Consider the following 243,793-nt stretch of genomic DNA (forward strand, 5'->3'; position numbering starts at 1 on the left):
AAGTGCCTTTTGAAAAAAACAAATCTTTAAATGGGTATAAAATGTAGTGTTCATTAAAACCACAGTTCTCTAGTAAAATTATTTTTCTATTTTTGTCTGACATATTATTCTAATCTTAAATGTGTTTTTATTAGCTGTAAGCGAAACTTCATTTAACAGAAATAAAGACTTAAAATCCTCAATTTATTACAAGATGTAATAGTATTTTTTTGTGTGTGTGTCTGAGCTAAATGAAACTAAAACACGAGAGAATATTAGACTGCAGGTCTTGTAAATTACCTTATTAACTTTCCTTTCACATCTTTTTCAGGGCTAACCAACATGTTGCGCGAAAACTGCAGTAGTGAAACAGACAACTATCCGCAGAATAGCAATTTTACACTAACATTTCTGTTGTGCAGTTAAGCCCTTATGAGTAAAACACAGACTAACTATGTAGTTGCAGTTTTTGTCACAAGCAGCCATTATTGTGGTGAAATGACTGGACTTGAAGACGGTTTTTAAATCCATCTGTATGCTGCAGGTTTAATAGCTTTCCAAGGTGCCTCTGTTAGCAAACTGTTCTCTCTTACTGGATAAATAATCATCACGTTGGCTTCAGACTTGACATGTAGCCTTTGCTATCGCTACTTTTGTCTCAGGTGGGCACTGGGTTCATTCACTGCATGAACTTGTCTGCCTTCCTCACTTTTTTTTGGCTTCATTGTAGTTATGGAAATTAATATTCATATTGTAAACTCCTAGCTAAAAAGGAAAAGCAAAAAAAAATTGTTTACTTGGTTAAATTAACTTACACAAATTTACAAAATGAATATCAGGTTTATTTTTCTGGTAGCAGCAATACAAAAAAGTCTAAGAAAATCAAACAGCATTATATTATGGAAAATACTTAATATGTATTCCTGTTTAGATCAAACTGATAAAAAAGAAACTACGTACCATTTTTAAATTCATATTTTAGAGGTGAAGTAAAGGTGCAATGACAGAGAGCCACAGAGTCTTTATTTAAATGTAAAGGCGTTAAAGTCACAGAACCGATGAGAAGAAGGGATAGAATCTGCAGATCTGACAGAAAGGAGAACAACGAATGAGAGAGAGAGTGCAGCTCAGGGAGAAAAGGCTAAAGCAGAACAAGAAGATCGAGTGAAGAGAGATTCAGATCCACTCCATCGCATTTCTTCTCTGTATAATGACCCTTCCAATCCTCTCTCTACCCTCAATCCCAACTCTCTTCTGACTTCTTTTTGCAGCACGTAAGAAAAAGTCTTTCAAATCGTCCCGAAAATCCAAGTGGAGCACTGGTGTCATTAAGAAGCGGCAACAAAAGAAGACAGCTTCAACCTCCTCAATGTCCAGCGTAACCAGTTCAGATTCAAGTACAGATGGGATGGGAAGGGAGAGTAGTTCTGTTGGCCAAAGCTCATCCAGTTTGTCAGACAGCAGCGATGATGACGAGAACATCTTCCTGAAGCTTAACAGGAACCATCGTGACTTTAAAGCTCTCCAAAAACGTCTAAAGCGAAGATTCAACGAGTCCAGCAGTAGCCGCAGCACTCCCAAAATTAAACTGAAGTCCAGGCAGCCTCCAAAGTCTGACCCAATCCGAAGGAAATCGTTGACGGAGTTTTATTTAAAGAAATTAGGTGTGTGTTTGTCTAACAGAGGTTTGGAGTGAAAGCTGGACCTCTAACTCAGGCTGTGTGACCGCCCTGCTCTTGCCCTACTACCTGGTCTTCATGGGACTGAGCTTCAAAACCCTGCAGTGTGCAAAACAGATAGTGAAAGTTCTGCTTCTGCTTCTGCTTTGCTTCTCCTGATGCTACTGAGCAAGATCTAAAGAGCAAACATTTCACAGTCAGGCAGAACTCTGGGCACAGAGCCAAACTGGCACAAAGCTGAGCCGAGAACAGATGCTCTCTGATATTCTGTCACAGAAATAAATGTTCACTTTAAATAACTCAAAAGAGAACCAGTTTTTGATTTACCCCACAGGATTATTTTAGTTTGAAATGCTGGTGTTTGTACTTGTACCCTGCAAACAAAAAAGCTTTACCTCTTGTTTTCCTTAATGTGACTGGTGCAGGATAAATATATTTAGATGCAAACAAAAATGAAGCTTTAATTAAAAAAATATATAGGTTTGATAAAAGAATTAAAGTTTACTTCTTAACTTTAATGTTATACGAAAATATATAATTGCGGTTATGTGTCTTGTCTTTGTTGTTTGCTGTGTGCACCCTTTAAAAACTGCAGTAAACCTTAACATCGTTTTTCAGCTAAAAGAAGAGCACCTTTCTTTTCTGTCTTCCTCAGAGAGGCAGAGAAAGACTGAGATGAGAACAAACAAGGCTGTTTTTGAGCAAATGCAGCAGTTCAACAAGAACAGATCTGAAGAGAGTGTTGACGAGCAAACACCCAACCTGGTAGTTGATCACAAAAAGCTCAAAGTAAGTTAACTCTGGCTATGTTTTAAGATGTTGGGCCTTTATTTTTAAAGATTTGCACTGCTAGCAATAAAATCCTGGCCATTTTTTGCCTGGGTTCTTAAAAGTCTGATTTAAATTAAGCACATTTCTACTGGGATTTTTTTTGTAACAGACCAGGTCTTAGTAGTGCATAATTTTGAATTTAAACAAAAATAATCCAGCTTTGCTCATTTGGAGACTGAGAATTTTAACCATTCTACTTTGCTCAAGCTCCTTTTTTTGGAGAGTCTCTGAATAAGTTAGCAACTGTAAAATATCCTAAAAGTGCCTGATACCGGTTAGCGATGATCACCCTTTTCGGGAACCAAGAAATGGAGTTCCCTTGTACTTTCTCAAAACTCAAAATTTGATGCATCATATTTATATCAATGCATGTTGAAATGTCTATTTCTAAGTGCTAATCTAAAATGACATCCCAAGCCTTAGCCCCGCCCCTTTTTGCTCTGATTGATCCTGTGAGGGTTCTAACGAGAAACAATTGGTTAAAAATATCTGCACATCTTTTGGAACATTTAACTAATATTTCACATTTGAAATCTATTATCAGTTTTAAATACACATTAAATACAATTTGATCATGTAATTTCTAAGTAACTGGATGTAGATTTTACCTTTTTGTTTTATGATGTTAGTTAAAATGGAGTAATCGTGGAGCTATATGAATGAACTGAAATGAATTAAAGTAATGTGTTTGCAGCTATTGTTTGCAGTCATTATTCTTGTTTTCTCCAGGAGCTGCTGAGCAGAGCAATAGTTAAAACAGAGGCCGCTGAGGTGGAGACTCTGGAGAAGTTTTATGCTCTGTTGGCTCAATCCATCTACAGACACAGAAACAACTACAACAAGACAGAGCTCATTAAGGTACATCAACCCCTCAGCTTTGTTTATTCAGGAACCTTTTAGATGGAGGCTACTTAAAAGAGTTCAGAAGTTGCTAAAGGCTATCACATGCTATTGTGTTATTTTAGCTGTTACATGATTTTATTATGGGCAAGTTGAGGTAAAAGCTGCTCAGCTAAAATTCATAGTTTAATGTTCCACAACATAACTGCCGAAAGACAAGTTTTGGTTTTAGATGGCTGTAAAGAAAAAGAAAAAAGCAAACTGATACTTTGTAGAGGAGTTTATTTGGCAAAAAAAAAATGCAACTGGTTTATTTAATTATTTATTTTTCCTCTTTTTTCTCTAGGAAATGAAGAAGGAAATTGAAAACTTCTCCTGAGCTATAATAATAAAACCCAAGTAAATTTAAATGTAGTTTTCTTTTGTTTTTATATTAAAGTGACAGTATTAATATGAGTTGTTTGAGCTTTAAATCATCTTATAATGTTATTCCCTAATCAAAAACATTCTTGGAGTGTTGCTTTGATTGTTTCATGCATGTTTGAGAAATCATTTAATTTCCCTTGGCAACCATTCAGCAGTGCAGAACGCTTGGGGGGCTGAGGATGAAGCTCCTCCTTGGAGCTGCAATTTTCAAACTTCCGAGCTACCGCCTCACAGAGCACTTCTCCCACGTGATTTCCCCTTTCAGCTCCCTCTGACTAGCCAGCACCAATTAGCAAACACCTGATGGAACTGTGCATCTGCTGAGCTCATTGTATGAGCTACTTCTCAGTGCAACATTGGTAAAAACATAAACGGGTTAATAGAGAAGGAATGTTGTGATGACTTCCTGAAGACGGAAAGTTGGAAGGAGTCAGAGGCCCATTCAAGGCGTTAAATTATGAAGTTGGTTTTTTTTAAGTCATATTTGAGATATGCAGCACTTTATAAGGACTGAAGGTGACATAGTTACTTGATTGTTCTACAAAATTTTACTATGTAGCTGGGAAGCACATGATACTGCCCCTTGAAAGTATATTTATAAATTGTAGCAATAATTCTAAATACCTCAGTATTTATAGTATTGCACCATATTCTCTAAAAATCTATTGCTTTGACATTTTACAAAAAAGTAAAGCCTCTGGCCAGTGTGTTTATTTACTGAATTTATCATGACATGCACTTTATAAAAGTGTTGTTCTGGGTAAATGAAAAACATTGACTATGTATTTTGTGTATCAGCCCACTAAAGTGTGCCTGTTTGTTTGTGTTTAGTTTAAGTCATTGTTAAGTATTTTTACTTTTAAGCACAGAACTGGATTTACATCCAATGATCTGTTATTAGGTTTCAGCTTCAAATGCAGCAAAGAGAGTATAAGAAAAAAAAATTGCTAAAATTTCACATGCTTTCTATTTGCTGATGTTAATAGATGACATGATTGGTTTAAATAAATAGTTTTGAACTTGTGTTACATTTAGAGCAAGCTGTGTGTGTGTTTCTTATATTTTAGGAGATATTCATATTTCCAATGTGATATTTGAATGTCCTACTTTTTTCATTAAATTAATACAGCTCTTAGTTGTAGTGTATTTTATTTTTTATGTTTTACTTTTTATATTCCTGAACTGAAAGCAGTTAAGTGTCGTCTGCCTGACGCAATGACGTACATGAACCTTCTCACCCCACGCTGATGTACTGGAAAAAAATAACAAACATGACCTCATTACGTCAACTTTTCGCTTCCGCTTTTTTGATCGCTTTCAAAATAAGTACAGGTGTGTATGACTACAGTTCTCCGATAAATATGCTTGAAGTGTTTAGATATAATTCCTCTGAAATGACCACTTCTTTATGTACCAGTAAAAATAGGACTTAATTTTTTTTCTTGGAGCATGGAATACCTTAAATACCAATAAGTAACTCATATAAAAATATTTAGTTTTATAATCTACACTTTGTTTTTTTAATGTATTCATATTGAGCATTCACATATAAATTACCAAACTATTTGATAATATATCAAATTATATTTCTGGCAAAATAAAAAAAATTAAACAATGTGCATTTAAAAAATATATACATAAACATTAGTCATCAAGCAAGTACTGAAAGACTAAGAAACATGAATAGATGTTTTGATAAAAACAGAATTTTTGCATTGCATTGTAAAAATGTCATATTTTGTAAAAAGAAAATTTAAGTACTTATTACTCCTAGCTGCTACACCGTTTTGAAGGAGAAATTTGCCTGTTTTACTTTAGTGACCTTTAGTGTGACTTTTATTTTGAAGTCCTCCAACCGGATGCAGTTGTCAGTTCTTGCTAGCTTCCAGCAGCAGTACAAAAAAAATTGTTCGGATTCGGTAAACTAGCGGTGCTTTTTTATGAAAATGTCCTCCCCATAAGCAGAATAACGGAGCAAACAATGCGTTGTAAAGCGGCGCCATTAAAACCCGAGGATAATGGGTGGTGGTGAGCTCAAGCCCGGATGTTAGAGCAGCTCTGTGACGGGCTGAAGCAGATGGGATCCATGGTGAATTTGGGTAAAAGGCGGAAGACTGCGTATCAACAGGGCGAAACAGAGATGCTACACAGCTACAACCGCTAGTCAGCTAACTGTTTGTTCCAACATGCAGGTAAGCGGAAACCGACAGGGCAGGTAAACATGCAGCTGGCAGGTGGGTGTTAGTGGTGGCTATTACCCACTGCCACTCATGTGGACTGGGCTCATTGTCACAGAAAGGGGGGATAGCTAAAGTTAGCAAGGAGGATGTTGTCGTTCCTCTGGGTGTTTCAGGCAGAAAGCTAGCTGTGGAGACACGGGACATTAGAGCTGAGTGTGTCGGTTACTATGGCTGCATGGTCGTTACTAAATGCAATACATTTAGTCAAAGGTGGGCAGCGTACCGTGCAATTCTCCTCAAGTAAGAGTGGCACTACTCCAACATATTTGTACTTCAGCAAAAGTTAAACGTGACCATCAAAGAAATTACTTGAGAGTTAAAAAAGTACTTCACAGAAGGGTTATTCTATCATGATAAGAACATCTAATATAATAATAAAAGTGATGTGATCAGAAAACGATAATTATGTGCAAATTCTGGTATTTAAAAGACAAACAATAGTACATTTAATTACAAAACAATCAAATGTTTTTTTATGTTTTGGTTAATGAAGCAAATACGTACAGTAGGAAATGTGTATATAGCCATATTAGAACAGCGTAAGGTATTTTCAGTGGCAGTATATAGTGTCTACAGTTTATTTTTGATTTAAAAAGAGGCTCAGCAGATAGTAAAGAACATTAGAAGGTAACACTTTATTTGAAGTGGTGTGCATAAGACTGACATGACACAGTCGTAAATATGTTATAACACCTGTCATGATCATAAATGAGTCTTCATGAACGTTTATGACTATTGTCATGATGTGTCACTTGGTAAATAATTACACTTTTAATGCAAAGTTGCATTAAAAGCGCATTAACAATGTCAACTTAGCATTATTTGGTAAATAATGACATTTTTATGCAATGTTGCACTGAAACTTACATCAAAAGTCCATTAAAGGAGTCAGCTTTGCATTAAAAGTGTCGTTATTTACCGAATGACACGTCATGACAACAGTCATAAACATTCATGAAGACTCTTTCATGTTAATAACAGTGGTTGTGTCATGTTTATGACAATGTCATGTCAGTGAGATCTCTTGTTTGCTCACACAGCTTGTGAGCAAACAAGAGATCTCACTTTAGCATAAACTGTAGGCATGTTTCTGTGTCTCATGCAATTTTGGTTGAAACATGTTTGTTCTTCACTCAGTAACGTTACTACCAGTGGGTAGAGTAACTAGAAATTTTAGTCAAGTATGAGTAGTGATGTATCATAATGTTTCCTAAAAAGTTACTAAAGTACTCAAATTAGTCTCTGCCCAGTATAATTAATTAGTTTATGGAAGCACATAGTTTCCAACTTATTAGCTTCATACTTTAACATCCAACTGAGTGCTGTCAAACCACTTTATGACAGTCATTATGTCTTCAAAAATCATATTGTGTTTATATTAATGTGATGAATTACTACTGCGACAGAAATTCAGTCAAAAATTCAACATTTACCTGTCAATTAAATCATTTCACCTAATCTGCATAGCAAAACTGGCCCAGTTCTGATTTCATCCATTTTTTATACAATGACGCAGCTGTCATTGTAAAGTCTATGCAACGTTACAATCCCGAAATTACTGATGTTTTAAATATTTCAAGTGTTATACATTTACACTCTGCATATTGGATAGACTCTAATTAATGCTCACATTAGATGTTTATTTTTAGTGGCTAAGAAGCTAACGCAGGGGGAGGCTGGTGGAAATATTGTATAATGGTGAAGAAGAAAACAATCATCAATCATGATCAATGTTGTCCTCGTCTCATTGCAGTTGCATATTTTCCTGATTCTTTCAGCCCTATTACACAACACAACCACAACTTTCCAGGACTTTAAAAAAAGTATAAAGTATATGTGCGTCAGCAATCTGGTTCTATAACGGATAAATGGAAAAGCATCCAGCATCCAAAGAGAAACAAGAGATGTATTCATCTTAAATTTGTGGCCAATTTTGTAAAGTTTTGATCTGCTAGTAGTACCAATTTTATCTGAATGTCATTACTCAGTGAGACCTAGATGTTTGAAACTGTATTTTAGCATAATCTACTACCAATTAGTGCAACTAGCTAGCATTACTTTAAAAAAACAGTTTTAGTGTGTTCTCCAGAGACTGTAGAGCCTCACTGTAATAGTAAAATTTCTAAAAGTCTTCCAACATTTCCAAATCCAGTACTCTATTTCATCCAACCTTCCTGTTATCTACTGAAAGACTTACATCTGGTAGAGCCACAAAGAAGGTTTAGAAATAGGAGGTCACTAATTTATCGGTGCAGATTTCCTTAATTTTGGGAGATCAGTGATCAACCGATTTTTACATGTGAAGCCAATCTTATTCACCGATGTTATCAAACTTGGCAAAGGTCTAAAAATCAACCACTGTGCTTTTTTCTCCCGTGAGAGTTTGACTGACAAACCGGCTGACTAAGTCATGTCTGCACACTGTTCAGCAACTTTCTTGATATATTGAGCAACATTTCAGACAGAAAAATGGTATCAGCCAAAATCGGACTCGGTACGTTAGGTTTTTTAAAAGATTGGTAATTGGCGATCGGCCAGAAAACTGCAATCGGTGCACCCCTATTTAGAAACTAAGATTTTTTTTATTTTAATATTGTCCATAAATCCTTCATTTATTTTTAAACTTGTCATTTTTTCTTCAAATAGCTAACCATGAGTACCATGAGTCTTTGTAACTCGGTAACAACTTACACACCGAAGAGTTTTCTTGTTAGCCCAACCTGACGTGTGTTTTGATCTCAGTTCGGTTTAAGAATGAGATTTTTTAGTTTTGAATCAGAAGTGGCTGATCACCAATAATAAAACTTGAAACTGTTTAGTATACAGTACAAAATTATTCCTGTTATCATGACAGCAGTAGAGCTGCTAAATGTCAGAAAACCCTGTAAATTGCACTATTTACATATTTAAAATGACTTTGGTCTCTCTTTCTTTTAGAATTGCAACATAATGTGGTTTCTTTTCCCACAGGAGTCAAAAATAACTGATAAATTTCAACTGCCATCATCCTTACATATGGAACCCTAACAGGACAGCCCACACCATCTTCTGTACTCTGCTAATCTGACCACAACCAAGGATGGCGAGCAGGAGAAAATCAACCATTCCCTGCATGGTTCCTCCTCAGGAAGCCATAGACTCAGATCAGGAGGTGGAGGACGTTATGGACATCACAGACCCTGAGGATAGCAACGAAGTGGCTGCAGTTTATTCCGAGGTTCCTGCTCTGTCGGAGGATCAAGCCGAGGACGCTGATGTCGGGCAGGATGTCGGGTCAGACCCGTACTTGGAATTGAACACGGCTGAAGGGGGATACGAGTGCAAATATTGCAGCTTCCAGACTACAGAGCTGAACCTGTTCACCATGCATGTGGACACGGAGCACCCCGATGTCATCATTAATGCCTCCTACGTGTGTGTGGAGTGTGACTACCACACCAAAAGGTAAAATGATCACTCTGGGTGTCTGTGATAGTATTGGACACTAGTTTCAGGCCTCGTATATTTGTAGACATTGTGCTTCTTCATAAATATGAAATCTTATTGGGCTATAGTCAACAGTTTTCTCATGTCGAGTGCCTTGCAAGAGTATAGATTTTATGTGGTAGACAAACACAAAGTCGCATAACAATGACATATGGTTTTTACATTTTTTTACAGCTAAAAATCTGAAAAGTTTGGCTTGCATTTGCTATATTCTGCATTCAATACGATGCAGTGTTTAAAAGTCTGAAATCGTTTGGAATTTGCTTGTATCATCTTCCAGGTCTCTGTTAGGATGAAAAAAAGCAAATTGAACAGGGAAAAATGCTTCTTTTTCCAGACCCCCCTTCTTTTAGTATATGACAAAGTCCAAGTGAATAAATGCTGTTTTTCCACCTTGTATGTCTTTAGACATAGAATGTTAAGATGGACTTGTGGTTTTTAAACTGGATCTTAAAGTCCACCAAAGAATTGAAACTGCAATTTTTTTTATTTAGGAATTAGTAATATAATAAATGTACCAAAGTTTATAAAACCTTGAGTAATTGTAGGATACTCTCTTCTTTACTTGTCAGCTCCAAAAGTTAGAGGTTTTGAAATCAACACCAAGTCTCACCAAAGTTACTCAATTTGATTTGTGTGTGTACTTTGACTATATCATTTATAACATATAAAGGTAAATGGTTGAATTAATTTAGGGGTACCGGACTAAAGCTTGCTGAAGTCAAACGGACACCACACTTTTCTGATTTTTATTTGGAACCTTAGAAACTGTTTTTTTTTTCACTGCATCTTTATGCACTAGTTATTGGTGCTCTATCACATAACATCCTATTAAAATACACTGGAAATTGTTATTGTAATGGGGGAAAAAAAAAAAAAGGGTACTAATACTTTTCAAGGTACTGAATGTCATTCGGAAGTGGCATCTTCGCCATAGTTTCAAGGCAATTATAAATATGCAAAACTGGACAGAAGTTGGATGTTATGTTTCTTTTATGTATCAATGCTCCTCTGTGTTTAGCTACGACACACTTCAGGCCCACAATGCTCGGCTGCACCCAGGCGAGGACAACTTCACGCGGACGATGGTGAAGCGAAACAACGAGACTATCTTCCAGCAGACGGTCAACGATCTCACCTTCGACGGCAGCTTTGTCAAAGTGGAGGAGGACGAGGCGGAGGAAATGTCCCGCAAAGCCATCCCTCTCAGCAAAACTCCCATCATGAGAATCAAAAGCAGACCGGAGCCTAAAAAGTTCGCCACGGCTCATAAGCTGGCCGTCGACGACGTCATAAAAGTGGAGAGCGACGACGAATACGACGACAGCCAGGAGCCGCCCACTCTGTCCCCAGCTCCGACTCCTGCTGCGTCCACCCCGCGTCTCATCCCCGTCTCCACGCCGGTGCAGGTCCAGACCATCCCCCAGAGCATCATGGTTAACAGCCCCAACGTGCTGCAGATTAAAGGGGGCTCTGCAGGAGGCAGCTCTGTTCTGCCCCCAGGGACTTTGGCCCAGGTTCTGTCCGCCCTGCAGAACCAGCACAGCACCCAGACCCAGCTCCTGATCCCCATCAGCAGCATCCCCACCTACAACAGCGCCATGGACAACAACGTCCTCCTGGTCAGCGCTTACAACAGGTAAATCCTCCTCATGCTTACTTCATCTTTTTCACTATAAATGTTGTTTTAATAGCAATGTTTCAATTAAATAAGATGCAATTAAAATCACTCATAAGTTTGTTCACACAATAAGTCGTTAAAAAATCGTCCTACTACTTCCCGTCGTCTTCTTATAAAAGTGAAAATAACACTAGTGGCGTATTTTTCCCCACTTAAAACACCTGGTTGTTGGTGTGACTCGTGTGATGTGAAAAAATGTGTTTCCATTGCAGTTTTACAAAACACACCAATTTGAATACGGCTGAAAAACTACCTCATTCTAACAGGAAAGCTTTATTAAAAAAGGAAAAGCACAATTTTTTTGTCATTGTCGTGTTTCCATTTAGCTTATTTATTTTCTCAATTCTAGGTTGTAAAATTGTACGGCCAATGGACAAGCAGCTACTGTGTCACATTGGTTAAAAATAGAAACCCATGAAAAAATATCTGTTATAAACAGTGCATGGGTCAGTGGTTTACTTTCTGTTCTTAAAATATTTCAATTCAGAGTTTCGAACTGAATCATCCTGCGAGTATGTAAACAATATTCTTTCAAACTGATAAATGTTGCTTTTCACAAACTTTCCTGCTTCAGTTACTGTCTGACGTTTGTTTCATCGTAAGTATTTCATAAGATGTCAAAGCTTTTATTAACAAGTGCTTTAAGCCTATATCACTGTCCACTTGTTTGATCCTGGCATACTGATCCATTTTTTCTTCATCAAGGCTTTCAGGTTGTTTCATTTTATCTGCTTTCTCGCTGTTTGAAGATTGACCAGAGATTCATTGTAGTGTCCTGGAAAACATCTGTTCTGTTCTAGGATCTATGTGGTTATGACTCAGGTTGTTGATATTGGGAAAACATGAAATTGCAATATTATTGTTAAATATTCTGGTGATAATATTGACTAGGTTTATCCTGCATTCTTGCCTCTACTGACTGTCTTGTCCATCATCACAGTTCCTCCCCCCTATCCCCCTGGTATGTTACAGAGTTATCATCAGTTGTGGACACAAGAGAGTAAAAATATCTCCAAGTACCTAAATGTATTGTAGGAAAGCAAAGTTTTATCTATTAAAGTTTTAGCATCTATAAAATAATGAATTCAAGCTGATTTTTCAGCACATATTGTAAAGACGTTTATGATTTGATATATTGTGCAGCTTTAGTTACTTTTCCTTTTGACCTCCTTCGGCCTGGAAAATGTTCTGCTCCTCACCCATTTTCCCCTGGTTGCTGTTGGGGACATTTTGATCCCATTTTTTCTACGGCAGTGTTTTTATGGAAAATTGGGAGTGAGTACACTCCCTTGGACAAGAGGCAACCTCACATGTGAATGGTCTCGGGTTGCTTCACTGTTGGCCTGACACAAAACTCATGGGAGCATCACCTTCTGTTCTCCTGGCATGTTTATAGCAGCCTGAAGCCTGCTTCACTAACTTTCATTGACATTTAGTAATTGCATTTAATTTAACAATTTTTATAGCACCACAGATTCCATGAGACCTGCCACAATACAACTTTAACTGTAAAGTTTGTGAAAATCTTAATTACTGTCAGTTTTAAAACTTTTTTCTCCCCAACTATAATAAACCTCTTATACAACCTCCAGTGTTCCTGCGTTATTGGAAAGTGAACCTGGTGTATGAAAATTAACTCCCTCTAGTGTTTTTAAAGGATTAAATGTTTTCATCTCATCTTTTTGTCAATAGTAATAGAAATTCAGTGTCACATATTGTAGCACTTTACAGAAACAGAACACATTTAAGTGGTATACACACAGTGGCAATTCTTTTCTATATCTTCCCAAATACATGAGAGAAAATGTTATATATTTTTTTTATTATTTTGTTTATGTCACAGGTTTCCGTATCCTTCGGTGTCAGAGATCATCGGCTTGTCGGCACAGACAAAGTTCAGTGAGGAGCAGATCAAAGTCTGGTTTTCTGCCCAAAGGCTCAAACATGGAGTCAGCTGGACACCAGAGGAGGTCAGTGCTGATGCACCGGAAATCCACATTTCCTGCTGCAGTTTTACATGTTACTGTGTTGCTAATATGATAACACAAACAAACCGCTTTAATTTTAAAATGATCTATAGTGCTGTCAAAGAACGTAGTTCAACATTATGGCCTGATGATGTAGAGGCAAGGGTGGATTTTATTTTAAGTGCAAAGGAAACAGAATGTGTTTGATTAACTCTCAGCACTTTGGAGCAAGCTGCCTGGCAGACCCGGAGGAGTTTTTCAAAGTAATTTCTGGTGATTTGCTGGAAAGCAGTGATGATTTTATTGATTACATGACCTCATTTATGCAGTGCTTGAGCTTTATTGCTTTTTATCTCATCTCCTTCCAGTTGCTGTAATTTGTTGTGGCTGTTGGGTAATTTAGAGCTACGACAGATTATTTGCATAGTTTGCTGTGTGAATTTTGGCTGTTTGCATTTAGTGTGTGTCAAAATATTTCTCTGTGTTTAAAAGTGATTAAGTACATTCACCTCTTTTAATTTAGTTTAGCGGGGAACACACTTCTTAATTCACCTTTTTGTTTTCATCTCTACAACGCTTTATTGAAATATTTGGAAATATATTTTAAAAATATTTTATCATCACCGTTTGCCAGACTCTCAGTACTGACACCATCCTGGTCAAAGTGTTCAATGACATCTGCGTAAATACAGACTGTGGAAGAACCACATTGCTGGTTCTGTTGGACCTCAGTGCAGCATTCCTGCCGTCCTGCATTTCATTAATGTGGCGTTTACATAAGAGTGCCGGGAAGAAAGCCACAAGATGTCTTGTTTGCTAAGTACCACAAGCCTTGTAGGAAACTCGACCCCTGGGTCAAAATTTAACTTCTGACAACAATGATGATACAGTCAAAGCTACACTGGAATGGAGGAGATCAAAGCATGATCATGTGGTGGAGTGGCCCAGGCAAAGTTCAAACCCAGACTTAAAGCTGATGTTCAGATATCCTCTGTCCAGTCTGATGTGGAGCTGCTGTAGTTTAAATGCAGCAGATCAGTCCTGCGAGCCAAGCAGTCTCTCCCCATCTGCAGACTTTTTCACTATTATTCCATTCGCCTCTTGTACGGCTGAAACAAATAATCAGATGCATTGCGATGAATCAATTATTGAAATAATCATAAAATAATTAATTGATAAATAAAGTCCACAGACTCCAAAATATACCAATAGTGGAAAAACAAGATATTGAGATAATTAAGCCAAAATTGTACAAAAAATGTACACTTTGCTTTTAAAACTGTAAAAAAATTATAATATAATTGCCAATTCAGTTCTACACTATATTGATGTTAAATCAAATGGAAAGGGATGAGCTTTTCACATGCTGTTGATAGCAGTTTTAACTTTTGGCTTTGTCCCGAATAAACATAACAAACCATCATTCTCCTACTGCTACCTGTCTTTTTCGCCAGTAGTAACATCTGGCATTGATCATGTGACTCGTATGATGTTTTAATAGTGTTTCCGATGCTGTATGTGAAATACATCCATGTCAATATGACAGAAAAATCACATCATTCCATCGCAAAATCTTTTTTAGAGTTTTTTTTAAGTTGTGTTTCCTTTAAGAGAAAAACTACAACTTGCACTCACTACTCCAGACTGTCCTGGTGAGGAAGTACTCTTAGTTTCCTGGTTTGCAAAGCTGGTAGAAATACTAAAGGGACTTCTAAAAAGTTAAAGGAATTGAAGGGCTGGTATTGATTTTGAAAGGCATTTTGTGTCAAGAGGTGAAATTGTTTAAATCTAGCAACCGCTTGTGTATCTCAGTCTGCTGACGGATCAACTTCACCGTTAGTAAAGTTGACATGATGGAAAGCAAGAAAAAGCTTCTGTTGCCTGGAGGCCTGAGTGGCTAAAAAAGATATCCATGAAATAAAATAATCTTTTTATGTCCCTACTTCTCTGCAGGTGGAGGAGGCAAGGAGAAAGAAGTTTAACGGCACAGTTCAGACTGTTCCCCAGACCATCACCGTCATCCCCGCCAACATCGGCACAGCTACAAACGGACTGCAGTCCATCTTTCAGACCTGTCAGATTGTTGGACAGCCAGGTCTTGTCCTCACTCAGGTGGCTGGCAGCGGGAGCACCGTCCCCGTAGCGTCTCCCATCACTTTGACTGTCGCCGGGGTGCCTGGAAACCAGCCCAAAGCAGCCGAAGCTTCAGCCCCTGAATCCAACGCAGAGGTTTCAGCTTCGTCTGCCAGCATGTCGCTCAGTTTGGATGCAACAGCTACCAAACCGAAGAAATCCAAAGAACAGCTGGCAGAGCTGAAGGCCAGCTACAGCAGGAGGCAGTTTGCCACGGAGGAGGAGATTTCGAGGCTCATGGAGGTCACCAAACTCTCCAAAAGGGCAATAAAGAAGTGGTTCAGCGACACACGTTACAACCAGAGGAACTCAAGGGATCACCACAGCTTGCTGCTGAGTGAAACTTCATCTAGCAGGGCAGCATTCTCAGGAGCAGGCAGAGCAGGGAGGAGCAGCAGCACCAGCTTTACTGAAAACATCAGCGGCGACGCACTGTCAGACTTCACCACTGCCGCAATCAGCACACCCACAACCACCACCTCGACTCCCACCACCATCGTTATAGACTCTAGTGATGATGCCAGTGACTCTTCGCCCACCACTGCCAACGCTCCTGGTTCTTCCGGGTCAACCGGCGAACCGCGCGTCAAATTCCGCCATGCCTTTCCCGACTTTACGCCACAGAGGTTCAAGGAAAAAACTACAGAGCAGCTGCACATCCTGGAGGCCAGCTTCCAGAAATCAGATATGCCTTCAGACGAGGAGCTGAGCCGGCTGCGTGCGGAAACCAAGCTGACGAGACGGGAGGTGGACGCCTGGTTCACGGAACGACGGAAAACGCCTTCAGCGGCGCTGTTAAAAGACAGCGATACTGAGATCGAGGAAAAGGTGAAATCCGTGACGCCTGTAGGATCTCAGGAGGCACAGACCACCGGCCATGTTGGGAGGAAAATCCTGAAGAAGACGCCAGCGCAGCTCCATATTTTGAAGAAAGCTTTTGTTCACTCACAGTGGCCAACTTCTGAGGAGTACGATCAGATGGCGACGAAGACTGGCCTGCCGCGGACCTACATCGTCAACTGGTTTGGAGACACGCGCTACGCCTGCAAAAACAGCAACCTGAAGTGGTACTACCTGTACCAGAGTGGCAAGGTGCACAAACTGTCCTAATTGCATGCAACTAGGATACCAGCTTTACAATATTGGTAGTTTGTTCAGGCACCTGAAGTCTTATTTGCTGTTTTGTGGCGTTAAGGTGGACGAGGCATTGAATGGTGCAGGAAAAGGCCAGAAAAAGTCCAGGAAGCGGTTTCGTGGTTGGTCCAGGAGGACACGCCGGCCGTACCCCTGCAAGCGTTCTCCACAAGGTGGCGTAGGAGTCATCAAGGCATGTGCATAAACTTTGGATTAAGTCAACCTTCTATTGTGATGATCAAATTTTGGTGCATAAAATGATAGCAGCTCTGATTTTATTATAATGTGTAAATTTAAGGTTTTACGTGGAGATTAATTGTACTGTCACTGGAGTTAGTGGATAAACATCTCCATCTGTCACTTCTCTCTTTGTGCTTCTTCTCCAGGTGAAGTCTGGAAAGGAGTTTCTTAAGGATTACTACCTCAAGCACAGAGCTCTGAACGAAAGAGACCTGGATGATCTGGTGACAAAGTCCAAAATGAGCTACGAGCAGGTGAGAGACTGGTTCTCCGAAACCACCAGGAAGGTGGAGGAGGGAAAGGAGCTGTTCAGCGACGAGGAGGCGGAGGAGGACGGCGAGGAGGAGGAAGAAGAGGACGAGGCGGCGACAGCTGAGTGTAGAGACAGTGAGGGAGAAATGGAGGCAAAAGAACAAGGAGAGGTGGCATCAAATGATGAGTGCATAAGGGACGAAAAGAAGGAGGACCCCAATCAAAAAGAGGAAGAGGAGGAGGATGACGCTGTTGAGGAGGAATCTGAAGGTGTCAGCCATTCACAGCCTCAGACTGAGGAGCAGACATGAGCCAGCAGGTGGGCTTGTTTCGTTTTTGGTTCTTGTGCTTTGCAGAAACACCAACCTGTAAAAGCAGGTTGGGTTATTTTTAGACATTTACTCACACCCACTCACGATGATTTGTTTGGACAGGTTTTCCCCCCCAAGATGGAGTGATTATACAACTCCTATCATTTTAAAAAATAAGAATTGGGTGCACACATGAGAGAAAAGACTGTATAGTCTAGATTAAGTTTAATAGTTTGAAGTTTGTGCTGAGTCATTCTTACAACAGAGTTCTGCCTCATTTGTTGACAGAAACTACCTGCAAAATATTTCTTCTGCCATCTCCATGCACCGTTTAACACGGTGTTTGGAGGTTAGGGAGTTGTACTGTATTGTTTGTTGTGTCACCATAATGACAATGACAGAAACGATCAAGGTGTAGCTCTTAATGTATAATTATTACATTATAACCTGTTGTTGAAACTTCACAGTTTACAATATTGTACATTTCTAAAGTTACTGTGCATATTCCTTCTCCAGATTCAGCATTGCTGCCCCCACTTTGGAGCCAACACACAAGATGACGCATATTAGTGTTTCTCAGCTGGCGAGTCAGGACCCGCAGACGGACGCAGAAAGCTCAGACGGATCATGCCACGTCAAACAATGCGACATAATTGAGGTTTGTGCCTTGAAATTAAGTTGGGGTAATGATGCAGCTGAAAATCACTGAATCGGAGGCGATGCAGGACACACAGCCTGTGTGGATTTGGTTTCTTCTGGGTGATGGACAGTGAGGACCAAGTGGATGCACAAAGCAAAGCCTTTCACCAAACAATATGTACGCAAGTTCCTTTGCTGCCCTCTTATAAGGAATGGGACTTTATTTTGGACCTTTAGGTCCTTTTTTCTTATAAAAGAAACTTTGTATAAAGAAAAAAAATCATCCAAAACATTTCTACTAATGTGAGACCTTGCATGGTTTGTCTCATTTTGTGAATCATGGAAGAACATTTTTCTCAAGGAAACGTTCTCTGCTCAAATCCATCAGACACTTTCTTTGTCTCACAGAAAAAACGGTTTTTAAAACTTGAGATTTCTGTGAATTAAAAATGCAATTTAGTGCCATTGAGTTAAGTTTTTTTTTTTTTTATTAATTAAGAAAAATTACCACTGGAATGATTTTCAATATCAGTGTTTTAAACCGTTTTGTATTTTTTCCCCAAATCATTTTACAGTCACAAAACAATATTTGTAATAACTGGATCAATTATACTGTTTTAAAAATGATACAGGTTGGGATTGGGGTCCATTCAGTTTCAGTTAAATCAGATTTCTGTGGAACAAATAGAGGAGGCGTGGCGTAATCCCAGCAGAGCCAAGTGTTTAGAGGAAAAATCCTGCACCAAAAATGTGTTCAGCATTAGAAATGCAGTAAATTCTCAACTCTGAAAACCCAACAGCTATAAAAACAGACTGATTATGAATTTAAACAACATTGCAATGCGTTGCTCGTAAAGGGATAATGGTGAATTTTATTGGGTTCACTTCACAGGTTTTGATCAGTAAATAACACTTGGATGAAAAACAGTTTTCCAGTCAACATTTTGTCAGATTGAGTATGAGGCAAAGTGAAATTCTGCCACTCTGAAACAACACCAATTACAAAAATGTCTTAGGAGCAACGATGTGGACGGGATTCAGTAAGATAGAAATACTTCATAGAACTTTACTTATTTTGATACTTCATGGAGAGGAACAAAGATCTGAGCACTACTACAACTGTTGTAGGTAATAATGCTGCTAATAGTATGTGCTTGTGGTTACAAGTGTCGCCGAATTGTCTTTGTAGACTCGAGTCAAATTAAGAAAATTCCACATAACATGACACAAATTAACTTTAGTAAGGTGTGACTTTAAACAGACTATAACCTTTTTGTGTAAATAATTATATCATATAAACTATTCCTAAACTACAAATTAAACAAGACGCGGAACAAAAGTATGACATGGTAGTTAAGTAGGATAAATTTTAATAAGTAGTAAATAAAGTGCCATCACTGTTATTGCAAACAATAAAAGTTATGAAAATCCATTTTTTAATAAAGTACATGCAGTCATTGTTACTCTGCAGTTGCATGACCCAGCTGGTTAAATGTTGTGTTAAAGATTCTAAATTAAATGTTTTTGGGATTTGATTCAAGACTGAAAAGCTTTGAAACTGACTTTTTGGAACTTTAAAACCAGTGTTGCATTAGATGCATGTTAACATAAAAGTTGCATTAAAAAACAACCATGGTTTGTGGAACAATGACCTTCCTTTTTTCCCTTTGGGAACTTGCTTTCAAGGGATCTTGAATAAGAAAAATAGCTTAGTCCTGATTTGCAATAATATTTTAGTTTCAGTTAAAGTATCTTTAACAAGGTACAGCACTATTTAGCATGGATATTCCACTTTTGTCTTGGTTCTACTCTGACAAGCTGTTGGCTGGAAATCAAATCTGTTTCATTAAACCAAGATCAGTTAGAAAATTAGCAACTAAATGGACATAATTTCTCAGCAGAATCCCTCTAAAGTAAACCATTCCTTGATTCACATTTAAGGAGAAAGTGCCTAATTTGACAACCTTCAGTTTATAAACTTATTTGTGAATTCAGAAACTATAATTTAATTTTATTTACTGACAAAAATCTGTACTGGCTTTTATGAATTCTGCCTACGTTTTCTAGCCAATTTTCTTATAGACACTTATGAAAACAGGAAGAAAATTATTTTTAAATATTTTTAAAATATGTTGATCGTTTCTTGGAGATAATTATGCTAAAAGCATTAAAAAAAAAGAAATCAGTTAGAATCCTGATGTAAAATATTGACTGCCTCAACGGTTTTGTAGCATTCTTAAATGAACCGAAATAATCATGTTTTGAATTTAAAAAAAGGGTTTGATTTCTGTTTCGCATTCAGAATACAATACAGTTTGCTCTTCAGGAAACAAGCAACGTTACCTCAGTCAGTTAAGCTACAAACTCAGTAAGATTGTGACATTTAGAAAGATTCATACAACGGTTTTTCTTCAACTCAATACTGTATGCATGATGAGTACATAGTAATGATGTCTTTCAGAAGGCGTTTCTCTATTATGTCTTTGCCACCAAAGTAAGTGAATAACTTTAGAAAACAAAACAATGGACAGTTCAGTGTCTTTATCGACTCAGATACGGGTGAACTAGTAAACTAAACTTTCAGGTTGTGTCAAATAAATTACAGACTATTTTAGGCATAATAAATAATCTCTTGGCTCCGTTTTTACCTTTTTAAGACTTTAAGAAGTATAAAGACAAAAGATCTTATGTTGCTTTCCTTTGCTTTCTACTTTGTTTTTACGGAACCATGTCAGGGTATGCACACAAAGAAAACAATCCGTTCTGGTGGACTCTGTTTGGTTTGTAATCATTTCATCTGCAACATGGATCCTCATGTCAGCGCTGTAATTTGGTAAAGTTACGCATTTTCTGCTATTTTGCAATTGCTTTAATAGCCAACAGTTTTTAGTAGTTAATTTATTTATTATATCTGAACTTTCATGAATACCTTTTTCTTGTCTGCGAGAAAATAAAAAGTGAAAACCTGATTGAATTTGTTTGGGTTTCATTTTCTGAGCTTCAAACCAGTTTTGAATGAATGTCAGTGAGTGGTTTTATGTTCCTCCATGTTTGCTTTCCACCGTGTTTAAAAAATTGGCTACATGTTGGGATGCGATCTTTAGCCTGATTTGTTTTTGTTACTTCGCATCCTATTTGTTATTTGTTTCTGCTGGTTAATTTGTTTTAAAAATATGAAATTAGTCCCTCCCTACTATTGCAGAAGGAAAATCCATTCACTTTTTTTTCCCCTTTCATCATCTTGTTGTTTAATTGTGGTGCCAACAAAGCTTTTTATATGCAAATGATCATTTTAGGGGAGCCTCACAGCCGATTTGGGCATACAGATAGAGCTGCTAATCAGGCTTATTTTTGTCCTTACAAATTCACAATGATTGCAATTTGTAAAAAAAAAAAAAACAATACATCCTCACAGCTTTATAAATCTCATTAAAAGAAAAAGGGAAGCATAGTTTTGACTTTTCAAGCATTTTTTGCATTTGGCTATTTTTTTCATTTTCTTATCTTTAAAGAATTCCTCTAAATTAGTTAAATCGTGATGTAAAACAACAAAAAGGTGTTACAAAATGAATACATTTTCATCGTGAGAATGCTTAAGAGAAAAATCAGTGTATTTTGTCACCTGTTGGTTGCTTAGCAACCATAAAACGAAAGCCACAATTAAGACATAAAGCCATAATTTAGACATACATTTCTAAAGACAACTTTTTCCGTTTTGGTAGAGCAGGCGCATCATACAGGGAGGACATGCTCGGTGCAGCTGACCGGAATCGGATGCCCTCTTGTTGTTTTTCCTAATTAATATTGCATAAAGACTACCAGTGCCTCCAAATCTTTAAAAAATCCTACAATACACTGATTCAGCCAAAAATTTACAAAATCTTTCAAATAACGTTGTGAAATTCTTTAAATTGTCACCCTATAAATGAATGTTAAGCCCTTACTGACTGCATTTTTTAATGTAAAAAAATATTAGGGGTTTTGATGCCGAACACAGTTGAAGTTCATTTTAATATGGCATACACAATAAATTAAAGTTTAAATATTTAGTATCCCAAAACTAAAACACATATAATTAGGAATAACTAACCACTAGATGGCAGCAAAGTGCTTCCAAAATAATTCTTGGTGCTGTAAGTGAAGAAAAAGCATCAACTGCCCAGAGTGGGATACCATCCATCACTTAGCTGTTTTAAGACCAGGAGCAGGTTGGAGTGAATACTTCACAATAATAGAAATATTTTAAAATATCAAAGTCAAATTTAGAGTGTTTTTGGTCTAAAATTTCTCAAAACCCACCCAGGGTGTGAACAACTGGAAAGACTAGTTTTCAATGTAAAACCAAGTGAAAAGTAAATCTATTACACCAGATACAGATGTGCTGTTACAGCATCACAAAACATCTGAAAAGTTTAGAAACACTAAAGTAAATGGTGGGGGCGGAAAAATAAATAAAAAAATTGCTTCTCACCACTGTGGTGATGTGTATTTTGTGGTACATTTCCTGGAAGTTTACCCAGAGCAGCTGAAATTGGGGCGAGGTTGGAGCCGGCGGGTCACCTGTCTCTCCTTAAATGATGAGTCCAGACAGAGGCTTCAGTATCCGTCTTGATCTGAAAGCAGAGTTGAAGGAACTGTTTAAATCTGGTTAATATAATCTTAGAGTACAGAAGAAGATTCAGATTTAACTGCTTAATTCCGTCTGAAATACTTTAACGCTGCTTAGTAAAATGTGTGCCAAGGAATTCAGATGATTGTTTTAAATCCTGATTCTTTAGCAATTCTTCAGCAGTCTTAAATTGTAGGTGTTCTTACACAAACGGAACTGAAATTTTGCCAAAATAATACCATCCACTAATCCTTTTACTTCCACTCTCCCTTTTGATGTAGAGTAACAGCAGCTCTTTAGCTCGCTGCTTTCCTCACCAAGATGGAGCAGAGCTTGGTGCAGTAAGCTGAGGGTCAGGTGAGGACAGGAGCTGAGGCATGCGGATTTCCGCATTGTACTCTGGCTTAGACATTATTTTAAAAAAGCAAAAAAAAGAAAAACGTATTCTTACAAACTAAAACTCAAAAATGGAAACTAACAGCTTCTCTCTTTACAACATTGCAAACTTTTATCAGTCTTGGTTTTGTGCAGTAGATGCAAAAGAATGTAAGTTGTACAATTTTAATGAAAATTTTAAGTCGGGATGCACTAATTCACATTTTTTCATTTCCAATACCGCTCTCTGAGGTTTAGTATCTGAGATTTATTTAGCCAGAACCGATCAGATAAAGTTAAAACGTTTCTTTCTTTTAAACACAGAAGACACAAATGTACTGAATTACACCTTTATTTTCTAACTCTGCACCAGTACAGCATACTTAAATACACCAATACCATTACAAACTCGGTCAAACATGTAAAACCAACGCAGCGCTTTCATTTGTTCAGTCAGTAAAATAAGGATTATAAAAGTGTGAAGTGCCTTGAATGGCAGCTTCCATATTTACTAGTGTACCTCCGTGTGTTATTTCTTTTCAACTTAAGCCAATATGTTTATAACCACTGAAATAATGTAGCACAGCTCATCTTGGACCGGTGTAATATTCTGCTGGGAACACCTGCAGGTCAGGTTTTCCAGGACGAAGGTAATGATGAATAATTCCACATTTTTCTCTATTTTAAATTCAGTTGTGGTTTGAGTGTGTGTCTGCTTTTTTCAGCTGGTGATCTGAAATGTTTTACTCTTTCTAAAAATGAAAATTTCTGAAGCCGTGTTGTTAAATCATAAATTTTCACTTCAGCTGTAAACAGCAGCTGCCTCATTCCTTCAGGCTTTGTATTGTTGTAACGCTCCCTGAACCATTCAAGGTATTCAATGTCTGTGCCAAGTTCGTCTGGTGAAGTGCCATAGAATCCAAAAGCACCATAGAAACCAGTTTAACCAGTGCAGACAACTTGCTCTTCTGCTTCATGATGAAGTTCCACTTGCAGTTCCTCTTCAGCTTCTCTAAAGTTCGTTTTGGCTATGTGTTTTTTTTTTTTTTTTTTGGTTTCAGCTCCGGCTTTAGAAGAATTTGTGAACAAGATGACATGAAGCATTTTTTGGGGCCTTGTTGGGGAGTTTTGGCACATCTGCCTGGTGAAACCCGGCTGTTGTTCTCTTCTTGTATTTGCTCCAGCAGATGGCAGTGTGAGCTCAAACATGAACCTCTCTTTCCTCTACTGTAAATCATGTAAATCTGGCTGAGGTTAGGTAATACACCATTTGTTCACAAATCTGGGAATTATGCAGCTTTACTGGAAGTTAGGTTTTTGGAAAGCGGCTGCTACTGTGAGTTTTTTTTTTCTCTCTCCCTCGATTTCTGGGCTTTTTCTTATAGATTTTGGTCTGAATTAATGAAACATTTCTAGGGGAAAAGGCTGAGCGGTGCCCTCAGTAACCAAAAAACGAGCTCTGCCCCATTTTGTGGCATCGACTCTTCCTCAAACACCAGTTACATGCCGCACATGGTTTGGCACAGACTGCTTTGAAAACACAAGCCAACAGCAGCCTTGCAGGAGGCAAAAGCTTGAATTATATTTCGGTTTAAGGAAAAGGGAGGGAGGTTAAATTAAAAGGAGGCAAATGAAGAGTTAACCTGCACTAGACCCATGTGAACTGAGCAGGACCTGCTCCCCTCCTAATCAGAGCAGAGAGAAAGGGATAAAGGAGGAGGCGGAGGGTGGGAGAGGGCGGAGGGATGAGGAGGAGAAAACGAGAGTTGACACGAGTGGTGAGATGGGCCGAACAGAGGCCATGTGAGGACAGCAGAGAACATTTCCACTACTGACCTACTTCCACACACTCGCTCCCTCTCTCACACACGCATACATACCCACAGAGAGAATCTATAGAGCTGCCAGATGACGACTAAATCTCTTGTTTAATTCACTCCAAAAACAGAACGAGCTGTGAGATAGATGTCTCGTTTTCCTCTTGCACATATATTACTTCCACCGACACTTTGACAGACATTCAAAGCTGTGAAGAAAAGTGACAGATCTTGCTCCGTTTTTGTCTTAAATGTTTCAGTCGAAACTAATTTTAATATCAGATGACTCGATTTGATGAGAAAAGCAGTTTTCATATGATGTTTTCTTTTACCAAGGGAATAATGCCGTCCAAACCAAAATGGCCCCATGTGACCATAATTGCCCCCTATGCCTAATAACTGCTTGTGCCACCCTCAGTAGCATCAAGCATTTCTAATAACCGGCCATCAGTTTTTTACATCGCTGTAGAGTAATTTTTGCCCACACTCCTTTCAAGAAATGTTTCATTTCAGCCACATTTGAGTGTTTTTCAGTATGTTCAAAATCACGACAAGGCGTCTCAATCGGATCTAAATCAGAATTTCAACAGAGCCATGACAAAACCTTGATTTTGTTTTGTTTTTTTGACCCATTAAGAAGTGAACTTGTTGATATGCTTTAAATAATTGTCGTGTCTCTTCGAGTGGCTGAACATTCTCCATCAAGAAAGCAGAATTCATGCTTTCCTCAATTACACCAAGTCGTCCACATCCAAAACAGCCCCACGTCATCACACTACTACCACCGTGTTTGAATATAGGTACTTCCGCTTTTGGCTCGTCTTTCTTACGTTTTGAAAATCATCAATGTGTTTCTTTTTTGTTTTTTTCTGTTTGGTGAATGTGAGTTTGATCTTTCTGGGCAGTAGTTTCCCACAGAAGCCATTTTTGCTCAGTCTCTCTCTCATTGAACACTGACCTTATCTGCAGTGAGTGAGGTCAGCGGTGCTTTAGATGTGGTTCTGGGCTACTTTGTGACCTCCTGGATGAGTCATCAAGACACTCTTGAATTAGTTTAGGTAAGTTGGGCAATTCCAAAAATTTTCGAAATCGATTTGCCACCATTTCCAGACTTCTGAATGTTGATGACTTTGTCTCATTTCCAAGGGGTTGCGGTTACTGTTATATGGCACCTTTTAGATCTTTCAACCATTTCATTGCACAGAGAACTTTAGACCTACAGGAAATTTATTTCCCTCGACATTTCAGGGTCAGACGTTACACTTGACGTGCAGTCCTTAGAGTTGAATTTCAAGAATTTCTTTTTTTCCATTTCTCGTATTCTCTCTAAAGCTCTGCGATAATGTCTGGATGTTTCAGTAAATACAAAAAGTTAAAATCTTCTATGAATTTATTGCTAAATCAGTATTTATGTCATTCAGTTAAGATTTCATAGAGCTACAACCTTGAAAAAGATTGCATCCATTTCTATTGCAGCGAGGCTTTTAGTTTTGCCGGTTTTGTATCAGCTCCATTGCTTGAATGATTTGTCTGGGCTGTATTTGTCAATGTATTAAAAGATGAGAAATTCAGTTCAGTTCTAAATCCACTTTTGAAATTAAAAGCAAACAGCTCTGCATGCTTCTTGAACATCTGCTTTCTTGGTAAAATGACCTAAAGCAAGCAGTGTTCCTGCATCTGAGTGCAGGAAATCATTTGAGTTTCTTCTGCGTGTCACAAGATTGATCGGTCTAACACAGGCTACCTTCAAGCATTCAGATCAATAGATCAGAGTGAGTTCATGAGCATCTCCCGCTGAGGGAGGTTGATGCAGTTATGTAAAAAAAAAAAAAGCCTTAATGAGATTATTCAGCATCGTTGCTTACATCTATCTCTAGTTTATTCCTCTGTGTTCCCATAGTGCACTCCAGCCATGCTCCCTGGTTCAACTCTATCTGTATCCAAAGTTGGTTCTATGTTAGTTGGTGAGTCTGCAACTATTGACGCTTTTTTTTAATAATCAGAACCAGCTTTAAAGTCTTCAGTAATATGTGTTAAAAGCAAGTTTTTGTGTGCATTGGGGACCTATGACTTTCCTCCCTGGGTCACCACAGATACTGCCTTGGATTATTTCTGATAAAATAATTTTATTAGTCTCCCATAGGAGAAATTTATCTTGGAAGATAGACTGGAAGATGCTCTAACATAGAAGTCTACATCACAAATTGGGATTTATCAATTTGTATTCTTGCCCATTTTTCCTGCTTCTTACTTAAGAACATTTGAGGGAAAACATGTTTACGTGTTACCCAATAGATCCTGACCACTAACAGGTGCAATGATGGAAAGATAATCATTGTTATTCACTCTGTTAATCGTTATAATTATATGCCAGACTGGTGTTTATCAAGGCCCAATATTGTGGTGTTGTCTTGGTTCATTCACCACAGATAAAAAAAAGTTAAATGAAGTTCTGTGTATTTAGCTGAGAAAAACATTTTGTAACTTATTTTAAATCAAATATATCAGCTTTTTTTTTTTTTTTTACCGTATTCAGGAATATATGATTTTTTTATTTGACTGGAGAATGGAACCAGAAATAAAACAATGTGCCAAATTTAGGTTCAGATTTTCAGATTTTCCGTCACATGTCCAACATGCACTGAGCTAAACACTTGTTCCTGCCTTCGGAGTGTAATTATCTAAAATATACAGGTAAAAGTTGAAAATTCAGTCTATAAGCAACCTTATGACCAAACCTGAACCTTATATTATGCTTCACATATTAAATCCTTATTAGATAAATTAAGTACTCATTAGCAACCAAAGTGCTTGTGTTCTTCAAGTAAACTAATAATACACAAACACTCCGCATATGTCTGTTTAAAATATATATCTCCTAGTTTTATTTTTGTTTGATTGTAAATTAAACGTTCAGATTTTTAATTTGTCACTGAACGCATCACAAGCACAAAAATAATGAAGAACAAAGCAACAGTTCTCAATGTTGTTTCTAATCCGTTTGACAAACAGGCAGGCAGTAAACTCCAGGAACGATGGAGCTAATGTTTATTTACAATGCATGTGTGACTGGTGTATAAATCACTCCAAGCCGTTCATCACATCAGTTCATATGCAAGGTGGAGAGTTTCAATAGTTTGAGAGTCTCAGCAAAATAAAAGAAAGAAATAATATGGCATTTCATTGCGTAAAATATGGATCTCTTCCTGCTGACTAAGCAAGATTTCGTCAGAATATGACATCCAGTATTTTGGACTATATGCTGGTCTGAACTCTTTTTTGGTGCTTTCTTTAAGGGGTTTTTCATCAAACTTCCTGTCTAAATTCTATTTTACATCAGCCACAAATTTGAAAGAACATTATGTAATGTTTTCAAATTAAGGACAATAGATCTAAACCATTCATGATTGCTCCAGTTTTATGATCAAGCTCATTCTCCTGCTAAAAGGTGAATCTTCAGCCCATTTCCAAGTCTTTTGCAACCCCTAATGGGTTTTCTTTCTGGAATGCAAAGTACGTAGCTTGATTTATCTTCATATTAATCCTGACCAGCTTCCTTCCTGCTGCTGGAGTAAATAAAATCAGAATAGCTTCTGTATAGTCTCCTCAATACTTATTGGCTGTAATTTTCATTCATGCAACCATAAAAAAAGTAGGGAATTAGCTTTGGGCCTTTACTTCGCAAAGGTAATTCAGATAAAATGTGTCACAGATGTAGCAATACGTCAAAACTTTTGGAAAGCAGAGTCAGATGTATGCTGTAAAATTCCTTGGTAGATTACCAGTAACACTGAGTTATCTGAAAGGACTGGGCTTTTCTTAACCAGGAATTGGGACATTGTGATCCTCGCTATTTCTAATTATCTAATTTAAATGCTCTGATTAAAACCACCTGGTGGAAACAATGGACAGGACAAAATGACGAACATAATTTTTAACATCTTACTTCTTCACAGCTGTGAAATTTAATCTCAATGCATTAATGTGTACAAAAACAAAAAAACAACAAAAAAAACAAGCAAGCCAACACACAAAAAATGTCATTTTGTTGTATTTTTCAACCAACACAAGGTGGATTTGTTTACCCTAAATGTTTTCATGAGCAGATTTCTCAGGGTGCAATCATCCTGGCTATGCTATCCTTTTTTAATCCCTTTTGTTTTTTTCAGCTGATTACGCAGCAAAGAGCGAGCGAGCAAGGGGGAGACACGGAGCGCGAGAGCAGGAGAGAGGGAGGAGGAAGGCCAAGGCTGTCTGGTGCCGGGTGGGTCATCCAGAGGACATCTCTCCTCGCTTCACCTCATCCATGCACGCTCTCCCTCTACGCCTAACTCTTCCTATACAACCCCCTCCCGCTGCCATCCTCCACACATCTGCAGTTCATGCCCCTGGTCCCTGCCGGCTCGCTGCATCGCCCTACATATCCAAACGCCTGGGTCACTGTATGACTATATCAGTGGCTGCAAGCAAAGCCGGCTGCAGCACGAACGCACGGATTCAACCGTTCCGAGTCTGGCAGCTTAGTCATCCGCTCATTCATTTATGCAAGTTTTCATTTCAGTCATGAAAAAAGAAAAAAGAGGAAGATAAATTCAGGCTGTGCTTCTGTCACAGCAAGACCATTCTGATCCACAGAGGTATACTGTTTCAACATGTTAGGGAGTGAAGTTATAAAATTTAGCTGTTATTTCAATGAAAATTTGCACACAAAAAAATAAATTCAATGCAACACATTTCTTTCTTAAATGTTTGTAAATTTGCCTTTGGGTTTAGAGTTTGATGCACATATATTTATTACATTATCACGGCTTATTAATTATAGTATTCATTTTATGGTTTCTTCAGGTACCAATAAAGGAAATTTGACCGAAGGTAGTAGAGTTATGAGTTTAAAGGCTGAACAATTCTGCAAAGAGTTTCTAATAGAGGAGATTTTACAGTTCTGGAGAAAAGTACAGCAGAACCAGATCAGAGAAAAAAAATTCTGACAAAAAAAGTCTCATTAGGATACAGGACCATCATTAAAAAGTAGGATTTGGATGTAACTTGTATTTATAAACAGAAGTAAAAACTAAAAAAAAAAAATGTGTTCAACCTATCATCACTTAATGAGCCACACTTTGGAACCTGTTGCATTAGTTTTTAACACTTGGTGTCACATAATTTTTTGTCTAGGTTTGGGAATGGGAGGAAATGAAAACAAAAGAGTAACATTTTCCTTGCAAATTTTTTCTCAACTCCAACCTGGTACTTTTAATGAGTGGCAAACATGAGCGACATTAGTTATGATGGCTTTCGAATTAATAAAAATACCAGAGGTCCGGGTATTAAAGTTGGACCTGTGCGAATCGTTCAAAGTTTAATCTCATGATGGAACACCATGGAAATATTATTTTCCGTTTGCATATTTATCCCGGCAAGCTGGATGGATAAACTATTCATGCAAAACAACAGACTGAACATAATAACAAAGACCATTAAGACATAAGAGCATTTTATTTTTACTTCCCTACTTAGAATAGTATCAACCTAATTCATAATTTCTGAAATTGGATTACAGGCATATTCATTTTTAAACAAAGTTTCTGAGTTCAATCCTGGTGAATGCTACGTCTTGATGCTTGTTTTTCTTTGTTAAAACCCATCCATCCATCCATCCATCCATCCATCCATCCATCCATCCATCCATCCATCCATCCATCCATCCATCCATCCATCCATCCATCCATCCATCCATCCATCCATCCATCCATCCATCCATCCATCCATCCATCCATCCATCCATCCATCCATCCATCTTCTGCTTAATTTAGGTGTCTACTACCAACAAGCATAAGAGATCCAATTTTAACATCCAGAATAAATCTTTAACTTCAAATACATTTCCTAAGGTCATCAGAAACATCTATATAACGCTACACATCATTTGGACAAATTTTAAACCATAACATTCTCATTGGAGTGATAATCAAAAAGGGGGATACGCTACTATTAGTTAGAGCATCTTCAAGCATTCGGCATGCTGAGCTGAGTGAATTGTCTTGGGCAGACAAGACATGAGCTCTGTAGCATTATTACTGGGTCATTTCCAAGACATTTTAGTAGCACTGGATGTAGTTGAGATGTCTTTGTTGTGTGATGCTCACACCAATTAATCTGTACAAATAATACATATTAGCCTGGCTGAAATGGATGTCCCATAGCATTTGCTATGGAATCAGATGCACAGGAAGGTGATGTGGGAGCACTATTTACATAAAGCACCACATCTATCAATGTCATTACATAAAGTCATTACATAAAGGGGGAATTAGTAATAACTCGGTTTCCATTTTTGGCATCACCCTTCTTAGTGAATTTGATTTGAACTCTATAAAGGATGGTGAATGAATCTCTGAATCTCCAGAGAAATACATTTTTACCTAAAGTCTTTTTATAAAGACCTCTGTTCTGTAACTATATTACTTCGGGTCAGAAACAGCCTATGTGAGTAAGATGTTTCTCCTCATCCTCAAGTTGTAATATTTAGTGTTAAATGTAAAGAATTCACATTTCTGTAGCTTTTCCTGTCTGCACCACCACCTGCTTTTGTGAAACATCCAGACATTGCATATCTGTAACTGCAAGACTGATTCATAATTGATACAGTAGGACGTCAGTCATATTTCACTTTGTCAAATTAAACAAATTTCTGTATTTTTCAGCTTCTCAAACTGTAACAGCAGGTAGCAGCTGTCCTTTAAAAATCAGCACTTATTTCCCCCCCATTTTATTCTGTCAGCCTTTCCTTTTTTAAAACAATAGATGTGTCATAAATGGAGAAATCATTATTCGAGCTAACAGTCGTCACACCTCTCATTATATCTATTCAGTCAAAAATAAGGAAGAAAAAGATGATGCAAACCAGACAGCATTTCCTTCCACAGTACATTTACCCAGTTTGCCGTTTCCTGTCAGAGCGCTGCAGCTCTCCTCCTCCTCCTCCTCCTTCTCCTCCTCCTCCTCCTCCTCCTTTTCAGTTCGCTGATAATCCCTTCAACATGTGAATAAGTCATCCACTGCTGCCAGCTCACAGACAGGTCACCCTGGCTTTCTGGGTTTTATCTAACCTGGATTTCAAATGTTAACATATGTGATTTAAGCTGTAGACCAAGGCACCTGGCTGGTTTTGGTTTTCTTTACCACTAAATGACATAAAAAGACATGGAAAGAACACACTTAGATATGCCAACTAATAAAGCAAGCACAGTTATTCTGAGAATATTCAACCTATGTTATATAATAAGCACACTGATATTATATATAAATAAATTCCCTTTCCCACATTTTCCATGTGGTGCCTATGAAAAGTATTGACCCCCTTGGATCTTTTCCCTTTATAGTTAATGAACAAAACTTGACTTTTTTGAACAAAAAAAAATTTTTTTACTTTAATGTCGAAGGAAAAACATGCGTAGCTACCAATCAGGCTTGTACATCTGGACACTGCAGTGTTACTATATGCCGACTATATACAACATATGCTGACACTATGAAATATCTGAGGGATCTCAAATAAAGGTCTTCACATTTGTTGCCTCTTCATTGATCCAGTCTATATGGTTCCACTCTACAGATGGCGTTGAGCTTAACATTAATGCTCCTGCTTTGTTGTGAACCAACACCGGCTGCTCTGCCTGCTCAGTTGTTTGCCTTTACTTTGGAGAAACATCTGCCAGGAGTACATACGCCGAGTCTCTTAGAGAGAAGCAGTTTGTTTATTTTTAGCCTTTCAAAAAACTCCACCTAAGATATGAGGAAAGATAACCTCTGATCTTTTTCGAAAGCTCATTTCTGCCGCTTGTGACTCGAGTCCATTTCTTTTGATAAGCACACATAACTTGTGGCCTGCAGAGAGGATAAAAGAACATAGATCAACAAGTATAGACGAGTACATTAGCAAAAAGCAAAAATATCACTGCCTCAAGTTCGAGTTGCTTTTGACTGACAGAATTTGCACTCCAGCCTCCTGATATTGAAACATCTGTGGCTGGCTATTAATGTAAATATTTTCTGAATTGAAAGAAATTAGAATACTGCAATGCTTTTCTATCAACAATAAGTTTCCTGTATTCGCAGAGTTGGGGACCAAAGCCGTCCATGAGTAGTTAGAGTCCATCCTATTTATTTTGATATCCATTCACATGAAATATTTCATTGTACACAGTATTGCACGTAAGCATTCCTTTGTGATTGCAATACAAATATTGTAATGATTTTAATTTGATTAATTGTGTGCACTAATAAACCTGTTGGCACATTTCAACAAAGAGATTGCCATGAAAGGTTAAAACATGGTTGACCATGAAAGGATAAATCATCTCGGGCGCCTCTAGCACCATTAAAGAGATTTCAGGTCAGTTTTTGGTGTTCCTCACCACATTCTCTATGGAAATGTGCGACAGGACTCCCTCCAGTGATTCCAGTAAGGTCGGGGCGTTTGCAGTGGGAATTCTTATCGATTGCTGAAGTTTCGCCCTGCTGTCTTATATGAAATATTTTTTATTTGTTTGTATTTAAGAAGAAAATGAGCTTCAATGTGTTGCAACATTTATTTATTTTGAAATATTTATACAATAAATATTCACCCTTTCGTTATGCCCCCCCCCGACTTTGACATTTCTGTTCCGGTTCTCAGTGCGACGCCTCAGTGGCCCCCCATCTGGCCATTTCAAAACTTCCTGGAGGTGCTTTGAGGGTTGACAAGATTTTACGGCAACAACAACAAAAAAAACTGCAGTTATTTATATTGAAAATGTAAACTGAATTTCCTATATTCTGGAGATTAATGACGGCAAAACAGCTCCTGTGAGAATAGAGCATATCCTGCTGCACAGATATATATTCCCTTCAATGGATGAATTGACAGTTTGTTTCTTTCATTTCCCTGTTTAGTAATAAACCCTTCGCTATGAGGGGCATTTGTTGGATCAATCCAGCCAACACAGACCCCCTACATTAAACCCTCCCTGAATGAACGACTGCCCGCCTTGAATTCCCCAGTTCTGACAAATCACTTGGCTGGAGCGCAATGTCCTCAAAAGACCTCTGACAGGCTGCATTCACACTGATGGCCCTCAGTCTTCAACCGCAGCTCAGTGTTTGAAAGTGCTTCAACTTAAAAAGATGATTGTTTCTGAAATGGCAGTAAAAGCAGCTGTGTAAAGCCCTGTCCCCTAAAAGTTCGAACTGTGCAGAATGTCATTCAAAAGCCTGCATTTATGTTGTTTTAGGGCTCCATCAGTGAGCACAGCAAGTGCAGCTCAAATATCAGAACTGCACAATAAAAACAGCTTTCGGAGGAACATGAAAATGTGTGCAGATGAATTAAAAATATCAGTTTTAATATTTTACATCATTTTTTTGTGCAGCCTAAAAATGCTTTAAAAAGAAGTTACCATATTTTGTTTTTTTCAGAGTACATACCGCAGCTTATTCAGTGCTGAAACTAAGATGACTCTTTCAGCAGCAAGATGCAAGAAGAAAAAAAAGAAAAGAAAAGGTTTACCACTGTGTTGCATCAGCTCTTCATGTAACATCTCTATTAGGCGTTTGGATCATTTCCAGGAGTCTGAAAGTAATGCTGAGAACTGCTACAGTATTTCAGGAGTTATAAAGCTTTACTTTTAATCAACAGCAGGTCAAATGTTAAAAATTAGCGACAGCTCAGGAAAGTAGACTCTTAGCTATACAGTAGAAAGAGATGCTTTTTGACATTAACTTTCTTTTTGTAATTAAAGTGTCACCTTGATGCATATTTTTCTTCATTGTCTTAATATTTTGAAGGTCTATTTTTTATAATTCAGAAGAGACTAATCCTTGTTATCATATGGTTCCCTGAAAAAGCCTTGATTTAAAATGACAACAATCTAGAAATTCATTACAAACCAAAAGGACTGATTAGCATGCAGCCTTTTGTTTGTTTCATTTCATTTTAAATTTTATCTTGTGACAGCTTTGTTTTATTTTGTTGTTTTTATTTTAATCCAACCAAAAAAAAAATTCAAAATTTCATACATATCATTTTAAAGTGCACCCAAAATCCTGTTTGGAGATTTGCCTTATTGACACAAAAAACAAACAAGAATACAAGAAAACAGGCATGTTATGAATAATTATGATGTAAATCTTGTGTTTTGATGCATTCATCACATATTTTCTCTCTCAAATCTCAGCTCACATCTTTCCTGATGTAAACCGGCCACAGCAATTTAACAAACCTGTGTTCTCTCTGGTATTTTAACCAAAAACGTTCTGCCCAGCAATTAAACCAAAAGAACTGAGCCTGAAAGGCAGCATTTTGGATAACAGAATCACACTCTTTCCCAAGTAGATTAAAAAAAAACACTGATTTCTTCTTGTTTCAGAGCTACACCTAAAGGGCAGTCGCAGGTATCCTGAAACGCAAAAATGCACCAAACGGATCAGCACAAAGCAAAAACATTCTCAATCAAACGCAAAAATAATACGTCTAAAACTGTGAAAAACATGAAAGCTGAAAAATGAACAATAACCCCAAAGACATACAAACTAAATATAGCTTAAAACATGCTGCACTTCAAGGCATAAAAGCACAGATATATTAATGAATAACTGCTGAGTTTTGCTTAAACCGGGACAAAATCTATATAATAAGTTGTCATAAATAGAAGAAAAGAAACGGAGTGATGCGTTAGACTTTAAATATTCTCTCTAATGCCCTTTAATACTGTTCTGATTTTGTACTTTAAATGTACATTTTCTGCAAGAATTTCCTCATTTCAGATGCTAACTAAAACGTCAGAGAGTAAGGGTATTTTTATGGGTATATTGATCTTTACTGACCAAACCGATCACAGTTAAAATAAGGAAGTGACTTTTATAGACTGAAAACGTCATGGTTTCCAGATTAGTTAGAAGCACATTCATGCTGACCGTAACGTTTATTTGTTGGCTGTGACCCTGATAATAACAACAGCAATTTGTGAGCAAGAAGATTCCAGACAGATTCATTTTAAGCCATCTGCCAGGCAGCTGTCAGGACTCTCTCCCCCCTGCTGTGCTGGGAGGCCACAAGTTATGTTCCAGTTGTATAATTACATCCAAAAGTTGAACATATCAGAATATGTAATCTACTACAGCTGGCAACATAAAGGCTGTTTTGATCTATACATGTTGTAGCTTCCAGGCCTAATGTGGGTTTGTTGTCGTTTTGCAGAAAATGGTTGACAGAAGAGTACACTTTGTAACTGACTTTGGGAACACAACAAAGGGGATTAATGTCAAAAAATACCAGGAAGGATGGGCAAATGTTCAGAGGATAAATTAATATTTTCAAAAAAATTATATTTTCAAGAAAATCTCACAGTTGTAGTTGAAATTGATCATATAAAAATGATATAAAACATCACTTTTAGATTGTATTTACCTTCTGTAGTATGAAATATTCAAATGATAAAACTGTCCATTCCTTTCTTTATATTTTGCTTATAGTGAAACAAAAACATTTAAAAATTTCTCTAAGTTATTTGACTATCATCAAAAAAACATTTTTTCTTGTCTGAAAACCTGAAATAAAGTGAAGAGTCCAACCATTAGCTGTTTTGTGAATCACCTTGCTGGTGCCACTCTTATGTCAAACAGGACATGTATTTCTATTGATTATGTCTGATAATCAAAATATGTAGGAACTTTCTAAAGCATCGTTGGCAGTGCAAGAATTGATTACTATGATGACATTCTGAGAAACAATTCAGGATTTTCTACAACTGGAAAGTCAATAGGGAAAGTCAAAACAAGCTGTTGTCACATTGTTTCCTATTTAGTCATGCATGTTGGCGCTATTGGAAACATGAGTCATAAGGGCCTGCACATTAGAAGAATAAAGGACATTTATGTAAATCAACACTTGTGATGCATTTGAAATGTGTGTGTTGATTTTAAAATGGTTGTGTAAAGTTTGTCTTCATAAAACCAGCCTACATTTCTTTTTCTTCCTTTTTCCCCACCATACATTTGAACAAATCAGCTAAGAATCTGAGAAATTAAATTTTGATGCTGTACCAGTTCTAACTATGAGGGGCCGTTTAGGACAAAATCTATGTTTTGTCTCTCACACACTACAAGAAACTCACGCACACTCAAAAAAACATCACGCACACTCTAAAAAACATCACGCACACTCTAAAAAACATCACGCACACTCCAAAAAAACATCACGCACACTCCAAAAAAACATCACGCACACTCTAAAAAACATCACGCACACTCAAAAAAACATCACGCACACTCTAAAAAACATCACGCACACTCTAAAAAACATCACGCACACTCAAAAAAACATCACGCACACTCCAAAAAAACATCACGCACACTCAAAAAAACATCACGCACACTCTAAAAAACATCACGCACACTCTAAAAAACATCACGCACACTCTAAAAAACATCACGCACACTCAAAAAATACTCAAATTGCGTATACATACTACTAAAATGTCTCACGCACACACATTTTATCTTTCACACATACACACTACTAACATGTCGCACACACACACAAAAGCTATCTTTCTCGCACACATACTCTACTAACATGTCGCACACGCACACAAATGCTATCTTTCTCGCTCACATACACACTACTAACATGTCGCACACACAAATGCTATCTTTCTCGCACACATACACGGTACTGACTCGCACACACACACACACACACAAATGCTATCTTTCTCGCACACGTACATAAATGCTACCTTTCTCGCACACATACACTGTACTAACAACTCGCACACAAATGTTTCTCTCACATACACAAGACTAAAGTTGCGCGCACACACTCACACACTCGTTTTATGTATGTGTGAGAGCGAGACTCTTTTTTGAATGTGTGAGAGCGAGACTCGTTTTTCGAATGTCAGAGCGAGACTTTTTTTGAATGTGAGAGCGAGACTTTTTTTGAATGTGTGAGAATTGTCACGGAAGAGGCGGGGCATAATTTTTTGATCAACTGCGCATGCGTTGATCCTAAACTATAAGCTTCGATTGTTGACTCACTGTATGTTCTATTACTTAGTATATTTGTGCTTTTAAATATATATAGAACTTTAAACTTTCTTGTAACTTAAATGTACTATAGAAATAAATAAATCTGATTGATTGATTAGAAATAGCAAAATTGCTGTAGTACAATCTGTCCACTGGGTGCCAGCATTACAGCCAACTAGTGCCGAAGAAGAAAGAGTCTGCTATACCGAACATGGCTAACTCTAGTTCAAACCGAGGCGGTATTGGACCGCAGTGAAGTTAGTTTCAAGTTGGATATTCGATATTCGAGCTCCGGGGAGTAGGGGCGTTTAGCACAAGGTTGATCCGATTTATGAACGCTAATGTCGGCCGGGGGTTCTCCACAACTCCCGGCCGCAGCGCACCAAGGTTTACTCTTTCTTCTTCGGCACTAGTTGGCGCCGGTTAATAATTCCTGTAATGCTGGCACCCAGTGGACAGATTGTACTACAGCAATTTTGCTATTTCTAATCAATCAATCAGATTTATTTATTTCTATAGTACATTTAAGTTACAAGAAAGTTTAAAGTTCTATATATATTTAAAAGCACAAATATACTAAGTAATAGAACATACAGTGAGTCAACAATCGAAGCTTATAGTTTAGGATCAACGCATGCGCAGTTGATCAAAAAATTATGCCCCGCCTCTTCCGTGACAATTCTCACACATTCAAAAAAAGTCTCGCTCTCACATTCGAAAAACGAGTCTCGCTCTCACACATTCAAAAAAAGTCTCGCTCTCACATTCAAAAAACGAGTCTCGCTCTCACACATTCAAAAAAAAGAGTCTCGCTCTCACACATTCAAAGAGTCTCGCTCTCACACATACATAAAACGAGTGTGTGTGAGTGTGTGCGCGCAACTTTAGTCTTGTGTATGTGAGCGAAACATTTGTGTGCGAGAAAGGTAGCTTTTATGTACGTGTGCGAGAAAGATAGCATTTGTGTGCGTGTGCAAGTTAGTAGTGTATGTGTGCGAGAAAGATAGCGTTTGTGTGTGTGTGCGAGTTAGTAGTGTATGTGTGCGAGAAAGATAGCGTTTGTGTGTGTGTGCGAGTTAGTACCGTGTATGTGTGCGAGAAAGATAGCGTTTGTGTGTGTGCGAGTTAGTACCATGTATGTGTGCGAGAAAGATAGCGTTTGTGTGTGTGTGCAAGTTAGTAGTGTATGTGTGCGAGAAAGATAGCATTTGTGTGTGTGCGAGTCAGTACCGTGTATATGTGCGAGAAAGATAGCGTTTGTGTGTGTGTGCGAGTCAGTACCGTGTATATGTGCGAGAAAGATAGCGTTTGTGTGTGTGCGAGTTAGTAGTGTATGTGTGCGAGAAAGATAGCATTTGTGTGTGTGTGCGACATGTTAGTAGTGTGTATGTGTGCGAGAAAGATAAAATGTGTGTGCGTGAGACATTTTAGTAGTATATATACGCAATTTGAGTATTTTTTGAGTGTGCGTGATGTTTTTTAGAGTGTGCGTGATGTTTTTTGAGTGTGCGTGATGGTTTTTAGAGTGTGCGTGATGTTTTTTTGAGGGTGCGTGATGTTTTTTTGAGTGTGCGTGATGTTTTTAGAGTGTGCGTGATGTTTTTTTGAGTGTGCAAGAGTTTCTTGTAGTGTGTGAGAGACAAAACATAGATTTTGTCCTAAACGGCCCCTCATACTAACTGTGATGTTTTACACACATGGCTTAGAGTGACAATAAGCATGACTGTAAATTTAGCACAGTGACATTTGGTGCGACTCTGTGATAGATTACTATCCTGCAGCCTCTTGACCAGTTTTTATTCTGTTTTTCTGAGTTTTCTCTCTCAAAAGTAGGACAAAAAAACTTATTCAGTTGTTTCTTTTCCTGCAATAAGTCAGTATGAAAAAAATGTTTACAAATTTGTGTTAAATTTGAATGTTTTAGTAAAAATATTAGAAATTTGTCTTCTAGTCATGGCCTAAAACTAAAATGCTCAAAATTATGATTTAATTAAAAATGATCTTGGTTGTTTAAATACCTTCAGGAAATCTGAAGAGGTCACATAGCAAGAATTTATATTTAAACTTTAAAATTCTTACCAATAAACCCTGTTGTGCAAGACTTTTGCTTAATACCAGAGAAAATCCTGCTTGTTGTTTCTCCTGTTGGACTGAAGGTTTGCAGCCGTGGCTCAGAGACATGTCAGGATCCACAACTTGTTGCTCAAAGCTCCTAAAACTCATTAAAAGTCAATACACAAAACTGAAGCCTGTTCCCCTGAGCTCAATCAAATGAATATTTATGGCAACAAATATTTTCATAAATCTGTTAATCCAATTTCCCTGAGCAATACACACAAAAGCAGGATGCGATCCATGCCAGTGATTTTACAGTATCCATACAATCAGTATAAGGTGGAATCCATAATGGAGTGCACAAGCTTCTATTCTATGTCCTTAAATGGTCTTTCACAGTAAGTACTCTCATGCTACCATTTTAATTTGGTCTAATGGATATTTAAACTTCTCACAGGTTATTAATTAATTTACTAATTTTAAGCCATCAATGTGAACAATTTCTGAGTTGCCAGATTGTAAAAAACACTCCATGTTGAAGATTGAGGTCATTAATTCATTAGTGATTTGCTTCAAACGAGCCTTACCGCTACTTATCTTCTTATAATTGCTAGTAATTAGGTGATTTAATCTTTAAGTAATTAGATTCTGGTCTTGACATCCTAGAAAAGAATTTTGCATTCAGAGGCGATTCCTGATTAAATTACAAAAGGATAAAGAAAAGACATACAACTGGACATCCAATAACCAGACATTTACTCACAATACAGCCACTTATGAATCTCTAAAGCTTTAAATGACTGAATATTTCTACACTCAAAGTAACAATTGCTGAAGTTGTGAATTTTTTATTTCCCAATTCTTCTTGGAAAAAGAAAGAAAACAATAAAAAGAGTTCATGACCAGCACGAGTAAACTTACAAACCTCTGGAAAGATCCACTTGAGTTGTGCTATGATCCACAAGAAAAGAAGGGAAACGGCTAAAAGAAGAAACCACATGCTATTTTCTGGCTACGTCACTCAGTTTAATTGATTCGGAGAGTCCTATATGCCAGATAAGTTGTTTATTTCGCCTCCTGTCATGGCCACAAGAGATAACCAAAGTTTTATTGGCTCATTTTAGAGCTTCTGTCTTTGTCACGGCCATTTTTATAAATGGGTTGTGCTTAATTGCAGTTCCATGTCAGCTGCCTCGTCTGCCGGTTCTCTTTGTCTTCTACAAATTCACGATTAACATTTGGTCTTTCCCATGGCAACATGTGCAATCTGAAATGTCTTTGCTTTGTCAAGATGTACAAACATCAGACAAAAACATCAGAATTTTCTTCTGACGCAGATTGTCATTTTGCTTCCTCTGTCCGTGTAATTTTAAGTCATGAACATATGCATGTTCAAATACAGGATTTACTTGCAGCAGTTATTTATTTGCTTTGGGGAATTTCTGCTCACAAGAAAACACTTCTCCATACTGCACTGATGAAAACTAATAAGAGCTTCTTTTTCTGATGTCACTCAATACCCAGGAAACCATTTATGCACCAAAAAATCCAGAACTATAATACATGTGTTTATGTACAGGGCAAAGTCTTAAAATAACAAAAATAGTCATGTCAAAAACTAAATGTCAGCATTTAAAAGAAAAAAAAAAGATATATTCAAAAAGTATTGTTTTTCAGACAGTATACATGCAAACGACCCTCCACTCTGCTGAATAAAAAACGTTTCCTTTGATTCAGAACAAAAGACATTAACTGTGGTGTTAAGCTGCTTCAAATGTGTGTGTGTGTGGTTTTAAAAGTAGGACTAATTTAGATTCCATTCAGGGTAAAAGCTGCTAATATAGTTCCCTGTCTTTGCAGTTTTAAAAACGGCAGATTTTACACTCTGGGCCATATTTACTACTGGGATTTCGCAGTTTCTATACACAAACTACAGCTAAGAAAAAAACGACATACTGTGTACATCTATATTATTCACAAAGCCCATTTTCACTTTTGCTATGTCAAACATATTATAGAACAATTGTTTGCACCTGTCTTGTGTCTGTGTTTGGCGAAAAAGTCATGCATATGTAGAAATCACACTAAATTACCAATGAGGCAATTAGTGTCAGACTTTCAATGATCAGTGTTGGGTGTGATATGGAGTTTCAATAAAACATTTCTTTATTCTTGCAGTGTAAAGGAATAATCCTCTAAACCGGGGCCTCAAGATACCGTGCACAATAATACCAACCATCATTTTTACCTGGTGAATTGAAATACCAACGTGACAATGTCCTCCAAAAATTATGACAAGTGTCAGGTCAGGTTAGCAAGAAGTGGTCCGAAGCAACTTCTGATGTAAAAGGGGTTTTAATTCACTAAAGGATCAGGGAAACTTACCAAGCAACATGTTTGAAGAAATAAGGTGATGATAGATTTGAAGAAACAGACAGAAGCTGCTGGCATGCAGAGTGAAAGTAAAGAAACAAGGGCATGGATCACCGCTATGAACGACAGGAGAAATCTTCTGTTTTATGGAAATAACAGTTGTTTTGATGTTTGACCAAGACTTTGATATCTGTCGAACTTTGCTTATATTTTGACAGGTTTGCTTTTGTTGTTCCTTTTTCTGTATATTTGTTCGTATTTTTGTTGCTGAGTTTTATAAAGCGACACAGCGTATATTACAATATTTTAATTATTCAATCATTTATTGATTCTGTCAGACAAGCACAGTCATTGTAAAAAGAAAGTGCACCCCATGTCAATCGCTGGAGTTTCTGTCTGACTGTTACCAGACTGTAATGCATCCATCATGACATTTTTATTACATAAAAACAATGCCAATCTGAAAAACTTTGTGAAAGATTATGTAAAACCTTAAATACTTACTGATGACTTTAAACAAGGTGTAAGTTTCTGTTTGACTGAGGATACGGTTAAAGATACTTCGTTATTTATAGTTTTTAATTATTGTTGTTAATAAAAATGTTTATTATAAACTTTTCTTGAAACAACTACATTTTTAGGACACTGCCATGCCACTGTGTATCTTTTGCTAAAACCTGAAGAAACATTTTTTAATGTCACTTTTATACTTCTGTGTTTGAGTGAGAGAAACAAAAAAAGACTAAAATTTTGCTCCAGCTGAGCTTTAATATGTTTTGCACCAGCGTATCATCAGTGTTATTTGCTTTGTGAATTATGTGCTGAGGTAGACAGAATGAGGAAACTTGTGCAAGATGACAACAACACAGCAGTAACTTCACTGTCCAAGCCTTTTTGATTACATTAACTGAAGCTCTCAATAAAGTACCGTCACTGCAGTCATGCAGAAACTTTCACACACTTAGTGGAACTTGTCTTAGGACAGTTATTTTTCCATCATTTCATGGGAGCTGCAGCTCGGAAGTAACTGATGCTCAAAGAGTAAATTGACTGGAGAAACTTTCAGCTGAGAACAGAGACGGAGTTCATCTAAAGGTGAAACTGAGGACTTGTATATGACATCTGCTTCCAACCCATACACGACTGCAGAACTCAACTATTTATAACTTGTAACACAGTAGAAAGCCCCGAAGGCATACATGCACTTATATATATGCACCGTTGTAATATTAATGGTGTGGAGACATAAATCTGTTGACACGGTCAAAATGTGAAGGGTCATGCCTCTCTTTGGGAGGTGTAGGAAGGCAAGACCATAATGTTATTCCATTATATTTTAATGTTTCAAGGTAAAATCAAGGTTAAGTTTTGAGAAAATGAATGCAAGTGCTCTGAAAACATGGAAACATGAGTGTGTTTTCTTACGTGTTTATGTGTGTGATGTACTGGAAAGCTGGCGTGTGTGACGGGAGTTCCCAGGAAACCCGACCAAGCAGCATATGAATGCACACACACACACTCATGTGCTTCAACACCCTCGTGTTTGAGTGAACACACACACACACACACACACACACACACACACACACACTCCGGGCCAGCACGTGTGCTCTCGTAGAAACTATATGAGCTCCAAATTTGAAAAAAAAAATAAGATTAACACACTAAATCAGTTCACAAAGCAGTGAGTCACCAGGTCAGGAGAGACTCCTGCATGTTGTCACTCCTGTGTGTTTATGGGCTCTGAAAACCATCCACTCACCAGCCTGGCCTTTCAGATCAGTGCATCGGGAAACCTTAACCCCACTTTCTATGCAAGAATGCTGGCACAGAGGAAAAACAAACACACTTTGATCCTCCACTGAAGAAAAAGCGACTGAGTACAGATGAGTGACCCGTTCACCAAGTCGGAGTCCTCAGGTGACCCCTTATATGCTGCTTCTGCGCCGCAGCTTTAAATAGATGCACTTTTATCTCAGTGACTGACGAAACCAACCACAAAGATCTACACACTGACACCTTTATAGCAGAGTGGCTGCTTGATTCACTGACCCTGTGAACACAAAATGTCCTCTGGTGGACAGCTCGCAATGCTGACAAAGAGGTGAAAATACCTGGAAATGTATTTTGAGGTTTTTGTTAGAAGCAAACAGATCTAGATTCCAGCTGACACGTGTTTTTAAAGGAACAGATCAAGTTTAAATGTCATATAAGCTCTGCAGGTGGACAATGAGATGTTGCACTATGGCGCTTGCATGATGATCCTTTTAGTTCTGCAAAGCTGCAACATGAAACGATCACAGATAAGGACAGTTTTCTGTTAATCTGGGAGCCGGCATACTAGTGCTGAATGATATTAAGCTTTTCCTTTTCAAATAAATATTTTGCCATATTGTTTGGCTTCCATTATGTGGTAGAACCCAATATGTACTACCACTTAGTTTTGAGTAGCTGATTTTTATCTTCCTGTAAATGCGGCACACGGACAACTGAGACCAAACTAATAAAGTAAAAAACAAAAAAAATCGGAAGTTTCTGTAAATATTTAAAGAAAATATACAATCCACTGCCCATGGTAACAGGGTAAAGCATAACCTAGCATTCTCAAATAATATCCCTCTACTTTTGATGATAGAATCATTAAACAAATAAGAAGAGAGTCAGATTTTGTCTTTTCTCCATTTCAAGCCTTCCTTTCTTCAGATTCACAGATTTTGCACATATTTTAACATATGTTAAAATATAACATATTTTTATTTAACAAATAAAAAGATATTTGACCTCAACCCCAATGATGTCTTCAGTTTTTCAGAATCTAGCACCTGGTTTTCAATCAGCCTAAAGAGCTAACACCCTCCCTCTCTGTTCGTTCAGCTCCACTAGCTACCTTTAGTTGCTTGCATCAAATTTAAGTCACCGATGTTGGCCTACAAAGTGCTTGATGGAACGGCTCCCATCTACTTGAACGCTCTCGCAAAGGGTTATGTCACGACTTTGACACTCCAGTCAAACGATTGTTGGATAGCTGTGCCCGCACTACAATCAAGACAATCTAATCTCTTTTCTTGTGTCGTTCCACTACAGTGGAATGACCTACCGAACGGCACCAGAACGCGGGGCGTTACCGTTTATCGTCAAGAAGCTGTGGAAGAGCCAGCTCTTTAGAAACTGCCTTCCAGTACCTACCCTGTGCTTTCCAACAATCTCTACTACACTTTTTATTTTTGCACTTCCCTCCATGTCTGCACTCTATTTCTACACTGTTACATCGTCACCTCTGACTGAACCTGACTAGTGGTTTTCCTTCTAAGTGGCTTATTGTTAAATTTGTTATATCCTTTGTTGTAATTCACTTCAGATAAAAGCATCTACCAAACGCAGACACCATAATGTTTCGTTTCAAACAAATTTTGTTATCTGTCCAAAACAAAGTCTTGTAAGTACAAAATGTAGTTTGCAAATGTTAGCTTAATTTCTCAGGGTGAAAAGGTCATCAAAAAACAGGTCATACATGGAACAGTAATTGGTGAATCATGAATTAACCTTGATTATTCAAGTTTTCCAATTTGCACACCCAGGCCTGATTACTGTCGGACCTTTTTAATACAAAATTGACTTAGAACTTCACAATTAAGGAAATTAAGGATTCACAAAGCTACACATCCTGCCGTGATCTGGAAAGCACTACAAAACAATTTCTGAGGTTTTTGGACATCAGAAATGTCTCAACTTCATTGGACAGCAAGTGGGTTAGCGTGTTATCCCAGAACGTCACACACGAAACCAAACCAAAGCTGACATGCCGCACCTCTGTTAGGAATTCATCATTCAGCAGTAAGAATTAGACCAGTTCAAAGAATTTGCATCCGTTGGTTGATTTCCACGGTCAAAACCTGCAATGAACATATTAGGATCATTAATTTAGATAAGAATTTGTGAAGTACGAGCATTTATGTGAGATAAAACTAGAATTAGTTTTAGAGAAGGGTGAGCTTGCATAACACTGCCTAATCAATCCCACATCAGATTTGGATAAGTAGGTAATGAGGTAATGATGGCTGATTAATTAATAAGCACACCACTAATGCTTATAAATGGGGAACATATTTTAGACGAGCTAAATATGGAAATTGTCGTCTAATGATCAGGTAATGATAAAGGAATTGTTTTAAGCATTGATAACACATTTTTTCTGTTGAATGAACAATGAAACAATGAAACAATGAAAAATCATGTCACCAAAACTGCTGTAATGCTGAGTTTGAAATCTTTCACAAATATTTTGATTCTTTTCTTCCATGAAAAATTACAAAGGTTTAATTGCCCACATTGAACGCCAAGTGTTAGATATGCAGAACTTTAACTTTGAACAGGTGGCGTTGCTGCTGCTCTGACAGTTTTCTGTTTTAAACCAAACCATTTTTGGAGGTTCTCAATAAGAGATACACATATTTTTCTACGATCTGTTTAAAAGCAATAGGTACGCTGTGGCTCAACACCTATCGTCACAAAGATTGACACAATTTTTGCAGCCGATTGTCAGCTGAAGCACATAAACTTGATTTGACTAAAAGTAGGTGGTTCAAAAACAATTTTGCGAATGACTCACTAAAGTTATTTACTGCTGAGGATGGTGAAATTCTCCTTCATATTGCAAACAAATTGGTCAACAAACCTATATATTTATTTAGTGCAGTTGAAAAATATTAATGCAATCATTGCCAGCAAAGTGCATCTTTTCTCAGCGTTATTAAAGATGATCGCAGTTTTGATGATTACTTTGTACAGACACTGAATTTTTTTTTTTTTTAAATATATATATAAAATTCTTTGAGTGAAGATAAATAGTCTAATCTTCAAGGTTGCAAGAAACTAGAAGGCATAGGATCCTTTTACTACTGAATTATTTAATCATTATTGGTAACCAAATCCCCAGGAAGCATCATATACAGTGGATCATCACCTGGCTCATTCATTATTCAAAAGAAAATCAAGTACGTCTAGATACAACAAAACTGTTTTATTGCAAGAATACAAAGTTTGCTCGTCCATCGTTTGTGCAGAGTATCAGCGTTTGAATAACATCCACTTCAACTGTAATGAAACTCAACTTTCAGAGAACAAATGGACTGCTCTGCTGTCACTGCTGCTGCCACATTTTGGGTAGTTTACTTTCACCAACGCATCTTTGATGTCATGGAGTTTTGTTTGTTCCTTGAATATGTACTCTAAATCTGTATTTGTGCAATGATTTAAAGCTATTCTAACCATTCATCCATCTCAGCCTGAATATTCTCTAGTCTGAGTTGTCTAGGAATCCATATTGTTGTGCTGGGGATCTTCAGACAGCCAAGGACAGTAATTCTTAGAGCTCTGATAGAAACAAAGACGTTTTTGCTGTGTGAAGGACTTTTATTTAATTGTTTTGCCATCTAAGCACTTATTGCACATATGCATCCAACTTTTTTTGTTTTCACATTTTCCAGTCTACTGATTTTACTGCATTTTTGGAATTAAACTGATATACTATATGGAAATGTTGCAGAATTACATTAGCTTCATAGTCAAAATGTACGCATTTTCAAGGACTTATGATTTTCTTTTTGGTTGAAATAATGTCTAAATTTTGGGCTACATTTAGTCTAAAAGTAATATGTTAGTGTATGTCTGACATTTAAGGGAAGACACCAATTAATAAATGGTGCCGGTGTCTGGGGTTCCAGCTCCAGATGCAATCATCTGCTACCACTGCACACATCCTTGTTGTGTTGTTTGCTCTTCCAGTAACAAGATGGATCTAAATATGTCTTCATACCCTGCAGAACATCGGCATTTAGTTTGCTGTGGTGTTGAAGTGATCATGCTAAGATCCATTTCAGACCTTTAGACATTAGACTGCACCAACTTAAGAGTGCGTTAAGGGATTCAAAGAAGTGATTTTTCCCATCCACTCTTCAGGACAATAGCACATAAAAAAAAATAGCAAACATCCCAAAATCTGGGCAAAGAAGCAAAATGCTAAGTGAAGTCTAAGAAAAATTCTAAAATATAACTAGAACTGACAGCAGGCCACTTCTACAGTTTTTATGAAAATACATGCGTGTACAAAGAGTCTGCACAAATCTAACTTTCATACAAAATGTGCAAGGGAACCTTGAGCACTAAAACCTTTAGGGCAAACTACCCAAAGAGTGTAACACTCAGACGCTCAACCTGGAGTACAAAGAACACAGCAGCAACATGACAGCCTTCACTGTAAAATTAGGCCTTCCAAATTTGCTGCGATCAATTCACGATTAATTGGACACACACTGGATGGTCTTAATCCAGTGTGAGGAGAGTCTCAATGACAGATTTAACACCGAGTTGCCTTTCAATACGGTTATGTTATGTGGCCTCAATGCATCATGGTACAAATGTTACTGTGTTAAGGCTATGTGATGACAGCTTTTTAAAAAAATCTTGATCGAGACAAAAAGCCCTTTTTTGCCTAAGAAGTCATACGTTGACATGTAAGGAAACAAACAGGAGGATATACTGATTTTGCACAGTGTGTTTTAAAAGAAATGTGTGAGTTAGGCTGCAGGCAGCTCAGTTTCTCAGACATCTGAACAGCATTATCTGTCGAATTTATGTGTGTTTTGTGTAGCCGAGTTGTCTGGGGAGAATCCTGATTGTGGCAGCTGTTTTAAAGGGAATGTGTTAACGACTTAAATATGCTAAAGTTCTATACATGACACTTCCTCATGAGACAAAAAAAGCACTATTTTACACCTGAAACACAAACAAGTCTGACGCTTTGGGAGTGTATTTGCATTTGCAGAGTTTCATATTTCAGTCTGTTTCTACAGCTGTGCGCTCACATTTCTTTTTGGTTCTCCCTCTCATGGCCCAAAGTGTGAGGACAGACGTATTATTCTGGCCCTGGGCTGTTTCACAACATTTGCATTAAGCTGCTCAGTTCCAGGAACTCTAGCTTATTGATTGTTCAAACCTGAAGACAGAAACCTTTCCAAGAAAAGAAAAAAAAAAGAACCATTGCAAATTGTGCTCAGAAGCGCATTGCATTTCAGATTTTCTTTTTTTTTTTTAAACGTGGCCTAAATATTAAAAGGTGAGATTTTAGTAGAATTCACAAATGTTTGAATGTTTACACAATAAGCAGATAAAAAAAGTGAACATGGTTAACATTGCCTCTGGCAAAAACGGTATCTTTCCTACAATATTTCATCATCTCTAAAAGATCATCGTTTTCTGTGAAATAAGTTCATGTTTTTTGCAGCTTGGCATAAAGCAAGAAACTACATCCTATTTCTTCAGGATTTTCAACTATACAACCCGGCATAAAAGGAGAAACATAAAAAAGAGTGATTTAGAAAAGCAGCAATACCTTGAACTTTATGTTTTTTCTAAACATTGCAACCACAAACTCTAGTGACTCACCTACAATCCCAATAAAATATACAAAGTACGCACACAAAGTATTGCAAAGTTGTGAAGACGAAGTAAAACGATACATGTTTTTAGCGTTTGGTGGGCTTCATTTTTATTTTGCATTGAGGATTAATGCAGTGAGTGGGATACAAGTCAGTTTGCTTTTCCACCTCTGACTGCACATGGACCAGGGAGCTTCACGGGTCTCAACAGTGACACAGTTCTACAAAAAACTGGCTTAGAAGGGCTGAAGCCCATCAAACCATTCAGTTTGTACCTTTGTCTTTACAATTATTTACAAAGTTTGACAACATAAATTATCAATCATAAACAGAGTTTGTGGTTGCAAAGACTTACGATGGGCAACGTTTAGAGTGTAAACCTTCAGCTTTGCTTTAAAAGGTGCATTTTTAAAGCAACGCATCCGTCAGAAGAAAACTCACTTTGTAGAGATGAGCTTCAACATTTGATGCAACATTTTGGATGAACATTAAGGCGTATTCTTCCACTTCACTACTCTTCACACTCTTTTGTCCCAATTTTTTCCAAATCCAAACCTTTCAATTCACCTTCTCTTTTCTTAGTTTTGATCTATTCTCTTGTTTTTTTGTTCCCATTTCTCGTGCACTTTCCACTTTTCCTCCTCATCTCTTCCTCCCTCTTTTATTCTACACTTTTACCCCCTTTACCACCTCACTCTCTCTCCCTCTCTCTCTGTCACCCTCCCTCTTCCTGCCTCTCTATCTCAGTGAAAGGAGGTCCGTTACACAATTGCAGCAAAGCTATTGAGGTCTTGGGAGCACAAAGGCTGCATTCAAACCTCTGTGCTATTTTTCAGGAACGGGGCTCGGCACTGAATCGCACTTACCATCTGCTGCTGTGTGCAAGACCGTGATTGTGTGTGTTTATATCATATGGCCTCTCTCACCTACACGCAGACTCAAATCAGCAGCAAACAGAAGAAGGTAAAGAGTTGAAACTAGAAGGAAATTCTGATAGAATTGTTTGCAAAAGGTACACAGGCGTGAAAGTGAGATGTGCTGTCCCCTTAGGCCATGTATGCAGCGACTGCAAACGCAAACACGTTCATACCAACGTGTTTGGACAACGACTCCACTAAAAGTTGGTCAGACGCATTTTTTTTACACGTAAACTTTATAAATAAACCCTTTAAAACATACACACACGCACGCAAACACACAGAGAAGCCATCTGGATCTATTTGGGTCAGAGCTGAAATGAAAGTGTTGTCGCAAGAACAGATAGTTACACCAACACAGATTTTCTCTCAGCTCGAGTATATATTTATTTATATACATGCACGTGTGTGTCTATAAGTGTATCTGAGAAATGCACGAACCGAGTGCGTTCATGCTCCTGTCAGCTCCACTTGTCTCGTTGGGCCACATTTGGACAAGTGCGTCTACGCTTCTTTCCTTTCGTGCTGTCATGTTTATTCTCGGCTGTATACCTTTATGTTTCCGTGTCGTATTAACCTATATTAACACGGTACAGAAACCACCTGACTCCTGCGCATCAAAGCTCCCCGCGGCTGTTTGAGACTGTCACATCTAACTAGACTAATGTGGTTCCCTTTACATTCCCTACGCGTCGCAGGGTCGCCAGAGCAAGATGCAAACTCCCTTGTGTAATGCGAGATGCTGAAGAGGGATCGTTGCACCGTCGCCTGCAATCAGAGACAGATCTGTGTGCAGATGTGCGGAGCTGCGATGATGTTATATAATGTTCTTAGTGCTCTCACTTCAGCTGGGCAGCAGATGGGCGCGGTTCAAACACACCAAGACGAACACGCTAGTTAGGTGCTTAAAGGGGCAATGTGTCAGTTATTACGGCTTTAAGCAACGTAACGTCAAACAGAACATTTTTAAAGTTTAAAATAAAGCCTAAATTATTAACACTTATATTGTGAAGTATTCATACCCTATGAACTTTTTCACATTTTGTCAAGTCACAACTCCGGCTTAGTTAAATTTGATGGAGAGCGTCTCTGTAAACATATATTTTTAAGTCCTCCCACGATTCTTAACCCTTGTGCGTGCGAGGACTGAGGCAAACGTAGAGGACTGTGGCAAATTATACAAGTTTTACGTGTGTGGGGTCGGTTGGACCCCCTTTCTACGTACAAGGTTAAATGGATTTAGGTTTGGACTTTGAATAGACCATTCTAAAACATGAATACATGCTGATGTAATCTATTCTACTGTAGCTCTGGCTGTGGGGTCAGGGTGACAGTATTATGTAAAATCAACTTTGAGCTTTTCATCATGTTATAACATTATTCCCTTACCAAAACCATACCTGGAGTCTGCCAATTGCCTTGCTTCTTTCATGCATGTTTGAAAAATCCTTTAATCTCCCCTAGCAACCATTCTGCTGTGAAAAATGCCTGGGTGGACCGAGAGCCGCAATCGAGGCACAGCTCCTCCTCAGAGCTGCAGTTTCCATGTTTCCTCATTACAGAGCACCTGTCCCTCAAATCTTCCTCACTCAGCTCCTTCAGACTAGCCAGCAGCAATTAGCAAACACCTGGTGGAACTGCATCTCTGCAGAGCTACATCACAGTGCAGTACAGGTACAAACGCTGTGAGGAGCAATGTTCCTCAAGAGCAGGAGTTTTTAAAGACACACCAAATTGCAAGGGTGAGTTCTGCAGTCAAATTTATTTTATGTCAAATTTGATTTACATACAGCATTTTTATAACTATTAATTCACTCAAGTAATAGTTAATTGAGTGAACTTACTGGTTTTATACTTCAACCCAACTACTCCCAGTTTTCTCTCTTATCTGTCTTCTGTTTGGCTTAGTTTGGTTTGTTCACCAATGACTCCATAAAACCTTCACATAATGGCCTTATTTATACTTTTATTGCGGTTACAGCAAAGGAGGCAGATTCAACATGCAAGAGACACAAAATTACGAATGAAAAAGTATTTGTTCTTGTCCGTTCACTTCCACAATATGAATTTAAGTTTGTACTTATGTGACATCACAGTAAAGTTTGAATATAAAAACCTCTGCTGGGCAATGCATCTGTTTGAAACTATGTTAAAAATTAGGTGGTAGCTGTGCTGACAACTTGCATCTCAGATTTTCCAACTCAAATCAAAAGGAGGCAAAAAGTTCAGAAGCATCAAAGTCTCAAACAGGAGTATCAAGTCTTCAGGATTAAAGTAAAGACAGCAGAGCTGCAGCAACTAGAGATGTGAGATTTAAGCATGATGGAGTCAGTCTAAGGTCTTGAAGGTACAGAATACATTCAGATTATAAAAAACATACAAAAGAAATATAAATACACACTTTCAACCAAACTGAGAATAACAGAGTACTGAACTGTCAGACTGGACTAGTAGATTCCATAATACTGAGAAAGCATCAAGCGATCGCTGTCAGATATGACTTAAAATCTAAGTGAAGAGCAAAACTGGGACATTTACCACACAAGACGATAAGCTAATAAGACAAAACATTTTAAATTTTGTATTCCTACCTAAACCAGTGTGGGTTATGAAGGTTCTGGTGCCCATCAGAAACAGTAGCTGGGCAAAAGGAGGGGCAACACACCAAACAGGTTGCTTTTCCTTCACAATGAATGCACATTTGACTAATAAACAACTGTTCAAAACACACACCTAAGTCAACCTATGCATTTTCTGAAGCGCTAGTAAACAGAAAAAATGACAGATCAGGGGTTGAACACAGGACAACTGCATTAGGGGCTGAAAGCTCAATACATGGTTCACTAGAGTTGCCCACTGCACCAACTCAACATGTGCATTTATATGTGGAAGCAACCAGAGTACCTGGAAACACATGCATGGGGAAAGCACGCACAGAAAGACCCCAACTGTGGTCTGAAGACCTTCTTGCATTGAGGCGATACTAACGCTGCACCAGCAAAATGCAGTTAATTTATACAATGCAAATCCACAAAAAACGTCAAGAAAAATGTAATTTAGTAAGTGTACTATTCAAGTTTAGTTCTGGAGAGATGTATTCATTAAACTAGGAGACCTAAAGGTAAATCAGGAAGTCGCATTAGATCAGTTGTTGGTCCGAACCTTATCACCTCTTTCTGAGACCAGACAAACTTTTATTTAACATGATCCAATTTAAATGAACTAAAGGTTGATGTCAGGTCTTAACAGGAGATTTGCTGCAGAAACCAGAAAAAACTCAGGCAGAAAAAGAAGCTAAATTCTGGCTGTGACTAAATCTGTTCAGCCTATAGGCCTATCTGTTTTACCAAAGGTACAACACTAAACACTCTGATTTTCAAAACAACAACCTTCACACAGAAATCTGTAAATCTCTCTCCTAAAGTACTAAATATACTCCAAAAGTTGACGTTATAGCTAATCGTTTTCTGATCTCAATCCCCTTTTAAAACTGTTGACTCAAATTACACACTCTGGGAACGAATCAAAGTAGAAAATTAAATCTGTTCTCTGATCTTGCAAAGAAAAAGCTAAGTTTGGTTAGTGTTGGACAGAAAATCATTTTTGTTTAAACAGCTTCTTTGTTGAAGTCAAGGATCCTTTGTCGTTATAATAAAGGGAGGCTGATTTGACTAGCAGCTGAAATGAAAAACATTCAAAATGAAGTCAATCTAGGACAAAATATCAGCAGTAAACTGAAAACCTGTCTCTAGTAATAGTTCCCACCCAAACTCTTCAACAAGCTGGTGTCTTTTTAAGCCGTCTACCAAGGCAGGAAGATTCAACAACAACCATAATTGTTAAGGTGAAGACAGAAAACAGCAAAGCGTCCAGCAGCTCTGCACTGAAAATCAGGTGGTTAAAAAATATCATGACAGGTTCAGAAAAGTCACTTTAACTAATTTTATGATCCATTTTTACATGCATTTATCATGAGTCATATAATACTTTCTCCAAAGTTAAGAAAACGCCATATTCATATATCTTGCAGTATCTTTGTTGAGTCACTTGGTAAAGGGGAATAAAGTATAATATATATACATATTTTTTTACATAAACTGAGTCAGCATTTTAGAGCATATTTGTCTTTTTTGTTACACTTAAAATGCTTCTGTAGATGCAAACTTTATATATCAGATAAACAAGCACACTTTCATATTATTCATTTCTTTTGAGGACAAATTAAAACTATCCCAATCCTGACTTTTATGAAAAAGTGACCTGTTCATAAACCTAGAAACTGGCCAATTCGATCAACTTTGCAATACATTCTGACTCACTTTTCTATACATAATGTTTTAATTCAGCCACATTTGAGGGTTCTCACACATAAACAGCTTATTTCCGGTCATGACAAAGCCTCTCAAGACTTTGAAAAGCCAATTCAAAACATGTTTTATTCTTTTTATCTGAGGAGGTTAGGGGGCTGCATTCAGAGGTGGAGCTGTGCTTCGGACCACTGCCCTATTGCATAACCTTGGTTCATAAAATGATGACTAGAAATGATTCAGGATCAATTATCACAAGTCACCAAAGTCTTTTGGATCAAAATGGGGTTTGCTTGTTGGCACATGTGAGATGGGTATGCATCTTATTTTTGGCAAGCTGTGGTTGTAACCTTGGATCTATCCCATGGACAAGTTTTTGTTTAAACTTGTTGCAATTTTTAAAATCACAAAAACTGTCCTTTGCTGAGGCAAGTGAGGCCTATCGTGATTTATACGTTGTTTTGGGTTCTTTTCTGACCTATTGAATGAGTCAGTAAAGGATCCTTGAAGTCATTTTGATTAGCCACACACTCCTGCAAAGGTTCTCAGTTTCTTTCAGTGTGGTTTACTGGACTCCTAAAGACTCGACAGTTCAGTTTGGCCAGATGGTAACTGAACCTGGTTGATGGTATGGAAGTTAAAAACAAAATGTCTTTAGCCAGTTAATTCATGATTCCAAAGCAATTGTTGAAATCTGTCAGGAGGCACAAACTTTTCACAGCAATATACATATTTTATTCATTTTTAATGTAAAAGCAGTTATCTGGTGCATTCTTTAAAATAAAACATATATAAAATAAAAGGGGGGGAAAACTATATGCATTCTTGTTCCATGTAAATTAGCAAAACAATTTCCTACATAAACTAAAGAAATATCAACCCACTTAAATATTCAACAAAAGCAGCAAATGATTTCTGAATCTCTATGTCCTATTAAGTTATTGAGTTTTTATTTTTTCACTTTTAAAGAAAAATAATTTAAAAAAAAACTAACAATGTGCCATCTTTGGGAAATGTTCTGAAATAAAAATAAAACTCTAAAGTCAAGAACATACAATGCATTTAATGGTCTAAGACTAATCTGCTACATTACTTTGTGAGTGTTTTTGTATTTTTTTAGTCCCTTGGTGCAGAGATCAGAGCACAAAAAGGCTTCACTCCAAATCCCCCCCCCCAAAAAACAAAAGGCAAAGCATATGACAAAAAAGCATTACAATGATTTTACAGGACATAAATTCTGCCATTGATCACCAACAGAGACAGACTGAAGTGACTTCAGGTGCTTCTAAGAGCTATAAAACAAACCATAGATGTGTTCAAAGAGTGTCTGATCAGAGCAGAAGACTTTTCACCAAATCTCCAAATATAGAGAAGAGCATTTTCCAGCAGAACCTCTAAAATCAGCAAGTTCAGCAGGCGGCAGAGTAAATATGGTGCAAGTGTGAGCATCTACACTCATATGTGTGTTTTCTCTTTTTTTTTTGGTGTTTCTGACACCTTTCGCAGCGCCACAGCCTGTCAGATGTCTTGTCTTTAGATACTCTGACAGATTGGGATGTTAAAAACTGTGATTTCAGCCTGGTTACATCAACCCCCCCCCCCTCTCTCTCTCGCTGCTTCTCCTCCTCCACCCCCACCACATCTATGCTCAGCAACAGAGAAATCAGCAGCATCCATTTAAGATGTTGTCAAAGGGAATTACAGAGCGTCCTGGAAGCGCTCTGGATGCCACCTCCTCCCCCTGCGAGGCTCACCTGGGGAGGAGCAGTGGGAGCTGCAGGAGGAGGTCACCGCGATGTTTCTCAGTACACTTTCAGATCAATTTGTCTTGGAAACAGAGCTGACAAAAAAAGTGTCCGTCTATTCCTGGAAAGCTGCGAGAAAACGTGTGATGATGTTTTAAACGACTCTGACAGAGCAGGTTTGAGGTCAGCCTGCGTTTGACCTTTCTATACACAGCGGATGTCACAATTTGCTGTCAGTTTGATTCAGGTGGGTTTTTTTTTTCTTAATTTGACAAAAACACAATAACAGCGTTTCATCACTCATTACTTGTAAAATCCTTAAACTGCTCAAGATGTTATTTATTTGGAGTGAAATGAACAAACGCACTAAATCTTTTGTTTTCACACATTTTTCCAGGTTCAATTTTAATATATTTTGGACTTTACCTTACATTTTGAGTTTTTCCTAATCAGTCCACATTGTGGTTCTGATTCTCTTTATATGCTTGAGCCGCAGTACAAGTATGACAAATTAGCCATTCAGCGCTCCTGTTTGCAGTCTACTCCTGCATGTTTAGGAAAGCACACGCAGTTGATTCCGACATTCAAGAAATCTCAGAAATGAACTGAATCTAAAGCAAGTCCCCAACTTAAGACCAATCTTTTTTAATGCAAATTTATGCACATTTATTCGCAGTGGACAATGGAGCTAATTGTATCCTCAGGAGCTGTGAGGCACCTTGAATGTAAAAAAAAAAAAACGTGCATCGTGGTTTTGTTGTGTGATGTCACTTAGCTTTGAGCCGAGAAGAAACAACTTTTAATGCAGACAGTGCCATCGGTTATTAAAAGCGATGCACCGAATAACGAGTTTGCTGATTTTTCCCGGGTTTTAGTTTTCATCCAGCAGCGGCTGAGTCCCAAAAGACTTGCTTTTAACATTTCCCCACTGATTCTAGTTTTGTGTGTGCAAACATCTTTGACAAGAATACCATAAGGGAAAGAGGACAAAAAGTAAAAAGAATCTAAAAATGGTTTATTTTACCATCTTTTAGAGCTCTGTGTTTCAATAAAAGCTTTGTATTATTAGACTGAAAACCTAAATGCAACCAAAACAACAACAAAACATTTGAATTGTGTGTCCTGCTCCACATCTTGCATAATAATATAGTATCAAAGCCTCATGCCAAGGTCTCAGTTTTAAATAAAACATGTCTGTGCTGAACCAGGACTGACGCTGGAGCCAGTTCCTACCTGGTTTTTAAGAACCAGTTTGGCATCCACAGCCAGAGAACCAGCTCTGTACAGAGTCATTAGGCATCACTTAAAACATCCTTCCAGTCATGCCAGATGGCCGTCCACAGTGAGGCAGGTCCTGCTGGAGGTTTCTTCTTGTTAAACTGTCTCTGTGCCAGTGAATGTCTACACTGACCACATGTTCTTCCAGAAGGAGTGATGGTGCAAGTCAAAGACTCAAAATCAGCTGGATTTCCCTATACGGAAAACATTTCAACCAATTTGAATAATGAACTGCAATTTATGATCCCATTGACTTTCTTGTAAAGTGCCTTGAGACAAGGAGATTTGGCATTTATCCCGAAAAATTCAGGTGAGCAAATCTAACTCTTCTTCACAAGGGTTAAACTTTACTGAACCACCATTTGATTCACTGCTACGTTCAGTATCCTTCAGATCACACATCACATTACCTGACTCACAACTAGTGACAAACAACTGAGATGGCGTATCTGATAGAGTCCAATGAGTGCATTTCTTTGACTTTAAGTCAGTAAAAGCCATAAATTAGTAACGTATTTGTGAGACTACCAGCTTTATCTATAGGCCACCATCATAAAAGCTCCCAATCATTTTTCAGCTCATATCTCGTCATTGCTCTTGCTCCATCAGAAAAAAGTGCTTCTGACTGTAAGGTATGTCACTTCAAGACTCTGAAGTGGATGTGTGCACCAAGTTACTGCTGATGTTGAGCTGTCGTGCTATAATGAACTGGTTCAGAGAATGTTTGTCAAACAGGAGTGAAGCAGAGCCCCAAACCTGTGGCGTCACGTCTGTTTTTCCTGACTTTTTCTCGTTAGTTCCCATCTTTTTCCGTCACTCCTAATGTAAACAGACTCATGCTGAGGCTGCAATAACTGTCCTCTACAAGAAACTGCATTCTGCCTCCAGGATTTTTGGAGATGAAGTCATTTCAAATCTCTTGTCAACCCCAAGTAACTTTACTTTTTCAGGTAATTAAAATTTTATGAAGTTCCGCGTTAAAAATATTGTTTCAAAAATGAACAATTTGTGTCTTTATGGTTGTTTCCAGAATTGTTGCCAAGAGAAAGCCACTTTTGGAGTTTGTGCTTTAGTTGTGGAAACAAAGAACTGGGGCTGAGCACTGAAACCAGCTTAGTGGGAATCCCCCCTCAAGAGGAGATGCTCAGCAGTGGAAGTCATGGTGTAAATGAAGATTTGAGCCGATATGAGTCATTTGCTTTCACAAGATACTTTCAGGCTGGGTGTGAGACCTCCTTCCAGTTTTGGTGCCAGTTATGAAAAGATCAAGCCAATATGAGAGGTTGAAGTTACCACCTGTTGTTATGCCTCTTAGCTGCCAAGACAAGAAACTAGACAACCAAAATAGCAAGACATGAAGCTAAGGGGTTTAGAAGTCCTGGGCTCCCCATTATAAGCAATGGAGCTTCAAGCACTTTATTGGCTCTGGCAGTTTATTTGGGAAAGGGACTCGTCTTCACCGCCAAATTACTTTGGTTATTTGTTGTTTGGGGAATGCTTTCGCTTTACTCTCCGTTTTGCAATCACGTCCTTTAAAAAAATGAATTTAGACAACGTGCTCTACATCGTGAGTTTATGAGCCTAATCAGCCACTGAATTTGCATGTTGGTGTATCATTTTCAAAAGTTTTACTAGTTTCTCCATCCTTTTTGTGTGTTACACTCCCTTTGGCAGCAAACTTTTCTTTTGGAAACTTCTGAAATATGCAGTGACCCGTCTGGCGGAATCAAAGTTAATATCTTGAGCTGTTGCAGTCGGCTCTGACAGCCCCATAGCTTCATGGCCGGCACACAATGCAGTCCTGCCATGGTGAATCCAGGGTTAGTCAAGACTTTCAACTTCAAGAACATTCCCTGCAAGACAGATAATCTGCTTTGCAGACAGAATTGAAGCTAAACATTTCAGTTGGAGGTTGTCCTTTTCCTTGGAGGCTTATTTTGATCCTCAGTAAAAATCATGAACAATCTCAGCCATCAAGTCCAATAAAAAGGGATATAAAACTATATCTAAAAGTCAAAATGTGATACTTGATCAAATTCAATGTACACATTTGATACATTTTCTACATGTACATTTTGTATAGTTATTCTGAGTGTCTGATAAACAAGAGCAACTATTCCTTAAAATTCTTGCAAATCCCTGTTTCCATATGGGATTACAAAGACTTCCTAAAAATAAAAAGAAACAAATTCAGAGAAAGATGACGTGAATTATGCAAATTTTGATGCAAATTTAGATCATTGCTTGCACCACCAGATGTGGGTTTCTTCCGTGATCTCACTGCATCTGCTTTGAAGAATAATTTGAGAGACGCAGGGAAAAAGTGCGACAGAACAAAGTATCCAAATACGAAACTAAAATTTTAACATTTATATGAAACATTCTGCTCAATCAAATGAGCACTGATAAAACAGCTACTTCATATTTAAAGCCTGATCATCATCTGTTCTCAATTAGCGAACAGAAAACATCTTACAGAAAACACAGCTATAATATTAAGGGCATTATTCAAGAGTCAAACTGACATTTTCTTCAGTTTAAAATGAGTTAGTCATTACAAACAACTGACCGTTAATGATTTCAAAGAAAAATATTCATGCCCTCTTTTTTTCTTTACTTTCAGTGAAGCTGACAGCTGATGAAAGTAATAGAAACTCACACCGTCCTTAATAGACACTGAAAGATTCAAACTGAAAGCAGCTCCTGCTGATGAATCACAGAAACATTTTCATTAACAGGTTCTGAGATCAATATGCAGGAGAGGTTTTTGATTGGAGTGCAGATTGGTGTTGGCATATACCAACACTTAATCGATAATTTAACAGGAATAAATTAGGTGAGTCGGTGGTGGACTAAGATGTGTACGTGAAGAGAGTGCAAGAGGAAGACAACTCACGTTTGTTGAATTATTAGCTTTAAAAATTGCTGCCAGACCCCAAAATATGATCCTCGTTTTTTTCTTCCATGGTTTTGCTGGACAACACTCTGCTGAGTGTAAATAAGACAGGGAGGCCCAAAGCAATGTCCAATCCTTGTGTAAAGCAAGCTGCACAACGAGGTAACATGACGGATAATAAACGATGTCTGATACAAGTACAGGAGAAAATGAGCCTGAGTGTGGGGAAATTATTAATGAAGCCAAAACATGAATCCAAGTTTTCACAATTCCAACATCGTTCCTGTTAGTCCAGTAAGCTGCAACATTATTTGAGCATTAGACAAGGAGCTTTATGTTTTCCAGTATTAAGCGGTTGCACTGGATAATGTTGAAATTTAGATCGGAGTGGAAGTAAAACGGGTCAGAACAATCAGAGCAGATCAGCGAGACCAAGCAGGCCATCAGAGTTCCAGCTCGGACCATACAGCAGAACCATACAGATCCCTGAATGCCTGGAGCCGCCATTATTAACACAGATGGGATTTCCTTCAACATCACAAACTGAATATTGTGTCATCACCTTCATTGTGAACAGTCTTCTTTTTCACAAAGAGATACAGTGTTAGAGAAAATTAGGTTTGTTTGTCCCATTGCACGAGATGATTATGATGCAAAAATAAATGGCTCTTCAGCTGCAGATCTATTATTATAAGCTGGTGATTGACATGGAATTTGCAGCTTGCAGGTCTATTCCGGTTTCTACTAAAGTCCTCGATTAATTATGCAGTTAATTTGAAATCATATACAAATAATGTGCAAAAATCTTCGATACCCCTGGAACATATTGTCACATTACAACCAGAGACTTCGCTGTGTTAGTTTTCTGCCATAAATTCCATTTTGATTGTTGTGCCCTCTTATGTTGCACATGGCAAACTTCTTTTGACATTCTTTCAACACGGGTCGCCTTCTTCCCAGGTTTTACCAAAGCATAACTACCTGAGCTGTGGACCTTTGCTGCTCCTCCAAAGTTATCAAAGTCCTTTCAGTTGCTTCTTGACTGAATTCAGAGACAGATCAGTTCCTTTAAAGCTATTCCAAACCAAAGATTTCATAATAAATGAAATGTAGCAGCCTGAGTCAAGTAAGTGATCTTGAAATATAAATGTAATTGTGTGGTTTATTTTATTTTCATGTTCATGCAGCAGAGACAGAATATTGATTTCAGTGTAATAACCCTTTAATAATCTACTCAGCGTTGAATTGTGGAGACTTTAGGGTTTTCAGACAAAGACACATTTAATTCTGTGAGCCATGAAACTATTTTTGCACCCAAGTAACCCCAAAGAAAGAGGAGGAAAAGAAAAGAAAACATGACACGTGAACTGCAAGTAAAAACTATCTTATTTATTCACAGAACTTTAAAGTTAATATTAGCTGGGATTTTACTAATCCCTCTGAAAAAGAAACTTTGGTGCATATCCTAATCAGTTCTCTTTTTAAAACATAAAAAAACAGAAAATGTGTCTGTGCTTCTTGAACCCAATTGAATATTTTTGTAATGATCAATAAAGTAAATACTTACAAACCTTTCTGCATTTAATAAATTTCATCAAAGTTTTTTCTAAATAACGTTTTTACAGATTACAGGCATGAGATATGCAAGGGGGAAAAAAATCTATTAACACTTCAAATTAAAATAAAATAAATTTGATTTGATTAAAAGTGTTTTGTGCTTACAGAATTAGAGTGAACCTTAAAAAACAGAAATTTAAAAAATGCTGGAAGGTCACAGAAAAATTGACAAAATACTACTCTGATTACTATTTATCTTTCATCCATAACATCCAATAAAACATCCTGAGCTTAATGCTTATTCTCCATGCTGCTGTATTAAAGCAGATCTTTGTGCATGTGGTTCAGCTAATTCTGAGTGCATAAATAAAAGGATGAATAGATTTTACATTTGTGTTGAAATGTACAAACCACACACACTTTGAATATGATCACATACATATTCTATGAAACATGACCCAGAAACAGTAAGAGAGGCCTCTAATCCCTCAACATTTGCTTTTATAGCGTTTAGGTCTTAATAAAAGTTGCAAAACCTCATTTTACACTGGGGTCAGAATAACAGCTGCTTTTATGCTTCATGGCTTATATGAACCATAACTGAAACAAATACACCTAATATTATGCATTCTTCATTGTGTATTAATAATGTTTTCTTTATCCTTGCGGTTTGTATGGAAGCCCATAATGGACAAAAAGAGGGAAATATTCAATTTTGGGGGACAGAGTGCAGAGCTATTAGGTTCTTAATTGTTTAGATTTTTTTTTAAATCTGCCTTTTAATGAAGAAAATACAATTTCTGTTATATATCAAGTATTATTTTTTTGATTCATCATCAATTTAAAAATGTACTTAGTTTGCCAAATAAAAAACACAAAAACAAAACAAGCCTTTTTAAAAAAAAAAAAGTTTCTAAAAATAAATTCATAACTATTTTATTGGAAATGCTGTGTTTATTTTCTTTTCTGACTTTTTTTTACATAAACATATCATAGCTGGATTATAATTCAGGGAAACATTTGTCTCAGATTGTCGTCTTTTTGTCATTGAACAGAAAATCAAAACAAGCGCTCTGCCAGTCGAGAAGATTAAAGGCTCATGCCTGTGTAAACGGAGTACCCAGGCCTTTAAATGGGACTCAAACCAACAACCTCCAGACCATCAGCTGACTGAGTTAAAGCCTCAACATGCCAGCAGCTGCTTCACTGGCAGGCTTTCAGTCTTTTACACTGTTGTCAGCTTTCAAACGCCTTTTTAGAAGCAGAGATGTGACTTGATCTCATCACCTCTAAACCTGCCTGCTTTGCTGATTGAGCTATTGAGTCTTCATAAGCGAGAGCTTTTTCAAGTTTTTCCCCTTAGATGCTGCCTCTTGATTGTCAACAGCAGAAAGCGGTGTGTCAAATCCAAACACACCAAACCCGCCGCAGCTGTGTACTGTGTTGAGATAATTCATTGCAAGGCCTAGACACTCAGCTGCTGAAGCTTTTCAATATTTTCTCTACATTTTTGATTGAAAAATGTAGAGAAATGAAAAATAATAAATGTACTCAGATGAGGAATTTAAAAGGAAACTTGAACCTGTGACCCTGGGTTCTTCAGCTGAGCTCTCTGGCGATTCAGTCAGTGCGTCTAAATATTAAATACATCCATTACCCGTATAAAAGAAAGAAGATTCAGTGTATAAAAGACTTTAATTCAACCTCTTTACCAATTAGTGAACAGCTTTTCCTTTTGTGAAGATAAATTAGAGGATGCTTCAGCTCGTCTGAGGTTATGTTGAACCGTCTCACCTGGAGTGTCTTCAGTCTACACTTAACGCAAACTAACGTCTTCTGATAACGAGGTATGATGTTGCATATGGCTGATGTAATGAATGTTTGCACAACTTTCAGGTTTAAATTCTTTTTGTTCTTTGTTGTCCAATAGTTATATAAACACAGATATTAAGAAAGCGTAGGTCGTTTGCTGCATTAACCTCTAAAACATCCTTTTAGTCAAATCAAAATCTCATAATCACACTTCAATAAATTCTGAGCTGGCATTTTGACTCTCAGGCAGCGATGCTCCAACCTATCAACTCTGACTCCCAATCAAGTTTTATTTGTTTTATTTATTTACTTTTGAATGATCAGTATTTCAGTGGCTACCAAACAACTAAGTCACCCATTGTTAATGTGGTCTCACATTTTGAATTAACAATACCACCTTTATCTAAACTAATTATTTAAAAGTCAAATCAGCAAATCAAATTGGAGCACAGAGTTGGACATAATTCAGTCTTAGCTTTAAGACTCAATTGTCAAGACGGAGATGACAATGAATGTTGAATGTTTAAAAAGTGACATTTTTTAACAAACTGTACTATTAAAAAATATTGGAGAAAAAGATAATTCACTCTCAGTTTTCAATACAATTCAATCAGATTCACAAAGACACGGCAGCACAAAAGTGAGTTACTAATATAATTTCTTCTTTAGTCCAAAAATATTAATTAGGACCAACTGACACCTGGCTGACCGGAATGCACCACAAGAAAATGTCAGACACTGGCAAAGACTTTCATGAGGAGTGATGCATCCATCAATCCATTTCTCATATCCGCTCAACCCTTCAGCTTTGCAGACAGTTAATGAGAGAGAGGCAGTGTACACCACGGACAACTCACCGTTCCATCACACTGTAACACAGAAAAAGGACTTGCGTGATTTTAGATGGCAGGGGAAGCTGGAGGACACTTCACACATAAAGACCCCATCTGGGATTCAAACCTGGATCCTACCTGCCAGCAACTGGACAACCACCCTGACCAATGTTTCCCTAAATGTTCACACTGGAAAAAGAGCCTCCTGAAAGCACCTTCAGTTCTTTGACAAGGCTGGTTTTTCAAAAAAACTTTGGTTAATCAGAGCACAAAGAAAATATGTTGCTAGGCTCTATTCATGAGGAACGAGCAAGGTCAAACAGTTCATCCATCACTCTATAATCAAGCTTTTTCTTAGTAGAAAGAAATCACTAGCCACTGCCCACCCAACAGAAAACTCACCATCTGCTAAACATGAAAGTGTTTACTGCTCAAGCAGCCCAGAGGATATTTTGGGTTTGCGTTTGTGGTTACAGAAATAATGTCACTTAACAAAGAACATACAGTATGATGCGTACAATCTGCATTTGTGTCTGTCAGCGAGTGTGCTAAATGTGAGTTTTGCGTGACCCGTTTGCTGTCGTCACATCTCCTCGGATTTCCTAGAGGCTCTTGTGGAAAAGAAGCACCATCTTTGTTCCAGAAAGATCCGTCTGCACAGCCCCACTGCGCGTCCCAGAGCGGGAAATCATCAAGAGCACAAATGTTAATTTGTGTGTAATGTTACTTTAAGAAGGTGCTGACACAAAGGAAGGGACAAGCAGGGATTAATTGTTGACATTTTATTTATTGGTTTTTACCCAATATATATTAAAAAAAAAAAATCATTCACTTTACTGAAGTTACTTGTGATGCAAATATAGGTTAACATAGTCAAACTATTAGCTTATTGTTTCATAGCAGGAAAAAAATATTAATTTCATGTATTCATTTAAAAAAATTTATCACTAACAAAGTAGTCGGAAGAAAAAACATGACAAAAAACTAGGATGCTCCCAATTTTTTTTAACCCGTTTGTTAACAAAGCTGAAATCCTCATTTATTTCACTTTTATTTTCGTGTAGAAAAGTTTTACCTGCCACAATTTTTTGCAAATTCTCCATGACAAATTGATAAATCTATATTTTATACATTTTCCTTTTGCATTCAAACAGATGGTTGGTTGTAGAACTATGACAACTTTTAAACATCTCACAGTTAGATATGGTGGTGGCAGCATGATGCTGTGGGGATGTTTTTCTTCAGTTGGGATAATGTATGTTTGTCAGAACTGATGGAAAGTAGAATGGAGGGAGCTAAAAAAAAGTAATTCCAGAAGAAACAAATCTTAGAGGATGCAACAGAGGGTAGAAATTCAATTTTATTTATTTAATATAAGGGTGGCCCAGTCAAAGTCCAGATCTCAGTAAAGAATCTGTGGTACATGTTGAAATTTATGTTAGCAGAATGACTCAACCTGAGCTATTTTTGAGCAAAGACATGCAGCAAACAGCTTACTGTGGCAATTACCACAAAATACAAATTCACATAAAACCGTTCAGATTTCTGATCACAAAAAAATCCTTTTTCCTTCCTCTTTACAGTGATGTTCTACTTTGTGTTTGTCTCATAAAATCCCACTAAAAAAGGTCTGTTTTGGTTGCGACAAAACACTCAAAATTTCACGTTAATTTTCTTGTAGCAAAGAACATTTTTACATATGGTGACAGGCTGGTCCAGAAAAAATCAACTGAAGCAAGAATGTTATGAAATCCACATGGCTGCAAGACATTGCAGGTCTCTGATCATGCAAAGACATCACCTAGACCTGCACTTGAACAGGCTTAAACTTTTCTCTAAACTGCTGTTTCATTAAAATATACATTTTTGACTAAATAAACCTCCCTCTGTACTTTTGGCACATTTTTTCATTCTATTAATGAAATGCTTTTTCAGCCACTGACTCGCATGATGATCTGTAGCTGTAATTGCTTGTGCAGCCACCAACTGTTAACCCAGCTTGTTTACCAAAAACTGAAGTTCACAATTATTAGCATTTTATTTTTAACACAGCAGCCATCGTTTAATTCAACCCAGTTTAGAAACTGATATGTTCAAAGACTCTGAAACCTTGGGGAAAAAAAAAAATACTTCTGAGCATTTAATTTCATGCGAACTGGTTCTACTTAATACTCTCCACTTTGGGGAAATTAAAAGAATACTAGTCATTAGAGAAGAGTTTCTAAGTGAAACAAATACAATTCAGTTACCTTGAAACTAAAATGAGTGCTTTCTTTGCTTGATGAGGCTATTTATCTTTGATGAAAAAGAAAAATCACATTCTTAGTTGTAGCACTTTTAAAGAGTTTATTAGCAGCCCTCTTGATGAGTTGTGAAGCCATTTAATCATCATCAAAAAAAAAATAAACACGCATTTTGTACAGCAGATGTTAATATTGGGCTCAAATTTAACAACTGTGTGCAAGGCATCTTCTTTATGTGGTTGTAAATATAAGTTTGCAGTGTATAGAAAGTGGACACAGAAATACAAATTCTTGCATTTCAGAGTCATTTCACCACTTTGGTTTTCCTTAAGTCATCTTCAGAGTAGAAAGTGGAGCAGAAACTCAGCACAGTTATTGTTTCAGGCCTCACATCTATTGATTCATACAGATATACAGAATATCAGAAAAATAGAATATAATAAAAAAGTTTTGCCACTCATTTAGGAACCTGAAGCTCATATTTCATTAAACACAAAGTGAAATATTTCAAGTCTTTTTTTTTTTCTTGTATTATCGAGGATTATGTTTTACAGATCATAAAATTCCAAAATTGAGTATCTCAGAAAATTAGAATATGTTGAAAAAGTTGCATTTTTGAAACTCATTGTGTTATGGACTAATCATCCAACTCAAAACATCAGCAGAGGTGTCCTGGATTCCCAGTCTGTCGGCTGCACAATGGAAGAGAGGCCATCTTTCTTACCCAAGTTGTCAGTTTGATTGGACAGTCACAAACTCGGCAGGCTTGAAGTTGGAGTTTATAGGTGCACAATAAAAAGAATTGAAAGAGTACAAGTTATATGAACAAATCCCAGAAAATGCGTTGCACTTCTGCATACGTTGACAAAAGCTTAAAGTGCCTAAAAATAAGATTATATGCGAAAGTTTTTATTGCAATCAGAGGAGAAATTTTGAGTAAGTTCTTGGTTAAGCACTACAAGCTCCAATTATTAAGCAAAAATCAGACTAAGCACCACAAACAAGAGGAGGAAAAGTGGCTCTTAAGAGTGTGGCAATATATTCTAAGGCTGTAATAAAGCTCCTAAAATCTAATATCTCTTTATTAATATTAAAATCTTTTTTCTTTTCCCCGACTTAATGGATTTTTGACTTATGGCTTTACGTCCCAAACTGGATCAGCTTCATCTCTATGCACAGATAATCTGCTTCCATCACTTTTATTTGCTTTCACTCCTGCAATTTTTTTTTCTCACTTGTAAAATAAAAATTCTTAATGGTATATTGCATTGAAAGCCACAAAACCCTGGATAAAAGACAACTTTACTACATTTAAAGCTTGGCAAAAATGCTTAAAAATAAAAATAGGACAGAGGTTGTAAAAGAAAAACTCTCCGCTCCTTTAAAACTCAAATCAACCGTCTTTGTTACTTTGTTTGCTTGTGATCACAAGAAAGTTCCTACGTGACCTATACACAACAAGCTTTTCTCCTGACATCCAAAAATAAACATTTCATAGAAAACTGCTAATTTATCATCTTGTCAAAACAAACAATTATCCAGCAACACAACAAGCTGTCAAAGCTGCTTTTCTCCTCAGTTTGTCACTTTAACTTCATGTAACAATGACATCCCCAAACTAGTATTTTATTATGAGCGCAGAAACTGCGCGGCTCCACATTCATTATCAGATATGCTGCAGATTTCAATACGTCTCGATGCTGTTGTGCATCTGACAACCTGCCTGCGGGCTCACAAACACCAGAGTCATGAAAGCAGCAGGACAACGGCTCCTTTGTCAGTTTAAATCGTCGAATGTGTCTGTGGTGTCTTCAAGCTGCCTCTGACATTTTTGTTTCTCCTGTGGCACGACGCATCGTTGGTTGATGAAAGTTCAATACGAGTTCTGATGCTAAACAGAGATATGAGGATGTGATTGTGTATATTTCTGCCATCCAACATGCCACGCTGACCCACTTGTCAGTCTGCCTGGAAGTGACTCTTTTGTCCCTTCTCCCTTTTCTAGACGTCCTCCTTGGTTTTGCTGTCTGAATTAATCCATCTTGCGGTATCAATCTAAATTTCCTTCGTCTCTCGTTTGCTTATAATTGCAGTTGCTAGACGGTACTTTTGTAAAGGTAGCCAACTGAGTATTTTAAGAATGAAGGGAAAGAAGGGCAGAAATAGTCCATACACATAAGAAATGGATAAAGTAGAAAAAACTGAGACATGGATGACAACAGAAGCAGCAGTAAATAAGACAAACAGAAAAAGACAAAAGAGAGCAAAAATGATTTGAATAAGAAAAGAACAAACTGAGGTTGCACAGAAGTTGGGACTCTTGGAAATCTTCTCAACCTCAAAACTAAAGCTCTTCTCATCTTCTGATAAACTTTTCTTAGCACTAGGTCTGGTGAAGCCTCTGTGTATCTGAAGATAAATTGAGAAAACAATGTATAGATAAAAAAGTTGAACTGTGAGCTAAAGACATTCTCAGATCAGTAGATCTCATACTGGAGCTTCAACATGTTTCCTGGCAGATTGAGGTGAAAGTGAAACCATCAGTCACATCCATTCTGATTATGGATTAAAGCTAATAAATACCCAACTCAGTTTCTCAGGAAGTTAAAATATTTACTGGAGCCAAGTAAAAAGGGTTTTACTTTAGAATTATGTTACGCAAGTAAAGTAAGCTAGCTGTTCAGAGAGCAAGCATATTAATGGAAAGTTGAGTGCAAGAAAAAATGTGGTAGAAAAAGTTGTATAAGCAAAGGAAATTAACTGAATGCTACTATTAAAGCAACTCTTAATAATTCTTTAAAGCAGCTGTCACCTTCACATTGCATCCACGCAGTAATTCATGCAAAAGGAGCCCCTGCCAATGGTTTGATGCAAATCCTGTGCTGTGTGCATTTCTGCAATGAAACTGATGAAATATTCTGGTTTTCTGAAAAAACTGAATTTTAAGTTTTCATTAACTACATGCCAAATAACTTAACACTTGAAATAGATCACTGTGTAGTGAATCCATGTACCGGCTTCTAAACATCTTTTTGACATCGTTGAATTATGATTAAAACAAATTTTGCAACTTCCTGACTGAGATGCATCAATAGATTCAGTCACTTGAATGGCATTGTGTCATCTGTGTGACATTTTTGCCGAGTTGTTTGTGCTACACAAGTTTTAATTAATCTAATTATGTTGCTCAACAGATGTTTTGAGAAAAGGAGAATAAATGTGATACTTTACAAAGCTGAGTTTAAAATGGGAAAAAAAAAACCCTTTAAAACTCAATGCCAGCTGCTATGCACACCTCTGTAGCTCAAGTAATGCTGCATGAGAGAGAGTGATTCTATGACCTACTGCTTTACAGCTTTTATGTGACTGACAAGGAACATTTGCAGAACCACAGCTAGAAGAATCACCTCTAAAATCAGGATTAACTCACCATGCGAGTCCTGATATCCACAGATCACTTAAATCCAGGATTGTAAAAGATCATTTCATATTTAAAACAAAAGCAGAATTTCAAACAATGACAATAACAACAAATCACATTTTTAGAAAGTTTTAAGATGGCTGCTTAATTATTTTAAGTAGCTGCAGCCTCAACTTGGAGCCAGTCAGGTAACAACTCTGGTGTTTGATTGGAGTCACGTCAGTTCAGTGATTGGTTTTTCACTGTTTCTTAGAACAGATTAAGTTCAGACCGTTAAACTAAAGCAGATAAACTGTCCAGACCACCACTGAGGTTTCTTTGGAAAATTGTTCCCAAAACATTTTATGAGTGCTCACATCTGTTTCTAACACTTTTAGAGTCCCCAGGATGAGCAATGCGCAGCGTTCCAGTTAACCAGGAAGTCGTAACTCAGACCCGGGTTTGACGTCAGACCAGAGATAACAGTGTTCTAGTTAAGGAGTCGGAACTTCAACATGGCGACGCCCATAAACGTTGTTTGAAGTACCTTAAACATCATTTTAGCTTTTATTTTCCATATGTGAACACCACTTTTAGCTGCCAAAATACCAGAGGTCTGGTGACTCTTGCTTCAACTAGTGAAAACGTGACCTCAAGTCAACTGGAGCTAAACAGGCAGAATATAGTTTCCAGTATGTTGCAAACATAAATCCAGAAAAGCAAACAAAACCATTCAGAAAGGCCTCTAGCAATTGTGGGGCGTTTTATATTTTCAGTCCTTGTAAATTCATACATTTAATCCAGAATTACATCAATTTCTTCATACATTAAAGAGAGTTGGGGATCAGAGGTGGGTCCCTCCCATCTGCATGCTTTAGACATGGTTCTGCTACAACCAACCAAACAGAAACCAAGTCATCTCTTCATCTCCTCTTTAAGTTCTCCCTAATGAGCCATTCATTCAAATTGGGTGCATTCAAGCAGGGGAACATCTAGAAGAACAATACTGACCATTTCTTTGTAACATTAGGAAACTCTCTGCACCTGAATAAATTAAAGCTTTTGCAGGAAGGAGGATTTAATCTATGTAAACTCTGGGTGTGGCACATTCAGTTGATTTACCAGCAGGGAGAAGATTAACAAAAACTTGGGGATAAATTTAGAAACAGCTGAGCTCACAAACACCAGAGTCTTCTTTGATTTCTGCCAGACTTTGTTTTTATTTTCAGACTCTAAATTAGACTGGTTGGAGCAGGTTACTTGCATTTACTCCAGCAATTCTCCCCACTGGTTTATAGTTAGTTTCAGAAGCAGCAGCTAAAATGCACGTACCTGACTGAAATTGTTTTTGGCACAACGTTTCCCAGATTTGTTTTGCTTTGTTTGTGGAACTTTTACAACAAGAACAACTTCCTTCACCTCTAACTCCCCCAAATCACTTCATATGCACTTTTTATCCTGATCAAAACATCTGCATAGGAATAAAATAAACATTTGAAAGCAGTTTTTAAGATACAATTTAACAAACTGAGACGGTAAAGTGGGCACCTTAGAGATACTGAAGTGTTTATGTGCTTACTTTGTTCTATGTTTTCCTTTATCTGTTCGCTGGGCCTTAGTCCACCTGTTTCTGTTTATTTCTGAATAAAGTCTGTACTTCCTGTTTCAGTTTATCGCTTCACTTCCACTCTTCTCACAATTAATTGCCTGACTGCTTTCACCTGAGCCTCGTTAACCTTCCCTCCTTGTGTACTTATAGTCCTGTCCTTCTCCTTGTCACTTATTCTGCATTTTCGCTGTAAAACCATTGCTTTTCCATACTTACCTTTTAAAAATAGTCTTTCTACTTATAGTTGGATCCAACCTGCCTTCTCAGATTTTTATCAACTAAGACAAGCATGTTATGTTAGGATTCTATTTAAACATTAGTGTATTGTTAGTGATTCATGTCTCTCTTTTTCTTTACTTTGAAAAAGATGACAAACGTTTTTTTTAGGTAAACAGTAAATGCACACAGACTATTGTAAAACAATACATCAGTGAGCTTTCTTTCACCAAGTTTGTGCATATAAACAAGGCATTTGAGTTCAGCTCCACTTTGCTGTTAATGAACATATTATAAATCAAAATATATAAAAAGGGAAATCATTTTTTTTTCTGTATCTCTGCTCTCTTTCTTTGGCTCTGTGGTAGCATCATCAGCCATCTTTCATTTTGCAGTCTGTTGGCGCAGCAGCTGAGTTCAAGCGGTTAGTGGTTACACAAAGGAACGTCATAAGATTTTATAACCATCACAGCGCCCAACAAACCTAGAAGGTGTTTACATACATGCTGGCATTTGCACAGTTTTTACTAATTTTAAATAACATTTCTGCTGTTCCACAGTTGTTATTGTAATTTTTTCTTTGCTGAAGTTACCCCAAAATGTATTCATTGCGAGACAGTAAAAGATGTCTGTTCTATTCTATTCTATTCTATTCTATTCTATTCTGTCGTGGACAGAATTTCTAGAAGCAACCAAGGTGCTGATGAGATTCATTCAACACCTCAAGATTAGGTCTCTGTATGATGCCTCAGTTAATCTGTATAGAATAGAGTATGTTATATTAGAGCTCTTTTTTAAATAAAGTCGCTTTGTGAAGTGAAAACTTAGTTCTGCTAGAAGACATAAAACATTTCACCTGTACTTCTTTTTTTTTTTTCTCATGAAAAAATATATTAGAGTTTGTGATCAGGGGAACTTTTTTTTTTTTTTTAAGAAAATTAATGTAATTTATTACCCTCAATGAGTCACACTTGGAAGAAAAGTTCAATTAAGTTAATAATTTAGATGGAAAATAAGTCTAATTAAAAGTTAAGCGTAATTATTACTATGACTATTACTTAAATCAAAGAGATTAAAAAATAAAAAAGAAAATCCATCAAAGAGGAGGCTAAACAAATCATTACATCTGCTATGCAGAATAGAGCAGTGAGGAGGGATTTAAAAATCTGTTTTCGCTTGACAAATCTATTTAAAAGAACCAGAACTGCTAAATCAATTATGCTCACAGGCTAAATCAGAGCAAGTGTCTTCTGTTTTGCACAGAGATTGCAGAGAAGCTGCATGTGACACAGGAGAACAGGAATTACGTCTCACTTTCTCTGTGTAACCAGGTTTAAATGTCTGCTGTGTCCACATCATGATGTTTAGACAGTAATTACAGAGAATGACTGAAAAACTGACAGACTTGTAACTCTGATTTGGAGAGTGAAAGGAAAACTACTGCAAACATTTGAACCAACAGTTGGCTGAATGTCTGTAAATACACCTGTTATGGAAACCCCAACATGCCAACATTTCGTCAGCTCTCAGTGTTTTTTTTTTTCTACAATTTTCCCTTAAGAGTTATTTGTTAGGTTAGAACAGCTTGGAAACTCCATCAATTTAAAAGATCCCTAATTTTTGTCTACACTAAAACAGCAAATATGTTGAGATAAAAACAATCCTTTTAAATACAAAGTTAATGTTTCATGATATCTATGTTTTTGTTTAATTAATTTTAAGGGTGTGGTAGCAGGAAAAGGAGAAAGCCTGTACCTCCAGAGATGTCCTCTGCCTCCTTCCAACCCATCTGGGAGAGATAATCTCTTCTCTCAGTCCAGGTTCTGTCTCCATTTAGCTAATGGAGACAAAACCTGGACTAAAGATGTAAATGTTTACTCCAGGTGCCTGAATCATTTCGACTGGCTTTTCCTCACATCAATGAATCACTTCCACAAAGTTACACAGTTCTAATTATTCATTTCTGACTTTCACGTCATCTTTTAAAGTCATCTTGAACAACAGTTCTCTGTGTTTTCTGATAACCTTTAAATATTGTCTGTGCACTTTGGTTGCTTTTTCACTCCTTACTTTCTTAAACATGACAGCTTGGCATTGTGTCTACTGGGAAGATAGATCCCAGTATGTAAAGTAGCATTGAGTCTTGGCATTTCAGCTTCCCAAACTGCATAGTCTTAACTATTTTTACTATATCTCTATCTCATCTGAGAATTGACAGATTTTTTGTGAATAATTTCTCATCACGTTTCACAGGAATATCCACAAATGGTTAATCATGGGTAGGTAACGGTGCACTGTTTCCTGATTTTGGTTTTCTTGTGTCTGAGGAGAAGTTTGTGAAATTGCACACTGCAAAAATATAAAATCTTGCCAAGCATTTTCGTCTAGTTCCTGCTTGAAATAAGAAAAAAAATGACTTGCATGTAATGTTTCAGCAAGATGTAGGAGCTTTTTTTACGTCAATAATTTCTTAATATTGATTCACAAGTACTAGTTCCACTGGCAGATGATTTAATTTATTACAAGACCAGTTTTCCATGTAAGAAGTGAAATAATCTTTATATAAGATTTATAATGTTCCACAAGGTCCTAAATAAATTCTCTTTCATGTCAGGGAGATAATTTGATGGTTCAAATTTAAATAGTTTGGTTCCAAATCGATAATAATACCCTCTCAAAGCTCAGACCTGAATTCTATTGGAAACTTTCAGGCTGGGCTTTACAGTCGAGTTTGTACCTTGAAACCAAACAATCAAAATCACCATCACCAATTTTGCAAAGAAGAGTTATCAAACTAGGCGGAGGCAATCAGTAGCCATGTGTTCCTTTCAAAAATGCAGCAAACAAAAGTGTGTAAATAGTCAACATGCTAATTAACTGTGAGTTTCCCCACCCTCCAAAACAGCTCAGATTTACTCCTTAAACAAGTTGAATTCAAACACAAAGTTTGCTATTTTAAAAATCTCCTAAACAACTATTTAAACAACTATTTAAATAAAAAAAATACTATTTTCTCAGAAATTGGTGGTTTTTATGTGGGGATTTTTTCTCCATTTTGGCTCTGAGAATGATACTCCTAACACTGGAAATATTACTATAATGTTTTTCTACCACTTAATCAGTGCAAACAGAACCCAGAGATTATATGTGGTAGGATTTCGAAGAACCCAAATTATTTTTTCTTACAATGAAACACAATTTAACTTAGATAAATAAAAAAAACCCTGCTTTTTGTTTTCGAAATGCTCTGTTGCGTGTTGTCAACAAAAAGTTGCATTGAATAGATGAGTTTGGAGAATTGGTTTAAAACAGAAGCAAATACGCTGCAGAAAGAACAAAGATCATGTTTGATGTTTGAGTTGAAGATGTCCTCAGTGGGGCAGAAACTGAACCAAAGACGGTTTATCCAGCTTTACACTCGCTTGTCTAATTTTTATTTCACGTTTAATCGAGAGTTGTTTTGATTTAATTAGGTTTAAAGAAATAATTATAAAAAAAACAGAGTCAAAGGTACTTTAGGAGATGTGCTGGAGAGTCTTGTGGGAACAGCAGAGCGGCCACATCTTGATATTAAAAAAGCTCTTGTGTCACTTAAGTTTGTTTTTTGTAAAGTATATAGTTATTCTGAGACGCAGCAGCACTTGTCTCCTCTGTTCTGCTATGACAACAGTATTAAATTTGGACTTCATAAAAAGCTGCGTTTAATGACACAGTATACATCTGAGGACCAAACATGTCTTTGTTTTCGTCTCTCGCTGCTGCGACGCACACAAGAAAGAAAGTGTCACCTGGTTTCTCTTTTTTTCTTTTTGCAATGATCCATCTTCTTCTGGTCTCCTTTATCAAATTTCCCCATGTGACTTGTTTTATTAAACCTTTCAGCAATAATTAACAAAAATAGACATTTTAAAGTAAAGCTCTTTATTTCCACTTTTACAGCTCGGTTTGCATTTTTTTTCTTTGAACCTGTTGTAGTTAAAAAATTATCACGTTTCTCAAGTTGGAGGTTTTTAAATCCCCACACTTTAGCAGCTTTGGTATGATAAAAACTGACATAAAACACTCAAAATATCTACTATACTGTAATTAAGGTGTAACTAAAAGTGAAAATTTCATTTAAATGTATTCTTCTTTTTTTATTAAACATTTTACAGTAACTAAACACACAGTGCTGGTAAAAAATACCTGCAGTTACCTACAGTCATAAAAATGTTTCACTTTTCTCTCTTCTGGTTTATACTTGTGTCAAATATTTACATTAATCGTAAAACTGAAGCTAAACTTGCTACTGTGAATCTCTATATTTTTTGAAACGACGCTAAGCTGCACATGCAGCAGTGATGGTTGGAATCACCAGCATTAAATTGTACAGCTGCCAACCGTAGGAGAACAGGATCTCGGTATATCTGGCGTTTTTGCCGTGATAATGAGACGTCTTAGAATAAAAAATCTCATCGCCAAGACTGTTTCCAGCCAGTCTGGTTATGTTTGTTCAGTTTATTGCAGCAGCAGCATCAGGGTTCTTTTTCAGACACGAACATCAGATCCATTCACTGCCTGTTGTCTGAAAGAGGCTCGAGAAAAACACACAAGGTCAGAGGTCACATGCTGGGAAGTCACAGGGGTTCAGTGTCCAGCGCTACAGGGCAGCGATGCTGGTTGTTGATACGGGAGCTTGTTAGCACGTTATTTTGTAAAGAACCGCTGAATGACCTTGATGAAAATGGAATATAAATTTGTTTGATCTGTCTCTCTGCTGGGAAAGCTAATGAACGGCTCTCTGAGTGTGTTTGTGTGTGTTTCTACTTTACAAAAAAAAAAAAACTCCAACAAGAGGGCATTGTGCTCATCGGTTTTCCAATAGTCCATGGTTTTAGAACTCGGGTGTGTCCTCTGTGCATATAGCAGCAAGTGTGTGTGACTGAGTTGTTCGTGTTTGTACCCTGGTACAAACATGCACAGATGCCCGAGCACTTTGTTGTTTTTCCACACTCGAAAAATGACTCACAGGGCAACATTTTATCATTGTCCACCTCCTGAGATGCAGCTGCAGGACTGACTCAACAAGGCAGTTAAAGAATAAAGATACTAAAAGAGCTCACTTGACTCAGGTAGAAGAGTAGCTGAGGACACAAACAAATGTCCTGGATTCAAAACCTAGTATTTAGCATTTGGATTTAATTCACTGAGGGAAATAATCTATCTAAGCCAACCTGCCCCACCTACAAACTGCTTTACCACTGTTGGCAGCAACTGGGATCAATCGTTTGCTTTGTCTGGCAATGACTCTTCTGAAGCTATTCTGCTTTGCAAAAATTCTATAAGTAATCTGGAGATAAGTAATCTGCCACAGCATTTCAATTGGATTCAAGTCCATACTTTGATTAGGACACTTCTAAACATTCAGGCTTCAAACTGATATTTATCTTGAGAATTTCCAGGTGAGGAGAGCAAAATGTAGCAACTCCAGCAAAGCCTCGATTCCCCCAAAGCAGCCCCAGATCATCACACTGCCGTCACCATGCTTGACCTTGATAGACGTCGTTATCTACAATTTGTCTTTGAAGACTGAGTAATGAGTTGGAGAAACATTTAAGACAGTTTCTACAAATACTGTATTTATATAACACGTTTTAATAAGGTCTTTAAATTCATTTTATTTTGGATTTGACATGTACAAAAAGTGTTGGTGTGATTTGAAATGGTTGCCTTCACCTGGTTAGTCTGGGCAAAATGAAAGCATTACAAGCAGAAGTTTGTATCACTGAGATTCAACTGACAGAAAGTTGGTTTGTGACACGTTGGAAATGACACAGACACACATTGTCGATGACGCGAAGTCAACCACAGTACCCACCCTCCCCCCACCCCTGGGACCACCATGGCATCTGACAGCGAATGATTATGTTCGTACATGTCAGAGGCAGAGTGGAGAAAGTGAGAAATGGAGTAAGTGAGTAAGTACGTGTGGTAAGATTGAGAAAAATGGAAGCATAAATGTCTGCGTGGCTGTGTGGGCAAAAAGAAGAATGTGAAAAATGACAAATGTGTGAATATGTGTGCGAAAGGAGAGCAAAGTGTGACGCTGTGTGAGTGCGTGTGTGTTATACGAGGGAAAAATGTGCAAACACGAAGAGGATAGTTGTTGTGAATGTGTGACAGTGTGTGTGATTACGTTCCACCGTGGATGTATGTGTCCTCGGTGCTCTCTGCCAGCTGTTGTTTCTTCTTCTTCTCCCAGAGCATGATGAAGAAAACTTCACTGCAATCACAAAAACAGAAAGCGCACACACACACAAAATACTTCTCACATGTGGCATCAAAAGAAAAAAAATGATATGTCTAATTTATGAAAATTCTGAATTTCTTTCCAAACACACCCACACTCCAAACTGGAAATCTGAAAAAGTTTGTCTGGAGCCAGAGAGCGTGGAAACAAAGAAGTTACGAAGGAGAGGAATGCAAATACTCAGAATTCATTTGATATATTAAAGAGATTTTTTGTTTACTGTCAGTCTCTTTTTTTTTCAAAGATTAACTTATTTTAAAAACAAAATATTTACAGATTTTAAAACATGAATGAAATCGTTTATTGTAAAATTCTTCAAAACTCATTTGACATTTTCTTTTTATTAAGACTAAATAAAACACAACCTTGCTCTGGTACCCACCAAAGTCCACTTTGGCTCCAAATTGGACACGCACATTAATATAAAGTGTGGCACAAATATCTCAAATTCATTTACACATGCACAAAATCAAACCACTATCAACAGATTGATTGTAGTCTGGATGGAAATTACTTTAGCATTTTATGAAATTGCAAAATAAAAAAAAAAATCAATTATCCTTGAAAGACCACTGTCTGCAACTTTCACAAACTGCAAGCTGATTGATTTCCAATTAAAACCACATACCTCACAGACAAATTTCCTTTCAACAGTGAGTCTGACGAACAGATGCTCAAACAGGGTCGGACAAAGAAACTATGTGTGTGAGCTCCGGTTTAGAGCTGGAAGGATGTTAAGGAGCAAGCCACAATATAGTCCAAAGCAAATGAAGTAGTAAACAACCTTTTTAGCTTCATCTTTGCTTATTTTAATTTGGAAAACCTTTAACAGAATCATATTGTGAAGTATTTAACTTTGTCTTTTACCCAATTAAAAAAAGTTGAATATATCGCCTCTTTCATTTAAGCTAAAAAATGGAAGTCATTTACAAGATGTTAAACACTTTAGATTTTTTTTCCCCTTTTTTACAATAAACTGGATTAGAATTGGGATTAGGATTAGGATGTTTAGGGACAACCCTCAAAGTAATAAAAGCTCAAACCTCTCATGAAATAAAAACTGCTGGAAGACCATTGTTACTGTGGACAGTCATCTGATGCCAATTTGATCAAGAAGAGAATGAGACAAAGAAACAAGCCTTTGTTCCACAGTGAATACCTTCAAACATAAGAATATGTAGCTCTAGACACAGACAAATAAAATACATTTCAGACTAAAGTTTTATGGTCAGATAAGACAAAGATCGAGCTGCTTAGCCACAATAAATGAAATATGTCCACAAGAGATAAAGTGAGGTTTTCAAGCCTAAAAACAATTCGTCAACTGTCTGGCAAGGTGGTGGTGGCATCATGCTGTGGTGTCTATATACAGTATACTGATACTTTACACAAAATAGAAAGCAGGTTGAAGAAGAAAGACTATCTCCATTTTCTCCAACTCCATCTCAAACCAGCAAGCTGATGACTTTAACACAAAGACAGTTGAGTGTTTTATCACCACTGATTTATTAAAAACTTCTATTGGAATAAACTTTTTTCCAGTTGAAGAATCTCAACTGGACCTACTGCAAATCTTGGCTGGAAGAATTTTAAGAAAAAGCAGAAAGAGAGCGCACATGAAATCAACTTAGAAGGTAAAACCCCAGGGTTGATTTTTAACATCCTCTTATTTAAAAAGCTCTAATCCATATTGATCAAAGTCCTTTTTATATTTAAGAAACATTTAATAAAAAGTGATGTCTTTAGAGGCAAGTTTTCAGTGAAGTCTCCATTTTTACTCAGGTTCCCAGAAATGCACTGCCTGCAGACGTGAGGATCCAGAAAGCATTGCTATGTTGAAAACTAAACTGAAGCAGCAATTTTCATTTATTTATTTTTGCTGAAACTCTCCTCAGTTTTTGGTCAACTTATAAATTCTCATAAAGTGTTGATTGAACTATTTATTTTGTCTTTTTATTTTTTAGTTTCCATTGTTTTTGTTTTTAAAATTTTCCAGTAACATTTATTTATGTTGTTCATTCTTGTTGCAAATTTACATTTTCTCTTCGACTACCTTATCTAACATTTTGGAAAACATTTTAAGCATTAAGGTGTATGTAAATTTCTTTTTATTATAAAAAAGTCTTCTTCTTCTTCTATTATTATTATTATTATTATTATTATTATTAATATTATTATTTATCACTATTAAGTGCTAAAGGTACAGAATTTTCATATTTTTGTTTTTTAATAAAAGTAATGGAGAATTTTTGAACAATTTCACCCTACTATCAATACAATCAGTTTTGTTCAACAAAATCAGTTTTGATTGCTAAATTTGAACAGTTTGAAATATGTAAAAGTGAAAGCAAAGTATAAAAAAATGCCCACGATATTTTGTTGCCCAAATAACAATTAATGATATAAAAACTCCTTCATATCGATTCACGGAGGGACACATACATATTTCAGAAAGATGTACAGGAACACGGTGGCAAAGTGCGAACAGTAGCAATGAACTGTTGTTTTAAAGTGACAGTGTTTAGCTTTTAGGTAAAAGTCATATTTACTCACACAAACTCACAGTTCAGCACCTTGATATGCTGCGTAAAGCCTAAAAACAGTTGAGGCTGTTGTCGGGGGGTAAACATGGGGGACGGGTTGTGGGCATCCACATGGAAGCATCGCCTCACTCACCAGCTGCCAAAAATACTGATGTGTTCAGAGTTATTTTTTTCCTTTCCCTCTCACACTCTTCCTCCGTCTTTCTTCTTCTTCTTCTGCTGAAAGACTGGGTTGAAAAGTTCAGTGTGAAATCGGGTTTCCGTGAGATTCAGAGCTGCAGTCGGGAATGAAAGCTGTCGTGCCCCCAGAAGCTGCAACGTGCGTGCGTGTGTTTGACTAAGTGCTTCCAGTGTTTGAGTGCGGTTATCGTTCTGCCTTTTAGCTCCATATTCATGCAAAGTGTGTGTGTGTGTGTGTGTTTTTCCCCTCATCGAGCCAGAGATTTCCCTGTAAAATGCTCCATTAAACTGAAGTCTGTGTGTTTTTGTAAACTCCTGATGCATGTGCGTGTGTGTGTGTGCGTCTTCAGCGAAGTAGATACAGTAGCACTCACATGTGGGTGCTGACACTCCTGACAGGAGTGCGTGTGTGTGTGTGTGAGTGAGCGTGAGTGTGTTTTGTGGGACTCGTGGTTTATGGGTGAAAACGCTCCTTTGACAAATTTGACAAACACTTGCACATCGGCAGCTGATGGCTGACACGTTACAGATCGGTGCAAACACTTGCTGCACCTCCACAAAAATGACTAGTTTAATCCAACAGATTTTAGAAGCCGTAAACTAACCTCTACAACCACGCTGGACACAAACCCACACCTGCGGCTTTTGGTTTGAGTACTAAACGTGGGAAGAAAGTCAGGAAATCAGTTGTAACTTTCATAGATCACCTGTTTGATTTTAGAGCATTTGAAATGTTGCTCCCATTAGGATGTTCCAGGAAAAATACTCTATTATCTGGGATTTAATGCTGAAAACAAAGGTGCAGCTTAGTTGTTTAGTGACTTAACTGCATCCAGACAAAGGGGGTATCACAAGGTAACTATGGTGTCCTAACTTTCTAAAAACATTTAATATTGGTTCAACATTTTTTGGTTAGTGGATAAAATACGTTGTCTTTCATGGTTTACATGCATTTTCATTTGTAGAAGCAAGATAAGACATCATTGTGTGATAATTTCTATATAAATATTTTTGGGATGCCCCAATTTTTTCACAGTTGTATTTCTGTCCCCCCTGCCCTCCAAAAACAAACAAAAAAAAAAAAAGAAACCTAACATTTTATTGAAAGTTTCAAAGTGATTCAGGTAAATAAAGAATGAGTTGTTTACTTTGAGTTTGCTCCATGTTGGAGGACAGTTTGGAGTTTGTTTCAACTAGTTTGTGCTAAACAGTGTGCTGCAGAGCAGATGCTGATAAATGTGTCTGGTCCATGCACACAAAGTCCTAAAACAAGTTTAGTTCAGTTCAGCATTTCTCCTCTTTAATGATCCCAATTACTGTGTCGTATATTACCAGGAAGCTGTAAGGTGCAGCTCATGGAGTGCAGGTAACACACCCAAATAACTTTCCAGTATCCCCTGAAATATTTATTAGAGGGATAAATGGTTTCCTAAAGACGGGCTGTTATCGTTTGAGGGGTTTTATGAGGTAAAATCCGGTAAAAAAAGAAAAACACAGAGAGTAAAGCTCTGAGGTAATAGTTCAACCTGAATATTTATGATGGGTCAAACTCAGACTGGGGGTTTCTCCTCAGGCGTTGGTGGCTGCTTCACTGGATCAGCTCTGTGTTGACCTGTTTAAAACTGGGGTTTATAATGGGAGCCTCCCAGTGTGGATGCTGCGGTTATAATGGGAGCCTCCCAGTGTGAAGCGATGTAAATGGGAGCTGGGCGGCTGTGGCTCTCAAACCTGCTGTGCACGGAGGTTGAAAAATAATGAAGTGAAGAAGGATGGCTCTTCGTAGGTTTCCTGGTGAGGCCGAATATCTCATCTGATGGTGGAACGGCCTCTCTGTTGACGAGCACCGGCCCATTAAAGCTCCGTCGACATATCTGCTCGGGGTTTGATTAAATTTTTAAAATCACACAACTGTGATTGAAACCAAGGAGCTGAAAACCTGCTTCAGATAAATTACGGAGCATCTTTTAAAGCAGGATGCGAGCGCTTTGTTTGGCATAAAACATTCCATGAAGATCGTCGCAGCCTCAGAGGACATAAAGTTTTCTGTTGGATCCTGAAATTTCTGAATGCCTCGCTCTCCACTCCTGCTTATTTGCTTCCATATTAAATGGCAACTCTCTTCTTCTGTGGCACGCATTTCATCATTTTGTACAAATTGTGATAGTCTGAAGCTGAACAGCAGGCAGAAGCTCAAAGGCAGAGAGCACGCTGTCCGCTCGTATGGAGAAAAAAAAACAATCTTTCATTTTTTATTATTTTTCCTGATGTACGTGGAGCAACAAAAGCTGTCCAAGCAGCTCAATGAGACCGAGAACTCTGAGAGGAACATGTCCCATGGTGCCTATAAAACCACAGAGTTGATTTAAAGCAAAGCAACAAAAAAATCAGAATTTTGATGTTGTTTTGTTCTGGACTGTGTGGACTGATCATCCCCAGACATTTTATACGTCAGACAGGACGACAAGACCAAAATAAACTAAGGGGGCTCGGTTGTTGACAACTGCATTTACGGTACCTTGCCAAAGTGTCACATTGCATTGCAACCAATAACTGTAAAATATGTCATCAAGGTTTCATGAGAGCCAACACAAAGCACAATTCTTATTGCTACAAGTAATTTATAGGATGTCTCTACTAACTTTCCACAGTATAAAGCCACTTTTCTCTGTAGATTAACTAATAACTAACTATTGCAACAGATTCTCCAGTGGATTTAAGTTTGGGCTTTGACTGGACCATTCTGATGCATATGGACCTCCACTGAAGTTGTTTTGAATATTGTACTAAGGGCTATACATCTTGCCATTAACTTTGATCAGTTGCTGAAAAAAAAACATACAAAAAAAATTTCCAGAGCATGATGCTGCCATCACCGTGTTTCACGGAGCAGCTGGTATGTTCAAGCTGATGTACAGTGTTAAATTGTCATGACATTTGGCACTTGATGGCTGCTATTCCTACAAGTTTTGTGGGGTTTCTTAAAACTGTAGATGTATTTTTTTCAATACTTCCATAAATAAAACCATGTAAAAGTCATGAAGTGCTCTGTGAGAAGCACAAAGTTTAGGATTTTATGAACAAATGCTTGTCCGTAACTATAACCCTGACCTCCTCAGAATAGAATAGAATAGAATAGAATAGAAATTCAGATGGCAGTAAAGTGATAGATATATTGTAAACTGTAGAATTAGACAAAAAAGGAAAGAAGACAGAAAAGAACATGCTGCTCAGTAAGGGGACATTTACAGCAGAAGGAAAAACATATTGTGCAGCTAATGAAAATACCATGTTCTGATTCTAAGAAAAGTGCAGTGTGTAGGAAAACTTCAAAAAAATTACAAAATGTGCATGAACATTTGTTAATAAAAACATCAACGACCCTTAAAAGAAGTGAAAAACTGTGCAAACAACTTGGATGTGCAAATAACAGTGGGGAGGAAAAACTCAGTTTGAGGGAACTAATAGTGGTTATAAAGTCTAACAGCTGCTGGGAGAAAGAATCTATGATAACCCTCCTCTGTGCACCTCGGATGCAGAAATCTCAGAAGTTTGTTTGCATGCAAGAAGCATTTTGATCTCTAAGGTCTTCTAATAAACCTCCTGCATTTATACAAAGATTAAATGGTAGACTCAGTTTACTAACAAGCTTACTTCTGACGTCAATTGGTTGAGCAACTTAATTAATGGTGGGTGAATAAATCTGCAAGCCACACTTTTAAGATTTTGTTTTGGAAAACAGATTTTGAGTTGGTTTACCACTAAAACTCCAATAAATTAAAGTTATGTTTGTGGCTTTGAGTTGACAAAGTGGGGGGGAGGGGACTCAAGTGGTGTGAATACTTTTACAAGGCAGCGTGGCTGATGTTTTCATATTGAATTAAAATGTTAAAAAGGACTAGAAGGAACTTGTTTTTTTTTTTGTTTTTAGCATTATGAAAATATTTCCAGCTAATTTTGTTTGCCTAACCCTTTCACATGTGTTTGCTTCTCTAAATATCCAGCTCAGAAAAGTGAGATGAGTGAATCTTTACAGGCTGCTGGAGCACTGAGCTTGACCTCTGACCTCAGTGTGGAAGATGCGCCGCACGGATCGATGCACTGTCAGAATGTCACCCTGCACGAGCGTAAATATTTTGGTGATCTCTATTCATCTTCTATTAGTGGAGGAGCTAATAACTCCCACCTCCCAACGGTTCACCTGCTGAAATGTTATGGATAGATTTCGATTTTCAAAAAATATTTTTATCATTTACTCCAGATTTGTAGCAGTTCGTTTTCTCAAGCACGTTACTATAAGTGTGCAAAGCAGGTAAGAATGATCTTTTAGCGTGCTTCTTTTTACTCTCTTCCAGTTTCGTGGATAAATTCTTATATATATGTATTTGATACAAACACACACCCCAAAAAAGGACCCCCAAGGAGTCTCATCTTCTATTCTTGCATACTTTTTGCATCATGTTCTCTGTGCCCTATCCAAATGTCCCTGCCTTGCATTTCCACTGGTGATTACACATCAGCAGCACACCGTATCCCACTGTGAAGTGCTTGTGCGAACAGCAGAAAAAAAAGGCAGAAGTGAGTGCACACTTTTCTAAAATCTTCTCTGTTCATGTGTGAAAATTGCCTTTGATTTTGTTTGTGTTCTTGCTTTAGAAGCACACGCACAACACTTGAACCCTAAAAACCCTAAACGGCACAGTGCAGATCAAATTATTTTTGTGAGGAGCTTTGTGTGTGAGGACAAATTCCTCTTTTTGTTTGGTAGCATAATGGCATGTATTCTATACAGTCCAAACAAGTCATTCTCTATTTATCTGTCTGACCACAGAGTCCTTTGTTGTTTCATGTTCCGGTTTTAAAAGACAGTAATACCAACTGCGCAGCCAGTTTGGTGTTTTTTGTTTAGCATGTCAGGAGCTGCTGTAAATCTCTGGGGTTTTAGCTGGTAAATCTGCACAGAGATTTCTCATGAGACTCTTCACTCTTCCCCCTGCTTTTTTAAATGTCTTTAGGCTTTTTTTTTTTTTTTTAACATGTAGCGATGCTTGTTGGGTGTGTGCTCTGTTTCTCAACAACGTCCTGATTCACATTCACACCTGGAAACAGCGGAGCATGTATCTGCTGCTGGCTGGTGAAAAACGTCTCTCGGGGGAAGCTGGAAGAGAGAGGCATCGCTGGGAGTCGGTAGGTAAAGATGAAGAATAAAAATAAGGAAGAAAGAAAAGTTTAAAGGTCATTTCATTTAGTTAGAACATTTTGGTGCAGAATTAGACCCTTTTTTAAATCAAAATTTTGATGTTAGTACATCTATTCATCAGGGCAAACATTGTGAAATGTTCAGAATTTTTTTCCTTTCTGTGCTGCACTAATAAATACTTCTGCTTCAATTTTTATTATCTAGTGTTGAAGTAGGTACCCTTAACCCGAACCTTTCCACTATATTTGTACAACTTATTCTAAGATATATTAGTTTATTTTATTTTTTTAAGTCAAGTTCCAGGATGCTATCAGTGATCATTCCCTTTTACTTGTTGCAGACAGATGATATATTAAAGTGTCTTTATAAAAGTCAATATATTCCCTAAACAATGAAGATGGAACAGGTTTCTATCTAATTAAAAACATTTAAAACAACTGGAGTTTTAATATCCATGAGATAGAAGGTCCTTTAAATTGTCCTTGTAGAGCCAAAGATCTGGTCAAAAAACATTTTATTGCTAAGGGTGGAGGACCGAGATTTCTAAATTAGAGGCATTGGGTTTTGCCAAGTTGCTTTGCAACAAAAAATAAGTTTTGTATTTTTCCACATGGTTTCGCAAACATAAGATTTGTTTTAAGAATTCACTCCTTGACCTGTGATCTGACAGACTCTCATTTTGTGAAATATAAAAATACACGGAATGCATCACAAAAAGCATTCCATACACAAGGTAATATAAATCTTTATCAAGGTTTGAATTTCAAGCAGTATTTACTACTAAGAGCAAAAAAAAGAAAAAAAAAAAGAAAACATGTTTCAAGTGGAGAACTCACAATTACCTGATTTCCCCCAGGGCCACAAACGCAGCATCTGACACAAAAGGTGTTTTCAGAAGTAACGTTCATCTTTCGCAGGTCGATTTATCTGCTGAGACACAAACTCAAACACTGTATGAATATTTAGACGCACACAGACACATCATTAAAGTGCTACCCGCTCTCACACACACACACACAAAGCGAACGCTCTAAGGGCATGGCAGCTTCCAATCCAACCTCTGCTGCTATCAGGCCGAAGTGTGATTCCTCACCTTTATTCTTATTCATTTTTAATTTTTTTTTACAGCCCCCTTCATTCTCATTGTAATTCCAACGGCAGAGCTCAACTTAAATTAACACCAGCACCGTGATATCCATGGAGAATACCGACCAGATATTACAGCTTGCCTGGGTTGGGCTGGGTAACGTGAGGAACATCCAAAATGAGCCGCATGGAAATGCTAAAAAGGCAGGAGACGCCCGCCTCATTCTTAACAGCTGCATCAGCCACCTTCCCCCCTCACAGCTGCACAAGTTTGAAGTTTCCATCTTTAAATTTGATTTCAGTTCATCATCATCTCTCCAGTTTCAAACACTGAGCAGGTCACTAAAAAGAACTGTAAACTGTGGATGAAGGCAAAGAAGGTCAAAAAGTTTGGAAGCTTGTAAAATGCATAAACCAAACCAGACAAAAATTTATTTTTATAATAGCGGAAGATTTGATAGTTCTTCACAAAAAAGTGCTACACGTTTGGCAGCTGTAATGCATCATCACTTTGTTGATGTTTGAAATGAAAATTAAGTGATTCAGGGACAAAATCATGACTATATTTTGTGAGTAAACAATCATAAAATCCAGGAAAGAAATACAACAGCAGAAAAAAAAACCACAAACCCAAAAAACAGACTAAACTGAAATGGGCAATAAATTGTCCTCAAAGTAGAAAATGTATTTAAGAAAACAAAAAAATGCAAGACATAAAAGAGACAGACAGGACACGAAGGATATACAAAGGAGTGATAAAACATGTATGCAAAAGGAATAAACCAATAATAATCATTACACACTCCCAAATCCCCCCAAACATACCAAAAATAATTTATTAGACACCTAAATGTTTGCAAAGAGACAATAAAACATAAACTTCCACAAAGAGAATAAGCGTCTTAAGAAACATAAAGCTGAGAGAGAGAGATTTAAAAATGACCAAGAACGACCTGAAACGATGTAAAGCAGTTTCAGAGAAAAATATAATCACTTCAGAGACACAAAGCACATAACAGGAGCCAAAACTACCTTCAAAACACATCAATCAGCACAATGTACCCAGAAGACCTTTTGTGAAGTCCATTCAGATCACATAGAAAAGGTCTTCCTTCATATGAATCTGTTTCCAGGGACACGTTACCTCATAATCAGCCTACAGTTACTTTAGACAGAGACATTCACATTTAACTCTTTCAGAAGTATTCACACCTTTTGAACAGTTTCACATTTTGTCACATTACAACCACAAATCTAAATGTATTTTCTTGGAAATGAGTGTCTTAGACCAACTCAGATTACTACATAATTGTAAAGTGGAAGTAAAACGACAGCTAGTTTAAAGCAATGTTCATAATAACAAAATCAGTAAAAAAAATAAGTGTTACTTACATTTTAATTTATTTACTTTGATACCTATAAATAAAACAGATTAAACTCTATATGTCATATAATTAGCAAAAGTCCGTTGTTTTGATTAAAGGTTATTTTGGTCTAAATGTAAAACTTTACAACTAGAGGAAAAAACAAAGACATGTCACCTTTACGAGCTGATGAATTAGATAAATCCCTTGACAGATTGGCATGGGGACTCATATTCCAGGACAATGACCCCAAACATACAAAGAATGGCCCAGTCAAAGTCTAGACCTAAATAAAATTGAAGCTAAGTCAGACAGGTAGCAAACCCATATTAAACTTAGATCATCTTTCTTCTCAGGTAAATTCCAAATAATTATTAAAAAACTGCACATAAATCCTATCTGAAAGCCCAAATGTGTTTTATCTCATATACTTTTTAACAACTCCCTGTGTGAATTATTAAATAATTGAGTTTTTATTTTCTCACTCTGAAAACATTCAGATAGTTTGATTGTTTATGCAACAATGATTGACGTTCATTTCTTTCCACCCTACTTTTACCAAAATGTAGGGATTTATTAGTTACTCTGGACTATTGGGGTTTCAAAAGGTTTCACTTTCAGGTTTTTATTTTTTTTATTTTTCTCACATAAGCCTGATTAGCGCCCAGTATGTGCTAATAGGTAATAGCACATTAAGCAAAATGTAAACGTAGCAAGAAATAGCACTGGGATCTGAATTTGTTCACACTGTTGTCCATCGTTTGTCCTTCTCCGATTTTACACAGATTGATTTCAGTCACACTGTTAAAATGACGCTGCAGAATAAACTTCACCTATAAACCAGGTACGTCTGGACATACAAATCTCTGAAGCTCATTTGTAATTTACAGCATCTGTCAAATTCTGTGTTGACAAAAAAACAAAAACAAAAAAAAACATTTTGTATTATGCAGCTTGCACAAAAAATGACGCTGATTTAAAAGATCTTCTGCTTAATGTGGATGGATTATTTTATTAACGTGACAATGGTTGGACTGGCTGTCTATTAAAGTCCACAATACACATTGTCCAGGTGCCCTTATGTCAAGCCATCAATCTGTTCAGGTAATAGACAGGTTTTGTGCTTTAATGAGAAATGTGTGCAGCGACCCCAGAACAAAAGCAGAAGACCTTGTGAAGACACTGCAGTTTCTAAGAGTGTTTTTATTTACAGTAAAACACATCTTGTACTGACATTAGGTGAAAAACCACTCAGAGTGAATAAATCAGTCCAAATGCAACCATATTGTAGTTGGATAATGAATCCAGTGACACATTTTAATTCTGAGATCTGGTGAAACCAAAATTAAAGTTTTTGCCACTACATTTGGAGAAGAAAAAGGAGAAAGCTTGAAAAACTAAAAACATATGAAGTATGGCGGCACCATGTTGACAGATTTGCAGCAGGAGGAACTGGTGCACTTTATACAACAAATGATACAACGAGGAAAGAAAATGTGAAAGATTTGGTAAAGACTAGATCATTGATTTGTTGAGAGGGTGTACTTTCTTTTTACACCGTCTGAAACACCTCCCTCAAGAAGCTGCCTCCAAACTACCTCAACAAGAGATCTTTCGCACTCAGAGCCGCACAACTTTTCTCCAACCTCCAAATCTTCTGCCTGAAGTCGGGTCGCACTGCGGGGGAAGAAGTTCATCTCAACTAAAATTATTTTATTTAATTTTGGTCTGCTAGGAACAACTGTACAAGAATTTGTGTGCAATCTGTGCTGTTTCAGATAATTTAATTTAAAGAGTGAAATAAGGCAAACTGAAACAGCAAAGGAGATTCTGACCCGACTAAAAATATTGCATTTGATTAATATTTTCTCCACCATTCATTTTGACTTGTGCTTCAGCATCGAGGCAAAAGACACAAGTTTACGCCGTTATGTGCCACTGAGTAAACTGAACGGTGACTTGCTAACAGGGCAAAGGCAGAAATTATCAACAATAAAAGTTAAACATGAGCTGGAGGAAAATGAAATGACCAGCACACTATAGAGTGCATATATAAGTTTAAAGAACAATCTACCTGCCTGTAAACATCTTTTCATGGTTGTTTAACATCGACCAGATCTCATCTTTCTTTATCCCAGAAATTGTTTGGAAATGTGTTGTTTTTTCACTGAATAGGTCAGGTTTGTAGGACCAACCTTTCTTTTTTCTTTTACATTTCAGCCAAAATTTCACATTGTGTCGATGACACACAACCTTGTATTTTATAGCTCAAAAAATAAGAAAAGGTGTTATTTTATTTGAGAGTAAAACACAGGGCTCGTTTATGCCAGCAGATAAATGAGATCAAGTTCTTTCCAGAGCTTATTCAATAAAAATAAATAAATGACAGCATGATTATACATGTTTCACATCAAAACATGCTCAAAATTGGGGGAACTGCAAAAAACAGTTTACAAAGGATGGAAGTTAAATTTAGGAATAGACTGATGACCAGATGTCTACATGATGGACAGATGGATGGACGGACAGACGGATGGAAGCCTTTATGCGATCGTGTCACAACGATCAGATTTATACTAAAGTCTGATGCGCATCTGATCTGTTCAATTGTGACCAGAGTCTGTACAGCCAGGTCGCATTCATCCTACCTGAACATCACTGACACGTGAAAAGCGTCACAATTCTGCATCCTGATACATGGAAGCTGGAAAAAACCCCCAAAATAAAACACGCTGGACGACATAGATTATGTCGTCAATGTGCAGTTTAAATATTTTAAAATGTGAACGACCAGGCAAAAAAAAACAAACCCCAAAAGATTTCACAAAATATTGGAACTGAGCATTAAGGCATGTGTGAACACATGCAATGTAAAAATAAAATAGATGGATAAATGTTACATTTCTTACAGTGATAGAAGCACAATAACCTGAGGAATAGTTGGATGACAAACAGACGGGTGTAATAATGGGTAAATGGATGAATGACTCAAGTAGATGGCTACAGGAACACAGAGAGATGGTGGACAAAGAGGGCAAGAGGGAGAAAAGGATGGATTAAGGAGAGATGGATGAATGACAACTAAACAAATTGCAACAGAGAAGGATAAATGATGGAAAAAGATGGCTGAAGGGATAAGAAATGGATGAATGACAGATAAACAGTTGACTAAAGGATAGGAGGAACGGACGGTTGGATGGTGGCCAAAGATGGCTAGAGGGATGAATGCATGAAGGTGAAATGGATGAATGGCAGATACTGTAAATAGATGGCAACAGGGAGGGATGAATGGGAGAATGAGGGATGGTTCACTGAGGGGGCAAATGGAGCAAAGGATGGACCGACTGATGGGTGGTTGGTGAACAGACAGATGTATGGAATAATGATGGGTAACTGGAAAGCAAAGATGACTTTGATGAACGGACATATTTGGGGAATAGGATTGAGAATAAAGTCTGGAAACAAGTTTTCCAGACTGCATAGGAACCAAACACACTGATCTTCTGCAGCAGCTTTATTAAAAAAGCTACATTCTAATACTAGCAATACTCTTTCATAGCAAAACATAAAGACCACCAATTATTTTTAGGATTTCTGTTATAAACGGGAATAAAAAAAACCAAGCAAACAAAGAGAGAGAGAGGCGGGAGGTGTACCCTTTGAAAAAGGCTGTGTTTTATTGAAATACAGCAGACATCAACATGTTGTTTTGCTGACCTGGGCAACAGAAACCTAGCTTGAACACTGCTCCAACTATGTAAAAACAAATAGTCATGGCTGTTATCAGTGTAGCTCCACAAAACACATTCAACCCAAACTGATTCGACTTTACATCCTTTTAGGCCGAAAACTGCTCAACAAAAGTGTTCAGAACTAAAACAAAAAACAAGCTGGTGCTCCACATCAATTTGGGTTTTCAGTGCAAAGTTGCTGGTGCGGCGTGCAAAGCTAAAAAACTTCACACGCCTCGTATAGGAGATTTGGAACAGTGTCCAGACGTGTTTTTGTGTCCAGGATTGGTTGTTTGATAGTAGCAGTAGTAGAAGAAGCAGAATCTCTGTAATGAAGCAGGACTGGCCTCAACATCCCCCCCTCCCCACCGCCACCCTGAAAACAATAAAAACACCTTTATAGCACGTCTTTCCCCCGCCCCCAAAAAAGAAACCAGGAGTCATCCTCTCAGATGCACATGTGATATTTGCTTAGGTTGAATGAGAGATTTTTCTAAAGATAAAAAAATTGTGTTGTATGTTTGTTTTTTTACTTTTATTTTACACACAAACCACTTTTAAGACACTTTTAGGCTGGTGATATTTTGGAAAAAATGTTTTTCCCACTTGTTTACTTGCAAGAAAGGGATTTAAATTTGGTGCAAATTAGTGCAAATTTTGATTGTCACGTATCTCACAATAATCAAGTGGAAATCAGCTTGTGGTGCAACTAAAATGAAGACAATAAGAAATTTTAGCTGTTACTGCTTTGCTAAATTTTCCCTCTTCTCTTAGTTTACATGTAATATCCAACAAAATGCCAAAACACCACACATTTTGTTTCTAAGTTAAGTTGAAGGCTAAGAATGCATCTAATTACAAATTTTTTTTCTCAGCAGAAAATGGATCAGACAAAAAGTTTAGCTGCAAAAGTAAGAAAAAAAGAGTCACTATACAACCTTTTTCAGTAAATACATGTCTATGGAGGCTTTTAATATTGAATCCCCACCAGATGCTGATAACATAAGTAATCAATGCATACTCAGAACTCAAAACAAGCCGATAGATTTTGTGCAGTTAACTGGAATGATTCAGGGAATAGACATTAAACACATCATGAAAAGAAGCTGCAAAAGGGCAAAAGCCAATAAAACCCAGATGAAATCTTTTAGTATTTAGAAAATAAATTCCCCTCCTAAAGATGATTAATATCAAGTGGTTCAAACTGATGGCCTACTAAATGCTTGCTCATTACCAGGGAATTGCATCCGAAGAATTTCATAATGGGTCAGAGTTCTTTCAAGAGTTGCAAAACATACTGCTGGTAGCGGCTGTGCACACATTTAATTGTTCCACTGAGAAAACCTGGGTCATGATTCTAAAACTTAAAGTAAACCAGCTATAACCGGGTTCTCCTCTTGAAGCGTTTCACAAAAACAAAGCCATTTAGAGAGAGCTTTTGAAAGGTCTGGAATTAGAAGGGACAGCTTTCCATAAAAACCACAACGGCTTCCATGATTGCTCACTGCGCAAGACTCCACTGCTGAAGAAAAGGCGTATTAAATCTTATTTAGACTTTGCTGCAGGACATTTGGACAAGCCAAATGACTATCAGGAGAATGCAGGCTATTATCTCCTTCATTGTGATTCCACACACCATGTTTTAAACAGGATCAGTACTGAACGCCACCTCCAAAACACAACAACAAACACTACATCTGACGGGAGTTTGATTTGAAGGTGCTGATTTTCAGAAAATATCTGTTGCAGGTTTATATAGCTGAAGAAAAGATTGAGAAAAATACTTGATAATAATCCAAAGTTGAAACAAATGGTGAAATGAATATCAGTGGACACAGAGGAGAACCAGTATGATTTTAGTTTCTGTTGAACGAAACTAAATTTCTCCTTAGCAATGCTTCAGACTAGTTTCACCATATAGAAAACACTGAAGTGTTACTTGACAAAAAGGAATATTTTGTGAATAAATAAATGTTCAATACTTATTCCCTGCATCAGTTCACTTTTTTGCACACAACAAAACCCTACAGTTAAGTTTTGTGTTTCCAAATTTGTAACAACTTTCAATTAATGGATATGAGGAGACCAAACCTCTGCTTGGACTTATATTTAAAAGAATTACGGTACAGTGGTAGGAAGACATGTTGGATTTTATGAGTGCAAATTTTTTCCTGTTGTGCAAATTTACATGTGAAAGCAGTGGTGATGTAATCGAAGATAGTAAGTGCTTCGTTGTGTTTGTATTTTCACTTTGTTCAGCATGAGAGAGGACATCTCACCAGTTCCTTCTTTGAGTTGTAGTGTGCCCACATTCACAACATTGACATAACTCCTCAAAGCAAATACATTCAATCAATAATCAGAAAAATACTCAAAACTATGCGCTTGCAAAAATAAAACTCTCTTAGTTAGCTTTCTAAGGCGGCGCATCCACCTGGAGGCTCTCTGCAGCGCTGCCATCCTTTTGCACAAGGACTTGGAGCGGCGCAGCGAAGGAGAGCTGTGGTGATGCAGGAGTTTTTTTTTTTTTTCTTTTTCAATCTACAAAGCAATAAAAGAAAAAGCACCTTTATCAACTCATACAAGCAGACAGAGCTTTGCACAAAACCTCAAGACTGCAACTGGACGGATTTGAAAATCACCCCTCCCCCCCCCATCATTTTTCTGCTGAGGCCAGCCCTGGTTTGCATTGGTAAATACAGTATTTCAGATATATGTAGTCTTTTCATCATTAACTCTGACCAGAACACTACAGCGGCAGAAGCAATACATAAAGAAGCTCATATTTTTGATTTTGCTATTATGCTCATCTTTGTTGGAATGGAACTAGTTTCAACTAAGCCTACCGAGCCAACATGTAGTAATGTATCGAATAAAAGGCTATTTATCTTTTTTCATTATTTTCTTTAATCACAGGTGTTCATGATGGTGTGGAGGACTCCAAAAGGAGAGGAAATAAACATAAAGGGAAAGAGGAGAAGAAAGAAAAATTGGACTAAAATAGATTGACGAGAAAGAAAGAAAGAAAGAAAGAAAGAAAGAAAGACGGATAGAATAAAGTATGATTCAGGCAGCATGATGATTCTGGATTGTGTGTTTTTGCTGTTGAGTTTGTAGATTGCATGATCGTTACCATTAAATCCTTCTGCATTTGCCACCATTATGACAGCTTCTTAAGTTTTTTTTTTTTCATTGTTTTTATGTAGTCGTTTGTTCCTTATCAGTTTAAAACAAAGATCCACGACAGTCACTTGGTCATACAAGCATAAGATGTGCAGATTGGCTTAAGTTTGTTTTTGATTTTTTTCCTGGTTTTTTTTTTCTTAGCTTTTCTCCAAAAAAAAAAAAAAAGGATTCCAGACAGAGTGGCTACAATAATATTAACAATAGTAATAATATAATAATAGCACTTGACTTCACTTCAGCACAGTTTAAAAAAAGACAAGAAATAAAGGTTATAAAGGTGCTTTTTTGTGTTTTGTTTTTCTAAAATCTGATTTGATGTGAAGCGAAGTCCCCCCTTCTGCCCCCTTCCTCCCTCCTCCTCCTCCTCCTCCTCTTCCTCCTCTCAGCGGGGAAGTGGCGGGCAGAAGTCCAGTGCCGGTCAGACGAAGAAGTAGTGACTGAAGTATTGCCAACTGGTCTGTCTTTTTCTTTTTTCAGTTTTCTTTTTTCTTTTTTTTCAGTTTTTTTGTAGTGGTTCCACTCTGGTTCAGGACAAAAAGAGGAGAAGGAGAGATGGGAACAGGAAAAAAAAAAGAAAGTTGTACACACACGCACTGCTGGCACCATGTTTGTTTAAAAGTCCGTCATCACAAATAAACAAACAAACAAAAAGAAATCGTAAAAGACTTGAAAGTAAGAGGGGTTTAAAAATAAAGAAAAAGCAAAAAGGAGGGCTGTCGGGGGGACGAATTGCTCCCATTTTACAAAATGTAACAAAATTTGTCCGCAAATTTTACAAATCTATCAGTACAGGAAAAAAACAAACAAACAAACAAACAAATATATCCTATTTACAATGACAACAAGAAGAAGAAGAACCCTTTTTTTTTTTCAAAAGTGTAGTGAGAATGCAGCAGATCCCAGCTTTGGCACACGGCGATTTTGTTTTGTCTGTCTTTTTTTTTTCCATGTTTGTTTGTTTGTTTCAGATCCAACCTGTCTGACGATCCGTCGGTCGATCCGTCGGTTGGTGTGTAGTCAAACTGTTGCTGCAGGCACACATTCAGTGCTCTGGTTCCCCTTCCTCCTCATCATCCTCACATCTCCAAAGCAACGCAGGTCACGCACAACATCACCTCAGCCTTCACTCTGCCCGCCCATCGGTCGAGTTCAACCGCCGGCTCTAATCTGCTTCCTACAGGCTCACTTCGTGGAACGGTTCTGCTATTCAAGAGGCTTTTAAGGGGCTTAGAGAAAAGCACGGATCACCAACGTAGTCTACTTATATACGTACTGGTTAGACTGTAAACAGACAAGTCAAGAAGTTTAAAAGAAAAAAAATAAACAATTAAAAGCTTCCTTTAGGTGATAGTTTAGAACAATTTAAATCTTCCACTAAAGGAAAATGAGTTACTGAATGAATCTGAAGTTTTGCATTTCAAACTCGTATTTCAAGAGTCAAGTTTCAATTTAACCACTTTAAATCTGACAGTTTGACGAGAAAAATCTTTTTCTGTGCAAATAGGAAATTGTCATACAAAATGCACCATTAGTCAAGCATGTGCATCAGGGTGGCTTGTTAGAAAGCACTTTCGCATACAAAAGGTGACGCTTCTTAAAAACTCTAAATGTAGAGTTCCTAATCAGAAATAAAGCAACGAATCTCACTGGTCAGAAAAAAAAGGTAAGAAGTATTCTTAAAAAAGACTTAAAAAGATTCCTGTCAATCTGTTATTTCTCGATTTATTTTTAATAAATTATTTTAATCTTATTTTGACTTTCAATTTTTGATTAAATTAGTAGCTAAAGCTATTACGTTTCGAGTCTTCGCTGCACAGGTATTTTTTTTTTAAATACCTTTTTAGATTTTGTAACTGAGTAAAGGTCGGAGTTGATCTGAGCTTAATACTTTGTGGAGCTAGCAGCCTGCAGTTAACTGCTTACCATATCTACTTCAGGTTTAAACTACATTAATTTAAAATAAGTGATGGGCGTCACCCCACAATGTGTTTTGTTTTGGGTCAGGAAACATTTTCAAACATTATTTTTGGGAGCCTTCTTTCAGCCAGCTGACAGGCAGTGTGAAGAAATGGTGGAGAGAAAGACATTTTGTCATTCAGGCACTTCTTCTGGCAAACCATTAAAAGCACTTAAAAATGCAGCAACAGAGGTTTTGCAACCAAAATTGCTTAAAACCTTGGCAAACCTAAAAAACAAAAAAGTAAACCGGTTTATACATAGTAACACTTTATGAAAAGCTTTAGACAGAAGTTGATAAATTGTTGCTTCTGCCTCCCCCTGCCATGCCTTTAATTTGGTAAAACTGATTGTATAGACAGGATTTTTAACATTTGTGCACTGAAACTCGTTTTTTGTAAATTAGCTTAAATGCCTTTCGATCTAGTTTGTATATATTACTTTTATTAAACCCACTTCACTGTGAAAGCTGGAAGCATAAATATGAACTCTATTAAAAAGGAGGGATTTTTCAATTACTTTCACAGATTGTGACCCTGAATTTCTATTTGAGCTCTTCAGATTTTGGTATGGGTGCACGCTCGCTCATGTCCCCTAATAAAACCAGCCGCCTCAAAAGCCCACTGTTATTTAAACTCAAAAATCGCTCCCATCCTGGGGTTACTTCAGCAGGAAAACATGGACGACACTGCCTCAAACCGGATCGAGGGAGATGTTGTGCGTGACCTCAGATGCGACAATCAAGAGATAAGAATTGGTTTTAAAAAATAATAATACAGTACAATATCTGTTAATTAAACGAAAATAAAAAAAAAGAACTTTTCGTCTCTCCATTCTTCGGATTCTTTCTTCCTGTATGTTTCCAGCAGCAGTGACGGCGGCAAATCTATAAAAAAAAATAGAAAAAGGACAAGAGAGGGGAAAGAGATCAAATAAAACCCTCAGTTTTTTTACAACAAACAAAAATGTCATCCTGATGCGAACTCAGATTATTACTACCTTAAAGAGAGAAACAAAAAATCATATATGGGCACAGAGAGGGATTAAAAAGCAATTGTTGTGCCAGAAGCTGGCACTCTCTGTTCTAATCCTTGTAGGTGGTTTAATGTTGAAAGTTGGCTTTTGTTTGGAAGTGAATTAAATTGGGACCTATAGTCCCTGTGACTACAAAAACAGGACAAGAGATCCAAAAAGAAAACTAAAATATACCAGTGTTGCTACGAAGATCATTCACTTTGGATTTTTAAAAAATATATTTTAAAAGATCAGCGACACAATTACATGATTTAATGTAGAAAATGGCTAGCTTCTATAATAATCTCCATGAAACTAGAGGTTTTAGTTCCCGTTTCTTTAAGAACCGTGGCCATTTCTCAGTTTACCGCAGTTAAACAAGCATGTTAAATGGCAGAAATCAATACTTTTATGTCCACAACAAATACAAGAAAATTACACAGAGATTGCATGGTAACAAAGAAAAAAAAAAAAAAACAAAACTGGAAAATTATGTTTTGTGCAACAGTTAAAAAAAAAAGATTTCTACTGGTGGTTGAGTTTTCCTCGTGTTTTTTTTTTTATTTTTTTAATTTGAATACAAATACAAAGCAGAAAATTACAGCTCAACCTAAATATTTACAGATGCTGTCTGAGAAGACAGATAATTATTGTATTTGAGCTGGTGGATCGTTTTGTGGTATTGTATGGAAACAATCATCTTATCTTGAATGTAAACAAAAGGAGAAGGCTGCAGATTTCAAGAGAAACAAGGTTGGGGAAACACTATTAGCATCATAGAAGGAGAAGTGGAGGAGTATAAATACCTCGGCGGTTACTTGGACAACAGACTGAACTGGAGAAACGCAACAACAAAATCGTATACAAAATCGGACCTTTAGTGTTTACAGAAAGATGCTGCATATTTTCTACAAATCTGTTGTCGAGAGTAATCTCTTCTGGCGTCATCTGTTGGTGTAGCAGCATCAGAGCCAGGGTCTTAAAAATGCAACACAAGCAGTTAAAGAAGGCTAGTTCTGTTCTGGGGACGACTCGATGACCACCGGAGACGATGCCGCAAAGACGGACTCTTCATAAAGTCAAGAAAATTACAGGTAACCCTGAGCATTCTTTACATCTGCCTTTCAGTGGCTGCTCAGTCAGAGGCTTCTTCAGATTTGCTGTAATACTAACTGCTGCAGAATATCCTGCCTGACTACAGGGGAAAACATCAACATCATCAATATGAGTTATGAACATTTTTTATTTCCTTTTGGAATTGATAAACTATTTTCAAATTAAATTAAATTTCACACAATTGACAAAAATCAATCAGCTTTGTACTAAAATTAGTGGGGAAATAATTGGAAATTGCGTTTGATGATGCTGCAAAAAATCTCAGATCCTCATTAAGATTTGAAAACAAATTAAATTTATTACTAGCAGTAAAGAAATAACCAATAATAATTAACTACTCACCACTGCTAACCAGCAGCAGACAATCCAACAAGACCAGAAGAGGATCTAAACCTCATCAGCTTCCCATTGATGAACAGCAGACTAAACTGCAAAACTAAAGTCTAAACGTCTTAGAAAGTTGCAAATTATCATTTAGATATCCAAAACAATTAAAGTTGGAATTGAAGCGAAGAGATTTATAAAAGTGGAACCATAATTTTCTAGATTTTAAAACAGTTCAGGAACATCTGAAAGAAAAAAAAAGAGTTGATCACACTATCCCTAAACATAAAAACTAATTGTTTGGCTGGTGCCTCAAACTAACAATCATGGTTTTAACATTCACGCTTTAGACTTCATTTGTACATGTAAGCTGAATATGTAAAAACAAATCTGTATAATTTTGGAATTAAAGAATCAGTGTTCAGAATCAGTCTCAGTCCAGTTGCTGCTTGAACATCCTCTGATGAAAAAGTGCAGCGATTTGAATGAAATCCATCTCTGACACGACGATCATTGTGCTTCGTAACAAGGAGAAGCAGAGAAGGATAAAACATTTTCCGCAGCGTCTTTTATTAAAATGCATCACATTCCAGTTCGGAGGACTGTGCTTCCTTTGAAGAGGATCTTGCAGCACTTTCTAGTTTCACACACTGATTACTTTCCCCCGTCTGTATGTGCTGCTTTGACATGACGGTTCACGGCGCAGCGGAAAATGATTTAGATCTGATTAACATCGGAAGTGATGCGAGCTTTAGGTGGTTACGGCCCTGTAAAATTTTAAATCTGCTTTGAATCATCGCCGTTTCAATCCACTGATTTAAATAATAAAGAAATAGATTTTCTACTATAACTCATGACTTACAATTATTTGAAAACACATTCAAATCCGAAAGTTGCGATTATTTGGAAACAGGTAATTTCAGTGTCCACTGCCCCTTTGTTTTGAATCATAATAAGAAGCACTGCAGCATTTTAGCAATTAAACCTTCATCTATAAGCTGCGACTGTTGATAAGTTATTATGGGACGCTGCGCCGTGCTACGCTGATTAAATGAAGCCTCAAGCTGCTGTGATTAGTGAGACAGGACAATAGATGATGCACACACACACACACACACACGCACACACACCCACACACACACACACACACCCCTACAGACGCATACACACGCAGACACACACAGATGAGCTGTGGAGATCACAGCACATCAATTTTCACTGCAGGAATTTGCTCCATAAATTGTTATGACTCTCTTTAACAATCGTTCTTCATCACTTCTTCTTAACGTGATCGCTAACTTCTCACCTGAGGTTTTTACTGAGTGGACTGTGGGGGAAAAAAAAACTGTATGAAAAATGATTTGAACACAATATTCTGATCATCATATGAACCTAGTTATTCAAAGTTCTTTGTTTCTCTGATTATTTTCAAGTTTAAAAGGTCGAGTCGGCTCTTTCTTCCTTTTTTTCTCCCCCCATTTTTGGTGAAAATTCATAATAATTGATTTCAAATAATTTTTTAGTTCATTGTTATTCAAAACATTCTCCACAGACACTAAGAATTTTTCTCTGATCTACTGTGGCCTTCACTCCGAAAGCCCGCTGTCATTCACGCCTCACTATTATACTTGTATGTATCGCTATATTCAAAAGATAAAGCTTGAGCAACCTTTCAGATAAATGACTTATGATGTCTTTTAGATGATTAATTCTTTTAAACAGTGTAAGACAGAAGAACAAAAACAGAAAATAAATTGATAAAGGATAAAGGTTTGGTGTGATAAATGTATAATTTTAGTGATACTAGGCACATTTTCGACATAAGACTCAAGTTAGACTGTGTGGAACTGAAACATTGCAAAAAAACAAATTTCACTTCTGACTATAGATAGTAAAATCTGTTAGAAACCACACAGCGCTATGGAAATGTTGGCCTTGCAAAGTGATTCAGACTCATAAACTCTTTCACATTTTGTCCTTTTAAAACCACAAAAATCTATGATTTATATTGGTATTTTATGTGATAGACCAACACAAAGTTGTTATAGCAATAAATATCTGAAAAGTGAGGCATTTGTATTTAGTCCTATTGAGTCATATCTAATGGGCTATGCCTCCACAAAATCTAAAGTTTGAAATTCTTGTTTGTTCTACTTTGCAAAAAAAAAAAAAACTCAAGCTCAGTCCGAACATCACATTTCATGTCATTGACTCTGGCTGCATGCTTTGGATTGTTGTCCTGCTGAAGGTAAATTTTGTCCCGGCTTCAAGCATTTTTCAGCCTTCAACCCACCGCAGCTTCCTCGCATCATGCTGCCACCGCTATGTTTTAATGTTCACCTACTTATTTAGGTGTATCAAATTATAGGGGGGGTGAATAAAAGCACAAGTAACTTTGCACATAAAATCCACTGATGTCTGAGGTTTTAACACAACATGTCATTAAGTTCAAGAAGCATGAATATCTTCACAAGAATCTGTATTTATTAGACGTGAAACTGTGAAAACAAAAGTAATTTTCAGATGTGTTTAAGTTCTGGTAATGAGATAATACATTGAATGGCAGAATGAAGGGTGAATAACAGATGTAGGCTGTTGATATTGTAATATTAATGAAGCGTTTTCTTGTCCAGTGGACAGATTTATCCTTTTGAATTATCAGTAATGTTTAATCTGAAGCATTTGTCTGATTATAAATACTTCTGTCCCAAATTTAAACCCGTGGAGAAAAGTTGCTGGAGAATGGTTTTAATCTGGAGCCAATTTTAAATCGGCAGGGTTTAGTGGATTTCAGCTTTCACTTGCCACAGTCATCTATCAGTCAGCCAAACTGATCTGGATAGCAGATTTCCGCCTCCAATAATACCTGGCACCTGAGCAGAGCAGCTGCAGTAACAAACTGAGTTTACATAGCAGCTCATGTTCATTTATCATCCTACTCTCAAACTAAGTCACAACCACCCCAACACCTCCCCCGGCTCTTCCGATAACACAAAATTATCATTTTGTTTTTTTATGCGCTGCACCACTGCTGCTGGAATAAACCGGGAAAGTGACAGTTTGATGGAGGCTTAAGCGCGTCGGACAGTAAAAGCCGAATTTCTGTAAAAGAAGAAGAAGAAAAAAAAAAAACTTCTCTGTGCAAATATGTGACGCTGCTGTGTTGCGTTTGCCGGTGCCGGCTCTGATGTGTGGGTTGGAGTGGAGTGGGGACCACGAGAGCGGAGGAGTCTATGAGCGCGGCTGCAGCAGACTCGGGAGCAACAGTAAATAAATCTGCGTTGTTGTTCTGGAGAACGTAATCAGTCGGCATAGCAACAAATAAAGACAACCTCTGAGGCTCTGGAGGCGCTTTGTCAGCAGGTCAACCCTGATGATGTTAAAGGCACCGCTAGTCCATCATATTCTAACTTATAACTGTTATATTTTTGTGACAATGATACTCCCACTGCATAAATTTCATGTGGCAAATCCATTTTTTAATTCATTTTACATCAAGAGAACCCTAAAAAGAGTGAAAAGGCCTGGAATCCATATTTACTACTGCTGACTTGACCCCTGTAGTCTGTTTTTTGTTCCACTTTTGTTGAAAGGGGAGCAGAGTTAAATGGCTTACAAAAGATGACTCCAAATGCAACACTGGGCAGTCTATAGCTTTGAAAAGAGAAATATTTCTTCACTTCCAAACATCAAATCACCAGGGAGGCAAAAAAGAAATAAAAAAACGAAGTTGGCTTCCAAAGTGCTGTATTTGTCACGGCGTCGTTTTTACTAAGTAGAACTTTTGAACATCAAAGAACTGGCCACTATTTTTGTGTTAAAAGTCTTTCTTGTAGAGAACAGCACATTTACATTTATTTTAGGAGAGTGAGAAACGTATTTGTTGTTTCCCAGTGCTGTCTGTCTCCTGTGGGACAAATAAAAAAACACTTCTGAACTCAAATGTGAAGGTAGAAAAAGGTGCACAATTCTTTTTTTAAACGCCGCATGTCATTTGCAAAAACCCACGGTTGACTATTTAAAACACTGCGTATTGATTATTGATTTTAGCTGTCAAGTGTTGATTTTGATGCTACCCTAAAGTGGTGGCAATCTTTCCAAAGTGACAGTGTAAGAAGTTGTGTCTCAACCTTTTCCTTTTGTTTTTTAAACAGACATTTGTCTTGAAGAAATCATTTGAACAGATTCTATTTTGATGAGCAAAAGCCAAGCAGGCACATTAAGACATTCAATCTTCTGTCAGAACAGACAGTGGAGGGAACAAGCAGTAGACTCTGTCATCACTCTTTGCCCTAGGCAGAGCCTTTTATCTATGAAACTTTGCCACACTGGGGGGTCTGCTGCTATTTCAGGACTCCAATAATTTATAACCCCCCCCCTTCCAACAAAATCTTTAACCAAGTCACTGTTCAGCCAAAACTCATACAGCGACACACACAAACAAAGACTGGTTGGATTTGTTTGTTTGTTGACTGGGATTGAGGTGTTGGCTTCAACACTGACAGAACGGGGGGGGGGGAACATAGTGGGGGACACTGGAGACCAGTGAGGACCATGCTGAGACAAATCAGTTTTCAATGGAGTGGGAAAAAAAAAAAAATCTGCAGATTTTTGTTTTTTTTCGCAGAGCAATCTGCAGTTATTTTATATCTTAAAGCAGAATATTCAATAAAAACGTGAAAAGGAGCGACATCGGGGGACTTGTCTCAGCTAATTGCGAAGCTACCGCAGACTACTGAAATGTGCAGCCTTTTGTTCTCTGTAATCTATTAGTTCATAATCGAACAGCAGAAAATTACTTGCTGCTAAATTCAGAGCGCTTATAGTTAAATGGACGGATCATTTTCTTTGCTGGTGGGGGACAAACTTACATTTGGTGTATTCTGGACAGAAATTACCACACTTTTGGATACTTTTAAAAATAATCAACCTTGTTCAGTTTTTGTTGTAGCATACAGCAGTCAGTATAATGTTAAATTGGTGAAACACGTAGCACGACTATAGTGCTATTATAAACGATTATAGAAAAGTACTTCACTCATCTGAGACCTATTACTTTGAATAGTATGTCTAAGACACACGTTTTTAGATGCATCTTTTTTCTGATTTTAACAGAGTAAAACGTAAATTATTCCATGCAGACTATTATGGTACCAATCTGCAGATTAAAGTAAAATGGGATTGTAAATTATTTGGGAACTTCAATATTTGTGAAAGTGTTAAAAAAAGCCCAATATGTCTGGAGATGCACCAGTGAATCAACTAAGAATTGAATTTGGCCAATTTACCCTCAGCTGGCTCCAAGCTGTGACTGGCCGGGAAAACAGTTATAAATCTGACATCTTTTCCATATTTTGCATGGCTGCAGAGAGATGCATGTGGTAGAGATCGGCTCTGCCAACACTAAGAAGGTCCAATCCACGCATCCAGCATACCAAAATAAGATAATCAGCTAAAAGCTTCTGCTAATGTCATCACTTTGAGAAACCCGGCAAGGAAGACATGATTTGAATACTGTCTGGTCTTTACAAAGACGTCCCCTTTTCCTGTTTGACAAAAACTCAGCAAGTTAGCAGCTCCAGAGGAATAAAACATAAAATCATAAAGCATGCACCGTTAACTTCGTTTTGAGGTCAAAAACTATATTCCAGCTCTAGATGCCATTGCTAACAAGTCATTGGACGAATATATTAGTTTGAAATGAATCACTAAGGTTCTGCTTATAAAAAGACAGTAGGATAGCATCTTAACATTTAAGATGTTTGGGATTTTCTTTGTTTCTACAGCATATATTGACATTGCTTTTCCATTCTTCTGACTCTGATTGGTTCATAGAGGTGCCAAGTATTTAACTCAACCAACGGGATATGAGATATTCAAATTTGATCTCATCATGTTTAGAACTTAAGTTTGCTTCCACTACATGATCTTATTTGAGTGAAATGTTCACAGGTCTGGAGGATTTATCAAAACAAGCATAAAACAGTTTTAATTGAAAGGAATGAACACCAACAGTGATATATCAGTGAAACATAATTGATTCTTCATTCTGGTCTGTGAGAAAGGTCAAAGGGCACATACACTGGTGCTATCAACATGTTTAACATGTTCAAAAGTGATGTTCTTGGAAGACATTATCATCAGGGTTTGTTGGTTGGATGAAGGAGAAAAGATGTTGATGTTTTGTTCCGACTTTATTTTTTTATTAACAACAAAATTACAAAGGAAACCTTTTAAATTCACTAAATCAACTTTAAAAGGTGCGGAAAAATAACTAAACATCAGTGAGGCCCCTGAAAAACTCTGGCTGATATTTTAGCGAGTAAAAGGAAGGTTATCAACATTTTTTTGACATTTTATAGAAAAGTAATTAATCCCCAAACAAAGAATTGACTAATACATGTTATTATATGTGGAATCTGAATGTAGCTGCAGGTTTAATTAAAAATGTTTGCCTTCAGTTTTTTTTTAAATCAAGAACAAAATTTTTTTTATTTATTTTCTTATCTGCATCAGATAAAAGAGGCCTTATTAGAAGTCTTATTATTTTCTCAGGTTTCTTGGAGTCAGTATTCAACACATAAAGTCACTTTAGAGACATTGCAGAACAAGCTTTTTACCTTCATCCTGTAAGCCGCCCGGATGTCTCCTCCGCCATCTTCCTCTCTCGGTCCAGGAGCAGCTCCCGTCCCCTCCTCAAAGGTCCGTCGTCCAGCCAGCTCCCGAACACCTCCCGCGCTCCTCCCATGAGTCCCCCATTTTGGGCCCCGTTCTTCATTTCGGCCATACTCTGCTGCCTCAGTCTGTTGGGCCAATTTTAACACCACAGTTACGGTAACAATAGACACCATTAAGTTCCATTATTGTTCCTAAACGCGGCCACTAAGACCCTGCTGGACATCACTGATGAGCCTCATATGAATGATAATGTGTTTGTGTCATCTGGGTTCTCTGCTTAGACAATGATAGACGGGACAGGATTCTGGTTCATTAAGTCTTTATAATGGATAGAAAAATATTAGATGTTTCATAGTAAAACTTCTCATTTACAACAAGGTGATCATCTTCTATTACAAGTAACCTAATTTAAATGCTGTGCATTCTTTAAAAGTACGGCTAAAAAGCATTTTTTTATTCCAAAACCAATTGGAAAGGTCTGAAAAGTAGTATAGTCATTCATTTGAGAAGTGAGTATCGTTAAAGTATAATTTACATTTTATTTGTTTTTCTGAATCTATAAGAACTTCAAATTAGCAATCTGTGACTTTTTCATTCTAAAGGATATAAATGACACATTTCACATCATGGATCAAATTTCATTTTCCGATCAAGCGAAGACAAATGGTGAAGGAGGAAAACAAAACTACAAAGCTCTCTGCTAGAGAACTGCTGCACAGAGTGGCATCTTGGGATCCGTTGCTCTACATAGCAACTTTCTACTTAGGAATGCAACCTCTGTTAAGTTATGTTCGGTCCTCACTTTAGAGATTTTAAAGTTTTCCCCTCTGGACGTTGGCATAATGTCGATGGTCTCTTTAACCTGCTGCTATTGTCATAAAACCACAAGTGTTGCCTTTATTGATGCTGACCTGTCAAACTTTTCAGTTTATTTATTGTATAACAACGCATGTGTCAACTGATAAGCAGACATAATGCTAGTTAATTTTCCAAATTACTATTGGCTGTCTAGGTGCACAAGTTTCATAGCTGGAAAATTCCTTTTCTGTTCTACCATCAAAGTCATAAACATGTGGAGTTCCTGGAATTACTTGCTTAAATCTGATCTGAATAAAACTGAGCATGACTACGACCATTGTTAGTTCAAAGAGTTAATATGTGGAAAATGTTATGTACGTTGGAAGATACTTTGCATATTTGCAGTAAATAACTGTTCACATTTTTTTAATGAAACACTAGAGTACCCGACTGAGCGACAGTCCAGGTTGAATTTAACCCCCTTAAGAGATGAGGTCACTTATACCCAACGAGTTTTTTTACACTGTGCACAGTCCAGAAAGTTCACACTGACCCTGAGCACAAGGTTTCCACTGTAAACTTTGTGCGCTTTTACGAGGTTTTATTTGAGTGTAGCTTTGGAAAGTGACAGTCTGATGGGAGAATGTCACGGTCCCTGCACTCTGACCGTGACATTTGTCGTGCTCCTTCTGAGCGTCGCTTTAAGACCACAGGAAGGGTAAATGTCAGGAGTGGACAGTCATCATTAAATCTGTCTATATAGTCTTAATAAACCAGGTGGCATAACAACTTGAAGGCTCAATAGGGTCCAAAGGCAGATTTGTTTGATATATAAATACATACTTTGTACACATGCTTCTTTTGTCAGTAAATTCTTATTAACTTTATACGATTATTTTGAAGTACCAAGGATTTGTTTCTAGACTTGTTAGAACTGCATTCTACTAATTTTTCAAAGTTTTCAACAAGACTTCTGCAACTGAAAAACTAATCTTAAACTGGAATATGACTTAGTATTAGATTGGGTGTGAATGGTTTAATTTTATTTATCTATTGGGATGTTACTGTTTAACTTTTATTTGTAACTTTTAAATTCTGCAAATCCTGACTTTAGGGTTTACAAAAAAAAAAAAAAAAGAAATCTGAGTCAATGAATATCCTGGTTAAACAAAAATAAAGAAAATCATATTTTCACATTTATTACTTTTTTATATAAAATTGAAATAAATACATCTGAATTTATTTATATTCTAGTGGCTCCATATTAATTGTTTTTGTTTTAAACAAATTGTTTCCTTTAAGTCGGATCCTTTGCTAGAGGAACATCATGCAGTGTAGCCTATTTATTGACTGTAGTTGTTTAAATCAATATCAAGAAATAACACAGCATTAAAAATCAGAATAACAGGAGGAGTATTATCGAGGCTGTTTATTCGTTATGGATGTTCCCAACTTCTCAAGCACACAAATATTCGGCATACATGACACAAAATATTATAAAAAAAGCTGCTTTGTAGGCATTTGACTTTTTTCTGAATTTAGAAGGTAGTAAGGTAGTTGTTAATCATTCTTCTGATATTTAGGGTAATGAGGTGATTGCCCATTATTATACTTAATGTGAGTGGGTCATAAGTGGAGAATTTTTAATTAATGAAAAGAAACTAATCATTAAAATAATGCCACACTCTATGGGTACTGCGAACATTAAAATAGTGAACTGCTCATATCACGTGGAAACCTTTCAACTGGGATATCATACTTTATATATTACTTTACTGTATATGAATTTATTTAAGCTAAAGCTAAACTCTAGCGCAAGTTGTCTTAAGCAATATGTGTGCATTTCTTTGTACTTTCAAAAGTTTAAGAGACGTTAAAGAGTTTAAATTGTTTGAGACTTCACAGAACCAGCAGCAGCAAGAAGGATTTCATTGTGCTGTCAGCGCAGGTTCACATCGTGGTTTTTTTATTTATTCCCAGAGCTCACTCCTGGGAAGAATAAAATGCTTGCCAAATTATTGTGCAGATATTGGTTTCCAACCTAATGGCTGTGTTATCTGGCCAAACATGTCCCAAGCTGCTCGATAGGAAGGAAGACTAAATGATGTCCCATATATTGGTAGGCTAACACCTTGAAAACAATGGTAATATGGTAGCTAGAAAAAAAAAAAGCTGACACCCATTGAGAGAGAAATAGAAATTCATTTTGGATGCACAGGTCACCAGAAAAAGTGCCGGTGGGCAGAAAATTTTGCTGAAGATAATAAGAGAATATTAAGTAAACACTGACTGCATAAAAGTGGGTAAGAAGTGAAACTAAAACTAGTTCAGAGAATACCGGATGATGAAATATAACAACCTTGGGAATTGAATCCAAATAAACTTACCTACTCTGAATCATTTCTATTAACTCGTCCATAAAACTGAAGATTTCAAGCTGAGGCACGAGTTAGTTACCCTGAAAGCTGGTCTTGATATAATAGTCATGACAACGTGTTCATTTTCTACAGCTCAACCAGGACAAAACAGAGGTTTTAGTCATTGGTCCTGAGACACACAGGGAGAAACTTCACACCAAATTAGGTGCTCTGGCACAACACCCATCTAGAATTGTGAAGAAGCTCGGCATTATTTTTGATTCAAATCAATTTTTTTTTTAAAATAACTCATTATTAACACAATGAAGACACATTGTTCCAGTTAAGGAGCTCTGCCAGCTTAATACAAGCCAATGTAGACATTTTCATGCATGCTGTTATCACCTGCAGAATTGATTATTGTGATGCTCTTCTTTGTTATCCAAAAAATTCCCCCCAAAAAAGTAAATGTCATCACTGGAATCAATACAAAACTAAGTTGCACATCTTCTGAAAAGGACCAGAAAGAGAATCTCTGTGATTCTGATTCTCTGCCCCTTTATCCTGTCTTCTTTAAATGACTTTTAAAGCTTTGAATGTGCTTAGTCCAACATATCCTTTTTATTTGCTTTTGACATCTATTAGAAACAGAGGTCTGCAGATTCAGGTATTTTATTAATCCTGAAAGCTACGATGAGGCATCTTTTAATTACTCTTGACTTCCACTGTAAAATGACCTTCCTCAGGACCTGAGGGCAGCTGGGAGGGTTCAAAGTTTTTAAGACAAACTCAAGGAATATTGGTTTAGCAAAGCTTTTAATCATGTTCTGTTGCCACTAACTCTGATATTTATAAAGCAATTTTTCCTGTGTTAATAGCCACTGTCCATAAAATAAAAGATCACTGAGTTCAGGTGATCAGGTGCTTTTGATGTACCAAGTAGCAGGTTGAACCTTCACTGTAGCTGTGACTTAACTGCTTACATTTGCGTTAAGACTTTACCAACACTTTTACATCATTTTTTAAAAATTTTAATTGCATTATAGAATCAACACAATTTGTTTTGTTACAAAATGTAGTTTCTGGTATTGTTGTTGATAAAAGTGTTTTTACACTTTGTAAATACCGTTAACAACCAATGGAAAAGTTCAACTGCTTCATCACAGCTCGACCAAAGGAGGCCAACACTGAGACAGTCGTAGGCAAAATATTGCAGAACTAAATGAAGTTACACAGAAATTTCAAGATTCTCACAGAAACATAGTTGCACTTTAAACATCTCCATTTGTGTTGAGCACTGCATGATCTGCAAGACTACAGCAATGGTCAACTTTTGTTTTGCTTTCTCTACATTTAGTTTTTGGTCTATATTTAACTGGTTTGTTAAAAGTACAAAAAAAATCAACACTAATAATTATGCCACCAAGAGGTTAAGGTATTTCTGCAATTTTTCTTTCAGACAGATATATTCAGGAGCATATAGTAGAATATTCAAGGCTTGAAGACATAATAAGTGCAAGAATTTATAAGTTTTTTTAAAATAGTTTTTTAATCATGTAATTTTGAAACCTACATTTCTAAATGCTAATACCAATGATAACCAAGATTAAAGTACCTGCCAGCAAACTGGTCTTGGAGCTCAGTGTGCTGCTGATTGTTGAGACTGTTGGAACGCTGGTCCAACAGCCATCCAAGCTCCAGCTCCAGCACTTTGTTGTTGTTTGCTACGGCTCCTTCCTGACAACGCTGGATGATGCTGGATGAAGTTTTCTCAGGGGAACACACAGGCTGCCCCTGCCCTCCATTTATTCCATTGTTGTGAAAGAGTTCTGTCAGTTCCATGCTCTGCAGCCGAGTGTCAGTGAACCAACGAGCGAGCTCGGAGCGAGCAAGTCCTTTCCGACCTTCCAGCTGGTGTAACTCCTCAGGGGAAGGCCACCGTGTTTGAGCAAAATCGTCCTTGAGGAGTGCCAGTGATCGGCTGTCTGGAGGCACTGAACAGGTATTTAAGTTAGGGATGGAAGAAGCAATGGAGAGGGCATGTGAAAGTAAAGGAGGGCTCTTAAGATTGACCACATTAGTGTTTGCTTTGTGGACCCCGTTCAGCTGTAGAGTTTGATGCTGATGTGGATGTAACTGTTTCTCCCCTATGCCAGGAGTACCACTCAATTTCTTGGTGCCCATGGAGTTCAGAAGGGCTTGTTCCAGGTTGTCTCGTAGTGCACGGCGCTCCACAAACCAGCTGTCAATTTCCTGATGAGACAGGCGGGTCGTGGCTGCAAGATTGTCCACATCGCTATGCGTGGGAAAGCTGTTCCGCAAGAAATTCTCCTCCAAGACCTTCAGTTGTTTTGCTGTTTTTCCTTTCATCCTTTCCAGCAAAGGGAACTGAGTCATCACTGAGGACTTTGGATTAAAATCTTGCTTTTGTGGTGTTGAAGCATCACCACTATCCAAATGTATGATTCCGTTACTGTGAGTAGGGAACGTCTGATCTGTGAACATTTTACCATCCAAACGGGATGTCCCATTAGCCTCTGTCAGAGGACTGACAATCTTATCTCCTCTGGGGTAGCCAGAATTAATCTCTAAACTCTGATGCTCCTTTAGTTTCTTGCCCTCCAGAGGGAACCCCTGAATTTGCGAAGGGATTTTAGCTGGAGTGCGGACAGACTGGATGATGGTTGGCCGCCTTATGTGAGAGTTTATCGATGGAGGAGAGTTTGGCAGGTTCAAATCAGGCAAAGGGTGAGTATTAGCATGCTTTTCTTTGGGACTAATGGTTGTAGTTCGGGGGATTAGCAAACAGTTTTTAAATGGTGGGGCATATATAGGCGGAGGAGCTATCATAGGCCTTGTTAAGGACTCTGGAAACACCATGGAGGGCAAAGAGACCAGTGGCTTTGTCTTGGAATTTCCAGTTGCAGAGAGAAACTTCCCTTTGGAGGACGACAATAGTGATGACGATGAAGATGGTGGCAGCATTGAAGGCACAGGAAAAGATGGCCTCTTCATTTCTGCATTGACTAGCGGAGCTGCTCCAGGTCTTTTCATTTCCATAGGAACTGGCGGTGGAGCCATTGGTAGTCGGTCTTTCTGGGGTGGAGGTGGTGGCGGAGGAGCCATAAGAAGCTTGTCTTTAGGGTCACCAGAATGAGGGGCCACCGCCATGATAGGTCGCTTTGCCTCGGGACCAATCTGTGACGCTAGATGTGTGGTCAGGGATCGTTTAAGATTGTGGCTGGAACCAATTGTCACCCCTGCAGAAGAATTTGTGGATGAGACAATACTTAATTCACTGGACACAGTTGTCCGCACCTGACCTGGGTGCTCGACAGTTGTGTGAACAATAGGCTGCTTGGACAATTTGGCAGGGGGATGAGATATAGGACTGGTAAATGTGTGATGGGCAGGAGGAATAGAACCATTAAACATTTTCTTTCTGGCTTCCTCCACCTCTTCTGGGGACCAGGTGATCCCTTGCTTCAGCCGCTGGGTGGTGAACCAGACTTTGATCTGCTCCTCCGGATGCTTGGAGGCAGCCGTGAGCCATGACAGCTCGGCATGAGTTGGGTAAGGAAACTTGTTAAAGGATGAGATCAATGTCAAATTGTCGTCTAAGGAAGGGTTGTATTTGGTGGTGTTCAAAGGAACAGCTATTTTTGGTACAGAGTTAAAGTTGGGTGGGCGCTTAAGCATTGGGGTGACATGAGAGAGCCCTTGAAGCATGGTGGGTTCAGGTATGATAACTGTTCCATTGATGTTTAATGCTGTGATCTGATCCTTCTGGATCAAACCATCCAGTTGGCTTTGAAGGTCTGCTCCTCCAAACAGGGATTGCATGTTACAGGGTGTTTTTACTGTTGTAGATATACAAGGAGGAAACATGGAACTACTGTTGCCTTCACCTTGTTCGTCTGTCATTTTGCATTCAGCTGAATTGTCTTTGCCTTCGATTGTCTGTTCTAAGATAGTCTGATTGTTCCTTTGTATCCTTTTAAACTTGAAGTTTGTCTCACCTGGGTGCTGGCTTTCATTATGCTCCGTGAGTGAGTCAAACTTCTTGGTGTTGAAGTTGCACACAGCACAGAGATACAGTGGATTCAGAATGACGTTAGGGTGACTAGAGTCTACATGTTCCTTAAAGTCACTCAGGTTCTGCGTCAAAAACGGACAGTATTTGCATTTGTACCCTCTAGGCTGCTTTTTCTCTGACACCTGTTCAGATTCAGTTTCTTTGTCTTTCAGTTCACTTATGTCTACATTTTCCATGACGTGAGTTTGATCTCCTTTATCGGACTCCAGCTCTTGTACTAATGGCTCAAGGTTTTGTGTTTCCACTTGCTTTAAAAATGTCCCCTTGTCAGTGTTCTCTGCATTCTCCTGCTGTGGATCCTGCTTTGCATTGGTTTCTGATAGTTCTGAGTGTCCGTTTGCCGTCATGGCGTTGGCAGACAGCTTTTCCATATCCATCACGTCTTCTGGATCTTCTAGCTCATCGGGCAGGTCGCTTATAACTCGGACCATGCAAGGTGTGGAGGACTTTCTACGGCTGGACATGATGACTGTTGCTGCTGGTGTTGGTGGTAATAGCTGTGCTGGTGCTGCTGATTGTTTTTTAAGAGACTGTGGATTTTGGCTGATAGTGCTGGTGACCAAGCTTAGCGGATTGTTGGGTCTTTTTAAGCGAACTTTACTGAAGTGGATAGTAGCTGATGATTGTGGATACCAGTTGGTGGGTGAAGGAGTAGTCTCCAGCGTGCAAGAGCGAGGGTGAAAACCAGCTGATGGAACGGGCCCAGGACCGGCTGTGCAGTGGCGTCTCCCGCTCACCGTCAGTGTCAGCTCCCAGCCTGGGCGTCATGGGAGGGCATCACAGACAGCAGCAGGGGTCAAGCTGCAGAGACAGAAGCAACAAGAGGGAAAAATAGATGTTCATTATCTGAGTCATTAAATATTTATTGTAGAATCACAAAAGCATGCTAAGATGTAAGAAGAAAATATCTGCATTAAAAGGCGAGATGATGTTCCGCATGTTGAAATGTTACGATTACAAACTTAAAAAGTGTTCTATTGAAATTTCTTGTAATTGACCAAAGTAATTCCAAATCATAGGAAAAATAGAAAATAAATAAATAAAAGTAAAAATATAACAGGTATACAATCTTCCCCCGTCAAAGAATAACTTGCTGAACCACCTTTTGTTGAATATGCAGATGCAAAATCTACTCTGGCATCTGTGAGCATCAATTTCCAAGCATCACAACACAGATTCAAGAGGAAAATTTAGGACTGAACCTTTAGTGGGCCTTTGCACATGGTAGCTCTCTCACTGCCTATATGCTTAAAATTGTCCTGCTGGAAGTTGAACCTTCAACAAAAGTATTTTACCATCCATCTTTTTGCCAACCAAGTTGATGGTGTGTTAAGCACAACGTACATTTTGAAAGTAGGACAATTAGATTAATTTTGGTCTCATCTGAGTAAAAGACATTCTTCAAAATTTTTGCTTTGTGGCAAACTAAACATGGAAAATGATTTCCTGAACTGCTGTTTCTTGTTCTTCACAATACTGTTTCAGTAGAGTTCTCGAAGGCTACACTTACGCAACAGGCAAATGGGACCCAAATCTCATTTTTTTTGCCCATATCCAATCCATAGCAAACTTTTTCATAGCAGGCTGAGCGGCACAATTCCAATCTTTTCACCTTCCAAAAATCTTATTTGTGCCACTTTCATGTTGTGAAAGTGATGTAAATATTGTGTGTTCACTGCGTGTTAATACATGTGAATGTATAGACAGTTTTAACTGTTTCTAGAATGGTCCTAAGTATTCACATATTTCACGTTTGCAAGGAAAAATTGTCAAGAGTGGATCTGTATAATTTGTGAATCGAGGGACAGCCACGGGTTAAAACAAAACAACTCAGTGTTGACAAGTTACATCAGCCTCCATTTCCTTTAAAATCCAAGCCAGGTTTCTGTGCCGGTGCATGTCCAAACATTGCAGGAGCCTTGTTACGTCAGCCTTAATCAGATGCTGGCAAATTAAAAACACCTTGTGACAAAGCCAGGAGGCCTGGAGTTGAGAAACGAGAGGAGCCCAACTTACGACAGGAAAAGAGAGGGGGACAAAGACAGAGAGAGGGAGAGAGAAACGGCATTCTTAAAATATTACCAGTAATATGGCTGCCACTTAATCAGGACACAGTGTTCCAGGCCAATTGCTTGTAAATGCAATGAATTTGAAGAGTCCACAGAAACTACAAAAGACGCAAAAAAATAAAGTCTCCAAACTCCAAACCCCATTAAAAAGACATTAGTCGTCTTTCATAGATTCGGGCAAAGACAACTTCACAGGATAATTACCCTGTAATCATGTAATAAAGAGAGACTCAGTGATGAGATCTCCTGACAGCTATCATCCACACAATGGCACAGAGACAGTGAGATAAAAACAGATGGGGATGGGAAAAAGGAGGGAAGTGGGACGGCAGGTATGTATAAATATGGGAACAAGTGTGAGTGTGTGTGAGTGTGTGTATGGGGGGGGGTGGGTAAAAAGAAGATAAATGGAAAATACCTGAAAACTACGGGATTAAAAGGGAGGAGAGTAATAAAACAGAGAATATGAGGGAGAGATAAGGTGAAAGGAAGGAGGAAAGTTAATAAAAGAATGCAGTTTTAACTAGGCCATGGCCTGGCACACGGAGAGAGAGAATAAATAAAGAGAATGGAGGAGAAGATGAGTCAGAACAGGAAGAAGATAAACAGAAAAAAGGCAAAGGGGAAAAATACTTTTTCAAGAGACATTTACAAAGAAGTGAGGAAGAAAATCCGAAATACAAAAGGTAGAACTAGAAACATATGAAAATTTCAAAAAGTACTAAAAAGGATGTAGAAAGTTTTAAAATGTGGCCTAAAAAGTAAGATAAACTTCCTTGCCAGGAAAAAAATGGTATTTCAGTACCTAATTAGTGTTGGGCAAGCTGTTATTTGTCCCATGTGTCAACAAATGCTGGACATATTTCATGCTCTCGCAGTCTTGATCAGCTTCTCATCGCTTAGTTTATAGCTGACTATCCAGAGCCTAGTTTAAGCAGTGCACTGTGCAATGAGACTGAACTAATCCTATGTTGTTATAAATCTCATGCATTTACATTGCTGCTTATTTCCTGCTGCAACTAATGAGATTTTCCTAAACAGCTAAAGTAAGAGAACAAGTGCTGCTCACTGAAGACACGATAAGTTGATACAAGCGAGGTACAAAACAGACTCTGCTTTCTGAGGGACATTACATGAGTTCTGAATATCTTTTCCTCGAAGCGCTGCATTTACTCTTTAGATTGGTGGTGAACATATTGTTTGCTGTGTAAGTTATCAGTGGACAGAGAGAAAAGAATTGCAAAAAAAATCTTAGAAATGTTGGTTCTTCATATTCTTGGCATTGTCTGATGACAACTGCCAACATTTCAAAAGACTGATTTTCAACACCAGCTTTTTCTACTTTATATTACTATATTTTCATCACTCTTTCTTGGACATGGGATCAGAATTTTGCCAATTTGGCATACATTATCTGTGCTTTAGGGTTATTATTTCAAAGAGTGTTGTCATGGGAGTTTTTTGACAAAGTGGCGATACATTTAAGCAAAAATAAAAATAATGACTATTAAATCAGTAGTCTTTTTTACAAGTTACTAGTCTAAGGCAAAGTTGATTTATGAAAATCAACTTACATCTGCTTCGCTTGAATGGAATATTATCCTGTCCTTTTAATTTTGAAGATTGGCTCAGAACGTTTGCCTTTGTGTCCCATCATATTTACATTCCATGGAAACTGGAAGTCAATGAATTCCAATTAAACATTCCCAGACACTTTAAAAACATTAAAAAAGTAAGTTATAAATAAAAGAATCTGCAATTACAGTTTTGTTAAATTAAAACTATCAGTGGATACACTAATTGTGGCACAGATGACTTTATAAAACAACAAATTAAAAAAAAAAATCTTTCAACAAATGAACTCAAATTAAAAGTTGGATTTTTCCAACTCTTTCAATTTGAGGTTATGCTACTGCACTGTAATATTGCTTTGGGATTTTATCACCTTTTTTTTTTTTTTTTTACCAGGAGGGCATCCAAAAAGTGCAGAGGGTGCTGCAACATGAACTCCTACATTGGACCAAATTAATAAAGAAGCTTTTTGATATATTGTTAGAGAATCTCAAAGATCTTTTCGATTTAATGAGGAAAACAAAAATTAGAAAAAGTTAAAACTAAGCATCAAAAAACTAGACAGACACATTTTATTACTTCATAAAAGTTACATATTCAAAATGTGATTATGCATCAACTCATTTACCAGTGATTAAATTCTGCCAGTTTTTTTCTCAATTGGTTGTAAATGGTAATTGATAATACTAAAAAATCTGTATTTAATACTTATCAATGTATGAAAACCAAAACCATGTCTGCAAAAGGCATCAACCAATAGGAATTGATTTGATGTCCTTTGTTTTGAGATTAGAAAAAGTGGAAATAAAGGTTAGTGACATACACTCGGATGCATAAAATTAAGTATTCATGTAATTTCATTTTTCTGTTCGATACATATCTACTACTTCCATCAAGCATTTATTTCTGTTTTGGCCACTTATTTGTCAAACTGAGAACCCATTGTGAGGGTGTTAAGGTCTTAAAAATACACTCTAAATCCACAGATCAGACTTCAAAAACAGCCAGAAATCAGTACAAGCCAGAAAACTCCTGATTGGTGTATTCCTACCAAAGGTTTGAGGTTATAAAGCTTCAAGCTTCCAGACTGCATATAAAAAAATACGACTTACATTTTACACAGTAAACAATCAATAGCACACCCTAAAGTGACCAAAAATTCATTCATGTATTGTAGTTCCCTGAATATCTGTTTGGTTTAAATCCTTTGCCAGGGATCCAGCTGCTGGCATAAGTAAAGTGGGAGAAGACGGTGAAGGCAGATGGGAAAAGAGATAAAACAGCAGGAAAACCAGAGAAATAACCAGAGAACATATGTATAGAAAGTAGGTGGAAGGAGACGAGTGCAGAAACAAAGAAAGGGAATAGAAAGAACTGTGGATCAACAGCGAAGGGGTCATTGAGAAAGGACAAGAGGGTGTAGGAGGAAAGACAGAAATTAGAGATCAGAAAAAGAGACTTAGAGGAAAAAAAGACAGAAATAGAGATGAGCAAGGGAGGGAAATAGATCGGACAGGGGGGAAAGTAAAAACTGAAGAAGCAGACGGAGCTGCAGGCTGGAGCATTTTATTTGAGCAGCGACAGCAGCCTCGCTTCCTGAGGAAAAGTGCTGTGGCTGCCAGCTCCAGAAAAAAAAGAGAAGAAAAGAGGAAAAAAAAAGAAAAACACAACAGTGTCATGTTTTGCTGCATCACTGGATCGGCCTTGAGGACTCCGGGCCAACTTCTGACGAGGGGAGTCATATGCCGCTTGGCTGCGTCCCATTTTGTTGGGCTCAGCTCGGCTCCATGCATCCTTGTAATTACTTGTACAGTATTTGTGTGCAGGGGATTACTTGGAGCGTGGCACCACTCTAATTATAGAGGAAATAATAAAACTGCAGCAGTGTAAACAATGATTTGCAATTGTGCAAGAAGCAACAAATGGTTCTTTTGAGAGGGAAGGAAATCAACCTCAAATTCCTTTATTCACAGATGTTGGAGGCGAGTTTACATTTTAAACGGATGCAAGATTTAACATTCAAATCTGAGTTAAAAAAGCTCCTCCTCTTTAAAAGCTGAAGAAAACCAAATCAAGACAAAATTTTAGACCCCCATCTCCACTGAAAGTGATACCGAAGTAACCTGAGTGGCTCTGCATGGTGAAACAAGGTTCACTGCAAGTTTACAGACAAAAAAAGATCAGATTTTATCCCCATCAAGGGCAAAGGAAACTATTAGTCTAACCAGAAACTGGATCCGTTCATTTATCCAACTGCAGGGAGGGTAGAAAACAACAACAATAGGGCACAAGAGGGTGTCAGGGAAGCCATAAAAGAACATGGAGATAAAAAAAGAAGGTAATGAGGAGATGTCTTGGGAAATGAAATGACAAATTAGGAGGATAAAAGGTAGATTGGAAGGAGCCAAGTGTACTAATAGGAGTGGTTAAAGACGTTTTAGTGGAACAAGGGCAAACTGGAGGGTACATCAGCTCTCAGCCAGGGACACAGTCTACATTTTGGCAGAGAAGAAGCATTACCAAAAAAAAAAAAAAAGTCCACAAACTTTTTATGACCACCAGTAGCTCTAGACCACAACAGATTGGTATCTTGTGATTCACACTGAACAAAGACGAATTCAGCCCAATTCAGTCAGTTTCCAAAAGTGGTATTTCTGGCAGCCAGCTGAAGCTGCTCGCTCGGGGGCGTGTGGAATTTGTAAAGATGACGGAAGACAATCCACGGCTTAACCATACATGAAAATGTAAAGAGAGTTCAAATAAAACACTTCAGCAGAGTTTCCCTCCACTTTTACACACAAATCAAACTCAACCTGTTTTCGCTTCAGCTCCTTGACTTTTCTTAGAGGCTCTTTTGATAGCACTGACTGCCATCTTATGAATTTCTGAGAGAGTACTCTTTCATTTTTCTTTACTAAAGAAACTGGTACTCTGATGAAAAGCCTCCTAGGAGGGACTGAATCACTTTGGTTTTTCTGAGAACACTAGATGGCTCTTGTTAGGAACCTAGTTGGATTTATTTGATCCCTGACAGTTATTAAACTAGTTATTAAACTTTATGGAAAACCTCAAACCAGTAGGTAAAAAATTATGACTGTAAAACAGATTATATACAAAAAAAATAGCCTGCCACAGTATTTACCTTTATATTGCCATAGGGCTTGCCATATTGCTCACCAATGCTTCTCCTTTGCTGTTGTAATTGTAAACTGAAATACATCACACTACTGATTTGAAAAGGAAAAAAAAAGGTGATTTGTGCATTAGCTTGGTGTGGAGTTCTATACAATAAATAATTGCTTATTTCCTTTGTTGTCCCGGCATTCAACAATAAATCTTTCTGAATGAAGATAATGATTGCTTGTGAATAAAAGTATTTTTCCATGTACAAGTATCATTAAAGCAAACAGAGAAGTGTAAATAAATTCATTGTTATAGTTCTAATGCTTACTTAAAATAGAAATATGGTCATCATCTCTCTGCATGTGATTAGTTTCACAGAATAGGAACATCCTAGTAACAATATTGCATCTGAAAAAAACAAACAAAAAGATGGTTTGCTGAGACATTTAGAAGGAAAACATGAGGATTACTCATTTGCACCTTTGCAGAGCTTGGTCAACCTTGGCAGCATAGTGGGGTGAAAACTTCTGGACAAACACAACATTTGTATCACTGCCAAATCCTGCAGCCCCCGAGTGAAAAAGCTGCCAAAAAAGAGCTTCAAGTGAGGATGTACTTCTCTGGAACCCAGTGACTGTTTGAGGTCGTATATCAGATCTTTAAATGTCCATTTTCAATTTTTAAATGACCTCTAAGCACTTTTCCAGAAAGATACATTTCTTTTAGTGGTCATTTGTTAATATCCTAGAGATAATGTTTTGTTATCTGCAGTAGTAATTATGAATGGAGAAAGGAACTGGTGAAGGAGGTCAAAAGAGTGTTTTTCTGGAGGAAATCAAAGTGGCTAAAACATAAAACTGTCATCTAACTTTTTTTGTAGCAAAACTATCAACTTTCACTTTTGAGATCTGGAGAAAAACCATACAGTGAGGAATTATATTATTCCAGTGACTGGATAATTGGACCATAAGATACAGAATGAAACAGCTATATGAAACTGCTGGATAAACCAAGAGTGAACAAGATACATACTAATATTTAAGAGTGTTAGTTTAAAAGCGGTGCTCAGAAACAGTGTGTCCTGGTTTCAGAGTCCCTGTGACCTTCCTCCTCAGGCATATAGTCATAAAGCACAAAACACCCCTACAAGCATCGTGTGTGTGTGTCTGTATTTCAATATAAGTCTGTGTGGATACTAAATGATTGATCAAAGGATGCCTTTGTGCGGGCACCTCGTGGTGCTAATGCATCATTAACACAGCTAGCAGTATGACCCAGCTCTTCTGAGAGTGGCAGGCTATTTCCAGCGGCTTGCTCTTAAGCCTATAGAGATCCAAATCTCACTTGTGTTACATAAGAGTTCTGAGAAATGTACGGAAAGTACGTCATGGTTGGGTTTTACTTCAGGTTATCTTAGCTTCACACAAGAGAAAGGAGACCTGAGTTTTCACTGGAAGGAATTATGGCCCAGTTAAAGTTACAGACAGAATATAGTACTCAAGCCTGAAAGATAAACCAACACTCTAAATACATCTGGCTGTAGCAAAATTAAATTGCATAATGGCGTGTCGAGACCATTAATCCGGAAAATTGTAAAAAAAAAAAAATGTCAAAATGCACATTTGTCTGCTAGACCTAGCTACTTTTAGAGGAATGCATTATTTCAGAAAACAAACAGTTCATATGATGTAAAATAAATCTTGAAATCTTGAAAGACTGCAAGGGACAGTCTTAAATGGTAAAGAAAAGAAACATCTTAAAGATTTTAGGTAGTCTTGGTTTTTCTGAAATACTAATCCAAATTTAAGTTGCGCCGCTCGTTTGGTTTGTTCACGACCAATTGGTCCTTTTGAAAGTTGGTGCCTCAGGTTGCACCTTGCCATTCTGTCCCTTCCTACTTCCATTTTGCATATTCGTTTATTTCTCTTGTTAGTATTAAATTTCTTACTTACATGTCATTTAATTGAATATTATTTTCAGAAAACTCTTTAATTCATTGTATTTCTATTTATTTTGCCTCTAATTCCTCTTTAGTCTAGTCAACCTTTATGAAATATGAGAGATTACGACCCCTCATTAAACCAGAATAACTCCAAGCAATCTTTTGCCAATATATCTGATTTATTGGAGTCATGTAAATACATCCCCACAAAATGATGGATATGTAACGAACAAATAGAGGTAGAAATTGGGAAAAATGCCAAATGCCCTGTACGTTATTGGTGTTGTACGAGTTTAGATCTGATAAGAATGGATCCTGGCGCCTCCCTTTAAAGGTTTTACCAGGCAGGATTCTCTTAGAGGAAAATATGGCTCTATGCAGAACCCATACATTCTGGACACGAGCCGTTAAAACTTTCACCTTCAGATCAGCAATGCAGAGCTCGATTTGCAAACACCAGTAACCACAGAGAGTTTCTTCCTCAGGCCGTCTCTCTGATGAACACAGTCAATGCCTTAAAACCTGAGCACTCAGCTGCATAACTATGAAACAGAATAACTTCCACTACCATGACAAGCTTTCTTTTATTCCTTATAAAAAAATGACTGCAAATATATGCACAGATTGTTATGCGAACCTTATTCTATTTTCTCTAAAGGTTATAAGTTTATATTTTATATCAGTACACAGTGAGCGATTGAAAACCAAAGTCAAATTCCTTGTTTATGCATACAATCTTGGCCAGTAAAGCTGTGCTGATTCTTTAGGCCAGGGGATGTAATTCTCGACCTGTTATCCCTGCAACCCAATCTAAGATAAGTGGAAGACAAGAAATGAATAGTTGGATGCAATATCTATAACTAATAAAGCTAAAAAAATTGCAGTCGCTGCATACACTATTTCCTGATCTCTGTTATCAGGTACAAAATAATTGACTCAAAAGAATAAAAAAAACATTTCCACTGTAAAGATTTTAAACATATTGTAATCTTTAACGTGACATATATTCTTTACAATAAAACAAAAAATCTCAGACTGTGAGGAACATCTCATCTTCAGGTCAGTGTTGGTTCTGGACAAAAATGGAAACACTGTTTCACTCCTGCCAAGACAAATATGAAATCAAAACTGATTGATATTTAGAACAATTTGTAATTTTATCTACCTTGATAAAAACCTGAAGCCTAAAGAGACCCATCTGAAAAAAACTAAACCCATATTGTGAGGCTACAACAGGAGTGTGGTACTCCTTTGGGAAATGCTCAGTGTTGTTTTTGTACCAATTATAACTTGGTTTGGTCAAACCATAACACAGTCTCCAACTACGTGTTGGGAGATTCAAAGGCCTTGATCTTTTGTTTGGAAAAGAAAAAATAAGCTTTAGCTAGTTTTGTCCTCACATATAGAAAATACATACAATTAATCACTTGTAGACACCAACAGAGCCTATAAGCTGCAGTCCTGTTAGTGTTTCAGTCCAACTTTTGGCAGGCATCCTGACCTGGTCCAGCTTTTCTAGATTATTTAGGTAAATAGCTTAGTCAAATTTTCTAAAAATTTTAAATAAAAACATTTATGTGCCATCTGACAGTACTTGGTTTTCGGCGCATAAATGTTTTCATTAGATATTTTAATATCCTTCTCCTGATGGACACCGTTGTATAATGAGATTTAAAAAAAATCTTTTGTAACCTCTTTCTAGCTATAGGTGTAGTTAAATGACGCAAATAAACAAAAATCAGGACCCTACTGGGGCAGCTGAACTTTATTGAACATTAACCAGATTTACTAGAACTGCTGCAACTTCTGCCACTGCTTATCCCAACTTTATAGTTTTAATCTTTTCTCCTCCGAGTCACATTTAGAGTGGAAAATAATTTAAAAGAATTCATCATAGTCTAATTTTTATGCCGCTGACATTTTAACACAGGTGTAGACACTTTTGAGAAACCACTATAAATGGAAATAAAAGGAAAGTACCGCAACTGGGGCACAGCTGTTGGATCAGAATCAGGCATAGCATGACCTTTAGTTATCTTTGCCCAAAGTAGAAACTAAATGTTTTTTTAAACAAATGCTAAATATAATTTGGCAAAGAGCTGCTGCAACAGGTAGACCTGCAATGCATGTTGGAAAAAAAATTTATTAAAAACACAGCCCCTCCCCATTACATTCCTCCACAGAAGGTGGCTGATTGGGTTGCAGCACCACACGTTGGGAAGCAAAGGCCAAGCCAAAATAGCCCTTTAAGCATTTGATGACATGCAAGTATCAAACAGCAATGAAGTGAAGCTCCCCTTAATGACTGATAAAACTTTGGAGGCAATTTGATAAAGCAAAAAGGGTAAAAATTTGTCCTTTGAGCAGAAAGTCTTGAAGAGCTTTAGGTTTCTTGGTGACTGGCTGGTTAATTGGAGATCTGTACTCAGCTTGGCGTTGGCGACATGTGCCGAGTTTGTCAAACTCTTGTATTGTTCAAGGTCGAGCCTGCGGAGCTGAATGTGAATGGCATCAATCTTTTCATTCCTCCAACACGAATTTCATGTAATTTGCCCACTTTTCCCTCCATCAGTCGTGACTGCAAACCTTTAATCCTTCAGCTCACGTTGCTCTTACACGGAGCTTTTTAGTACAAGTTGGTAGGAGCTGTGTGGGGCAAACTGCAAAGGGGACCAGCCAGCCGAGGTTGTGCTAAAGGGAACTCCAGTTTCTAAAGTAGTAGGTTTACTGTGAAGTTACCACTGAGACCACTGGACGGACCTGAGGGACATCAGCCACCATCTCCATTCATTTATAAAATTAGTCAGTAGGGCCAAAAAGAGGACATGATAAAATCAACTTGGGTTTTATTACATTGGGCAATTGGGCAAATCTTTTACAAATGTTAAGTTATTTGTCATCATCCTGTCCCCTTCATTCTCCTCTCCACAACTCTTAAAACGTAAGACTTCCTCTAAAATAATAAAATATACGCAGACAATACTTTGCCTTTTCAGTTATTCATACCCCTTGATTTATTTATTTATTTATTTTTAATATTTTGTCATCTTACAGCCTCGAACCTCAAAGTATTTTATGTAATAGTCCAACAAAAGGTTTTTGGTCTTTTTCAGAAATGTTGTAGAAATGTATTTAAAATGTTTGGTGTGCATTTGAATTCAACCATTTGGGGTTGAGTGCCACTTTTCACTACAATTATGTCGGACTATGTCGTCACCAGCGTGCACACAAGAGATGGCAATTTCTGCCAATTCGTCTTCAGTTCAAGTTCAAGCTCAGTCAGAATGAATAGTCTGCAAATATTTAATTCTAAGTCTTGTGACAAATTCTCAATAGGATATAGCCCTGGCCTTTGAATGGGCCACTCTAGGACATAAATATGCTTTTATCTAAACCAATCCATTTCAGCTCTGTTTCTGGTTGTTGCACAACTGACAGATGATCCTCTATCCCAGTCCAATTTTTTTTTTGCATGCTCCTACAGTTTATTTTTTTCCCCCCATGTCCAGTATTTAGGTCCATCAATATTCCTACCAACTAACCAAATTTGTTGTTCCTGCTGGAGAAAACCATGATGCAGTCAGCACTGTATTTTACAGTGGCGATAGTGTTTTCATAATTTTGCATGTAAGCAAACTTTTTATATTTTGCTTCCATCTGATCCAAATACCTTCTGTGTCTCTGATGCCTCCCCAATATGGCTTGAGGCAAACTGCAAACAGGATTTCTTAAGACTGCCTTATAGTCATTGATTTCTTTCATGAAGACCAGATTGCATGTAGTGCATGCCAGTTGACAGACATGAACATTTCTGATGAATTACAGTGGAATAGGGACCACAGACAGCTGAAATCAGCAAATACTTGAGTACCCCTCTAAATATACTAAATATACTTATAGCTACCTATCCTCACAGTTTAAACACCAAATATGCTTCAATATGCATTAATATGCAAGATGGAATTTAACTACTGTTGAAGATAACATGGACATTCTTCCCTGTTTCCATTCTTTGGAGTACAGCCAATCAGCAGCCAGGAAAATCAATGACAGTTTACTGCAATAGCAAAGCAGTGCTGTGCCTATGTATTTCAGTTTTCCAAGCTGTTATTTATTCTTAATATTGTAGATATCCTCAACCAAACAATCTGCAAATACATCGATTTTTCATGTTCTACAGAAAAATAAACGAATAGGTAAATCTGTGAATACTGAAATAGGCAGGAGTTCACTGTAGCACAAAAAACATATAGGTGGCATCAGTTCATTTTTTAAATTTCTGAAGAAAATCTGACAACAAAACTGCAATAGAAGAACAAACCAGGTTTATATACCTGAAAATGTAGCAGGAGGCCAGAGGATAATGGTAAAGATAAGCCTGTTGGCACTTTTCTGAAGTGACGTGTGGAAAAGTTCAGTTTCACTTAAATCTTTTTCGCAAAAAAGCACCTATATTGACACAACACATTATAAATTTCCCTGAGAAACTACGGTGACAGTGAAGGTTGGTAATTCACACAGACTGAACCGCTGTGACCTCGAGATGTCATGCTGGATAAATGCAATACACACGCACGCGCACGCACACGCACACGCACACACACACACGCATACACACACATCTATTCGCTGTGCATGGCTGTACTTCACAGAAACGGCAAGTGCCCCACAACCATGAATATGAATAAAATACAATTAGCAGTTTTAAAGAACTTTATCAAGGCCAAGGCCTCGATCTTCTCCCCAAAACACTCCAAAAAATCCCAGTACACACACACACACGCACACACTCACATGCACTTCACCCAGCTATGGCACACAAAAAAATATATAACCAAGACTGTCCTTGGACAAAACAACCAATCTCTAATATTTGGCAGAGAACCAAAAAAGTAACCACACCTAACAAAGGCTGAACATTTTTAACATGATTACAGTTTTTCTGTGTATGGAAAAAAAAAAAAAAAAACAAAAAAAAAAACTTCATATCACTTATAAATTTTGAGTTTGTTGTACGGGAGCATGCCGCTCTGCCCATGTGATTCCCATGCCATCCTCCTCTACTAAAATTTAATAGATGCAGTGACTCATTAAAAAGTGAAGGAGAGGGTGTAGGGAGGAGAAGGGTAGAGGGGGAGTGTGTGCGTGCCTGCGTGTGTGTATGTGTGTGTTGAGGGCGGGCAAAAAAATTAGGATCGAGTCGGGGGGGAACACGCTGCTTCATTTCCATGGCGTCGCCATAGCAACAGCAGCCCAGTTAAGACGACGAGGTGCCCTTCTGCCGTCGCAGCACCTCGCCGCCGAATATTAACCAGGCCTGCGCGCTCAGGTGCTAATTAGGAGAGAAGGAGGGGGCGAGGAGGAGGGACGTCAGTGGGGAGGAAGAGAGCAGGAAGAGAGGTCAGGAGAGAGGGGCGGACGGTGGAGGAGGAGAAAAAAAATATAGAAAACAAGAGGTGACAAGAGATGGAACAGAGGAGGTGCAGAGAGGAGGTCAGGAAAGGGCAGAGGATGAATGAAGGAGGATAGAAGAAAGGAATACTATGATCAAGCAAAATATTAAAATCACTGACAGTTGAGACTCTTCACAAAGAAGCATCTCTCCAGATACCATCAGATTGTTGTTTCAAACCCACTTTAATTTTTCTATATAGTGTGAAAGCAAAGATAATTTAATATTGCCACAAAATACTAAAAAAAAAAAACAAACAAAAAAAAAAAAAACTCCCTAATCTGAACAATTATTTTTGTGGCTGTTTGTAGGAAGGAGCAGATGAAGGAATCCTTCCTTGCACGTTCTATCAGAGGAACCAATCACTGTTCAGTTGGTTTCCTTTTCCTCCAATCACAGCTCGGTAACCGCACAGTGTAATTAAAATCTATTAAACCTCGACAACTATCTACAGCAATCGTCCACGGTCCATGGCGGCGGGTCCTGGGCCTTATCCAGATCATGAATGGATCCCACTTGGCCCAGAAAATATTAATTTTTTTTTTCATTTATGCACATTCAGATGAAGAGAGTCCAATGTAACCCAAGCTAATTATAGGGTTATTGGCAATAGTGGTTTAGCCAATCAGAGCGCTTGCAGATTGCACAGGTGAGCAAGAGGATAAAAGATGAGCTGCAGACTCGCAGAACCCTGTTTACTCCAAATAAATGTAACTTACAGCAGAGATGCATCACTGTGGCCAGTTCAGAATGTTTCTGACAGAACTATTATTGATCACCTTTAATAAATTAATATATATACACATGGATAGATAAATATACTATAACTCTATAAGTCTTGTAAAAGACTTATAGAGTTTTACAGCTTGTAAAACTATAAGTTTTTACAGCTTGTAAAAGACTTATAGAGTCTTTTACAAGTCTTGTAAACGACTTGTAGAGTAATTGTATATTACATAATTGAACAAGGTGTCAGAAACCATCAGAGATTTGGCAAGAAAATATTCCCTGCACCATGAAGCCACCTCCGCTCACACAAGGCAGGACTTGCCTTTACTTTCATGCCTCAAAATTCTGACCCATTTATATGTAGCAGCTGAAATCGAGACTCACTGGCATCCAATGTAAGCTGCTGCTGATGTAGCCCATCTGCTTTTCAAATGTTTTGCTTTCCAACTGCTCATTCTTCAGTCTGATCGCTGACTTCAACGAGGCATTATAACCCACGCAACTGCTCTACGGGCCAATCGCAGCAGCTGAGGAACATCTGAAAAACCAGCCCATTTTGTACAACAAACCAAGCCAATCAGGCTGAAAACGGTCTGATTCCAGCCACCAGCCAATATCTCGGTGCATCTCTAGGCTACACACATTAAAATTAGTTAAACAACAGTAAAAGGCACGTTTTAAAATGTTTTGCTAAGTACCGTCTATCAACACAACAAAGAGCAAAAGATGTATTATGCTCCAAAATCCCTTCAACCAGATCTGATTGAGCATCTAAAGTAACAAGAACAATCCATGGAGGCCCAACTGATCCTCTTTCCAAGTTCCAAGGGAGCACAGGCCACCCCAGATGTCCCGTGTTCATTTCATGTAGGACCAGAGCTGTTTTGGCACATTATTAGGCAGGTGGTTTTAATGTTGCAGCTGACTGATGTAAATGCACAAAACAGAGAAAGATAAAACAGAAGAAAAAGACATCTAAGTAGAAGGAAAACTGGGGAGAAACGATAAGAGAGTCAAGACAAGAAGAAAACAGAGAAGGGAGGTAAGAACATTGATAAATACAAAAAGATGAAAGCTAAAAGGAGGTAATTGAGAAGTAAAGGTAGGAAATGACAAGATAAGAGGAGAAAAGAGAATCAGGAGATCGGACTCAAAGGGAGAAAATTGAATTATATGGAAAGAAGAAAGGAAATCAAGAAAAATATATGAAAAGGGAGAAATATATGAACAAGAAATAAGTTTAGAAAAAAAAAGGCAACTTGGGAAGAAAAGATTAAGGACAAAAAGGCCCAGACCTGAAACTGGAGGAGAAACAACAAAAAGAATCAGAGAAGCAATGAAAGGAGGAGAAAAAAGATGGAACAAAGACAAATGGGGCAACTAAAGGAAGAAAGAGGGAGAAATTAACAAAGTCTCATGTTGTTCTGCTCCAACAGGTCAGAGAACAAAGATGGTGGAAGGACAGACTGACAAAAGAGAAGACAAAAAGAAGGTTGGGGGGAAGATTAAAAGGAGAGAACAGGACATGGAAATAGGCTTTCAGAAGGTAGAGAGAAGAAAAGGAGGGATGACAGAAGAAGGGAGGTGTAAAAAGAGAACGAGCTGGGTCAATAAAACATGCATGAGCCAGTCGTTCTGTGTACATCGTTGTGCATTTCATTTGCATTCGTGTTCACGTTCGCCCTTTAAGAGATGTCCTTCTCTTCATTCACCCTGTACGCGTCCAACCTCTTCATACACATCCCTCAGAGATGCTTTCATCATTTTGCATAAGAGCCCTTGCGTCCCTGATTTCAGAAATTCTCGCAATAGTGTCTCCAAAGACACATTTGTGTCTTCAGATGTATGCACGGTACCCTCAGGGATCGCAGTCTCTCCATTAAACGCAAAGCCGCTTTAAGCTTTCTGCAACACAGACGTATACTCGCCTGTATATAGGTCAGAACAGCTCGCCCATGACGACAGCCGCTGCTCCGCCTTTACGGCTTCATCTCCACATCATTTAACTGACGATGACGTGGTGTTTGAAATAAAAAAAAAAAGAAAAAGTTATTTAAAGGAGCAGAAAAGTTTTAGGAGGAGAGGTCAATCAAAACTGAAGGAATAAACAGTTAGCAGGGTACCAGGATAAAGCTAGAATGAAGAAGGAAAATTGTACTGCAATTATTATTTCCTGTTGTAATCAGAAAGAGCAAAAGTTGTTAGCCATGTCTCACTTGTTTGACCTTTAGTTTCCAATGAGAAACACTTTTGTCTGATCTTTAAATGTGGTCTTGATGAGCACCTCTGAAGACTTTCTAAAAGTCTGTCAAAGTGGGGTTTTTGTTTCCAACTTTGGCTGAATTTTTTGTAAACTTTCTGTCAAAACCGTCAGATGTTAAAAACTAAATGAAAATCAGAAAAACCTGCAAAGACCCGACTCAGGACTATGAGACACTAACAATCATTTATCAGCCAACGGTTTCCTTAGGAACCAGTTTGTTGGGGCTAAAATATAACTCTTTGCTTTCATTTGTTTGCCTCTATCTTTTCCAGTGCTTTAACAGAAAACTGGAATACACGTTTGTTAGAGTACATCATGAAGACCAAGGAACTCACAAGAAAGGTCCAAACAAAGGCTATGGACAAGTTTAAAGCAGATTTAGGTGATAAAACATCTCAAGCTTTGAACATTTGCAGAGTAAAGTTCAATCCATCATTTTAAACACAATATAGAACAACTGCAAACATCTAAAGACATGCCTGTCCTGATCATAGAAGCAGCTTTGAGGCCCAGGGAAACTCTGGAGGAGCTGCGGAGATTCACAGCTCTGTGGCAAACACTGCACATAACCACAAACACACCATCCTATTGTGAAACACAATACTGAAGGCATCCTGCTTGCAGCAGAGACAGGGAAGCTGATCAGAGTTGATAGCATGATGGATGGAGCTAAAAACTGTAATCCTGGAAACAAGCCTGTTAGCGGCTGCAGAAGACTTGAAAATGGGGTAAAGAAATGCATCATGCATCATTTTTCTTCCTACTCACTGTTATACAATTATTTGTGTTGGTTTGTCATATAACCCAATAATAAAACACTGAATATGTCAACCTAAGTGTGACAAAATGTGTAAATCTTCATCTTGAAAGCAAATACATGAAATGTCTTAAAACATCTACACACTGCAATAAGACTTCCTTGCTCGCACATTAGAGCATTCAATTAATACTAAGGTAGGTATCAAAGAAAACTTCCAAGCCACGCAGTATTTTCCAGAGAAATTGAGCCCTCGCAGTTGGAGCTTACACTCTGACACTATTTACAGGTGGGAAATTGGTAATTACCTTCAAGGACGTGCCATGAGCAGATCATTCATTCAAGTGCTGCATGCTAACACTTTTGGCACTATGCTGAGTGACACCACACATGATAACGCTGACTCTAAAGTGGCAGTCCCCTCGCGGCTCACGCTTCTGCTTTCACTTATGTGTAACTGCACTCCGCAACTTCACTTTCAACATATTAAACAATAGACTGCTAATCTCAGACACTTATGGATTTGGTGCACCGAGTAACACACTGTGCTTAGCGATGACACATTACTCCTGTGAACGATAATGCTGATTGAGTTCACGCTTTAGCCCTCATTTTATTGGATAAAAGTTGACAGTATCCATTTTAATACGTAGAGCAACAGGCTCTATTCCAGTGTTGAGCAATTGTTGAATGAATGTCTGTTGTTCTACTGAGTCAAACCTGTGTAGTCCTCGTAATTTCATTTATGAGACGAACATCTGAAAGACAAATATTTCAGATGTCTGAATCATCTGAAATCATCCAAAAATGCCACATGAGAAAATACAAAACAGTCATTTTCAGTCATTTTCTACCTATAATTGAGTCATTAAACAGGTGGTGTTATGTAATTCCCAAGAACATTGTAGCATTTTATACCACAATCGAGTAACTATGTTACCTTCTGTTATAAAATGATGTATACATGTCAGATATGAAGAAAACTGACTTTGCAATTTAATGCCTTGAAACTGGGTTTATCTCTTTAAGAGGCCCCAAATCTTCCCAACACTCCACCTTCAGCGCTCCTCCATTATGCAGTTTATACATGTGAAAATAATTAGTTTGATAAGTTCACCAGCAGGATAAAAAAAATACTCAATGATCAATATCAACGAAAACTAAATAAAAAAATTGTACAGCAGCATGAGGTAAACCCTCAAATTGGGTCCCAACATCAAGACAGGTGGTCCAAGGCCTCTGTTGAAATTTTTAGTTATTGATTTTATGTTATTTGTGGAAAAATTGTGTCCAGAACTAATGTTTGGTTTTCCAATATTGCAACACTGTCTAGTTTCCATGTTACACAACCAATAAATCAAAATCCCCATGGTGACGGGATAAACCCGTGACAAGGTGGGTGTGTCCAGCCCATGCGGTCCCCCGATCTGATGAGTATCGAAAGAGATTATTTCCTCGGTAGAGAAACCTGACAAGTTTTCATCTCACCAGATCATTCAGGACGTATGCAGCGTTATACGACACATTACATTTCATAAAAACACATGAAGATCCATCAAAAACTACGGGCACAGATGTCAGGTGTTTAAAGTAAAGGGTAGAAAATAAACATGATTCCATGCCGTGTAGCTCCATTGAAATCTTACACCACATGTAACCCTTTTTTTGTGAGGAAAAGCTAACGACTACCCAAAGCAAGACAATTACATGAAGCACCGAGTCGCCAAACTGTGAGAAAATCACATCAGCAGCTCGCTAATGAAGGAATATCTCTGCTAAATAACTACGCTGACTGTTGGTCTTTTGCAGTGTGTCTTTATTGAATATGGTGAAATTTAGTTTCATCCAGCCATTAATACTGTGTGAAATACAAGGTTTTCACACATTTACTAGGTTTCTTAACATAAACTGTAATTCTTGTTCTCCAGAGATAAGTTAGTTTTATTCCAAATTTAAGTAAGTCATGGCAGATTCAGTCTACATTAGTGCTGTAAAGTGCAGTTCCGTCTTCATTTAACAACAAAAAGGAAGACTAAATGTGACATGACAGCAATGTGAAGCATTTTGTCTTGGCTAGTTGAGGCCAGGGAAGTAATGGCCTAAAAAAATAAACCCACGTTTCTATTGGTAAACTAAAAACTCATTAGTGCTCAAATTTCACGTTTTCTGAATAAAAACCTTTCATTTCAGATCAAATCATGGAAATATTAGTGTTTCTGAACAGATTAAATGTCTATAACCCTAGAATCCTCACTGTGCTTGAACAACATTGAACATTTCTTTGCAATGGTTTTAAATACCGACTATTTGGTACATATTTCCAAACCAGCCAGGCTCACACAGACACCCAACAAATGAAGCAATTTAATTACAAATTATATCTAAGATGGGGATTTAGAGTAATAAAATGAACCAAGAACTTTATGTTTCCACAAAGGTAGAAAAGACAAAAATAATATTTCGTTATTTATATGCTCTTAGCTATAGCCTGGAGATTATTTTAATTAAAAAGGATATTCTTGGGGTAATACACTTTTTTTTTATTGGCATGTGAGAAAGAGACACTGACATGGACCGTTTTAAATCTCTGGCTGCAATTCAAACTGCTGCAATATGGAGTCCTTGTGACATATGGAAGTGACATTCAAGACAATTAAGTGACACCTCTATGCATTTTCTCAACAGTGTACATTCTCTCTTTAACAATAGTGCAAAACTCAACCCAATAAAGCAAAAGCAAAAGAAAAAAAGATTGATGTAGTCAATAGCTGAAATTCACTTGGCTATAGAGAACCAGCCTCAAAAAACGACCTTCCTTCCTCCCTCAGTGCTGAATTCCTCTTTTTTTGCACTTGAATTGAACTGTTTTGCACAAGATTGCTTTACACGCATGCATGAGCTCCTGCTGATTGAACCCCATGACAAATGGCATTGTGTGCGTTTTTTTCCCCTTTCATAAAGAAGCTTCATGGAAGTCATTCAGCGACAGATCATGCAAAGAAAACAGGTTCCTACATGCATACAGTCCTCTTTTTTTGTGCATTTTTTCCACACTGGAGGAACTTTTGAAGGTTTTGAAGCCGGTGAGGAATTTCCAGTCGATTCTTTTCGCAGCAAAGCACCTGCAGTGTCACGGGCGTCTTTCTATCTGCTGCTGTTACAAAGAAAATATGGCAAAAAGTGAAACCTAAATTAAAATGTGTGAAGACGGAAATGACAAAAGGTTCAAGAGGAACTTCAAATTAAACTTTTAGGCATTTTTATGCTTTATGCAAAATAAAATTCTAAACTAGCAAATTACAAGTATCTGGAAGAGTGTCCAAAATCGACTTTTGTATTTTTACACACATTATATTTTTGCAAGTTTTAAGACAAATGAAGACTTTGTTAGGGTTCTAAGAATTCATCTTGCTAATATTAAACTTCAGTGTAAAGTCATTGCAAATGTTTCTACAGTGATGATGCTGAAAAGACAACTATGGAAGGATGGACGAATGGAGAGAAGGAGGAACAGATGGATAAACCGATGGGAAGAAGGATGGATAGATGGATGAAACATAGACTATGGATGGTTGGTTGGATGGATGGAAGGGCTAAACAAATTAATAGATGAATGAAACCTTTCGAAACGGAGGTTCAGAAAACAAACTGAAATTAAATGTTTTCATGTTTTTTCCCCACACTCATCCAGACCAAATTCCAAAAACCCACAGAAACCAAATTCCACACATATTCTGCGTTTTCCAGGCTCTGCCTGGAACCTGTCTTAGCAAAAAAGGTTAAAAGGAGAAGGGTTTGAAGTCAAATTCTACAAAAAGTAACAATTTCTCTTCCTCTCTCCCAGGCTACAACCAAATCTCTCAGAAATATTGCTCGAGTGAAATCATGAATACATTATGAAAACATCAGAAGAAGATCAACAATCAAATTTATGCAGGAGGTCACGATTATGCTTCAGCATTTAGTCTGCAGTCAGGGTTACTTTTGATTCCTTATGAATTTATAAAACAAATTAGAACCTCTAATAAATAGTTTAAATCTGTTTAAAGGGCACTGGGACCTTGATTTTGATTTAAATACAAGCATTCAAAATCAAGCAATTTCCAAGTATTCTCTTTCTTGGAATAATGCAGGGGAATCAGTGCAACAATCTCCTTTAAAATAATTACAGCTTGTGGAAAAATAATAATAATAATAATACTAATAATACGAGTTGGCCCTGTTCTTTTTCACCATCTAAAACAATTCCTCTATTTCTCTCCTCCCCCCTGTATTTGCCTCTAAGATGCCCGCTCAAAGATTACAGTAAAATCACCGCCTGCTTCCTTCCTGCTGCGCGCTGGTTTTACTGCTGTTTGAGGAATTCGGGCCTCATCTTCCACTCCTCTCGCTGTGAGTTTGCCTGGAATGAAAATGTAAATGAAAACAACCATCCTGCAATGACACTTGTGCATAAAAGCGCTGCTGGGGGTGCAGCGCATTCTTTTGGACCGGGCTGGAGGGGGGTGGGGCTTCATCCTCTTCAAGTGAATAGGCAGAGACGGGACACCTTGCCGAAGAGAATTCCATTAGTATGGTTTCTGTGGTGGGCTTTGCTGTCACATGGGCAGTAATGCCGCCTCAGAGGGACGTTACGGACTGCCAAGAGAAATTTCAGGAGCCGGGCGTGGAGAGAGCCCCACTGAGAAAAAAAAAAAAAAGACTCTAGAGTCCACAAAAGGACTTCTAATAAACTTTTATCAGTCACAGTGCTTTCCTCAAGCACAGATTTATTCCTTCATATTTCTCCACTTTCATTCTCTCTTTTATAGCGTCTTTTAAAATGCGACGGGTGGACCTCTGAAGAAGTGTTTTGGATGCTCCACTAAAGGATAACAATCCAAGACAGGAGACGGAGCAGGATATCATTCATTTGGATATTTCACTTCTAATTTTAACAACCTAAATTTATTTCAGGGCAGCTTAAGGAACAATCGCACATAAAAACAAGTATTTATATATAATTCAATGATTCCAGCTGGTCTGACTGCCTGACCACACACACACTGAGAGGATAGTTGCGTTAAACTAAAGTACTGCAACACAAGGAGTTTTCTGTAAATGTTAGTGCACTCTGGACAATTGAGAATAAAAACTGAATTGCTTTTAGAGTGTCCAGGTCTTAGATCTTAAGTACCATAAATCATGCTGAATTTTGCCTCTGGAGTATAACTGTGGAAAAAAAAGATATTTCAAAACTTTTTGGGGGATCTGGACTAATTTAGTTCAGCTGTATTTCAAACTCTATACTTTGGCAGGTCAAGTTAAGACAGGATTATTCTACAGTCACAACAGATTATTAGGTTTAAGACTTTGAAGAATCAAAGATTCTGCTGAAGCTCCTGATTCAAAGTTGTGTCAAGTCCTTTTAATTTTTTAAATGATGTCTCTTCAAGCTTTAAACCACAATACTGGAGGCTAAATGTTCCAATTTAAGAACAGATTTGGCAAATAAATAATAAATACATATAACTTAAGTAGAAATTAATGTGAAAGCACCATGTTTTTAACAAATTCAGGATTTTATCTTTTAGGGAAATTTAAAGAAGTATAGAAATTTACCTTTTTTCCAGCTTATTCAAACTTGACAGATTTTTAACAAACAATCCATATTTCTACCCAGACAAAAACGTTGATGTGTTCTAAATAATCATTTATAATGTTTTGGACATCTAACCATAAAATAAGAAACGGACTCATGAAACCAGTGACAAGGCTGTTTTCTGATTTTGCAGGATGGTAAACGGATTCTTCACTGATTTTGTTTTCTATCTAAACAAACTCAAATTAGCTATGCATTTTTTTTAAATATTCAACACTGGCAAAATCAGGAATTAACTACACTTGACTAAATAAAGTTTTATTTAAAAAATTGCTTGTAAACTTTGACACTTTACAAAATTGTACAAAACTAGTTTTAGTGCTTCATTTTGGCCTTAACTGAACGCAGCACTCAGGCTGTGCTAAAAGTTTGATTCCAGCCACAAAAGGAGAATAAAATGCCAACTAATTAAGTGTTAAAATAAGTGTACATTTATTTGTCTTTGCAAGCTGAACAAAACAAGTCTAAAATGTTAAATTTCAGTTTTAACTCTTCAAACATACAGTTTTATAAAAAAAGGCCACTTAAATATGGTGAAATATTGCTTTTACTTAATGGTAAAAGCAATATTAGAAATAAAATATATATCAAGTCTGCAAATGTTTCTTTATGTCTAGCTTTTCTTTTCTTTATTTGCACAGACCTTAGAAGTTATTAAACAGAATTTGAAACTCTTTGTAGACATGTGCAGATGTCTGGCTAATAAACCCTCTAAGTTAGCTTTAATTTCTTCTCTGAAGTGGATTTTAATATAAATATAATACAAATATGAAAAGACAAATGTTAAATGATTTAATTATATTATAAAAAAAATAAATTGGTACCCTGGCCCTGTTGCAGAGCCTTCGATTCAATCTTTCATTTAAACAGAATCATTATCTAAAGTAAAAAGTTTGATTCTCAATATGTTACGTAAATTTAAATTTGCTAGAAAATACAAAAATAGTTTTTCTTCTCACAATAGAAGCTGGAAGTTAGATGTGAACTACTTTTCTTCCTTTGTTAAAAAAAGAAAACGAACAAAAAAAAAACAAACACACATTTTGGTTTGTTTGATAGCTACATTCAATAACTATATATATTTTTTTCATTTTGCTCACAGTCTACGAATACCACCAATTTAATATTTTCCAAAGTATCTGGTATCCTCAGTGAGACGTTGGGTGCTAAAGGAAAAATACTGGAAGAACAAGGATTGTTGACTTTCGCCAGGTCATTGTGACTGATTTGGTGATTTCAAAATGCTTTTTCTTTATTTGGAAAAAAAAACATTAAATTGCCCTAAATTCCTGTTCGGAACAAGCAGTTATTCACTGCCACATCCGAACTAAATCTGGCCATCTTTAAGAGCTTAAGTGGGTGTTCAGTACCCTACAGCTGAACTAAAATTTATAGACCATATTTAACTAAATGGTTACTTTGGAACAAAATCTCTGACAAAATAAGAAGCAAATGCGTCCTGGAGCTCCGACTCTTAAATTGACGGAAATAAAAGAACTCTAAATTGACTGGTTTTATGACTAAATTATAGTCTCATCCCAACAACATGAACATAAAGATCAAACATAGCTGTAAACTTAGAAAGTGCCCTCTGTGGCCTTTCACGGAGAGCATATTTAAAAGCAATTGACACACTGTTGGGTGATGTCTCCCTAGATGAGCCAAGCCAAAGGTTGTAGTGTTTTTTTTATTTATTTTTTTTAGGCATCACCATAGGCAGCAAGAAATTCAAAATGATCCAACACAGCAGACTGAAATGATGCTGCTGTGTTCACATTATCTCACTCTGGACTGCGTTTTGCCTCCTCACTTGTGCAGTGAATCAAATCAAAGACACAACAAAAAGACATATCACACTTTTTTCATGATTTTTTTTTTTTTTGTGACTAGAACAAATTTACTTGACAACCCAAATAATTAAGAAGTTATTTTAATCCAAGTATTTTTTTTTATTTCACTGTAAATGAAAAAAAGTTATTTGTGAGAAAATAACTTCATAATTTTGCCACAAACATCATGTGAAAGAAAGAGAAGGTTTCCATTTTAATTACAGTTATCTTCATGCTCTCTTGTAAAAGAAAAGTAAAAAACTTCCAAATTTGTACCAGTTAAATCAGCCTCCTTTCTATTTACTACAGCGTTCGCTCTCATCTCAGTTTAAATTGGTACGGAAACAAAGGAAAACAAAAAAAATAAGAATTTGCTTTTCATTTTCACATATAAAATTATAATTTTACACTGAAATGTGACTTGAGGAATCTCTTCAGTGCATAATTATCCAGCTGAAATTTGACCAGCTCAAGTGTTTTAGATTTTAAACTGGAGACAATCAGATGACAGTCATAAAATAAATAAGTAAAAACAGAGAAATGGCCATTTAAATTAGGAATCACTGGATCAGTCACCAAATCAGCATCAGCCACATTTTGGTACCAACTCAACTAGTGGAGCAACAACTCAGCAGAAATGCAAACTAGCAACTGAAAAATGTTTGTTTTTCCTTCACTGTTTGAGCCACCCGGAGACACAGTGAAGCCCTGGGTGAAGAACCACAATGCATACATTATAAACTACTACAGTTTTAGTGAAATCCAATATTGCTACAATTTTATTGTAAAACAAATAGGAGTTATAAAACAAATAGCGCAGGGAAGTTAATATTTTATTTAATAACGTATGTATTTAAATTCAACCTGTTATTTGTTTTTTACAGTCTATTTCTTTTACATCCAGATTACCCAAAGTTCACTCTGTTTACACAACATTCATTATGATGATTGATGACACATAGCCAACTAATAAAACCCTTTATTCAATAAATAAAGCAGTCTCCTATGATGCAAGAGGTGGAAAGGAATAAAGCAACAGGAACCTCTATATTTTAATTCCTTAAAAATAAAAAAACGTCAATCGAAAAAGCATGAAGAAAGCATTGAAGAATCAATAAATAGATGTAAAAATTTTGGATAAAACTAAATTAAATGTATGACTGCACAATAAAACTATTATATTCTTTATACTAATGAAGTATAGAGAACTTTAAAACCCTGCAAGATTAAATATTCTGTAATGGGTGTAATAAAACAGAGCCTAATTTCAGATTTGTATTTATGAACTAGCAGTTTCTAATACCATACTAATTACAAGTACATAATTAAAGCTCAACTACCATAGAGGAATTGTTCAAACACAAACATTTTCTAAAACTAAAAACAGTTGAAGGAACAGTCTGAAATGATGCCATGTACAAAATCTACACACTAAATTCTTGTATGATACAACCAATCTCTCACCTTTAAATATTAAAACCTCTGCAGTATTCTGACATCTTTTGGTTTGTGTCCTTAAATTATTAAATGGATGGGGGATATTTAGAAAATTTAGCTGCATTCCTGTTCATTGACTGCCAGGCAGCACGATGGAGCCTGATTCCTGAACTCTAGAAAACAAACAAAAGAGAGACATTAACTTTGCTACAACAGGTTGGGGATAAAAAGTCCTTTTCCAGAACTTGTACGTCTGTACACATTTACTCCACACCACTTCTGTATTCTGATACCTGATTGGCTGCACATAAACAAGCCATCTCTCCTGCAATAACTTAAGACAAGCTCCTATCTCACTTATATGAAACCTGAAGGAGATGCTTGAGAGATTAGTCTGAATGTCTCCACATGGACAACACCTTATCTTGTTTTACTGTTGAGTTTTCGCAGGCAACCTAATCTCAGTTTCCATGGTAATATTAGCATTCCCCGAAGCAGAAAAATAATGAACATTGTTTTGGTCGTTTGTGAATAAATCGGATATTGCCGATGCTCTGATTGCATAGATTCCTGTAAAGGCTCCCTAAGCCTGAACCCCACTTCCCCGCTCCATCGTCTCCCTGGTGCTCTCTACAATCTTATTACTTCCAAAGATTCCCTTTTCATTTAATGAAAGGTGAAAAAAAAAAGTTAATTTTCTGTGAAACATGACAACAGAAGGAGCTAAATTATTTTTGCAAACACTAATCACCCACAGGGAGGTCAGAGGTTAAAGCAGGTGTTCGGTGTTTGACTGAAGAGCCCTTGAGAATGCAGACATGACAGCTTAGGAGCCTTGAACTGGAGTGCTCAGCAGGAAGACCCTCCCTGCTCCCCACTCAATCCCACCTAACTAACCAGGGGAAATCAAAGTTAAATAAAGGAAATAAAAGGCAAATAAATAATCGCCGCTGCACCGAGCTGCATCTCCACAAAGCTCATTTTGAGCTCAAGATGCAAGAAGAAGGTGGGAGGCATATGAAAGAAAAGGCCTGACGAGTCTCCAGGACAGACAGAGAAAAGGTCAGTGCCACCACACAAATTATACTCAGTAATTCTTTTTTTATCGCCATTAATCTTCAGTCAAACAGGCTTCTTCCCATCCACAAACCAAATACAGGACAGAAAACGACTCATATAATGAAAGGAAACAGCAGGACTGATGAGATGCAGCGCTTTTCTGACGAGCCACTTTTATCAACCAAAGGAATGTCGAGAATATAATTTTTTTTTATCGGTGGTAAATTTTTATAAATCAACTAGAACTTCATTGAAATTGTGCGAGTGCAATTAAGCGTACAATCAACTTTTAAGTTCCTATACTTGGAAAGTTTTAAAACCAATCAAACTTTTATTTTGGCTGTTGGAATTTGGAGCAGGCCTATTTTTGTTGCAGATGGTGATTTGATTTCGGTAAAGTATTTTTTTTCAACACTGGTTTATTCTTTGAAAAGTAGAAAACGTCCATACTTTTCCAAAAGTTGAAGAAAAATAAAAGAGATCCTTTTTATGGCCTGATAACCTGAGAGATCATATTTATCATTTCATGAATCTATGAACACATGTCCCAAAAAAAACAGCATTCTATCATCTCGAGTATCGAAGGCCTACTTATTCTTCATAACTAATTCATTTTACAACAACTTCTTACCGTTTTAAAAACTTTAAATGACCTTTCTCCCTCTTAATGCTTGTTGAATACATTTCAAACAGACCTGCAAGTTCTTCAAGTTGATGTCTGGTCATACCAAAACCCAACTCAAAACTTTTGCCATATTTAGGCAAATAGCCTAAAAGTTTTAGCCTATTGGCTCATTTATATTAGTTGGGTGGATTTTTTTATTATTTGTTATGATTACCTTGATTTTAGGTGTGATCTGGTTGTCTCTACTATGTTTGATTAATATGTTTATGATTATTACTGTCTTTTTCATCTATTTTCTTTTGTTTTTAAGTGCATTGAATTTACACTGTGTCAAACGGTCACTTTTGACCCCCTATAACAACATTACTGCCTCAAAAGTAGGTTTATTTTCATTTAATCTGATCCATCCACTAAAACTTTCCCACTCCATTCAACACATACAAAGACAAGACAACAAATGAGCACAATGACACTCTGGATGGAGGACATTTACATGTCTTTGCCAGATAATGCACTAATTATCTCAGCTCCACCACATTAACATATCCCATCTCTGTTTCGCATACGTTCTTTAAAACAGTCAGTGATTTAGTTGCTTTGTACAAAAACAGCTGTTAACCTTTAAAAAATGTTGTCAAACCAGAGGAAACACTCACAGCTCACAGCTGGAACCCTTCACGTCTCCATAAAAACTAGAAATTAACTCTACCAACTGAAATTACAAGCAGGGTCCAAAAGCATTCTCATGTTGATTGCATACTGAGCTCAGCAGCTGTGGACAAACAGATAACGGAGTTTTACAGTAGAGAAATTCTAAGGCGGCCGGGAAAGATTCAGCTCAACAGAGGTTTTGCACAGACTTTCCCTTCTCTGTGGTAAAAACTGACCTGTACACGACAATAGGTGACAGAGAAACCTGGAGATTAATAAAGATTTGGAGCAGGTGGTTTTTAAATGTCACCTTCTGGCCTGATTTTAAAGGAAACAGAAACGTATTAGTCTCTTCATTTCCAGCTAATGAAACGTGCCAGATGTGTGAACACATCTGTGAATGGAGCTGTTGGTTTGATGGTTCCACTATAGCAGCTTTGATGAGCTGAAACGACCTGAAGCTGGATTTAAAATGCCTGACAACTTTTTGCAGCTGGGAACCTCCCATTCTTCGTAGGTGGGTGGGAAAAGGGTGGGGATATTTTCTGTTGACAAACTTAAACCGAGCAATGTGCAAAAAAAGAAAATAATGTACACAAAAACTTAAGTATTTCAAAACAATTAATATTTACAGCAGCCGTTATAGCATCCTTTTACTCCAATACATTAGATTATATTTCTGTTTCTTAAGATGCGTCTGGAGCCTATGGAGCCTGTCTGCAGCATTACATAACACTTTATTAAAACTTTATCAAGAATACCTCATGAGTTTACCGAAAATAACTTCACGACAACTGATGGAGCATCTGGCTCATGAAGAGGCATCCTATTGTGTGGAGGGATAATTTACCCGTTTATATATATATATATATATATATATATATATATATATATATATATATATATATATATATATATATATATATATATATATATATATATATATAAACTAAAAGTAATCCAAAAAAATTAAGCCATATGCTTTGAACTTCATAGCAATTCATACTCTCCATCAACACTGTACAAGTACCAAATGAGCCTCCAAGAACGTTGAGAAATAACTTTATAGAGGAATAGAAGGTCAAGCCAGATATGTTGAAAGATGTTTTGCTCATTGATTAATTGCACAGCAGTTTAAGCTACAACTCACACTTAGGGCTGCAAAACATTAAGAAAAACGTGATTGTGGTTTTATCGTTGAAAACAGTGATAATGATATTGGTTGCGACTAAATCACATTTCCCCACTCATTTCTGTTTTTTTCCCCATCATCACACTTTCCCACAACTGTGTGTCAGCTTCAGCACCTCAGCCACTTCATTTTAGAACATGTGTAGCCATTGAGGGTCATTAAACTCATATGTAGGCCAAATATTTTTTATCTCTCTCTTTTTTGCAATTAACACATTAAAAACAGCATCAAAAATGCAACCATTTAGCTCACCAGTTACCTGGATCAGGGAATCCTTAGGGTTAGCAAAGATAACTATTATCACCTGATGTTAGGTTTAAAGTCACGTTAATGAGAAAGACGTGTGACTGTTTTTTTTTTCCTTCAGCTGGATGATGAGGCATAGGATAACCGCACTGCCTCCCTCCCCCCACCTGTTGCTAGCGGCTGCTCTTAAACCTTTTTCTTGCTTACGAGAAAGATGAGGTCATCTGTTTGGAAAGTCATTGCATGGAAAAAACAGAGCACCATCCATCTGTCTCTTCTTAAAGTAACGCTGTTTTTAAAAGTAGAGCTAGAAGGCTATGGACTGCACTTATGTTAAGCAGCTGGTTATGCTTCCAAAGTTATGCTTTATCCTGTTACCTTGCAAGGTAATTTACTATTTCATTGTGTTTACATACTAATAATTGTACTTCAGTCATACTATGAATAGATATGTGGCTAACAGAGGATTCCTCTGAGTATCAGCGATCATTTGACCCGTCACTGAAGACTGAATGTTGATGAATAAAGGAGTTTCAGCAATTTGAAATATGAAGGTCAGGTTTGTCCTAAATGGATAAATGTGAAAAATGCCTAGACATAAACACACAAAAACCTGTGTAGAAAAGTTATTTTTGAGCAATATATATATTTATTTGAATCAAATTAGTTATACAAGTAGAGCAGACTTTATTCTAGAGTTTTATTGTATTTTCCTTAACACTCCACATGTAGATACATAGAGCAATCCTAAAATTGTTATGTTTTTGTGTTGCAAACTGTTTTCTGTTTAAACTAAATATAGCTTAATTGCTTACATTCAATGTCGATGCAAATGTGTACACACACACACACACACACACATATATATATACACATTTTAAATCATGTGTCAGAATTTTGAATTGAATTTGAATTTTTTTAAAGTCGGGTTTTCTTATTAATGTGCGCTTTAACCATGACTGAATAGAACATCTAAAGTAAAATATTTAATCCCTGGACACATTTTGTTTTTCCACATTAATAGAAAAGTCTGCCAAACCACCTCCATGCATCTTTTTGTCACTTTTTCCATAAAATAAATAAATAACAGAATGCAATTAAGGCACATTTGTCATTTCTCCAGGCGGGAGACCCGTAGGGTTCAGGTTAATGAGGTTAAAATTTGCTGAAAGTACACTATGTATTCACGTCTGGGGAAAATCAGAGGTACCTGGTGTTCTCCTGCTACATAATGAGCGCATTAACCTGCTCTAGAAATGTTTGATTTCCAGGTGTCTGTGCTGATGATGTGAAGACTTCGGCTCTCCGCTGCCAAAAATTCCGGCGCTCCAGCCGCTCTGGGTTGGAAGTTTGATTTCCTTCTGTGTGCTCTTGCCATCTGAGCCTGCTGCCGCTATTTTAATCAAAATAAATCGATTGTGAATATGCAAATGGTGTCATTTATTAATTGCTGAAGCCAACCGTTCTGTGTCTGCAGCACCGAGTTTAGCAGAAATTTGGGGAAAATGAATGAATTCTGAGCTAGAAATGACAGGAAACATGAGGGAGGGTCAAAGGTTTGGTGGCTGACGCTCGGCTTTGTCTCATTTTCTTGCAGAGCCTGTCACCTGTAAGAGAGCAGCTTCTCTAAAAAAAAAATAAATAAATAAAATAAAAATCATATTATCAAGATTCATCAAATGAAAGAAAAAGAAATTCAGTGTTTTAACATTTCTGAGACGGCTGAAGAAGATCAACCGAGCAAAGAACCGCTAACGCAAAACGCCATCTCAGGCTGCTGCCGAGATTCAGCAACTGGCTTTATTTACAGAGTGTTTTTTGGAAAAATTTTGGCTGAAAACAGCAGGCTGCACGCAGCAGAGGACGGCCCTGAATGGTGGCTCGGTTTAATCACACACTCAAATCGAAGAGGCGCTGAGAAACACGAGCACGCACATATTAATATGCATGCACAAGCAACGGGGAGCACGCAGTGATGCTCACACACACACATACACACCCGTTAAGCCGCCCGTTCTGATAGGTTAAGCTTCACTCCATTTGGTTAAATGTTTTGTTAAAGAAGCGCTACACCAGTGGAAGGAGGGAGAGAAAGGGTGGAGTAAATGGTAGGGGTCTCTGTGGCAAGAGGGGAAGAAGGGAGGGAGTCGAGAACGGAAGGAAGTCAGAAAAGAGCAGGCGAAAAAAAAAAGATGAAGGAAGGTGAAGAGAAAAGAAGGGAGGAACAGGGTGAGGATCTTAGAAGAGCAAAAACAGAAGTGGGAAATAAAATATGCAATCAGGAGAGAAGGAAGGGGAACCTAATTAAGTTTGAAGGTGAGTAAAGAAAAGGATTCGGTGAGGAAATTTGGAAGTGCGGAAAGGAAATAACGGCAGGATGCTGAAAGAGGAAAAATGGGTAGGTGAAAAGACAAAAACAAGGGTTGGAGGAGAGTGATACAGAAATGGGAGGAGGAAAATCTGTAGAAAGGAAACAAGCAAATTGGGCTGGAAACTCGAGACGGATTTCTAAAGAAAAATAAGTGAGAAATAGAAACACGAGAAAAGATTCAGACATTGAAGATTAAAGTACAAGGAGGGTGAAGAACCTGTCCAGCAGAAACATGTCAAATAAGCACAACCTTTTGACATCATTACGCTTCAGAGACACGAAAGGACCAATTACGATGTCCTTGTATGTCTGTGTGCAGGACTTGCTGAGGGTTGGTGTGATTTAAATTTTGTCACCTGCTCTCGTCTGAAAGAGTCCACAGCCTGTCCTCTGTCATTGTTCATGAGCATGACAAAAATTTGTACCCAAGTACAAAAAGAAGTAATGGAAGTTCAGACCGCGTGCAAATTGTCTGCAGGAAAAACTGTATATGGAGACTCTGATATTCAAACATATTTTAACGGTAATTGGATACAGAAGCCTGAGGACATAAAGAGTACACATTTATTTGTGGTGTGAAGGCTATTTTCCTCTTTTGAAATCTACCTTCAGGTTAGGGTTGGGCATTGCAGCAGCTTAATTGTGTTTTCCATAGTTTAATTAGCCAATCTAGACTAGAAAATGACAAAAGGCTGGTCAAAAAAATAATAAGAAAAGTTGCTATTTCTTTTTTAGGTGAACGTGAGAATGTCTCACCTCGACCTGTGGTGCTATCAGTGGAAGAACTTGTTGCTTCTGGGGGTGTTGGCATCCCCAGCAGCAAAAATTAACTAACATAACGGACAGAAATGATAATGCAGTTTGGAAAAAGAAAACGGGAAAGTGTTGAGAAAAAGGATTTGGTTGCAGAAAATTGTGAGTGAAGTTACCAGAACTGGGTGAGCCAAGCTAAAAGAAAGAACAAATGAGGCGGAGGAAATAATTGGCTGAAACATAACAACATCTTTCTTTCATCAGAAAAACGTAGCAGAAGTTGGAACTATCCTGTCTGAAATCAATGCAGTAAAAGTAGTCAATGCGTTTTATTTCTAGGCTGGACGATCTCAATTAGGAACCCAGGAAAATTGGTAAAAAAAAAAAACTAACTGATTTATAAATGATGCAGGTCAGTTTCTTTAGCTCTCTCTATTTTTACATCCAACTTGAAATTCTTCACACATAAAGTTGTGAATGAACGCTTATGCTTGTTTTGGAAAGTAAGTTAGTCTCAGGCTCCAGGTTTACTGGTGGTACCTTGTTTCTAAAAGCAGATCTTTCAGTTATCAGCTACCAGTTTTATTCCATCAGACATCTTGTCTAGATTTCAGACGCTCTGTCAGATTATCGTAGGTTATCCTGAACTTTCTCTGTGGTCGTGCAGCTGAAGGACATCGTAGCTGTGTTCCCACTGGACATGCAATTGTGAAATTTCACATTTCAAAAATAAATTTGCTTAATGAAAATGTGCCAGTTTAAAAAAAAAGCTAAAAAAAGGATGTTTTTAATGAATTACCACATGAACAGACTTATTCTGTTCATGTGTGATTTTATTTAGCAGAGCATTGACTAAGCTTTGTGCACATTTGTAATAGAGAAGCAGCTACTGACTGCTTTTCCTCTCTTTGTTTCTCCTACTACTCTCCATTAATGTATTGCAGGACATAACTGCTACCATAATTTGTTTTTCTTTTCCACTGAAGCTGTTCCTGATCCCACGTTTCTGTGTTTAGCTGTCTCTGTTTTGGAATGAGTCTTCCACATAGCTATTCCAAATATATGCACTTATGTTGTTTCTTTCCCATAGAAAGTACTCCTGACTGAGGGTTTAGCTGTCCTCCCTAGATGAAGTCACTGACAGGGTTGGTATTTGCTTTACACAGAAGGTAAACACTGAGAGAATTAAATATAAAAAGCACTTTCCTAGTCATACCAACCACCCAGAGATTTTCGTTTGAACAAATTCGACACAAACATGTAGGCAACTTTGGGTTAAGTGCCTTGCCCAGGGGCGCATCAACTAAAATCAAATGCAGAGGCTGTAAATAGAAAGACAACTCTGAGCAGACGTTGCTCTGGGGGAAAGGACAGTTTGCGTTTAGTTTCTGTCTCTTTCCTTAGAAAGTAGTCCTGCTCTTGTAGACGGTCATCAATTCTTAACCTGGCTCAGATGGAGGATTATAAGTTAAAAGTAAGTCATTCCTTTCCACTGTCTCAATCGAACATCCTTGATTAATACAATCAAGTCGCTGACTCGAGTCATTGGCTCGCAAGTCCACGACTTGATGCAATTGACTGGACTTCTTTAGGTGAAAACTTTTTCCAACTGGCATTGAATGATCAACTAAATCAGACTGTCAAAAAACACCCTGAATTTGATCATGTTGGTTCTATTTCTGACTATATCATTGGAATGCATTGGAAAAGAATAGACTGATGTGAATTTAACTCAGCCCAATTGGAATCTATGTAAATGGATATGGATTTGTCTCAGTCTGGCTTTTGTTGTGTGTTGGCACTATAATAATCAACTGGAAGGAGTTGAGAAAAAGAAGGGATGAAAAAAAACACAAGAGATTTGAAGGGAGTGGTCGGATGAACGCAGAAACAGTAGAAGAGGTGGTCATGACAGAAGAGGGGGGAAAAAAAGAAAGAAATTAAAGACTGAAAGAGTAGGTAAAGGATAAGTGACAAATGAATAATAATCCAAGAACAGGATTGATGAAAAGAAAATGACTGAAGAGAGAATTAGAAAAAGAAGAGGATTTGTTGGAAGAAGGAAGTAGGTTTGTCACGAGCTGAAGAATAAGAGCAGCGAAAGAAAGAAGAGGATGACAGGAGACAAGAGGAGAGACAGAAAGGATGAAGGGATGAAAGGAGGAGGGGGGGAGTGTTGGGCTGGAAGGCCAAAATAATGGAGCAGCTCATCTCATGGTGAATTTGAATGGAGGCTGAATTAATTTAAATCTCATCACGGCCCGCCCTCTAATACCTTATCAGTTCTGCACGGAGACAAGGGACGTAATCGCATTAGACCCGCCACTCTGCTCTACTGCGCTCTGCTAAAACACACTGACACACACATTCAGTACCTGCGCTGGTGCGAGCTGCTGCACACACACGCTGGACATATACTGCAGAGTGTACTGTCACCGTGGTGGTGTGTGAGACTTCATGCTGTGCGTGCACGTGCACTCAAACCAACAGACACACACACACACACACACAAAAGCAGCGTGAAGAAAACGCTGCCAACGAGAACAAATCAGCAAGACAGCAGCAAGCATGCAAAAACACACGCACACATTTCTGAGTGTATGAGGACTCTCCAGGATAGAAATGAACCCTGGAAGCATGTTTAAAGTCTTTAAACTGCCCTTTAAGACACGTTCCCAAAGTGTCAGCAGAGAAAATAACCTCAGCAGCCAAAAAATGTCCTCATCGGCAAACAAATACACACAGGGAAACAAATAATAAACTAAAACACACACCCGTGGGCGCTACAACACACTCTCCCCACAGAGACACTGACAAATGAGCGTAAAAACACACACTCGGTCGTATGGAGCCGAACAAACTGAGCAGCCTTCCCGTTACCTTCTAGGGGAAAAGGCTCATGGGAAGTTATGCGCTCTGCTGTTGACATTGGCTGCGATGGGACGAGCAGCTTTACAGCAGCGCCGGCTTCTCGGACAGTGCTCACGCTGGAACAGGCACACATCCCGACCGACGCCAAACACACACGCACGCATTCTAAACAAGATGGCGGTTGACTTATACGCTGCACGAACCGACTCACACACCCTAGACAAGATGGCTGGAAAAGTCAGGAGGGTTCTTCTGAGAGTAAATGCTGCAGAGCTTAGAAAACAAGACGAAACTCCACCTTGGAGGGCACCAAACAGTCCAAAAAAAAAAAGAACAACCCATCAAATATTTACATCTTTATTAGGAAATGTTTACTTATCGATCTCTTTTTTACCTTTGAGAAAAACAGTGATTTCATTACAACTTCCTACTTAAAATGAACCCAGATTTAATCATTGAGCAGATCTCGATTGTCATAATGTTATGCCAGTTTGCCTGAAATAACTTAATCAAGACGCTTCGTAGCCTTCTACTTGTCTCAGATGTGCCTCTTTACTCACGTTCAGCTGTGAGATGTTTGAAAAGTATCCCAAAGCATCTCAGTGAGATTAAGATCAGGACTTTCCATTCCTGATTTCTCAGCCAATCCCTGGCAGATTTACTAGTGTGCTTTGTCATGTTGCAGGGTTCAGTTACACTTCAGCTTTATTTATTTACATTTTTACAGATGGTTGGATTTTTTTTCTTTCCGTTAAACACCCTCTGATACAGATTCTGCTCTAGAAAAAGATCCCCAAACCAGTTGCTGAGGTTCTTTCAATTGTATGAATGATATATATATATTTTTTACCAAACATGTCTGCTATGCTGTTGTCCAAATAATTCAGTTTTTGACTCATTTGTCCAAAAAAACATTATTCCAGACGTCCTGCTCTTTGTTGAGGTTCTGTCTGGCAAGCTTTACCGTACCCTTCATGTTTTCTTACAAAACAAATGTTTCCTTCTTGTAAACCTGTAAAATTGAAACATGTGAAATCTCTTACTGAAAGTACAGGCATGTAAAAAGCGTAGCAAGAGGCTGTGGTAGGTCCCCTGATGAGTTTGTGGCTTTTGGACACTTCTAATTGTACATTGCTCTCTGCTTTGAGGATAAACTTGCTCGGTCAGCCAACTCTGGGCATTATGGTTTGTAGACTAAACAGTGTAATGTCTGATTTTGAGACTTCTTTAAATCTCTAACCACACTCTAGGGCAGCTACAATCTTCAGTTCTACTGACTTTCAGATGGTGTCCAGTGTCCCTTCAATCAATCAATCAATCAATCAAATTTTATTTGTATAGGACATTTCAGCAGCAAGGCATTTCAAAGTGATGATTCAAATAAAAACAGCATGTGACATTGAATAAACAGTGAGAAAGAGAAAGATATTTAAAGATAAAAACATTAAAACCCGCACCCCTTTTAGGACTACAGTTAAACGTCGTTCAACGACGAGGAGCTCATCGATCTAAATGACTGAGGTTCAAACAGGGCAAACCTTCCAGAAAAAGCCAAGTAATCAAACTGGATGGTGTAAATCACTTAGCAAAATTTGGTTTACTCACTTAACAAAAGAACAAGTCTGGTAGTCTTGTGTCTTAACCACAGAATAAAGATTTTGCAGATTGTAAATAGTGTTTGTGTGAAAACTGTGTAAAAAAAGAGGAGTTCAAATGTGACCAACATACAGAAAGTAATTTGCCAGACGACGTAGAACTAACTGCAACTGAACAGTGTAAAGTGAGAATAACTGGACAAAACATATTTTAATACCATCACCACTACAATATTGTCTATAAAATGTCAACATACGCAGAGGGCTTGCTTTACTATAAAACATCTGATAAGACAGTGGTGGAGTTAGTGATGTAAAATTAATTTTTTGGGCTCAACCTCCTGGTAACCGAGTAATGTTTGGTGGTATTTTATTAATCTTGAGCAAATTACAAGGTAGTCTTAATGCAATGCAAATATTGTTGTTAGCCATACACTTATGTGAGATTAAAACCCCCAAATTAGCTAAATTATATATGCACTGTCTTTAATTACACCTGTGCAAATTGATGCCAGTGGGTCCAAAGTGCACAGTGTGAGCAACATCAGGCTCAAGAGCTCCTGATTTGGCGAATATTTAAGCTTTAAAGTGGCTTTTTAATTTAATTTCAGTCTTTTCTTCTTCTTGTCAGACCAACCTCGTCAGTAAACTTCAATTACATTAAAATTTAATTGTAATAGATGGGAATTAAACTAGTGGATGCCAACGCCAATCAACCTCCTACTGTTCTCTCTAGGTCTGCATAAAATGCACAGTGTTGTGTTAAAGGGTCTCTACATTGTACAGACAGAACTACAGATCTTAAGCTTCTATTAAAATAATAAAACATTTTTGCTGTGGAAACAAATCCCAAATCAACAGAAAAATAACTGAATGTGCTATGAGAATTAATAAACCACTTTCATGTGACTTTAGATTGTTTTTGTGTGCGATATTGATCAGTCACAGTGCTTGTACTTTTAAGTTTTAGTAATTAAAAACGATGAAGAAAAAGATAAGAAAAGGAAAAAGAAGAAGGCAGCATCCAGCCCTGTACTAAAAACAGCTTGGAGACATGAAGTACAAAATGAAATGTCAAGGAAAACCAGTTCTGTAAATGTCTTTTTGTGCCAAACTGCGAAAAAGTTGAATTTGCCAGAGAGGAATGATTGAATTTAAACCGAATAATACTGAAAAAATTCCCAAACAAGAATTCAAATAAACTCGTATGTAAAGATTTTTTCCAACGCCATTTTCAGAAGACACTTTTGTGAACATTAAACTTGTTGTTTGGGAACAAATCCAACTGTTGAACTCAGCATGAGGTCAAGGAACAGTAACAAGGTCTTTAACATGAGGAACAGAGGATACATTGTGTACCATTTTTTAATGGAAATGTTTTCTTTTCATATGTTTTTTTTAATTTTTTACTAAAATTAAAAAGGGGATTGACAACAAGTTTACAAAACTCTTTTTGACAGAAGATGTGCAAGTTTTGTTGCAAACCCTGATGAAAGGACCCGCCTTGCACCTGAAAGCGATAAAAGTTTTCCGACACTTTCCTCCAATATGTCTGCAGCTAATTGCAGGGCCTGTGAAAAAGGTCACATCAAGCCATGAGGCAGGGTTAGCCAAAAATGAATAGCTGCCTTGAAATAAATTATTTTAATATTTAGGGCAGAAAACCAATTTCATTACACTGCAACAAGAGCATTTAAAAGGATATTAAGGTCACTCTAGAAAAATGAGAAAAACACATCTAAATCTGAGATAAGGGCAGGAAGAAAATGAAGATATACAATAACCAGTTAAAATTGAAGAGTCGAAAGATCAGTGTGACTTTGAGATCATAATACAGAGGGGGGGGAAAAAACTGCTGCAATCCCAGAGGGATTCTGTATGATGCAACAAGATGCAGTAAAGAAACAACTTCACTGAGGAAAAGTCATGTTTATTCAATTTTTATGGCTGAATGTCAAACCAAAATTTGATTTGCTTCAATCTTTGAGACAGTACAGTGGGAGAAATAAGGCAAAGCTTCTCAAGTAAGGAGATAAATTTAGTCTGAGATTTACTTTGAGCTTCATAAAAAAGGAAAACATTTCAGTCAAATTTGAAAACGACCAGAGCAGAGTTCAGTTCAAGTCCCCGGCCGCTCTGTGTGGACTTTCTGTGTTCTTTCTGAGCACGAACGGATTTACACCGTTCATGCTTCCTCTGGCTTCTTCGCACAAAAATACGCATGTCAGGCTAATAAGTGATTTTTAAACCAACCTTACGCGTCAGGATCACGGTGCACGACAAAACCGTTCAGCTATTCTGAGGGGAGCGAAACAGCTTTTTCAAAGTTTAGATCATTCATTACAAAAACATCCAAAAAACTGCCCATGTAAACAGCAGTCAAGCTTTCAGATCAGGGATAACTGAGCTGTTCTGAAAAAAAGTAAAAAATACCCACCAACTGGCCATGAACTTTGAGAAAGTATCTAAAGGATCAGAGGCAGAGAAAGTTGCAAAGATGTAAAAAAAAATAAATAAAAAAAATATGATTAATTTTCATCGACAAAGAAAATAGACTGAAAATGAGAAAAATCAATCAATTGCAGTACATTTCTTAAAAATAAAATTTGTAAATAGTTTTTCATAAAGAAATTATGGGTGTGTAATATTTCACTTTTTTGAGTAAAGTTAGTATCACCTTGTGACATGACAGAGCATGCCTTTTACTTTAAGCTGTCAATCACCAAACTGAAGAAAGACCCACATTTATTTAGTCATTTATGTAGTGAGGAGGATGGTAAAAGTTAAGGAAGGTGGAAAAACGTTTCCAAATCTCACTGTTAAGAAAGCTGCTACAAAGACTGGCAACTTGGGGTCACCAAGTAACCATAACAACCATTAGATGTTTCTCTGTCCAACCATCACACATATAAATGTATGCAGTTAACTAAACGCTGCTGAAGCTAACACGTGGCAATGCCGCAGGTTTTTTTGGGGGGTAAATCAGAGGATGACTGCATTTCATGATTACTTTCTGAAGAATTTTTAATCTGAAAATAAGTGTAATAGGTTATCTTGTATTAATATTAGTTTTTCCTTTATTCTTTCAGGTAAATCTCACAGAGACACAAAATTTCATTTTCAAGAACAACCTGCTTACCATCAGTTTAAAACTGACGGATTTTTTTTATTCCAGGCATTCCTCTTTCTGCTATAACACAAATATGATTTTAATCATTTCAGTGGATATTAAGCTGGAATGAAGACAACTTTGTTAAGAGCACTACAGTCCAAATATTCCCAAGGTGATAATGCTCATCGTATTAGATGATGAGCAAAGATATTCAAAAAATAAAGTTTTATGCCTCGTTTTGATTTTATGCTGACATTTTTGTACAGTTTTAAGTTATCCTGTGCAGCACATATAATATAAAACACATATATTTTTTTCTTTATGTTAAAAAGAGGCAGAAAAAGCTGATGATAATAAATAATAGTATCATTTTTTTGGCCCTCTGTACTGATCTAGGAAAATTCTCTTTCAAAATGTTCAGTTTTTTTAGGTTGTACTATCCTGTTACATTAGATGACAAAAACATTTACGGTTTACTGCGGCGGCTCAAGTGGAAATAAAATATTCCAAAAGCAAGGGAGAAGAAGAACGCTGGCAGGTCATGATATTTTGCTTTGGAAAGCTTTCATCAAAACCAGCTGAATGTTAGAAGGTCTTATGCAATGAGACGGACTGCTTTGGGAGTGTAACATACCAGAGTTGTTCCTCGAGTTCGCCAAGTTGCACTGAGGAGCAACAACACCAAAACCTGTGCAAAGTCTAATTTACTAACTCATAACGAGTAAACGCAGGCTTGTCAAAGAAACATGGTTTTCACTGTGGCTTACTCACAAACATCAAAAACTCTCCTGGCCAGCGTTTGTGCATTTAAATGGTGGAGAAATATCAGTATGGCTGATCTGTGCAAATCGCAAGTGTTTTATCTAAAACCACATGGTTTTTCTAAAGATAAGCAGCAGCCAAGGTAAGAAGAGCTTTCCAAGAGTTCATGCCTCCCTCATAAAAAGGAATCTTTGAAGCAGAAAGCCTGTTTTTGTGTGCGACCAGAATAGTCGGTCAAAGCTCTGAATCTTTCAGTGAATACCACAAGTTATTAAAGATTAATTTAATGTTTCTTTTTTTTCCTAAAAAGAAAAAAGGTCAATGTCCATTTGATTTGTAATTTGGCCACAGGAAAGTTATTTATTTATTTGTAAAGAGCTTCATGTGGATCAGAAATGCTATTAAATGTCAATTAAGTTTCTTCTTCTTTTCAATTAACAGAAAACTAATTTAAGTGCTTTGGATTTTCTAGCAATAAATAAATATAGAAATACTTTCTGTCAAGAAATATCAATATAAAATACAAAAGCAAAGTTGATATACACAAAGTAGTTATAATGGGATAGCATGTGGAATAACTTCTAAAATAAAAGCATCTTGCATCATTTAAGCACATCTAAATATTTAATCCTGAAGAGAATCTAATAAAAGGTAGATTTTGGTTTAAAGAAATTCACTTTTGTTAGCTGGAGAAACATTTTTTGGGGGATTTGCATTTGCAATAAAGTTTTGAACTTGACAAAAAAAGAAATCCCAAATAGGACACGAGTTGTTAGCTTTGTTTCCATCCGCTCCGTTTCTCCCTTCCCAGTGTCAACATATTTTTGTATCAACAGGCTCGTTCACGTTCATCAACACATGTCTATGGATGCATCTTTCACTTTCACCGCTCAGGAAAAATCTAGTTTTTCTGTCCTTTTTTCAGATTGACTGGATTTCTCCACTTCAATAGTTACGACCAGTCTGGTTTAGTGTTGCTTACTTTTCATGTTACTGCTATCTGGAATTTTGTTGTACAAAAACTAAGAAGAAAAAAATCTGTATAAGCTAAAATGTTATATTATTTTCGCAGCGATTTAGTTCTAAATTAAAATTAATCACATTCCACAATTCAGTCGATTGTAGAGCCACATTAGTGTGTAAAACTTCAGACCAGCAGGTGCTGAAGCTAATTATCGAAGGGAAAGTCAAAGCGCTTACTCCAGCAGCTCTGTTTTTTGTTTGACAATTGCAATTTTTTAGAATTCATGTAGCAGCTGATAAGAAGCTAATTCAAATCTTTTCTGCCCAGCTATGTGACAGCAGGAGTTGCAACCTGTACTCTGTTTAAAGGGATCTGTTCCAAGGTCTGACCTAATTAGACTGCAGTTCTTAAATGTTGTCGAAAACACCCAGAACGCTCACGCAGACATGTTGCCAACACCTTCTATGTAGTTACAGGAAAACACTGGGTGGCTGAGCGGTGTATATGTTGCTGCGAGTTCTCCTGTCAAATTAACCGTAGTCTAATTTCAGGATGTGAAGTTCATGTTAGCACATTGTACAATGATGTTCAGAGCTACAGACTCATATAAAAGTTTGTCGACAGATGCTGATGGATAAATGCGAGTTCATTTCAACTTTTATTAATCATGTGATGATGTCTGCTGGTCACAAAAAAATAATTTAAAAAATCCAGTTTTATGTTTTTAGGCCTCAATTCATTCCCCAAAATCCAAGTCTCAAGTCTTTACTAATGCAACAAAAAAAATTCATATTAAAAACTGCTTGTGTTGCAGGTTAGAAATTCACAATCTGCCCTATTTATCCTTGAGGACCTTGTTGAGCCCATTGACATTACAGTATTGCATATTACAGTTTACAGTATAGTAAGCCAGGTGGAGTGAGATGAGTAAATGAAAGATAACATGCGAAGTGCCACTCAAAGAGGAAGAAGCAAACATTCCTAAACCAACATAAAAAGCTAAGTTTCAGTTTGGTAATCCACACGGTGTCAAATACTTTCATTTACGGAGACATGTCCAATTTTTTCAAGACACTAAAAGTCAATAGCTTGGCCTTAATCATTACATTTACATTTAGTGGAATGAGAGAGGAAGCATCTCTACCTGTGACATAATTGGGTGGCAGTTTTACGTTTTGTGCACATATTTTTCTGCAGGTAGTATTATTAATAAGCTGCATTATGTGAAAACATTGAAGCAACGTCTCAAACCAGGAAGTCAAATCTTGGGAATGTATGGGTTTTCCAAGCAGATAACCTGATTTAATGTCCTTTATAAAGTATTATGCATTGTGAGAAAGGTCTCTGTTGAGAATAAAAGAAACAGTTACATTTCGTTTCTAAAATGTGCTCCCTTCTTTATCGCCTGAAACCTGAAATCTGCACGTTTTGAAAGGCGGACATCCAGATAAAAAAAAGATTAAAAACTTAAAGAAACATTCCAATTTAGTTAAATCAAGCCAGATCAACCTTTTTCAACTGACACATTTGACATTTACAAGACAGGATGATAAATCAGTTTTGAAAATCTGCCAGAAGTTGGCTATAGAAGCAGACCACCTTCTTCCAAAAAACCCTCCACAATTTGAGGGCAACCCCAGCTAACAGATACACGTGCACAGAAAATACACCCACATGTGCGTGCTTCTCCTTTTGCAATAAAAGCATCAGTTAATAAGCGATGGATTTTTGTTGGCCGAGCCCGTTGGAGACAGAGGAAGGCGCTCTGGCTGCCAAATCAGTGTTTTCACAGCCTGAATCACAGCTTACCATTGATACTAGCCTAGGGAGGAGTACACACACACATACACACACACCAAAGCAAATTACACAAGGTACCGAGGAGCCGATGGATGTGCACTTACATATAGATAGAAATAATTGATTCTTCATTCACTCATATGCATCTGAAGCAACCTGCAGAAACAGTTTACATTATTAAGCAGAACAAATTATATTAACATAATGCAAAGGTATGCATATGTATGTCTCCTTATTTGTGGCCCTGACCTAAACCTAAACTAGAATTGTCACGTCTTCTCACGGATATGAAATCCACCAAAAATGTCTCTCCAAACATGAAAACAAACTAAAGCGCTAAAATCCGTGAAATTCAGACAATCACACACCTGCATTTTTTCATCTCCTCACCCTGACAAATCTCATTCTTTAACACACATACACACACACACACACACACACACACACACACACACACACACACACACACACACACACACACACACACACACACACACACACACATACACACACACACACACACACCAGGCTGTTCAGTCTGAGTGGAGAGGAAACAACAGTCACCATTAGAGGGCCTTCTTTTCGAAGCAAAATATCTCCCCCTCTCGCTTTCTGTCCTATTCTTTCAATCTCTGCTACCTCTCTTTCTCTCTCACACCCCCTCCACCCCAATCTCAATCACTCCTCCGGTGCAGTTTGGGCTGTTTCCATGGCAACTCGCCGAGTCCCATGGTCGCTGGAGGGAGAGAGCGTTACCCCTCTCGTCCTGCCAAAAATAATAATAATAAAGCACAAAAAAAAAAAAAATCTTCACTCAAACTGTGGACTTTAATCTCTGCTTGTGTGTGCATTATTACTGTGCGTGTCATCACTGTATGGATGTGTGTGTGTGTTTTCTTCCCCAAGTGGTTGGAGTGGCCACCTAAAAAAAAAAAAACATAAAAATTTCCACCAATTTTAGTGTCTGCCTCAGTCTTTGTCTTTGTGAGACGCAGAAAGAGACTCCGCCGTGCTGCAGCTTCATATGCTGATCAATACTGATGATAAAATCAGATTTTTAATCATATGTTTAGCTATTACAGATGGAATAATTATCAACATATGAAAGAGTTGCGTGTAATCTAATGCAGTTTGACTGATTATTAACATTTACTGTGAATCTGATCAAATTTGCATTATTAGAGGAGGTAGTGTAATCTAATTTCCCATGTTTATATATGATAATGCTTGTCATTATTGGTCCACGTTCGCGCTTACAGCCCCACGAGGGTCTTAAAACCCCAGAGCCAAGAAGATCCTGGTAAAAATTAATGAGCTTTATGTGTGCAAAGTGTCAAATATTGCGATAAAAGAAGAAATTAATGAGCAAAATTTTGGCAGAAAGCAAACGGATAAAAGGAAATACAAGACTTTTTTTTTTTTTTGGAAGGAGTCATAAGCTTTCATGATTAAATCTGACACAAAATTATGAATCTATGCAAAAGAGATTTTACCTTTTCATGCAAAAGTATTTGAATATTTATGTACTCTGTCAAAGTAAAGTGAAGTGAAGAATGCCAGAATTTTTTTTAAATTATCTTAAGTGTGCAGTTTTTTCATTCCATCATTGACTCATTCAACAGGCAGCCTGAGAGAAAAGGGTAGAAAAAATAAAGGACAGAGAAAAGCCGAAAGGAATGAGAGGGATGTAAAGGAAGTAAAAAGAGGAAACTAAAAGGAAACTAAAAATGTGATGGAACAGAAGGGGAGAAAAACAGGAATGGTGCAGGAGAGGAGGAAAGAAACAGGAAGAACAAGGATACATGTGAAAAAAATGCAAATTTGAAGTTCTGACATAAAAAAAGGAGGAGGTGACAAATAAATGTGAAAGTGAATAAAAACTATTTGAAGAGAAAAAAGTGCTGAAATGAGATAAACAATAGAGTAGACAACCAAGAATGAGAAGAAAAATACAAGAACATAGCAGGAAAAGGTAAAGAAAGATTGAGCTGAGCAAAAAAAGAGTAAATTAAACACAACATATATATTTCCTCATCCTTAATCCTCTCTTTCCCTAAGCTTTACATCCTTCGCTATATCTCCTGTACGTTGTCCCCTCATTTCCCCCAAAACTTGTCCCAATTTTCCACTTTCACCCTTCCTTTGTCTCATAATTTCCACTCATTTATTTCCCCCTCCCTGTTCTCCCACCCTGCCATCTCTTTGATTCGTTTTTCAAAAGCCGTCCAAACTCTTGCGTCCTCCCGCAGCGTCTATTTGTTTGTACATCAATAATATCCGGCGACAAACGACGGCCCTTTTTCCCCCTGCTCATATGCCAACCTGAAGCCTGACATATTCGTTTTACTTTCTTTTTTTATGTTTCTGCTATTCCACACCTTTTCATAAGTGCACATTTTAGTTGACAGGTAATGTCTACTTCCATTTTTTGTTGTCCGTCAACATAAATATACAAGTAAAAATTATGTTTAAACCATTGACTGTTGTACAGAAAATTGTGCTTTAAAATCCTGATGGACAGGTCAAAATTCCTTATGAAACTACAGGGCAGCTATAGGCTCATATCAGATAAGTAAGAAAAGAGAAAACTGGGTTTGACATCATAATTTCTTAAACCCAAGACTACGATTCTGTGGTGTGAGCTAAAAATGAGGGTGATGATGGCATGGGGTCTTTGGAGCTCAAAACAAAAGAGGATCAGTCAAAAATACAAGTGGAGACACGGGAAGGAAATCTGTGTTTGCTGTAACGCCAACAAAGCTGTTCCTATGGTTATTGGGAAGGATATGAATAATTTGAACACACCAACTGCTCCAAAAGCAGGAAGCAGACTACCAAGCAGGGCATTCTGGGTAAATATATCAAAACAAACCTGCATGTCTAGCGCAGGATTAATGGTTTGGACTCATTTGAACAAGACAAAACCGCTAAAATCAGATTCCACTCTATTTTTGTTTACATTTTAGAAACAAAGAAGTTGCGCTCATGCCTTCTTCAGAAGATTTAGTGCGGAAACGTTTTATCAGCGTGAAAACATGTCGCAAGTGCCCGAAACAACCAGAACAAGTCACAACAGGCGATCGCGCACGTTAAATCTGCTAATGTTACCACTTTATATGGAAAAAAAAAAAAAAAAAGCCACGGCTGAATGCGCAGCACTTTGCTTCAGATCTACCGGAGATCAAGAGAGATCTTTGTAAGAAAAAAACGTTCTGCCTTTGGGGTTGAAGACACTGAATAAGTAAATGCAGTGTTTGAAACACTGCATTAAACATGTTCCAGGTGATGTTTCTATTTTGTAAGATTGAAAACTCTTTGGGGAGCAGTGTCACTGTGGACCGGCCTTGGGCTCGAGTCATCCGCAAACATGATATGTCTCATCAATTTTAAATCGGTGCATGTTTTAGTGCATGTGTCTATCTCTCTTAGTTGTATGGTAAGAAGAAGTGTCATCTTTTCAGCCACACACACACATACACACACACATAGAATCGCCAGCCAAGCAGAGAAAATAGTTTGGCTGCACATCCTGTACTCCTTGTTTAAGCTCCACACTGAGAAACACCAAACTCTCTCTCGTCTCTGTTTCTTTGTCTCTTTTTCTCTCCGTTTTGTTCCCTTTGTCATTCTTTCTTTCACACACTACACTTTCACACACACGCACACACAGTTCTCCGTGTGGACAAAGCCTTCATTCACGGGAGGTTTTGGTTGAGCGACTCGGCCTTCTGGTGAAACCCACGACCTGATCCAGATCTCACTGACCATTTTTTGTGTCCAAATGATTGGTCTTAAGTGTTTTGGTGGGCTTGTGCTTTTAAACTGGGTGGGCTGGTGTGATGTTCTCAGGTTACATCACTGAGATTTAAATATAAACCAATTTTATTAGAACAACTGGTCATAGTCACAATCACTTGATTAAGTTTTATTAGTGGTTGTTTTTCAGACAGTTTTTCACTATTGTTTGGGCAGAAGATTTTGATTCTGACATGTTTTTTTATTTCTTTTTAAAGATCTTTTTAGGCTCTGTTGGTCGCGATTGAACAGCAAATGGACAGGAAGTAGGGAGGAGAGAGAAGGAGAAAACATGCAACTAATGGTGCAATGCCGGGAATCAAACCCAGGACAACTCTCCAGTGGTTTTCTAAACCAGTTCCCATAGGCAACCCTTAAATAGGCCTTGTGAGAAAAAACTGCAACTGTTTCTTAATTGTGTTTCTTTTTCAACCCAAATTTAAATTAGAATTTTTATTTTCTCAGTAAATTTGTAATTTATTTTTATAGTTTCTGTATGTGACAGATGCATATCAGATATAAAACTTGATTTAGTTTCATATTCAGTTTTTGGTTTATCAATGATTTCTCACCGAATACAATGTTGTAGATTTGGGTTTACATTTTCCACAGTAAAACGTTTCCTATTAGTTTAATTTTTCAGACAGATCTATCACAGAACTAAAATGATACATTCTGTTCACTAGAAGACCCAAACATGGTTGAAGAGCACAAGAACTAGGCGAGATCAAGTATTTGGAAAAACTACTTCTTCTTACAAAGCCAGATTTTAAAGGCTGTGTAATATTTCTGGGTTAATGTCATTCAGATTTAAATAATTTAAGTAATTCAGTTTTGAAAATAGATCTTATCCATGGAGGTTCTGATTGCAACAATATCTTTAAACATGCTGTTATTTTTTTGTCTTAAGAGAATGATTAAAATTTCATGCATTAAAATGTGATTTATTAATTTTTTTATTTTTATTATTTAGATTCAGTCATGTTCGGTTTGACCAATCAAAATCTAAAATATTTTGAATCACAGATGACATAATTCACAGCAGATTTCTTTAAAACGTGTTTAGAACTGCTACAAATGGCATGCCAACTTCACTGACATGTAAACAAAGGGGAAAAATGCAATGCTTTTTCTTTTCTGTTTACACCAAAAACAAACATAAAAAAAACAATAATTGGGTAAAAGGTTGATCACTATTTAGCATTTTACTTTGAACTGTGAATGGGAAACTTCAAATACGATGGTAACTTCAGCCGTAAGCCGCCTGTGGTTTATGAGCACATTTTCTTACAGAGTAAACAAAACATTCTTCCTTTGTCCGTTAGTGTCAACATTCATTTTTCCTCCTACTCTGCACCCAAAATGGTAACATACTTTATAAAAGGTAAGGACTTTTAAATAAAATTGAGTCAGATGAAGTAGTTCTGACTGCAACAACAGTGCTTTGGGAACCTGACGTTTTTATATCTGAATATCTTACAGCAGGTGATCTCAATAGTCTGATTTTACTAAATATTATTCGGCTTTATTATCTTTCTGTCTACATTAATAAAGTATTCTGTCATAATTTTATGTTATATGTGCATAAAGAAGTTCTGGCACCTAAATATTGTTGGTATAGATGTTTTATACTGTAATGACAGAGATAAAGTGGAAATGCTGAGGTCAGTAAAAAAAAAAAAAAGTGCTGATGGAGTCCTTAGCTATTTTTTATGACTTGAAGTCATAAAAAGTTAGAGTTACGTTTTAATTAGCTTTAAAAACATCGGAGTTTTATAACATCTTTTTGCTGCAAAGTTTTAAGAGCAGTATATTCAAATTAACATTTGAGTGATGCCATGTTTGAATATGGTCACGGTTGCAAACATTTCCAAATTATATAGTTATGAAATGCATGTGTGGGAGTATAGCTATGTATAGATATGTTGTGGACACTTTGACCAAGTGTGTATGTGAATATTATGCGGTGACGATGCAGATCGGCCAGCAGAAAGCTGCTATGTTCTCCAATAAACAGATATCCTGGCACGGGGGATGTGTGTGGGAGAGGGAGTACAGTATTACTGCAAATGTGTGTACTGTCGCTGTGTGAGTGACTGTGTAAACAAGTGTGAAAAAGGAAAGACAATGGGGCTGAGCACTATTAGACATGCAAAAAGGGAAAAGATCCTGAGCAGCAGGGAAGAAGAATGCATGTGTTTGTGTGCATGTTGACCAGCTGGTGTTCCACATGTGGACGTGTCCCACTGAGCCAGGGAATCCAGCATGATAAAAAATAAAAAAGCCATACTCCTACAGTGGAAATCTGCCCCGTGTGTGTCTGCATTTGTGTGTTTGTGTGGGTTTACAAAGGCCCTACCATTTGGTGGGAGTGTGATGAATGTGTTAAGTATGTATGAGTCAGTTTATTTGTATATGTGTTTCTCTAACCACTCAGTATCAGAGCAGTGGATCCAAGTGCAGAGCACAGTACGTCCTCATAAACAATACAAAAAAAAAAAAAAAAAACATCTAAGAAAAGTTAGATTGGCTCAATAGTAATTTATTTATTTACCAAAAAAATAGTAAGTTTCAATTGTTCACCTATATATACTTGTGTGGAACAAACAAGATTAATTTAGGTAAAGAGACCATACAGTGCTGTAAAAATAGTTTTCCTTTGGCTTTTGCCACACTTATATGTTTAGACATATCAGAGTAGATGCAAAATGCAGTTTTCAATAATGACTCCATTAGAAAACCCTCCAAACAAGCCACGCTCTATGTGAAAAAGTAATTGCTCCTTAAAGCTAACAACTGGTTGTGCTACCATTGGTGGCAAAAACTGCCATGAAGTGTTTGTGATAACAGGCACTGACTCTTTGGAGGAGTTTGACCCCTTCCTCTAATTTTAAATCCGCAACACTGGGTTTTCAAACACAGACTTCCTATTTAAGGTCGTGCTTCAGCATCTTAGTTGGATTCAAAACATCCATTTAGTTCTTTTGAACCAATTTTCAATTTGCTGGTGTGTTTTGGCTCATTGTCCTCCTGCATAATGTAAACATGCTTCAGCTTTAAGCCAGAATAGATGTATGAATATTCACTTTCATGATTGGAAGATACCTTTTATAAATTAAGCAGAAATCAGTATAGACCATTACCTTACCACATGTAAGGTAATCATACTGACATGCTCGTCAGTTTGATGCTGTTTTCCTGAAACTTCAATAAGTTCCACATTTTTTCCAAAAGTCTTGGGGTTGTTTTCTGTTAGCAGTGGTTTGTCCTGGAATTCTCACAGAAATGTTTCATTTGCAGCATCCTAAGTGCACAAAAGAGCGTTATAGAAGATCCTTCCTCCCAGCAGCTGTTCACCTCCATAACCATCCCGGCTCCCAACAAACTCAGTAAGCACTTGCATTCCTGCTGAAATTTGTATTATTGCACATCTCTGTTTGCACAGTGTTTTTCTTATGTTATAAACAGCCTATTTCCGTTTAATGCAAGAATACACACGCAAATTACTCTACTCAGCTGCACATTCCTTGGACTGGAGAAAGTTTCATTTTTATGTTAAAATCTTTTACTTACTGTACAGTGTATAACCTTTAGTTTTTTACATATATTTTAAATCTTAATCTTTATATGAACTTACATACATCAATGTTGCTGTTAAACCTATTTTCTTTCCATTTCATGACAACAAAGGGTATTTCTATTCCCACCACACCCCGATATTTTTGATCAGGGTGTGATGATCATGTCTTTAGCCTACTTAATTTTGTTAGTCAGGTTCTGTTTAGGTGATTTCTTAATCACCTAAAAACATTAAAGCATGAAAAAACGTAAAAACAGAAAAGATCTTCAAGGGGGCAAACAGTTTCTAAAAGCACTGGAAATCTAGATCAATACAGTGTGTCACAGTATGTTGGAACTCTGTGAAAAGAGTCCAATCATTGTGCTATTTTAATCCACAATAACAGCATGTGATTTTGTATCATCAGAAAAAAAACAGCCTGATCCTTCCTCTGTACATTCTGTTTCTGAAGGTGATAATGTAATTATCAGCCGAGTGAGTAAAAACCTTCCTCGGTATCAGCATGGAAAGTTAAACTATAATTCAGTGTCATATCTCTCTGAATATATGCAAGCAAAAGAAGTTTCAACATGACTCAGTGGGAAAACAGTCAAACTATGAGTGTGTATTGAGATGGTGACTTCCCATCAATACAGTTTGTCACATATGATTCAATATAGAAACAGTGAGTGAAAGCGCGGTTCAGTGTCAGTGCAATCACCATAAAAGTCTTAGACAGCCGGAACATATCTCAGAAATTGAACCAAACACATGGCTAATTAGTATACAAATAAATAAGCTTTTTCTCAACCCTTTCACAACCTTTACATTCATGTATGCTGTTGACAAGGACATATAATCTGCTTTCAGTCATTTATTGGCTCAGCAGATGCTCAAATAAACACAAAGCCTGTTAAATATACTCGCAGTCCGCAGCAGCGATGAGGCAACCTCTGCATCTCTCCTGCCATGGCTGTCACGTAAACTTTCTCCTGTGTCTGTGTTTGCATTCACATGCGCAGCAGTCGTTGGCGTGCACAGCAGTCAAGGTTTTTAGCTCGTCTCGGCCTGCAGCTTTTTACACCTTTGATTTTATACAATGCGTTCCCACATGATGCCTGTGAAACTTTACTCCACTTTTCCTTTGATGCATTTTCTGTTTCCAGTTTTTTTTGGGGTTTTTTTCCCCACATGGATTTTTTATTTCTTGAAATAACATAAAATAGCTTGACACTTTTTTGGGCTACGCTATTTGTGAATTTCCATCAGTACGTCTGCAGGACTCTAGGTGTAACGGCCAACTCATTTATTTTGTGGAAAAAATAATTTGATAAAATAGCAGTTAAGACTGAAAGTCATGGTTTGTTCATGAACTTTAAAAAAGCAATTTTTTTCAAAATGTATTTCATTATTTTGTGTTTTTGTTCTGATACCTCTTAAAATTTGAGATTTTATTTCAATTACGTTAGAATTTTTAATGAATGTGTTTGTACTTGGATGTTGTCCATCATTGTGGGAGAAGTTTTTTACCAATCTTTCACTAATTTAAATTAAGCCAACAAACCTGTGCACCAAATTCTTGTTTCTACAAATCACTTGAGCAAAATGATTTGACCCTGGAAAAAGAATTGTTCAAATAAATTCTTAAACATCCACAAACAGTGTGAGATTGACATTAGAGACTTTTCTGTATAAGCTCTGATTGCTGCTATTTTTCATTTAATGAAGTCTGATGAACTTGTTTCAAATAAAATTTAGCTATAACTTTTAATTTATCTTCATGGAGGTTTGGGTAAGGTGTTGGAACTCTGTGAAAAGTGTCCAACCAGTGGCGTAAGGTTTAGCCATGAATAGCCAATAGTTTTAATAGTTTAGATTAGGAGAAATTCAATCAATCAGAATCGAGCAAAAATTAATGGCATCCCTGGATTGACTACTTTGGTCAAGTGGCATTGTGGCTGTGTATTTCGACTTCACAAGCTGCATTTGCTTTTAAATATATATATTGAGGAAAAAGAATCTGCAAATAGGCACATTTTCCACAAATATTTTGGAGTTACCTGCTGTCTGCCAATAGGTGGGGATCCGCTGTATTTAGTTTTGGGTTAATTAGCATTTCTTAAAGCATTAATGAAAGAAAAAGTGTAGAGTTTTGCTTTTGTGCAGTGATCTTAGAATAATCCAATACTGATTACTAAGTGAATTTGAACATACAAAGGCTGCCAAGAAGTCCAAGTAAAGATGTGCAAGAAAAAAGGAATTCATCTTTTATTGTAGCAACATAACTGGACACCAGAAAAACAAAATTTGAATTTTAAATTTGACCTCATTCAATTAGCAGTGGAAAGAAATTCAATATTAGGAAGTAATTGTTTTTCTTTTAACAAAATGACTGTGACACAATTATTGGGCTACCTGCTGTTAATATTTTGTAGAGCTCCCTATACAAATAGAACAGGACTGAGTGGTCTCTGAACATTCCTCTTTAGACAATCCAGAGTTTTGGGTTAGGGTTAGGGTTCCTCATTCTGTCTTTTCATCACACAGGCTTTCTATTGGACTGGAGACGTATGTGGCCGGGGCATAAGGTTGATTTTTAGTTCTAATGAACTATTTGTTGATCAAGTCACACGTTTTGAATCATTATTCTGCTAAAAGCCACAATGATGACTCATGTTCAGTTTGCTAATAAAGGCTTTATTTTAAAAAAAGTAGTTCAAACAATTTATGATGCAATATACTCTTATATACTCTTGTGAAGGTTTCAAAGTCCTTTAGAAGAGACATCTAACTAAAGCATCACAGGTCTTTCACCACATTCAATAGTGGGTTTGAGGTGCATTTATACATATCAGTCTTTCATTTCATGTCAAACTCAGTTGTAGGGATTGTTGCTGAAATATTAAATTTTAGTGTCATAGTTCCAGTTATAGTCCCAGCAGAGTTGAGCAAACTCTAGAAAATGCTTCTTACTGGCATCAATCCCAAGAAAAAAACGGTTGGCATGCAGAGTCCAATGGTTGTTATGGAGACTTGGTGACCCCAAGATGCTACACTTTGCAGAAGTTCTTCAACAGAGATATTTGGAGATTTTCTTAAGCTCCCTGTCCAGACTGGCAAGAAAAACCTCGGTTCCCATCCAGCCTTGTGCCCTTGCGGCTGAAAGAAATAGACTCGAATGAATACCCCAGGGAAAGAAAAAGTCATGGATTACTAATTAAAAGTAACACGAAACTCTGATCAACTTCAAAAAGTAAAGCAGACATTTTAAAAAGTGTTTCAGTTTCATTTATGTTGAAGTGAATGCAAGGTGTACCAATGCTGCTGCTGCACCCCCTTCGATATATAAATTTGTGATATGTGGGATAATTTACCCACTTGAATAAATAATCAGATTTTTTGTAAATGTTCCTGTTTGAGACTATTTTACTGCAATCACACATTTTAGTTTTGCTTCAAAGCTTTTTGCACATCTCCAGCAGGGACGCCAATAAAATGTGGCTGACACTGTAATTAATCTGATTCAATGTTGCGACAGTGTGAACAGAACCGCCTTTCTATACCTCATCATTATCTACTGGAGTGGTACTTCTGCAGGACGCATACCTAACGTACCCACAAAGGCTAAGTGTTGCACATCCTCTCTTATTTCCAGCCAATGCACTTCAGAATATAGGCAGCTTGCAGAGTCTGATATTTACCAGCTGTGTGTCCAGAAGCGGTGCAGTGGAGGGGAGCTAATCCAGTAAAGTAACAGGGAAGCAGCAGAGTCAGAGGTCATTATCATTCACACGCAGCTGAACACAACACTCACACTATGCACAATGCTTGATCTTCAGACACACACCAGATTCTGCACAGTGCATTTATACAACTTACTGTACTTTTATAGTTTTGCTGCTGCTGCTGCTTCTTTCCTCTTCTGCAAAGGCAAGTGAAGCTCAAAAACAATATTGATATAAAATTCATCTCTTTTCTTCCCCATTTTTCAACCAGAATAAACCATACAACACCCCAACCGCCCAAACAGGTGCGCACACAAGCATATACACGCACATACACACAGCAGATGGGTCTTAATCTCCTGTTGCTATAAACAAAGACTGATAGACAACTGCGAGTTGGTGTAATTTCTTGTAGTCTAACATCCTGTTAATTCCTGTGACAGATTAGGAAAAAATCCTCAGAGTCCCACATGTTAGCTCGTACACAATAACACACATGCAGCCAAAGGCCTTGTACGGAGACAAGCCAAAAACAAGCTAATAGAGCACAGATGTAGAGCTGATCAGAGGCCGCACTTCTCTCTCTTCAACCACTGGAAATGTATATATTTAATTTGCAATCAAGATCAGGTAACAATCGCTGTGAGGAGCTCCAACCCAACTAGAAAAGCATGCAGGAAAACCTGCATAGATGCTTTCATGTTCTGCAGTATTTGCTGGTTTGATCTTTGAATCCTGGTTACTGGAAACCGGCTGTCACCCCAACAGGAAGCATTCGGAGGTGTGCTTTATCACCCCAACAGACTGTATCACAATTAAAACTCAACAGCTAAAGCTTTTAACCTTCCAAAGGGAACATCTGTTCCCTTAACAGCTATGATGCTATGTAATCATTTTGATATATGGCCTTAAACAGTAAACAAATACAGTCCCAAATGTTAAAACAAACTATAAAAGCTAGTTTTTTGTTGTTGTTGTTGTAATCGTGAAGCTTCAAGAATGGCAGAACCAACTGTCTGTCCTAAGGAATCTTAATAACATTTTACAAAAGGCATTTTAGAAAATAGAAAACATTCAGAAATGGTCTCTCTTTTACAAGCTAAGCATACACAATATGTTAATTAAAAAAATCAATTTGGATGGATGCCCAATATTGAGCAGACTTAGCTTTAAAGTAATCTTGGTAAAGCCAACTCCGTTTTCCCAAAGATTTCCTGCAGTAACAAACAACCTACAAAACTCAATGTGTTGACTTCATATGACTGAAAGTGCTCCAAAAACGCTTCAGCAGGCTTCATTCATTAAGCAGTTACAAAGATGTTGGTGCAATAATCTTAACAGTTCAATTCCCATGTAGTCTTTACAAAAGACAAACAGTTAGTGTTAATAATTCAAGCAGATTTATCAACACATAGGAATCCAGCGGAATTCCTATGCAATTCCGCTGGATTCTAATGTCCCTTCACAGCTCAGTTTGGGATTTCTCCCATTGATAAGGATTTCTTTAGTAGAATTCCTACTGGGCCAATCAGAAAACAGGAGAAGTTGTGAACCATGATGTCAATTTTCTGCACTGCTTTAGAATTGCTGTCTGCTTGTAGTTTTAGCAATGGCAGAGGAGGAAGTGAACAAAGGCGTACAAGTTCGTGTTGGTCACGCTTCCTAATATTGCAGTAACATTAACAGACCGCTCGTTCGATTTGGTACTTCTCTCTTCACAGTGGCGGATAGTCGTTTACAGCGCAAGGAATTTCTGGTAAGCTTTATAGCCTCAAACATTATATTACATATGTTGAGGCAAAATATCAGTGATTGGGTAACTTTTAAAGCCTTCAGCAGAAACCACGCCTCTAGACCATAATCATTTCTCAACAACCAAGAGTCCAGACTCTGTACAAAGCAAATAGTGTAGAATAAGGGGCTGGTTTTTACCAGGCTAAGTTAATTATAATTTACAGTTTTCACAAGCATAGAGTTGGAAGAATGGGTAAAATGAGTATGCCATGTAAAGAAATCTTTATATACCTTTTAAATGTTGGTATTGTACTGTCGTATTGAAGAAGTGTAGGATAAGATGCTGACTTTATCTGACTATGCTTAGCCACATAGGTTAATCTGGCTGTACATCATCCAACTAATTCAACTGTCCAGAGCAATACTGTGCAGAACTGTGCAGATGTGAGCAATCTTATCTGGGATATGCAACACCACTCCAGCTGCGTGCCACAATGGCATATATTCCCATGTGCATATCTGCAATTCCCTGCTAACAATAATGTGTATACACTCCAGCATGGAGGAAAAATTTACGGTTGTGTCTTGAGAGCACTGGGTTTTTATCAGATAGTCACCAAAATGTCAGACTGATTTCCAAACAGATAAACCCTGAAAAGTGTCTGAAAACAAAACACTGAAATCTATCTGACAGGTGCACAACTGGGGGTCGTTGGGCCTATTGATAATGGAGTCTTATTACAGGGTAAATGAAGATCTGTTAAATTATTACCACAACCCCCTGACAAACCATTAGCAAAACAATTGAAAAATAAAGGATGAATCCAAGGGAAAGTGCTTAGGGAGATATCAAAGTTTCTGTACAGTGTATTTCTGCTCAGCTTTGAGTCTTCACAGCCCCCCAGGGAAGAATTATTTGGAGAAAATAAGGATGTTGTTACTGAGGGGAGAAAAAAACAAGCTTGGGCCTCATCATCAGCAAGTGTAATGCTCCACAGATGTAGGGCCAGTATAATGCTCTCTTTTTGCTTAGTATTGTAACTTACAGTAGCAGAAGCTGCTCCAAGAAAGTAACATGTTACGTAAGCAACTTATACAACCAGACTGTATGAGTGGTTTTTTTTAAGCATCTAACATATGTTTAGTTCTCAAACGTTGTATAGTTTAAAACTTAAAAATTAACCATGTCGGTGACAACTGAAATACTGTGTGAGACCGAGTGGTTAGTTTTGGATTTTCACATGGAACATATTCTGTAAGTAAAATTTTATTCCTTATTTGAGTCCCAACTAAGCATCTGGACCAATTTACTTGGTAGAACATTTTAGTCGAGTCCCACCAATACTAGTAATTCATGAAGCAGTGTTATTCTTGTTGACACGATTAACGTAAACTGCAAATACATAAGCCAATATCAATAAGACCTATGAAAACAGAGAAAACAAAATCAACATTGGCCAAGAAATGCCCTTTTACTTGATTAAAGATGAAACATATCTTGTTTAATCAAGCTTCTTGTTAAATTAGAGCGCTCATTATGCTTTACTTTCAAAAATATGGTTTAAAGTCACAGACAAACAATTGCAAGAACAAAGTGCCATTTCCTTGCTTTCATGTTAGAAGCAAATTAAATAAAAAGGGAATTGCTAATCACCAGTTGTTCTGTATGACAGTGTGTTACGGTCATTATACATGATAGAAAAATAGTAATTGGCCATCCGGGACTACATTTTTGCCAAAAAACAGATTAATTTAACAATTTTTCTAGAAAGAAACTTGAAATGTCACTTTGATACAGGATAGGAGCCTGAATGTACCTAATTTACACTTTGAAAAGATATCCAGATGTGCATCCCTGAATTGGCACTCTAATTTTATGGATTCCTGGCTTTTTTTTTGTCACAAATAGCTTGTAAAAAGAGTTCTTGTCCTGCAAATGTCTGACTACAATATCAGAAAATATCTGAGTTTTGGTATTGTAAATGTATGCCTTTAAATTACAGATTTTGGAAACTGCAATTTTTTACAGTTTACCACATATTTTATGTGGTAAAATATATTTTTTCTTGTAAATATGTTAAATTAATCACAAAATTTCACCTTTGGGTGAATAGTTTCTCCGCTGGCCAATTATTATTTTGCTTTTATTTGGTCACAATACTTCACCGTAGAAAACTGTGGCCTTAACTTCATCTAGAAAAGAATTATGAACCTCTGAACATAAGGTTTGAGATTGTCTCTCCTAAAGATTTAAGTTTCTTTTAGGAAAGTGACAGACGTCAATTTATGTTTTTCGTCTGGTTTGAGGAGCATAGGAATCCTGTACTAAGAAGACAAAAAACAAAAAACAACAACATATTGCTAACTAAGAATTAAAATGAACATGAATTCATGCCTTGGAAGTCAATTTTTCTGTAAAAACTAGCAAACTCCAGTTCAGCATACACCTCCAAAAATCAAATATGATGCACAGATTATCCACAGGAAGAATAGCGTATATATTAAACAGCTCAAAGAGCCCAAACAAACAAGGCCTGCTGCCAGAAGTTGTGTAACAGCGTTCAGGCTGGATTTTGCCTTCAGGCGTACACACAAACACATGGTCCAGGTCTGGTCTGTTGTGTTGGTTAAACCCTTGAGGAGATTTATTTTATGTTGGAATATTCGTCCATCAGTAATGCCGAATAAACTCTAAGAAATATAGTTAAGAAGGAAAGAAAGACAACATAATTTAGTAAAGCTGGAGACCCACTGTGCCTTTTTTTCTATAGAAACAAAAAGAAATCAAATAAAACGTACTTTAAAGAAGCACAAAGAGGCGGTAAACAGAGAAACTGACTCAACAGGAAGAGACATAGTTCTTATAAGATGTATCAGCAACACAGAGTTGTGCTGATAAAAGACTAATTTCCTTGGCTACACTGCCTTTTCTGTTTCTTCCTACTCTGTTACACCTCTATCATCAGGGGATTGTTTGGAATACCATGGTACTAAAAAAAAAAAAAGAGCTACGCAGAAGCTCTTCCATTAGTATCCTTCCTCCCTATTTCTTCAAAAGCTCAAACACCTTTAACTCTTTTTCACTCTGAACTCTCATCCTCAGTCTCTAAGTGAGACCTTGGAGGCTTCATGAAAGCATGATTTAACTGTTTTAAAAAGACCTTTTCACTTCAAAAAGCATTAGCACGGACCAAATTCTCCACAAAGCGACAGTGGAGAGATGACTACGCAGTATATAAAGCACTGTTCCTCACATTTGTCATGTTAGATCACCTCTCTTTAAGTGTCCAGACATACATTTTGGCGTCCTGGACAGAGTAAAAGCCAGCAATCCTGAACTAAAACCTTGAGAAAAATGAAAATCAATCTGATTTTATGGCTTCACCATGGTTCCTGTTCTAGTGTGATTCTTTGGAAAATAAAAATACATCAAATGTATGCATATTCCAAATACCAATACAGTGGACCTCTGGTATTCATGGGAGTCACCATAGTCACTCAGCTAACATCCATAAATACCTGAAACCCTCATTAAGAAGGCATATAACTGCCTATTTTATTACTTCTAACTCGAACAATACATTAATATATAATAATATGCACAGTGGAAACAGTTTTAGCGCTACTGCAGAAGCTATAACATCCATTATCCTCCTCATCTCTGGTCCGGTTTTTATTATAATTACATCTAAATATTTAGCATTTAAACGAAACCAATCTGCAAACAGGTGGCTGTTAATGCCGTTAAATGTCAATGTGCAATGTGTAATATTGCACATTGACTCCTGTATATATGAAGAGAGGAAGCCAAACAAAATAATGTCAGACATTTGCATGAAATTTCATCTTTCATCTAAAGCATAATAACTCTGCTCCCATTTTTGCAGTAATTATAAAATTTTTTGGTTCTTTTGTATTTGCTGAATGATGCAGAGACATTTATTTCTAAACCTTTTGTCTCTGCGTAGCATAGCTAGTTAGCTGGCAGAGGATATAATAATTGAAGTACAAATTGGACACAAAACTAAGACTACAACCCAGAAACAGTTAAAGGATGTTTTTTTTCTTTACAAAGAAAGAAATGTGCAATATGAATGGCAGCTTCTCCTCTGGTTCTGGTTTCTGGTCAAACTCTGCAGTCTCCTGTATGTGGCAGAAATAGAAAGTACTGATAAGAGATGGTTGAAACTCCTCTGAGATTTGTACCTCAGCATACTAGCATCCTTGAAGAATACACTCCAAGGGAACCGAGGTTATCTGTTTACCGGGGATTGTTTCACCCACAGGAATATACAGAGTGTATATGTGCTTAACACCACAAACTAAGATGTCACAGATACCAAAAATACAGCAGTTTTTGAGGGCAAGCAGAGGAGGCAGAACAGGTCCAGAATAATCAGTGGTCAAGAACAGGAAGCAAAATTCAGAGCCAACATCACTCACAGCACTGATGGGTAGCAACAGAGGCGGTGGTCAGAAGTCATATTGAAGTCTGATTGTGTCAGGGACATAATCAGAAATGAGAATATGGAACAGGAACGCTCCAAGACAGATGAGCAGGTGGTTACCTGGGCAGCAGCACAGGTGAGAGCAATCAGTATGAACGGCAGGGACTGTGAGCAGGACTGCAGCATGGAACATGACAGGAACCGTTCAAAAGAAAGTCCATCAAGTTTTAAGCTTGCTTACGAGATAGAAAAATGAGCCATTTGAAAACTTTCTCGATGCACAGACAGTCATCATAAGTAACGTAAAGGAGCGCCGCCTGTTAGTCTTATTATGGAAATGCAGTTTTAAACTGCAGGTGCAAAGCAATGAGCGGAAGCCAAGTGCAGCCTTGCTACCTGGGCAGATGGCTCTGCTAATTAAACATCTACAATCAGATTGTCGTACTTGTGTTAATTATTCTGTGCAATTAGCATGCAGAAACTATTACTAGGCTTAAGTCAGCCTTTACCCTTTATTTTTGCTATTCTATCTTGTTAAATCCAAATTAGAAAGATGAATGGTAAAGATAATCTTACAACCTTTTTAACTCTCCAGATATCATTTTGCATACACAAACTGTTCTCCTTTTTGTTTTTGCTATAATTTGTAACCCTTGAGTTCTATGGATGTATCCTTTACTTTAAGCAGGTATTACATTTTAAAGGGTTGGAATAAAGAGAATGAAAACCAGGAAATTGAATATTTGGAAACATAGTCCATATGTGATCATATATATATATATATATATATATATATATATATATATATATATATACATATATACATACCTCAACACTTTTAAGATGTCTATAAAAGCTCCCCGACTGCTTCAGTCCTCCTAAGAAAAAGCTCCATCTTCATCTACAGCGGAAATGCAGGTTGGGGAATCCTTCATAATATTTACAGAGTTTACTGAGTTGGCTGATGGCTGTGTTTTCTTATCCTCTAACAGAGAGGGTGATTTGACTGATGCTCGTAACAGATTGCATCACAGCAGGGGACGAACTAAAACGGTTTACGCACCGCGGCTCTCCCTAAACTGTCTAACAGTGGCAACGCTCCACCTTGTAAATTTGGAATAGCAATTTTAGACATTTCCCGGCAGGCCATCTCCAATTGGCCTGAACTGGTGGGACCGTTTGAGATCACTGAGGACCACCTTTGAAGAGCCGGGGAAAAAAAACAAAAAAAAAAGAGAACTTGGCTTTGTGAAAGCAAACACTCGCTGGTCTTTAGGAATGCACCTGAGCACAAAACAACTCATTTTTTATTCATACTTGTTATTTTTTCGTCTTTCAGTTGGAGCTTTTAATACCTTAATATGAGTTCATACCTGCCATACAAATGCGTATACTGCTTTGACATGTGACCCACACTCACCCTGCAAACATCAAGGTCTACTTGCAGCCACAAAACAAATATCAGCAGGAATTATGGAAAATGTCACACCACCAATAATGTGGCTCTTTTGTAGAAAAATCCAGATAAAGGCAAGCAGAGGCCTACATTTACATTTGTGTTGACAACGGTAAATAACCTCTGTTAACCTAAAAGTCTGTCTCAACATGGCTCTGCCACAGTCCAGCAGCAAATAAAAGTGAATGTTAAGATGATAAAAATGCTGCATTTACAGCTTTTTTTTCTTTCTTTGGAGGCTGGAGAAAACGGTTGTCTGTTTTACCACAACTGCAGCAAATACGATTTCAGTGCCTACCTTGTAAAAATTATTCCTACCCATCTATATTTGGCACAATTTGCCATGTTAAAACCATCAGCTTCCATGTTTTGTTGGGCTTTTATATGATAAACCAACTCAAATTGCTTCAGTTTTCTGTGATTCTGCAATTGTGAAAAATCACACAAAACCAACAGATCTTTTTTTCGCACTAATGCACGATTGTGAGTTTACTGCTAATTTTCCACAAAAATGGTCAAACAAATTGGGCACAAGCAACTGCAAACTCCCACCTGAAAGAGGCAGTGGTTCATGCTTCTACTTCACTGCTGCCTCAGCCTTACTAACTCAAGTTATAATACATTATTGATGTGGCAAGTAACAATAATTGAGCTATTTAAGTTCTTTAAAAAAATAAAAATATTTGTGTCAAATCTGTCTGCTTGTCCTTTTTTTTCATCTTTTTTTTCTATACAGTATGTAGATTTTGGAAGAAGTTCAATGGAGATAAAAAAAAATATATATAGCAAAATTTCTGGCAAAGATTTCTTAAGTAGCACCAAAAAAAAAGGTGATTTTGTAAACAAACAGTAAAAACAATAGTGAAATCCTGGAGGGACTGTATAGAGCAGAATTAACAACAGCAGTTACATTTTTCAGGTCTAAGTAAGATCTATATCCAAAGGGAAGGTCTCCAGGATACTGAAGAACCCACCTGGCAGACCCAAGGTTAATCATTTTGGTCTCATAGTTTTACAGATGGCATTCAGCAAATCTCTGGTTGTTGTTTTAAGAGTAAATATAAAAACAAAACAGCCTAGAGCTTTCTGAGTTAACCTCTACAAACTCCAGCAGGTCCTTTGAATTTTTTTCCTTGCCCCAGGGTTTGCCTCATAGGCTACATAAAGCGTGCCTTTTTTCATTCAGGGTGGTTGTCATTTCATGGAGCCTAAACAGTTTTGGATAAACAGACTTGGAGAGTTCCTCTGAACTGGTTGTGAAACTGCTGCAACATTACAAGTGACCAGCATCAATTACAAGTCTTTCACAATCGAGGTAATGTTCTACTGTCTCAAGACAGCTCTTAGCATAAGAACTGAATTTGTATTTATACATTTAAACAGCTAAACCACTTAATCTAAGGTATTTAGAAATAACAGCCATTCAGGCGTGGTCTTTTGAATGACATGAACAGCATTAAATGTTCCTAAAGTACAAATAAAAGAAGAAAAAGAAAGAAATCCACCTTTAAAAGTCTTTTTTTCGATTATGAAAAACCAGATACTTCATTAGATGAATCAGCATTCAAGTGAATTATTACTGCACCATTAGAAAAGTGGTTTTAAAATTGAACTGAATATTCAATGTCAAGGAGAATAAAAAAGTAAGTCGTTCTGAATATCAAATTCCAGTCTGAGTAAGACTTCACAACGCAGCATCCTTGATTCTCATCGCATCTTTTCACCGGACTCTTCAGGCTTTTTGAGTATCTCTCAAACTCCAGGAGGGTAAAAATAATAAAATAAATTAAGCGGTCTTTTTGTTGGAGAAAAATGTACTGGAGAGCAAAATCCTGGTGGCCTTGAAAAAGTTTTTGGAGACTTTTTCAAAACCATCCGGAAAATAAAATTATTTATCGCTTCACTGGATTTTCTAATTTCTCCAACCAAATCCGGGTCCTTGAGAATTTCTCTCCGTTCCAACGTCTGCTCACTCTGGAAATAATTGAACATTATTTCGAATTGTTGCTAAAGTTTCACTCAGAAACAGCTCATCCCATAATGGAGTGCTTTGCTGAATATTAGTAAATTCGGCTCATTTTAGTGCTTTCTTCTCCCATTTCTCTTCTTCATTCCTAACACCCCAAACACATTTCCTCTGGCTATAATTGGATTAGTTACCATTTTGAAAAAATCTCTGATTTCTTGTTCTTTAAAAGTGTTGTAAATTTGTACGTTACCGACACATCTAGCGCTTAAAATAAAAGAAGGGGAAAAAAACTACTTGGAGATTAGTTTTTATCTTTGTTTTTAAGGAATACGTCTTGAGTGGCACTTAACTAAATTGAACAAATGTGTTGCGGATGGATGGGTGTGTGCATGGATGGATGATTTGAGAGAAGCTGTGAGGCAGCTCTACCTTTCCAGACTACGCTCATTACTCTAAAAAACACTTGACTTCATCATGGCCTCAATTATATGGTGCTGAATGAACTCCAGAGTTACTGAGCCGCCACTGCTGCAGCTGGACGTAGGAGGGGGGAGTCTGGATGGAAAGAACATCTTCATGCAGTTTAAATCCTGACCTCCTTATGTTTTATTACTTAAAACATCCAGAGAGCTAAAAAAGAAAAGAAACAAAAAAGAAACTTAAATTAAGCTTCTGTTTATACTGTATCTTGCGCTATGCGGTCGTTCTCAAAAAGATCGGTCTGCTTTCAGATTTATTCTAGGGCAGGAAGATGACGCCCTGAAGAATCAAAGAGCTACATCTTCAACGACTACAAAGAGTTTAGCAACAGATGGTCTGACCCCCACAGAGGCCTGATCTTAACATCATGATCGTGATCTATGATCACAGGAAGAAGCTCAGGACACCAACGCAACCTAAATACACAGATGGTAAGTTCTCCAAGATGCTAAATGACCAACTTAAATCAAAAGCGTGCAGGAGAAAGTAGACCATGCAGAAAAATGAGAAAACTATTGGATTTTCTTACTTCGTTACATTTAAAAACACTATGTAATTTTATTCTCCCTTGTTTTGCAGTGAAGCTTTTCTTCCTGTATTTGAGGCAAACTGTTTAAGCCAGGCAGAAATAGTTAGAAGGAGGGGTTCTGCTCAGATGGGGTCAGAATTTTGTTTACACATCACTCTGAAAAAAACATGGTGGTGGCAGCATTATGCTGTGGGGACATTTTTCTTCCAGCAGGTTATGACAGGATGGCCATAGTAGAAGGAGTAAAATTCAGGCTGATCCAGGAAGGAAACCTGTGTTCAAAAGTCAAGAAACTGGAATGGCGCTTAACTTTCCATCAAATCTGAAGATGCAAGCAGAGCTAAAATGGAAGGACCTTTTTTTTTAAAACAAACATGGGTCGCATACTGATTTCTTTTGGTGTATTGTGTGACTATATATTGTCACACTTTGTATTTAATTACCTTAATAATTCAAATAAAAAGTGCAACTAAAAGCATTTGTCTTTTAGTTTTACAAGATCAATAAAATTGACTTTGTATTTAGAGTTGATTTTTTTAAATAAAATGCGGTCATATCTGAATTTATCATCCCAATATGTTCATGACCACTTTACATCCACATTAATTACAAAAGCTGATTAACTATTGCTTTAAAAATAGGAATCTAAATATAGATCCTAAAAGAAAACCTGTTAGAAGCTGAAAAAGACCTGAGCTTAGGACAGAGGTTCAACTTTGGTAGGACAATGACCAGAACTGCTGTGGGATGGTTTAGATCAAACTATATTCATGTGTTATAATTTTCTGATTAAAGTCAATACGTTTCTAAGTTTTTTTAAATGCTTATTTTTACATAATTTCCTGAGTTGAAATTAACTTAAAACTGATCCAAGAAAAAAAAAAAAATTCTGAACTGAGAATTGTTTTCAAGTGAACACACAAATCTCCTCTAAAAAGGAGACAAGAAGAAAAAAAAACAAAAAAAACATACAGTGTTAAAATTAAAGACAGAACGTGCAGCACCCATAGCGGAGGAGCTGAAATCTCTCAAAAATCATCACATCAGTAAGTAAAATGTCAAAAAGAAAAAAATTATCCTGCTGCAGCCAGAATACAAAAAGTCTTCTGTACAGGTGTTATTTAGGAAAACCCACAGATACACACAAAAAAAAAAATAAAGAGAGAAGATTTAAAGAACGGAGTTTCGATGGCCCAGTTCAGCAGCGGCAGCAAGGTCAACGTTTCACACACCAACTCGGAGAAAAAGGCGAGCAACAATCTGCCTGGCCACATTGCCTGCCCACACACACCTCCTCCACAGGTGTGTGTGGATTTTTAGGGGTGAGTCATTCTCTCCCACGTAGCACATACCTCCAGCAGTGGTTGCGGAGATCCCACCAGCGCCGCACCACTCCTCCCAGTCCCAAAAATCGACTGGGATTCTCGATCGCTCCCTGAAGCGGGGGCCTAGCGCTCAGATTTTCAAACGAGAGCGCAACATCTGAAGGCAACAGATGGCGGTTCGACAAACAACATCATGATCAGACAGTGACACAGCATTAGGGCACAGCGTTAATTGTGCAGCCTTTGTTTTCTACACTTAATACCAAAAAATGCAGCAGTGTTTTCAGTGTTTTCATACATTTAGATCTCCCGTTAGTGAAATAAAAAAATGTGATGTACAGTTTTGATCCAGGGCATAATTAAAGTGATCATCAATCACAATGCGAATGTGTAATAAAAAGAGAAGCCCTGGAATTGGAAAGCTGCGTGTTTCATTCTTGCTTCCTTCTCTGTCATACATTGATGGGCACCTTAACTGCAAGTTACCAGCGGATCGGTGGAGCAAACATATTCACATGTGTGCATATGTGAGTATGACTGGTTAAATTTGACTCTAGCACAGTACCATATTTTCCAGACAGCAAGTATTTAGAAATTGTCAAATGATATATTATTTAATTGCTTTTCAGCAAACTCACGAAAACTGTTGACTTTGGCTTGGAAGTCTGCTGGAGGCTGATCTGAGCTCTAAATCAGGGTGGTCTGGAATGTCTTTTCTCCATCAGCAAAGAGCGCAGTGGAGCGGAGACGCATGCAGTGTAAATAAAGGATGATGGAGAGGCAGTTGCATTGCAAGAAACGGTAACACCAAGAGGTCTCCCTCTAAACTCTAAAGTCATTTATAGTCATCACCTTAGTCACTACTAGAGCATGGAGATGTAACTGTTCCAGCAGTTTCAAAAGGTGGCACCAGCAGACAGGCGTTGTTATCTAGATGCGGTATGGTAAGAAAATCTTACGAGGTAGCTCAGATCGTCTGTGGATTTGTTCCTTCAGTTCCGGCCGTCTTGCTCTCAGCCTGTGATTTTAGTTTTCTTCATGGCTGCAAATGGTAATGTTTAATTCCTGGTTCATATCCACTAGTTTGAATAAATATTTAGCACATCAGTGAAAACAATGCATCACATAGAGCAAAAAAAATATACATAGAAGTCGCAACTGACTAGAAGTTGTGGGAACAACCGAATTATGAAAGAGTGTGATTTCCAGTCCGGTATCAACTGTATATAATGTTGACAATTCTGATACTTATTAATGACACTTGGGAAATGTAACTTAGCATAAAAGCAACAAAGTCAAACTCTGAATAAAAAATAAATAAATAAATAAATAAATCACAAAGTATCAGGTGCAGAGCTGTTTCTGTGCCATTTGGTGGATTCTTTCAGGAGAGGTGCTTCATAACACCTCCGATGCAAATATTCTTTGCCCAGATGACCTGAGTGCAAACTCCATGCATCACCCTTGCAGTATTAGCACAGAGCTCCATCGCTTGAGCTTCAGAGAGCCTATTCAGCTAAGCAAACAAACCTTTCTGAGCGCCCAGCAGGGCTGGCAATGGTCTTCGTGCTGGCTGCAGCTTAGGAGGGAGCTCAAAAAGAAAGAACTGGATGGCAGCCAAGCAATGGTAAATGTTGGCTTCAGTTGGCTCGGTTTTCTGCACGGATAAACCCGAAGACTACTGATTATGATTCATTCTGCTGGTCAGCTGGAACATTCAGATGCAGAAATTGTTGATTAGGGGCTCAGGAACTTATGTTTAATCTCAGAAGACCTTTCAGAGCTCACTGATATTTTTAGTGGCTCTGCAGTTACAACATGTCATGTGTTTTGGTGTTTGGTCTGGATCCACTTCCGCCAACCCTTGGTGTTTCACTGCGTGTTGAAAACAAGTGACTTTAGTGGCTTTGAATCTGACAAGTTAATTGATGGGCTGCCCCTTCGTTTCACCATCTTGGGGTTTTCAGTCATGTTAGCAGCACGCCTGTGGGGATGGCAATCTTGCTCTTTCAGTTGGAACACCAAAGGCCGAATGCAAGCAAAATATTCCCATCGGTCCCAGCTGTACTTTGTGGTGCTGCTAGTTTACAAATGCAAAAATTAGATGGTAATCATCATAGTAGTTTAAGCACTTAGATTTTTAGATCTGGTTTTGTGGCTAATCTAATCAATATCTATTAGGAAACGATTACCAGTACTAGTTCCAAATAGTGATCAGAAAATAATGTTATAAACATCTCAGAATCACAGAGACTTATTTTCTGCCTTCTCGATGTATTCACATTTGTTCTGTATCAAAAAGAATACTGTTACTACTCAGACATGCCTTGTAACTCTAACCCTTTTCAAGTGAGGAAGTACTTTTTACCCTAAAACTCTGCAGCAAATACATCTCCCTTCTTCTTAGAGGAGATCTGTAAGATTCGGGGGTCTGTAGCTTTGTTGTATCGCCATGTTGACTGTGTAGCACAGAAATGAGTCTGGGATGCAAATTCAGAAGACTTTCACAAGTGAAGTTGGCAAAAAATGTTTTATGTTATGTAACTGGTATGTTCTCTTCTTTTACCTGTTTTACAGGGTGGCTTAAGGAAGTTGAGGATCACTTTTAGACATTCTGATCAGCTTATAGTAGTATCTTATAGTATAAATTGAAAAAATTAATTCTTAGGGTGCCAATACATGCAGAACTTGTAATTTATTAAAGATAATTTAATTCTCATCATGCGGTCTTTACCTTACTGAAATGTACTAGCATGAGTAATTGTCGTACTCCAGCTCCAAGGTTTATTACACATCTTTACCGGTTATGCCAATAATATGGAGGGGGCTGTAAACCTTTGTGAAAAACCCTGCATGTCTAAACAATTTTGAGAAATTTACATTTAAAAGAAAAAGTCCGTCATATATTAAGATGCAAACCTGTCTCGATGGATAAATAATTGAAATCATGAACATGGGAAGGAAAATATTCACTTTGATAGTCTGAATTTAGAATGTTTTCCTTACAATAATTATCATCCTGAAGTTTTTAGTGTGTAAAACTGATCATTTCATGTGTATGACACACTGCACAAATCTAAGACCCACAAGGACCTCCATGCCAGCTCCAGATGTGGCGCCTGAACTTTTATCTCAAGCAGTAGAGCCTCAACAAGGTTTGTTGAAAAGTTTCCCAAAATGTGTGCCGTCCCAAATTACACAACCGTGTTGTGCAGCAGCCAGCCTGTCTAGAAGCACGGACAACAAAGTTAAGTTGAGTGCCGCGGGGGCACTAGAGGCTGCGGACGCTGCCATGTTTAAACCTGCTGAACAGAACGTGCTGTTCCTGCAGAAGGGAGAAACCGCTCATATACTTCTGACTGAAAATCCATCTCAGATTCTCCGCTTTCCTAAAGCCATCCTGAGTCTGACTTCACTTCCAGTTTGAAGTACGTGTCACTTCTCTTTTGCTCTTTTATTTTCCTCAAGGATCACATCTCTCCTCTTCTTTCATTCTACTCATTTATGCTCTCTGCTGCCAGATCATTCGACACTTTGCACTTTAATGTGTCCTTCCCTCTTCCTCCTCTTCTAAAAACCAACTCTTTCTCACATTTTAACACCAGAAGGCCACTCTGCAGAAAAGAGGGGAAGAGTTTTGAATTTTGGAAATTAAATGTCATGTCTTTCAAAGTGACCCTCTGACTTTTTCCTCTGAGCCACTCTTAGTGGGAAAAGGTACTCATCCGAAAAAGCCTTCAGCCATCCAGGTATTATTCCTCACCCCTCATCAGAACTCACCCTCTATTTGCTTTTATTTTTCTTCTTTTCCACTGCCTTTAAAAGGCAAGATTTCCACGTCTTTTTTTTTTTTTAAGGTTTCTTATATTCAACAAATTAAAGCTGAGTAGCAAGGGGGGAGGCAAATTAAACACTAAAAGGATCCAGAGGGAGGAATAGACTCCAAACAAATAAATACTTCTTAAGGCTAAAGCTTTAAATTGTGCCAGAATCTACTCTTTAAGTCTTCAGGTGATACTTTTCAAATCACTAAAGGACACCAAAGGGACAAGGCGAACCCAGAAATGTGATACTGCTGTGTTACTCTGATGATTTCTGTAAAAGCAGGTCAAAAACCTCTCAAAATGGGTTCTTTCAAGCAAAACAACTCCCTGTTCCTACAGATTGAAATATTATGAAGTGACTACGTATGAAAATATATATTTAAATAGTAAATTTGAATACTTCCTCCGCCTTTTTTCTCCACATGGACATTGCTGAGGATCTGGAGCTCATCTCTTGTCTCATCAGAATCTCCCCTGACTGACTCATTCCTATTGCTGCAGATCGGGACTCTGAACACATCACTGGGATTGACTCCAACTCGCTTTAACAGTCATCACGCTTTCATTTAAAATGTGGCCACTGTTGCTTTTCATCCTCCTGTTAAGAGTCCAGACCTGCTGTTTTGTTTTTGTTTTACAAAAGAGGTTTTTGTCTTGTACTTGGATGGTGTTTGAATGTCTGCCATTCAAAGCCAACATCTATGCAAAAACGGCTGAGTTTGGGATTGATAGTTTATGAACTGATCTGCTTTTACTCCTACTTTCAAAGAAAGATGAAAAGCAAGCTGTAAAAGTGTCTAATGTAGCCTTCATTTAAACTGGCCATTGTTGAAGTACTGCACCCCAACGTCAACAAGAATAAAGGACTTGTGATTGCACGCTTTTTGTTTGCTATGCTATAAAAAAAAAAACAATAATCCCATCTGCTTTGTTTATCCTGTTCACTCAGGTTTGATGTGACTTTGAGGAACTTCTACAACGTCCAAAAGTGGTTAAACAAGTCAGTCAATGCAAGACGTGCAGGACAGTAACCTTACTGTACACAGGTGGTGAGTTTGTATCCCAATTAGGGTTGTCAAAATGATCAATATTGCAATAAAAGTGAGTAATCAATTATTCAAAGATACTCAACCTTTTTAAATTCATTACAAACTGACCCATTCACATTGCCTCAAATTGTTGGCTTTTTCTGGCAGATGTGCTGCAGTAACTGAGACACTTGGTTCCTCTGCTTCAGTGATGTTTAAATTCTGCTGCCATGCCAACTACAGCCAGAAAACAGTTAACATTATTATTATTTTATATAATGAGGGCGTACTTAACCCTACTGATTAATTTGATAAATTATGGCAAAACCAAACTATTGTCATGTTGTAACAATTCAATATGACAATATAAATCTGATTATTTGCTTAACTAGAAAGATTCAATTTCTTCCAAGAAATGGCTATGCAGTATCAAAAGTAGTACATAGTGTCAATTATTCTTAATATTTAAATTCCTGCAGTGATTTTAGAAAAGTAAAGAAATTAATAAAACACACTCTGAGGCCTTGACTCTGTTAATGTGGCTCTAACCATTTTCTTGTCAAGTATATATAATCTTCAACAAATACAAGTGCTTGTTGACTTCGCTGCAATGTCAGAAAAACTATTTCACCACTTAATATGCTCTAAAATAGGCCAAGTTTAATTAGTTCAAAGCTGATAGTTAACACTAGACAGTAGATAAAAACCCTATTCAAACACATAAAGCCTTTTGGGGAGCATTTAAAAATAACATTTTGGAACAAACATGAATAATTCTTCACACATAACACCTCTTATCAGAAATGCAAAAATGATTTAAAATGGGGCTAAATTAAAACTAAACTGACTATCTTTCACTTTTAATACAAGATAAATACTATTTTGAAGAATAATTCTCACTTTAAATAAATTAACGTTCAGCCTGATGACACGTATTCTTTGCATTTTTAAGAAAAAGCAAGAATGCTCCTCAGGGCTTCACGTAAGTGCTGAAATAATAAATGAAGCCTAAAACGGTGCAGGTGCACCGCCCAAAGTCAAGCCTGTCATTTTTCCTCACTGTGTATCTGTTTACTAGTGCTTTTGAGGAACTGAAAGCCTCTTCTGAGTCACAAGCACAACACATTCATCAGTTGGAGAACGCACTCTTACACTACAGCGATGCAATCATCTCCCCGGAGACTTCTATCAAAGGCAGCTGTATGTTTTAACACTGTCATTATGCTCCACATAAGAATTAATCTTGAGTTGTTCACACAGATAAAATAGTAGGTTTTCAACGGAATAATAAATGCAAAAAGAGTTCCCAGTGTTGCAACAAGCAATAAATATGCTCAGATGGCAAAATTTCCACTAAGTGGTTACAGCAACAGCAACAACCCAACAGTCTCTCCGAGAGACAACAGTTACATGTCCTCATTTCTACCTCCAGTGAGGTCCCCATTAAACTAATCCACTCCTGCTAGCAAATGGTGACCGACAAAATGTCATTTATTCACTTCTCTGCCAAAGTTCAGCAACCTGTACGGAAATGTCACCTTTGAAAACAACAACCTTTACGCCCTTTCCTCCGTCCGGTTGGAAGAAGGTTACTTTATGTTCGGGAGATTAAGAGGACATGACAAAAAATCAAACATTTATTTCAGTAGATTAAATTTAACTAGCAATAAATAACATTTTCATAAAGCCTTTTTTTAATTCTTATTATTACATGCTTAAGTCAAATTTCTAACTTTTTATAAAATTACACTGAACAGGCTGTTATCAACCAGCAACGATTAATTTTCATTGAGGTCTCTTTTCATCTTAAAGAATATAACACATGCACACCCATTTGTGTTAATTGTATTCTAATTAAACAACTAAATATATCAATGATAAAAAAAAAAAACATAACAACAAGCAGCTATTTGTTACAAGCAACAGTTTTGAATCCAGGAAAAAATTATGTTGCTGTAAAATTACAGGACTTTGCATGAAAGCATACATCCTTCCCCTTCAAGTCACACTTGTCCCAATATAAAATGCCTTTTCTGTGTTTGCACAAACAGAACAAATGGATCATAAACCTCAAATGGCTTTTTTTGTTGTTGTTGTTTTTAGGTGTGTTGTTGCCACCCCATCCAGGATGCCCCGGGTGGGGAGCCACATCATCCATGTCAAAAACTGCCACTCCTTTCAGTCAGTTAAACATCCCACCTCATTCTGTTAGCCAACATCATTCACCTGCTGTACTCTGCAACATGTTAAACAGTAAAGTCATCCAACCAGTATGATTTTGTCCGTTTTTAAAACAGAGTTATCGTTGAACTGGCTTTACAAAAACAAGAACTCAGTTTCTCTTCAGAATGGTTCAGTGGTTTCATACCACCTGTTTGTTGTTGTTCAGTCGACGTGTGTCAGTTTGTGGCATCCATGATCCCAGATGTGGCCATGTTGAGACTTGCAAACATGACCGTCACTATTTAAAGTAACAACTCACATTTTGAAAATTGAACAGTAGACTTGGGTATCCTCGCTCTGTGCAAATACTATGTGTATCTCGAGACACTGCCAACAATAAAAGACACGTGAGCTGCAAATCTTAATTCAATAGGTATCAGTCTAGTTTAGCTCATTTAGGCTCATCTGAATACCACACAATGTGATGCAATGAGATCCGTTACTGAGATGAAGACTGAAAATGATGACTTGCAACTGAATGAAAATAACCTTAAAATAGATTTTTAGGTATATTTCCTTTCAATGTAGGTGTTGAGATATAACTATTAGTCAGTCTCCAAGAACAATTCAAGTATCTACAGTGCAACAGATGTGAATGTCAGTTGTTAATGAGCAGAAAAAAAATTACATTTCTACATTTTGAAAATTAGAAAAATAATCAGCCTCATAGACTGTGGCAGTTATAATAACCACACAAGGACAAGAAGACTTATAATACTGAAAGAATGACAAATACATTTTCAGTTTAAGTAATCAAGAAATAACTCAACTTTATAAGAAAAAGCAAAAATAAAAAAAGAAGTTTCACAAAAAAGCCCTGTGGCAAAGCCAAGTAATGCAGATACAACGTTGCATATACACGTACATTCATTAAGTTGCTTCTTCTGGAATTATCCATGTGATTAAGTTGGGATAAATTGTACGAATGCAAGCTTTTCAAAGGGTTGCATCTAGACTTCATCCAACATCTGAATTCACATTTGATTGTTGCTGCTTTCCTAATGATGCCACATAATACATGCGCACATCTGTAGACTGGCCATTTGAAAAGAAACAAAATGTTGGTACTCACTGCACTTCCTCTAAGGGGAGGGGCTTCACCAGAGTGGGCGGGTCTCCGATTTAATCTTCCACCTCCTCCTCCAAACACGGTCTCTCCTTCTCTTCCTCTCTTTTCGTCGGTCCTCGTCTTTCTAAATGTCAGTTAAACCAGCAGCACTTGGGGTATTCTTCTCTGGTGTCTGCAAGTAAAAAAACAAAACAACAAAACAAATGTAAAAGCTGTGAAATAAAAAAAAAAATTCAATAAAACAATGGTGAGCAACACATCAGACCATCAGTAAACCTGAAGTGTGTGTCAGAATAGCGATGCAGAGAGAACACGGTGAAGTGCAGGTGATGGTGGGTGTTTGTATTCCTGTGATGGTACGTGTGAATGAAACGAGTGGTTTCATCTCAGGGTGGACCTTAAAAACTGCCCTACAACTTGGATGACAAAAAGAAAGCAGCGGTTGCCATAGCAGCATGAGCCAAAAGAGAGAAGCAACAGAGAAAGAAAAGGAGAACAGGTGAAGAAGACAAGAAAGAAAACAAAAATTTAGAAGTCAGTGAGGCAGAAGTCAAAACCTTAGGACTGCATGAGTTCGGTTATCTCATCTGATCTTATTTATTGGTGCTCTGAAGGTTGCTTTTCTTTCCAGTTCCATCCCTCTGTGGTTCATCATGTTGGTATTCTTTCTCAGCTACAAGGTTTGCATGAAACTTGAGTGTGTTCAGAAAAATCTTTTGCAAGGTATTAATAATACCGGAGTCAATTCAACTTTTACAATTTTTTGCTATCTCATTTAAAAGGTTGTTTTTCTCAAACTTGGTGTTTTGTACCTGAATATTAACTGATACTTATACTCATTCAATTCAAATTGAAAAATAATAAATTAATGCCAAAGAAAATTAAATGTTGTAAGTGATTTCTTAAAGAGTTGTTGGAGATGGTGGTGCTGTGGGCAGGACGGGTATCGTGTAGCAGTCAGTCTTTCAAGCAATCTGATGACACCTCTGACTGAAGACTGCAGCTGAATGACAGTCTCATGATTTCATGACATGTAGCAGCTTAATGTTTATGATATTCCACAATGGCAAAACCTGGATGACACCATTACCAGCAAGAACTGCTGATCCACCTCATTTGCTTTTGCCACTCCTTTACATTTCTGTCTGACCATATTGTTAGAGGCTGAGAGTCAATGGAGTTGGAGATATGATCCTTGCCCTTTATCAGTTGCAAAGGTCATTTGAACCTCCTTCTTCTCTCTCTGCTTTTTATAGCCCAGTTCAGGTATCGTTTGTGCTTTTGAAATGCTAATCAATTGCTCCCAATGGCAACATCCACAGCTTGTTGCCATGGATGCACATAATAACAACTGTCCGAAGTAAAAAAGTAAAGAATGAGTCCTTCAAGCTGCACAGCAGTTAACAAAATAACTGTCCAAACAAGCAATGCCTCAACCGAAACAATTAAACAAAAGTCTACAAAAAGAACAAATCAGATGGAACGTAACACAGCTACTCCATCACGATCAGCACAACTCTAGAACAATCAGAGACAAGAGAAATTACAGCCAACAAAAAGCCTGTTAGCAACGTCCCTGTTTGGTTTATTCAAAATTCAAGATTTTGTTTAAACAACTGTAGCACATCTATTTCCATCGCAAGAACATTTTGACAAACCTGCTTCTTCTCAAACCTTGCAAATATAAAAAATGCTTTAAAACACAAATGTGCATTGTTGACAAACTGCATGGCCTCTTTTTTCAATTGATACATAAGGGATTGTCTCTGCTTGGCTGGCTGATATGACATTTCCAGCATTTTGATTGGTCTAGGCACCGAAAGGATGCTACTTATTGGGTCATACAATATTTAATGAAAAAGCTGTTTTTGAGTTTATACCATGCTTTTTTGTGATAAAAGCAGAGCAAAAAATTGTGTAAGATAGCAAAATTAACTTTCCATTTTTATTTGGCAGTAAATAATTCACAAATCTAAGGTTCCTCAGTACACATGTAAATAACAGCTTCCCACACATTTCCCACATTAAAATTACACATTTTTACAGCTTTCTGTTCTGTCCTTCATGTTTATCTTTAGGTATAAATACATACATTGATGGACATACAGACAACTTTTAGACAATGCAATGATAATGAGAAAAAAAAAAGACTTGTTAATTTTCTTTTTGCATGCTTGTCCATACCTGGAAAATATTTAAATTGTGTCCTATGCTTTACAATACTGTATATGGACCCTGAAAACACAACTGATAAAGGTTTTGCCACAAGAATCCGCTTCTTCTTAATCTTACAAAAGAATCTAAAAAAATAAAGGTACACACAACAGTTCTTCAAAATCTAACCAAAAAAAAAACAACACAGACCTGCATTTGGTTTATTTTAAGCGACCCCTAAACTAACGCACCATGACTACACACTAACGTCAAACTTGCTCGAAAGGTTTTTTTTTATTTGTGGAGCAATGTGTTAGAGTGCGAAGTAATAAGACGTCCACCTGTGCGACTTCAAAAAGTTTTAACTTTATGCAAAATTTCCACAGAGGAACACAGATTGGCCACCAATGGTTCCTCTTAAGCCTAATATAACACAAACCGTGGCAGGAACGGGTCCTGCTCGAGCGCGTATTCACAGCCGCGGTGCCAATCAGCCCTGTCAGCTTGTGTGCGATTGCTGGATTCCTTGCTTTCAAGAAGCTATTCTGCAGCAGCAGGAACCGAACCACTTTTTTTTCCAGTTGCCATTAACGGTCAATCACTTTCAAATCCACATGTATGTTAAAAGTGGTGCAAAAGGGAGGGAGAGAGATGGACGGTCAACAACAGGAGAGATTGAAAGACAGCAGGGGAATGAACAAACGACAAAAGCAAGAAAATTAGGATTTCAACGAGGTTATTCAAACAGGTGTGAGCTTGTCTAAAGGGTGATTTGTGGGTCTCTCATTAAAGCTAATTGTCATTTAAGACCAACTAGTCAAGACTTGATTAATTGCTCATCTAAGTGAGACAACAGGTAAAAATTGAGAAATTGAAAGCTTTTGCTTTCATAGTTTTGAGATGATTAAAGCTGATTTCTATGTCTTTTTTGTAGGGAAAAAAAGAGAAAGCTAACACACCATTCAGTCATCTGCATATATTGTCATGCATCTTTAAAGTGTCCAAGTGTCCTTCGTGGATCCACTGGCTAGGGTCCTATATTTTAAATGTATTGTTTTAAGCAATTGAAGTATTGCTCATTATGTTTTATGAATTTCTGTGTTCAGTTGTATCCGTTTCTTGGATAAAACCAATGATGCAGCTAAAACTGCCCTTAACTACGTTTGCTCTTTGCATTTCTTGCCCATAGAAAATACAGCTGGTGTAGTGACTGTTTAGTTGACCCTCTTTCCTGGATGGAGCTATTGATGGAAATATTGCTGCAAAATACTTATATTTGTTTGTCTTTTCCATCTCTTTCTTTTAAACCTACCTTATTACTTCTATGTTTTGCTGTGGCTTTTTTATTGAACCGAACAATTAATGGAAATATTGCTGCCGTTAACTCGTCAAGAACTCATGGTCCATTACTTTGGTGTTTAGCTGTGTCTTTTTTTAAACATTTCTATATGAAGTATTCCTAAAAAGGTACCATAAAAAGGAGAGTTTATTCTCCAGGTTTTGCTGTATAGTTATTGACTCAATAAAAATTGGCTTGTTCTATATTGTGGATAACTTGATGCCAATTCTGATCAACAGAATTTGGACTGAACTGGTCTATATATAACTGGACAATTGGTCTGGATTAATTTTAAATATATAGAATTACATTTTTAACAAAATTAATTCTATGTATTTAGATATGAATGGAAAGCTTTTGCTCAGAAATAGAACTATATAAATTAACTTAATTTAACTGAGCTTAGAAAATAAAAAAAAATAATAATGTGTGACAAATATTTCAAATTCGGAGGAAAAAAACATCAATATTTCACCAATTTCTGTACACCTATGACTCAACAGGAGAGGTGTTGAAAAAAAATTCCAAAAACCAATAGAAAAACCCACTACAGCAATAAGTTAATGGCAGTGATGTTACCGAACTCTTCCAAAAACATCAATCTCCAACTCAACCAAATTTCACACGGTATAAGTGAGGCACAACAGTGTGACATCCATTTTGGTCAGACTACTAAGCAATCTCCCTTTCTGGCTTTCGTTCGAGCCTCAGAATGAAAGTGGAAACCGCAGTCACGTTTTCATAAGCGGTAACAGCCTGGGCCCACTGCATGAACAAACTTATTTCAGCAGCAAATTTGTTCAGTGTGATCCAACCGTGATTGAATTGCATTTTAATTCCAACAGAAAATCATTTATGAATCATAAAATCTCACATTCCATTCATGATTAAATTCAGATCAGTTGGGTATGATTAAAATACGGATGGAGCGACAGCCCCTGAACAAGAAAAATATGTTTATTTTCTCACTTTTGTTAATGGCAAATTAAACCTTAAACGAACGCCACACTGCACAATATGAAAAAAACAGAAAGTCCCTGGAGCACAATTTACTTCTAATATAGACCAAAAATAAATACAGTAGAGCAAAACACGCATTCCGACAACATTAAGATACAATAGCAGAGATGAACCAAGCTGAGGGTTTATTAAGCAAAAAACAATAGCAGTTGACCCTCATCTTGAGGAGTGATTTCTTTTTTCGCAGCCATCCTCATTCCAGTGATTAACATCTAAACATTATGAAGCTCCTTTAAGAGGGAATCACCAGCAGTGTTTTCCTCAGGATGTGGTGTGCGTTTGTGTGTGTGTGTGTGTGTGTATGGGTTTCCAAAGCTCGGTGCGTGAGTAGATGAGATCATCAGAGGACTGCAGCGCAGCAGGGAGAAACTCTCAGGGAGAGAGAGGCGGTGAGAGAGAACAACAGGTCTTTTCCAGAGTCTGGATCCCCCCTCAGGATTGACCTCATCCCCCATCCATCACCAGGCCTGATCCTAACCAGCCCGCCTCTGTTTTTCTCCATGGTACTCTAACAGCACTTGTGGGGATCAAAGGTGATCAGTGCTAGAGTATTAGAGAAGGCGTGAAAGGCTGTTAAATGCAATCAAAAAGAAAGGTAAGGCAGTTTAGTGTTTAATGAACAAGACATTTAGATGGGTTTTACCTAAATTTTATTCATCAATTAGTGACAAAACAAGATTCTTGCTTTGTTTTGTTTAAAGACATGTGGAAGCAGCGTAGTAAAAAAAAAAACTACAATACAAGCCAAAATACTTAAACACCATTTAGTTATCCAATACCCACTTGTTCCTGCTCAGGGATTTTAATGTCACCAGCTCCAGTGCTCAATTGCCAGGATGCATTAAGCCTAAAAACACTCCAGGGCATTCAACAATGCCTTCTGCCCAGACTGGCTCCTGACGTTGTACTGTAAATTGAAGCTTTCCAACAGATTTTCAGCCTATATTCTCCTACTGAAGATGCATCAGGAAAGAGAAGTGATCTAAGTGCATTTCCTCACTGTGTATCCTTGCTTGTAGTATGATCTTCTGCCTCCACTGCATTTGTGTTTAAATTATTGAGCACCTTCCTCACATTGAGATTTTTTGGGGGGTTTATCCTGTGTTGTATTTTTTTCTCCCCTCTAACAGCTGCTCTGCTGCTTTGATGGATTTGCCTGTCTTGACTTACTGAACAGCTGTCATTAAAGACGCTTAATTTCAGCAAAGCAAAAATTAGCCACACTGCAAGCAAGCTGTAGCTTAAGTAGGGCTGTATTTACTCTCCTAAACACAAGGTGGCTCAGTTGGCGAAAAAAAAAATCTAATTAGCACAGCAGGAATACTTTCAGAAGAAGAGTAAATAACAGGGATGCAGTGATTAATCGGCTCTGATTTCCTTCGTTTTGGGAGATCAGTAATCAGCCGATTCTTACGTGAAGCTGATCTTATCCACCAATCTGACGTACCTTGGTTTGACTGTCAGACCTGCCCACCAGGTCAGGTCTGCAGTTAATAGTCACCCCACTGTTACCAACCCGAAGACTTTATTTCTATATTTAGCAACATTTCAGACAAAACATGAATATCAGCCTAAATTGGAATAGGCAGATCAAGATTCTTATAGATCAGTAATCACATATCGGTGGATAGGTGAATCTGCAAATACAGAGCGATGAACAGGAGGGGCTTCCTGCTTTACTCTCAACTTTATACTAACTTTTGTGTTGATGCATTTTAATGGACGTTGAAATACCAACAGATTTGTAACATACTGTGTAGCTCTTGTAAAAACATATCGACTCACTTGTGTAAACTTTGTCTTAATTTATTATCCTAAAAATGAAGTGCCTTGAAAACATTTTTGGTGTTTTAATAAAGAACTAAAACTGGAATTTTTCAGTGTTAAGTAAAAAATAACCACCAAGGAAGGGGCTGTATAAAAAAAATTGGCCGCTTTTTCTTCCTAGCTGACCGATTGGTGCATTAATAATAATAAAACACCCAAAAGCTTGCTTTGACCATCTTACCTACTAAGATGTGCTCATCTAAATAGGCAAGGTGTTTCCATCTTAGTAGGGCACATCTTGCTTTTCTTTATTTATAACCAAGGAAGGCATTAGAAATGAAGTTTTTATTACAGAAATATACAGAAAAGGCAAGTCTGACTTATCTGGACTGATGCTGACAAGTTCCAAGCCTTCATTCGTTTGCATGTTTTCTGGGTCGAATTCTCCTCTCTGTACAGCGAATCAAAGAGAACGAATCTACTGTACATGAGTCACACCTCCTCACCACTGTACATACATAATCCTCTCACGTTCATCCGTGTTGTGCTATGCAATGTAGGTGTTGCAGTCTGCTTGCATCATACGCGAGGTTCAGCTGCGTCTGCTCTGTGTCACTACATGAAATATATTCATATGTAAGTGTCAAAGTCAAAGAGACAAATTCCTGCGCGTGCTGCACTCCCTGCCGCTCTGACGCAGGCAGCCTCAAGATTGATGGGACGGCGGAGGACGTGGCCTCAATCAATTTTCCTGCCTGTACCTGGGCTCTGGCAAGCCGCTTAGATATACTGTGTTGCTCATCTGGATATTTTGCATATCTTAATTAATGCTTACAAAAACATGCAAATGAACCAGTCTGCACTGTTTAATTAGCTTTGTGGGTTTTCTCCTTTAGTGGCAGCAGTGAGGGGGCGTCTCACTATCTGCCCATCTCCTTTTTACTTGTCCAAACCTGAATTTAATCAATTAGGTCAATTAGAGACGGGATTTTTGTTTGCAATAACAGACAAGAGACATGGGAGATTGCAGTTGTGAATTCCATAAAACAACATTCCCAGAGAGTTGTAGGAATTAATCAGAGATCCGAATTTGACAAGTATTTCTTGATCGCATCCGATAGGCCAATATGTCAGTTAATCAATCACGTTTATTTGTACATTTGAGCAATAAGGCAGTTCAAAATCCTTTACAACGTAAACACACACACACAAAAAACAATCATAAAAACAACATATGGTCACCAAATGAGAAACCACTAACAGATATCACATTTTGTCAAGGGCCATCATCAAAATCATCAATACAAATTATATATGTTGGTCAACATTCAAAAGCAACTCCACACAGGCAAAGTGATAGCCTTTATTTAAAGGAACTCCGTGTTTCAGCTGTTTTGCAGTTTTCTGGAAGTTTGTTACAGATTTATAGTGCATAGAAGCTGAAACAATGCAAATTTCCAGATTTCTAAATCTATAAATCATGAACAGATGACTTGGCCTTTTAGAACACTTCAGTTGTTTATTAACAAATGTGCACACACCAATCCCTAATCTAATTTATTTTATGCCTGGGTAAGAAAGGTCCATTAAAAGGGAACGGCGGGACCCCAAACAGGTCTTGGCTGGAATAACATTTTGGTGAGAGGCTTCTTGTTGCCATCTTCCTCTCTCAGACATCAGTCTGAGGAAGGTTTGCCCCACTCCTCACAGGTTGACAGATTATTGAGGGATTTCTTGCATGTGTAGCACATTTCAAGTCATGCCACAGCATATCAATGGACTGAATTTATAAAGCATTTTCTCATCATCGCGCCCATTAAAGTTACATTTACAAAGTCACACTATGTCGTCTACTTAAACGCAATTCAACTTGCAGTCAAATACCTTGCCCAGGGGCACATCAACATGCGACAGGAGGAATCTGGAATTGAACCACAACATTTGGACGAATACTCTTCCCACTGCATCACAGTCGCCCTTTAATCTGGTCTTTGACTGAGCCCAGGTATTTCCATGTTTAATGTTTAGAAAGTTATTGATGAACTTATTGGTGAGTTTTTGGTATTTGTCATGTTAAAAGGTCTAGTTCTGCTTCAGCTTTATTTAATTGTTGGTACAACGGTAAATTTCACAGTGGATTCTATGATAATGAGCTGGTAAAGCATAACGTTTCAATCTCTATGACTGTGTGCAATATAACATCCAGATGAACTCCTTGAATGTGATATTTGGTGGAATATTTAATTTCAAGGAGCATGATTGCAAATGTAGCATGCCAAAGATATAATAGAAGGCTGAGAAGTTAAAGTCAGGTGTTTGTTAAACAGAATCGATATTGACATTGCAAGATTCAATAACAGTATCACAACTACATGCTTTTTTTTCCTTTTCTTTTTTTTTATTGTATAGCCCTAACCTGAAAGTATTAGGGGAAAGCATCCAGATGACACTAACACTAACAACCAGCCAACCGGAAAACTATTGGTTCATTGAGCTTAAGGTGCACCCATACTGGTTTAATTGTTTCTAAAAATAGAAAACTGGCAAGCATCCAAAATGACATAAAATCTGAATATTTCCAGTAACAATGCAAAATGCGAACTGCCAGGTAGCCACTCCCCTCTGCTGCACCTTTCTGCAGCTTCTCTGTTTGGTAGTGATGAGAACCAGGTGGACTCAATCTCCTAGCAACCAGAGAGAGCAGGTACTTTTGGTGTGACTGACATGTCACTCCTGTTTGAAAAAGTGCCAGAGCATGAGAAGCAAACAGTGCTGGTAGCACATGTAGATTCAGAACCGAGCAAAAGTCTTCTACAAACTGTGAAGGGCAGCAGGTAAGCCTCATAATGTTGTTGCTCATCTCCTGAATCTCATTGGAGCAGCACATGGACTCTGATTGTTCGTTGTATCTCATAGTTTTAATCTTATTGAAGTTAAGCTAGTAAGTTTAAAAAATAAAACCCTTGTAAGAGAAAGTGAAAAAAATTAGACTGAAAAAGAAGAATAAATAAATGTTGGTCAGAATGTTTGACTATGGAAATATGTTTAGTAAAATGTTGATAAATATGCAAATGTATTTATTGGTGTTGAATTTTACTATAAAATGTTGGCTATTTGTTATATTTTGGAGTATAGCTGGTTTAAAGGCATGGAAATTTGTTTGATTATTTCACAATGTATTTATTTTGTTAATTTAAATAAGTAATATGTATTTCTGTTTCTTTTGAGGTTTTTCACCTATGTGGCTGAAAGGCTAAATCACTATGGAGACCATTGTACAAAAATAAAGAAGGATCAGCTAAATTGAAGGCTCTATGAGTGAAATCCAGTCAAAAGTTTCATTGTAGAGACTATAACTTTCAAGTGGGGAATCACACAGAATAGCAAACCTGACAAAACATGACAATGTTGCCATTGCAAGATTCAGTAACGGTATCACAACTACATACTTTTTTTAATTATTATTATTGTATAACCCTAACCTGCCCTAACCTGAAAGTATTATTGGAAAGCATCCAGATGACACCAACACTAACAACCAACCAGTGTTGTGGTCAAGACCACCTAACCCGAGACCAAGACGAGACCAAGACCAGAGCGTATCGAGACAAGACCAAGACTTTTAGGGTCAGAGACTAAGTCAAGACCAAGACCAAGGGAAGTCGAGACCAAGTCAAGACCAAGACCAAGGGAAGTCGAGACCAAGTCAAGACCAAGACCAGCGCCCCGCGCTACATGATATGATAAAATGTGAAATATGATCAAAATTACTTCTCAAATTGATCTGAAAGATCCATATTCTCATAAAAACACATAGATATTAAATACTTAATAAATTTAACAAATGTTAAATTTAACAATCTCTTTGTTCTGCTTTGCTTCCATCTCTGTGCTACGATCCGCGGTGGTCTCGTGCCATCCCTAAAAAGATAACACCCTGGGTGTTTACCCATGTTGCTCATGTCAGAAACCACCGTCTGCACCATTAAACTTAGCAATTGAGGCAATGCCCTGATGCTCAACTATGAACACTGACCAAGGAGCCACAAGCAAGAAGTAGATACATGTATGCCAGTAGTTCCCAAACTTTTTGTCTTGCACCCCCCCAGTGGTTTCCAAACATTTCCTGCCCCCCTACAAATAGCTGTGTGGTTGAAGCACACAAATAGCGTATGGTAACAACGGCTCTCAGTGACACTCCAGTCCTATCTAATAAGTAAAGACCCGTGCAGAAGAATCGTTCTGCTCCTGAATGTCTCATCACTACGTTGCAGACTTTTGGGCACAGCGTTGACTCATATGTGCGACAAGTCACTCAACATCTCCGCACAATAATTCAGCGCAGTGAGTGACAACTTTTTTTCATCACAATGCTTATGTGTCTCTATAAAGCTAGCTTTGCCAACATCACGTCAACGTAGCTTACCTTTCTTTGAGATACTTTTCTAAGTGACAAAAAAGTTAGACGTTGTCCCCACTGTCTGTGAAAGCGAAGCGCTGCTGAGTTAGCTGTGGCCATGTATTTCTGATGATTTATGCAGCACTATTCTATTACTGACTATTAGACAGATCTTCTGCCGCTGCATGTTCAGTGATATTTTCAGTTGCGGTCTCGACTGGTCTTGAAATAAAATGCCGAGTCCTCAGCGCCCAAGACCAAGACAAGACCGAGACCAAATGCGGTCGAGTCCGAGACCATCAAATAATGGTCTCGAGACTGGTCTCGAGATCAAGACCGATCTCGAATACTACAACACTGCAACCAACCCACAGAAAAACTATTGGTTCATTAAGCTTAAAGCGCACCCATACTGGTTTGTTTGTTTCTACAAATAGAAAACTAGCAAGCTTCCAAAATGATGTAAAATCTGAATATTTCCAGTAACAAAATGCTTGCGAACTTTACAGCTTTTCTTCTTCAGTTGTTTTATGACGCCGTAATTGCCTCAGCATTACAAATAATGTGACAAAAACGGCTGCTGCTGACTAATATTGTCCCAAATCCTAGGGAACTGAGACAAAACTTCCTAAAAGTGTTTGGCTTAACAGCCACACACTTCTGACATTCTGGGGATTTCCAAACATACCAACAGGAACCTCAAACCCACAATGAGTTCAGATCTTCTGAGTGGGAATATTTGCTAGTGCTCCAAGAAATGGATACTCTGATTCAGATAAAGATCAGCTTTTGTCTATGGAGCAAACTGTGCCAATAACATGTCATATCAAGTTAAATGTTATCACGGTGCTCTTTGTCATGTGTTTTTTTTGTTTTTTGTTCCTGATCTAGAACGTTATGCTAATCAAACCAGTATTTAAGAAAATCAAATGACAAAAATAGCTACGAGTAACACACATTCACCCAGTCAACAAGGGCACCTTTTGGGAAATATCAAAAAGCATAGAAACTGCTTTTCATTTATGATTTTGGTATCTGCAAAGCACATGAGCTTAAAATGTAAGACTATTAATGTTGGGATGGTTCAGTCTTGCTTGTATCAGAATTTTGCTAGACATTTTTTGTAAGAAATCCAAAAATGCTTTACATTAGCAAAGGATTATTCTCTATTTTTCCCCTTTTGGAATCAATAAAGTACTTTGTTTATTTTGGTTTCTGTTCCCAGGCCGGCTATTCACCTTTATTTTTCTTTGAATTAGCGTTAAACATGATCCTGCCAGCTTTGAATCTGTTTTTGAATCCTACCCAATGATCTAATTTTTCGACCTTTTACCCTTTAACCCTATTTTACTAAATGTTGAAATGATTTCAAGGCAACTGTTTTTTTTTATTGACAAATTAATTTAGTTTAGAAGGGTTAACAGCTAATTAGTTCTGATGATTGTTTCTTTTGCCAATCAAATGGACAATTAAATCATCCATTTAATGAATAGCACAGGACCATACCAATTCTTAAGGACATTCTATTTAAGAAAAAAAAATCCTGAATTTAAGAACGTTCATGTAGTATTTACGGAAACAAAACTATTATTTGAATGTGCAACCTTACAAGCTTTACATGCAGTAACAAGTGATTATACTCATTTCTTTGAGCATTTATTTGCACTACTGATTGCTAAAAATTTATGAAACTTGGGAATTTAACATATTTTTCAAAAGTGACGCCAAGCAGCAGCAGCACACTTGTTTATGTTTCACTTGGAATGGAAACAATTATGTCGTGCCCATTTTTTAATGCTTTGTGCCAACCTTTTAAGGCAACATTGAAACTCTTAATGGTCAACTATTCTGATTCAATGTTTGGTATTAAATACAAGGTGCAATTGCATTCACGTTCTTGATGCCATTAATATATGCTATCAGTTTGGTGAACTTTGACTGGGCTTGATGTCCACACTTTATCCAGAACTTATTAAAAGTTCATAGAGAGTGCATGAAACATCACGATGCCAAAAAAGAAAGAGTGAGTTAAACGTGGGTTATTTGCAAGCGTTCTAATATTTACAATCTTCAACGATAAAATGGCAAATGAGTGTCCACTGGACATCATATTCTTAATCTAATGTCATGACAAAGGAAGATTGTGATATTCATAATCAATTTTATGGTACTGTGAAAATCTCATAAGTCATATGAATGTGGGTGCACCTACTTTATGATCTAAATAAACATTTCACTCCTGAACCTAATGAGATAAATATGTACTTTCAGTTCAGATTACATTGAAAAGTCAAGATTTAAGTACTGTATATTCAAGGGAGGTAAAACATTTGTTTTTCATGTAAATGTTCAGCTCAAATTACATAAAAATTGTTGTAAAAATGAATATCTTAGCCCTCTATCATAATATTGTGACAATAAAGGCCTGGCCCAGAGTCCAGGGATCGCTCTCGGAACTCGGATCATAACAATGGCTGGGACTGCATAACAAAGAGGCCACAGATTTCATTATGATCTGGACAGCAGTAAAATTCCACCGCATTTATTGGTGAAGGAGAGCCGAAACCTCGTGTTTCTGAGGTCTCAATATGTCAGGATGACCGGTGCTCATCCGAGTTAATAACAGGACAGAACAAAGACTCAAAGAGCTGAATGAAGATTGAAAATAAAAAGAGAGCCTTCCCCACATGCTGAGAAAGTAATAAAAACAGACTGGGACTGATCTGGAAACGTCAAGTTTGTGTACACAAGAGCACACACACACACACACACACCAAGCCAAAGTTAAAAACATCTAATAAAATTTCATTGATTGCATTATGTCTGAGTGTGTGTGTCAGAGGTTTCCTGCCAGGCTCGTCCAGAATACAGTCCAGTATTACAGTGTGAAAAAAACAGTCCGGCATTATTTCAAATTTGAGCAAAATCTTCAGCAGCTCGGCCTTTTGTCTTTTGCATTCATCATTTCTTTGTTTGTATCACAATGACCAAAATGACAGACTGACAGAAAAATTAAAGTATAAATATCACATGTCACAGCTTGAAATGTCAACTTTAAAGCCTGAACTCCAAGTGACCCTGATGAACAGCAATGCAACTGTTGTCAAGTTACATACTATAATTGTTTACCATTTAAGAAATAAACATTAAGAGTACAATAAAAAATTTTATACTAAAAATATAATTTTTTAGTGTTAATTAAAATGTTGTTAATTAAAATTGTTTTTTAGACATACAGTGCTCTGGAAAAGCATGTCCCCCGTTTCCATTTTTTAATTTTTTTTTTTTTTTTTTTTAAAACGGATACAATTCAAAAATGCTTTTTGTAGATGCTACTTTCACTTGGTAGTGAAAATAATTTTGACTTAAGAAAAATATTATTGCTGCCCTTCTCAAATCATGAATTAACTGTGATTAAAGATTAAAAATTAGGGAATGTTCTCGATAAAGTCCGCCACAGAAAACGTCCTAAAATTATGATTGTTGGAGATAGGAGGTCATTCGTGTGCAATCAAGCAATCACTTCAATAAAACCTGTTTGACAACAGGAAATAGGAGGTAAGATCTTAAGAAGTGACATGTCATGACCCAAATGAAGAAAAAATAAACACATGAGAAACAAAAAGTCACTGTCACTGATACATCAGTCTGAAGCTGGAACTTCTGCAAATCAGTGAGAGCCAACAGCCAAAAAGAAGAAAAAAACAAACAGAATAGATGCTAAACCTTCCTAGTAGTGATTGAATTTTGGTCCAAGATGATTTAGCCCAACATTCTTCCATAGTGATACAAAAACGTTTGCAAACACTTCACGGTTGTTCTTACTGATCAGAGTGGCACAGCCAGTTACTAGGAGCAAAAGGTAATTATTCTTTCTTATTGGGCGTGGCTGATTTTACTTGCTTTAGTCCAACCATATATGAAATCATGTTTCTACAACTTACTTGTTTACCGTTCTCACCTTTCTTTGATGATCAGAAACATTCAAGTGAGTGAAAAGCTCACTTATCCATAGCAAGGAAAACAAAACTTTTTCACTAATAAAAAGCATGCTGATGCGAAAATACATCAGCATGCTTGAGACACAGGTGGCCAATTTTCTGTTTTCTAAAAGCTTTTCTTGCTATTTATTTAATACGTCCGCAATAGATATGACGTAAAATATGCACATTCTGTTTCCGTTCAATTGAGTTTGGAGTCTAGAAGTAGGTGTGATTTTGGCAGAAATTGCAGCAATCAGCCACTAAAGGCCTTAAAAATACCCAGACAAATCAGTGGGCTGTACTACAACAGGATGAAAACCTCACTGGAAACAATAATCAGGCTGTTTGTTCATCATACAAATTGGACTATATTTGTAACAGCACCAATGTAAAAATATCTCACTGAAATAAAAATGTTATCTAACCTGCTTACTACACAGCTCTGCCTTCTTAATCAATAATTTATGGCCGAATGAAACCTCAAAGCCTGCTTTTTATTTTTTTCTAATTATAAAAGAGGGCAAGGTGCAGTCATAACCTGACCGAAAAAAAAAAAAAAAGAAACAGAGCCATCTGGTTGGGGACGGCACGGTTTAGGTGTGGTTTATGTTCTCCAACAGTGTCGGGAAGCAATAATGGAGTACGGTTAACCTACCATAGCAAAGGTGTTTACTGGCACATTGAAAGCAATGATTGTCTTATGGGTAGAACAACAAATTTCAAGTGTCGCATTCAAGCACCATTGCTAGCTGGATGAAAGGATGAACACCAACCACTGTCGCCACCATCGCTCTAATGTATCGCCCCTAGTAGAGCTACACAATCTAACAAATGTCATCACAATATATGCTTGCAATATTGGAGTTATGTAGGATTGCTTGGCTGTGGCTGTACAGTGGCATAGTTAGTATTACTGGGGCCTTGCAACAAAAAAGGTCCTGGGTTTGAAGCCCCATCTGAGGTATTTCTGCAATGAGTTTGCCTGTTCTCCGTGTGGGTGCTCTCTGGGTGTTCCAGTTTCTCCCCACAGTCCAAAAACATGACCAGTCAGGTCAATTGGTCTCTCTAAATTGTAAAGTATCATTATGTGTTCATGATTTTTTTGTCACATGTGTTGCCGTGTGATGGACTGAACGCCGTCCAGGGTGCACACCCCGCCTCTTGCTCAATGACTGCTGGAGATAGGAGGTCATCGGGTGTTTAAAACATTAGACATAAAACATAAACGAGAACAGCAGTAAAGAAAACTGCAAAAATGACATGTTTTATAAATTAGGGAATGTTCTCGATACAGTTCACCACAGAAAACGTCCTAAAATTCTGTTTTTATGATGGTTTTATATAAATGGAACTTTGTTCACTTTATGTGATGCAGACACAGAAATGGGAACATTTTGTCTTTGGCTGACATAAAGAAGAAACTTTTCAAAGTCTATAACAGGGTTGTATTTTGCCTGAAGCAGACAGCAGCCAGACACCAACCCTGACCCACATCACAGAGAAAAAACACATTTAACAAATGAATGGATCTATTAAGTGTTCTGATATAATACTTTAATGGGCCTTTCACTCAAAGCTTCTAAGCCCCCCCCTTTAGATTTGTTTAAATACAGGACCTAAAACCTTCGGAGCTCAGGACAAACTGTGCCACAGCTCGGTTCGCTCCGAGCTAAACAGGGAAACTCTGTCAGCTGCTAATGGGGGGCGACGTCTTTGCCACAAATTCCCGCACATTCTGCGTTTCTCAGAGCGATTAAAGCGGCTGTGGCGGGGTTCAAACTCCAGCCCAGGTTCACTAATGAGCGAACAAACAGCCTCTAATGGGTCTGTGAATGCATAAACAGATTAATGTGGCTGGTTGAAGGCCGACTGGTGCAATGTGCTGGTGCTGCCCAGAGCCTGTTTCCAGCCAATTACAGGACCAGCATGGCAGAGCTGAGGACTGGATGAAGAGGAGGGGTGGGGGAACGCAAGAGGGAAAAAGAGAGGCTCATCACTATCACTGCACATGCTCAGTGAAGCTCTGTTGAAGGGGGTGTGTCACTTTTAGTGCTTGTGTGTGTGTAGATGGGGCAAAGGGGGAATAGAAGGATGGGGTGGGTGGATATTTGGCTCCGTTCCTCGTCGTCCATCCTCGGGGGGAATCACACGTTATTTGTACTGTATTTTTGCACCACATGACTTGCAGATTTTTTTTCTCTTCCTTTTTAAACATTTTGGCCTCGCCTCCCGCCCTCCACCCACCGCGTGAGCGTCGTTCTTGCCAGGCAGGAAAGGCAAAACAGCTGTGGCAGTGCCGAGCAGTTCCCCATTAACCAAGGAATTATGCAAGCAGGAAATTCAAATAGGATGCAGATGAGAAGAAGAGCCAGGCTCCGACCAAATACCTTTTTCCTCAGAAGTAAAAAAAAAAAAAACACAAAACAAAGAGGAACCTGACGGGAGCCTCCAGACAATCTCGACCCTGCAGTCTGCTTTCAAGTCCGGCGCCTTCTCACAATGTCAATAGTTAGCTTCCCCTTATTAAAATGCCATACATTAGTAAAATAAATAAGATTAATGAATGCTTCCTCTGACAAAATGCCTCCTGGCGCTGAAAGAAGGCAAAGACTGTGGCTTTTTAAACACAGAATATGTGATGTTTTCACACCATTTAATCATCAACACATTAATCTTGAGACATTAATTAGCTAAAACACACAAACCCATCAACAGCTACGCTGTCAGGATCCACCGGTGTGTGCTTTAATTTTAATATGATTATCCATCTGGACAGTTTCTAGCAGAGAATCTGCTGAAATATAGGGAAAGCAATAAATAAAGGTGCAAGACAGAGAAGTGGAAAGGCATGATGTGCCACATTCACATGAATGTTAGGGTGGAAATACACCAGAGAGCAAAATGAAAGGGGTGTGTTCGCATGAGCCAATGAGCTTGTATGCTGTCAAAACAACACACGAGTCCAAATTTCCTGTTCAGCTGCGGTATGTATGCTTGCTATCATTTTTAGTATCGCTGAAAGATAAACGATAAAACCAAGTGGCACTTTCCATGAGCTCCATTCATCTCTGATCTGTGTTTCAAGCTAAAATTAATAAATTCTCCCCCCTGAAAAGATTTAGCTCAGCTTTGATTGCACTTTATTTTCTATGTAGAAATCTGGGAATTGAAAAGGCATTGCAACAGGCTTCCTGGTTCCATGACATGCACATTTAGCAAAAAGCCCTGCCAGGATTTCCGTTATGTAAAGTTCAAATTTGTTGAACTTGGAGCCGAGCCGTGAGGACTCTTGCAGATGCTGCCAATCAATTATATCCTCCGCTTCGAATGATTGCCGGAGGAATACAATGAGAAACCAGCCATAGTCAAGGTTGGCAAAATTTTACAAAAGCGACGTGAAACCTTTTTAGAGCCTATTTCTGGCACTTAAAGCCAGACGTTAGTTATTTAACTGCATAGTGAGTATGCTTTCAGGGGCTCTGTTAGGCTCTTACGTATGCTTTAAGCCAAAAATCAGCATGTCACAGTGTGCTTAGCCAGGTTTTTAAACTCAGCTTGACCTATTGCTGCCAGTAAATTGTTAAACAAAGCTACTAAGGAGGGGGACAATCCGTTCTGATCGGATAATCACAACTTAATACTTCCAGTGCAGGGAAGTATTTCCTGGTCTTTCCTTCACATGAACTGACATGTTAAAGTAACGAGAGCAACATCTGCAACTGCACCCACTGATTCTCAACTGCTTCTGAGCAGGGGGTCAAAAACAAACCTTCACACTGCTTATACCACGATGCTGGAGTGGTGGATATGTGCTAAACATATACTGTAGCTACTATGATTTTAATAATTCTGTGTGGGCTTTCTGAGGTTTCTTTGCCTTGATGTCCATGAAGGCCACATGCTTCCAAAGTCTGTAATTAATGGAATGAGCAACAGGTGTAGAAACCAAAAGGGTAGTGGGTTCCAGAGGAGCAGCAACCTCCCCGATGGGTGTCAGACGAAGATGTGTTCGGTAGGCGTAACATAGACTTTTTTTTTTTAGTTCTCTCCTGCAGTCTCTATGTGAATTCGTCAAATACTTTGACTATTTCTAAGCCCAAAGCTGGACTGCTATCCAGCTGTGAGCTTGGAACCATAGGGCAATACATCACTGTCCTTTGTCCACAATGTTGGTCAGCTGGCTTGACAGAAGTCCAGCTGTGGGTTTAGGCAGAAATCTCTTAGTTTTGAAGACAGCTGACTAACATTTTATGAGAGTCATGAGCTAACAAGAAAGGCCGGGTCAAAAAAACAAAGCTTTGGCTAGTTTTGGTGGAGATCTTCTATCGTGACAATTCTCAAATTAACTCGCTTTACCATTTTTGTAGTTTAAAAACAAAAACTTAAAATTGTGAGGGAAATTGTGTTTCCCCATTTCTGCTAATAATTTTTAACACCAGGTTCTTGGGTTCTACAATCCCTACTTTATTTTGAGTACACAGCTTCAGTTCTTTGCGTTACAGGCCTGGTCAAACTTCTTGGGCTCAAACAAAGGCGTCTAGGATAAGCTTGGATAGATTTCTGGTAATGAGGCACACAAAAGTTTCAAAGCCGCACAAATCATCTGATCCTGTGGTTTAAAGTAATTTAATCAAAATGTGCAATTGCTGGCCACAGAGGAATACATCACTGTTCTTCGTCCACAGTTTTGGTCAGCTGACTAAAAGAAGAATCACCATTTCCCTTACCTACAAGAAAGACAAAGTCAGCTGTTTGGAAAGCCCAACCATCACTCTTATTGAGAGAATTTGTTTTTTAAAACTACAGTTGACATGTAACAAGGCATGTCTGCTGCAAAGACAACTGTGTACTGCCTGAACCGATACTCACATTAGCTAACCAGTGACTAGAAGCTTTGTGTTACTCTAGAATGACTGACACAGCATATTTGTGTCCAATCAGCGTGCCTACTCACAGTTATAACTAGATTTACTTTCCTTTGTTTTCCGTTTTAATTAATAACGTCATGATCAACATATTACATCGTTTTTGCAGCAGAAATTGTTGCTTTTCTGTTCAAAGTAAAAACAGGTAGATTTTCACATTTTGTTTTTTAACTTTGACGCAGTTATCACAATTACATGTTTTTTTCTGCTCAAGGCTGTCATACCGAGCAAATCTCATGTCAGCCAATATCTAATTAAGGACAAAAAAAATCTAATCTAAACTCAATGATGCTGTGTGTATTAATTCTGGAAACAATCAGCGTCCTTTATCCTTTTCAAAGCTTATTTTTAAAGATTTATCCAAAATAACAGAGACAAATCAAAAAAGATTCTCAAAATGTGTTTCATATTGGGGGAAGGTTTTACAAATATTCACATTAAATGTTTGCAAATATCATTATTTGTGATATCTAGATATTAAGGTAGGTATGAACAGGAATGTATTTTTTCCCCTTTCTGCAAAAACACTCAATTAGAAATAAACACAATATTCTGAATTTTTTTTTTAGCACATTTACTTTCATTAACAACTTTCAGCACACAGTCAGATCACACCCAGCATAAGCCTGCAGAAGGGCAAGGTTTTTATGCCAGGACCTGCAAATTACTTTTTTTCCCCCTTGATTTAAATGTCAGAAGTGGAAGCACTTTCCAAAATTCAAGGAAAACTTACAGCTGTGCTGGAGAATGAGGGATGCTCATTGAACAAAGACAAATCTGCATTTTTAGGAGGTAGACTTTGGTACCATTTTTGCAAAATGGCCTACATTTGAATTATTGCATACAAATCACACATTGGTTTGAATGCATTTAAGAAGAATAAAAATCCTGCATCAAAGTCTCTTGACATGCAAAACAAAAGCTTAACAAAATTGATTCAAGCCATTAGTGAAACACATCCTTAATCAATTTACATAAATTAAATGTGACTTTGAAATGTTTGATTCATGAAGTTTTTAAAAATTCAAGAGGTTTTGCCTTCCAGATGGTTGTAACTTCAAGTTTGCAAAAGATTCAATTTTTGTTTATATGTCCTAAAAAACACATTTCAAACTCTGCAGGTTTAAAACAAACAAAAAAAATCCAGTTTCTGTCATAGACTCAATATATCTTTGCAGTCTTTACAGGATGGTTCTTCCAAAACAAAAGTCTTGTAAACAAGGTTAAAATAAAAAAATATTTGCTATTGCTGGTTTCCAGACATCATCTCACTGACCTCTGACTTCCTCTCACTACTTATCTAAGATGTTAAATCAAAGTTTTCTGCCTTCCCTTCCTACTGAAAACCTTCTTAAAGACTCTACATTCTTGCATTAAAACCCAGCCAACGTCCCAGAAGACTCAGCCGACTGACCCGACTTCTCTTTATCATTTTCCTCTGTAGGATAAAGTGTATTCTATTAATAGTGGTGCAGAAACTTGGCTTATAGCCATGCATTTGGCCTGGTTTCGATGCCGCACTGCACAAATCTGTTGGAAAAAAGAAAATGTCTCACAAAAACTATACTGCTCACCTCATACACAGCCACTGGGTTTTTTTTTTATGGTAAAAATGTAGGGACACTAACGCATGCATGGCTCCTTTAATACGACTGTACATAACTTAACAAGAGCCAACCTGGAATACAGTCCTAAGCAACAAAAAAAAAGAAAAAAAAAAAAAAAGAAAAAGATCCAACAATGTTGTTGTTGTTGAAACTAGGCAAGACTCAAGACGGTGCTGTCGGAAAGGATCAGAGTGATAACATGCACACACACACACACACACACTTTAAACAGCGTGGGAGCACTCTGATACGCTGGAGAGCAGCAGGAGGTAAAGACTAAAAGACAGCCAATGGGTACGGCGAATAAGTGGTCAGCCTACAGCAGCCAGCCAGTCAGAAAGGGAGCTCCGGCCCTGAGGGGGCGGAGCATGTCGGTGCTGCCTTCCTCGTTTCGTGTTTTTGGCTGGATCTGGGAGCCACATTCCTGCCGTTCCCCCTCTTCCACTCCTGGGCTGGTGGCTGGGTTCAATGGGTGAAGCAGGAACTGTGGGAAACTAGGAGGCAGGGTGGTGATGGTGGGGGCATTGTGGGGGTGGGCAGCTGTGGCATGAACATGCATGTATGAAATACACAGGAAAAAGCAGCCAAATAGAAATAATGCCAAAGAGGAAAAATAAAATCAGAAGGCAGATGGACTGCTTTCAGGAAAAGGATCTCTGTTCAATAGCTCTCAGTTTGGGGATATTCTAATAAAATTCTACATTCTGAAGCACACACAGCTGAGGCTTGCTAATTAGTGTAGCTAAAAAAATCCTTCTTTTGTAAATAATCAAAATCTGCTTTCAACAGTCTTAAATATCCCAACTCAGACCAAAGACACACTTTGGTTACAGTCCTCAAAACAACAGCTGTAAAGCCAAAAGAGCAAATTACAGAGATGATAAAGTTATTCATCCATGGAGATATTTTCAAAATGTTGGAACGGTGTCAAATATGCCTTTCTTTACCAATGTTCAGAATAATTATTTCCAAAAGGTTTACCTGCCTTCCCCGTTTCCTGTCAGCAAAACCTGATTCAACATGAAAAGGACAAAATGTTCTTAAGAAATATCCGAGTGATAATTACTGGTGCAGAGAAATGCATTAATATATACTCACTGGCCACTTTATTAGGTACACCAGGCCAATTGCTTGTTAATACAAAGAGTAATTTAGCCAGTCAAATAGCAGAAACCCGATGCATTTAGGCATCTGGAGACAGTAAACACCCCTTCCTACAGGTCAACCCCCAACAATGGGTCAAATCAATTTCAGGCTGCATTCACACCAACCCTGTTAAGTTCATTTTAATCAAACTCTCCTTCATTTGCAGTGAAAGTAAAGCGGACCAGAGGCCGCTCCAAAAGCACTAAGTAGAATACAGCACAGGGCATCTTGGGTAAATACAACAAACACAAACCCAAGTGTCTAACGCTAGCAGGAGAAATGATGTGAACTTTTTCCAAAGACAAACAAAATGTTACAACCGGTAAAATCTGATGCTACTCCATTTTCGTTTACATTTCATGAAGAAGAAATAGTTTTCTTCAGAGGTTTGCGTATTGCTTCCTTCAGTGGTTCTTGGTGTGGTGCAGCTCTGCCACAGCCACGGGGTAAACGGGTTGCTCAAAGGGTTTGGTTTGTTTGACACAATGCAGTGTGAAAGCAAACCATACAAGCTGAAAATTTAACAAATCTCTCAAATTTCTTCCCCTACCGACTACCGAACTATTAAAGGCTTTTGGATTTGGCGTGGTCCAGACTGGTCTATAAAGAGTATTTCAAAAACTGTTAATTGGTTGGGATTTTTGCGCACGGCACTACCATCTCCCAGGTATACTGAGAAAAAAATTCCAGCGAGTAGACAAAAATATTGGGGCTAGTTTAAGATGACATAAAGACAGTAGTGCCTTAAATAAGTACTTATTATAATATGCAGAATATCATCTTGGACCTGAAAGCAGATGGGTTACACCTACATAAAGACCACACTGAGTGCTGCTCCTGTCAGAACAGGAACATGAAATTGCACACAGGATCTCCAAAACTGAACATCAACAGAAGAAATATTTCCCATACCAAAGAGTCTGAATTGTAGCTTTGAGTTCCAGAAGGTTGGGTCCGAATGGGGAGTAAACTTTGGAGCTATAGACCAATTCTGCCTTCTAATAATAGTTCACAAAGGTGGTGAGGTGGTTTTTTTCTCTTTTTTTTTTTTGCATACTGTACACCCCTCAGTTACTTACCTGAGTATTGCTGCTGTCCCTCTTCATCCCTTTAAGACCAGTGTACACATCTTCTGATGCATGAAGTTCAAATACTCCCAACTCCCAGCTTGGAAACCGCAACTCTGAGGAGATGCTGCGCCGCGAAGTTAGCGCTCGGATCACACAGGCGTTTAGCACACCTGAATGGTTTTCACAGGAGTTTCAAAGATTTCTCAAACATGCATGAAAGACTCAAGGCAACCCCCCACGTATGTTTTTGATGAGGGAATAACATTATAAAATTATGTAAAGCTCAAGAAAGTCGATTAAGGCAGTTCTGAAGGCAAAGGGAAGTCCAACCGGCCAGCTATTCTCAACAACATGAATTAGAGAATAGGAAATGTTTACTTTGGTAGACATGAAACTGGGAAAAAAGCACTTGAAGAGAATTTGGAAAAAAAAAGATGGGAAGGTTTTGGTTTAAGCAGTTCATTGAAGGTAGGCAGCTCTATTCTTCACACTGTCCATGTTTTAACAAGGTTGTTCTCACATTATAGTGTCTACTTGGACTTTCAGTTTGTGTTATTCATTTGTTTCCATTTGCTGAGGAATGGAAACAAATGAAGTTCTAATAAAAAAAAAATCCTTGTAAAATTCTAAATTTTATTGCACTTTACTTTCAAACATTTAAGTGGATTAGGGTTACAAACCCACAGCTGTTGGCATAAAGTGTCCTTTGCTTTGCTTATAAATGCTTAAAGGGTTTGGTTCATCACTAGTTCTTCCTCATCTCAACTACAAATAGAATTGCACCTTTGAACATGAAGTCCGAGTAACAGCCCGGCTTCTAATTCTCCCTTTGGATCTCCTTCACCCATTCAGACCCTTGTTCTGTCGTTCAGGAGTGAATTGAGAAGCGAGTTTGATTTGTCCCTTTCTCGATTTTAGGAGGTTGCAGGGGTGGGGGGAGATTTCTTGCTTCTGAGTGGAACCCAGGAAGGCAATAAAGTTGCAGCAAAGAACACTTTGCTCTCGATCTCTTATGATGGGAAACAAATCAACGGATTCTGTTTCCCAGAATCCGTTGATGTTGGTGTGTCTACAGGGCTCTAGTTTTCACCTAAGATGCCCTTGCTATTAAATACACTTTATCCCTTTCCTAAATGCATTCATTTACAGCGTAACACCTCGAAATGTTCTCCAAACTTAGACAAAAACCTCTCTTTACCCACACTCTGAATCAACTTTGCAAATGATTTTTGTACCTGTCCCTCAACTGAACCTTAAAATTCCTTAAATACAATTACATCCTAGCTGTTGTAAGCCTCAGTGCAGACTGGTGAATAATAAAGGTTTGGTTCCAGTGAGAGCGCAAAGGTCAACAGTCAAAGTCAGTGTTGCTGAATGAATTTAAATGAAATCCAAAAAGCACCGGGACAGAGGAGGGAAAGATTTTTAATTTTACTTCAGGATGGATAAAGGGAGGAAGAGGAGGAGGAAGCTGGAAAGGGATGGATGATTGAAGAGGAACATGATGGCGATGTGAGGTACTTCTTGAACAGATTAGTTTTCAACCTCCAACACTCAGAGGAGGGCTGCAGCTCTGCTCCGACAGGAGTGGGAAGGTCGTTTCAGGTTTGAGGAGTACTGATGAAGGTGCAGACTGATGGAGTTTCGACCGGACCTTCACTGGCCAATGCAGTTTGTTGCTTTTGCCAATGTTTCACATTTATTTTATTCAAACAATTTTGAGAATTTGTTTTCACAGCATGAGCAAGCAGCCTCTGCGGCCTATGCTGCAGAGATCTTTGCGTGTCAAAACATTTGTGCCTTTCAACCCAGTTGACACCGACTTCTCAGCTGATTCTCATTACAAAATTATTAATAATCTACAACATGTCAAAAACACAAAACTTTGTGTCTCAGTTTTAGTAAGATTAAGTGCTTTCTTTTCTGCCCCTGGCCAAAACACAGCAAGTCAATAATGTGCAACAAAACTTGATTAAAATATTATTTTTGTGCTCTTATTAGCCAAGTTTCAAACTGGCATACGATTTCTATTAAATTGCCACATGCTGATTCTAGTTTAACATAACAGCTCCCTTCCTCCCCCAAATCAATTACAATAACATGGCATCATTTTTAGCCTATTAACTTGCATCAGGTTAGAAAGCTTTTTCTTAATGTTGTGGACATGTGAAAATATGATAATACTAAAACAGAAAAATAAGCAACAGACTAAATATCTCAATCTATGTTTTATTCTCAAAGTATACGTTATTTAATTTGTAAGCAATCAAAATCAGCACATCTTTGATAAGTTCCACTCAGTGAATTTAATAAACTGTTTTTGCTCTCTGTATTTAATCCATCCAAATAGATGACAAACATAGAAAATCCCAGATTCATAACTATGTAAAAAAAAAGTCACATTTGAAGTGAGTAGTTTGCTCTTTATATTGCAGTGCTGTAAAAAAAACTTTAAAGATGTCACGCTAGTAGATTTTGGTCTGTTCCTTATGTAGCCAAAGTTTCTCTCTATTACATGTATTCATTTGATTAGTTAAAATGAGAAGGTTTTGCAGAAAGTGAAGAAATGGTTTCAAAAGTTCTTAGTTCAGCATCTAATGGTCAATTTTCAAAGAACTCATGTTAAAAACTGTACAAGGCCGGTTACCATCCAAGAAGAATATGCAACCTTAATTGAGAACAGCTTCAAGGTTTCAGTATTCATCTAATTATTCTAAAAATCCCAAATCTGGTTTTGATTATGCTCATCAGAAAATGTAGAATAAACATTCATGAGTGCAGCTTAAGTAAAATTAAAGTTTAATTCAAAGTGTACTCAGTAATTTGGTTGTTGATGCAAATTAAAAACTTTTTTTCAGCAGAAAGTCAGCTTATGCCCTAGCCACAGTGACTTAGTTTGAATGCATCTGGGTGATCTCTGCTCCCTGCAGTAACTCTCATTTTGGCAAGAAACCAGCAAAAAAGCCCGGATGTTCCTAAAAACAAATTTAAATTCAATTAATTTGCCTAGTAAAAGAGCAAGGAGTGCCTGACTAATTTGGAAAGCCCATCGCCTCTGGCGGCTGGTGAAGAAACACATAAGTTCCTATCCTGTCATGGAGATGAGTCAGGCAGAGAAATGGCAGAATGGTGCAAGCCCTGAGCCGCCTAAGCCTATAAATAGTCACTGTGGCTTACGCCTTGTCTACACTTCACCAAAACTTGGAATTTTCAACCACAATAAAAAGTGAAGAAGGAAACATATGAGCTTAAGTGTGCTTGCTTATTGCACAAGTTTATAATTCCCTCTGTCTGAATGCTGACTGTCTGGAGCCACATATGTCAGGTAGAACAGGAGTAAAAATATTTAGTAATATTACCAGGGAAATTTCCAAGTGTTGCTCCATGTGTAAAAAGACTGATACATAACTATTAGGTTTTCCATCTAAACAAAACCAGGCCTTTGAAAAACTTGCCATCATGCTAAGAAGATAATTCAGCCATTTGATTCAGGCATTTGGTAGTCAGGATGCAACCAAGAGGTGCAGGATAGCGGCTACTGAGACCAATGAAACGCAACCTTTAGAAAACAAAGTCCTGCCACAGGAACCTCTCTAAGAATGAGACTCAGCCCCATGAAAACTATTTTGACCAAAGGTTTAAAGGAGATTACAACTTTTCTACACATTACAGATTTTCCTGAGATGACTTTTCACTTCTTTTGGGAATGATCATAGCTTTAGCTGCAAACCAAGGTCTCTGTGTGTATTCCTTTGTGAGTTAAAAAGACTTTACGTCAAAGAAATTTTGAAAACACTGCTAACATTTGCAAACCCAACAGAAGTTGAAAGTATTTGGATAAAGCGGAGACTACAATTATCAGGAAGACTAAACAGAATGCAGCTTTTCTGTCCAGCTCTCTCTCGCTCTCCTACAGCCTGAATGCTGAAAGAATCAGTGCTGTTAGTCCGCACTAGAAGGTGACATCTCTTCTCTGATGGTCCATTGCTGAACCTTAGATTCCTAACTTTGGGAAATGACTACTCTTATCTAAACTACTGAACAAACGTAGGGAAGGGCTCAGTCGGTTATGTAATGCATCATTAGCTGCAATTTATGTGTTTCTAAAAGCTTAGTCTACTCATGGAGGCAATAGGTCCAGGAGGGAACCTTACATATTCCTTTCCCAAGCAACATCTTCAAGGAATCTAAAGGAATTCCCAGGTCAGACACGATATATATTCCCTCCGAAAAAGGTTCTTCAGGGTCTCCTCATGTCTGTAAGACCTCTAAATGGAGGAGTTCATGAGCATCCTGATCAGATGCCTCAACTGAATCCTTTCAATGTGGAGAAGCAGAGCCTCTACTACACATGATGGAGCTCTTCACCCAGTCTCTACCACTGAATTCAGCCACCATGAGGAGGAAGTTCATTTTAGCGGCTTGTATCCTGGATTTTGTTCTTTCAATCATGATCTATATCTCATGACCATAGTTAAGTGCCGGAACGTAGACGGACCAGTTAATCCGGAGCTTTGATTTTCAATTCAGCTTTTTCTTCACCACACCACACCAGGAAAGCGCCTGCATTACTGCAGACGAAGTCCGGCAGGTCCTTTGGTTAGAGACTGTTTTCTTTGCAGGAGAAAAACAAATTGATATATGGAAAATACTTTACAGAGTGCAAATACTGAGATCCAGTGAGAGCCAATGAACAAAATACAATAAAGAGAACAACCAATGCCAAACCTCTATTCAACTGAATGCTCTGTAAATTAATCGATGGCAAAGCAAGTAAGGTAGTCTACTTCCTTGGCTCCATTAAAAAAAAGTAGTTCAAGAGCATGTTTAATAGAAAAACCACCCAGGCTAGCACTTGCTTTAAAGAGCAGTCACTTCAACTCCCTGGTGAAAGTGACAGTGAGCTGCTCTGAACTACAGTCAGGAAACCTGTTTTGTGTATAGGAGCCTCCTATACACACACTGAAAGTGAGCAAACTCACTGCAAAATACTACTGCGGCTGTTCGGTGGCAAACAGCAGGAGTCGGGCTCTTTGCAAAAAACTCAAGAGTCTGTCTGTTCAGATTTCTGTAACAGTGGTTTCGCACATGGAGAAAGAGGTCACTATGACAAATACCTGCACTACTCTGCCCTGCATACTGCGCCTCTCGACAGGGTGGGAGCTGCAAAAAAAGAGAAAAGAAAATACTCAATCCTGCTGATTTCAAATATGGCTTTACAGGAAGGATAAAGCTTAGCACCAGTTCATGTATAATTTACTTCATATTTGGGGATTTTGGTTTGACAGCTATATTCAGAGCTACATGAGAAAAATTCAGAAAGGGAGTAAAGTGGTGTGGTTGTCTTCAGAAAAGAAAAGCAGCTCTCAGAAGAGATGTAAACATCATTCAGACGTGATTTAAAAAACGCCTCACGTTTGAGCCACTTTTATTCGAACAGTATGGTAAAAAAGAAGAGGAGCCGTTTGTCCATTTTTCTTTTTTCTAAGATTATACAGAGAGCTGTATAATCTTGAGAAAACTGGCTGAAGAGTTTCAGAATGTGTCCAGCATAAAATTATTTTCTCGCCGTTTTTAAAACCACACATAAAAAAAGTGAAATACAGCACTGGCCTTGGTGAAGAATGTGCTCTTTAGGTGCTCTTATTCATCGTTTTAATTGGTTGAGACATTTGCAGCAATGTGAATCTTTCACAGACCAGAAAGGAAAAGTAGTAAAAGAAAGTAAAGTGTAAGTGAAGGAAAGTGTAAAGGTATACAAACTGATCCTGTTAAAATACAAGTAACCAAAGAGATTCAGGTTTTTTTTTTTTTGTTTTTTTTTTTACCAGTTTGAAAGAAATCAAATCCTAATCACAAGCCATACAGTACATACTTTATTATACTGATTTGAGATCCACCGTAACAAATTCTTCCAATAATCCAAAAATATGTAGGACAGCTTGGATTTTATAGCACACCAATCAGGCACAAAAGCCAAAACCGATTCACAGTCATCTCTTATATGCAATCAAATATATCTGAAACTTTATCTGGGTTTTTATTTAATTGTATGGACTATAACAAATTGATTCAACAATGATTAAATTATCATGAGGTAATAAAAAATGTACCTTATGTTCCTCTTGATGGAGTAAGTTTCTCTTTACAGAAGACTTTTGGTATTAGTTGTTTAGTTTGGCTCATGCATGTATCAGAACAATGCAGTTTGGTTTTAAACTGTTGCACACCCTGTTCACATTTTAAATACACACCCATAAAGTGACATCAAAACAAAACAGCATGATCCCGGAGCTATAATAAAATCAAACCCTTCAAAAAGTGAAACTTAATCCTACTTCCCCCATTATATTAAAATATAAATCAATATATTTTTCTGCTTTGATAAGACAAAACTTTGCTTATTTCAAGTATATAGAAATATACGGAATTACTTTTTTTATCGTTTTGAGGTAAATGTTGAGTTGAATCCTGACATTTACCTGGCTCTCCATGAAGTTACCAGAATCCCTTCGACAGAGCAGCTGAAAAGACTAATAAACCAAACAAAAAGGAGAATGTCAGCGATGTGGTTCTGAACCCGCTGAAGGCCTGCGGTACTCAGCCGGGATATCATCCAAACGCTCCGTACTTTCCTCAAAGGAAGCCGAGCTGTGAAAACCAGCGGTTAACGGGGATCTCAAATGATTCTAATTTCTGACACAACTGAGCTCGACCTCTTGGCCTCTGACACAAAACCCGCCGTTATTCACACACAATGTTCTTTTCCCCGTAGTCTAATTCAATGCAGTAATAATAGGTTATTAACATCTATTAGCATTCAGAGATGGAACATATCTGGGCATGCCTCCTTTACTTCCTCATTGTTATAAGAAGCGTTTGAGTTTACACTTCCATTGACTACTTCTTTTCTCGGTTTCATTCACTCAGACCAGCAGCTTTGTGACAGCACAGTCGCATTTAATCCATTTCTTTTGCGAGATCGTCCTTATCAGGGATCCTTCCTTTTAGGCTGCTTCAGATGAAACTGATCGGGTTTTGGGATTGATTGGAGCATCGGTTTTCGCCCCAGGTTCAATTCCCCTGATATCCTTTTTAGACTTCTCTTCTAAAAATGTGAAAGGGACAGTTTTGTGAAGAAGAGTAACATTCTCCCCACTTGGATGTGAAACAGATTCTTTCATTCGAGCTGAATAAGCCTCCATTGGGGGGTATCACATTCAGCACGTTTGGTGTGATGGTTGCCTCAGCAGCACAAGGGTTTTGTTGATGCGTTAAGGATTGCAAAAGGATTAGCTATTTAACAGAATATTTTCAAGCTGAGGTGCTAGCTAAATGTAGCCTATTATTTAAAATTGCAAAGTATATTACATAGTGGAGTGGATGCCGTTTTTCTCACAGAGATTCACTGATTAGGCTTTTCCTGGCCGATGAAAGATTTACAATTTTCTTTCAGAACTGGCCTGCTGAATCACAGTTTTTAATTCCAACAACTGTATGTGAAAAGAAAAAAGCTCCAGCCACCAATTTAATAAAGAAAATCATTTTGAAACCAACAGAAATTACAAGATCGCTACCCATCATGAAAAAAGCAAATTTTTATTAACCACAACTCCAAAAAGTGCATCAAAGTATGAGAATTTGGTTGGAGTGTTTATAGAGTGAAAACTCTGAGAGGTTTTAGAGGAATACATTTTTCAGTATTTCACCTTCTGATCATCATTTAAAGACAGATTCATGGGAAAACAAATTCCAATATTTGCCAGATTGATTGGTGCATTTCAGTAGAGACTATTCTTAGTCAAACATGTGTTAAACAGACCTAGTCAGGATCAGTTCCTGGTAAAGTAAACCCTTTGTATTTGTGGGGTAAGAGACCACCGCCAGGGGCGAATAGCTAAAACCCATGAATATTTGAGACCTCTCAAACTATGCCTTCAACTAGTTTAATAATTCAAATACCAAATATATCTTCATATACAATAGTATAAATTGAAAACTCATTTTGGCACTACAGCAGAAGTTACTGTTGAGACAAGCCTTCCTCATATCTGCTTTTGAAGGGTAAAGTCAATTAGTGCCAATGAAAAAAAATGGCACCCTGGATTGGCTGCTTTGCAAACAGCAAATAAGACTCTGTTCAAGAATTTCAGCTTCCCAAGATGTATTTATTGTCAAATATTTTAGAAATGCTCAACAAAAAGATTTTGTCGAGCATAACAGTAGACATTTTTCCATCAATAAAAATTTTGTGGGAATTTTTTTTTCCCACAAAAAAAAATTGCGACCAGGTGAATCCAAGAAATAATGAACCGCGAGTGGCAAAACTCACAAGTGGCAAAACTGTTAAAAAGTCTATTAAAAATCTTATATTTTGGATATCATACAAAGAGCTGGCATAACCCGAGTTCTCTCACGCCGTATTGTTACACTGACAAAGTGCAAAACTATGACCAGCATTGTTGGTTAACCAAACAACGGCACTCCTGACAGACCTTATGGTTGGCATAAGGTCTCTGTGCCTTTTTTTAATGTTTTTGTGTATTTTTAACCTTATAATACATTCTTGTTAAACACTTAATGCACTGGTTGTGGAAAAAAAGAACAATATGACAGAGCCACAAAAATAGGCGTTAGCTAAGTGCAGCTTAGGGCAAAGACCAACCACAGCACTACTTTCTCTGCCGAAGTCGCTCCATGTCTTGTTAACAGGACAGGTTGGCAGGATGTCTCTGAGCTAAAGTGGAGGGTTGCTGGTTTGGTGTTAGAAGATGTGACAGATTCTACTTTGTATACTCAAGTAATCCACCACAGTGCCCATTAAAAATGCCACAGCACAATACTTTGGCATATTTTCAGAGAATAACAGAGAAGCAGCTAACACAAAAAGGGGGTTTGGTGTCTGCTGGAAAACTTCATTATTTTTATATATATATTTCTACTCAAGAAATCCAATACCCACTCAGGCCTACTTGGACCTTTCAATTATCTCCTCAACAAATAAACAAAAAGTCATAAAACTTTAATAAAAAGGCCTTTTAGTTTTAGAATGAAACATGTTCAACAACCAAGTAAAAAAAAAAAAATTATAGCTGCTTTCTATTATGCACTTATAATTATCCAACCAGTGTGCGCTTTGAATTTTTATTTTTTGTAAAGAAGCAATCAAGGGATTTTTTTTAGTCTGATGGAGAATGCTGAAAGCAGTTAATCCCTTCACGCTCACTGGCCCATATGCAGGCGAAGGGAAAACTCTTCTGCAGGTTTTTAAATGGCATTGTCCCGTTTTTAAATCACCTTTTGAAAGCACCCAGCCACACAATTCAGAAAGGGTGGTGAAGGTTGTAAAACGCAGTTCCTAACTTCTGAGCACCATATTCATTTTCAACGTTTTCGTCTGGTACGAAGCAACTTTTTTTTTTCTTTTTAAATCACCTTGTGCTACACACATCCACTACAAAAGACTAATCACCAAAAATGTTTCGATGCTTAAAGGCTAATGTGAAGTTAAAGTACTCTTTTCCAAGGTTATAGAAGTTAGAAATGCATTTTTACATTCTTCTGACCACTACACACTGCATGAAAGAGTAAACTTAATTCCACCTTTTCGAGCTTGCCTTCAACACTCTGACAGGTCAAGCATGTATTTCCTCTGCTGGGTTTGTTGGTAACAAATCAGGTGGGAAACGCTCTCAAGCTTTAAGTCACAGCTGCGAATTTTCTCTGTAGCAAATTATACTCTGCGACGTAGTTGCTATGTATTCAGAGATTTTCTGCTCCTCCAGCGGAACCAAGGGCCTGCTTCATTCCTCCACCTGAATCAGACTGTAACTACGTTGTGATTCATAGAAACGTCGCCTGAATAGAAAGCTTCCCCAGCCCTGACACAGAGCTGTTTTGTTTTTCTGCAGGCTGCAGCCAAGAAACAATTTTCCATTTGCACTGAGCCTGTGCGAGCAAAGGATGGGAGCCTAAAAGGCCAGAAGATTCCTGTGATTCCTAAAGGTGGAGAGCAGCAGGTTGGAATGACGTGGTTAATTCAATCTTTCCAAAATGAAAATAGAAACCAACTTAAATTATCTCCTCGCGGTTGAGTCCTTCTGCCAAACAGTCATGCTCCTGTTTACATTCATTCTCCCCCCCCTTCTGCTCATGAGATAATGAGTTGAATTGTGTCCAGAAAAAATATCTTGATCTTTGAACTGCATAAAGTTTTATCACTTTGGAACTTTATCCTGGTGGACATTTGTGTAAAATGCAACATACAAATTCTTGAGCTGTGGCCAAAATTCCGTTCTGCAAGGTCAAAGTGATCCTGAACTTTGACCACCAAATTTTAATCAGTTCATCCCCGAGTCCAAATCAATATCTGTGCCAAATATGAAGAAATTCCCTCCGGATGTTCCATGTTGATTGTGTTACGAATAACAACTGAGGCTGGCAGACAGTAAATTATTAAAATAAAAAACTCCTAAGCATTATGCTTACATTTATTTTTCTAGGCTACATTTTTTGTGGAATAAATATAGAGAGCAGAATCACCTTTTTTGACCGTTTACTAAACAATGTCAACAAACATCCTCACTTTGAGTCATACAGCAAACTTTCCTGATGTTTTTTTAGATGCCCTGGGACATTTTAACCTTTCAAAAACAATATATTTACTTAAGGGAAGATATAAGACTAAGATCATTTTTGCAATAACAGCTGCAACCTTAGACACGAAAAGTGAAGTAGATTGTGCTCAGCAGGTACCAAATTCAGGGGATAATATTTCAGTTTTTTGCAGAATCACAAACATTCAAGTATAGGGTTCAAAGAGAGGGTTGAGGTAGTTGAAGAACTCCTGTAAAAGGAGCAAACAACAATTACTTATCCAATTTTTAAACCATCAGCTCTGACTGGTCATCAGAAATTCTGATACCAATCATCCACCATTTTTCAGACGAACATGCAGCATGTTCTTTAGTTAAAAATAAGATAAAGGCTAGGAAAATAATGCCACAATGTTTGATTCAAAACTACTACCTCCACAAAAAAACATGCACATTTACAAGTAAATATACACATTTTTTTGTCTATGTTTGTTATGATTGATTGTCACAATAATTGAATTTCATTCAGACTCGGGAGTGAGTTTGAATGACTCATTGTCCTTAAAAGGAAAATCAGAATTGGAATGTCAGACCTCGAAGAAATTCGGAAATCAGTATTGACAGTTAAAAAACGTCCATTCATCCATCTACTGCACCCGCTTCCCCTAGCAGTGAAACGCTAGGATCAAATGTTGTTCTACATTTGATCATTTCCCGAAATCTAATTTAGCCACTTGAAAACATTTCCCAGCAATTCACTAAAGCTGCACAATATATCAAATCAAAACTGTCATACAGTCGCAGTTCCAAGGACATCCTGGATGCAATATTTAGCAGGACATTGTATTTCAACCATACTTGGGCATACTTTGCGTATTCAGTGGGCCACACGCACACCGACCTCAGACATAGTTGAATGCACCGACTGCCTACATTTCTCGTGACCAAAAAATACTTTGTTTCCTACAATCCGAATCAATACTAGCAAGTTTGATAAGCTAGTAGGGCACCTAGCTCCGTTTCTTCTCCACCAAAGCAGTTACTGTACTGATCAGTGAGGCACAAAGTCTGGAAGATGCACGTCTTTCAAAGTAGTTGCACAAACTGTTGAACTTATCAGTTCAGTGTGGCATGAGAAGCAGTCTGATGTGAATACTGTTTCATGTCAAGCTACTGACTGTGAAACAGAGAACGCATACTTAAAAATTGAAGTATGTCTAGCGGACATCTGCATTGAGTTCACTTTGAAGATGTGTGACTGAAGTACACCCAAGTCTGTAGGTTTCTTAACATTCTGCAAGCTGATAATATACACTCACCTCGCATGCACTTTTAGATGCATGCGTTCAATGCAAGATAATCACCAATCACTTGGCAGTGACTCAGGACATTCTGACAGCTAGACATGGGAAAGGCACTCTGTGAGGTCCAAACATCTGAATGCTGCTTGGTGCCATGAGCTTCCAGAAACTTCTGATCGACAAATCCTCACTTTGAATGGGGGCTGACCCAAAAATAGTTTAGTGAATAGCAGCTGAGTGTATAACATGCTTTGGAGGAAAGGAATACTTTCTCTAAAACAGCCATATCTTAGTTGCCAGGGTCAGAATTAGGAATAAACAGCATGATATCATAGAGCCGTTGGGGCTGGTTCAAACAGTAGAGCCTGCTGGTGGCGGTGTAATGGTATTTAGAATATTTTCTATTCAGTATTCAAGTCCTGAATGGGCAATTAATGTTTTTAATTGGGCACTTAATTTTCTAGTCAGACTTTGAGCCCCTTCATTCATCTTTTAAACACCACATCCTGAGCATTGTTGCTAAACATGTCCATCAGAATGCACCCATCTTCGGATGCACCATCTCATAAGGCTCTAACTGCACTCTTGAGCATCATTACGAGTTATCCGTTCACCAAAAGTGTGCACAGTCACCACATCTCAATCCAGTAGAGCATCTATGGGAAGTGTTGGATCATGATATGCAGATGACAAATCTGGATAAAATGTTTGTCAGTATGGATCAAATCTCTGAGGAACATTCCCAACACATTGAGCCACAAAGAATGAAGGCAGTGCTGCAGGCATGTTGCATCCAATCTTTGAAAGCCTAGCAGGGTGGTTGGATTTGACTACTCTGATACTCTTAACTGTTATATCCTAACGTAACCTGACATAAAATTTTGTGGATGATGTGCTAAAGTTCACAGCGGGAGTGGGGATATCTGGACGACAAAAAAAAACAAACAAAAAAAAAAAAACAGCGATTCAGGAAAATGTGAGTTATTCACAACCAATTTGATCAATAATATCACAATAGCATGCTGTAGGCTGGTGGAACATGAACATGCAAGATTGCACTCTTAAAAATATGTTTAAAAGGGAGTTTGACAGACCGCATGAGCTGACGTCAGTTTCACAGAGAACTATGTCGAAAACAAGGTGTTAAAGTGGGCTCAAGTCTCACCTCTTGACATGCAGGCAGCAATAATACGGTGCTTTCTAGCCTTGGAAAATAACACTCCTTCTGTCAGCTTATGAAGAACAAAATATAAAATAAATCAGAAAATGTGCAGCCAAATCTGACTGTGAAATTTATATGGTCTCAGAGTGACGTTACAGAGAACGTTGGAAACTCATTTAATTTACTTGCTACACTGTTAACCTGTTTAACGCTCGCAGTTTCCACTTGATTTTAGCAGTTTTATGGTTGCTCAGCACAGGATTTGCTGTCAAACAGCAACAGAGACAAAGAAGCACGCGGAGCGGCCGAGGCAGATTTTGAGAGACAGTCTCGCGTCCGCAAAGTTCCACTCTATGAGCGCGCATCAGCTGAGAAGGTCATAAAGGAGCGGATGGGGGGGAACTGAATAAAAAATGTAGAGCTGAAGTTCTCGTACACAGAGCAGCTTGATGTTCTGCAGGAGCTTCTCATGAATCTGGACGGTGGTGTTTGTGGGCAGCCCCCAGGTGTGAACATGAGGAAACATATGAATATCAATGAGAACGCTGATGAAAAAGGGGCAACTGTGCTCAGTGAGCTTTTTCTGGATAAATGAGGGTTTGAAACAAGATTTAAATTAACGATCCAGACAAGGAGACGTTTGGTGGTGGTGCGGGGGAGTGTGTGGGGAGGGAGATGGTGCTTCAACAATTCACAGTTCAGGGGCGGAGGGAAGCTAATCTAAGATGGGTTGTTTTTTGAGTTTTTTTTTGTCTGATGAGCCCATCAGTGCTGCTGGTCACTCATGTGTTTAGTAATTGAGAAACACACACACACACACACACACACAATACACTGCAGGCTTTAATGAGAAAATAAGCAGTCTTTTCTCTCTTCATGAATAAAAAATGACTTTTTGGAGATTTAAAAAGAAATAATGTAAGCAGCAGTAACAAACATCTGGTTTTGAAGTGTTTCGCTCTAAAAATTAGGGGGGGAGGGAAATGACACCTCCTTTCACTGGATGATTGATGGCATTAAACAAATTTGGGAACTTTTATCAGGATAGGGAGAAATTTCTGTCAAAATGACACCTTAATAGTGCAGTTTGCATATGCTTAATATAATTTTCACCTTGTAAAAAATAAAGATCTGTTCATTTTTATTTAATATTTTTTTGGAAACAAGTATCACAGTTTTTTCAAGTCAAAGTCTATTTAATGAATGGCCAGGTATGGTTTTTTTTTGTTTTTGTTTTTTTCCACAGAATGAAACAAAGAAATACAGTGCTGCCCCTCCCCACACATTGCTGCACACTATCAGTAACCGGGCTTACAGAACCTTCTCAAGAAAGGCATATTCAACTCAAACATCATAAAAATCGCTGTACTCTATAAAAGTAGAGAATTAGCCGTACTACTAAGTTTAGCTGATGTTTGTTTTATTAAAATCTAGGTCTTAAAAATTAAAGATGCACTAATTAGAAATCAGTTTTTAGGAGCTAATAAGTTTCTTTTCTCACCTTTATATATATATATATATATATATATATATATATATATATGAGAAAGAAGAAGCTAAAAGCATCCTAAATAAGATTTAGTTAGCGTTGCTAGCTAACAGTTTCCATATATATTCCCAAGAGAATGCAGACTTTTGCTAAAACATCACAATTGAATGTATTCAAACCAACTATTTAAATGATTAAGTAGCACTCTTTAGCTTTTGTGTCTTCAGTAAAGTTTCTGATCGACTGGTCAATGATAAATGTCAGTTACTAAAAGAAAAGAAAAAGAAACTGATTACGATCAGAAACCAAGTTCTCATTGCTTCTCTAATCAGTATCAAATGATTAATATTATATTGTTGCAACCACGGTAACAATAAATGTTAAACTTATATCAGCAGCAGTGGGAATATATGGTGCTTTTAGGTTTTAAAGATTAATTCATATACGTCTTTGTAAATTTGTGTCAATATCACAGCTTGAAACTGTTCTAATAAACAGCCTTTTAGGACACCAATCTTTTTTTTATTATTATTATTTTACAAGGGATCATTCATTAATAAAAGACACACTTCAAACTCAATTTTCAATCCCCACAAAGCTGTTTAGGTTCTCGTTGAAGACAAAGGAAGCCGACCCATTCCTGCAAAAGCACCCCTCAAAAACCGGCTATGTGTCCAATCATTTTCTGACTTTTTTATTTTTTTATTATTTTACATCCGGCTCTCAAACATCATGTGACCTCCCTCCGAGCTGTTTCAGATGCGGCTGATGAAGCAGTGGGCGGCACTGAGCTACAGATCGATGTTAAACTGATTGGCCCAGAGGGGACACACTGCAGCAACAGCTCAAAAACAAGGCGACACATTTGTCAGTGATTGGCCCGGACGGACAATTCATCATGCGGAGGACAGCGGGTTTACTGCCGGTTTGTTTCCCAGTCAAACAACTCCCTGCAGGGCTGGACGAGGACCAGCTTTCTATACCGCTCGTCCTGCAGGCGAATACGAGAAAAAGGACGCCTGTTTCATTTTCATGTTGCATTAATATTAATCACTTTTCAAAGCTCACAGCTGACAAGCACACACCCACAACTGAGTTTGTCTTATCTCGGCTGGTAAATAACTTATTTGCATTTCTCTTCTTGCCATAGAATTGAAGTTTGCTTTTATCTCTGCATATTTATGGCAAACATGATGTTTGGATGTAAAGTAAGCTTGACATATTCTATTCTTTGCTTTCTGTTTTAACCCATGTTAAGTTTCAGATTGTGACATTTTTGGACTGCATCTCCTTTTCTTGTGTCACAATGCAAAACTCCCAAAATCTGACCTTCTCCTTTCCAGACTTATTTTTTTTAACAATTCTAAGTATTCAGCGTTCCCTGCTGATGTCTGTGGCAGCCTGTAAAAGCCTTTGAAGCAGAATGCAGATGACAAGATACTCAGACATTTTAATGAATAAACATTACTGTCCCTATAGCTATTATTCAGCTCTAATAGGTCAATACTGCATAAGGCGAGAACCCAGAGCAATAAAGTGGAAGCGCAACGAGCGTCAGATCAGATGTGGACAATTCTGAGTTATCTATTATTCTTAAAATCAATATTATGGCACAGTAGTTGTTTGTATTTACATCAAGCATGGTGTAAAGTGAACCCTAAAGAAACAAGTTATTACTGTCCTGTATGATGTAGGGGTCTGAAATATTTCATTTCATCTCTGAAGCCATTCCAAACAAAGCACCTTTGAGATGCTCAGGCAGCCTGTTAAACTAAAATGTGCGCTTCAAAGCTGTCTTGTAAATGAAAATGGGCTTTCAGAGGATTATTAAAGATGCATATCAACCTCTTGAGTAGAGCCTGGCAATAAATCAATAATAAAACCGTCTCTGAGCCGAGTCATTCAGGATAACCCGGTCTTCAGCGTTCTGAATCACTGGCCACAACTCTCCGGTACCGAGATGCTCAAAGATATAGATCTGTCACAAGATGCATTTACCTCAGTATTTTTTATTAGTGAACACAAAAGGTAGAAAGAAATGTGCACTTGCATTCCTTTTGAGCGACTTATGAAGCAATGCATGTGGCTGCTGCATCGATGTCAACCACTGTGAAAACGTACACACACATCCTCAATAAATCTGAATATTTCCAGTCATTTCCAAGCCAAAAAGATTATTTGTTCTACAGAGAAATACACCCGGGTGTAAAAAAAAAAATAAAAATACGAGCACAGTTTGATTTGTGACAAAGATGCTGATCAATGAAGCAGAAAAATGAAAATCTGTTTCATTAAATATATTCGGTTATGGAATCGCAAACAAAACAAAAAGGGATAGAAAGAAAGTAACACACTGAAAGAGTCAGCATCAAGGCAGGGGCATTTCACTGAAAACACAAAATCTGATTGTGTGATTCTCCTGGAAAAAAGAAAATATGATGGACTTTATGTTCACATTCATATAAAAGTCTCATGCCTACAGTTCTCTAAAAGCACCAGAGCAGCCATTCCCTTGACATCGTGTCAAGGGAATGCAACAAAAACCTGCCACTAGCTTTGTGCTACATGTCTTTTTACTAAAACTTTATTCACAGATGGAGTTATTGTCTGCAGTCGAACTGTATAATCTAAGCCCAAAAGGTTGAATTCCATAAACCCCATAATCTGCACTGGCATAATATTGAATAAAAGCAGCTTCAAGTCAAAGAAATTACCATCTACGAGCATATGAACTAAAAAAAAAAAATGTAAAGTGCTCAATCAATTATTTAAGGTTACAATTAGGGAGCTTAATGTTCATGTCTACACTCAAAAAATTTTAACTCAGATTTAAAGAATTACAAAGGTTGTGTTCCTCTCCTTGTCTCTGTAATAAAAACTATGTCGTGCAAAAAGCTTCTGCATCAAAAGCTAACGTGAATTTTAGTGGTGGTTCTGCCGTTTTTATGGTTAGATGTGAACCATATTTCGCTGACTCATTCAACAGTAAAGGACAACAGATTTAAAAGAGTGATAGAAGCTGATAAAAAAATAACTTGTTTGGCAGCGGTCTTTAAATACACCTACCTGCACATTGCTCTAAACTACCGGTACATAAACCCATGTGTGTTAGCCATGCTCTATGGCCAAACTGATTTCAGACTAACATGGAGGGATGCATCATTCCAAATTTTAAGCAGCATCTCCAATCTTCATTTCAAGTACAGCTTTGACTTGCTGATTTTAGCTAATTCTACTTGATCTTTCAGAGCTATAATAACACAGAAAAAAAGCATTTTAACTTATTATTTTTTGCCAACATTTCCAAAGTCATCATCTTCCAAATGACAAAATTTGAGCAGCCCTCTGTTCAGCCCTCCTGGAAATCTTCTTTCAGTCTGACTCTCTCTCGCTTTCTCGAAGCCTGAATGAGTTACAGACATGTCTTGACACTGAGCAGGATGTTAACAGAGGTAAAAATAAATAAAATAAAATAAATAACTTGAGAGCTCTCCATTAGAGAAATGAAGCAAAAAGTTAAATCTTGGCAGTCATCAGGTCAACCATCAGACACTACAACCATGCTGTCCAGTTGTTTGTGAGGCATCCCATAAAAATAGGCTCAAGTTTATCATCACAAACATGAATATGTCGAGTGTGACCAAATTAACCAGGGAGACTAGGGTGAATGTTGTTTTTTTTTTGTTTGTTTGTTTTTTAATGCCAAAATGCCATTTGTGGCTCTGGAGGTACAGGTTGCTGACCTTTGATCTAGCAAATTAAATCTATCTCAATACTAAAATTGCAACACCTTAACTTTTAATTTGTTGTTAAAGTAAAACTGCGAGGGTAAGAAATAAAACTGGACTAAGGGACCAATTAGTTACAATTTTGGTGCCAGTGCACATCATAAAAACTGAATTAGCCTCATCTCTTCAGTACAGGGCTCAGAACAAGGGCACTGGGCCCTTTTGACCCCTATCTAGAATCACCCATGTTAACCTGGTACCCAGTGCTTTGGTTATGCAAGTTAAACATTTAGCATTTTGGCAACCATCACTCTGGATGTAGGGTCAAACAAGGGATAGAAACAAAGGATAGCCACTAAGTTAGGATCTCTAATGTTCTGGATCTGTTCGTCTTCCAAAGGCTCAGAGAACCTTAGGACTCCAAATGGCATTGAAAATTCTTCTAAAAACCAGAATATTATTATTGATTAATATTGTCATTGGCCAATGCTAGTACTTTTTTAACGTATTGGTATTGGGTTGACTAGTCAAACGGGCCCTATATTAATTATGTTTACTTCCATGTTGATGCCATCTATGTGTTTCAAGAGGGAGAGAGGAGAGTGACCATGTGGTAGATGTTTGGTCACATGACGGTGTTACTAGTGCAGCATAGGATTGTGGGAGTTTTTAACTGAATCACAGATTGATTAACTGAAGCAGAGAATTGATATCAGCCCAATAGATATCAATTTGGACATTGATATCAGTCCAAATTTGCACATCGGTGCATCCCAAGACGTTATAAATAAAATCCGGTGTCCTACAAGAAAACTAAAATCAGGTTGTTGTGAAGTCTTTCAGAACAATCTGGCCAAATAAATACACAATTGGTTTACCTGTGTGGAGAAGATATGAGAAATGGTCAGAAATCCATCTCTCACCTTGATAAATAGGAGAATAAACAGTGGTCCATTAGCAAAACGGGGTTGGGAAGAGGTATTAACAACAGTTAAAAAGCCTGCATATGGAGTTCACATATGATTTTATGAAAAATCAAAAATATATATATTTAGACCTTTCCCGACTGAATAAATTATGGATTTTTCTAAACTTTCCAGCTTGTGATTATTGTTCTCCGATGAGAAAAAAGTTCATTCTTGTTTGTTTCTTTAAACATCTTAACCAGAGGTGCCAGAAAGAGCAAAATTGGTGGGTCAAATATTCAAATTATGGCTGTTTTATTTAACTACACATCTTCTAAATTACCTGATGCATGTTTATATCCAGTAGGGACAAACTTTCTTACTTTTTTTTTTAAATAAACAACCATGAAAGCAGAGGAAGATATTAATGTCTTACCGAAGCATGTCCAAGGTGGAAAATTACTGAATCCTGCCAGAAAGCATTTTTCCAGGTGAAATAAATAGTGGTGCACACTCTCAGCAGAAAAACAGAAAATAATTATTTTTAAAGAATTTGATTTCATGGTGTGCAATGAAAGAGTCCACACAACGCTCCGGTCTTTACAGGGCACAAGAAAAACTCAGGAAAACAAAATGTGAGGCTTGTTAAATTTTGTGAGCAGAAAAAAAAAAACATGATTAACCAATAAAAATCCTTGAAAGAGATTTCCAATTTAGCTTCAAGGAAGCACCGATAATGATTACTTTATTCTTTATTCTCACTCCACAAAGAACAGATAATATTTTGTGTGGTAGAAAATCAGGTGGAATTAGTTCCTTGTTGTCACTCAGCTCCCCTGAAACTTTCCCAGCAGACGTGGAAAGGCGGGCTCGGTTCAAAAAACAGCAACGTGGATCCGATAGGGCCGGCGCATGTGTCGAGTTTCCCCCAGCGGAGAGGTGGGGTGGACACTGGCACACACACACACACACACGCACGTTGATTTCTGGCTAACCCATGTTCTTCACTGACTCACTACACACACACACACTCACACAGAATAACCACCACTACATTCACACACAACCTGGCAGCGCTCGTACTCTCATTCCCAAACACACCCCCACACACGTAGCCTCAGTATTTCATAAAGCACCCGATAGCACTGGAAATACTTGTATGTTTGAGAGTAAGGGTGAAAGAAGGACAGAAAGGGCTGGGCATGTGTGTGCATCATGCAGTTGTCATGCATGCTTTTGTTGTGTGTGTGTACGTGTGTGTGTGTGTGAGAGAGAGAGAGAGAGCAAGAGAGAGAAATAAATAGCAATTTACCAGCGCAACAAAGAGTGCATGTGATATTAGCTGTCGGATAGTGTATGTGTGACTGTGTGCAAGGCTCTTATGGCTGTCATGAGCCCTCATGACTGAATGCCACCGAGGGCAACACAAACCTCGAATGGGGTCTTTTTTTTCCCCCCTCGATTGCCACAAATTATAATAATAAAAAAATGTGATTTGAGCGGCAATTTTCTGCGATAAAGAAACCAATGATGTGAACAGACTAAATGGTGAAATAAAAGCACAGATAATAAAAGAGAGCAGGAGTTTGTGTGTATGTTCCTATGCGTAGGGGTTTGCACATTTAGTGTGGCAGGTCAGGTGGCAGCAGCAAATCACAGCTGCACTTCCTAAGAATTGGCAAAATGCACGTGTCAAAGGGAACGGCAGCGTGTCAGAGCAGGAAAAAAGCGAGTGTGTGATGTGTGAATGGTAGTGAGGAAAGGAAAGGGCATGGGGCGCTTGCATGGTGCGAGTGTGTATGCGTGTGCGTGTGTGTGTGTCTTGGCGTTTGTGACAAATAAATAGCAGCCAAAGAGCAAGTGAGCGCGCTCTGATTCTGAGACTGGCAGCATGACCGACTGATCCCTGCATCCATATCATAGGATTAAAAAGCCTGACACGGCACAGATACAATGGCAGTGAAATATGAGACAAAAAAGTCGGTCAATGGAAGAGGAAATGTGATTATGAACCAGAACCGGCGAGAGGAAGATAATATTAAAAAGAAGGGGGTAAAAAAAAAAAAAATCTGACACACTTTGAACACGAGCCATACAGCGGAGGTGAATGGTAACGCTGTCACCGGGCAGTATAGAGAGAAGAGAGAGAGAGGGGGGGAGAGAAGAGGAAGAGGAGGAGCTGCTGCCAAATACGAGGCTCTCCAATGATTTCCAAGAGCCAAGACACACTTCAGTCACACTGTCAGGAATGTTGTGGAGGGTAAAACCTGCCCAAATTCAGTTTGCACACCTGTTCGTCTGAGCCTGACAGAAATCCTCCGCCTGCACGTCCTTCAAACGACAATCAAACTGCAGCAGGTCAAAGGCTCAGCTGAAACACAGCTCACAAACTCCACTCATATCATTTAGAAGGCAAAAAAAGAGAAAAACAATGATGGGTCACAGCTGCATTTCCATTTGCAACTAAGTCACTGCATATGGCCTGAACCCGCATGCGAGCAAGCTGCATGCTAATTATTCATGATTTTATGTAACAAGATTTTGGGAAGGAAATTAGGTCAGAGAACATACTGTGCACAGAGGGGGTGAACGTGGAAAAAGGGAAAAGTTTGACTATAGGCGGATTCATTAGAATAGAGGAGCCTTACATCATACTGGCTTCTATGCAGTTTTTAGGTCAACTACCCAGCTGAAAGCAAAATTATGAGGAATTCAGCTCCTCTATATGGCACACTGCACTATAAAAAGGAATTAAAGAGATTAGTAAGTTTTAGTAACAAAACTTTGTTCAATTTTAAAATATGAGATCAGTGTTAAAACTTAATGTACATTAATAATTAAAATCTAAACATTATCTACTTTACTTTGAAAGCAAATACAACCTAAAACTTTGGATTAGAAATGTACTAAGGTTTTGTCTCTTGCTCGTTTAGTGTGCCGTGTCCTGCAGAGAACAGAGATGTGTTTATAAGGGTTGTATTATGACTTGTACATCAGCGTAATGCAAGTTAAGAATGTCAGGACTTGTGGTTAAGCAAGTTTCTGTATGGGAGAAAGACGTTTGCGTCTAGCTTTAACAAGTTTAGCAACAACGCTAACCTCACAACTTTCTAATAAGTTTCAATGCTTAACCCCGAGCCCAAAGGACAACATATCCTCTTATTGGAGGTTACGACGTCTAACTTTTTGTTTTGCCAAAGTGTTATCGTCTTGTTTCATTTTAGAGCATCATGACCTGGATGATTTATTACACCTCTACCTAATCATAAACCAGTTAGGTTTTATTTTTTGTTTGTTGCTGTTTACCGAGGGGGAGTAAGCATGATATGCAAAAATGATCTTAATATTTAGCATGACTTTAAAAAGGAAATATTTGAAAAATATTGTTTAAATTTAACAACTCTAAGTGTATTTAACTGCTACTCAATTTCTACTCAGAAAATTGACTAAAACCCACAAAAAGCAACGTTATTGATAAATTTCTATCCATTTTACCAGCATACACCAAGAAGGTCAATGCAAGAATCAGTGGCACCACTGCATTGCTCCACACCTGCACAGTTTTCAGAAATTAAATGTCACTTTCAAATATTTATCTTGTAAGTTCAAGTTCAGATTTGTCATGCTAATATCAGTAGTTATGTTGCCAGTGATTGTATGTACTCCAATCACTTGATTGATTATTACAAAACTGCCTTTACTGTTCTCTCAAAAATTAATAAAAATGATCTGCTTTTGCAAGTAACAGTTTGAAAAACTTTCTTTAATAGCCTAAAGATACACATAATATTGTTGCTGTATCATTATTGCAATCATGATAACATCAAAAGAAATATTTTAAATTAGCCAAATAGTGTACATTTTTTAAAGTACCTATATATCAAAAATCAACTGATCTGATAAGAGAACATTTGCTTAATCAGCCTGAACAAGCTTCAGATTTCAAACCAATTTTATTTTATTTTATTTTTGTACTTCATTTTGGGATGTATAAAGAGTGCGCCTTTTGATAAAGAATTCCAGATGAATGTATTTTTTCTTTCAGGACAGAATGTTCTCTGTCCTGAAACAAAATGGCATTTTAATGGTGAAAATATCATTTTCCATATGTGACCTTTGGGATGAATCAAAAGGCTATTACGAGTCAATTTACAGGCATTTATTCTGACCACGAAAAGGCAGAAGATTCATCATCGACTGTTGAATAATTAATAGCAGTATCTATTTTTTTTTCTAAACTTTGAAATTACTTTTTTTTTATTTTGGAGTCCAATCTTTCAGTTTTCAATATAAATTAAAGAGACACAAATTTGAAATTCACATTTTAAAGCAGCACATATTTTAAACCTATATGCATTATATTATCATTACATTAAATAAGATCGTTTGTTATGACGCATTACTATGATTTCTTTTTTTTTTTTACACACATCATATTATTAGTGCCCCCCCCTCCCCCCCCCCCATCCGGCCACCAATTCAAAAACTTTCTAAAACGCCCCTGATAAGAATACTAAATCTCCATTAAAACTCCGTTTCTTTTTCTAAAACATACTTTCTTGCTCGGAGCCACTAAAATACTCACTGCTGCATTCAGCCTGCTTCAATGTAAACCAGAAGAAAACCAGTCTGTCATTCCTTGGCACGAAGTCAGCGTCTGCTCACCAGCCTTCCGAGCCAAATCAACGAGCGATTATATGTTTAACACTAAAGCGATTAAAAAGCATTACTCAACAAACTTTATCGACTTAATTGTGTCCACACAGTCCTGTACATGTCTGCCGTGAGCATTTGATTGAAGCGTAAAGCTGTTTCGTATCAAACTTAATCGGCACTGCGTTGCAATCTGCGACTTATAACAGTTTTAAATACAGTATGCTTATGTTTACAGAAAATCTCTCACTAGCGCCTGAGAAAGTTGGTTTAAATTCAAGTCGAAAGTAAAGTGCATTAAGTGTTTGTTTTGGGGTTTAAAAAGTGTAAAAAGCAGTCAACCATACGCTGCGTTTATGTTTCTATACAGTCCGCTGCGGCTGCTTCACCTCAGATGACCCAACCAGCCAGACTGGCTGTCTGCTAGCTACCCCGGTTTGAACCTACGTACAGCGGCAACAACAACACTTGAACCACCGCAGCCCAAACTGCCACTCGCTTCCACTGTTACTGTGTCATCGTTTTTTGTTTTGGTTTTTTTTTTTTCTTATTAAAAAAAAAAGAAAAAGCTGGAATTTTTTTCTTGTTTCTACTTCACTTGGCTGACTAACGCTGACTCGGAGTGGAAGAGGCGAAGAGGAAAAAGAACCAAAACAAATACATTTCCCGACATGAAAGGATAACATCCAGAAACGGGCAAGCCACGTTTTGTGCCGCTTGTGTGCGGGGAGAGGCTAACGCTAAAGCCCTTTAGCTTCACCGGGTTGCCCGTCATTAGCGGGGGGGCTAACTGGCTAGCGGTTAGCTCCCCTGGCTAATAAATTTATTATGGGCACTTTCACCGGTGCTTGGAGGGGGGACGGCAGAAGTTATCTACCCACGAAAAAACAACGCGAAACGGACGGAATTCACTTCTCTGACAACTGCTTTAAAATATACCCGAGGATAAATGCTCCCACATAACAAACTAAAGTTACCTGACAGCCAAGAGTCAAACTGTTTTATTTCTACTTTGGCTGCCGTGGAGCTTCGATTGGTGATAGCAAGGTGATTCCCACTCTGAGAGGCTGTGATGGAGGGGACGGGTCGCTAGCAGCGGCATCAGCCAGGGCAGAGAGAGGGAGCCAGTCAGTCAGGCAGGCTTGCAAAACAACCCGCCTCTAATAACTTCACTTTTGCGGTCACTTTGGTCAAAATTTCCCAAAAGCTGTTAAAAAATAAGAAGTTTTTCTTGCGTCCTACCTGTGAGCGGTGTGTAGTTGCGGGGTGCGACAGGCTGGAAGTTGATTATTCCCAGATATCCAGAGTGGTGCGGTGCGGAGCGCATATAGCTAGCGCTGGGTACAGTAAAGATTGTAGCATAGCTAACCTAAAGACAACAGTAGAGAGGAGAAAAAAAAAGCCTCCTCGTTGCTCATAGGGGGGATCGACGACAAAAACCACATGATCTTTTACGTCAGCATATATTTGCATAGGATGCCAAATTTATGTTTGGCGTCCAGGTGACGTGGAAATGTACAGAAAAGTTTGATTGTGGAGCTGTAACCCGCGGACCGAGGCAAAGGCTGGTCGGGTTGCGGTGGAAACACGCAGGCATGTGGGAGCCACGCACCTCTGTCCTCCGCTCCAGCAGACCTGGTCTGCTCCACTCTGCTGTTTCATGACTTACAGCATGGATGCCAGTGATTAATTGCCCCTGGAGCCTTCCTATGCATTTACTTTTCCTGTTGCAATCAGATTTTATATTGAATTTAATCACAAAAATGCCGCTTTATAAACAAATATATCAGTGTTTTGTTGTTTTTTTTTTTTGCCTCTTTGACAATTAGATTTGGGTGAGTTTTCACATGATGTATATAGCGCAGAATTGTTTGTTGTTTAAAAAAAAACAATAACTTTAATCTCTTAAAATCTGTCACAATTAACAGAACATATTTGCAAAATGTATTTTATTCTAGAAACATAAACAAAACATAATGGCTACAGATGAACAGAAATAAAAAATATGCCAGCGCTTATATTTTTTAAAACACCTGTTTGATCCTGTGGCTGACCTCGCTATGAACAGCCTGCATGGTGCAGCAGCAGAACCAAGAGCCTTGCTAAACCCCCCCTCTAAAGATGCCAACGACTAGTTTTCACCGGGAAGCGATATGGGAGTGGAACTGAAGTTTCCCTGTTCATCAGGCGGCTGTTTGCATTTCATTCGCCTCATGCATTTTTGATAAATGGGCTTGTTGTTGCGGATCAGATGCAATAAATGTGAGACCTTCCTCTCGCACGCCTCTCTGAAAACATGATATAGGGCGACACCAATAGGCCTATTTGAGAACTGCAGCCTTGTTATAGGAAGGCTTTATTATTCTCATGTTATAGTTTTATGGTACAAGGAGTGGTCTTTGTTGTGATTTAATGACCTTTTACTGAAAAGATAACGAGCTAAAGCTCACAACCAGAAGGAAATAGCCTTTTGATCAAACGCCAGAACGGTAACATTATAGTTTTGTTTGTGTTGTTTCCCACCACCTCCAAGATCCGTTTTATTTAAACTATAGACCTTTGTTTAAAAAAAAAAAAAAAAAGAAGAAGATCCATTAGCCTATGCGCGATTTGAACAAAAGCTGAGAAGAAAGTGACTCCTTGCCAATTGTTACATAAGCAATGTAACACGAAAGCTGCTTACTTGCGGTTCTGATTTATCTGTTTTCAAACAATTGTATAATTGTATTGCCTTTTTATTTAAAAAGTTTAACATAAATATTTAGTATCGGAAAATAAGATTGACATATCCATTCTTCACACTTTATGTTTTATTGTAATTCCTTAAACATTATTCTGAGCAGGTTTTTTTAACCTGATAAACTACAAACTATATATCTATTAAAAAAATCATGTGAATAGGAATTCAAGGAGTAATTACCTATTTTATGGCCAAGTGTTTCAAGAACTCGAAGACTGTGCCATCTTCTGATTTGGATGGATTTAGAGACAAGTCTGAGTAAATAATAAGGGCCTTCAGAAAAGAATCGATGCCACAGACTGAGCCATTTTGGCAGAATAGGGTTTTTTTTTCTGCAACTGGAGGCTCTTGCCAGTGTCTCCAGAATACACAATCAGGTAATGTTGCCAGGCAAAAAGTGCCAGCTCTTAACCAATAAGCAGAGTTTTGGCAACATTGCTTAGCAACAAAAGTTCAAAACCGAACCACTCAAGGCTTAAAATAGTCTAAAATAGTAATCAAGAACCATTGGTGTCACAAAATTTTCTCAGATGAAAAGCTTTGGAGGAAAGAGGTTCCCTGCTGGAATACCAAAAAGTATGAAAAAAGGGTTGCGTCCTTCACTGATGAAAAGAATTCTTGCAATACAAGTTTGTACATGGCAACTAATTACTTGTTGTTCAGCTCTAATTAGGGTGCCGTCTGTAGATGTTTCAAATGTATGAAAACATTTTTAAAAAACTACGTTTTTGAATTCATGATGCCTTTCTTTCTATACCTTTTTTGTCTTTGCTAAATTGACTTAAACAAATATTAATATTAATCCTCAGAACCAAAGCTTTGGCCTGCTGACCTTCTGAACTCACGGGTCAGCACCCTGCTGGTTAAGTAATCCTTGCATGTCTAAAACATATTTAAAACCGAGAAATCTCACACAGTGAACCGAGAGCAGTTGACTTTGCTGACCTCAAATTTCCAAAAGAAGAACCTCTGCTGAATGAAACACCCCGAGTCACCATATTTATGTTTCAGTTCACATTCGGTTACATCTGGATGGTAACATTAATTTCTCAGGTCATGTCTTAATTATAAGAAAGATGAGCAGCAAAGAGAGTTTCCACATCATTAAAAAACATATTTGAGACAAAACTTCAAGTATCTAAGAGAACCAAAGGTCATTTAGCAAACTTTGCCCGAACAGCTTTCAAATTATTCACAACAGGGCTTTAATTTTGCTGACATAAAGTTTCTTTTCCTCTCATGAAATATTAATGACCTTATATAGTCTCTGGCAGATTATCCAAACAGATGTCCACATGAGTTTCTAATCTAAAATTAAGACCAGGCATTTTTGAAGCCCCACCTTCTGCATGAGGTTATCTAGTATTTTAACACAGAAAAGTCAGAATAAATATCACCAAAAATTATCATAATACACATGGCAAATATTCATCAATTTCCTAGTCCCCCCTTCACGGCTACAGGTGTTATAAAATCAAGTACCAAGTTACGTTGACTGCTTCCACAAACATTTGTAAAAAACCAAGTCGCTGACAGGAGCTGAATGAAATTTCGTTGCAACTAAATCACTTTCGGTGCACACTTTCTGTGATATTTGTGGAGATTACGCTGTTCAAACTACTGTTTTTGGGCACTTTGAATACATCAACCCAAGCAGAAAATATTTAACTGTGTGGTTTCGACTTGATAGTTTCTATTCTCCTGCTGCATCCTGGCCTTACAGCTTATACATACAGAGCTAAACATGAAGGTTATGAGCTCTGACTCTGAGTGGGAGGAGCTGCACTGCTAACTTATGACACTGACTTGGCAGACTTTGTCTCAGGCGAAAATGTCAAAACCCTTTTGAAGCGATAACAGGTAGGAGTGTGAGAATCGTCTTTGTTTCAAATACAGTAAACATGTAGTTTCCAAACAAATGCATTTAGAATCACTTTCTTTCTAAAAAGATATAACTGGAACTATAACTGGCCTTTTATCTTTCATGTGCTTGACACAATTGTTTTCTGGCAACAATTATAGAAATCCATTTTAAGTCTGTTAGTCATATTTCACTGGTGTGAATACTGCTGTAGCTTTAACCAAGAAATCACTTAAATATAACGTTTTTTGGTAAGACGGATTTAATCATGTTTTCAACACTATCCGAGTTGAAATGACAGCTGCAACATGTTAATTACTACAAACTTCAATGTTGTTTATCAGGATTTCATGTGACAGTTCAGCGTAAAATAGCACATATAATGTGGTGGAAAGAAGATGTATGGTTTTCTATGCTTCTGAATGAAAATCAGAAAGTGCAGCATGCCTTTGCATTCAGACGTCAATACTTTACAGAACCAACTTTCTCTGCTGCTACGGCTGCAAGTCTTCTCAGTTATATCTGTAGCATTTTTGGACATCTCTTTTTGATATCATTTTCCATGTCTTTCCTGTACATATTTACTGTTTCTTGTTTGTTCACTAATGTGCAACAAAACTAGAAAGTTGTCACTCAACAGTTACATTTATAGAGGTAAAATTACTCACGGATGGCCTGTATTTACTAAGTATAGCTTCTAAAGGTAAATTGGCTGAACTGATTTATTTAATGATATTAGAATTAAAGGGGTTGAACACAAATCCATGCTACACTTCTAAGAATGTTTTTTCTTAGAAGTGCTTACAACTAAGCATCACTTATTTTCTATTGAATCTTTTCAGTTCTACTTTGTTTTGGTCCATCTATATAACATACAATCCCGAGAGATATATTGACGTTTGTGGCTGTAATGTGACAAAATGTGAAAAACGTTTAATGTACTGCAATGATCTGCACATCTCGTATCCATGGTTCTCTCAAGTTGTTCTCTTACTAATTAATCAGAACAAAAGTGTTTAGGTTGTGAAGACGTGCAAAAATGAAGACATTTATTTCCTAAGCTGAAAATGAATATTAGGTTTGCATAAAACATATGCAGTAGCTGTTTTGGATGAAATCAAGTTATGCTTCTTGTTTCATGACAGAATATTTATTCCAGAAAGCTTTTATTTTCTCTTGTCACGCTGATTTACCAGCTCTTATAATAACCATTTTATATGAAGAGGCACTATCCTAATGAGTCAGTCAGACAAAGCTGCACAATCAGAGAAAGCTCACACAGCTGATTGAATCAGGCATGAAATGGTAAATGGGACCCAACTATAGAACATCCACCTTGTCCTTTTTAACCATTCAAAGCACTTCAAACTACAAGCGATATTCACCCATTTACAAACCGCTTTTTGTTCCACACATGGAGCAGATTTACTCATTTATACTGAGACACATGTCAGCTGATGTGGAGTTCTGCTGCACAAGGACACTTTTAATTAATGTTGCTACTTTCACTCAGTCTGATAAGCACACCACGTTATGGTACCTGGAATTAAAGCAGCTCATTATGATGTATAATATAATGTTACAATTGGTGATTTAAGGTGAAGTGAAATAATTTCAAGATTTGTTTTCAGGTTGGGTTTTTTTCATCCCATTTCTGAAATACAGAACCAC

The 243,793-nt window shown here is 37.6% G+C and overlaps 3 protein-coding genes across 10 annotated transcripts in view; 2 read left to right on the forward strand and 1 right to left on the reverse strand.

The window, feature by feature from the left end:
* LOC103472823 (ATPase family AAA domain-containing protein 2-like) overlaps nt 1-3,785 on the forward strand; it is a 16,252-nt gene extending 12,467 nt beyond the window's left edge. For 4 of the 5 annotated variants that reach the window (XM_081612670.1, XM_081612668.1, XM_081612669.1 and 1 more), the window contains exons 26-29: nt 1,251-1,643; nt 2,314-2,447; nt 3,219-3,347; nt 3,676-3,785. In XM_081612670.1, the coding sequence (XP_081468796.1) occupies nt 1,251-1,643; nt 2,314-2,447; nt 3,219-3,347; nt 3,676-3,708 (689 nt within the window). In that variant the 3' untranslated portion in view covers nt 3,709-3,785. The remainder of the gene's footprint in view (nt 1-1,250; nt 1,644-2,313; nt 2,448-3,218; nt 3,348-3,675) is intronic. The other variant, XM_081612671.1, reaches the window with a different exon arrangement.
* A 1,821-nt stretch (nt 3,786-5,606) lies between these two features.
* On the forward strand, nt 5,607-32,211 carry LOC103472790 (zinc fingers and homeoboxes protein 1-like). 2 transcript variants are annotated; one of them, XR_001777115.2, is made up of 9 exons: nt 5,607-5,947; nt 8,966-9,439; nt 10,503-11,120; nt 13,006-13,132; nt 15,083-16,354; nt 16,458-16,589; nt 16,783-17,207; nt 17,716-17,857; nt 28,809-32,211. XR_001777115.2 is itself a non-coding variant. In XM_008422627.3 (8 exons), the coding sequence occupies exons 2-7, from the start codon at nt 9,075-9,077 to the stop codon at nt 17,197-17,199; spliced, it is 2,931 nt and encodes a 976-aa protein (XP_008420849.2). In that variant the 5' UTR covers nt 5,607-5,947; nt 8,966-9,074; the 3' UTR covers nt 17,200-17,207; nt 17,716-20,807. The 2 variants fall into 2 exon arrangements, 1 of the variants encoding a protein (XP_008420849.2); XM_008422627.3 differs by lacking the exon at nt 28,809-32,211 and having other exon boundaries at nt 17,716-20,807.
* Nucleotides 32,212-92,696: 60,485 nt separating this feature from the next.
* LOC103472793 (zinc fingers and homeoboxes protein 2-like) lies at nt 92,697-239,262 on the reverse strand. Of its 3 annotated transcripts, XM_008422629.3 has the most exons (6): nt 238,764-239,262; nt 218,806-218,851; nt 190,282-190,450; nt 111,819-115,100; nt 106,991-107,173; nt 92,697-98,802 (listed from the first exon to the last, which is right to left on the reverse strand). In XM_008422629.3, the coding sequence occupies exons 4-5, from the start codon at nt 114,761-114,763 to the stop codon at nt 106,993-106,995; spliced, it is 3,126 nt and encodes a 1,041-aa protein (XP_008420851.1). In that variant the 5' UTR covers nt 114,764-115,100; nt 190,282-190,450; nt 218,806-218,851; nt 238,764-239,262; the 3' UTR covers nt 92,697-98,802; nt 106,991-106,992. The 3 variants fall into 3 exon arrangements, with proteins under 3 accessions (XP_008420851.1, XP_008420850.1, XP_081468300.1); XM_008422628.3 differs by lacking the exon at nt 218,806-218,851; XM_081612174.1 differs by lacking the exons at nt 218,806-218,851; nt 238,764-239,262 and adding an exon at nt 237,454-238,047.
* Nucleotides 239,263-243,793: the final 4,531 nt, after the last annotated feature.

Source organism: Poecilia reticulata, chromosome 11 (genome assembly GCF_904066995.2).
Source record: "Poecilia reticulata chromosome 11, P_reticulata-male-v2, whole genome shotgun sequence".
In the NCBI taxonomy this organism is placed as follows: domain Eukaryota; kingdom Metazoa; phylum Chordata; class Actinopteri; order Cyprinodontiformes; family Poeciliidae; genus Poecilia; species Poecilia reticulata.

What these genes read in the sequence shown, in the direction of transcription:
- LOC103472793 (XM_008422628.3), bottom strand. Translation starts at nt 114,763, where the DNA reads ATGTCCAGCCGTAGAAAGTCCTCCACACCTTGCATGGTCCGAGTTATA. An exon ending in CAAGACCAGTTTGCTGGCAG is followed by an intron (nt 107,174 to 111,818) that starts GTACTTTAATCT and finishes TTGGCCCAACAG; the next exon opens with ACTGAGGCAGCAGAGTATGG.
- LOC103472790 (XM_008422627.3), top strand. Translation starts at nt 9,075, where the DNA reads ATGGCGAGCAGGAGAAAATCAACCATTCCCTGCATGGTTCCTCCTCAG. An exon ending in ACCTGTACCAGAGTGGCAAG is followed by an intron (nt 16,355 to 16,457) that starts GTGCACAAACTG and finishes TGTGGCGTTAAG; the next exon opens with GTGGACGAGGCATTGAATGG. An exon ending in GTGGCGTAGGAGTCATCAAG is followed by an intron (nt 16,590 to 16,782) that starts GCATGTGCATAA and finishes CTTCTTCTCCAG; the next exon opens with GTGAAGTCTGGAAAGGAGTT.